The sequence below is a fragment of the Bos javanicus genome, chromosome 4 (genome assembly GCF_032452875.1).
Source record: "Bos javanicus breed banteng chromosome 4, ARS-OSU_banteng_1.0, whole genome shotgun sequence".
Taxonomy (NCBI): domain Eukaryota; kingdom Metazoa; phylum Chordata; class Mammalia; order Artiodactyla; family Bovidae; genus Bos; species Bos javanicus.
The window spans coordinates 59873414-60161771 of NC_083871.1; the positions used below are offsets into that span (position 1 = coordinate 59873414).

The window sequence follows — 288358 nt, forward strand, 5'->3', positions numbered from 1 at the left end:
TAAATAGATGTTTATTGGGAAAAATGAAAATCAACCTATTTCACACTCATCTGGTTGAATAAACTCAGAAATCTAATAATTCCAACTCATATGAGTTACAAGTATGAGTGTCATTTGGTACAATCCCTGTGGAAAATCATTTGACATTATCCAGTAAAATTGAAAATGTGTACAGTATATGATCCTGTAGTTCTCATCCTAGGTATAATTATAGAGAAACCCATGCACATGTGCACCAAATGACATATAAAAGAGTTTTTATTGCTCATTCTTTGTAATAGTTCTATATAGGATATAACCCAAATATCCATGAAAATTAGAATGGGGAAATAATGGCATAAAATGGAATACTATACAATACCAAAAATAAATGTTACTGCTAAATATAGTGAGCATAATATGCTGAATTATGTAGACAGTATGACTTCATTTGTGGGCTTTCCCAGTGGCTCAGTTGGGAAAGAATCCGCCTGCAGTACCAGAGACTGCCTGTAATGCAGATGACCCAGGTTCGATCCCTGGGTCAGGAAGATCCCCTGGAGAAGAAAATGGCAACCCACTCCTGTATTCTTGCCTGGGAAATCCCATGGACAGAGGAGCCTAATGGGCTATAGTCTGTGGAGTCATAAAGAGTCAGACATGACTTAGTGACTAAACCACACATGGTGACTTCATCTGGGTGATGTTTAAAAGTAGACAAAACCAAATTATAGTGTTCAGGTATGCAAACATAGGGGGTTAAGTATAAAGAAGCAGGAAAATGATTATTGAAAATTAAAGATGACTTTCCCCTAAGAAGGAAGAAGATGGGTTCAGGAAAGGATACATGTGAGATGGGCAATATATTCTGTGACTTACGGATGTTGTTTTGTCAGTAAGTAATGTCTAACTCTTTGAGACCCTATAGATTCTAGCCCTCCCAGCATCTCTGTCCATGGAATTTTCCAGGCAAGAATTCTGGAGTGGGTTGCCATTTCCTTTTCCAGGGGATCTTCCCTACCTAGGGATCAAACCTGAGTCTCCTGCATTGGCAGGAAGATTCCTTACCACTGAGCTAGAAGGGAAGACCTGTGGCTTATGATATTTCTGCACTACTAATTCATTCACCAAGTAATTGAAAATGTTTTAGAATTTCATTTATTCTCCAAAGAAATGATAGTTGAGAATTCTGACACTAGCCTATATATTTAAGACTATTAATCCCTTTATTTTTACCATGGTTAAAACTTTATAGATATAGATATTATTCTAAGTTAACTTCTTTCTTTCTTTCAAGTTTGATCTCCTGAGTTGTGTTTTCTAATAAAAGATTCAAACTGCCAAAATTGAGAAGAGGAAAAAAAAAAGGTCAATTTCAGCTGGGATATTTGCTTCATGGAAAATATCACATTTGAATTAGGAAAGATACATGACAATTTGGTATTAGGGAAAGAGAGTTATGTAGCAAGCGCAAGTAGAGATATGTTCAATGATTTGACAAGCAGACTAGTTTGACTGGATCATGCGGTACATGTTTGGAAATAATTGGAGTTAAGTTCCCAAAAGTCAAAAAGTCATTCTGGAAAGTTTCTCTATCTCTGTCTCTCTTTCTCTCTTTCCCTCTCCCTCCCTCCCTCTTCCTTTCTCTTCCTCTCTCCTAGTGCCCCCACCAATTAAGACAGTCCTTACTTTTTAAATCTCTGCGGAATCATCACCTCCTTAGAAAGTCCTTTGCTCTCTGAATTAGGGCAAGCTCACCACTGCAACATACACATATAACAACTGTAACAGAATAAAATTGTATTTCTTGCTTTATTAACACCATAGGGTGAGTGAAGAGTAAGCAAGACAGCTTTCCTCCACAGTTATTCAAGAAGTCAGAACTATCTAGCTCCTGTGATCTTTATTATGTGCCTTCCATGGTTTTTCCTCAGTTCATTTCTGCCTCAACAACCAGAATAAAAAAGATGCTGAAGAGATGCTGCATGGTGGGAGAATTTTAGGGCCCAGAAGCTGATCACTTCTACTGACATTCTAGCAACCAGAACTTACTCATTTCACCTTCGTTGGAATGAAATTAAATCACTCAAACAATATACCCCTTAGAGATCTTGGTAACAATTCCATTTTCCTTACTGCTTACAGTGTCAGCTACCCATTGGTTAAAAAAGAAAAGTCTTAGGCAAGTGTTATGTAGTCCTGGTCCGAACCCAGAGGTGTGAGGTATTCACGTGTGTTTCTTTAAATTCAAAAGGAAAAAAAATAATTTTAATAATTTATTGTAGGCCACCTTGTTATCTATTCTGTTATATAAAATACATTCATATTTGAAGAGTCCCTCCTCCCAAAATAGTTCTATTCTAAACTCAAATATTACTACTAAACACTTTTGATTCTATAAATAAGAATACATTTATAATATTTTCCTATGTATTTCTTTAGTGTCAACAATGAGATTGTGGGAAATAAAATCGATATAGGCAACATATATTTCCTATATTATGTTTTCCACCACATCCCCTCCCTGGGGCATGGCATAAAAAGTTTTACTTTGAAGCAACTTAGAGCAAAAAAAAAAAAGAGAGAGAGAGAAAGAAACAGGGATACTTTTAGTATAGTATTACACTGGCAATTGACTTGGAGGTGATAATTCTAGTCCATATAAGTGTGCTGGAGTTTTGTAAATGTTTGATCTTGTTGCCTGTCCAGTGATGTGCATTCTCCTTTCTCTACTCACAACAAAGCCAAATGTTCTCTAGATCAATTAGAAGAAAATTTTATACCCCAAGAAGACTAGACCTCTGAGTCCAGAGAAAAGGCTTAAACCCTTGAGGAGTCCCAGGGGAGAGGAGACAACTCTAGCTGCAGCCCAAACTCTACATCCACCATCCCTGACAAAGAGTGAATTAGGAGGATCAGTTTTGGTGGTCTGTTCATAAAGAAAGCACAGTGCAGCACAGTCTTAATTTCACATGGATGTTTCCTTTGATGGATGGTATCATTCTGCCTTGCAATACTGAGTGACTACACAACTCCAATGTCTTTCTCTGTTCATAAATTGGGCAAAAATTTTTTCTATATAAATTTCACAGTATCATTTGTTTAGTCTTAGCTATTGTTAAAAAGCAATCACATTTCTGAATATGATGTTTTCTTATACAGAAAATCAGGCAGTTTACTTCAATTCTTTATTATACATTTTGAGATTCAAGTAGATGGCTCTGTGTAAATAATATGTGTCTGTGCACACTACACTGACAACATTGTTGGATGAGAATAATTGTTCGCTTGTCAAAAGACTCAGGTTCATTCTAAACTCTCATTTAGTTGGCCAAGTAACCTTTAAATTCACTCCTTTCTCCTCAAAAGTGAGAAAACAGTAAAATATCACCTGCACTGTCTAGAACTCCATGTTAACGTGAGATCAGTGGCGTAGCACATACCAAATGGGTTTTAAAGTGTTAAATTATACACTAATGGAAGGGATTAAAGGGTAATGGAGGGATTGCACTACATGGAATGTTTTAAACATAATTTTTCATCTAATGAATACTTAGAGTATCTCCAACATGCATGGCTTGTGAACCCTGAAAAGGAGTGAGAGTGTATAAGGGAAAGGGGTGGGTAAATTATTTGAGAAGCTCATGTTCCTTAACTCAAAGAACTTGTAATAAAATGGGAATCAGGACACAAAAATTAAAATCAAAATAACAATTTAATGAAGCACAGGATTAGATGGTAAGAAACAGGGAGAGATAATTAGTGCTAAAAATATGTCTTTGGAGAGAGGTCTTAAGTAAGTGCTGGAAACCCCTCCAGGCCTTTAATCCTTTAATTAACATTCCCTGGTATATTAATACATTTTCAAATTTTAAAGTCTGTATTTTTTTACAGAAGAAATACTTGAATATATTTTCACAATTCAATAATCTACAGAGTACAAGGTTAAAATCCCACACTATTTCCCCACTACCCCCAATAAATGCCATTCCCAATCCTATCTCTCTCCCCAATAAATACCATTGTTAATAGTTTGGTGGTGTGTGTCCTAAAACTTTTTGTGCATTGATGCCACACGCATATGTAAAGCACAAGTTTGTAACATCAATGGTATCATGATTTATATGCTATTCCGAAACTTGCTCTTTTTTTTATTTAATAGTATATCTTCGAAATACCTCTACAGCAATACATGTAACTGTATCTTGTTCTTTGAAAGTGATTGCTGTTGTTTAGTTGCTCAGTCATGTCCGACTCTTTGTGACCCATGGACTATATTGTCGATGGAATTCTCTAGGCCAGAATACTGGAGTGGTAGACTTTCCCTTCTCCAGGGATCTTCCCAACCTAGGGATCAAACCCAGGTTTCCTGCATTGCAGGCAGATTCTTTACCAGCTAAGCCACAAGGGAAGCCTCCATTTAGAGATTTCTAATTGTCCCATCTTAACCACCATGAAGTACCACTGTCTCAGACTCACAGGATGATTGGTTTGTCAGCATGAGATATCCCATGACATCACAGCAGACCAGGGCACCCACTCTACATACAGGAGGTAAAGAAGCCCATGACCAGAGGGTACACTGGTTGTATTACATACTGTAGCACCCAGAAGTAGCTGCCCTGAGAACGCATCCGAGCAGCCTCTTGACACACAGTTGAAGGACTGTCTTGGAGACAATCCTCTGTGAGGATAGAGTATGTTTTTTCTGGAAGCAGTATGCACACTGAATCAAGGGCAACATAGAACTATATCTTCAGTAGGAAGAATATATGGTCTGAGAGCCAAATGTTTACCATTTAGACACCACAACTCAAGGAAGACCTCAAATACTTTATCTTATATAAATGATCAAATCTTTCCCACACACCCCTAGCCTGATGTACAGCCAGAGCTCATCCTCTGTGTTCTAATCCTAGGTCTCTGTCCATCTACAGGTATTCTCAGACTTCCATTCCCTGTTTCCAGGACACTGCTGCTGCTGCTGCTGCTACTGTCACTTCAGTTGTGTCCAACTCTGTGCGACCCCATAGACAGCAGCCCACCAGGTTCCTCCATCCCTGGGATTCTCCAGGCAAGAATACTGGAATGGGTTGCCATTTCCTTCTCCAATGCATGAAAGTGAAAAGTGAAAGTGAAGTCACTCAGTCGTGTCCAACTCTTAGGGACCCCATGGACTGCAGCCTACCAGGCTCCTCCGCCCATGGGATTTTCCAGGCAAGAGTACTGGAGTGGGTTGCCATTGCCTTCTCTGTGCCAGGACACTAGGAATTTTTAACTTCTTTGCACTATGTACAGAGTGTGAAGAGCGTAGACATTTCCCTAAGGACTATGTGCATTGCCACCTCCTAATGCCAAGCTTTTTAGCTACTCTGGTATGATGTTGGAAGTGACCTCATGCCAAATACCAGGCTGACTTCATAGTAGGACATGATCCTGATGTTCTCAAGAGATTCGATACCAATTTGCATGTTTTATGCCCTTCCAACCTTGTAGATCAATTCTGGACTTAAGAGTGGATTAGGTCTGAAGTCTAATCTCCTTGTCTTCCTGTTTCTCCTGGGAGGGAGTAGTAATAGGCTTTTTATTCTCTTTCATTTCTTTCCTAGCTGACACACATTTTGCCTACTTACCGGTCAGACATAGAGAAGTAGATAGAAGGTCTCCATTATGATAGACCTAAATATTCTCACCAGCTCTAGGCAGAATTAATTGTTATCACATCTCTCACAGCATCTTATTCATATTTTTATTTTATTATTTAGCACACTGTCATTATAACTAGCTGCATGTTTGCCTTCCCCTGTGACTGTGACACCCTCTAGGACAGAGACTGAATTTTACTCACCTCTTTACTTCCCAAAACCTATCCCAGGGCCTGACATAGAGTAGGTATTCAATGAGTCTCTGTTCAACCTGTGAGCTGACTTAGTTGGAGTTGAGGCTTCATGTGAAGGAAAAATGAAAGGGAAATAAACTTAGAAAGAAAATTTGTAATCAAAAAAAGAAAAAAAAAAAAGCCGTAATTTGTTTATGGAGTGCCTGATTTTAGATTTTAGATTTTAGTGCCTGTTAATCCTCTAACACATATAAATTTCATTTCAGAGAATGAATGTTTCTAAAGATTTTCAGTGAGTGATAAATGCATTCTGAAAAATAAAAGCATCACTAGAGATCTGCTGTAAAACAGTGTATCTGTAGTTAACGATGTTGTATTGTTCACTTACAAATTTAAGAGGACAGTTTGCATGTGAAATGTTCTTACCAAAGTTTAAAGAGAGAAACAGTTCAGAAAGAGAACACATTTGCAATAAAACCAGATCTGTTACCAAAATAATTAATAAAATAAATTTTCAGCACTGAAAAAAAAACCCACAGATATCACCAAAGATATTAAAGTATTTTGATAGTTTAATAGCATATATTTGGATAATTATTTAAAACATCCTGATAAATTTTTATTTTCATTTAATTCATTGTGCCTTTTTAATTTATTTTATTTTTTCACATGTAAGGAGCATCAGTCTCAGAATATGAGGGAAAAAGTGCAAAGTCATCTGACCTCTGCCCCACTTGGATGTCCATTATCACAAGTAGATGCTTTAGATAATTTTCTTAAATAGATTTTGAACATATTTATTATAAATTATTTTGATCATTTCTAGAATTTTTTTATAAGAAGGCATACAAATTTATCAAAATAACCAGATAGGACATAGTTCAACAACACTACTACATATAAATAACATCATAAATGTATTTACCATGCAACTATGACATGCCTTTATAGTAATAGTAACTCCATGAAAATCTATAAAGAATATAACAATCTACAGTGGTATTACAGACATCATTGCTTACATGAAAATACACTGTCTACGTTTGTCATAGATTTCCTTCCAATGAAAAAAAGCATCTTTTGTTTTTATGGCTGCAGTCACTGTCTGCAGTGATTTTGGATCCCAAGAAAATAAAATCTATCACTATTTCCACCTTTTCCCCTTCTATTTTCTGTGAAGTGATGGGACGAGATGCCACAATCGTAGCTTTTTGAATGTTTAGTTTCAAGTCAGTTTTTTCACTCTCCTTTCACCTTTGCTTTTAGACAGTTTCCACTGAGGAGATAATAGAGTAAAATGTACGCTTGTTTGAAGCAATCATGGATCTTGAAATATTTTAGTTTCCCAAGTTGCATATCATTTTGCATCTTTTCATCTGCAGGTATAAATCTGGAAATCTCTGCACACACTGGGATATCACTGTGTAATATCAAAACCTATCAAGGCCTCTTTTATAGCAGAAGTTTAACTCTCTATGGCATCAATTTTGTCAAGAATATTCTGTCTTTTCCCACTGTGCTATACTGCTTCAGAGAACTGATTCTGGAGGCAAGTTATCCAAACTAGATAAACTGCCTACATTTGTTTTTTCCCAAACGAACAATACCCACAAGGACTACAACAGAAAAATATCAGTAAGTATTCCAAGGTCAATTTCTCTTTTCACTGTACATATAAAAATATACAACATGTCCATTTAAAATAAATAGAATGTGTAACACACAGGATAGCTTGGTATTGTTTTAAAAGTGTACATAGGGCTACCATGCATGAAGTATCTATTTGCAACTGGCTGTTTTCATTCATCATTAGATTTTGAGATTGAGCCACATCAGTACTCATCTATTTCATTCATTTTAATAACTATATATTATCAATTATAAAAATATGTTTTTAATCTATTTCTTAATGAAGGATTAATTCTATTTTTTAAGTATTATAAAGAAAGATTCAACAAATCCATTTTTTAATTTATACACCTCAAAAGAAATTAAAGGAATTTAAGATGCTTTTACTTCAGTCTATCCTATGTCACTTCTTAAACTATTTCAGTTTGATTTTTGATTCCTCTATAACTTCTCTCAAGTTAGCTTTTTCAGAATGCTAGTGTGTATTTAATCTTAACAATACAATACACTTGTCAATTTATTTTTCAGTATTGTTTTTTGCATCCCACTCATCTTTCTGGGCTTCCCAGGTGACTCAGTGGTAAAGAATCCATCTGCCAATGCTGGAGACATGTGTTTAATCCCTGGATCAGAAAGATCCCCTGAAGAAATAAACAGCAATCCATTCCATTATTGTTCCCTGGGAGATCCTGTGGACAGAGGAGCCTTCTCCTTCCCCTCCTCTTCTTCCAACTCCTTCTTCTTCTATTCAAGCCCAGTTTTGTATTTAACTTTTTTGGTTATGTTTATATTTTACCCAAAATGTATTTGCTGAGGGAGGGTTTCCCACAGCAATTTAGTCTAATATACTAACTGGAGGAACTCTCTGTTTCTCTTTGAATTCATGAATATTTAAGGCTAGTGATTTTCTTAGTTGGCTGCCTTGGTTAAAAAAAAAAAAAAAAACATTTTTTTAACTTAAAAGCATATCCTAATCTTTTAGCAATTTTAAGTATTTAAGGCTCCCATTACTAACGACCAATCTTTTTGACTCTGAGAAGAGCTGTAACTCCTTACCTTAAAGAAACTTGAGATAATTTTATTTTACAATATCATCTTCAACATCAAAAGTTTTCTTGAATGAATAAATTGATTTATAAATCAACATTTCATCTGTTTCCAAACATCAAGATGAGAGATTGATTTCTTAAAAATTCAGTTCCTCCTTTATCAAAGGATAAGGTTTGGACTCTGTTTTATTTTCCAATTTCTTATTTCCTCTCTTCTATCCACTTAAATGCCTTTCTATTTTTTCTTGGTTTTAATATTTTTCAATTCTTATAAACTTATTATAGAACCTAGACTGTATACTCTAATGCCATATATTTAAATTATTTTTCAGTGAGTTCTTAGCTTTATACTTTTGGTTCTATCTAAAATTATAACCTTTGTTTCTCTATTTCACAGCATTTAGAGAGAGAAGGAGGAAAGTAAGGGAAAATGTGGACCCAGAATCCTCTAATTTTGACAGAATTGTTCCATCAGTGCAGGCAAGAACTGCAAAAAGCATGGTATTTTAAAACTTTTTGTTTGTTTTAGTTTTAAACCAGTAGTACATGAAGATTGATGTTTCCCAGGTGGCTCAGTGGTAAGGAATCCTCCTACAATGCAGGAGATATGGGTTCAATCCCTGGGTCAGGAAGATCCCCTGGAGAAGGAAATGGCAACCCATTCCAGTATTTTTGCCTGAGAAATCCCATAGACAGGGGAGCCTGGTGGGTGACAATCCTTGGGGTCGCAAAAGAATTGAACATGACTTAGCAACTAAACAACAACAACATGAAGGCTAAGTCGCTCAGAAATGTATATTTTATTTCTAGGAAAACTTTTTAATCTGTCTTTCATATAATCAATTTCATTTATTTATTCAAATCATAAAAATGAATGATAATTCCCAGTATTTTCTGTTTCATGGTGGTGGTTTAGTTGCTAAGTTGTGTCCAACTCTTGCAACCCTATGGACTGTAGCCCACCAGGCTCCTCTGTCCATAGGATTCTCCAGGCAAAAATACTGGAGTGGGTTGCCATTTCCTTCTCCAGAGGGTCTTCCTGACCCAGGAATTGAACCCAGGTCTCCTGCATTGCAGATAGGTTCTGAACCAACTGAGCTACAAGGGAAGCCTTCTCTTTCATAAGCTATTCATACTGGATTCTATTCCCTCTTTTTACCAAAAACTTTTACAGTTTACAACTAGGGCACATAAACTTTTATCAGGCATTTTATAACAGCATATCTCAGAGCCAGATGCTCTGGAGCTTAGAAGAGAACAGAATGTGCAAGAATGCTCACTGATTATTAGTTGATGAGAAGTGTCATAATTTAAAAAGGGCCAATTAGCAAACCCCAATAAAGTTTTCAGAGGATCCATGAAAGTTAACCACGCTTGAATTCCTGCATAGAGTCACCTCACTTCAGTCAATGTATGTGCCTAAAAATCACATGTCCATTGAATATTTATAAATTACAGGATAAGTTTTCACAGACCTGAATTATCAATACAGATATACTTATCATCATTCCTCATTGGTTTGCAATTGACAATGGCGCAACTGACTGAAGTTTGGACTCTTCTGCTTTCTGCTTCTTTGTTGAACAACAAACTATGTAATGCCCCAAGGGAGACTATAACTTAAATGTACACTTTAAATTGTTTTGTGAAGCTAATAATTATTGATTAGGAAAGAAAGGTACATTTACAACATGGAAACAACAATTGTTAGAATGTTATAAGAAATTCCTCTGGAAAATCTGAGGTGAAGATGGTGGAAAGACTCCTTTGAGGGCAAGTTCTTTCATAATTATCTCACTGAAGCTCCAGAGGGAATGATTCTTGTTCCCATTTAACAAATTAGGATTAAAAGTCTCAGAGAAGTTAATTGGCAGAGACAACATTTGAATCTTTCTCTCAAACTCCCAAGTCCAACTACTGCCTATTCTACAGTACGTCTTAGTTTGACCCATATCTGTAAGCTCATTTTTAGCAGTTCTAGAAGAGATTGTGAAAATATACAAGCATGTTACCTCATGGAATAGTACAGAGTCATGTGGATTGAGGCAGGCACCAAACTCCTCAAATATATAAAAAGTGTTATGTGTATTTTCTATTTATTATCATCATCTTTATTCAGAATTTGACTATATTTTACTTTAAACTGAGTCATTGCTGTCATTTTAAATAGTGTAGGAAGAAACACCTCCTTGCTAGTGCTGAATCATGAAAACTCCACTGTGTTACTTGTTCTCTGCTCAGTACATGTAGCTACCTCATGAGCCCTGCAATTTGCAGTCTTGCAGCTTTTTGTTGCTAATTAACCCCAGGAAACAAAAGACCAAGTGGTATGGTCTCCAGTCACTCTGCATCTTGTCCTTGACCCAATCTTAAACCCTAAAGTTAGAAAGAATCCCTGGACTCTACAAAGGTCTCCTGAATAGGCATCCTACTGGTTTTTGTTGTTGTTGTTCTTGTTTTCAATTTCCTCAGTATAGGAAGGCAAATTGGTCCTTGAGTTTGCCCACAGTTTTGGCTAACTGAATTAAACAGCAACAATTTCTTGAATTTTTCTGGTATCTAATGGCACCCTTGGCAAGTTTTTTGGATCAAATCCAGGCTTTCCTTTATTTTTTAAACAGTGTGTGGGGGTAAGGACTGAGGATGTGGGGAAGGAAGGGACAAGGAGTTAAATCTCCAGATAACCTTCAAACATCAATTAAGGTTTTTGTGAGTGACACGCACAAAGTTGGGTTTGTTTTGTTTTGCAATGTGCAAAACAAAGAAGATGGAATGGAATGTTTGAGATAATTTAGGCAATACTTAAATTTCAGACTAAAGTAGAAATAAAGACAATAGAGGAAATAATTAGGAAGACATAATATAGGAATGACCAACTAAACTTGGGTACTGAATGTGTGCACTGAGGATAAAGAAAAAGCAAGGAATATCTGGAATGTCATCCCTGGAGCCAAAAAATGAAAAAATAGCACTGACAGAGAAAGGAAACCAGAAGGAAAATTTCACCGGGGTACTAAGGAAGAATGAGCAGATAATTGTGTTGGATTCTAGCATCTCTTTCAGAGGTCAGACTTGAGTTCAGGAGGTGACTACAGCTGAGAATGAAATGATGGCCACTAAATCCATGACCTGAGGAGAACTCTGACCTGAGCATGCTGAGTAAGAAAGAGAGGACTAAGAGATAAGTCTTGGGGTTTCAGAATGAAGTAGAAAAAGGGAAAAAGAAAAAGAAATAGCCAAAGGAGTAGAAGAAGCAGCAAAGTGAAGACTCATAAAAGTCAGAAGATGGAAGAATTTCCCAAAGGAATACATCATGTAAGGAACTGAATATTGCAGAAGCTCTAGAAATGTTTTCCAGGAGATTGCTTTTGCATTTAAAATTTAGACTTTTGTTTTCAGAGTTATAAGTGTTATGATTATCCAAACAATCATACCAATAAGTGAGTGATAGGAAGACTTCTCAAATTTCATTACTTCAACATTTTTGAATACGGGAGAGCTGAGCAAACTATATACATTGTATTAACTCAACCTTGGAGAAACACAAGAACTTCAACTAATGAAAAATATGTAAATTCACCTCATTACATTTTAGTGTTAAGTGAATACACTGAGTAATGTCCCATAAATGTACTATGCAAATTTGGAAAAGGTTTACAATTTGTTCCTAATGGTAATATAGAAAAATTAATTCTTAATTGCAATACCTAAGGCTCTAAGGACAAGAATTGGCTTCCCCATAGTTTTTAATGGAGGCATAAATAATCTTAATTTTGTGCACTTCTAACCTGTGAAATGGAATTCATTTATGTAAATAATCTATGTAATTTTTAAATAATATTTCCAGTAATAATGGCAGAATACATGGATGTTAACCCAGGTAGAATGATCTATTGTCCCATCTTGACCCAATATTATACTGTGCTTCTCAACACAAACTACTCAGTGCACATAAAATAAAATTAAAATTACCCATAACACCTAAATGAGGACAAGGCCCAGGGATCCCTAATAGAAATTTTCCCTAAGCCCCAAACTCCCACCAAATAAGAAAGTCAGCTTTTTCTTCTTTTCTTTTTCCCTCTGCACTCAGCCACCATCCCAAAGAGTGGAGAAAGATCTGTCCACATGGCAACAGAAATTATAATTTTATACTGCTATGAAAAATATGCATGCATGGAGCTTGTGATCACAGGTCATTTACATTAAAAAACTTGAATATTGTTGAGCTTTTATAAAAGCTCTCTAATAAAATAAAGAGAACTCGGGAGGACTTGGGAGAATCAGTCAACTTGATTTACTACAGATTGTTTACCTAGTCCAGGAGCAGGGGTGATACCTGCTCAGGATATTTATAAGGTAATTTTAAAGAAGTGTGATCAATCTGATACAAAAATCTCATGACTACATCATGTTTGGATAGTATTGATTCCATTAAAATATTTAGGATAGCAGAGCTATTTTCATATTTGAAAATAGCTAGTGAAATCTATTTTAATAAGATTTATAACAGTCACAGACTAAATTTATAGCATCCCATTGTAAATAAGGAGTTGCTATGTATATATATTTTTTTGATTGGATACACTTAAAAGTTCTTTGTTAAATTTTACATTTCAACCGGGAATTTTAAGTTTTCATTTACATGCTACACACGAAAGTAGTTGTAACATCTAAGTCATCATAAAAAACAAAGCTAAGTCATTTCTAGAATGAAAAATCAGGATGTCTCCAAAAGGCATCTAGAAATAATTAATGTGCTTTCTAAAACATGATTCTGTCCTATTTCACTTACATCAAATCTGTGGCAGAGAATATTTGAGAAAAGGATTTGTTATTTAAATTTTTTTTCTCAAATCTTTAACATACACCTTGCATTTACTTTAAAATTTTTAGGAAGCTGGAGTCCGTAACATAAAGATTATGTATTATTTAATTACACATGAAAAACAATTCATAAAATATTCTGGCTCTTAGAAAATACTTGAGGTATTTTACAAGAAACAATATAGTTAGAGTACCAAAAATATATACAACTGCAGAAGCAATTAAAATCAGTAATAAAAATCAAACATAAAGTCAGTGTACCATGCCAAAGGCCTTTTGAAATAAAAGAGCTTTAAACCTACAGAACATAAAAGGAGGCTAATTCAGTGGTTGTCCTCGATTGAAAAGAGAGGACGTTCCATAGCCCTAGGCTAGCAGACAGAAATTCTTGAGCATGTGCTGGTAAGTTTCAGAATGAAAATTATCTTGCCCTGAAAGTTCACAAGTTCTTTAATATTTGTCTTTTCAAGACACTTTAGTTAGAGAATAGTGTCACCAAAGAGATCTTAACAATAAGGGCCAATTACAAACAGAGAAGTATACTGTTTTTCTACTACCATATTAGTCTCTTAACATTCTGGAGAACAAAGACATTTTAAAAAAAAATTATTCACAGTTTGTACTTCTAACATCAGTCAAGGTCTTTGAGAAAGTTAAAAAAAAAAAAAAAAGCACTTGCAGATAAAATGGACAAATAGAAGATAGTTTTGAGCAAAACAAAACTACATCTTTCTAGGAAAAACAAAAGTAAATGAAAAGCCTTTTAATATGCATGACTTTCTGACTGGGTAGAAAAATGCATTTGTCAGGAATGAACCAAAAGAAGATCTTCATATATTTGCTGCCAAAATTTTAGAATACTGCTTTAAAACAGAGAGGACAGAGTCTACTTAATCTTTATAAAAACCAAACTGCCCGCTTCTTTATACAAATGGCCAAATGTCTCTCTAGGACTCTGATCTCAGTGCTAATTCATTGGATCAAGTATAAAATTCGTATTCCCCTACAATTATGAACTCCAAGCCATAATGATTTTAAATGGCTTGGCATATGGTTAAGATATGAAAAATGGAAAACAGGCACTTTTGCCACCAAGAGCATATATTCAAGTGTATTTTGAGCAGATATACGCTGCTGAGTATATTTTTAGTTTTTCTAGCATAGGTGTGTTTGAAGAAAAAACTTCACATCTCTTTTCCACCTAATCAGAGGAGGCTCTGTGAAATTCACAAGGATGAAAGAGAGAAAAAGAACGCTCATAGATAGGAGAAAAGTTTTCTGTTTCTTTTCCTCTTACATTAGCAGAGAAGTTGAAAAGATAAAAAGTGAGAACCTGTAAAGGATAGAGGAAGCAAAGCAGTTTACCTAAAAAAAAATTACTTAAAAAAAATTTAAGGTCAGAGAACAACTCCTGCCTGCTAACTACTCTTGATCTAGCTCTATGTCCACACTATACTTTTGACAACAGCCTGATGCTGACAGCTTCTGTCAACCACTGTCAATATCACATACTGGCCCTAAACATGGTACAGAGCATAATCTGTGCCAGCACCATAGGACCAAAGAAAAATATTATGCAATATGTTTGACCTGACGTATATTTTCATATATATTTTATCTAAACTATTCTCTGTTTGTCTTAATTCTAAAAGTAGAGTAAATGTTTGATGTCAATATCACCTTAAAAACCCAAAATTGTCAACTTGGCTTGTATTTGAGGGGCTGCTGTTATGTTGGTCTGACAGATTTTCCTCACATCTTAGTCTCTTTCATGTTTTGATGAGGAAAAAGTAACTACAACAAAGTGCTTACATAATATTTTTATTGTCATCCTAGCCTTAACTCCAGAGAAAGCAATGGCAACCCATTCTGGTACTCTTGCCTGGAAAATCCCGTGGATGGAGGAGCCTGGTAGGCTGCAGTCCATGGAGTCGCTAAGAGTCAGACACGACTGAGCAACTTCACTTTCACTTTTCACTTTCATGCACTGGAGAAGGAAATGGCAACCCACTCCAGTGTTCTTGCCTGGAGAATCCCAGGGACAGCAGAGCCTGGTGGGCTGCCATCTATGGGGTCGCACAGAGTCGGACACAACTGAAGTGACTTAGCAGCAGCAGCCTTAACTCTATTTACATTCAAATTTTATCACAAATAATAAGTTGGCTTTATATTCCAATAAGCCCTTCAGTTCATTCTGAAACCTTTTGGTACATCAACATTTTGAGAGAGCTAGCTTATAATCTTTAATCCTTTATACATTTAAAATGTTATAAAGGGTTTTTATAATTACCAAAGTTAGGCTCTGAAAGCCCAAAAGATCACAAACCCACGTTCAAGTATATGTATATATATTTCATTGTGTATCTGTGTCACAATGGGATGGAAAAAGCATTGACCTAAGGGTGGGGACACTTGCTTCTGCCATTGACTCCTAACTGCTGAGAAGATCCAAACAACACTGAACAAGTCCATGGGTGGTATTTTTGCAGCCTACAGAGGTGAGACTGCAAGGAGATCCAGCCAGTCCATTCTAAAGTAGATCAGCCCTGGGATTTCTTTGGAGGGAATGATGCTGAAGCTGAAACTCCAGTACTTTGGCCACCTCATGCGAGGGGTTGACTCATTGGAAAAGACTCTGATGCTGGGAGTGATTGGGGGCAGGAGGAGAAGGGGACGACAGAGGATGAGATGGCTGGATAACATCACTGACTCGATGGATGTGAGTCTGAGTGAACTCCGGGAGTTGGTGATGGACAGGGAGGCCTGGCGTGCTGCCATTCGTGGGGTCGCAAAGAGTCGGACACGACTGAGCAACTGAACTGAACTGAACTGAACAGAGGTGAGAGTCACCTCCTAGAATTTGCTGTGCATATCTGCAAAACTACATTCAGTAGTCCCATCTAATGAATCCTGTAACTTTAAGACATTGCAAACTTTGCTGTGATTCAATTCCTTCAGAAAAGGGACTAGAGAATACTGAAAGTTTCTGCTAGCTTCTGAACTGTAGATTTTTATGATACTTGATGGTCTCCTCTAATGGCTTAGAAGCCATTAGAAATGCCTCATGTTTCCTTTTGGTTCTCTGAAGAGTCGGGAGTACTCAGTGCTAAACTTACACATGACTTTGCCTGCGTGGTCAGTCGTGTCCGACTTGTCGGGACCCCATGGACTGTAGCCCACCAGGCTCCTCTGTCCATGGGATTTTCCAGGCAAGAATAATGGAATGGGCTGCCATTTCCTTCTCCAAGATGTGGCTTTAGCAGTTGTATTTCAAAGGCAGGAGTTGGCCAATTGAGTAACTGAAGTTAACAAAGAGTCTGGGTCAAGAAATAGTTTTAGCTAGGGAAGTTTTCAAAGAGTGAAAGAAAACACTGCTGTAAAAGAACATTACTGTAAAAGAACAAAGAATAGGACATTTTAAGGATAAAACACATTAATTGGCTTTTTTGGTGCTCACTTACTAATTCAGGCACGTACACTTTTGTTTAGGTGAATTTTATTCTTATAGGGCCTTTCTTGTCACTCTTAGAATTGGCTTCAGAATTAGCTAATATTAACAAACTCAAACGTCTCATGATAAAATATCAAGTCCAAAGAAGGAAATGCTTTAAACTATTTGAATTGCTTCGGGTGTATAACTGTATTTCTTAAAAACATTGAGAATTTTCCACATTAAGGGACACATGACCAAGAGATCTCAGGAAACACTTTTGGAAACTGCTTGATTATAACTTAAACTCCTTTCTGAAAAACAGAAAAGGTTAATTATTGTTTGGCCTTTTCTTTAAGAGAAAATGTAAATCTGATTCTAAAGTTCTACAGATGTGTTTCCTCTCAACAGTATGTCAAATACTAGATGGTACAATTTAAAGAAACTCTAAAGTAAAAGCTGGCACTGCAGAATTCAGTCATTAATTGGCAAAGCTCACTGAACACGAGATGACAATTGAGACAATTAAGAAAAGCTTTCAACATTTTGAGCCAAAATTATTTAAACCTAGATTTTCATACATAGCTGAAACAAATTTGAAGGCAAATTAAGACTTTATAGATAAGCAAAAGACAACACATTATTTCCCAGGCTCATTTCCAAAAAAAAAAAAAAGAAGGAAAATGCCAACAAAATGAGAAGGAGATCCAAGAAAAAGGAAGTATTGGGAATCAAAATAACTATACAGAATACATTAAAAAGAAGTCTCAGTGTGACAGTGGAGCAAGTGTTTTAGAAAGCAGTTTTTCTTTGTTAGAACAGAAAGTCAGAGAGATCAAAGATTGTCTTCAAGAAGAAAGCAGATATGATTGGGATTACATAAACTACGTAGGATCTTAATGGTAAAATGAAGGGATATTTGACAAAGGAAAAGAAAAGACAATTAGGAAAGCAAAAAGCTGTGTATTAAACTCATGGTTCAACAATGAACAAATGTAAAATATGGAATAATTTGGCAGTTGCTATGCTGTGAAAACGGAGAAGGCAATGGCACCCCACCCCAGTACTCTTGCCTGGAAAATCCCATGGATGGAGGAGCCTGGTGGGCTGCAGTCCATGGGGTCGCTAAGAGTCAGACACGATTGAGCGACTTCACTTTCACTTTTCACTTTCATTTATTGGAGAAGGAAATGGCAACCCACTCCAGTGTTCTTGTCTGGAGAATCCCAGGGATGGAGGAGCCTGGGCTGCCGTCTATGGGGACACACAGAATTGGACACAACTGAAGCGACTTAGCAGCAGCAGCAGCAGGATGGTGTGAAAAAAGTGAATTTTATCATGACACTTGGAATAATCTCTTCCAGCAGCACTGGTTTAGTGGCCTAAGAAAATATTTTGTTGGCAATGTGTAAGTAATGCCATAACAATAGAAATGGAGTTTATAGCAGAATTTGACAGATGAGTAGAAATTCCAGATTCCTCACTTTGTAATGTTGAGATTCAAGAGACACTCCAATATATATTGATATAAAGAATCAAGGGTTAGTGTTATTTTAATTGAAGTATAGTTGCTGTACAATATTATATGTTACAGGAGTCCAGTATTAGTGATTCACAAATTTTAGAGTGTTAGTTTTTCTAATTATGTAGCAGAAATAAAAATTAGTAATTAACAAATAAAATTGGGAGATGAGGAAGAGAGGGGATAGTAAATCTCTTCTGTCATAGTGAGAAGATATTAGATTTTATCCAAATTATTGAATGAATAAATAGCTGTATGAGAATAGTATTTAGTGTTTTGAGGCTAACTGCAAGAAATGTAAACCTATAGGGTTAAAAAGATTACTTACATGATATACAACTGAGGGTTGAGAAGAAAAGAAAAGGGATAATTTTACTTGTTTAAATTTATTTCAAATATGTGTAATATTTTATGATATAATTTTAACTGAAAAATGTCTGTATAATACGATCTCAACTCCTGATATAAATCTTTCTTTAGTGTAAACAGTGCCCTTAGTCCCTTAGATGGATGGTCATAATCTAGAATCATTTTTGTGGACTTACTTTTCCTGCTGTTTATAAGACTGTGGTTGATTTTATTAGCCAGTATGATATTCACTCTACTGAGAACTTTGAGATACACTCTTGTTTTAGTGCCCTGTCATAAAAATATCTTTGTCTCATAGATAAATTGTGTCTTTTCTTTCACAAGAAAATAAAAATTGTGAGGCCTTTAGCTCCCAAGAAACTTAAAGCCATTGCTCATCAATTACCTAAGAGTACTAGGTAGCTGTAAGCTCGCCTAGGTGCCTTAACTTTTATATCATCTTTTTTCTGGTTTTATTCCTTTTACTCCCATTGACAAAAAAGGCATTTTGAAAGCTTCCTTAAGTGCTTGAATTTGTGGAAATCTTACTGATGTTAAATACACAAAAAATTATTAGTTTTACTGGTGGCTCTGGTAGGAGACCCATTTCAATCCTTGGGTCAGGAAAATACCCTGGAGAAGGAAATGGCAGCCCTCTCCAGTATTTTTGCCAGAGAAGTCTTATGGACAGAGGAGCCTGGTGGGCTACAGTCCATGGGGTTGCAAAAGAGTCATACATGACTTAGCAACTAAACAACAACAACAAATCATAACAAAGGTTTATTCCAATCATAACTGTATCCACATTTTCCCCTAAAACATTTTAACTTAATCATACCAATTAGGTATAATGTATATCCACATCTCTACCAGAGTGCTATGTATGTCACAAGTGCCCAAAAAACATTTCCATGTTGAACTGATTTAATCATGGTTACCACTGTTTTTCAATTTATGGTCAGCAGTAAAAATGTTTCCCAAGTTACATATAAACAAAAGAAGAGTGTTTTACCTCTTAGCTACTTTTATATGTGCTAATAAAATTCTCCTGAAAGAAACAAGGCAAATATAAAAGACTAGCTTGTGATTCATAAACATATAATATTGCAGTTGCCGTTCGCTGGATTACTTTAAATGCAGTTTTGACTTCTAGAAGTGAGGATGTAATATGGACAATAAAAATCCTTCTGATATAATCTATCATGAATGATATACATTAGTGAGATGCCTTTTTTCTACAAACTACATCTAAGAAATATCTGAAGCTAAACAGAGACAAGAGGGAAAAAACCCACAAAATTCTAAAATCCTTTGAGAAAAATCAATTTCTACATCTTTAATTTAGAGCCCAATCTGCCGAAACACTCACTAGCCTCACAAATGGAAGTTTGTATTCAAGGCTTATTGAGCAGAGATGTTTTCCTGTTGCACCTCAGTCACAGAAGTACTTTGAAAAAATGACATTGTATCATTAATTCATAGTGAAGGATCAGTGCTTCAGTATCACTCAGATCTTTCTTTTCCTCAGAGACAGGCACACCAATGTCCCTTAACATCCTGGGAAGGTGATGATATCAACAGAGTAGGATATTTTGTTTGTTTGTTTGTTTGTAGAGGTACAAGGTAAGTCTGGTCCATGGTATGATATGGAAGCCACAGGCTGGCACACCTATCCTCAAATTTTACGCCCACCAGCCTGAAGCACAACATAGGAAGTTCCCACTATACAGTTAGGTCTGGAAAACAAATTTATCGTTCCCAAAGTGGAAAGTGGGGGTGGGGGAGGAAGGGATAAATTAGGAGTTTGGGATTAGCAGATATTTGTTGTTCAGCCACTAAGTCATGTCCGATTCTTTGCAACCCCATGGACTGCAGCATGCCAGGCATCCTTATCCTTCACCATCTCCCAGAACCTGATCAAACTCATGTCCATCGAGTCAGTGATGCCATCCAACCGTTTCATTTTCTGCCATTCCCTTCTCCTCCTGCCTTCAATCTTTTCCAGTATCAGGGTCTTTTCCAATGATTTGGCTCTTTGCATCAGGTGGCCAAAGTATTGGAGTTTCAGCTTTAGCAGACACAAACTACCATATATAAAATAGATAAACAAAAGGTCCTACTGCATAGCACAGGGTACTATATTCAGTATTTTGTAGTAAACTATAATGGAAACGAATCTGAAGAAGATATATATATATTATATATATATATGATATATATGTGATATAAAAGATATATATATGATATGTATAACTGAATCACTTTGCTGTACACAAGAAACTAATACAACATTATCAATCAACTATACTTCAATAAAAAATAAATAAAATGTATGATTAAAAAATTAAGTTAGTTCTTTAGGTCCTGGCATCATCAGCGAAAGGCTGAAATTAATATAATAGTCGCTTTCCTGAGATACCATATTTAGATATTGGCAGCCATTGACATAAATATATGCATTTGAAAAGATATCAAGCAACCGGTAGACATTAAAAATAAGAAAAAGGGTAGGGGTTTTTCTCCTGGTGTGAAGGAAGCAGGATAAGTATGACAGCAGAGAGGAAAGACCCAGAGATGGGACAGAATGAAGAGCCATGAGCCACTTTAAGAAGTGAGAGACACTGAAAAGAGGGAGAAGAGCCAAGAGGGAAGGGGAAGTAGCTTGATTCCTAAACATTTCAGATTTTTCTGTGGTCCCTCATGCATATTGAAATATAAAATGGTAAATGAAAGGTAAAACTGATCATAGAACACAGTAGAATTTGATTCGAATTTGTAGCTTATTATAATGCAGAGGAAGGCGGAGCACCAAAGAATTGATGCCTTTGAACTGTGGTGCTGGAGAAGACTCCTGAGAGTCCCTTGGACAGCAAGGAGATCAAACCAGTCAATCTTAAGGGAAATTAACCCTAAATACTTGTTGGAAGGACTGATGCTGAAGCTGAAACTCTAGTATTTTGGTCATCTGATGAGAACAGCTAACTCATTAGAAAAGTCCCTGATGTAGGGAAAGATTGAGGGCAGGAGGAGAATAGGGCATCAGAGGATGAGATGACTGGATGGCATCACCGATGCAATGGACATGAACTTGGGCAAACTTTGGGAGATGGTGAGTGACAGGGAGGCCTGGTGTGCTGCAGTCCATGGGGTCGCAAAGAGTCAGACACGACTGGGCAACTGAACAACAAAGACCTAAAGCAGGAAGATAAATCACAATCATTTGTAAGCAACAGCCATTTACTTTTTCTTGAGGAAACACTTTTGACCAGAGCAAGACAACCCCTAAGAGAAAATAGTCATACAGAATGATCAATTCTGAGTGAACTTCTAAAGAAAATGAAACCTGAAACTACTTCTTGAAAAAGAACACTCAATTATGAGTAAAACATCAGCAATGATTCTCAACTCTTACTGCATATCAGAGTCATCTGGGAAGTTTTAAATACTACTTATGAATCCGAAGACTCGGCCCCTTCCAAAGATTCTAATTTAACTAGGCTCAAATGGGACCCAGGCTTCTACATTTTTAAAGCTCCCTGAGCAATTCTAATGCATAGCTAGAGTTGCAAACACCAGGAGAAACCATGATGCAAGCTTTAGGGTCAGCAGCAATTCTTTTTTCTTCTCATTTCTTTTTACCACTAAACTGTTGAAATCACCATTCACAATACCATTCACAGGGGTGCTCTAGAATTTCCTTCCTGTTGCATGGCAGACCCAGATTTAACCAATTTGACGAGGACAAATTATTCAATTTTAAATGGTACACTTGTGTTGAGATTCTCATTATTGTTTTTTTAAGTGTGTTGACCACAAAGGATAGTTTGTTTTGAAAACATTTTAGTTTTTCAAACCAGTGACTGTTTGGTTGTGGGTGGGGAGTAGGACAGATGATAGGGTAGTGTATACCCTTTATTATATTCTTTGTATATTCTTTATTGTAAAGTAGCATGAGAAAACAATGGGGAGTGGATAAGTTCACTATCTTGACAGTGATGATGATTTTATGGGTATACAGATATGTGAGAACTTATCAAGTTGTTCACTTTAAAAGTGTGCCTTTTATTGAATGTCAATTACAACTCAATAAAGTTTAACATAAAAACTCACACTATAGTCTCTTATGACTTACATAAAAGGTTTTCAAAAAGCATTAAATTATTTTATATCTTCAAATCAGTGTCTAAGTGTCTTTAAATATCTGGAAATTTGAAATCAATAGTGAGAAGAAAGATCTCATGCCCAAAGCAACTTTCCTACTGCTGCTGGTGCTGCTGCTAAGTTGCTTCTGTCGTGTCCAACTCTGTGTGACCCCAGAGACGGCAGCCCACCAGGTTCCCCCGTCCCTGGCATTCTCCAGGCAAGAACACTGGAGTGGGTTGCCATTTCCTTCTCCAATGCATGAAAGTGAAAAGTGAAAGTGAAATCGTCAGTCGTGTCCGACTCTTAGTGATCCCACGAACTGCAGCCTACCAGGCTCCTCCATCCATGGGATTTTCCAGGCAAGAGTACTGGAGTGGGCTGTCATTGCCTTCTCCGATCTCTCCTACTACCCTATGATAATACCTGAAACTCCTTTAAGTGGTTGAAGCCAAATCCATGAATGTTATTTGGAAACTGTGATGATGTCCTTATAACAGTTGTCGTACAAGTGCCACGAATTCATACCTATCTCCTACAGAAAGAAAGACTCTCACAAAAACAGTAAATCTGGGATAGAAGGAAAGTGAGAAAATTAGGAGCACAGAGGCTACCCAGTTTACACTAGGAAGCTCTGGACATCCAAGTGGTTGGCATGGTGAAAGTGCTGTGATGGCAAAGGTATCTCAACAGAAGTTATAGTTATCACAAAACTACAAATGCCAGAAATAGCATCATCTATAAACTAACCCTTACTGGTTTTACTGCTGCTAACTGCTAAGTCACTTCAGTCGTGTCCGACTCTGTGCGACCCCATAGATGGCAGCCCACCAGGCTCCCACGTCCCTGGGATTCTCCAGGCAAGAACACTGGAGTGGGTTGCCATTTCCTTCTCCAATGCATGAAAGTGAAAAGTGAAAGGGAAGTCGCTCAGTTGTATCCAACTCTTAGTGACCCCATGGACTGCAGCCTACCAGGCTCCTCCATCCATGGGATTTTCCAGGCAAGAGTACTGGTGGGGGGTGCCATTGCCTTCTCCGTTTTTACTGGCACTGCTAAAACATTTGTTCTCTAGGAGTACTTTTATGAATAGTCCTTAAATAATCAATATCCTTGTGATTGTTCAGAACGCTTTTTACTTACTGATGTTCTTCAAGTGCATTACTCTCCTTAAATATAGAAAGCAGAAGATAAAATTGTCACTTTGATAAGGATTGACTAGGTTCTATTAAATTTCATATGCACATAGTCAAAGAAGCAGATGCTGGGATATGCAGTCTCAAAATCTCCACATAAATATCAGAGTAAGAACCGCACGTAACAGAGAAGTTCTAACTTAGTAAAACCCCACTGGTGGCTCTATGGTGAAACAATATGAACAGAAGATAAGTTTAAAATGAAGAAAACACTCTGAAGCTGGTAGTTTTCAATTAATACTATAAAATAAAGTGTTTATGTTATCACAGTTCTTTGATTTTTAAAAAAATACATATGTATTTTTAAAAACGTCTTCCAAGACTACGAAATTCCAGGTTATATTCATTGGAAATAACAGGGGCTAAATTTATATCTTTTTCCACTGATAGGCAAAAATCATCTTTTGTGTTAGCCTAGTAAATCATCTATAGTACAGAGTAGTTTATAGTCCATCCAGAGATATCTAGTAGGATATCAAAGAGTAATTATAATCATGCATGAGAGTAAAAGGAAACACTTGAACTGGGAAGAAAAACTTCTGTCACTCTAGTTGTTTCTAATGGTTTTCCCAGAGTAAAGGCTTTAATGGAGATTTTTAGTATTATTCTTAATTAGATGAGGCACCTCTAGGGAGCTGGTCTCTTGTGAATCAGATTCATTTACTGAGAACCATGAGTGTGTTCACAAGGAAAAATAAAACCTGTAGTGGGAAAGTATATTCTGCAAAGAACTCTTGTTTCCAAAATGCTATACTTATTCAGTTGAATGAATTTATTTATAATATTTATTTTGTGTTTTTTATATTAAGTCTTTCCATGGCCAGCCAGGGGAACAAACCACTGGTTTGCCTTTTCAGGGAGTACCTCCTATTACCCAATATTCTCTCATCTTTCTCCCTTACCTCATTAATACATACCTGTCTTTTATTTCACACCTCTGTATCTGTGTTCTATCAGATAATCTGACCATCTGTTTTTTCTATTTCAACTAAAGACATAGCTGACAATGTATGAGGCCTACTGGAGAATATTTTTTGCATTTCCTGACAAGGGTCATAAATTCCTCGGACAAAAGCAGCAAAGAAATTTTACACCTAATGAAAGGCCCTAGAAGTCTCTCAAGATTTCTTCAAACAAGATAGCTTTTCATTGCCCTCAAATAGGAGCACATAGGTACCCTAAGGCATCCCTAGTACTCTTATAGATAACATGTGCTCCTAAGCATTCATTCACCAAATGAAGTATTGTTTAACTAAATGAGAGAGAGAAAAAGAGCCAAAGGATTGATCCCACTGAAAATACATATGAGACAGGAAGACAAAGTCTGAGTCATGATCAGAGAAATAGAAAGGGAGCCAAGCTAGAACTGACTTGCAGAATCTAGTGGGGAAAGGATTCCACAGATAATTGGGATTATTTTATAGTGTCAAATCCTACAACTCTAGAGATAAAGGAAACAAGGACTAAAAATGGCATTGATTGGTTATTCGGAGCTCATTATAATCTCCAAAAGAGCATTTGTTTATATATTTTCTTGCTTCCTTATTTTAACTTATTTATATAATGTGATAAGAGCATAAAACCAGATGGTAAAAATTTAAGGAATTCGAGAAAGTAGGAAAAATGGTAACAGTGAAGCCAGACTACTCATAAGGTGTTTGGCTTAAAGAAAGAAAAATGGATTAATGTGCAAAGTGTTGACAGTCTCGAGAGAAAGGATATTTCTGCAGATGGGAGAAAACTGAGAATGTTTATACCCAAAAGAAACCAGTTGAGTAGGAAAGATGGAAGCAGAGAAAATAAGGAATTTGAAGCCAAACTAAGGAAGGTAGAAGGTGGAAATAGAAAATAAGGTTTAGAAATAAGGGCATGAACTATATAATTTAAAGAAATAAATATGGGGGAAATCATGAAATTAAAATGTAAGGATATGGGAAAAGGAAGAAGCAAACCTTTAAATCATAAAGCAAAAATTGAGATCATTCTCACAATTTGGAATAATGGTAGGAGGCTGAGCAAAATTTAAAATCTTTAGAAGGACATATCAATAAATAAAGAAAACGTATTTCCTTTGAAAAATTATAAAGTCCAACAAAAATGGAAACAAAAATCTTAAAACCTAAAGAAATGAAATGTGAAAGAAACAAGTGTGAAGGTGAAAATGTAATGAATCTAGCTATCAAATCTGTACATGTTGAAATTTTATTTATTCTTCTCAATACTTTTAACTGTAAAGCATAAATTCAGTGGTCAGAAGCCATGAATTTCAGAGATAAGATTGATAAATATAGTCTAAGTAACATGGAGGAGAAGGGGACAACAGAGGATGAGATGGCTGGATGGCATCACTGACTCGATGCACATGAGTTTGGGTGAATTCCGGGAGTTGGTGATGGACAGGGAGGCCTGGCGTGCTGCAATTCATGGGGGTCACAAACAGTCGAACACGACTGAGCAACTGAACGGAATTGAACCACTAGCTTTCTCCATGGTCTTTATATAATAACACTTGGACATGCTCAATTGTGTCAAACTTCATGACCCCCATGGACTGTAGCCCACCAGGCTCCTCTGTCCATGGAACTTTAAGTCTAACCACTTCAGCTGTAACTCTACGGGTGTATATGTGTGTGTATGTATGTGGTCTTACATCATACTTTTAGCAGAAGACTGAAAGGGAAATACAAATTTTAAGCCAAACACATTAATCAAACATTGAGAAGTTGGCTGGCAAGAAAGGAGAGTTACAGTAATCGTTCAGGATTGGGACATTTAGGAAAAGTTGTGTATTGGTAACAATTGCTGAAAGAGGGAAGGAAAAGAAAGATGTAAATTTTTGGTTCTGAGCTCTACTCAGGGCAAGCAGAAAAATACTAAGGAGTAAGTAATTCCTTGAAAGGAACAAGGAAATTATATCATCCCTGCTGCTCAAACACAATAAAAGCCAGGACACAATGCATTGTGAAGTTTTTGGACAGTAGAAAGACAGAAGCATTCATTCTATTTTGTCACATGGACTATTTAGTACAGGAATGGCATGCTTGTTGCTCAATTTTGCTTACCAAAAATGTCAGGAGGAATTTAGGAGCCCATGAAAATCTGTAAACTAATGAGCAGGGCACAGAAACATTTGTTTCTAAGGCACAGCTGGGGAAAACAAATTTATCTACCAAACACACTCAGAATTGTAGCCTGGTTGAAATATATTGGTTTCACCTAAAATGTTGTGATTATGAATGTTCTTACGGGCTTCATCAGAAACAATCTGGTCTCCTTTCTCCACTCTCCTTGATTTGAATCCCGTCTTTTGGTTGACAGTTCCCATTTCCCTTCCTTATTTCTGGTCTTTCCTCTAGAGCTTCATTTGCATTACAGGACAAATTTTCTCAGCTATCATCTCATATATAGCATGATTAGGTTTGTGCTCACCTTTTGCCATCTTAAATCCCCCACTTCTTTGTCCCTGGTCCAAATTTCCCAGTCTTCAGAAACCTTTGGGTACGAACATGCATGATTTGTTAATATTCAAATTTCAATTCACATCTGCAAAGACAGGACTTCATGTTGATTAAGAGTTTCTCCAAATCCCTTAAACATTTCCCAGACTCTCTGGAAAGTGTCCCATATCTCCGAAGCTCTCACAGTGCCACAGGGATGTGCACAACTGCAAAGAATGCTGCTTTACCCTATTGTATAAAATACCCCTCCTCCAGGAGAAACAGATAACATGTTTCATGGGATCCTTCAGTGAAAAGGAATCCTCCCAAATCAGTCTCTAGCCTCTCTACTTTGATAACTCAGACTTAATCCTTGAACTGGACCAAAGAACATGTGCCACACCCTCCTCTCATTGCCCCAGTATCATGTGCTTTCCTTAGTCATCTTGGACAGAAAGCTTTCTCCTCCAAGCAAGTAAAACTGTCAGACACTTTCCTAAAGGAGATACTACAGTTAAGTCTCTATGTGAGTCTTGTCCAGTTTAGGTACAGCTGGACTTGTCCTCCTAGAAGGCAGGGACACCTAGGCTCTCATTCCCTTAAGCTATAAAACTGGATTCCACTTTTGATACAGTCTCTTCTATTCCACATAGCCAAACCATCCAAGACTCATTTGTTCTTCAGTCTCTAGATATATGAGAATAATTTGATGGTGTTCAGAGCCAGCTCATACTGACTGACAAAAGTCAACTGTGATTGTCAGGAGTCTGGTGAGCCAGTTAATCTTGAATTGGCAGCTTGAATTCAGTCATTGTGAAAGTATTTACACCATGGAAAGTGGGCAAACTATCAAATCAGGGCTTTCCCCCCTAGAGAGTCAACTGTTAAATATTTACCAGCACATCACTGGATAAATCCACTATTTTCATGTAGAATGGTACAATTCATTAATACTCAAACCTTCACAGTAATCTGTCAGCTGTTCTTCTTGTCTTTTTTTTCCATCTCACATCCACTCATCCAAATCAAATCACTGAACATTTTAAGATTTACATTAGTTCCTATTGCCAAGGGGCTCAAATGTAAATATGAAGTCTTTCAATATGTTGCTGTCTATCTTTAAAAATGGGTTACAAGAGATAACCCATGTAATGTAGTTAGCACAATGCTTTGGGCCATAGCAACCATTCAGTAAATACTGGCTGTTTGTCAGTATTATTTTTATTAGCACTAATTTGCTATGCATTAAGTTCATCTTCACTTGCATTTTTAAAAACCTCCATATTATTCTTTGATACACTGAAGTCTTTATATCTACAAGTTTATTATCCAGCTGAAGTGTTCTATTCTCCTTTCCCTTAACAAATATTTTCAGATACAGAGCAATCCTTACCTTTCTCAAGAGTATATTCTGAATAACACCAGATCACAATTATCTGTCCAGTTTCTGAATTCCTTTTGTACTTTTTTTTACCAAGCCATTAGCAATTGTAAATACAGTACCACTAATATTGCTCTGGGATTTTATTTTTTGTACATATATTGTTTTTCATGATAAAGCATGAGTTCCTTTAGAAACTTAATATCAACTTTTGAGGACAATTTTATATACATATGTATATGGCTGTAGCCTTCATCTGTTCTTAACCACTTTCAATAAAATATCGTTCATGAGTGTGGATGTTGTGTACAGTAAGCCTGCTCGACCAAACACAGTCCATGACTCGTGAGCCTTCTATGATGCATTCTACTTTTCACCTGGGAGAAAACAGAACTGTAAGGCAGAAACTGTTACCTCCTTCCAGGCTCTGACCCCTTTGGTACATCCTTATCTTCTTTTATCGCTAAGGCCAAATTAAAAATAATTAAAATATGAAGCAGTTTTCATTTATTTTTATTACTTCATAATTCCAGCCGTTTATAACTCATTTAAAAGTTGCCCATAAATATCAAGATTATGTGGCAATAAAAGTAATTAAAAAACAGAAGTTAAAACAATGCAAATGGCAAATACTTCCCAAACTTAATATGAACACTGTCAGCAGAAAGGAAGCCCAAACTTGGAAGGGATGATACGCAACTCACGTTGGAATTTCAATGTCATGAATATGCAGTCAGAGTCCATTCCCAACAAAGACAGTGAGGGAATTTGCTTTCCATGGCTAACAACCTCCATGTGACCAAATAGGCCCTGATCCATCAAAGGAGGAAAGCTAAGCACACTCATTAGCTCCATGTCTATTCTGACTGCAGTTGTTCCCTTGGGATCTTTTCAGGCTTGAATATTAAATCCATCAATATGTTCTCTATTCAAACCCAGATGAGAAAAGGTTTATGGAAATTGCAGGGTCCAAGATGAAGGTGATGACACAACTTATCCAGTTCTAAACTTAAAAGATACAATTTAGCTTGTTAACTTAGACAAGAGAAAGTTATTTTTCTCCCAAAATATATATCATATATACTGTATTTATATGTAAGAGTGGCAGGGATGTAAGCATATTCTTATGTGTGTGGATGCATTTCTTTCATTGATGGACTATTTGATGTGCCATTAATGCAGTCTTTGAGCTATAAGCAACTAGGCATAAAGATCAATAAGTTAATGTCAGCCTTGTTTGAAAAACACAATGACTTCATCACCTTCAAATCATTCTCTTTGGATCAGAATTACTCTTAGGGGTTAAAATATTATTTCCAAAAAGCACTTGATAATATCCATAGGTATACCAAAATGAGGATGAGCATGGAGAAAGCCACAGTCTCCTAATACATTAATCACAAACAGTAATTGGAACAGTGGTTTTTACCTCCTCAAGGAAATCATAATGTATTTTTGCAGTCTTGACATCCTCATGATTCTAATAATGCCTACAACCCTAGCTAATAACTATGCATGTATTTCTAGAAATAATATATATATATATATATACATATATAAAGTGTATATATATATTTTGCTGCCCCATGCAGGATTTTAATTCCTGACCAGGGATGGAACCCATGCTCCCTGCACTGGAGGCAGAGCCTTAACCACCAGGGAAGTCTCTAGAAATGATATTTTTATTAAGAAATTTTTCATAATCATTATTAACAAAGAGGAACGTTTTTTCTGAGTAACAACCTAGTTTTTAATCACCAGCATGTGCTGCTGATTTCAATGATGTCAATGGAGAGCCAAAATCAGTAGTCAAATTGCAGCAACTAACTTAACAAAGGGCTTCCCTGGTGGCTCAGATGGTGAAGAGGAATTCACCTGCAATGAGCAGACCTGGGTTTGATCCCTGGGCTAGAAAGATCTCCTGGAGAAGGGAATGGCTACCCACTCCAGTATTCCTCCCTAGAGAATTCCATGGACAGAGGACCCTGGTGGGTTAAGTCCATGGAGTCACAGGGTTGAACACACTTTCAGATTCAACAAAAATGACTAATTTTAAAAAGATTAGTGGAAAATGAAAGATGCCCGTTGACTTGCATTTACATCTGCTGATGTAGCAGGAGGACATTAATAAGCACAATTTTTAGTTAATTAAATCAAATTCTATTACTTAAATTTCTAAGTTGAAGATTCTTCATCTAGGGAAGAAGTCAAAAGTGTTCTTTCAGGCAAGCTCCATTGCAAAGCTAGCAGTTCCCTGCTTTTAGTCACAAAATGTCACAGACTAAGAATGACAGGGCAATTGAATTTTCATGGATTGGATTAGGGCTGATTCTACAGGAGGGAGAGTTTACTACCAATGTTGCAATCTATGATAATGAAATGAAATATTTAAATTAAATATCAGGTTCAGCACAGCTTCCCTGCAAGATGGCCCTGGAAGCTGTTTCTGAATTTCTCAATACAGTACATCACCCCCTACATAAATTGCACATTTATGCAAATGAAGCTGCAAAAATGCAAGAAGATGGAGTGCAAATTTCTTTTTTATCCATCTGAAGCACTGATTCAAACCACCATAAGAAGAAAGTGTAGTATTTATTTCAACATCAACTTTTGGAAAAGATTGCCTTTATTAAATTTTTTTAAAGGAAAAAAGAAATGAACAAAAAGAAAAAACAATCACAGTGAACCTTTTTCTTAAGTAGCTGTTTTCCATGTACCTCATTCAAATGTAGAAACTGAAGGCAGAAGCCTGTTATCAGAGAAAAAGGTAAAATTGCATTTTAACATCCTTAGATGCAATCTATATCTTTTTCTTCTCTTCTGCTCTATTTATTCGTAGACTCTTCACAACTTCACTCAAAATATGTTACCAAATCACTGACTCTACAAACAGAATTTTTCAAAGCCTTACAACTGCACTGAGGAAGCAATTCTAAAAATTCAATACAATGATGAGAAGATACATTCTGTACATAAAACTCTAGTAACTACTGATGGCACTGGAGGGCAAGACAGAATTAGGGTTTTACTTCATCTACTGACAGCTTGAACTTACAGGGGTGGGAAAAAAAAACAAAGCTTTTATTACCAAAATGAATGAAAGGCAAAGCAATTTAAATTTAGGTACAGGTAAAAGTTATAGAAGAACCAGTTTTCAAAAGCCAGGGAACGGTGAGGAACTTTTGAATCTGTCTATACCCCACACAAACTTTGGGTCCACAGCACGGCTACTGTCGTTCCAGTTACCACTACTTTTGAGTATCTGTTTCCCATTTAACGCAGACAATCAAGAGTTCACTCAATGAGCATTTATTAGCTGCCTATCCTGCTGATATCATATTCCATGACCTATAAGCAAGATAGGGTTTAAGACAAACATATGTAAGTCCAAAAAGCATGTACTATTTGCTTTATGCACAGGGCACCTTGAAAATCCCCACTGTTATTCATCTTAGCCATTAGAGGAAGAGCGTGACTGATTTCACACTATCTATAAGATAATGCCATATCTTTACCAAGTAGAAATTTCTTGGCTTGGGGGAAAAAAGTCAATAATTCTTTCAATATCATTTGTTCATTTGTATATTTTTTTGTAACTTGTTCAAATACAGAAGTGAGCGTGTTTGCTTTTTTATTTTTTAATACCATAATTTCCAATACTTCTACTACTGGTATAATTTCCAATACTTCTATAACTAGTATGGTTCAGTTTCAATAACTGGGCTTCCCTGGTGGCTCAGCTGTGAAGAATCTGCCTGCCAAGCAGGAGATGTGAGTTTGATCCCTGGGTAGGGAAGAGTCCTCTGGTTGGGAGAAGAAAATGGCAACCCACTCCAGTATTCTTACCTGGAAAATCCTGTGGACAGAGGAGACTGGCAGGCTACAGTCCATGGTGTTACAAGGGTCGGACATGACTTAGCAACTAAACAACAACAAAATACTAATACAATTAATACTGATCTTTGACATTCAACCATTGTTCTTTTTTCCAACTACCATTATTTTTTTAAATCACCACGATTGATTCCATTTGAATTCCACTAGCTACATTCAACTAATCAGAATTCTATCACCTAAAAATATTTTATTTATATTCAAGCCTATGGCTTTTGCGTATATATGCACATATATAATTTTTAAGTAATAGATATTTTCAAAAGTAATTTACAAATATATACACATATTTATGACACATAAATATACATAAGTGTCTTAAACAAATAAGACATTTACTTGTCTTTCACTATAGCATAAATATTTTTCTATGACAATACAATAATGGTATAAACTATCCTAATGACTGCAAAATAGTTTATTGTAAAAATGTTCAATAATGAATTAGAAAATGCATTTGACTAATTTAACAAATTTATTGTTAAATATACAAGTTAATTCAAGAACAAATATTCAGTTTCCTATGGATCATACACTATTTCAAGAATTTGAAATACAGCAAAGAACAAAAACAAAATTTTTGCCCTCCTGAAGCTTACATCCTAGTTTTGTTTCTACTCCAATAAAATTTCATACTTAATTGCAAAAAGCTTTCAAGCTGCAGAGAAATTCAACAATTACTTCCATGTGTAAAGTAAGCAGAGAGATTGCATTATGGTTTGGGATTACCAAGAGGTCCCTTGAGGGACAGGATGTTTCTGCTGCCATATATTCTATTTCTTCAGTATCTATTCCCAAGATATACATTTCCAGTATCTATTCTCTTTAAGAACCAAAGAAGGAGGTGGAGGAGGAGGATGCTCTGTAAATGCACCTTCAAGAGATCTTGCCTCCCTTCCCTCCTCCCCCCATTCCAATGAGACTATTTTCCTTGGCTCTTCCTACGTAAAAAAATCTAGATCACTGACTGAACAGTGGTGACTTGAAGAACTAATCCCTGTTTCAAGATTTGCTCCTTCCCTATAATTGGCTGCAGGACACTTTTGTTTCAAATGAACTCTCACATACTGGGTTGTGGTCAGCACAACCTGCTCACAATCAAGTAACCAACGTTATTTATAGTATCACTCCAGCTCTCTGTACTTGTATGTGTTTGTTTGTGTGTGTGTGTAAGTTCCTTAGATGGCAGATGCTGTCATATAGACATGTTTTAAGGTCTGAAACCAATATATGCTAAGCTCCTCCCCTTCAGAGAAGAAAAAGAGACCCAAAGACCTTAAAATTTATCATTAGAAGGATGAACATGTCTGAAAACTCTAATTTGAAAAGATACATGCATCCCAATGTTCATAGCAGCACAATTTACAAAAACCAGGACATGGAAGCAACCTAAATGTCCATCAACAGATGAATAGATAAAGAAGATGTGGTACATATATACAATGGAATATTACTCAGCTATGAAAAAAATGAAATAATGCCATTTGCAGCAACATGGATGGACCTAGGGACTAAGTGAAGTAAGTCAGACAGAGAAAGACAAATACACGATATCACTTACAGGTGGAATGCATATATCTAAAAATGATACAAATGAACTTTTTACAACCAGAAATAGATGCACAGATATAGAAAACAAACTTATGGGTACCAAAGGGGAAAGGGGAAGGAAGGATAAATTAGGAGTTTGCATGCTACTATATATAAAATAGACAAATATCAAGGACAGAATATCACAAGCTACATTTGATAGCTAATAATAAACTATAATGGAAAATAATCTGGGAAAAGAATATATATATATATATATATGTATATGCTTTGCTGTACACCTGAAACTAACCAACATTGAAAATCAACTATACTTCAAATATATATATATATATAAATATTACTTTTAAAAAGATGCACATGACTGACAAACCTGGATATTTTTCCTACTGAATAGACCATGTTTCTGTAATTCATGGGCCCCATGGTTGACTCTGACGCTCCTTGTAACACGTCTAGCCTTGTTATGCCCTTCTTCTGAGTATAAGAACGAGCAGGTAACAGTGCCAGACACTCAGCTGAATACCAGTGAGGGTGAGCACAGTAAACATAACACGGTAAGAGAAGGCTTTCCTCTCTCCAGCTCAGCAACCCCCTCCACACATGCAAACACAGACCTCGAAAAACAATGCTACTGTCAGCGAACACTAAGTAGACGGAGATGTCAGCAGACATCAGGAAACCGCCCGACATAAAGGTGGCACACTGTGGCCGTGGTTTGTCCTTGGGTTCTCCTTCTGCAAGGTCCTGGGAACCAGACGTGGTACTTCAGATGACGCCTTAGGAACAGAGAAACTGCTCTGGTGGCCGTGAATGCTGCGCCTTTCAGGAGTGACATAGAGACTCCCCAGCTTGACAGTGAGGTGATACAACCCCAAGCATTGGCCTAAGATTATACCTGGGCACGCTTCTGATTAAAGGGGCCACACCTAGACTCTGGACCAGTGAGAGTGAGGACACACTGGGGCTGAACTATGGGTGAGCCCCCTTGGGATTCTGAATGCTCTGAGAGCTGTCCTTGGGTCAGAGAGAAGACATAAGTTTGAGTGGTAAGGTGGGAGGGCAGCCATATTAACTTTTATTTTAAAAAGAATTGTGACTTCTGCTCATTATCCAAGGTGATGAAATAGTGCATTTAGGTTACATGAAGTGGCTCTTATTGAAGAACATGTATGTTTTTTCATGTGCTCTGAAAAAAGCATTCCACAATGCTGCAGAGAATTATACAAACAAGCATTCATATACAGACAGTATATGTATATACATGTATATATATAATTATACTTATAAATAATGCTTTCTGTAACTTAAGTTAGGAACATAGAATATATACAAGTATTTACATTCAGAATTTGACTACACTACTCTGAAATTTATTTTAAACTATTTAAAGTAGTAAAATTGTCAGATATATACCATACAATTAATAGAATTTCTTTCTAATTTAAGCTTCTGAGGCCATAAAACAATATACTAATTCCTTTTCTGCAAAAATTCTTCTAAATTGTAAATCCAAAAACCACTCCTAAAGGAGTTTTATTTTAGATTTGAACTGCTCAAGACAGGTCATTACAAAGCAAAACAAACCAGTAATGTGTAGACAACATTTTTTCTTTCATTAATATTTTTAAAATATTTAAATCATCTAGATTTTAATTCATAATTTTAAATGCATACATTTAAAATTAGCAAAGCATACTCTAATAATTTGAACGGTTTCTTAGAAAATATATCATCTTCTTCTTAATGTTCACAAATGTCAGGGATTTTTCTTTTATTTCATTGTTACTCAACTCAAATAAATAACTTCTGAATAAACCCTGTTTGAACTATGACTGATCAAGAAAGACAAGGAAAGGCTGAGCAAAGTTTTACACATCTGGAAAGACTAAGTAGATTTGACAACTGAATGCAATGTGAGATTCCCAATTGGATTCTGTGGCAAAAAAAAAAAGGAAATGAATAGGGAAATTGTTGGGATTCAAATACCATCTATAATTTAGCTAATAAGATTTTCCAGTATTAATTTCCTAGTTTTGATCATTGTACTATGTTTATGTAATATGTTAACATTAGGGGAAGCTGCTGCTGCTGCTGCTGCTGCTAAGTCGCTTCAGTCGTGTCCAACTCTGTGCAACCCCATAGATGGCAGCCCACCAGGCTCCATCCCTGGGATTCTCCAGGCAAGAAACTGGAGTGGGTTACCATTTCCTTCTCCAATGCATGAAAGTGAAAAGTGAAAGTGAAGTCACTCAGTCGTGTCCGACTCTTCGAGACCCCATGGGCTGCAGCCTACCAGGCTCCTCCATCCATGGGAGTTTCCAGGCAAGAGTGCTGGAGTGGGGTGCCATTGCCTTCTCCGAGGGGAAGCTGGGTGAAGGGTATTCAGAAATTGGCTATGCTATATAGCTTTGCAAATTTTCTGTAAGTCTAAAATTATTCCAGGGATTTCCCTGGTGGTTAAGAATCTGCTTGCCAACGCAGGGAACATGGGTCCCATCCCTGATCCTGAAAGATCCCACCTGCTGCAGAGCAACTAAGCCCCTGCACCACAACTACTGAGCCGGTACTTTAGAGGCTGGCAGCCAAAACTACTGAGCCCATGTACTGCAACCACTGAAGGCTGTGCACCCTAGAGCCTGGGCTCTGAAACAAACAGTATCCCCTACTTGCTGCAACTAGAGAAAGCCACATACAGCAACAAAGACCTAGAGCAGCCAAAAATAGAAATAAACAAATAAATAAATCTTTAAAAAAATGTATTCCAAATTTGGACCTCTTTGGCTTAAAGCTCAACATTCAGGAAATGAAGATCATGGCATCTGGTCCCATCACTTCATGGGAAATAGATGGGGAAACAGTGGAAACAGTGTCAGACTTTATTTTTGGGGGCTCCAAAATCACTGCAGATGGTGACTGCAGCCATGAAATTAAAAGACGCTTACTCCTTGGAAGGAAAGTTATGACCAACCTAGATACCATATTCAAAAGCAGGGACATTACTTTGCCAACAAAGGTTCATCTAGTCAAGGCTATGGTTTTTCCAGTGGTCATGTATGGATGTGAGAGTTGGACTGTGAAGAAGGCTGAGCGCCGAAGAATTGATGCTTTTGAACTGTGGTGTTGGAGAAGACTCTTGAGAGTCCCTTGGACTGAAAGGACATCCAACCAGTCCATTCTGAAGGAGATCAGCCCTGGGATTTCTTTGGAAGGAATGATGCTGAAGCTGAAACTCCAGTACTTGGGCTACCTCATGCGAAGACTTGACTCATTGGAAAAGACTCTGATGCTGGGAGGGATTGGGGGCAGGAGGAGAAGGGGACGACAGAGGATGAGATGGCTGGATGGCATCACTGACTTGATGGACGTGAGTCTGGGTGAACTCTGGGAGTTGGTGATGGACAGGGAGGCCTGGTGCGCTGCAATTCATGGGGTCCCAAAGAGTCGGACATGACTGAGCGACTGAACTGAACTGAACTGAACTGGTGGTCCAGCAGTTAAAATTCTTTGCTTCCACTGCAGGGGGCATGAGTTCAGTTCCTCGTCCAGGAAGATTCTGCATGCCACGAGGTATGCCCACCAGAAAATAAAATAATAAGTAAATGAAATAATTCCAAATTAAAAATATAAGCCAAATCCCTGGGCAGAAATGTCCTTTGTTTCCTTAGGCAATTGGGTAGATTTTAGCGGTAAATGAAATATCTCTCTATAGCATACCTAAGGGAAGATCTTGTGATCATGAGAAAAATAATTCCTCATCATCTGCAGAACACTGATTTGATGCCATCCTTTGCATGAATAAAAATATTTTTTATCATAACAAACAAAACATTTAGAAATTCAGCAATTAATGACTTCTAAAAACTGTGCTAATAATGACGATAACTGAAATTACTTCATTGTAGGCTATATTCTCTACATTATTATGTTAAGTTATAATTACCTTGTTTTTTCCTCCAGTAATTTTTTCTTTTAATAGTGTAGATTAAAAAGTGCTTTTTCAGACTGCATTCCACAGTGTTCTTTGGGATCTAGTCTTAACACCATAAACTACAGCAGAATCAGGAAATGGAGCCTAAAGGGACCCTACTTAAGGGAGTTTGCTAAAGAAATGATTAATGGATTTCAGCATGGAACAGTTTCCTTTTAAGTTTATGCTAAAGCATTAGCCCTGAAGGTTATGGTACTGGGAAATTTAAGTTCAATCTACTTTCATTGTAAATTGAGTGCAAAGGTCATAATTAAAGCCCATCTTCTGGTTCCCAAATTTTAGCTTCTCTAAATTATCTTTGGTTAACTAACACAATTACTCTCAAAGGGATGAGATATAATATCTAAAAAAATAAGATTGCCTTTACCCTGGTGGCTCAGATGGTAAAGCATCTGCCCGCAATGCGGAAGACCCGGGTTCAATCCCCGGGTTGGAAAGATCCCCTGGAGAAGGAAATGGCAACCCACTCCAGTACTCTTGCCTAGAAAATTCCATGGATGGAGGAGCCTGGTGGGCTACAGTCCATGGGATCGCAAAGAATCGGACACGACTGAGCGACTTCACTTACTCACTTACCTTAGAAATTAAGCAACTTCAATATTTTAAGGTCACAATACATCACTCCTTACCCAAGTCAACTCTCCTCCTGGCCTTCCCCATGACATAATTCTACATTTCAGACTCGCACATGGCTTAAATTTTCAGACAGCAGCAGGCTCAAAGGAGAAGCAGTTGTAGTACTTAAAGGGGTACCTGAGTGTATAGTCATTGACTAGTAGACAAACTAACAATACTTAGTTCAGTAGATTGGCTAGTTTTTAATCCAAGAGAGAAAGAGGGCTATTGCAGGAGAAAGAAAACTTGGAAGTCCAAAAGTATAAGTTTCTGTCCACAGATGAAGGTAGGAGTAGGAGACTCAGCACCTGGGGAAGAGAGAGAGAGGGCAGCAGAAACATTCATGCAAACTTATCGCTCATAGCTGACTGGAGGAAAGCCTTCTAAAACTCCATCACAAAGATGATGGTACCTCTCTGAAGCAGTCAGGATGCCAGCAAGTTGTGCCATGTAAAGGAGAAAACAAATTCACAGCTGTGAATTATCTTGTTCCAGATCTCAGCCAATGCAAATCACAAGATGCTACCTAAAATATTAACATGATTTACTTGGACCTTTGAGCACAAATAAAAATAAATGCCAAAGAACATTGTCATAAAGTTAATCAATGATGAATAATGGCTATTGTTGAAGGGGGAAAAAAAGCCTCAAAATTGTTTTGAAACCACAAATATCCCATCAAAGTTTACGATATAGTGCATGTATTACCAAGATAATTTTCTTCCAATTAGAATAATAGAATCAGACAAAACCAAAATGTTAGGGAAAAATACAAATAAATTATACAGTTGAATTATTACATACTTTAAGACTTCGGGTAGCAGAGGTAAACTAATACTTCCAGTCTTTTGAAAGCAGCTTTCTCCTACACTTTGGCAGCCCTTCCAGGAAATTTCTTGTCGGTCTTTGTGCCACTGTTTACATTTCCAGCTGGCTTTCCAGTTTCTTGAAACTACTTGGAAGAAACCATTACATCTTCTCAGACTGAAATTTTTAATTGGTATAAACAAAATTATCATATGATTTCAACACTTCCCCTTGCTACAGTGCTTTTTTCCAAAACTATTTAACTAATCATCCTTCTAAGGATTTGGCCCAAACATAATCACGGCTTCTTTGTTGAAACAATTTCTCACCTTTAAAAAAATAAGTTGGCAGAAGTGGCTTGGTTTTTACTGTATCTTATTTGTAGTGAATTTTTTTTCCCCATAGATAATAGTTTTGGAGTCAAACCCAGTCTAAGGATCTATGAGATTGACCCCAGGGTTTCACCACTCCAGGCATGAATGGCTTCCTGTGTAAACACACATGGCCCATGTTCAGAAGTGTCCTGGGCTTGGCTTAATGCTCTGCTATCACCATCTGAAATTCTTAATAATTTTTGAGCAGGGACCTTGCATTTTCATTCTGCATTGGGTCTTGCAAATTATGTACCTGGCTCAAGGTAACACCTTCATTAAACAAGTCCTTGCCAGAAGACCCTGCTTAGGTCCTCAGAATTCCTACCAGGTTGGGTCTGATACTGAAGATATGAAAAAAGTCATTTTTCAGAATACTATTACAGATTTGCTTCTTAGCTTGAGCCAAGTTATAAAGGGACCAGGTAAGCAATGGGAGAAGAAAGGGTATATAAGCAGGAAGGGAGAGGAAAACTCTCGGAAGATGTTCTGCAGCTTTCTAAGATAGACAAAGAATTTAGGGGGATTCTAGATGACAGAACAAAACTCTAAATATCACTCTCTGTTAACATATACCATAATCAAAGTCAGTTTGCACTGAAAAAGCAAATAAACAATTTTAGCTTGATGATCATAGCTTAAAAATTAGAAGGGACTTTAGAAATCATGTAGTTCAACCTTTTCATATTTCTGTGTCAACAGGAATATGAAGATGACAAAGCCTCCAGGCTCACGTACAGTTAGGAGTTCAGCAGTGATGAAAATCTAGGTACTCTGGTTCCCTATCCAGAGGGCTGTCAAGCACACCATTTCACCTCTGAAAAATGAATGCAAATGTCCTTCAGAAAGCTGGTCCAACACAGGCACGGTTGTGTTGAATCTAACAATGGGCCCCAGACGTCAACTACACTTTCACAAAGTCTCCTCCCATATAAAGTGCTCAAGAGCTTGTTGTCTGGATTCTGTGAACACCAAAGCCAGATTTTGCATGGCTGGCTTTGACAGTGGTATCACTGTGGATTTACACTATTATAGTGAGGGTGAAATGGGGTGGTGGGGACAGTTTTAAATCATATTGTTCAAAGTATTTTTCATACAAAGTGTACACGCAACTCTCACTACATACGGTCTTGTGTTTTTGACTTAAGTATTGCCAGTTCTCAATAGTGGTTTTATCTTTATTTGCAAGCAAATGTGACGTGCGATGCCCCCCCAGACACATTTTTCTTTTCTGGCACTTTTCATATTTATTATTGATTTGGGGGGGGTGGGGGCGGGTGGTGGCTGTACATGAAATTTAAGAATAGAAAAACAGTTCTGGTTTTGTCGTGAAGTTAGAGCTCCCTCCAGTGATCTATCGAGTTCACCAAACTTCAGAACACCCTTCCTTTTCAACTGTTCCTCAGTGCATACAAATAAAGCCAAGCTTTAGCCTTTTTAATGCAGATTTTCCCTTGTAAAAATTAAACTCAGCTGGTAAATATATTAATATTGATTTCTCCTCAAATCTTGTTAAATGTCCATAATCCAAATTTTTCCTCTAATAGAACATTTAGAGGGTAGGATCAATAAAATAAGACATGGTCAAGGAATTTTCATATTGGCAGAGAGGCTGTTCATGTATTGTTATTATTTATAAACTTTTATGACTCTGCAGGTGAGACTGAACTTTCACAGTCATTAACAAACAAAGAAACCAGATAGGATAAGTGCCCTACCATTCACACTAGAGTTATTTATATTTCAGAGGCTTTTAAAATGAACTGAAATAACTTTTTAGATTTATCACAGCCACCTTTAGCATTCCTCTCATAAACTGCATTCAATTTACTGGCTTTTACAAGCCAAGCATAATAGTGTTCATATCAGCAATGCCATATAACTTGATCAACTAGAGGTAGTACCCAAAGGAATACATGAATAATTCATGAAACTAACTGAGGGCCAAGTGGATATTAAATCAACTTTGACTGCAAAAACTAGTTATGATTTTTGTGATTTATTTAGTTAGTTACTTACTTGATAATTTAGTTCCTCTGAATACCAGATAAGGTCCTTCTTTGCTCAGGATCAGGGAATCACAGCCACAGTAATTGACAGGATGCTCTCTCAAACACTTGCCTATTCCATCTCTCCTCCTCTCCCTTTTTTTGTTCCTTCCTCACCTTATCTATTCTTTCTCTGTCTGCTTCTCTCTCTCTCACTATACATATATATATGTATGTAAGCAGCAATGGAAATAGAGATGACAGAGTTTCTGTATGAAGAGATCTTAGAAAATTTTAAAACAGGAAATCACATCAGCATACAATATTTCAAAACTATGGAATCTGGATTTAAGAAAAAATTTTTTGAAAAGTGCCTTGCTCTAGCTATTTAAACAAATCTAAACAAGAGAACTTTATTTGATACCACTTCTCTTGACAATGATGTTAATAATGTTGCATTATATCTATCTAGCACATTATACCTTACAATGTTTCTTCACTTAGTATACCATTCCAGACAACCAGAACATGCTCTCTTTAAAGGTCAAGTACTACATACTACATATGGTAAGAGTAGGGAAACAAGAGGGACCTCAGAGTGGCCTTTTACATTTTACGCCACCATTAGTTCTGGTATACAATACAATTAGTTCTGCTATACAATAACGGAGCTGTATATTCACTAAACGGAGAAGGCAATGGCACCCCACTCCAGTGTTCTTGTCTGGAGAATCCCAGGGATGGGGGAGCCTGGTAGGAGGCCGTCTATGGGGTCGCACAGAGTCGGACAAGACTGAAGTGACTTAGCAGCAGTAGCATATTCACTAAAATGTTTATGAAGTTTAAAGGAGATGTCAAATTTAGCACTTGAAATAGGAAAGTAACTAAGGTGTAGATAGTTAAAGCAAACTGCCTAGCCAAGAAAAATGTGCTGCCTCCTCTATAGCAAGCACAGGTGTTCTGTCACCGTTATCCACTACCAGAAAGTCCATTAAGAGGAATAAATCTAACGATAGTGCTGGCGTTTAGCCTGAACAGCAAGATTTCCTTGGTAGGAGCCCACCTGCCTAAGTCAAAACGTTATGGGAGAAGATTCCAGGAGCATTCAACCATCTTGTTAACCTGGATTGTTTGCCATGTTCAAACAGTTTTGCTAGATGTAGGCTATTTTAGTAAGAAAGTAAGTGAAGACACCGAGAAAAAAGTTCACTCTGCAGAGAAACACAGCAATCCCAGTTACTCACAGATGTCAGTTTCCATGAGCAGTAGAGCAGCTTCTATGATAGATGTGAATCAAGCCTCTCACTCTTATTCCATGGATCTCAGATTTTAGTAAGCACGAGAATCACCTGGAGATCTTGTTAAAGTTCAGATTCCCAAGGCTGCCCCCCAATCTTCTGCTTGTAAAGTACAGGTATCTTTCTTTTATTCAGGAACTTAAGGTGATGTTGATGTCGACTGCCTGGGTACCACACTTGGAGAAACAGCTGTGCAGACTAAGCCAGTGAAACACGTATGGAAGGCAGGAGTGAGGACGATGACCACTGTATTACTTTCAGTTGTTTCTGTGCCACAGAAAGAGGACTGAAGCAAATGCCATAATAGGCTCTCTTCCTGCCTCTGAAGAGGAGTTCCTTCAGCTTCTGGGGGAGTATCACTGACTTCAGCTTTTAAGATCTACTCTATAGAATCACAAGGTTAGAGTTTTGTTTTTTTTTTAAATATCTGTATGTAAGAGTGTTTCTCAAAAATAGAACACCAAAGTAAAATGCATATTTTATTAAAGAACAAACTGCTCAGGGAATTTGGCAGCATCATTCACAATGTACAGATACATACTTCAATTAGAAATGCAATGAATTCTCTCTTTTACTTGACTGTTGAAAATGACTGTGATAAACTCCTCTAAATTAGTAGTCCTCAGTATGAGAATCTCTAGGTCCATCCATGTCGCTGCAAATGGCATTATTTCATTCTTATTCTATTCTATTTAGGTACCACATCTTTTTTATCCATTCCTCTGTCGATGGACATTTAAGTTGCTTCCATATCTTAGCTATCGTAGATAGTGCTGCAATGAACATTGGGGTGCATGTACCCTTGTAGATCATGTTTTTCTCCAGATATATGCCCAGTGGTGGGATTGCAGGGTCATATGGTAGCTCTATTTTTAGTTTTTAAAGGAATCTCCATACTAGTCTCCATAGTGGCTATACCAATTTACATTCCCACTGAATAGTGCTGGAGGGATCCCCTCTCTCCACACCCTCTCCAGCATTTATTGTTTGTGGATTTTTTGCTGATAGCCATCCTGGCTTGTGTGAGGTGATACCCAATTACAGTTTTGATTTGCATTTCCCTAATAATAAGTAATGTTGAAATTCTTTTCATGTGCCTCTTGGCCATCTATATGTCTTTAGAGAAATATCTATTTAGATCTTATGCCCATTTGCTGATTGGGTTGCTTGTTTTGATGCTGTTAAGCATCATGAGCTGTTTGTAAATTTTGGAGTCTAATCCTTTGTTGGTCAGATCACTTGCAAATATTTTCTCCCAATCTGTGGTTTGTCTTTTTGTATTGTTTATTGTTTCCTTTAAACAATAAACAAAAGGTTTGAATTTAAGTAGGTTTCATTTGTTTATTTTTGTTTTTATTTCTATTATTCTGGGAAATGGATGGAAAAAGATATCGATTGATTTATGTCCAAGAGTGTTCTGCCTATGTCTTCCCCTAGTGAAGTAAGTCAGACAGAGAAGGAGAAATGGTGTATGACATCTCTTCTATGTGGAATCTTAAAAAAAAAGATACAGATGAACATGCTTACAAAACAGAAAGAGACTCACAGACGTAGAGAACAAACTTAGGGTTGCCAGCGGGGAGGGATAGTTAGGGAATTTGAGATGGACATAAATACACTTCTATGTTTAAAATGGATAACCAGCAAGAGCCTATTGTATCAGATCAGATCAGTCGCTCAGTCGTGTCTGACTCTTTGCGACCCCATGAATCGCAGCACGCCAGGCCTCCCTGTCCATCACCAACTCCCGGAGTTCACTCAGACTCACGTCCATCGAGTCAGTGATGCCATCCAGCCATCTCATCCTCTGTCGTCCCCTTCTCCTCCTGCCCCCAATCCCTCCCAGCATCAGAGTCTTTTCCAATGAGTCAACTCTTCGCATGAGGTGGCCAAAGTACTGGAGTTTCAGCTTTAGCATCATTCCTTCCAAAGAAATCCCAGGGCTGATCTCCTTCAGAATGGACTGGTTGGATCTCCTTGCAGTCCAAGGGACTCTCAAGAGTCTTCTCCAACACCACACTTCAAAAGCATCAATTCTGACTCTGATGGATAAAACTGATTTTTCTCCCCCATCCCTTGTTCCTCATGAAAGAGATTCCTAAACAAAAGCCTTCCTGGTGGATTATCTGGTACCTGGATATCTTTCATCATTTTGCTGTCCTGCATGTAAGTTTTCACTAGAAGATTTTACTGCTTGCTCTATACTTTTCTACTGTAGTTCTGGAGCCCCCAAATGTATCTTCTTTCAACATAGGATGTTCAATTCAGAGACACTGAAACTCAAATCAAGTTTAAACTCAAGTTCATTTTATCCATCAGAGTCAGTAATACAACATTGCCTATTAGGGTAAAGGGAAAATGTGAGGACGATTAGTACACACAGCATGCACCCAGATGGCTTAGGGGAGTCTGACACCAGCCTCAGAACAGGGATGGTCGAGCCCATTGTAAGTATCATTGAAAACAAACAGCGTGCCAGGCAGACACCACAGAAGATGGACGAAGGACAGCGAGAAGGGGATCCGGAGATTTTGTTGACCTTCATGGGTTTACAGCCTCTGTCTCTAAACAAAGTATGGAAACAGTAGAGCTTTTATTTTGCTTTTGTTTTTGTTTTGTTTTGTTTTCCCCCCACTACATAGAAATGAGAGTTCTTAGTCTGTTTCTGGCCAATCTGTTAATTTATTAGGATAGTTGTCTTTCGTTTGCTTTCCAGTAGGCATAGTGAATTTAGTTGAAGAGCAAGCACATCTGTAAGCTACAACTTGATTACATCTTTTTTTCTAGCTGTTTTGCATTTTTTCTTTCACCATATTTTAGTTTCTGCATGTAGAATTAAATAAGAAACAAAACTGTAAAGTTGTAACATTTCACATGGAAATGCTGCCCGATCTTCACCAGCTTCAGAAATCTGACCTTTGCCGATGCTGCAATAAAGTGTTGTAATTTCGAAAAAAAAAAAAAAAGCATCAATTCTTCGGCGCTCAGCCTTCTTCACAGTCCAACTCTCACATCCATACATGACCACAGGAAAAACCATAGCCTTGACTAGATGAACCTTTGTTGGCAAAGTAATGTCTCTGCTTTTGAATATGCTGTCTAGGTTGGTCATAACTTTCCTTCCAAGGAGTAAGCATCTTTTAATTTCATGGCTGCAGTCACCATCTGTAGTGATGTTGGACGGCCGGGAGGAGATACCCCATGCCTCAAGCCCGAGGCCAGGGTCGACAGGCGGGAGGAGCTACCCCATGGCCCTAAGCCCGAGGCTAAGGGCGGCGGTGGGGAGGACCAACCCCAGGTCCAAGGAGCCGTGGCTCCGCGGGCACAGGAGGGCCTAGAGGAGCTATCCCACATTGAAGGTCAGGAAGGGCAGCAGTGAGGAGATACCCCTTGTCCAAGGTAAGGAGCAATGGCTGCGCTTTGCTGGAGCAGCCATGAAGAGATACCCCATGCCCAAGGTAAGAGAAACCCAAGTAAGATGGTAGGTGTTGCAAGAGGGCATCAGAGGGCAAACACAGTGAAACCATACTCACAGAAAACTAGTCAATCTAATCACACTAGGACCACAGCCTTGTCTAACTCAATGAAACTAAGCCTATTGTATAGCTCATGGAATTCTGTATGATGTTATGTGGCAGCCTGGATGGGAGGGGAGTTTGAGGGAGAATGGATACATGTATATGTATGGCTGAATCCCTTTGCTGTTCACCTGAGACTATCACAACATTGCTAATCAGCTATACCCCAATGCATAAGGAACAAAACAAACACATATGCTTAAAAAATTTTAGAAGAAGAAGGAGAAAGCCTCTCAATGGCCAATCTGAGAAGATAGAGGCTGATGTATTTTTAGTGGTCAAGAGTTAGTATAATATAAAACTGAAATGGAGGAAAGAGGTAGAGAACTTATTTTAAAATGTTTTTTTCTGATTTTTAAAATGTGTAAGGTCTCTGAATTTCTTTCACGAAAGACAATAAAGTGCTCTTAAAGTGAAAGTCGCTCAGTTGTGTCTGACTCTTTGAGACCCCATGGACTATACAGTCCATGGAATTCTCCAGACCAGAATACTGGAGTGGGTTCCTGTTTTCTTCTCCAGAGGATCTTCCCAACCCAGGGATCGAACCCAGGTCTCCCACATGACAGGCAGATTCTTTACTAGCTGAGCCACCAGGGAAGCCCAAAGTGCTCTTGGATATCTGCAAAAAAATAAAATAGTAGTCCTAAAACAGGAATTGTTTGGAGAAGATGCACAAATGTTAAAATGCATACCAATTATAAAATAAAACAGCTGTGCAAAGCTGAACTTAGTCTATCAATCTGATAAAGTAATGCTGCTATATTTACCCTAATTTTTCAAAGTGGTTTACATTGAGTTTTGAAAATTGAGTCTGTGTTCTTTATCAAGATAAACCAAAATAATAAGGGCAGGCACCCTGGCATAAGTAGAGACGAGGGCTTTGGACTGAGACTAAAAAATGCAATGTTGGCTAAATCAAAACTTTGAGTCTTCTTAATACCCCAATCCCATCATCCATAAAATGGGGATTAATAGTGTTTCCCTCCCCTCAAGGGTTTCCTAAAAGGGATAACTAACAAAGTAAATGGTTGTAAATTATTTTGTAAGCCTGCTGTTTTGCTGCCAAATAGGAAAATTTCGATTTAAAAGCTGGGATTTTCAGAAGCTCTGAAATATTACAAAGCAAGTCACATTTCATGGCTAATTTAAAACATCAGGGGTTCACATAAGTTGTTTATAATGATATTTGCCAATTCCCATGTTACTTGATGATTTATATAGCTTCAACTTTTACAGCTGAACCTAGCCATACCTCTCTGGCCATGATTCTCTTTTATCAATACAACCAGCTCACATAACTGTCTATATCTTCAGGGGACTAAGCACCACTTTTTTATCTAGACCTAAGAGTAAATTCAGAGATGATAAAAAATTTCTGGTTGCATGTCCAATGTGTTATTTATTTAGATCAGAAAAAGAGCTGTTATATACAGGTTTAGGAGGACTTTCTAAAGCCCTGATAAAATCTCTCTATGCCAAATGGAATGGCACTGAAATTATTTCAAAACCTTAAAGCTCTTATAAGTGGAACTAATCATTCAGCTAAAGAGTCAAATTCTACTTCAGGATTTGGGGCCAAAAGATGAAAGCCAAGCAAAACAAAACAATGAAAAAAGTTGGTGGTGGAGGGTGGGGGGACCTGACTACACCAAATCTCTGAGCCACAACATTAAAGTAAACAACATGTGTCTGCTTAAAGGGAACTGGGAGAATCAGAACTTTGGATGGAGATGGTATAAATGATACTCAGTGTTTGACAAAAATTATTTATCCTGAGAATTGGCTGGGATATTAGATAAAAATATGAAGTCTTAGACTTCACTCTAGCTCTCTTAAACCAGAATGTTGGGAAGAAGACACTAGAAACAAGAATTTTTAGTAAGTGTTGAGATTCTTGCAACATAAGGTATTGGTGGTGGGTCAGCAGTACACAGCATCACCTAGAAAGTTATTAGAAATGCAGAATAGCAGGCTGCACTCCAGACCTGTTAAATCCAAACTGGTAATATAACAGAATCCCTGGGTATCTTTCTCTGATAGCTCAGTTGGTAAATAATCTACCCGCAATGCAGGAAACCCTGGTTCAATTCCTGGGTCAGGAAGATCTCCTGCAGAAGGGATAGGCTACCCACTCCAGTATTCTTAGGCTTCCCTTGTGGCTTGGCTGGTAAGGAATCTGCCTGAAATGCAGGAGACCTGGGTTTGACCCCTGGGTTGGGAAGATCCCCTGGAGAAGGGAAAGCTTACCCACTCCAGTATTCTGGCCTGGAGAATTCCATGGACTGTATAGTCCATGGGGCCACAAAGAGTCAGACACAACTGAGTGACTTTCACTTTCAATTTCCAGATATTATTGTTGTTGTTAAGTCACTAAGTTTGTCTGACTCTTTGAGACCCCATGAACTGCAGCACCTCAGGCTTACCTGTCCTTCACTATCTCCTGGAGTTTGTTCAAATTCAAGTTCTTTGGGTCAGTGATAGATAGCATCCAACCATCTCATCCTCTGTCATCCCTTTCTCCTCCTACCTTCAATCTTTCCAAGCATCAGGGTCTTTTCCAATGAGCAGGCTCTTCACTTCAGGTGGCCTAAATATGGAAGCTTCAGCTTCAGCATCAGACCTTCCAATGAATATTCAGGGTTGATTTCCTTTAGGATTGACTGGTTTGATCTCCTTGCAGTCCAAGCGACTCTCAAAAGTCTTCTCCAACACCAACAGTTCAAAGGCATCAATTCTTCAGTGCTCAGCCTTCTTTATGATCCAACTCTCACATCTATACATGACTACTAGAAAAACCATAGCTTTGACTACACTGACCTTTGCCAGAAAGTGATATTTTTACATACACTTAAGTGTGAGAATCACTGCCTCAGAGGATTCTTATATTCTAACAAGTTTGAAAAGCAAATACTATATTGGAAGGAGTCAGAGGATTTGATTTGGGGTCAAGCCCTAGCACTGCCACTAAACAACCCTGAGCTCCTTCTGTGAGATGCCTGGGAGTAGAGGACGACGTGTGAGTTCTGTAGCACTGAACAAATCATCACTTGACCTTTACATCAAAGCTGAAGAGTTCCCAGAGGTTCTTATTTGAAGAAAAGGGAGAGAAAAGGCTAGCTAGGCAAAGATTATTATTAAGCAGTTAGTTCTCAACAACCACAGGGTAGGCAGGTGCCAGGCAATTTAAAAACTGCCAGCTTGCATAGAAAAAGATATATATACACACACACACGTAAACCTGGTGAAATCTGAATGAGGTCAGTGAATTTGATCAGCGTCAGTTTCCTGGTTGTGATGCTGTGCTACAGTTATGCAAGGTGTTGCTGTTATATAGGTGAAGGATATTCGGGATTGCTCAGTATTATTTCTTACAATTATATGCAGACCTACAATTACATTACAGAGTTAGGGGAAAACAAAACAAAACTTCATGCCCAATAGAGATATACATTTTGTGTCTGAGAAATCTAAGGTCAGGAAAATCAACTTTCTCCAAAGCCTTTACTAACAAAATAGGTAAACTTAGAAAACAGTAGCTTATGGTAGATGCTACATCAGAGAAAAATTTCACAGACTGGACTGTATTTCTGTGTCTTCTATCTTACATTATGGAGTGTTAAGTGTCATTGCTTTTAGCGTATTCATTAATGCAGGCACTACTGAATCCAAGTACTGTATTAATTCAGCATAAATCAAAGCAGGCAGAAAAGAAAGGGAAAAAACAAATCTTTCCATCATAAGAACTATTAGGTCTAATATCAGGGAACAAGAAACCAGGTGTTTTGAAAGAAAAATATTAAGCCACTGTTGAGTTTCAATCTTTTTCTTTCTTTTACACATTGAAGAGGAAATATTTTGTAACTTAAGGGGGGACATGCACTATAAACCTACTCCAAATTGTAAATCAAAGTCAACAGAAAGTCTTTATCTCAGAAGCACAATTTTACAAATTTTAAAACGTATTTCCAGTGATATCTATTTGTCTTAGAGAAAGAGAGAGAGGGGTAGGAAGGACAAAAGAAAAGAAGGACCAACAAAAGTTATGAAAAGAAGTAAAGACTATAGTAAGAGGTAAAAAACAACAACACGGAGCCTACTTTTTGAATGAGCACAGAAATTCATAGAGCAAGCAGTCAATAGGGTTTTTTTTTAATGCTCTTCTCTCAAAATGAAAGCACATGTTCTTTAACCTATCAAATGGTTAAATATATTCTGAAAAGTAGTAAGTTTTTCTAAAAATATGGCAGTACTGACCTATCATATAAGTGCCATACACTTAGTAAAAAAAAATGAATTAATATTACCTGTCTGGAATACACTTAGGTAATACACCTCTGAAAAGTCCAAATACTTCTATATAAGGATATTTATCATGTCATCACCTTTAACAGAAAAATTAGCAATACTATTAATTAGAAATTATATTAATATCTAACAATTATGCTCTAAATTACAAAACATCAGCATAGTAGAATAAAAGTTTATTTAAATAATGTATTTTAATAATGTTCATTGACCAGGAACCTGATCATCATATTACAGATTGTTTCTTGAAAGGTTAATGATGATTATTTTGAATGTAAATTATTATTCTCTTTCTACAATTGACTTTCTGAATTTCCTACAATAAGCATGTATTTAAAATTAAGAATGGATGGCTCTAAGTTCTTCACTGGAAAAGAAAGAAGGATCTTCCTGGGATGATATCCCTGTCCATGGTTTTCATTTTCCCCATTAAGTTGGGTGACTGAGAGAAGGAAAATGAATGTAAAGAAAGGGGCAAGGATGGAAGAAAGGGCTAGCGGTCCATCTCCAGCCAGGACTACCCAAGATGATGAGGTAAGACTGGTAAAGAGACCAGGGCTACCAGTACCCTGAGCTCTGCCTGCCCAGTGCCTCTGTGGTCACCTTTGGTTATGATTAGAAACACAAGGTTTTTTTTTTTTTTTTTTTTTAAGATTCATCCATTTCAGTGCTTTTCTTCTTTTTCTTTTCCCCATTTAAGTTTCCTATTAAAATTTAGTTTAAAAGTTTCACCTTGTTTTCCCCATCTAAGTCAAATTAGAAGAAAATCAGTATTATGCATGCAGGAAGTATGAGAGAGACTTCCCAGGTAGTTCAGTGGTAAAGAATGTGCTTGCCAAGGCAGCAGATGCAGGTTTGATCCCCAGGTCGGGAAGATCCTCTGGAGGAGGAAATGGCAACCCGCTCCATTATTCTTGCCAAGATAATCCCACAGTCAGAGGAGTCTGGAGGGCTACGGTCCATAGGGTTGCAAAGAGGTGGACACAACTGAGCATGCACGAATGCCAGTGAAATGGTGCTTTCAACTTACATCCCTGCTTGGATCCAGAGAGGGAATTTAGAAGAGGAAAGACTAGAAGAGGTTAGCTAGCTGCAACTGCAGATTTTTGAGCTTGGTTTCTCTTTTTGAACTTGGTTTCTATTTTGCATACAAAATAAGCTATGCTTTGAGGCAGTAATTGGCACTGCCATAATACTGCAACATGCCATGTTTTTAAACTTAAAATCAAAGGAATTCCTAAGCATAAATGGAGTATGAGCACCAAACGCCTCTTTACACACTGCATTTTTATAAGGCAAGTGTTTGGAGTCTGCATATGTGCATAAATGCAGGAGTGTAAGGGTATCTATGTGTGCTCAGCAGTGAGATTTCCTCCCTCTGCATGTGCATAAAAGAGAACTCTAGCTTGATAAAACCTTGCACCTCCTCGTGAACATAAAAATCCTCTATTAGTAAGTAGACTAGACAGCTCAGAGAGAAGAAAAGCAGAAACAGAGGCAGTAGTTTACAAATTAGCCAAACCAAGAGTAACAATCAGGGCTCCTGCCTTCCTCCTCCACACCAAAAGGCAACCTCTGACACTGTCCTTGTTACTTTGAGTCCTGCAGTGAAATGGTGCACTCTTGGATTTCCATAGGCAAGGGCTTCCCTGGTGGCTCAGATAGTAAAGAGCCTGCTTGCAGTGTGAGAGACCTGGGTTCGATACCTGGGTTGGGAAGATCCCCTGAAGAAGGAAATGGCAACCCATTCCAGTATTCTTCCCTAGAGAATTCCATGGACTAAGGAACCCTGGTGGGTTACAGTCCATGCGGTCACAAAGAGTCAGACACAACTGAGCAACTAACACTACATGAGCACAATAGACTGTCAGTAGCTATTGAATAAAACCCAAAACAGTGAAAAATTTGGAAGGAGTAAAACAGGGAGGGGAGGCATCTGATAGTCATAATCACTTTTGTTTCTGTATAAACGTTCTCTATACAGGTGTTCTAGTTTTACTTCTGATGAAAGGGAGTAAATAGAGGCATGCAATAGTAGCCAAATCTCATCTGAGAACACTCCATATTGTAACCTTTTCAAAGGCTCAGGCCATTTGGGTGTAACTCAGGTTGTATACGGAGAAGGCAATGGCAACCCACTCTAGTACTCTTGCCAGGAAAATCCCATGGATGGCGGAGCCTGGTAGGCTGCAGCCCATGGGGTCGCGAAGAGTCGGACATGACTGAGAAACTTCAACTTCACTTTTCACTTTCATGCACTGGAGAAGGAAATGGCAACCCACTCCAGTGTTCTTGCCTGGAGAATCCCCAGGGACGGGGGAGCCTGGTGGGCTGCCGTCTATGGGGTCACACAGAGTCAGACACAACTGAAGCGACTTAGCAGCAGCAGCAGCAGCAGGTTGTATCAGATCAGATCAGATCAGTCGGTCAGTCATGTCCGACTCTTTGCGACCCCATGAATCACAGCACGCCAGGCCTCCCTGTCCATCACCAACTCCCGGAGTTCACTCAGACTCACGTCCATCAAGTCAGTGATGCCATCCAGCCATCTCATCCTCTGTCGTCCCCTTCTCCTCCTGCCCCCAATCCCTCCCAGCATCAGAGTCTTTTCCAATGAGTCAACTCTTCGCATGAGGTGGCCGAAGTACTGGAGTTTCAGCTTTAGCATCATTCCTTCCAAAGAAATCCCAGGGCTGATCTCCTTCAGAATGGACTGGTTGGATCTCCTTGCAGTCCAAGGGACTCTCAAGAGTCTTCTCCAACACCACACTTCAAAAGCATCAATTCTTCGGCGCTCAGCCTTCTTCACAGTCCAACTCTCACATCCATACATGACCACAGGAAAAACCATAGCCTTGAATAGATGAACCTTTGTTGGCAAAGTAATGTCTCTGCTTTTGAATATGCTGTCTAGGTTGGTCATAACTTTCCTTCCAATGAGTAAGCATCTTTTAATTTCATGGCTGCAGTCACCATCTGTAGTGATTTTGGAGCCCAGAAAAATAAAGTCTGACACTGTTTCCACTGTTTCCCCATCTATTTCCCATGAAGTGGTGGGACCGGATGCCATGATCTTCGTTTTCTGAATGTTGAGCTTTAAGCCAACTTTTTCACTCTCCACTTTCACTTTCATCAAGAGGCTTTTTAGTTCCTCTTCACTTTCCGCCATAAGGGTGGTGTCATCTGCATATCTGAGGTTATTGATATTTCTCCCGGCAATCTTGATTCCAGCTTGTGTTTCTTCCAGTCCAGCATTTCTCATGATGTACTCTGCATATAAGTTAAATAAGCAGGTGACAATATACAGCCTTGAGGAACTCCTTTTCCTATTTGGAACCAGTCTGTTGTTCCATGTCCAGTTCTAACTGTTGCTTCCTGACCTGCATACAAATTTCTCAAGAGGCAGATCAGGTGGTATTCCCATCTCTTTCAGAATTTTCCACAGTTTATTGTGATCCACACAGTCAAAGGCTTTGGCATAGTCAATAAAGCAGAAATAGATGTTTTTCTGGAACTCTCTTGTTTTTCCATGATCCACCAGATGTTGGCAATTTGATCTGTGGTTCCTCTGCCTTTTCTAAAACCAGCTTGAACATCAGGAAGTTCATGGTTCACATATTGCTGAAGCCTGGCTTGGAGAATTTTGAGCATTACTGGATCAAACAAGTTAACATATACAATAAGTAGAATTTTGTAAATTAACAAAGGATAATTGGACATCTGAGGATCTCCTTGTCCAGCTTGCCATTTGCTTTTCATTAATTTTCTATCTTCACACCTTAAGATATCTACCATCATATAAAACTTATATAAATTTGATATGCAAATGGCTTCCCTTTGCTAGGAAGGCCAACAGCTGTGTATTCCTAGACTTACATAGTCTTAGAGTCTATGTGACAGAACACATGGAGATGTGTCTATTACTTAAGTAAAAAAATCCTCTCTATTTTCCCATTAAAATGAGTTGGCTTTTGCTTCTTAGGAAGGGATTTTTTTAGCTTTAAAATATAGCTTACATCTTTTCTGATTTAGCAGAACAATCACCCATTGAGTCCCAAGTCCATATTCAAAATCAATAAGGTTGACCTAGGGTGACCATATAATTTACTGTACAAACCAGGACTTTTTTAAAGATGTTTTTAAACATGGACCATTTTTAAAGGTTTTATTGAATTTATTCCAATATTGTTTCTGTTTTATGGGTTTTTTTTTTTTTTTTTTTTGGCCATGAGGCAGGTGGGATCTTAGCTACCTGACCAAGGATCGAACCTATACCCCCTGCATTGGAAGTAGAAGTCTTCACCACTGGACCACCAAGGAAGTCCCATACTGAAGCATTTTTGATAACGAAAAGGACTACTAAATAGACAGGCAAGCCTGGCTGCCAGACATTTTTAGCCTTGTCCCAAATTAAATATTAACAGCTGCTTCTTAGTGCATTTATCATATTGCAATCATTGTAGATACCACATAAAATATACTGTATTTTTCTCAGAATATAAAAAATAAAGTTCAAAGATACAACAAAAGCAGAATGACAGCAATGTAAATTCTTATAAGGTGATAACAGAAAAATGCTTCATTCTCTACCCACTCTGTCTGGCTCTGCCCCTTCTGCCTCAGAGACCCCTCTGCCTGTGTTTTCTGCTCCTGTCTTGTTCCTACCAGCCTGCAGGCTACATGTAAGAGAGCCTTAAGCAAGCGACCATACCAGCAAAGTCCTCACTAGGTGGTTATTTCAAATAGAAATTGGATGCAGGATTTGTTACAGAGCCACGGTAGAGAACATGATTCACCCAGAAAAAAAAAAAAATGAAATTTTGTCCTTTCATCTGTTTGCAGTTTCAGCGCTAGAGAAACCAAATCTCAGAATACTTTGTCATTCTTTACTTCTTTTCCCTTGATGTCTGCTCACTCTACCAATACATACACTTAGAGCACTGGCATTTCTGCTGTGATATTTTTCTCCTCTGCCATTCCTAGAAGATTCTACCTCTAAAACTGGCTGATCATAGTTGCATTCTTAAAAGTCACAACATGAAAAGAAGCTCGTTCATTTTATGCCTTTTTCATTTTGATATCTGATTTTTCCATGGACATCCCAAATACATCCAGAGGCATCAATCTGGGTGATTTTCAGAAAGATAAATTAATCCTGGGAAAAGAAGCTACCATCTATTTTGAACTTGCCACACTTGTGGTAATGGAAGGGGAAAATAAATAAGCTTCTACTTCCAGAGCAAAAGAAAGGAATAAAATGAGAAAGGGAATCAGAATCACATTCTACATAAAAACCTCTCTCCATTTGTCACCAAATAGTTCTAAAAAAGGTGTTTCTCCAAGCCAAAACACGGATTCTTCTTTTAGGTAAAAATCTCACTTAGGTATCACATGAGCAAGTATGCGGCTCAATGAGTTTTAGCAAAATTAACACCACTGTGTAACCAAGTCACAGATCAGGAAATAGGACAATAGCAGCACCCCAAGATATCTGTGACCCCACTTAATTTTTATACTGTTTTCCCCAAAGGTAACAATTACTCTAATTTCCATCACTGCTGAATGGTTCATTCTGCCACCAAATTTGTTTAATTAATATTAATTAGGTAAGATTTATCCTTAGTTATTCATTTTTATCAATCCATGGTATTTTTTTGCATGCTTATATCACAATTTATTTATCCATCCTACAGTTGATGAACATTCAGGTTGTTTTCAACTGGGACAATGACAAATAATCCAGCTAGAAATCTTCTTGAATAAGTCTTTTGGTTTCTATACATACATATTTCTGTTGGATATAAGAATAAAATTGTTGGTCAAGTGGTACATAAATTCTGCCACACAATTTTGCAGATAAGTTGTATTGCTTTACATCCCAGTGTGTAAGAGTTCCCATTCCTCTACATTCTCATCAAAATTGATACTGTCTATCTTTTAAATTTCAACCATTCTGATGGGTGTGTAGTACTATCATGCTGCTGCTGCTAAGTCACTTCAGTCATGTCTGACTCTTGCGACCCCATGGACTGCAGCCTACTAGGCTCCTCCGCCCCTGGGATTCTCCAGGCAAGAACACTGGAGTGGGTTGCCATCTCCTCCAATGCGTGAAAGTGAAAAGTGAAAATGAAGTCACTCAGTCCTGTCTGACTCTTTGCAACTCCATGGACTGCAGCCTACCAGGCTCCTCCGTCCATGGGATTTTCCAGGCAAGAGTACTGGAGTGAGGTGCCATTTTAGCTTTAATTTGAATGTCCTTGATTACTAATGAGAGTAAATATCTTTTCATATGTTTATGACAATTTGAGTATCTTCTTTGAAATGTTTGTACAGGTATTTTTCCAACTTTTCCTTGTGGTTTTTTTCTTATGGATCTGTAGGGATTCTTTGTGTATTCTAAACCCTATGAATAAATATAAATATACATATATTCTATATATATTAAAAATATATTCTCCAACTCTTTGACTTGACTTTTTAAATGTATTTGATCCTCTTTCTTAAAATTAGAATAGTCCAAATTATAATTTTGCCCTTTTTGCTTGTGTCTTTGGGATGGTATTTGTATTATAAAATATTCTTTTAGGCTCTCCTCTAGAAGCTTTATTGTTTTTATTTTACATTTAACTGAAATTTGACTGTATCTATATGTGAGGTGGGGCTTCCCAGGTGGCCCAGTGGTGAAGAATCTGCTTGCCAAAGCAGGTGGCACAAGAGATGTGGGTTCCATCCCTGGATCAGGAAGATCTCCTGGAGTAGGAAAAAGCAACCCACCCCAGTATTTTTGCCTGGAAAATTCTAACCTGGCAGGCTACCATCCATGGAGTCACAAAGAGTCAGATATGACTGAATGACTAAGCACAAGCATGCAAGTATGTGAGGATATTTTTTTTTCATATAGATATCCAATTTATTGAATTTCTCAGTTTCTAGGAAAACTCATACTTTCCTCCCTGTATTCTGTGTCACCTTTACACAAAATAAATGATTGCATGTATGTAGCTCTCTGTCTTTAAGATATGAATATAAGGCTTTGTTGTTTTGACAGTCCTGCATCTGTATGACTTTTGTTTTCATAGGCTAATAAAACATATCTTTTTTATTCCATTGTAGCTTATTTTTTACTTATAATTTTGTTCTTTTTAAAAATTGTGTTGCTTGTTCTCAAATTTTTTAGTATTTTCCAGTTATGTTGTAATTGAATCCTAGATTTAATTCTAATATGATCGAAGGAAACACTCAATATGATTTAGTACTTTAAAATATATGGAAACTTTCTTAATAACTCACCATGAGTCTGATATTAATTTAGTTATAAAGCACTTTTGGACTTCTGTTTATATATTATAATTTTTCCTAACATTTGATTTTCAACATTTCTGTTTCAACATTTCTTTTTACTTAGGGTACATTTTTTTTCAAATAGCTTATAGATGTGTTTTATTTTTCAACTTTCAATGGGAATTTTTATTTTGCTTCCACTTAATGTAATAATTTGTATGTGCTCAGTAACTCAGTCATGCCCAACTCTTTGCAACTCCATGGATTATAGACTGCCAGGCTCCTCTGTCCATGCAGATTCTCCAGGCAAGAATACTGGAGTGAGTTGCTATGTCCTCTTCCAAGGGATCTTCCCAATCCAGGGATCAAACCCAGGTCTCCCACACTGCAGGTAGATTCTTTACCATCTGAGCCACTAGGGAAAGCCAAGAATACTGGAGTGGGTAGCCTATCCCTTCTCCAGGGTATCTTCCCAACCCAGGAATTGAACCAGGGTCTCCTGCATTGCATGCAGATTCTTTACCAGCCTGAGCTACCAGGAAACCCAATCATTTCTATACTTAGATTTAAATCTACCATCTCACTCTTCACTTCTAATTTTCCCACATTTTCTATCTTTCTTTCTTTCTTTTTGCAAAAAAAATGCATAACAAATTATACTTCTTTTACTTGTACTGACAACATTAGAGAGTGCAACAAGCATCCTCATTTTATTAAAATGTAATATAAATTAGAATTTTATCTCCTTCCAGATTATGGTAGGTCCTTAGAATATTTTAATTCTATTTTCCTCTCTTTTACCTTTTGTGTAATTATTGCCATCAATTTTAATTCAATATATAGTTAACTACAATGAGACATCATTTATATTTAGGTTGGCCTAAAAATTCATTTGGGTTTTTCCATAACATGGAAAAATCTGAAGAAACTTTTTGACAAACCCAATATTGTTATTTTCACTGTCAATTTTCACTTAGGTTTACTCACCTTTCCACCTTCTCCATTTTTTTTCTTGCTTTTCCCAATTTTTTGTTTTGGTATCATTTTTCTTCTCCCTAAAGGAATTTCTTTCATGTACACTTTAATGCAAGTCCACTGGCAACAAATTCTCTCAGCTTTTGCTGTCACAGAAATGCCTTTATCCTTTAAAGGTTATTTTTACTTAGTTCAGACATTAAAATAAACAACCATTTTTTTCCTCCATACTTTTAAAGATATTATTTAATTTTCCTTATACTTCTATTATTTCTATTAAAAACTCTGTTCTGCTTATCTTTTTAGTGATTATTGTCTTGGTTTCTAATCTTCTTGCCCTGTGCAGCTCAAGACTCACCAAATGACCCAAGGAAAAAACTTCTGCAGATTGTAGGCTCTCTTCTTTATATCTGCCTCCTATCCTAGGCTTCCCTGGTGGCTCAGAGGTTAAAGCGTCTGCCTGGAATGAAGGAGACCCAGGTTCAATCCCTGGGTCGGAAAGATCCCCTGGAGAAGGAAATGGCAACCCACTCCAGTACTCTTGCCTGGAGAACGCCATGGACGGAGGAGCCTGGTAGGCCCCAGTCCATGGGGTCACAAAGAGTTGGACACGACTGAGCAACTTCACTTTCACTTTCACTTTCCTATCCATAACCATGGGCTCTCAAGGCTTAGATGCTTTGGCACTCTCTAGCTCCAATTTCTGTAACTGTAGTCCCATGAGATTATTTTAAATTCTGCTTGCTTCTCAACCACCTTATCTGACCTACCCCTGGCTTCTTAGCCTCTTACTGTGTGCTTCTTAAGAATCAGCAAATGCCCTCTAGCAGAAAGCAATGAATGCCAGCCCAATTCAGTCAGCTTTTCTTCACTGCATGATTTTGGACTATCAGTCCCAGTGGCTTGAAAGACTCTGATCTCTGTAAAAAGTTTTTTTTTTTTTTTTTAAATTCAGCTGTTCTAGTTATTTTTGTCAGAAGCACTGGTTTATAACAAGCCATTCTATCGGATCTGGAAGTAAAAGTCAAAATGTTGCTTCTTGAAACTTGGTCAAAGCCATTTTCCCATTTCATAATGGCCTTTTCAAGATTACAATGACTTTCTAAAAAATATTTATTTGGCTGTGTCAGGTCTCAGTTGCAGCACTCAGGATCTTCGATCATCCTTGTTGAATGCAGACTCTTTGAGTCATGGCATGTAGGATCGAATTCCCTAATCAGGGATCGAACCTGGGCCAGCCACATTGGGAGCCTGCAGTCTTACCCAGTGGACCACCAAGATTAATCCCTCAAGATTACGGTAGAATTTAGTATGAACAATTATTAGCTTCCATTCCCAGCAACAGCATAATACATCCTTCTATCATTGGCATCAGCCTGGCCATGTGACTTCTTTTCAACAGTAAAATGCAGTCACTTTCAACCAGAACTTTAAAAGGAAGATTGTATATTACCATGTCTAGTTTCCCTCTGCCTGAGACAGAGTTACACATAGAAGCTGTTCCAATAGCATGAAGGACAGAGTGAAGGAGAAAAGGAAGCAGAGCTGGAGCTGCCTTGACATGGACACAGAGCGTTTATTACTATCAGGGCCTAAAATTTGGGGTTGATTTTACTGCAGAATAACCCAGCCTATCCTGACTGATACATAGATGCAGAAAGGAAACTGATGCAAATAATTAAAGTGTCTCCCTCATCATGCATCACTAGAGGAACAGTTGCTCTTTGGTCCAAAGATTGCCTTAATAGAAGAGAGCTGATCACTGAGTCAACCTCCCATATACCCAGAAGAGTCTTTTGTTAAGATTTTCAAAGATAAAGACGATAGAATAAGTCCCAAGGTGTTTTTGACTTTGACCTTTTCCTAAAAGCTCCGATTATTAGAATTCAAGTCATTATGTAAATTCAGATCATTGAAGAACTAGGTTCTTTTACCAGAAAAAGTCATTCAAAGGATTTCTCAGCTTTCTTTCCTTTCCAATGGTAATAAAAACTTTTTCCTTGACCTATTTATTTCATATAGTTGCCAGAAGACTTATATGAGAAGAGTACTTTGAAGTAGAAGAAAGCTTCATACAAATGCAAGGTGCTAAAAAAAATGTATCTTTTATTTATGATGAAATTAACCCTCATAGGATACTTCATTTTCTAAAATATATTCATTCAAGGAATATTGGAGCATTTAATAAAGTAAATTCAAACTATTAGCATTTAAATTTGTTAGCTGAATAGTTTCATCCTGCCCTTACCTAAAACAGCAGCATTTCCTCCTTTATAATTAAAGGAAGTCACAGAGTCAAAAACCCAAAAAATTACCTAATGCCCTCACTGGCAGTAACTTGGTTGAAGTCCTCTGTTGTCTCACATGGAACCCTGGCCTTGCCCAAAATGAAGCTCTGGTTTTATGCGTAGATTTTATAACCCTAGAAACTGACTTCCCATTAAAATAAACCTGTGACAGAAATCATATCACAGAAAATAGGAAGAAAGAAAATTCTACCTCGTATGATGAGGTGTTACCTTATGAATGAGACTGCAGTTTAAATTAAGAATACTTTAGTGGCTTTGAAAATACTTTCTGTTTTTTAACTTTGAAGTGACCCGTTAAATTGATCTGTGAAGGTCATAGATACCCTGGAAAGTGGTGCTTAAATTCTTTTCAGTAGCAGAAAGTCCTGGTTGAATTAGTGCAGACCCATGGAGACTTCTGAAGCTGTTGATAAATCATGTTTAAGAGCTTTTCAGCCCAAAGCTCAGCTGTAACCTTAGGCAAAGCCATGAACAAAATTGCAGGTGGCAGTGCCCCATAACTATCCCCTTCTAATCCAAAGTGATCCCCTCTGAGCCACTTTGGCATCAAGCAACCATTCATCAAATTAGGCTGAGTCATGCATATCTTCACTTATACTCAGCTTCTCGGTGCAGTCAGATCTCAACCAGGTAAAGAGCAGGCATAGTGAATAACTCATTCATCAGTTAAAAGAAAGAGTGTAAATCTGTGGATCGAAAACAACCATGTAGAGCTTCAGTGTGAGCCAGTCTTGTCAGTGTTAGACAAAGACACCAGCAAGAGTCTCTCATTTTATTTGGATATCATGCTCCTGAAATATATACAGTAGTGTCACCAGTCTGAGGAAGCAACAAGACTAAGGAAAATATTTAAGTCATCTCTAGGCTTTTCTTTTTCCTTATAATAAGCCCTTTAACATTCCATAATACATATTTTCCTTCTCCAAGTGCTCAGGAAATAGGAAATAGATAAGAACCTTGTTGTCAACAAAGAGTATAACTTTAGTACATTCAGTTATCCCATCAGATTCCAGTCCCAATTCTAATTTAGGGCACAAGGCAGTAAGATACAACAGAGGTCGACTCCCTGCCACCAATTTAGCTGAGTTAGTCTTTGAGTCCTCTGGAGGAGAAGTTCAGACTGTAAGCTTACAGAAGGCAATGATAATGCCTTTATATTTTGGGGCTTAATATAGGGTGTCCAAACTGAATTCAGTCCCTGGGCTTCTTCCTTTATGTCACATATTATGATATTATAAAAATGCAATGTATTCAAATAACAGAATATTATGGAGAAGGCAATGGCAATCCACTCTAGTACTCTTGCCTGGAGAATCCAATGGACAGAGGAGCCTGGTAGGCTGCAGTCCGTGGGGTCACGAAGAGTCAGACACGACTGAGCGACTTCACTTTCACTTTTCATTTTCATGCACTGGAGAAGGAAATGGCAACCCACTCGTGTTCTTGCCTGGAGAATCCCAGGAACGGAGGAGCCTTGTGGGCTGCTGTCTATGGGGTCGCACAGAGTCGGACACGACTGAAGCGACTTAGCAGCAGCAGCAGACAGCAGCATGAAGCCTTAATAATGACATCAGTTTTTATTTGTATGGAGAAATGTTCATGATACATAGCTAAGAGAAAAGCAGGATGTTAAATTGCATTTACATCCTGAACATAAATATAAAATATGAACATATGCAGTATATGTGCATGAGAAAAATACTAGACAGAAGTAAATAACTAAAATGTTAACAAAGGCTCACTACGTGGATGGACTATGAACAGTCCCTGAGACACCCTAGGGAAAATAATATGCTAGGAAAAAAGAAAAGTTTGTCCTAATTCTTCCCTATGCCTCATCTTTGAGTTTGGGACATGAAGTCAATTTCAGAACTGAGAAGAAAGAACAGGAGACCTGAATCAAGCATCTTCCAGTTGCTCCAATAAATCAGCCATAGATCTGCCTACACTGCTCTGTATCTGAGTTTTTGTTTTTTTTTTTTTTAGGGTAAAAAGCACCTGGAAGTGACTAATTTTTTAGTTTTTTTCAGTGTTCTCTGTATGGTGTATTTTAATCAGCAGTACAATTTAGCAGTTGCATTAATTAATTAGCACATTAATCAGGAGAGCATTTTAGCAGCTAATCTCTAGCAAACTAGCAGTTTGTGATAAAATTTTAACAGTAGGAGAACATGCAGCATAGTAAATTATTTTTCAATGTTATCATCACTGTGGGGCTAGCAAAGGCTGAAATTATGTAACCAAATTGAAATCTTTCTTAAAATATACCTGCGCAGGGCACATTTGAGAAATTGTATGCTTCATGGGGAAAGGTTTAACAATTACTACTTTCTTTGCAAAGGAGCAGTTCTGAAGAAAACTGTCAGGCACTCCAGGAAACAAACTCTGTAAGTATTCTTAAAATACTCCTTGTGTAATTTCATAAAAATTTAAGTTTCCTCTTCTATTAGCAGGATCATTTATGTAATAATGAGAAGTTCCAAGATATTATTTTATTACATATGTTACAGTGATTAAAATGAAGGAAATACTTGCCTTGTGATGAAAATGTTACAAGTCTGATTTTAAGCTCTATAAAACCTTTACAATGAAACTTATACTTGGAAAGGGAAGAGAAAATATATTTCTTCCAATATAATGTTTAGGGATAAATGCATGTAGTACCACAGCCAAATGTAATATAATTTTTGATGAAATATAAGTCGAAGACTTTTGCGCATGGAAACATCACTCCTTTTTGCTTCATTATATCTGAAATGCAGTGACATGTGCTTTTATTGAATCCATGCATATTGAATTCCACATGTTCTAAAATTTAAAAATGTGACTGAAAAAATCCCATAGGCTGATATTAAAACTTCCTTTCATTTACAAAGCCTGGGGATATTGAATTCTCATATACAGCAATGTATTAGTCTGAACTGTTAAGCAGTTCTTTATCCTCACAGCATTTCCCTGGGAGAAATCAGCGTTCTTTCATGGCTCCACATCACTTTTTCAACCTCAGAAAGGAGAGGGTCAGGGTAACCAAGGGAGCATATGCTGGTTAAGCATTTCCTTACATTTCAAACTCTTGTTATATTGATTTTTTCTTCTAGTTCATAGAAATTGCACTCTATTTAAAACATATTATACAAGTTAGAAGAATTTTAATTTCCACTCTAACTTTTGTTTCCGTTTATAAATCACATCTGTATCTCCCAATCTTACGTCCTTTCTTTTCTAAATTTTCAACTCTATACAACCTACTTGATCAGCAACTCCACTCCAAACCCAAAGAAATCCCAAAACTACTGAGAAGGACAAATGAAATAGCTTATTTCACTACAAAAAAAGACATAAATTGCAGCATTTAGTAAGGATGTATTCAAATGTGATGGTACTGGGCGATTTTCTTATAAATGTCTGATAAATAAAAGGCCTGCCATTGCAATTAACTACCCATGCAACTCCATCAACTATTCTTTTGAGACAATGTCACGTATTGAAGATTTTTATGTGCTTAGGTTGGAATCTATGCATCCCTTTTGTCACAGGTAGAATCATTGTAATTATGTTGTTAGTGCATTAGTTGACTTCATTTGTAAGCACAGCATTTGTTATTGATAAATGTCTTATGGATGAAAAACCTCATTTAACTATGAGTCACCTCTATTGATATAATCCTTCTTACTTTATGAACTTTTATAATTAACATAAAGCTTGCCTGGGTTCACATTCTTTCTTGCTGACTAAATTATCTAGTCCTCTCCCATTCCCAGTCAGCTTGGATATACAGGCATGCACACATATGCATGCAGTGACACAAACACACACACACAAGTACACATGCATGCACACACACCATCCTTCTGATACAGTATCCATTTGAAGGTACCCTGGTGAAATATTGATTAATGTTGCTCTGTATTAAAGCATTGATTACTGAAGCATACTCATTTGCTCTCTCTCTCATGGCAGATTTCTATACTAAAACCTGGAACAGGTACAAACTAGGTATCCTTCGCTCATTGGCTCAATGAACATCTAAGATGTGATCAATTCATTTCTTCAATAAATATTTATTGAAAGCTGCAACATGCTTGGATTTTGCTCTTTAGGTCCTCAAGACTTGTTATCATGGTGAATACAATACTCCTATGACAAACCTAGACAGAGTATTAAAAAGCAGATACATAATTTTACTGACAAAGGTCAATATAGTCAAAGCTATGATTTTTCCAGTAGTCATGTATGAATGTGAGTTAGGCCATAAAGAAGGCTGAGCACTGAAGAACTGATGCTTTTGAACTGTGCTGTTGAAGACTCTTGAGAGTCCCTTGGACAGCAAGGAGATCAAACCAGTCAATCCTGAAGGAAATCAACTCTGAATATTCATTGGGAGGACTGATGCTGAAGTTGAAGCTCCAATACTTTGGTCACCTGATGGGAAGAGCCAACTTATTGGAAAAGACTCTGATGCTGGGAAAGATTGAGGGCAAGAGGAGAAGTAGGTGACAGAGGATGAGATGGTTGCATGGCATCACTGACTCAATGGACATGAGTTTGAGCAAACTCAAGGAGATAGTGAAGGACAGGGAAGCCTGCCATGCTGCAGTCCATGGGGTCGCAAAGAGTTGAACACAACTTAGTGACTGAACGACAAGAATACTCCTAATCTGCTTTGCTGACTTTGGTACACCCCTTTACCAATAAACTATCATCTTTTACACTGTTGCTACAGGGCTCTTCATTAAACATAAATCTGATTGCATCACGCCTCTACATTAAATTATTAAATGGTTTTTATCACCTTTAGGAGAAAAGTTAAATCCTTCAGGATAGCCTACATTTCTTTCTTGATCTGGTCCTTGCCCACCTCTGCACTATCATCTTGTGATGGCTAATTTTATGAGTCAACCTCATTAGGCTAAAGGATGCTCAGATACCTGGTACAGCATTATTTCTGGCAGTGTTTATGAGACCATCTCTGGAAAATATTAGCATTTAAATTAGTAGACTGAGTAAAGAAGATCATACTCACCAATGCAGGTCAGCATCATCCAATTTGTGGAGGGCCTGAAGAGTGCCAGAAGGATGAGGAAGGATGAATTTTCTCTCTGTATTTGAGCTGGGACATTCATCTTTTCTACACTTAGACATCACATTCTTTGTCTTGGCTTTCAGACTCAGACCAGAACTCACAGCACTGGCCCTTCAGTTCTCAGGATTTTGAACTCAGACTGATTATGCCACTGACTTTCCTAGTTCTCCAACTTACAGATAGTAGACTGTGGAACTTCTCAGTCTCCATAACTACATGAGCCAATTCCTAAAATCACAATCTCTCTCTCTCCCCCTATATATAGACAGGGAGAGAGAGAGAATCACACATGGTGGCTGTAACTTTCGTAGTTTGAGGTGTGACAGGAAAACTAACTTGATTTTTTTTTCCCTTCTTCACAATTTTATTGATAGATTTGTTCTTTCCAGAGATCTTAGCAACCTCAGAATACATTTTTTTTCTTTTCTTTTAAGAACTTTACCTTTTCACTTAAAGGAAGTACTTTATGTCTTCTCTTTGGCATATCTAAATTGTTAGCATCACTACTCTTGTAATTCAGGGCTGTTTTGAAGTAAAATAAGGGTCAGCTGAACACAAGCGCTGTGATACTACAACAGTCAGTATGATAACTGAGATGGCTACTAAGTAACTAATAAGCAAGATACTCTGGACAAAGGAATGGTTCACATCCTGGGTGGGACAGAGCAAGACAATGCATGATTCCAACACACTACTCAGATAACTATGCAGTTTAACCTTTATAAATTATTTATCTCTGGAATTATCCATTTAATATTTTGGGGCCACAGTTGACCTCAGGTACCTGAAACCATGGAGAACAAAACCGTGGATAAGAGGGGACTACTATTTATATTGTTGTTCTTCAGTTGCTCAGTCATGTCCAACTCTTTCAGATCCCATGTACTGCAGGATAGCAGGCTTCCCTGTACTTCACTATGTCCTGGAGTTTGCTCAAACTCATGTCCTTTGGGTCAATGATGCCATCCGACAAACTCATCCTCTATCATCCCCTTCTCCTCCTGCCCTCAATCTTTCCCTGCATCAGGGTCTTTTCCAATGAGTCAGTTCTTCTCATCAGGTGGCCAAATTATTGGAGCTTCAGCTTCAGCATTAGTCCTTCCAATGAATACTTAGGGTTGATTTCCTCTAGTATTGTATATATCCCTTTAGTATTGTATGTGCACATACACACACACACACACACACACACACACACACACACACACACACTTATCTATCTATCCAAAACCATTTGGCATGGAACACATATTCTTAAGGACATTTTAGATAACATCAAATTTCAAGGATATTTTCATGAGGAACAAATGTCTTATAGGTGTTTTGCACTGGATCAGATTTCAAGGATCTTTTGGCATGGACTAAATGTTCTATTGATTTTTTCGACAGGATCAATGATTACCTTTTGGACAGAACCAAATGTCTTTCAAGCATAGTGTTTGATTCTATCCACAAATTCAGGCATTCAATGGGGGTCTTAGAACATATCCCTTGCAGATAAAGGGCTAGGGGCTACTCTACATCCTACTGGTTCTGTGTTTCTGGAGAACCTTGACTAATAAATACTTCTAGCTACTTCCCTGTGCCAATACTCCATTCCAGCATATTCCATTTGTTGTTTCCCAGATCAGAGATCAGTTGTGTCCGACTCTTTGCAACCCCATGAATCGCAGCACGCCAGGCCTCCCTCTCCATCACCAACCCCCGGAGTTCACTGAGACTCACGTCCGTCAAGTCAGTGATGCCATCCAGCCATCTCATCCTCTGTCGTCCCCTTCTCCTCCTGCCCCCAATTCCCCCCAGCATCAGAGTCTTTTCCAATGAGTCAACTCTTCACATGAGGTGGCCAAAGTACTGGAGTTTCAGCTTTAGTATCATTCCTTCCAAAGAAATCCCAGGGCTGATCTCCTTCAGAATGGACTGGTTGGATCTCCTTGCAGTCCAAGAGACTCTCAGGAGTCTTCTCCAACACCACAGTTTAAAAGCATCAATTCTTCGGCGCTCAGCCTTCTTCACAGTCCAACTCTCACATCCACACATGACCACAGGAAAAACCATAGCCTTGACTAGACGAACCTTTGTTGGCAAAGTAACGTCTCTGCTTTTGAATATGCTATCTAGGTTGGTCATAACTTTCCTTCCAAGGAGTAAGCATCTTTTAATTTCATGGCTACAGTCACCATCTGTAGTGATTTTGGAGCCCAGAAAAATAAAGTCTGACACTGTTTCCACTGTTTCCCCAGCTATTTCCCATGAAGTGGTGGGACCGGATGCCATGATCTTCGTTTTCTGAATGTTGAGCTTTAAGCCAACTTTTTCACTCTCCACTTTCACTTTCATTAAGAGGCTTTTGAGTTCTTCTTCACTTTCCGCCATAAGGGTGGTGTCATCTGCATATCTGAGGTTATTGATACTTCTCCTGGCAATCTTGATTCCAGCTTGTGTTTCTTCCAGTCCAGCGTTTCTCATGATGTACTCTGCATATAAGTTAAATAAACAGGGTGACAATATCCAGCCTTGACGAACTCCTTTTTCTATTTGGAACCAGTCTGTTGTTCCATGTCCAGTTCTAACTGTTGCTTCCTGACCTGCATACAGATTTCTCAAGAGGCAGGTCAGGTGGTCTGGTCTTCCCATCTCTTTCAGAATTTTCCAGTTTATTGTGATCCACACAGTCAAAGGCTTTGGCATAGTCAATAAAGCAGAAATAGATGTTTTTCTGGAACTCTCTTGCTTTTTCTATGATCCAGCAGAGTTGCCAATTTGATCTCTCGTTCCTCTGCCTTTTCCAAAACCAGCTTGAACATCAGGAAGTTCACGGTTCACATATTGCTGAAGCCTGGCTTGGAGAATTTTGAGCATTACTTTACTAGCGTGTGAGATGAGTGCAATTGTGCGGTAGTTTGAGCATTCTTTGGCGTTGCCTTTCTTTGGGATTGGAATGAAAACTGACCTTTTCCAGTCCTGTGGCCACTGCTGTGTTTTCCAAATTTGCTGGCATATTGAGTGCAGCACTTTCACAGCATCATCTTTCAGGATTTGGAATAGCTCAACTGGAATTCCATCACCTCCACTAGCTTTGTTCATAATGATGCTTTCTAAGGCCCACTTGACTTCACATTCCAGGATGTCTGGCCCTAGGGCAGTGATCACACCATCGTGATTATCTGGGTCGTGAAGATTTTTTTGCACAGTTCTTCTGTGTATTCTTGCCACCTCTTCTTAATATCTTCTGCTTCTGTTATGTCCATACCATTTCTGTCCTTTACTGAGCTCATCTTTGCATGAAATGTTCCTTTGGTATCTCTGATTTTCTTGAAGAGATCCCTAGTCTTTCCCATTCTGTTGTTTTCCTCTATTTCTTTGCATCGATCACTGAAGAAGGCTTTCTCATCTCTTCTTGCTATTCTTTGGAACTCTGCATTCAGATGTTTATATCTTTCCTTTTCTCCTTTGCTTTTCACTTCTCTTCTTTTCACAGCTATTTGTAAGTCCTCCCCAGACAGACATTTTGCTTTTTTGCATTTCTTTTCTATGGGAATGGTCTTGATCCCTGTCTCCTGTACAATGTCACGAACCTCATTCCATAGTTCATCAGGCACTCTATCTATCAGATCTAGGCCCTTAAATCTATTTCTCACTTCCACTGTATAATCATAAGGGATTTGATTTAGGTCATACCTGAATGGTCTCGTGGTTTTCCCTACTTTCTTCAGTTTCAGTCTGAATTTGGCAATAAGGAGTTCATGGTCTGAGCCACAGTCAGCTCCTGGTCTTGTTTTTGCTGACTGTATAGAGCTTCTCCATCTTTGGCTACAAAGAATATAATCAATCTGATTTCAGTGTTGACCATCTGGTGATGTCCATGTGTAGAGTCTTCTCTTGTGTTGTTGGAAGAGGGTGTTTGTTACGACCACTGCATTTTCTTGGCAAAACTCTATTAGTCTTTGCCCTGCTTCATTCCGTATTCCAAAGCCAAATTTGCCTGTTACTCCAGGTGTTTCTTGACTTCCTCCTTTTGCATTCCAGTCCCCTATAATGAAAAGGACATCTTTTTTGGGTGTTAGTTCTAAAAGGTCTTGTAGGTCTTCATAGAACCATTCAACTTCAGCTTCTTCAGCATTACTGGTTGGGGCATAGACTTGGATTACTATGATATTGATTGGTTTGCCTTGGAAACGAACAGAGATCATTCTGTCGTTTTTGAGATTGCATCCAAGTACTGCATTTCAGACTCTTCTGTTGACCATGATGGCTAGTCCATTTCTTCTGAGGGATTCCTTCCCACAGTAGTAGATATAATGGTCATCTGAGTTAAATTCACCCATTCCAGTCCATTTCAGTTCACTGATTCCTAGAATGTCAACATTTACTCTTGCCATCTCTTGTTTGACCACTTCCAATTTGCCTTGATTCATGGACCTGACATTCCAGGTTCCTATGCAATATTGCTCTTTACAGCATCAGACCTTGCTTCTATCACCAGTCACATCCACAGCTGGGTATTGTTTTTGCTTTGGCTCCATCCCTTCATTCTTTCTGGAGTTATTTCTCCACTGATCTCCAGTAGCATATTGGGCACATACTGACCTTGGGAGTTTCTCTTTCAGTATCCTATCATTTTGCCTTTTCATACTGTTCATGGGGTTCTCAAGGCAAGAATACTGAAGTGGTTTTCCATTCCCTTCTCCAGTGGACCACATTCTGTCAGATCTCTCCACTATGACCCGCCCGTCTTGGGTTGCCCCACGGGTGTGGCTTAGTTTCATTGAGTTAGACAAGGCTGTGGTCCTAGTGTGATTAGATTGACTGGTTTTCTGTGAGTATGGTTTCAGTGTGTCTGCCGTCTCATGCCCTCTTGCAACACCTACCGTCTTACTTGGGTTTCTCTTACCTTGGGCGTGGGGCATCTCTTCACGGCTGTTCCAGCAAAGCGCAGCCATTGCTCCTTACCTTGGACGAGGGATATCTCCTCACCGCCGCCCTTCCTGACCTTTAACGTGGGATAGCTCCTCTAGGCCTTCCTGCACCCGCGCAGCCACGGCAAGAAGACTGTATTCTCTTACTTCTTCACCTTTGTGGATACTTTTTCTCTAATATGGACTGACCTCTTCTCTCCCTGCCCTGCACAACACATGTTAATTATTTAGGACTCCCGTCTCATATCACTTATTTTCCCCACCACATTCTGTCCTTAATTAAGCCTATGTTAATTGCTATCTATGTGCCAAACTTATGCTAGTTGTTTTCTTTCTTTAATAGAATCCTATATTTGTCTCTCTTAGAAATTACTATATTTGATTTTAATGATTTTCCAGTCACTCATTTCAGTCCAAGCCCCATAATCAGTGATTGTTTTTCATCCTTTATTCCCCCAATACTTTGCAAAAAACAGAGGATATTAAGTTTCAATTGTGTTAGTTGAAAATAAGGGTAATTTATTCAACTAAGCAAAGAAAAAGGCTTTGGGCTCCAGAATGGAAGCAATGGTGCTAGAAAGGATATGTGTTTTTAAAACATGACTTTTAAAGCCTTAAAGTGATGCTATGGACTTTTATAAAACCTGGACTTTTGCAAAGCTATGAAATCCATGAGTAGAATTAGCAGTAGAATAAAAGCCTCAGGCTGTTATGGATTTGTTTTATAGTGAAAAGTAGGACAAATCAACCTACTTCTCCTCTCATTAAGGGATGACACACTTTCACCATGCCCAAGCAACGGCAATATGGGAACACTGGAATTTACAGCACCTTAGCGGTCAAATCTTTTAGAATAAACCATGAAATTCATGAGATGCTAGCACAAAAATTCTCATCTAAGAGAAAGAGCAGTTCTATAATGTAGGCAGAACACCCACGACCTCGATTTTAGTCAAGGAAATTGAAGCCCAGTATCATTTAACGCCTTGCTCAAAGTTGCACTGCTAAGTAACAGATATAAGCGTCACACTTAATTTCTGAAACTAAGTCCATCATGCTCTTTCTCTATGAACAATACCAACATCCAGAATTCACAAAGATAACCAGTAGTCATAACTGCTTCTGGATATGTATCTATGTCTGTTTGGGATGGGGCAGAAAGCAGCAGGGAAGTGGTAAACAATGAATAAATATCATTCTGACATTGAAGTACTATATTAAGGTGAACTACTTTTAATCATAATTTTCATATATTATATTTATAGAAATAGCTATAGTTATATCTTTTAGTCAGAAGTAAAGTGTCAAATTGAAGAAGGAAATGGCAACCCACTCCAGTATTCTTGCCTGGAAAATCCCTTGGACAGAGCAGTCTGGCAGACTACAGTCCATGGGGTTGCCAAGGGTTGGACATGACTTAGCGACTGAACCAAAGTGTCAAATGGGAAAGATCCCCAGGAGGAGGGCATGATCACCCACTCCAGTATTCTTGCCTGGAGAATCCTATGGAAAGAGGAGCCTGGTAAGCTGCAGTCCAGTGGGTCAGAAAGAGTCAGATACAACTGAAGTAACTTAGCACACAAAGTGTCAAACAAGCTAATGCTATGGCTCTTACATCTTCTGAAATTAACCTTTTCTGAAAATTGAAACTTACTCATTGGGCCAAAAGCAGAAATTACATAGACTTTACCCTAGGTAACTACATTGATTAGCTAATGAACCAAAGTTACACCCAAAAGTAAATGTTGGTTTTAAATGGTTCCCTGAATGTCCAATCACCAAATACTTTGCAGAGAAAATCTGTAAGATAAGGACAACAGGAAAACACAAAGAAGTCCAGAAACTCAGGAGGAAAGTGAAGAAGCTATAAGAGGTACTACAAAATGACAAAAAGCACAAGCAAAGATATAAGTTCTCCCAACTCAGAAAGAAAGGGGATCCAATTATTTACATAGAACCCATGCTAGGAATTAGGGTGAAAGGGTAGACAAGAAAATGTCACCTTGAACAATTATACTCACTGGCTTCTCTGAAGACATAGGCTAGCTTCCTGAAAAAAGAGAAACAGGAAATCTGGCTTTATTGCTTTCATGTTAGTGCAAGAAGAAGTCAACAAAAATATTCTCAGGAAGACCTGAAATTACTTGCAAACTTAGTAGACTGACATTTTAGGAGAAATTATTATTTTGATATACAGATATTGTAGGCTTAGAGATTTAGGAGTGGTTATTTGAGGCACTATGAGATTAAGGAATCACTCTTCAGTATTTAGTTCATATTCTTAAGAGACTGGTGTGCACAGAATGTTAATGTGGATATAGTGAGAGTAATCATTATCAACACAGCTCTTCCTTAGTTGAATTTCCTGAAACAGTGAATTGGGGAAGGGTTTTCAGAGTGAGAATGAGCATGATAGCCCTGTTGATTGTCACTGACACACATGGTGGACCCTCCAATGGGTCTAATCTTCATAACCAGCCTCTGTACCCAAGAAGTGGAAGGGAGAATGGCCCCATAGTCTCATTGTAGAGAGAGAATTCCAATAAGCAACAATGTCTCTCCTGAGTAGAAGACAGAGAAGCAATGTGCTGTTCTGAGTAATCATGGAATCAATAAACTTCCATGTTCTCCCCTTATAAGGATTGATTGGTAGTTATTATCCTAGTGAATTTAAATTTGTTAACAACAAAATTCTATAGGGTCTTGATACTATCTTGTAGTACATCCTTGGAAGAAAAGTTCTTAGGAAGAAAAGCTATGACAAATCTAGACATCATATTAAAAAGCAGAGACATTACTTTGCCAACAAAGGTCCATTTAGTCAAAGCTATGGTTTTTCCAGTAGTCATGTATGGATGTGAAAGTTGGACCATAAAGAAAGCTGAGCACTGAAAAATTGATGCTTTTGAAATGTAGTGTTGGAGAAGACTCTTGAGAGTCCCTTGAACTGCAAGGAAATCCAACCAGTCCATCCTAAAGGAAATGAGTCCTGAATATTCATTGGAAGGACTGATGCTGAAGCTGAAACTCCAATACTTTGACCACCTGATGCAAAGAACTGACTCACTGGAAAAGACCTTGATGCTGGGAAAGATTGAAGGCAGGAGGAGAAGGGGATGACAGAGGATGAGATGGTTCGATGTCATCAATTACTCCACAGATATGAGTTTGAGCAAGCTCCGGAAATTGGTGATGGACTTGGAAGCCTGTCGTGCTGCAGTCCATGGGGTCACAAGAGTCGGCCATGACTGAGCGACTGAACTGAACTATCTTGTAGGCATAAACTTGTATGATTTGATCAACCATCTCTCACTAAAAAGCAAGATCACCTTGAAATCCACAGCAAGAATTGTACATGCAAATTACAGTGAAATAATTAAGCAGTTAACTTGGTTGGAAAACATTTTACCCACCAAACAAATTTTATAAGTCAATCAACTTTATTAAATTGAGAATAAACAGCTAATAAGAGAGCACTGATTTCAACAGGCTCACACTGTTGTAGAGCACACTTATCATCACCTATTACTCCTTAATAAGTAGAGCAGTGAAAGTATCACTATAAATTAGCTTCAAAGTCCTTAAGAGGTTTCAATGGGAGAGGGGAAGGAGACTGTAAAAAGAACAGAAAGGATAAAGTACAAATGAGGGCAAGCCTTGCCAGCGATTCCACTGTTAAGAGAAAAGTACAAAGAACCTTGAAGAGGAAAGAAAGAAGTAGTGGGCCATTAAATTCAGAGCAGCAAATTCTGATAAAGTAAAGCAGTGGCAGGTAAATAAGAGGTGGGTTGAAAATATGTAATTAGTAACAGTCATGAGTTTCAGTTAATAACATGGCAATTAACCTCAAAATAAAGTAGTTTTATTAGTTAAAACAAATTATTTCTCTTCTTCACATAGGGGTTCAAAATACATTATTAATGCTATCTCTCTCTCTCCCTCTCTCTTTTTTTTTTTTTTTTTTGGCTCCTTGGTAGATGTTTTCCCATTATTCCAACTACCAGTTGCATTTGCCATTCCATTTTCTTGACCCACATTAAAATTAGGCAAGTATGAAATTAAAACTCCAAACATTTTCAAGAGCTATTTCAAATTCAGAGATTTATATCCCTTGCAAAATGGGATTTTGACTTTGACGCTGGTCTGGGACATGAGATCCCTAAGAACATTTCAATAGAGATATGAAAGAGTTAGGGTAGCATGGAGGGAGAGTAATTTTTTAAAGTACCTGAAAGTCCTTTGTGACTAACTTCTCCAGGTTATTTATGTATGGAGCATTTGACAAATTCTAAATAGGCTCTAAGTAAAGCAAAATGGACTCTTGTTTTCTTGGTAGCATTTAACTTATATAATGACATGGGTATTGGAAAACAGATACCCCTGTGGTTCTTTCCATACTCAAAATCTAACCTAAGTGCCACTCAAGGTCATAAAATGCCCTCTAAACCCAATGACAACATGAAAAGCATACAGACAGTCCATATGCAGGTATGCGCTATCTCCAGCTTACTCTGAAATCCAAGGTGGAGGGTGTACTTCTTTATTACTTAGAATAAAAAATGCCTTCTCGATTAATATTTTGTGAAAATAAATGCCTAGTATACCTCTTGTAAAGAACAAAATTTAGAAAGAGCTTGAAGGTTAGAAATAAAGATGATCCACTTAATACAAATGAGGTCAGGGTCCCTATACACAAGGAGCTTTTAATTAAGCAGAGAAGAAAATTCACACATGATAAAGAATCCCTTTCCCATACTCTCTCTCTCCCTCTCTCATACGCACACAGAGACACAAACACACACATGAACATCAAATTAAGCCAGAAAAGTCTGCTTTAATCCTGTCACATATATTTAAAAGTGAGCATTCCCAGGCAGACAAACCTGGATTGGATCCCAACTGTGACACTTGCTACCTGGATAACTGCCTTCTACTTACTTAACCTTCCTCAGACTTGGTTTCCTCAATATAAATTTGAGAGAATATTGTTATTTCCTGCAAAAGGCCATTGTGAGATTTAAATTAGAAAATGCTGAATACCTATTATAAGGGAAGCTGTTGTGTAGTTACTAGACATTCAGAAGAGGAGTCTTCTTTAGTGCAGGGCATGCTGTGTAACATGTTCAGTTGCTTAGTCATGCCCAGCTCTTGCAACCCCATGGACAGTAGCCCACCAGGGATTTCCCAGGCAAGAATACTGGAGTGGGTGGCCATTTCTTTCTCCAGGAGATCTTCCCAACCCAGGGATTGAACTTGTGTCTCCTGCATTGGCAGGTGGATTCTTTACAAGTGAGCCACGTGGGAAGCCCTTTAGTACGTACACATATGATTAACCTCTGCAGCTCCATGGATACTTTCAGCCCTCACTCCTTTCTTAGTTCCTTTAAGAAGTCAATCTATGAGGAAAGCTGTGAATTAAAATATATCTCCTCTATTGACATTCCCCATCACCACTGCCACCATCTCAAATACTTCCTTCTCTTTTTCCCACAGATGGTGGGCCTTAATCTAGCCAATGATGCCCGGGAAAAGATAGAATCTCAGTTGTACTCCAAACTTTCTCTAAAATTTTTGCTTTTGATTTGTCTCCTTAAACCCTCGTCCCCCCTCTCAGTCAATCATCATTTCCATTAACTCTCTACCTATAAACAAACAAACCAAAATCATTGCCTTCATTATGCAAACTATTTTTATTTTCCTTTTCCCCACCACCAGTCTTCAGTGGAAGATGTCTCACACCAGTTCTCCTTCTCTGTAATGAATTCCAGTCCCAATCCTACAAACCATTTTTACATGCTCATCATTTGCTTCTCTGTATCAGTTCAGTTCAGATCAGTCGCTCAGTCGTGTCCAACTCTTTGCGACCCCATGAATCGCAGCACGCCAGGCCTCCCTGTCCATCACCAACTCCTGGAGTTCACTCAGACTTACGTCCATCAAGTCGGTGATGCCCCATCTCATCCTCTGTCGTCCCCTTCTCCTCCTGCCCCCAATCCCTCCCAGCATCAGAGTCTTTTCCAATGAGTCAACTCTTCGCATCAGGTGGCCAAAGTACTGGAGTTTCAGCTTTAGCATCATTTCTTCCAAAGAACACCCAGGGCTGATCTCCTTCAGAATGGACTGGTTGGATCTCTTTGCAGTCCAAGGGACTCTCAAGAGTCTTCTCCAACACCACAGTTCAAAAGCATCAATTCTTCGGTGCTCCTGCTAAAAAGATTTGCACCTTGAAACGTTGCTCATTTCCATCCTATCCCCACATGTATACCTGCATCATCATCATCCTGTTGCTCCTCCTCATGCATGTGAATATACCATCTGAATAGAACACTAGCTAGAGACTTTTACTTACATTCAGTCCATCCTGCTAGTTCCTTCAGCAAAGTTCTCTAGCCCCTGGCACACACCTCCCTTGAGCTCTTCCATTACATTTCCTTCAGCTGTTGCTTTATCCTTGGCAGCCTGTGAGCATTTCCATCACTGTCAGTTGGGGCTTCCCTGGGTGGTGGTTCTGCTTCATTTGCTCTGGGAGGAAAGGACCTTGGAGCCATTTGTCATCACCAGTAGACTTTCTTCAGGTTATACAAGTAAATTCCTGACCAGACAGCTGTTACGTTTTCAAATGAGCCATAACCTTGTCTGAATTTTCTTGTCATTTTTATCAAATTTCAATGATACTGTAAGAGACATAAAAAATCTGCATATAATCAAACTCTACCTATATATTTTTGAGGTTATAAAAAATGTTGACCCGGTGTTATTGTCTGTTACTGAATATGAAACAGCTGTGCCTTGATTTACTGTGTTTTCAAATCTGCGACATCACAGAATACTTTTCTGCAAAAATAAAAATAAAGGTGATAATACAATTATGTAAAGTTTAAAAATAAAAAAAAATTTTAAAAAAAAGTTGATAGAGTGCCACTAGTAATATAATACATGCTTTAATTTTGTTATTAAGAGGAGCCTGTATTCTATGCACAGACATAGCTGGGTAAATAGGAGCTGATCTCCTTTGCTGTAAGTGGCTATCCTTATAAAAGAAAATACATTTGAAGTACAACTGGAGATATGATGCTTTGGTCTATACCACAAATTAGACATAATCCTGGCCTTTTAGAAATTCACAGAATGGTATTTTCATAAGTGTCTGTTTAGGTAATAGTATTTACAAATAATTTGACTTGAGTTTTCTTTAACGTTAGTGATTTTATTTACAGAACATGTCTGAAAAATTAATGTTTTGCTTCTTTTTTTTTTTCTTGGCTGCATGGCACGTGGGATCTTAGTTTCCCAACTACGGAATGAACCTGTGCTCTCCTGCATTGGTAGCACAGAGTCTTAACTACTGGACCACCAGAGAAGTCCCCTTGCTTTGTTTTGTTTTGCAAAGTATGTCCTCTGACTCTGAGTTATAATAGAGAATTATAAACTTTAAATGATAGATTTTCAAATCTTATAATTTATTTTTCTTATTTTTATTTTTTCTTATTTTTATTTTTATTTAGACTCTGAGTAATAATAGAGAATTATAAACTTCAAATGATTGATTTTCAAATCTTATAATTTCTTTTTATTATTTTTATTTTTTCTTTTTATTATTGAAATGTAATAGACATATAGCTCTGTATAAATTTAAGGCATACAGCACAAAGATTTGATTTATATACATCATGTAATGATTACCACAGTAAGTTTAGTGATTATCATCTCATAGATATATAAAATAAAAGAAAAAAAAACAACAGTTTTTCTTGTCACAAAACCTCTTGGAATTTACTCTCTTAAATTTTATGTATAACATACAGCAGTATTAATTAATCATGTTGTACACTATATTCCTAGTATTTGTTTATCTTATAATATGAAGTTCAAATTTGATTTCCCTTTTTTAATGAGTTTGCTTGTTTGTTGTTTTTGAAGTATAATTGTCCAAGCACATGTTATCCCTCTTACACAACACAGCAATTTGTTATCTCTATATATTTCAAATATATTACCACTTAATCTTAAAAAAAATTGTGAAGCCCAATTTTTTGTAGCTCTATTTATTCTATTATAAAGAAATTTATATATTTTCATTTTATCAGTAAACCCTGATAATTAGTGCCAATAGATTTCAGTGTAAAGGCATCTTTAAGTGGAAAAATTATTTTAAAATTATAAAGAAACAATTTTTTATAAGTAGATGTTTTGTATACTTAACAAGCATTTACACAAAACTATATAATATTAGAAACCCATACTTTCTTAGCATCATATATTAAACCTAGAAATATAAATAGTTTGATACAAAGGTAAGCATATTTTAAAATATCTTAAAATTGGGATGAAAATAGCTATTGCCCAGTACTATGCATTGATATAGTCATCAAACAATTACGTGTGAGTTGTTAAGCAAAGTGTTTTGAAGTTTTCCCTTTCAACTTTAAAAATTTGGGCCTACCAGTTTTGTTTTGTTTTGTTTTGTTTTAAGACAAATACCATGTGATTCCACTCATCTATATTTAAGGTTGTCAGATTCATAGAAACATAAAGTAGAATGGTGGCTACTAGGGACTGCAGGAAGAAGAAATGGGAAGATGTTGTTTAATGAGTAGAGAGTTTCAGTTTCGCAAGACGAAAAGTTACAGAAAGCTGCTGACAAACACTGTGATACTTAACACGACTGTACTGTACACTTGACAATGGTTAAGGTGGCAAATTGTGTGTTTTTTTAAATAACAATTAAAATTTGTTTAAAAGACAAAATGAAAACAAAACAAAATAAATTAAAAACACCCCACAAAAACTCATATATAGATCTAAATGCCTTTAATTCTGTACTGTAATTTAATTTTCTGCTCTGTGATAATATTGATAATCATGTTACCAGAAATACATAAGATAGAATATGCAAAAATAAACTATGGAATAAGGTAACTTCTGCTCAGTTTGAAGAGGGACATTTTGTTTTTTATTAATTGTGAAGTAAGATCTCTTGTGCTGAACTGTGAGGTCACTCTATTAGACTCTCTCTACATAGGAAAGAAGTGAGGTGTCTTCAACAAGATGGAAAATCTAGCTTTTATAGTAAGTAAGACTGAACTTCATAAATAGTAAAAGTGCTTATCCCTTGATACAACAGGAAAAAAAGAAGGTTCAAGCAAGCACATTAGCTTTACAGACATCATCCATGTCATTAAAATCTCTATTAAAGTATACCTGCCTCTTTTACTTGCTTAAAGCTAAAATAATAATACAAAGAAAGCAAACCAAAAAAAAGATTTTAATTTGCAAAAATAAAAGATATATTTTAATGATTTTAGAAACAGCCTATATCAGCAATCTTATTTCTATATTTTCCTAATAATGACTTGTGATGGCATAGATTTCCACACGAGAGGAAAAGTAAATAGTCAACTTCATCTGTCCCAACCTGAGACCAGATCCTTCCAGCTGGCATTTTCCAATGAATCAGAGAAAATATATGAACCGGCTAAACCACTGAGCCATAAAATCCACTTATAAAAAGCAAGTTATTTCACACTATGAAGGCAATATGGGTAAGCACTGGCACTTACTGAGCATCTTTACATGCTCAAGTCTGTACAAGGTACTTTACATACATTACATTATTAAATATTAAAAATTCTATGAATTAGGCAATAATATTTTTCATTTTAAACCAAGGTTTAGTGAGCAGAACATGAACTCACCTACTTCAAAAATCTACATGCTTACCATTGCATTCAATATGTTCAAGAGCTTTCTTTTTTTCTCTCTCTGATTTCATTATATTCCAATCCTATTCTTTCATTTGCTTAATTCATCCCCAAGATTCATCCCCAAGATACAGTCCCTGCATGGGACCATATATTATTCATACACAGGCTTATTTATTCTTATATGAAATAGATATAATTTATTTTAAAAATTGCTTGAAATATAGAGATTCAATAGATCCATTAAAAATTACTTTTTTCTTTTTGGAATGAAGCTATTTATCAACACTCATCACATGAAACAAGGCTCTATTAATAAATGAATCACTCACAAAAACAAAATAAAAATCTTTTCACTGCCACCACACCCTCATCTTCATAGCTCACTGTATTCCTTTCTGCTAAATCTTTTTTCATATTGGCTGTACACAGTCATAGTTCTTCCTCTTTATGACTAGAAGCAAGATAATTCCATTCTACTAGTGGAAATTTTAGGAATTTTTTATTTATATTTGTTCATTCATATACTCAAAAAATTGTGAATAAGCATTGAGTCTATGTCTACAATTAAGAGTGACAAGCTGGGGCTTCCCTGGGGCTCACAATGTTAAAGAATCCACCTGCCAATGCAGGAGACACGGGAAGATCCCACATGCCGCAGAGCAACTAAGCCCGCGTGCCACTACTGTGACTAGAACCTGGGAGTTGCAACTACTGAGTCCATGTGCCATAACTACTGAAGCCTGACTGCCCTAGAGCCCATGCTCTGCGACAAGAGAAGCCACCACTGTGAGAAGCCATCATAACTAAAGAGTAGCCCCTGCTCACTGCAATGAAGACCTAGCACAGCCAATAAATAAATTCGTTAAAAAAAATTTTAATGCACTGTATATTCTTTTTTAAAAAAGAAAAAAAGTGATAAGTCTAATTTCTAATACTAACTAGTGTGGATGCTTTGACCAATTTTGGAGACAACTGTACAGCCATTTAACCCAACTGTTTATTATTGTTAGCCTCTGTGTTGCTAATTCTTTTTATTTAATACTCCCCAAGAGGACATTTATCCAATACCCTATATTAAATATTGATAATTCAAATGCCTACATTTTCTATCTTACTGCAAAACTAATTTTCATAGCCCCCCATTGCTATGTGGTTCTTATTAATGATTGAGATGTAGAATTACATAAATGGCATAAAACTATCTAGGTACTTATCATGATATTAGGTAAACTCAATGAAGCTTCCAAAGATAACAGGGCACTGTTTTCTGTTGTTGTTTTGCTTCTCCCTAATTTAAAGCACATAAAACTTGAGACTAGTTCTCATGTAAAAAATTCGACCAAATTTCCTGGAAGTTCAGAATACTTAAAATGATGACAAAAGTATGAGTTTGGGATGTGAGGCATGTCTCATAAGTTTAGCACATCTTTTTGTCTAATTTTCAGGAGACTTTGTGCTATATCTTCAGGCAACGTTCACTCGACTCTTGATTGTTGCTATATGCTTCCTTCACCCATTTGTGGCTAGCTCAAATCTCCCACATTAAAGATAAATAAAACCAGCTGAGTCAGACACGACTGAGCGACTTCACTTTCACTTTTCACTTTCCTGCATTGGAGAAGGAAATGGCAACCCACTCCAGTGTTCTTGCCTGGAGAATCCCAGCCTGGTGGGCTGCCGTCTATGGGATCGCACAGTTGGACAGGACTGAAGTGACTTAGCAGTAGCAGCAGTGTTAAAAACAACCTATTCTTTTGTTTTGTTTTACTGCCACAAAATCCTCCAGACCAATAAACTTGAGAAACTATACGCTAGGCACTGGCTTGGATAAGTTGACCAAATATGGCAGAAGGTGTAGAAAAGAAAGAAAAAAGAAAGAAAATGAAGTCGCTCAGTAGTATTCTACTCTTTGCTACCCCATGAATTGTAGCCTACCAGGCTTCTCCATCCATGGGGTTTTCCAGGCAAGAGTACTGGAGTGGGTTGTCGTTTCCTTCTCCAGGGCATCTTTCTGACCCAGGGATGGAACCCGGGTCTCCCGCATTGCAGGCAGATGCTTTACCATCTGAGCCACCAGGGAGAAGGTGTAGAGGAAGGAATTAATTAATGTGGGCAGAATGGTTTTCCAACTCCCACAAACATACTCCACAGACTATAAAAATGACTTAGTATTCCTTTTCAAGATGCCTTTGATTTCATTTTAAACTATTCACTTGAATAGTATTGGCGTGGAGAAAGGATAAATAAGAGAACTCTGGGCAGTGAAACAATATTTCTGCCTACCATTGCAATATCTTTTTGCCTTTTCATACTGTTCATGGGGATCTCATGGTAAAAATACTGAAGTAAATTGCCATTCCCTTCTCCAGTGGACCACGTTTTGTCAGAACTCTCCACCATGACCCATTCGTCTTGGGTGGCCCTACATGGCATGGCTCATAGTTTCATTGAGTTAGACAAGGCTGTGGTCCATGTGACCAGTTTGATTAGTTTTCTGTGAATGTGGTTTTCCTTCAGTCTGCCCTCTGATGGATAAGGATAAGAGGCTTATGGAGGCTTCCTGATGGGAGAGACTGACTGTGGGGGAAACGGTCTTGTTATGATGAGCGGGGCCATGATCAGTAAATCTTTAATCCAATTTTCTGTTGATTTGCAGGACTGTGTTCCCTCCCTTTTGTTTGACCTGAGACCAAACTATGGTGGAAGTAATGAAGATAATGGCAACCTCCTTCAAAAGGGCCTGTGCACACACTGCCACACTCAGTGCCCCAGGCCCTGCAGCAGGCCACTGACAACCCATACCTCTGCCAGAGACTCCTGGACACTCACAGGCAAGTCTGGGTCAGTCTCTTGTGGGGTCACTGCTCCTTTCTCCTGGGTCCTGGTGCACACAAGGTTTTGTTTCTGCCCTCCAAGAGTGTGTTTCCCAATCCTGTGTAAATTCTGTAATTAAAACCCACTGGTCTCCAAAGTCAAATTCCCTGGGAGTTCTCAGTCCCTTTGCCAGATCCCCAGGTTGGGAAATCTGTTGTGGCTCCTAGAACTTTCTTAGCTGTGTGAGAATTTATTTCGTACAATAAATTGGTATAATAAATCATGGCATCCGGCCCCATCACTTCATGGCAACTAGATGGGCCCCATCACTTCATGGCAACTAGATGGGGAAACTATGGAAACAGTGACTGACAGACTTTATTTTCTTGGGCTCCAAAATCACTACTGATGGTGACTTCAGCCATGAAATTAAAAGACGCTTGCTTCTTGGAAGAGAAGCTATGACAAACCTAAACAGCATATTAAAAAGCAGAAACATTACTTTGCCAACAAAGGTCCATCTAGTCAAAACTATGGTTTTTCCAGTAGTCATGTGTGGATGTGAGAGTTGAACTATAGAGAAAGCTGAGCACTGAAGAATTAATGCTTTTGATCTGTGGTGTTGGAAAAGACTCTTAAGAGTCCCTTGAACTGCAAGGGGATCAAGCCGGTCAACCCTGAGGGAAATCAGTCCAGAATATTCATTGGAAGGACTGATGCTGAAGCTGAAACTCCAATACTTTGACCACCTGATGCAAAGAACTGACTCACTGGAAAGACAGTGATGATGTGAAAGATTGAAGGCAGGAGGAGAAGGGGTCGACAGAGTATGAGATGGTTGGATGGCATCACTGACTCAATGGACAGGAGTTTGAGTAAACTCCTGGGGTTGGTGATGGACAGGGAGGCCTGGTGTGCTCCAGTCCATGGGGTCACAAAGAGTCGGCCACGACTGAGTGACTGAACTGAACTGAACCACTGCAATATCAGTTTACCTTTTCCACTTTTCTCCACCTCTTACTCAGAAACAGTTTAAATGACCAAAGAACCCAAATAGACAAAACTAGCCTCAGGAGGGATTTAAGCATAAGATGACTCATCAAAACAAGTAACATAATTAATTATTCCATTTTTCAGATCAACCTGTTAGCCAAATTCAAACAAACATGATTTGACTATCTACAAAGAGGCACTGACCCAAATGACAGAGACACACATAGAAGTATTACAGGCTTATTCTCCAAAAAAAGGCAAATATGGGTGGTTGGAAATGGAGCTTATATTTATTGAACACCTTATTTAATCCTTATAACTGTTATAAATTATACTTAGTACTCTAATCTACACCTATGTAATTGATTCCTGAAATATCAGATAGTGTTTGAAATAAAAATGGGAAAATGTATCTCTTTATTTGTCAAATTAAAATATTCTCCTTCCCAGTAGTTTATTTAAAACTTTTTGTAAAACCAGATGGCTCTAAAGCAGTAGTTAGTTCTTAGCAGTTTTTACCAGATTACTTTGAGAATTTGAATCAAGAAGTTATGGATAATCTTTCACAGAAAAATGTGTCTCGAAAAAGTGTGAGTGCCTGCATTCTAAGTCTCCTCAATTGTATCCGACTCTTTGTGACCCTATGGACAGTAGCCCGCTAGGCTCCTCTGTCCTCCAAGCAAGAATCTGGAGTGGGTTTCTATGCCCTCCTCCAGGGGATCTTCCCAACCAGGGACTGAACCCACATCTCTTATGTCTCCTGCATTGGCAGGCAAGTTCTTTACCTCTAGCTACCTGGGAAGCCCATAAAATGTGTATATATGCCCCCAAGTTATTGATACAATTTCGGAGCATTCATGAGCCTGTAAGTATCCTTGTACCCACTGCAATATCTGGTACACAGACACAGACAGCCAGACACACACACACACACACACATCAAATCCCCAAAGGCTGCAGCCTCTTTCTTTCTCTGAGTCTTTACATCATTACCTATACTTGATATCTAATTTTTTATATTTCCCCATTAATTTACTGAACATAATCCTTGCCATTTCAACCACAAAATGATATCTTCAAAGAAACGAGCCTTTTATATTCTAACTGGCACACAGAAGACACTTAATAATCACATGGGGAATTATTAGAAAGAAAAATACAAGTAAATGAAAGCTGTGATTACATGAGACTCTGCATGTTGCCCCTTGGAATGTTAACATTCCCACTTGAAACACATTTAGATAGTCTCTAATCAATGCTTCTTTGCCATCTCTTCTCCACTAACTCATGGATTACTGCATAACCTATGATCTTTTACACAAACATGGTCAAGATCTGCCCTGCAACTCACTGAATTTCAGCTTCAGTGAGCCAGAGGCACGTACTTCACAGGGCACAAGATTTAAATCCAACTTTGGGAGCTTTAGGGGAAAGACACCCTTACTTTCTTCTCTATCTCTGTTCAACACGATAATTCCCCATTTGACATCTTCACACTGCTGGGTCAAATCTCTTTGTCTTTGTGTCTGACCTAAGACTATTAAAAAGTATCAGGCCAGAACTAGGACTGCTATGGGGCTTCCTTTAATGTAGCAAATAGAGAAAACATGCTTCTCCTGGAGAGAAGTTTTGACATGCTTTGGTTACAGCAAGGTAGGTCACTTAACATGCTCAATTGACCACCTCCTGCAGTCCTCCAAAAACAAAGTAGAGCTGGGTATCTGATGCTAAGTATCATGGAAATCTCAGAAAATGTTTTCATCATTTGATCAGAGTTTTATACCTACTTCTCCTTTACTAAAAAGAAAAAAAAAATTACAGCACACGTGCTAACATAATTACAGGTACCACATGCAACAGGAAGTCACATATTATTTTAGCTTCCTTAAACTCAGTCATCATCCTGAACAAAAATAAAATTTTAAAGTCTTATTTTAAAAAATAACTCTACACTCAAGACTACTTCCTAGAAAGTGGATTTAAAACAAAGGTTTTATGATATACAGATCTAATTTTTTGCTTCCTTTCCCTGGTGTTATTGAAGTTGTATTACATTAAAAATTAGAGAGAGGAAAAAGTGTTTCCTAAATTATTATTGGCCACTTGCTCATTTTTATAGATTCTATTCCTCCTCATATTATTTTCTCAGTGAGATTATCACTTTTTCATTTAGATAGCACTGAATATACAACTAAGAAGTCAGTTACACAAGTTGCTATTAAGAAAATGTAGTATGCATACATGTGAGAGATCTGAGGTAACCTCAGAAATACCAAAGTAGGGCTTGAGCTGTGACTCAAAGAGGGCCACCTGGCCATTATATGGCCACCTATCCATATAATGGATAGGAAGAATGGGTGATCCCAGAGACATAGATCACCAGAACAAAGCCTCAAATTAAATTATTGTTCAGCAACTATCATATAATGAATGATTAGTTTTGAAGTTTGAAGTTGCTAATTTTGGGAAGAACTCACAATCCCATATTTAGAAGAAATTTCTGATTAAACTGGGACTGACCCACCTACCAAATGCCACAGAGAACCTATCGAATGGAAACCAAAGGGAATGAGCAAAAAGGGTGGGGCATGGGTGGAAATGAGAAGGAAGATTGTGAGTTCAATTAGTTTCACTATGTAAAGAGCAAGTGGAAACCATGAAAAATACTAAGACAGTGAAAGAAAGAAAGTGAAGTTGCTCAGTCGTGTCTGACTCTTTGTGACACCATGGACTGTAGCCTATCAGGCTCCTCCATCCATGGGATTCTCCAGGCAGGAATACTGGAGTGGGTTGCCATTTCCTTCTCCAGTAGATCTTCCCAACCCAGGGATTGAACCCAGGTCTCCCACATTGTAGGCAGACACTTTACCGTCTGAGCCACAAGGGAAGTCCAAGAACATTGGGACTATTGTATTAATACAATATTAGAGCCAATGTCAGGAGCTCTTAGAGAAAAAATGTCTCAAAGGCCTTCTCTGATGCTTGCAAAGGCCCAAATGATTAATCATCAGAGGAAATGTTACCTTTTTGTTTGATAATAATTGAAGTGTCCATAGGGCTTCCCAGGTGGTTCAGTGGTAAAAGAATCTACTTGCAGGAGATATAGGAGATATAGATTCAATCCCTGGGTCGGGAGGATCCAGGGAAGAGGGTACCTGGAAGATCTACCTGGAAGAGGGTAGATCCCCTGGAGGAGGAAATGGCAACCAGTCCAGCATTCTTGCCTGGAAACTCCCATGAACAGAGGAGCTTGGCAGGCTGCAGTCCATGGGTTCTTAAAAGAAATGGACACGACTGAGCAATTGACCATACATGAAGTGTCTGATCACCTACACAGAATGAAGCAGCCAGATGTTTGTGAAAAGGCTCTGTTCCATCAGACCAAGGATTAGACATTGTTCAGTAATATATTATTATTTATTTTCTTCATTGCCTTACATCTAAGTGGAATCTTAGATGGAAGAGAACATGAGATAAAAATCTAAAATGGACATTTCCCATGAGGGAGAAACCAACATAGAATGTTCTTTCCACTTTATATAACTGTGTCATATAAAATCTGATTCCTGAATTTCACTTAAAAAATTTAGCATTGCCATCTGGGGTAAATATGTTTCATTAGTTTTCTATATGATGTCTCTTAAGGATATATGAGGCAATTACATAAAAAAAAAAATAGTTCTGACCTGAGTCCTAATATGGCCTCACTAAATTGAACCACTTACTCAGAAGGAAAACTGGCCTTAAAAAATGTACCACATTTTAATTCAGCCTCCAAAATATCTCTTCTCTCCATTAAACATTTTTAGTTCCTCTGCAATGACCTACTACGTCCAACAGATTTTTGTTTGTTTGTTCATCTTTTATGAAACAACTGTTTTCTTTTGGCCTTGTATTCTGAAATTTCTCCAAAGTAAAAATTGAGCAATGATGAATTATGGAAAAATTGTTCTTGCTTCCAAAATATTCACATCTGACCTTTGTTTAAACAACTCTGTCATTTTTGTCAACAGAAATTAACAACAATTAAAAAAAAAAGATGAAAATGGACATCGTTTGATATCATTTCAGTTCCTAAAGGTTTGCCATTTTCACATAGGTTTCCCCACAAGACAAAAACCACCCCCAATATCAGAGAAATCACTCCAAGCCCCTATTGCTTCCTGAAGTGATCATTCAGTAAAATAATAAATCAGTTTCATTCCTACAGCTACTGTTTCTTGCTGTCTTCTTTTTATTTGTTTTCAGCTTGAGTGAGAAATTTATTTTTGACAGTTTGTTATTGTATGAAGGAGGTAGTTATGTTGGATTGTAAAATGCTGAAATCTTTTCTCACATAGTTACAGAGCACCTCCTTTTCCATTGAAATATAAGTTAAGTCTTTATAGAATTCCCATTAAATATCTTTCATTGTGGTACCATCATCAAATGACATTGAAACATGATCAAAGCAGATAATCCAAACTGCCAAGTATGTGGCAGTTTCATATACAAAGGAACCTAGATTTAGATTTCTGTGTTAGTGCAGAGAAAAACCAGTCATATTAGAACCAACTTGATTTTTCCCAACTTTACTCAGGTTAAGAAGTTCTTAAATTTTCCCTCAGTTTGACTAAATTTAGACAGACCTCTTCTAGACTCTGGGCCCTCATTGCTCTTATCCAAGAGCACTTACTTTAGAAAAGTTGTCAATTCTTTCTCTGCCCCTTTAAGATGTAAAAAAATTTTAAAGCCTCTGGCCATTTTATAAGCCAGGAATGTCTTTCTCAAGGAACTGGAAGTCATCTCTTTGAAATTCAGACACTGAGGAAGACAGAACCCCTGCCCTCCAATTTCTTTGAGCGCCTAACAGCCAACAGCCGAACTTCCCTGGCCACCTTGCTCCAGTTGTAAAATCACCTTATGAAGACTGCTACTCTTTGGGGTAAAGCAAAGATTAACAAATACAGATGGCTAAGGAACTCTCAGCATCACCTCAAATCTTAGAAAAACAAAATACAACTCCCACTCAGTCTCAGTTCTGGTTGAACAGGTCTCGAATAAGGCCTTCTTTGCAGGTTGAACTTTGTCCAGTGAACTTTTTGCTTGACAAGTGTTAATGGATGTGCTATTCTAGAGTATCCATATACATAAGGTTTTTCACACCAGTTTCTGGACATATTTTTAAGTATAAAAAAGAAAATATCAAAAACAGGCTTAAGGCTATCATGAAATATCAGAACTAATATAAAATCAAACCAGCTGCTAAAAAAACTATTAAAATGTTCATAAAGTCTAGGATCAAAAAAAAAAAGATTTATTTACTTCATGTTTCTTTCTACAAAAGTCTTATGACAGTTTGAAATCAATAAAATAATAAAATATAAACAATAGAATGAGAGAATAATACAAATGCACCTCCTAGAAGAGAAAACATAGGTGTTGTGATCATGTTTCTTATTTGGTTCTGAAGTTACTGACAGCCAGGAGGAAAAGGAATCAATTCCTCAAGGCAATTTTTCTAAAATAATGTCTAAAAGTATGTTCATGTAGAATTTCATACAGAGAATAGTGAGAAATTTAAGAGTTTTCATGTTAATGTAAACGTGCATCTGTGTTTACAGCAACGCCATAACATAATTATACATTGTTAAGCCACCCAATCTGTGGTATTTTCTTATGGAAGACTGATAAGACTGATACAGCAGGTATGAATGAATAAAGGAATGAATGAATACTACCTTGCATTATTATGAATCCCTCTTAGGTCAATTTAAGAAATCAGAAAATTCAGTTGGTAAATTTGGCATCCTTTTGGCACACTGATACAATTTTTGGTGATTCAATTAATAGAGTTTATAGCAGTGAATTCATTAAGAAATGGAGCTAGTTTCTTATAGTTTAATATTGTAAATTAAATATGGCAAACCTGGGGAGGTGATTAATAAAAACACAAGGATTATAAATCAGAAGGCTCGAAGTTTATGTTTAAGCTCAGTCATTTGGAGAAATGTACTAAGAGCTATGACTATCACAGCAATGATTTACTAACTAATTTCTAAAGAGAACTCTGAAGGAAGCAGTGGTTTATAGATAAGCACTGTTGAGCTGATGAAGCAGAGCTTTTAAATACATCCTTACTTCAGTTCTTCTTTGCTTTAAATCTTAACATGCTTCATTTATGCTGCCACTTAATATGCTTTAATCATTATCTGTTTCCATGTTATTTAGTCTCCTCTGAGATTTTGATTATTAATTCATGCTTTTGAACTTATAGTTTATCCATGATATTTCTGATATTCTAGAGTAAATTACCAAATGAAAAGACCGACAATTTATAAATGCCTTCAAATCATCTCTCATATTCTACTGATCCAGCCAATAGCCTTCAAAATCCCTATATGTGACCATGATGTGTTATTTTTATTAACTCATTCGACCAATATTCTTTTGGCCATCTACCAGACACTATGTCAGTTTCTGGGGCAGGGGAGATGAATTTGACATACTCCATGCACTCATTGAGCTTAGCATTTAGTACGAAACTCACATGCAAACTACAAGGAGAGGTGGTAGTCAATTCAACCCAAGTGATGAGCTGATGCCTTTTAGGAAAGAGAGGACTGGCAGGACATTAAAAGATGAGAAGGTGTTTTCCAGGAGCCAGATGCATTAAGACTGAATCAGGAAGAACAAAAGCCTGGAGGTTGGCAAAATTTAAAAAAAAATTTTTTTCAGAAAATGTTTAACCTAATTTGAACAACTGAGACACATAATACACTAGTTTCTAGAGTTTATAAAGCAAGACATCAAAGTTTATATTTCCTCAAGTTCTTATTCAGAAACATTTTCATGTCTGTCTAAACATATCAACACCAAGCACATGGATCCAACGACCTCCATGTGTTTTTATACAGAATATTTGTTTTACTTTTCAATTGACTTGTGAATCAAAATCTAGATGTGCTCAGTGGCTCAGTCATGTATGAATCTTTGTGACTCACCAGACTGTAGCCCACCAGGCTCCTCTGTCCATGGAATTCTTCAGGCAAGAATACTGGAGTGGGTTGCCATTTCCTTCTCCAGTGGATCTTCCCAACCCAGGGATCAAACACACACCTCTTGCATCTTCTGCATTTGTTGGCATATTCTCTATCACTAGAGCCATCTGGGAAGCCCAAGATCTAGAGAAGCAATATAAAATAGAATTGATTATTTTAAATTAGATACATAGAATCTGATGTATCTATATAACCTGCGGTTCTAACCCTGAAGCCATTCATGAACTGTATACCTTAAACGTTAAAAACTAATATTGAATATTGTTTCTTTTCCTAATTAACACAAACATACTTATTGAGAAAGATTTGGAAATACATAAAAATATCACGATCAGTCATTAATTAATGTTAACACTAGGTACATGTAATAAACATATCAGATACAGTTTCTATTTCCATTTAAATGATAGTTTCATTCTTTAAAGGACAAGGTCAAATTGCCCAACAGGAACACACCAAGTTCTAGTCCTCCAGTAGGGCATGTTTGTTAAAAAAAAAAAAAAAGAAAAAGAAAAAAAAAGTTTATTAACGGCTTTGCAAATTTGATAAGAAAGAATGACATTTCATTATTCTAATATGCATTTCTTTGATTTGCATTTGCATTTCAGATAACATACTCAGCTCCATTTTCATCTAGTTCTTTGATTTCATTTTTATGTTTAAATATTTAATGCATTTTGGAATAGAATACAAAATAGAAACACATTTCCATCACTTTTCAACCACGTAATTAATCAATTGTTAGAACATTATTACTGAGTAGTCTTTCATTTTCCAAATAATTGAGCTATTACTTTTATCATACTGACACTGAATATATCTCAGATTTTTTGTCACAGGGCTTTCTATTTATTTTCACCAATTTTAGATTCTTGTTCTGTACCACATCATTACTTCAACTATTGTAATTTAATAACACATTCACACCTGGTAGTTCAAATGACTACATATATTCAGATGTTGGACTATAATGATTCATAGAATGGTGGCATTCACCTTACATATGTGTATCAGATCAATATTGCCCAAACATCTGTAAGACTAACCTGAAGAGTGAAAAAAGCAGCAAAGAGCAAAAAAATCTGTTCATTTTAGTTCCTGAATACTTTAAAGGCAAATATCATAGAAATCTAAATTATGTCTATTATATTGTGTCCTCCTAATATTTTCCAAGTACAGCAGCTGATACACATATACATAATTGCCGAAGTGGTAATAACTGGAAAAAATTATTTTATGCTCATTCTACCCAGTATTTCCATTATATACATGACTTTAGAGCCATTGAAATAAAGTGAAAAGAGAATGTTACTATCAATTTAAGCACAAATATAAGCAAAGGAATTTAAACAAAAACTTCAATGATTAGATATTTACCATCAGAGTGTTTTTTAAAAGCATATTAAGTCAACTTCTTTGATTATTAGAGTTCAGAGTCTATTAAGACTATTAAGACCTTAGCAGCAAATAAAAACAAAGTTATTTGATCTTTTCTACTAAAACTGATTTTCAAAACAGTTGCAAAAGGTTCCTTTAAACTGGTAACAATAATACTGCACATGAAAGATGCTTGCTTCATTTGAGTACATTCAATTACTCAGTTCAATGATCATTCATACTTGTAACTAATAAATGCCATACCTGGACATTCAAAATAGTAGCCTATCATACTGCAGCCTCTTAAAAATGTCACTGAATTTGCAAGTCTTGCTTTAGAAAGTCATGCAAATATTTGGATAACACACAAATGAATTAAGTATGTATTATTGTCCTAACTTCATGTTGGGACATTTTTCATCTCATTAGAGTTGCTAAATAAATAACATACATTTTATGTATATTGAATTTTCTAAGTAACTCATAAGATATGACTTTCTGATAGAATCATGTCCAAAATATCGTGACTCCTTTCTTATCTCAGTGAGGTGGGGAATGGTGAGCCTCAACATGGTCCCCACAAGTATTTTCCAAAAGTTTACTAAAGAATCATCTATGGACAGAATCACCCACAGACAGAATACTTCATCATCCAAGGTTTCAAAGCTCCTTATCTAAAAATAATCAAACAGCAAGATGTTCCGCCCTAAGAGGGAAAAATAATAGCAGTACCTTACTTCTTTTCTTCTGTTTTCTTTTATTAGGTAGCTGCAGGGATTCATCGCATTTTCAGGAAGGTAAACATCTTCTTTATTAAAGTTTTCTCTGGTAGGAATCAGTAATAAAAGAGGATAATCTCTCCCTCTATACTGTCTTTCCTTGGGTAGTATATTTTTCACATCATTCTTTGACACTATTAAAGAACACTGTCCTCGTAGCATAGCCAACTTTTAAACTTTTAATATATTTCTCCAATTTTATTTTAGAAAAGGAACTTTTTTCTGAAATGGGAAACACAGTAAATTTTAAAACTTTAATAGTTTCACTTTCTATACCATGTGTTCCAATTACATGAGTTGTGTATTTAAAGGGAAAGCACTCCCTATACAATGCGGGAGCCTTGTTAGATAGGGGCAAATTTAGCAGACTTTTAGACAGATTTCTAAGGGAAAAGATAAAATCATGCCAGATATTATCCTACTAAAAAACAGAATTGATTTTGTAAAGGAAAAACAATGATGTAAAACAAGTTCATTTCTAAAAAATAAAAATCAACTTTGTTTAGCATAATGAGGTTTCAAGAAAAAAAAAAAAACTAAGCAGGTAAAAACCTAACCCAGGGTTTCAGTTTTCAGAAAGTGAACAAAAATGTAGCTATCAACATACCAGGAAAGGGATCTGGGCAAGCCCTGGGGATCAATTAGTTTAGTACCTCCAACTGGGCTTTCCCTATGGGGAGACCTATACAAACAACAGGTGACATATTTCTGTAAAAACAAATGTACGTGGGTATGCATGTGTCTACATCAGACATATGGGGCCAGATGAGGCCCTGCTCTTGTCGTTTGTGATAGTTTGAGGTTGAAATGTAGAAACTCTCGATTGTCAAATCCTGTCACTTACCTTTTTATTGGCCTGTTTCTGCTTCAAGACGGAAAGAAAATAAAGGCTAACTCATTGCTTTCTCTAAAAACACCATTATTGGAATGATTATACAATAGAACAATCAAGCTCAATGGTGAAAGTGGATCAATACACATGTTTTCATTGATTTTCAGTGGGTATGAAATGCAATTCACTTAAAACTGGCAAATATTTCCAAGAGTTAAAAAGAAATAGAAAAGACATCTTTTAGAAGTGCGATCTTGTAAATACATGTCAAATTTGATGTAAATAATTACAAGGCAGAATTACCCTCTCCCCAGCCTTTAACCTTTTGCCTAAAATATTACTTTCTTTGTGATAAAAGATCATTCGATTTTTTTACGCTCCAGAGTCCCGGAAGACAAAAATTACTCTTTTGAAAGTTGCTATTGTATTCTGCTAGGTCCATCAGTTGCAATTCTTAAAAACACCAAAGTTCTATTTAAGGAGAAAATCAGGTTTATAATTTGTCGGTTCCTCAATTTTCCTTCTTTTCGATACAAAGAGGAACACTTTATGTGAGATTTCAATCAGGAGAAGAAAAGGGAGTGCTGAGGTAACAACCTGTACCTTTGTACGGTGCCAGGAACATCAAGAACAACACAAAATATACCAAAACCACTCATTGGAAAGGAAATATTGATACAGAAATAAAGGACCTGATTATATTTACCACTTAGAGCACACGTTTCCCTCCTTACAACTAATGAAAATCAAGAAATTAAGTATTTCAGTGTTTCATGATTAGAAATAAATTCTAATGTATGTGTGTGCATTGTGTTATATTTAGCCATAAGAATATTTTTGCAAATCAAAGTAGACATTCCAGAGGTTCGCTTTTGCTTACCTGGGCTATCAATCAGAAAACACCCTAGATGCTGTGAAAAGTATACAACCCACTCCCAAGACCCAGGCTATTATAACTGCCACACATCTTAGCCAGGGTGAAAGAGGAGCCTGAGACAAGTATTAAAGTGCAGATCCTTTACTTGGGAGGTGCAAAACAAGGGTAAAAAGGAACGTCAGCAAAAACGGCTCTAAACCAATATGAAGTGAGTCGCTGTGTGCTCCCTATCACTTCTCTGTAAGCCACAGAAAAAGGTGCAGAGTGTTTAGCCGGCCTGGCTACTTAGAACGTGAGTCTTCTTTGGACCAGAGGCAAAGAGAAGCTGTGCCTTGAAATAGCTGATAAAAGGTAAGGAGGTAAAGGAATGGCTCTGCCTGCTTCCTCCTGACTTCTTTCCCAGGGAGTTAACACCCATGCACTCTGAACCTATCACCTGGCAGGCAGATGCTTAGAATGCCAGAGTCTACCCCTGGAGCATAATGTTTCATTGAGTCTGAAGTGATAGGAGCAGTTGGAAACTCGGCATGTGGCTGATTGGCTCCACAGGCCATCTTGCTTGTTCAGTGTGGCCGAGTAGAAGGGCCAAGCCCTCCCAGAGTAAATGACTAAGCAAAAGACTAACTCTTCTGTCTTAGGGGACAGAACTGAGTGGACTTTACCTTCTGTCCCCAGAGAAAGTGACTAGCATGAAAGAGCTGCTGAAGTTTCAGGTAGGGGCAGTGCCTAGGTAAAAATGAGGAAGAAGATAATGTACCTATGTGTGGTGGATAAAGTAATAGGTTGGCATAGAAGCAAAAACATATAAGGGAACATATCCAAATGGAGCAATCACTTTGTGGGACATGATGGGTTTCTTAGACTGACTAGATGCCAGATTGTTTTCAGATCACCCCAACTCTCAGGCAGTTTCTGTTTGGCATCACAGAGTTAAAATTGCTTCACAGTCTAAGACAGATTGTCAAAGCAATGAAAAATAAGTCAAAGCTACTAACATCTGTGTCTCAAGATAAAGACATTGTGAGATTCGCATACCATTGATTCCACATCAGACAGAAGACAAACACGGTAATTGCTGATGTATCCAGAGTCCTTTTTCCCATGATGCTGAGTCAATGATGGACATCAACACTGGTTTTATGAACAATTACATCTGCAAAACTTACCTGTCATGGCTAATATTAAACAAGACAGAAACATCAATGAGATCTGAGAGTAAAGTCAGAAGAGAAGATAAATGGTTTTCCCCAGCTTAGGTTCCTTATCCAATTGCCCAAAGAGGATAGTTTAAAGTGGTGTCTTCTTCAATGATATTTTCTTGGGGTCAGTTTCTGCCCTGTGCCTCTAACATTGAAAAAAGGGAGGGACAATTTCAGGGCAAATAACCCTCTGGATTGAGTTATATTGAACAAGTGGGGGACATTTTTCAGTCTATCATATGTAGTTGTGACGGGGGAATGAGAGGTGGCATATCTGCCTCTTTAGGTCCATGGACTTTTCGTGAAAGAATTCTGTTAGTGTATCCCTTAGATCAGCTTCAGTCCTAATTTAAAATGCTGACCCCTGGGGTCCATCAGAGTTTTACTGATCTATGTGGAATGGGGACTAGAAATCTTCACATTAAAACAACCAAGGAGATTCTGAAATAAAGCTTATTAAATACTGATAAAATAATCTTCAAGGAAAATAATCTATTTGGTGCCCATAAATGCTTTTGAAAATGGAAAGAAATCACCTGATACCTCAGGGTTCCTTTCTAATAGTAAAGGTGCTAAGGCTTCAAGCCAAGATTTCCATTACAGACCTAAGGAAACAGGAGTACTCCTGTGCTGTTAATTAACAACTAAGACCCATGATCCCCCACCAATGAAAAGTTCTTAAGTAGCTCTGACTTGATCTCTCAGTACTAATAATTTAATTGGAAACATAAAAGACCATGCTAATGTGCATTAGGAAAAAGTCTTACTCAAGCCGTGTTCACTAAGCAGGGGTTGCTAATTTTCTCAATGTTCCTTAATATTAACTGTAGCTCTAACTTGGAGGTTTACCCAGTTTATATAGCTATTGACAGATGTTTACAATACCCAGAGTCCTTTAGCTCAGAGCTTTACTGTTATAAGCATCTCTGATGAGGACAAAATGTTGTGCATGGAGCAGAACACTCATTAAAATTTGTACTTTATGTTACTACATACTAAAATGGAAGTTTGGCCAAAATAGAATCATATAATAGGTACTGCATTCCAAAGGAGACACTAGACCATACACAGAATTCAAAAGGAGATTTTAGGAAACTATTCACATATTCTTTAACCACAAACTCACCAGAAGGATTTAAACAGATCAAGAGTGGCATATTCCAAAAAACTTGGAGGGGAGAACTATGCCACAATGCCACATCGTTCCCAAAGGGAAGTGAGAATGTAATGAGTGGTTTCAAGACCACTTGGAGGGCTTGGTATGTGTCACATGCAGTCTGGAGACACAATGGACAAGTTACTTAGTCACAGGTAAGAAATCTAAAGGGTGAGAGAGAAGGTAGCCTGCTGTTTTGACAATGGAGCAAAAGAGTTGGTGCTGGCTTATAAATTTAGACTCAGAATAAATCCTGCAAGAATGCTTTCCATGGACCAGATTGAAGGTCACACACATAGGAACCCAATGTGAGGTCATCTTAAGACTCAGCCAAGAAAACCACATGGCAGTTGACCATAAAAGAGAGAATTTGAAAATAACAAGAAATGTTAAAGGGCTGGGAAAGCAAAATGGAGATGCACTGGGTAGCATCAAAAGAACTTCAGGTAAGATGTCCCCATAACTGGATAGGGGAAGGTTTCTAAAGTACACTTAAAAGAGAAGGAGCCTTCTTTAATCTCCTACTGGTCTGAGAGAGCATAGACCAGCCAATGACAGTATCAGTCAGTTGAGACTCTCCTATCTTTGTTTTGCTCTACCATTCAATACCCTGACTACAAAGTGGTCAGAAGGGTAGTTAGCCAGATCAAGGTAAGGGGATGAAGAGGAAAAATGGAAATGCTAGGGATGCAAGCGATCATGTCTTTTCCCAGTTGTAGGATTCCAGTCTGGCTCAAGTTAGGAATAGACAGAAATCTCAAATTTAAGTTTAGAATTTTGATTAGGACATGAGAATGGACATTTTAATTATGAACTAAAGATTGTGTCTAAACTTAAGGCAACCATAACTAGAAGAACGACAGATGTGGCTCTTATTTTTAACAGACACAGGAGAAGAACTAGCCTTATAGAATAGACTTAAAGAAACAGCAAAAGACAAAAATAAAGTTATTGTATAATTACAACTCATGAATTATTTTAGTTCAACTGTAATGGCTCCTTTTACTCAATGTTTAATTCTTTAAATTCACGTATCTAAAAAGCAAAACTTAGAAAATCCATTTTTTGTGGGCATTTAATTCTAAGATTGATTAATTAAATTCCTTTAAACAATTTGAAGGGCTTCCCAAGTGGTGCTAGAGGCAAAGAATCAGCCTGCCAATGCAGGAGACACAGAATATGAGGGTTCGATCTCTGGATCAGGAAGATCTCCTGGAATAGGATATAGTAAGCCGTAGGCTGCAGTCCATGGGGTTGCTAAGAGTCGGACACAACTGAGCGACTTCACTTTCACTTTTCACTTTCATGCATTGGAGAGGGAAATGGCAACCCACTCCTGTGTTCTTGCCTGGAGAATCCCAGGGACGGGGGGGAGGGGCCTGGTGGGCTGCTGTCTCTGGGGTCGCACAGAGTCGGACACAATTGAAGCGACTTAGCAGCAGCAGCAGCATAGTATTTTTGCCTGGAAAATTCCATGAACAGAGGAGCTTGGCAGGCTGCAGTCCATGGGGTCACAAAGAGTCAGACAGGACTGAGTGAACAACTTACTTAAATAATTTCAACTGCAGTTGGCAAATTAGTGTGACTGAATTTTTGGATACTTTAAATACTCTAAATAATAAACAAAACATACAGAAACACAATGATTTATAATGCCCCAAACCTTAAAATAATACTGGTAGCAAAAGTGCTAATACCATAAAGGAAATGTGCTTTAATTCTTAATTTTACATGTTTTCGGGGTTCTAATTTTTATACCTTCCTAAGTTTTATGAAGCTTTACCAGAACCAAAGTTTACAATCTTCACAGGGATTAAAAAAAATTTTTTTCCAGGTCTAAAAGAAAGGCAATGTTAACTTAAAATACCAGAATCCAGGTTCTTGGCTAGTCATTTACATTTGCAGTGTGGGACTGGACTTGGTTGTATGGTCCACGATAAAGCAAACTTCTGTCTCTGCAATAGGTTGATTGCCCTTTTACATCAGACTTTCAGTCATCACATCCTGATACCCATGTATCCCTGACTTTAATATAAACCTTAACTTTTGATGACTTTGCTTTCTCAAAGCTTCACATAGCCAGAATCCCCTATGCCATTGCCTTGATATTATGAATCACTGACCTGGTTTGTTTCAAGTATTGAAATATACATATTTCTTATTAGTAGTTTATAAAAATTCATAAAGTTTTATTCATAATAAGTAGATACTTCATCTCCTAAGAGATGAAGGATTGAATTTTTGTGCTTTTGCTTCTCAAAACATTTGGATCCTTTATAATTTTGGAGCATCGCATTTTGTAATGGCCATTGTGTATACCTACGTGCCATAGTTGTAATCAATGTTAACAACCCTGTAAGTTATGATTATATAACACCATTAATTCTGATACATCTGTTAGTATTTTCCTGGTCATTTTTATGTCAAGAAAAACGTCTACCTTATTGCACAGAAATCCTGTCATATTGGTTCATTTATTTATCTTAATTCCTTTTTCATTTTTACACAAATGAGTATATGTGCTAAATATATGGAAATATATGCTAAACAAAGAGAATAAAACATCACGTGTCAACATTTTCCTACTTGTTTTAATCGATAAAGATTTAAAGATCCTACATTCTTTTCCATATTACAAGTACCTCTTTGCATACTTCATGTTTCCTCTTTTGAGTATTACTGTGAACTCATGCTTTTTGCAGGCTTAACTTGTTCCAATTTAACCATTAGCATTATTACTTCTGTCCTTATTTGCTGGCTCTTCTGTCATTGAAGCTCTACCTCTGAGGTTTCAAGCAGCAGCTTGTTGTTTTGAATCCATCTCATTTTGTCTTTGCACCAGACACGGAGTCATCTACCCTCCAGCGATCAAAACTTGTGTGCTAGGGGTATACATGAGGGTTGATAATAAATGAGACTAGTGCCCCTGCTGTAGGGCCATTTATAACAATGATAGAGCTGGAAAATAAGTCTTTTAAGGACATGAATTCACACTGATTTTTCCAATGTAACATATTACTGAACCCAGCTTTTCTCGTAGACTTGCTTTTACGCTTATAATAAATATGTAATAAGATGGAAAAAATTCATTACCTTCACAGCTGGTAGCAGAATTCCACCTCAAGAGAGATCAATCTCCCTTGGGAAAAATGTTTTAATTTTTTAGAATAGAAGGTGAACTCCTTTCCCCTCCTGATTTCTAGCATCAAGGCCTAAAAGGCTGACCTCAAAGTTACAGTGAAGAATTTAGCTATCTAAAGGCTGCCAGGAAGAAGGGATTTGAGTACAGAGGATGAAAGAAGGGGAAGGAAGGAGGGCTAGTACTGCCTCTCATTGACGATCCATCCACTAGAGAAACAAAAGTTCAAATTCCTGGAGCGCTGGTGGGTGCCGGTAGCAAAGTGTACAGGGGCTGTCCATGGAGACTGAAGAAAGGGCTGAGCATCATGTAGACTGAGGAGCCGTAAGACAGGTACAGTATGCAAGCGTGCACAAACCCAAAGACTTGGAGAGATCTGCAATTGAAAATTCCTTGTAAATTTGCCAAAAATTTGGAAGATCCCTTGAGACTTCAACAGGGTAGAATCGGTGAGGTTAACGCCGATTTCATTTAGACCTAAGGAATAGGAAATTTCTTTGTCTTAAGACAGAAATAACTTCTTAGAATAGGGTTGCCAGATATAGCAAATAAAAACATACAACACCCAGTTGTTTGAATTTCATATAAATATTTTTTAAAAATTAGCAGAAGTGTGTCCTGTGCAGTATTTGAGACATAGTTATGCTACATAAAAATTCAACAAAATGGGTTGAGCCCACATTGTAAAATGAAATATAAATTGTAAACAGTTTACCAGATATGATTTTTATATATATTAAAAACTACAAATATATTCAGTGTAATTATGGTATCATCTGTATCCTTCCTCATTATAAATATATAAAGCCTTTAGCTGAGAGAAATATAAAAAAGCTCCACCCCATTTGTTTTTGTGTTTATTTGTGTATCGGTCATCCTGATTTTGCATTGTTTCTTCATCCCAAGCTTTCCGCATATCCTATGCCAATATGTAATAATCATGGTTTTTTAAAACTACTGTTCAAAATTCTCAGAATATCTATGGGATTGCTGAAAAATCAAGTAGGAAGTCTTTAAAAGCTTTTTCTTCAGCTTTAGTTAACTCTGTTCTCCAATGCACAAGACGTTATCTTGAGCTCAAGCACTGGAAGACATCCATATAAATTCTGCAAGATGATAGCTATCATGTCACCCAAAAGTGTTCCTTCTCATGTCTCCCCACTTTACCTAGCTCATCGGAAGCTTTGAGGCCTCAGTAGTCTTGTGATGCTGTTTTGAGGAGGGTGAAAAATTCTTTTCTGGTTGGAATAAAGAAGCATCCGGGTTGGGGAAAATGTCTACCTCGCTCTGCAGGAATCCTGTGGCATATCGTGTGACATGGGACCCTAACTGCAGTTACGCAGCATTTTTTTCTCTCTTCCCTGACTTCACACAGGGTACGCTCATTTTTTCTGCACCCTCAGGGCCCTGCCTTCTCAACCATTTTTCCGTCCTGGGCTTTTTGCGTGTAGTGACGTAAGGGGAATTCTCAGCTTAGTTTGGTCATATGATGGATCAGGGACACAGAATTAAGAATTCATCTGGGAGACATATTTCCAGTGAACGATGCATATCTAGAGATCTACAGCAAGAAACTGGGTTTCTTGGGTGGGTTATGCAAAATCTTTTCCAAAGGAAACATAGAAAAAAAGTTAATGAAACTTAACAAAAAATGATTATCTGGGAGCAAAATGCATTTGTGAAAAGCTAAAAGAAAAAAAAAATGGCATTATCCAAGTCCTGCTGAGAGAAGAGCTGACTGAACTGCACTAACTGTGGTAAAGAACTCTAAACGAGCCCAGGCCCTCCAAGGGAGAAATTAAGAAAGAGGCACAAAGCCTCCTGAGTTTGCTTAGCTTCTCAAAAGGTGAGAGGCACTCTTCAAGCTTCATTCTTCTCATCTGTACAGAAAAGAGTTTGGGCTAAATCTGTGGTCTTCCAGCTGTGCACCAGCAGGCCTTCTGTTTCTGTGGTGACACGGAGATGGCGGAGGTGGGGTAGGAAGTTCTATTCAAGAGCCAGAACAGTTCAGACTAACTCTTTTACATACTGGAATTCACAGAAAAATGCCATTGATATAAATATTTAGTACCTGTATTCGTTTCCTAGGGCTGCTGTAACAATTATCACAAACTTCATGGCTTAAAACAATAGAAAGTTATTTTATTGCAATGACTATTGTATTTCTAATAATGATAAGTAGGTAGTTTATCCCAGCTCTTCTTTATATTCTTCATAAATATTCTCAGGCATTTATTATTTCATATTTGATAATTTTATGAAATCCCTCACAAAATAAAATCCTCTAGAGTCTAATTAAAATTGCATTGAATTCTTATATGTACCAATTTAGTTTATCCATTGATCTGTTGATGGAATTGAGTTTGTTTTCATCTTTTGGCTATGATGAATAAAGCTGCTGTGAACACTGGTATACAATTTTGCCTGAGTCCCTGCTTTTAGTTCTTGGGGGTATATACCTAAGAGTGAGATTGCTGAATCATTTGATCTAGGTTTAATTATTTGAGAAACCATCACTCCTTTCCTTAATGCCTGCATCATTTCACATCTTCACCAGCAATATGTAAGAGTCCACAAAGCTTTCTTTAAATGATATGACTTTCATCACCTTTCTCACTTCTTCAGTCATAATTATGTTTTTCTAGGTCCCTACTTCTTTATCAATTTTGGTATGTTTACTTTGCTGGGAAATCAATAATTTTCTCTGGCATTTCAAAATATCTTCCATCCTTTTTCCCTTTTATTTTACCACTTATCACAGGATTTTAAAGCTTTAAGTTTTCTGAGTTTTTGCTGTTCTGTAGGTTTTGATATTCATCATTTTTTATATTTTTAAAGATAGTTTAGTATGGGCCTGCCAAGAATGTATTCTTAATTTCCAAGTATGTTGGGGGTTGGGAGAAAAAAGAAAATTACCATCTCATTGTCTCATTTGAACATTATCAGAGGCAATGGCACCCCACTCCAGCACTATTGCCTGGAAAATTCCATGGATGGAGGAGCCTGGAAGGCTGCAGTCCATGGGGTCGCTAAGAGTCGGACACGACTGAGCTACCTCACTTTCACTTTTCACTTTCATGCTTTGGAGAAGGAAATGGCAACCCACTCCAGTGTTCTTGCCTGGAGAATCCCAGGGACGGGGGAGCCTGGTGAGCTGCCGTCTCTGGGGTCACACAGAGTCGGACATGACTGAAGTGACTTAGCAGTAGCAGCAGCAGTAGCAGCAGCAGCAGCAGCAGAGGTAGTAGTCTATAAAAATCCTGCTTTTAAAATTTTGTCAAGGCATGTCCCTGGTAGTCGAGTGGTTAAGACTTCATACTCCCAGGGTAAAGGATACCAGTTTGAACCCTGGTCAGGGAACCAGGAACCCACATGCTGCTCGGCACAGCCAAAAACAATTATTTGTCAAAATATCTTTTTTATTTACTTATTTTTCATTGAAGGATAATTGAAGAATTTTGCTGTTTCCTGTCAAACCTGAAGATGAATCAGCCATATTTAGCTATTATGTGGTCTTCAGGCACTTTTGCTGTTTGGTTTCCAGATTTTTCGTAGACTGTTCAATTTATCACTTTACTATTGCAAAATTCCCCTATCTTGATTACTACTTTCAACTTTCCATACCTCTTTTGCTACTATTAACATAGCTCCTACTATTGCTACACCTGCTTTCTTTTTCCTTTCTCTTTTTGTGATTTCCTTGTATCTCTTAGTCATCCCTTTATTCTAATATTTCCTCTAGGTCATGTGCCCTTAGTTCTTAGGAGCTCCTTTCACACAGAGGGATGAAGTGACTCACCATCACTCTATCTAAATTAGACCTTCATGTTGGCCTTATTTTCAGCCCCAAATAGATATATCCTTCTTCCTCTTGCTCTAACAGATGATAAGCTCTAGAAAGTAGGTGACTGAGAACTAAGTCTCCTTTAAGCCACAGTATTTCTGGAATCCTCTCACTCTCCATTGCTTTCCCACTAGAATATTTCTCCTAAATTATCTTACCTAAACAGAGAAAGGGAAATTTTTACAGGGAGTTGGAAGAACTGAATTTTTAATAAAGCTCTGCTAATAGCTGTGTGACCTTAAGCAAGTCAATTAAAGTTTCTAGAACTATGGCCTCAATTGTAAAATGTTCAAATTGACAAGATGGACTCTAGGGCCCTTTCCAGTTCTGCAATTCAGATTCTACCATTCTAGAGAGGAAAATTCAAGGAGGGAGAGAAAAGATACAAAGCCAGTATAGGTCAGATACAAAAGGTCAATTGCAAATTTTGACAGCTAGGCACAAAGATAATCTTTTATCTTAATTATGTACCAAAATATCACATGCAAGGCTATGATATAGCATCACTAACTTTTAAAATTATGGTTATGAATCGGGCTATAGGTTTCAAAGTTAATTCTGTGGCTCATTTAGACATCTATTAAATTGAATACCTTAAAATTACATATTGGTCTCCATAATTTTCTAATTCAACCCTTAAATGATGAACAATCATGCATTTGAGATGTACCTATATCTGAGAAAATTATTTTGTGTCTGAATTCATTTCAAGTCATGGTACACTTATTAACCATTGCAGCAAAATTTATACACAAATTCCATTATATAATAATCCTTCTCCCTCTAAAGTTTAACAGGGAGAGCAGGTTAAATTGTGCAGTGTAAGTTTTCACATCCGTTCACAAGAATTGCAATATTACTCTTCTATATCAGAAGGAAGGGAAGTGTGGCAGGAAGAATCCCATGGATTTCTGGTAAATCTTAACACTTTACTGTCTCAAAGCCTGTCTACAGTCCAAATGTGAGAATTCTGGAAAACAAATTAATAATTCTAATGCTTCACTCTACATTGTTTCTTATGTAGTCTGAATATAGAATCAAAACTCAAAGCTAAGATTTTTTTCTCTTGGAACATGTGTAGGCCAGACCCATGCCTGCATTCTGAAGACTGATTCAATAGTAAATTGGTAGGCTTTACTGAGTGCCTATTATGAGCATTGTTTTACTTTAAACACATGATATAATGAAGTAGTAAATAGAAAAAAAGTAAAAAATATTTTTAAAAAAAGGAAGATTTGATATTCATCCTTGAGAAACCTACAACCTGATTCAGGAAACACTAGAAAGAATACTGTATACAGTAATAAGAAAAATAGCTACATGGCAAAATGAAATAATCAAAATGTCATTCTGATAGGCTCAATAATGATGCCTCTAAAAAATCCATGTCCATGAAACCTTCAACTTTATTGCCTTACATGGCAAAAGGGACTTTGCACATGTGATTGATAATTCTGAAATAGGAGTTATACTGGATTATATGGGTAGGTGCAGTATAATTACATAAGTTCTTGTAAAAGGGAGAGAAATTGTCAGAGAGTAGTAGGAGATGTGGGGGATGGAAGCAAGAGGTTGGAATGATGCAAAGAGCAAGTCACAAGCAGGTGCCCTCTACAAGCTGAAAAAGGCTTCTTTCCTCAGATTCTCCACAAAAATCAGCTATGCCAATGTCTTGACTTCAGTCCAAGACTGATTATGGACTTCCAACCTTCAGACTGTATGAGAAAAAATTTGTATTGTCTTAGCTACTAACTTTGTGGTAGGAAACTAATACAGCCACGGTATTATTTGAAAACATAGTTAGGAGGTAGCACTGAATGAAATGAAAGTATAATAGAAATGAATTATTGATGGTGATGATGACATTTTATGTTAGATCAGGAACATCCTCTCTTCAGTCTTCTTTTTCATAAAGAAAACTTTGGTATAACACACCCCTTCACTTCTGGCCTTTTCATCACTCTGGCCCTGGTAATATAGAATGATGTCTTTGGTTACTTAAAGATGGATATCTGGGCTTGCTCACTTCATCTTTGCCATTCTTGGAAAGAGCTTCCTGTAAAGACTAACATGTTCTGCTCTTTTTCTTCTTTCCATGGGATGGTTGGCCCAGTGGTACTGCCATAATAGGCAGGTTGAGTCTACTTAATTCTGGAGTACATTTAGCAGGACAATTTGTCTTTCAAACTAGACTGCATTCTCCAACATTTCTCCATGATTAATAAGGTAATATTTTGCCTGTTTATTTTCTTTTTCTAAAATTCCCAATTATTCATAACCTGGGTAGGAAAAGAGAGGTGCAATTTTGAGGGGAGGAGTCTCGGATTCCCCACTGCTAACATTTATACAGAGCATACCAGGCACGGAAGAGAGCATTTTGCATGTATTATCTCATTTCACCCTCACAGAGACTTGATGAAGCACGTACTGATCTTACCTGCATTTTATAGCTAATAGAACCAAGGCACAGAGAGGTTAAGTAACTTGCTCAAGGTCTCACAACTTGGAAGTGATTCATGTTCAGGTCTTTCTCACTTCAAAGCCCAGGCTTTTGAACACTCTGTACATTGCCCTTCCTCCTGGAGGACATGAGGCTAGACCTGAATACTAATGATATTCCTAAAGAAAGCTCTGTCTTCTTGGTATCAATCTTGGTTTGACTTCTTTCTAATAAGCTTCTATAAAGTTTTTTTCTAGATATAAATCTCAGATTAAAAAAAATAGAAACTATAGATCATAGTAGGTTTGTTTTGTACACTCATTTAAATGGTATTAATTACCTAGGTCACCTATAACTTGCTTTCACGTGAACGCAGCCCAGACTTGATTGCAAAAATAAAACCTCTCTGAAAAGATTTCATCATTTAAAATACAGCCACCCAGAAAGCCTTTAATCTTCCATGGCATGGAACTACCCCCATTCAATCAGAAGCTGCCTAAGGGGTAATTTCAAACATGGATGCCTACAGCTGAAAATTAAGATATTAGACTTTCATCTCATTTGACCAGTTTTATTTTACTTTTGATTCCACTTCCCTCCCCTTCTCTTATCCTGCAGGCAGGGGACCATATATTTTTCACTTCATAGAGGATTTAATAGGTAGTCACAATTCTATAGCTGGACATCCCACCAAAGCAATATTCTCCATGATAAATTCTGCCATTTTTGACCCTCAGCCTTCCTTTGAGAGCCATATCAACCATATTGATAAGACCTCATATTACCATCTCAAGAGTATAACAAGGTTAAGACGATTGCTGTCTCAGCAAGAAGCTGAGTTTTTGATTCATGCTTTTATAACAACAAGGCTGGATTACTACAATTTGTTGTTGGCATCCCTCCCAGAATGCTCACTGCTTTGACTTGACTTTGCAGAGAGGATTCAGCAGTCAGGGTGTTCAACAATGAATACAGAAGTGTGTGCACATACCATATCAGTACCACAAACATTCTGTTGAAAGAGAGAACTGGTTTGAAAAAGTGTAGGTATAGGTCCTTTCTTTTAACCCTGTGAAACACAGTGAACCTTTTCCTTCCAAAAACAAGGCTTTCATATATAACCATGGCTTAGAACTGACTGTGACTCAAGAGGTCTAAGCTACTTTATAAGAAAGTCATATTTCACTGGACTCCAGGCTTTGATCTGAATCCTGGGGACAATCTCTCTATTCAAGAGCCAATTCCCACTTCTAGCACTCTTAGTTATATCTTATCAGATGACACTTACTTAAAAAAAAAAAGTAATGTATAGAATACAATACTATTCTATAATCTACATTAACACCTTGTGTGTGTTGTGTACTCATTCAAATTTGACTCTTTGCAACCCCCTGAACTGTAGCCCTTAAGACCTTGATGGTGGCAGTGGTTTGGTCACTAAGTTGTGTCTGATTCATGTGACCCCATAGACTGTAGCCCACCAGGCTCCTCTGTCCATGGGATTTCCCAGACAAGAACACTGAAGTGTGTTGCCATTTCCTTCTGCAAGAAGTCTTCCCAAAGCAGAGACTGAACCCAGGTCTTCTGCATTGCAGGCGGTCTCTTTACTGACTAGCCACCAGAGAAACTCAAATCACACAATAATATGCCAGCATACAAGTCTCACTCAAAAGTATTTCTTACTTATACTTGTAATTCCTAGATGACGTCTCCTTCCATCTACTAGACCAGTACTTATCAAAGTATACTCCTGGAACCATCCATCTCAAGATAACCTGGAGTGTTCATTAAGAACACAAATTCCAGGGTTTACCCTTAGAGTCATAATCTCTAGGGATGAGACAAAGAACCAGAATTTTTTAAACAAGCTTCCCAAGTGATCTTAATACACACTGAAATTTGAGAACTTCTGTAACTAGAGACTGTAAACCCTAGGAGTGAACATTCACAAGTCTTGTTCAGAACTTACCATGCTGCCTGACCCTGGTAGGTAATCATTGTTTCTATCAATGATGTAAGAATAAATGAACAGTTAATGAACCCATATGGAGATTCACAAAGTCCAAGGCAATGCCTCCCTCTGTTCTTGTGATCTACTCAGCACTTCTGACAGGGGCATAGAAACCACAAGTAGAGTTGGGAGATTGAGTAAAAAACAACAAAAAGCACAACACCCACCTTGTTAAATCTGAATTTCAAAGAACAAGTAATCTTCAAGATAAGTATTTTCCATAAAATATTTGGCAACTCTAGCCCCAGAGTATATAGCTCTAGACTGACCCAGTCTCCTCTTGGCTGAGTTCTCACAGCCACAGAGGGAAGACACAGATACCTTGTACACAGGATCTCAGCAGGGGAGACAGGATCCCTTACTGTATTTCTCCAGGAGAACTGTCAGTTTTACCCTTGAGTAGTGACAATTTCCTCCCAGTCTCATTGCTGCTGCCTGAACAAGCCTTATCCAAAAGTGAGACTCTTATTTCTCTGACACTTTAATAACTCATCTTTTAAAAAAGAAGTGAAAATGTTCTCTCATACAAGTTGCTATGCTGATCAAGTGAAGGAACATGTGTAAGCTTAATGATATTATTTATTTCCTCAACTTCGCTCACTTCAGAGCTGTGATCACCTTCACTTTCTACTATCACCGTTGTCAACTCATACACACATATGCACATCAGCATGTACCCACACTATTTCAGAGTTCTGCTTATGTTTCAGGCAGGTGATCGGCACGATAGAGTACGGAGATTAAGAAAGAGAGGGCTCTGGAGGGAGAATGGATACATGTATATGTTGGCTGAGTCCCTTTCTTGTTTACCTGAAAAAAGAAAGCTGAGTGCCAAACAACTGATGCTTTTGAATTGTGGTGTTGGAGACGACTCTTGAGAGTCCCTTGGACTGCAAGGAAATCAAACCAGTCAATCCTAAAGGAAATCAGTCCTGAATATTCACTGAAAGGACTGACACTGAAGTTGAAGCTCTAATACTTTGGTCACCTGATGGGAAAACTGACTCATTGGGAAAGACTCTGATGCTGGGAAAGATTGAAGGCAGGAGGAGAAAGGGATGACAGGGGATGAGATGATTGGATGGCATCACTGACTCAATGAACAAGAGTCTGAGCAAGCTCCAAGAGTTGGTGATGGACAGGGAAGCCTGGTTTGCTGCAGTCCATGGGGTCACAAATAGTCAGATATGACTGAGCAACTGAACTGAACTGAACTTACCCACAACATTGTTAATCAGCTACACACCAATACAAAATGTTTTTGGTGTTAAAAAAATAAAAATTTAAAAAGAAAGAAAGAAAGAGAGGACTCTGAATTCAAGTATTCAAATTCCATCTCTGCCATTTATGTCTTCTGTGTGACTTGGGCTAGTTATCTAACCTTTTCAAATTTGAGTTTTTTAATTTGTAAAGTGGAAATAATAACACTTGTTTTATAGGGTTATTGTTAAGGAAAAGGAGCACATCAAGGGTGTGTACTGTCACCCTGCTTATTTAACTTATATGCAGAGTACATCATGAGAAACACTGGCTGAAAGAAGCACAAGCTGAAATCAAGATTGCTGGGAGAAATATCAATAACCTCAGATATGCAGATGACACCACTCTTGTGGCAGAAAGAGAAGAGGAACTAAAAAGCCTCTTGATGAAAGTGAAAGAGGAGAGTGAAAAAGTTGGCCTAAACCTCAACATTCAGAAAACTAAGATCATTGCATCTGGTCCGATCACTTCATGGGAAATAGATGGGGAAACAGTGGAAACAGTGTCAGACTTTATTTTGGGGGGCTCCAAAATCACTGCAGATGGTGACTGCAGCCATGAAATTAAAAGACGCTTACTCCTTGGAAGGAAAGTTATGACCAACCTAGATAGCATATACAAAAGCAGAGACATTACCAACAAAGGTCCGTCTAGTCAAGGCTATGGTTTTTCCAGTAGTCATGTATGGATATGAGAGTTAGACTGTGAAGAAAGCTGAGCACTGAAGAATTGCTTTTGAATTGTGGTGTTGGAGAAGACTCTTGAGATTCCCTTGGACAACAAGGAGATCCAACCAGTCCATTCTAAAGGAGATCAGTCCTGGGTGTTCTTTGGAAGGAATGATGCTAAAGCTGAAACTCCAGTACTTTGGCCACCTCATGTGAAGAGTTGACTCATTGGAAAAGACTCTGACGCTGGGAGGGATTGGGGGCAGGAGGAAAAGGGGACGACAGAGGATAAGATGGTTGGATGGCATAACTGACTCGATGGACGTGAGTTTGAGTGAACTCCAGGAGTTGGTGATGGACAGGGAGCCTGGCGTGCTGCGATTCATGGGGTCACAAAGAGTCAGACATGACTGAGCGACTGAACTGAACTGAACTGTAAAGATCAAATACATTTATATAAGCAACCACTTAGAACAGCACTTGCACATAGTGAGCTTCAACGGGTATTAGCTTCTAGATATTGTTATTTTTGGAATGAAAACTGACCTTTTCCAGTCCTGTGGCCACTGCTGAGTTTTCCAAATTTGATGGCATATTGAGTGCAGCACTTTCACAGTATCATCTTTCAGGATTTGAAATAGCTCAACTGGAATTCTTTCACCTCCACCAGCTTTGTTCATAGTGATGCTTTCTAAGGCCCACTTGACTTCACATTCCAGGATGTCTGGCTCTAAGTGAGTGATCACACCATCATGATTATCTGGGTCGTGAAGCTCTTTTTTGTACTGTTGTTCTGTATATTCTTGCCACCTCTTTTTAATATCTTCTAAGGCAATGCCAAAGAATGCTCAAACTACCGCACAATTGCACTCATCTCACGCGCTAGTAAAGTAATGCTCAAAATTATCCAAGCCAGGCTTCAGCAATACGTGTACCATGAACTTCCAGATGTTTAAGCTGGTTTTAGAAAAGGCAGAGGAACCAGAGATCAAATTGCCAACATCTGCTGGATCATCAAAAAAGCAAGAGAGTTCCAGAAAACCATCTATTTCTGCTTTATTGACTATGCCAAAGTCTTTGACTGTATGGATCACAATAAACTGTGGAAAATTCTGAAAGAGATGGGAATACCAGACCACCTGGTCTGCCTCTTGAGAAACCTATATGCAGGTCAGCATGCAACAGTTAGAACTGGACACGGAACAACAGACTGGTTCCAAATAGGAAAAGGAGTACGTCAAGGCTGTATATTGTCACCCTGCTTATTTAACTTATATGCAGAGTACATCATGAGAAATGATGGGCTGGAGGAAGCACAATCTGTAATCAAGATTGCTGGGAAAAATATCAATAAACTCAGATATGCAGATGATACCACCCTTATGGCAGAAAGTGAAGAGGAACTAAAAAGCCTCTTGATGAAGGTGAAAGAAGAGAGCGAAAAAGTTGGCTTAAAGCTCAACATTCAGAAAACAAAGATCATGGCATCTGGTCCCATCACTTCATGGCAAATAGATGGGGAAACAGTGGAAACAGTGTCAGACTTTATTTTGGGGGGCTCCAAAATCACTACACATGGTGATTGCAGCCATGAAATTAAAAGACGCTTACTCCTTGGAAGGAAAGTTATGACCAACCTAGATAGCATATTCAAAAGCAGAGACATTACTTTGCCAACAAAGGTTCATCTAGTCGAGGCTATGGTTTTTCCAGGGGTCATGTATGGATGTGAGAGTTGGACTGTGAAAAAAGCTGAGTGCCGAAGAATTGATGCTTTTGAACTGTGGTGTTGGAGAAGACTCTTGAGAGTCCCTTGGACTGCAAGGAGATCCAACCAGTCCATTCTAAAGGAGATCAGTCCTGGGTGTTCTTTGGAAGGAATGATGCTAAAGTTGAAACTCCAGTACTTTGGCCACCTGATGCGAAGAGTTGACTCATTGGAAAAGACCCTGATGCTGGGAGGGATTGGGGGCAGGAGGAGAAGGAGATGACAGAGGATGAGATGGTTGGATGGCATCATTGACTCAATGGACATGAGTTTGGGTGAACTCCGGGAGTTGGTTATGGACAGGGAGGCCTGGCGTGCTGCAATTCATGGGGTTGCAAAGAGTCAGACAGGACTGAGCAACTGAACTGAACTGATTGTTATTTTTATTATTAGCATCATTGTATCAAACCCCAATATGTTGTTGACATTCAGTGACCTCACAGGACCAAGAATTACTTCCCCAAGTAATCCCTCTGATTTAGGACTAGAAAAACCCCCAAGTCCCCATATTTTATTCTCACTGATTATCCTCTTTAGGAGCTGAGAAAATATTTAACGTATGTATCAATAAGCTGATTTCCAGCCTCCAGGAATTTCTAAAGCATATGTGCTACTGAGACCCCTTTTTAATTGAACTAAATAGCCACAAATAAAGAAAAAGCTTAGAGTTCTCATGATTCTATATTTATTTCGGTAACTAGTTGTTTGGTTGAAAAAGCATATCCTTAGAAATTGTCTAAAGATCAAAATATGTAACCCAGTATATTTTAAACATCTAACATAGATCAAAATGTGTCCATATTTCAAAAATTGTGACTCATTATCATCACCAATTTAAAATTTTGTAAGAAATACATCTGACTCTTCCTCATTGTGCAACATGATATCACCCAGTGCCTTTTATCAAACAAATAATTAGAGTATTAACATGATAGCCATTTATTTATACATTGACATACCTATTTAATAGTATTCATTGACTGCCTCTATGTGTGAGGCGCTTTGCTATAGCAGCGAACAAAACAAATAACCTTGCTCTCATAGAGCTTACATTCTATGAGGAGAATGGGGCAAAAAGGAAAATATATACTGTGTCATTTGGTGATAAATTTGTGGGGGGGAAATTAAGCAAGGATGGGCATAGGCAGTGCAGTAAGTGCTATACTTTTTACTTAGAGTTGTCTGGGAAGACCTCACTGATATTTGTATAGATACCCAAGAGAGGTGATCGAATGAGTCCTACAGATACGTAGGCAGAGGGGGCAGCAATGCAAAGACTTTGAAGCAGGTCAGCACTTGATGTGCTTGGCTGAGATAAATAGACCAGTGTGACTAAAGTGGAGAGAACATGAGAGGGGATAATAAATGATGTCAAAGAGAAGCAAGATGATGAAGAGCATTGTAAGCAATTATATGGACTTTTGCATTTACTCAACTGACACGGGCCACCATGGAAGGGTTTTGAGCAGAGGGGTAATGGGATCTGGCTTATATTTTAAAAGGTTCATACAACTTGCTGTGTGGAGAATGACAGTGATGGGGTGGGCATCATAAATGTAAGGAGACCTATTAGGGGTAATGCAATTATCCGGGAGAGAGAGACGGTGGCTTGAAGGTGGTGATAGCAGTGAAGCAATGAAGGTGATGAGAATTAGTTGCATTCTGGATATATTTTGAAGGTGCAAAAGCACAAGTGTGCATTTTGTGCCTTCCAAAAATCTAAGTGTGCCCATTTGTGGAATAAACCAGACAAAGGTAAATGTATTGCAACTTTCTTTAAAAATATTTAAGTTTTGAATCAACAATGATGTCCAAAGGTATGGAGCTGAGAAACTGCCTCCAGGTAATGGAAGAGAGATTAGAAAGATAGACAATGAAATAGAGAAACAGAAAGCCATTGTAGGTTTCTGAGGAGGTAAAATTAAAAGAGTTGGTAAGAAAAGTATTGTTTAATACCTTATCCATCTTGACTTTTCTCAAATTAAGCCTGAAAAATACTGCATACCCTGTGAGAACAAAATACTGTTAATAGTTTATATGTACTATTTCCAGTTGTATTTACAAAAGTGAAATGGTCCCTTTTCCCTTAGTAAAGGTGAAATTCTTTCTAGAATGGAGTACCCAGCTTTGGATCAGTGCTGTAAATCAGCAAACCAGGTGTGCTTCCTGAGAAACCCCACAAGTGAATAAGCACCTTCCCCTAATGCCGCATCCCCTTGAATGTTCAAGAAACCTGATTTATTTATCTATGAGTTTAGCCTTATTTGATAACACCTTGATGCAAACAGAATGTTTTGCCAAGAACCAAAGAAAAACAAACCTGTATAGGAATTGGATTTAGAAGTAAAAGGCAAAAGGGCCAGAAGAACCCAAAACAGGGCTTTAGAAGATAGATAAGCAGAGAGCAAAGATTAGATTCAGGGATTTTAAAATTCCTCAGAGTAGATGTTCTTTGGGTCAAAAATCAAAAAAGGTTCAGAAAAACACAAAGCTAATTAAAGCCTTAAAAATGGAGTTTTAAAACATTGTAAGAATACTGAAAAAATTTAACCTGAAGAAAAGGTAACAAATATTTAATAGGAATGGACTTTTAAAGTAAATATATCAAAATCTGGATTCACTATTAATACCATGTCCACTGAGAACCCATAAGATGAAAGTTGCAACCCAAGCAAAGTTGGCATCTCCTTGCCTGAGTTTATCTGAGTTTAACACTCTATAACCCAGGGTGATAATTCCAAAAGTCTCTAAAAGCAATACAAATAGGCAACGGGCAAATTCATGCAATGATTATGATGGTACCTTCATGGTGGCTATGCCATTGATTTCTGATACAGAATTACTCTCTAATGCTAATTTGATATGGGGGGAGTGTGGTTCTATGAACTTGTCTGGAAGGGAATGTACTGACAGCCAATCAAAATTTTTATGAAAGGGCTTCCCTGGTGACTCAGCGGTAAAGACTCTACCTGCCAATGCTGGAGACACGAGTTTGATACCTGGGTAGGGAGGCTCCCACATTCCATGGAGCAACTAAGCCCATGTGCCACAACTACTGAGCCAGTGCTCTAGGGCCCAGGAACTGCAACTACTGAAGCCCACACACCCTAGAGCCTGTGCTCCGCAATAAGAGAGAATACCACAATGAGAAGCCCGCCCACACACTGCAGCTAGAGAGTAGCCCTAGCTCTTTGCAACTAGAGAAAAGCTCACACAACAAAGACCCACAGCCTAAATAAATAAATAAAATTACTTTTAAAAATTCTTATGAAAAAGTTATCTTCACAAGTGGAAGTGGAGAAAATGGCTAAAAATGACTAAAAATAATAAAAGCAATCAACTCAGAATACCAAAGCATACTGATAGGTCTTGAATGTCTAAAATGAACTGAAATGAACGAAGGAGTATTCTACAGGAAAGACTGTGCCTGTCAGAGGTCCTACCATGGAAGTAGACTGAGTTTTTTCATAAAAATTCACTTGTGACAAAGACTGTGATAGCTCTTGAAAATGTCTGTAATTAATTATATTTTGTCAGCTTCTTAATTTCTCCTAAGTATATTGTTATTAGTATGCTCATATACCTTTATTCTTTGGTGTCATAAATCATTCTATTGCTATTTCTATTCTTGTTTTGTTATAAATATATTTATGGGAAGGATGCTTTGAATTTACTTGAGAGAGAGAGAGAGATATATATATATATATATATATAGCAGGGTTAATTAATGTAATCTCGGTCACAATGTAAAAACATGAAACAAAAGCACTAAAAATCATTGTAATAATAATAATTACATTTATTGAGTCCTAAGATGTGTCACATATTTTACACATATTATTTTTAACCTCATGACAACCTCGCTGATATGTATTATCATCTTCATTTTTCATATACAAAATCTTATTCACATAAATTTAATTACTTGAAGGAAACAAGGCCAGGAAGTAATAGTGCTGATATCTGAAAAGATATTAATTTGAATTTAAAACTTCGGGACTTTCTACTACACTGTTTTTAGGAAGGAATGATGCTAAAGCTGAAACTCCAGTACTTTGGCCACCTCATGCAAAGAGTTGACTCATTGGAAAAGACCCTGATGCTGGGAGGGACTGGGGGCAAGAGGAGAAGGGGATGACAGAGGATGAGATGGCTGGATGGCATCACTGACTCGATGGACATGAGTCTCAGTGAACTCCGGGAGTTGGTGATGGACAGGGAGGCCTGATGTGCTGCAATTCATGGGGTCACAAAGAGTCGGACACGACTGAGCGACTGATCTGATCTGATCTGATCTGACTCATGCCTGGAAAATCCCATGGACGGAGGAGCCTGGTGGGCTGCAGTCCATGGGGTCACAAAGAGTCGGACACGACTGAGAGACTTCACTTTCATGCATTGGAGAAGGAAATGGCAACCCACTCCAGTGTTCTTGCCTGGAGAATCCCAGGAACGGGGAGCCTGGTGAGCTGCCATCTCTGGGGTCGCACAGAGTCAGACATGACTGAGTGACTTAGCAGCAGCAGCAGCATTCAGTTTACTTGTTAAATTTGTGCTTAATCATTTTTGTTAAGTTGATGACATTTAAGAATATTGAAAATTTAGTTTGTTTCATTGTTATTTTGATTTACTCTTACTAAATCAATGTGTATGGGCAACATTTTAAAATGATACTTTGGAACTTTTATTTCTATTACAATTCACTACAAATACCATATGAAAAGATGTTCGAATTTTAGTGTAAGGGCTGTATCAGTTATGAATTCTCTTCTACAAAATAAATGAACATAGAGTTCATTTTGCAGTAAGACTTAAAAGAATGAGAATTTAAGAACATCAGCTCCAACTAAAACCCACAACTTACCAGGTTTTAGAGATGACGGTTTGGGTAGCCAAAGGAGGAAGCTCACTTACACGAGGGAGGTCATGGAGGATAATAGTGCTGCTTGAAATCTGACCTCCTAGTATCACCTATGGATATTCCCAGAGTCAATTTAAACCCATGAGAATATCAGAATTGATTTAAAATCCAAAAACATTCATTTCTTTTTACAAAGAGTAAAACTTTTGTAAAACAAAATATTTCTCTCTGAAGATTAGGATGCAAATTCCCCTCCCTCTGAAAACAAATAAAGCAAAACAAACACAATAAACTTCAATGAGGCTAATTTACTTCTGAATTACTTAGATTAAATCAAGCCATATAGACCGCATGCTGAGGGCAATTTTGGCCCCAAACCCTAGGGTTATATACCAGGCTACCACTGTACTGATTCAGCCTTTTTGCTGCAGTTAGTAGAGTAAGAAATTCCATAAGTGAGCTAAGCCACTTAGAATCAAAAGGCTTACCTTGTGAATCTTACTACTGTTTTGCCGGGACTCTTTACCTATAACCTCTCCAACTGTTCAGGGAGACACAAATGGGCAATGAGGAATAGAGTCAGTTCCAATGAGGGAGAAAAAGACAGGAACTGGCTTGTCTTGCTTGTTCCTGAAAGCACTAATTTCAGAGGTGATCAGTATGTGTTAAAAAAAATATATAGTGTTTTTTAATATGCCTAGTTCTGTGTTCTCTTGTGCTAAGTCATGCTCAACTTAACGCGACCCCATTGAGTGTAGCCTGCCAGGCTCCTCTGTCCTTGGGATTATCCTGACAAGAATAATGGAGTGGGTTGCCCTTTGGGGATCTTCTCACCCAGGGTTTAAACCCACGTCTCCTGCATTGGCAGGCTGATTCTTTACTGCGGAGCCACCAGAGAAGCAGGTAATAATGCCTAAGCCATTACTAACATATCTAAACTATTATATGTATATTGAACTTCTAAAGTTGGTTCAAATAAAAACACTCAAGAAAAATATGAATGTAGCAGTATTTCACTTCAAGAAAGTTAGAGATACCAAGAGAACATTTCATGCAAAGATGGGAACAATAAAGGACAGAAATGGTATGGATCTAACAGAAGCAGAACATATTAAGAAGAGGTGGCAAGAATACACAGAACTACACAAAAAACATCTTCACAACTCGGATAACCACGATGGTGTGATCATTCACCTAAAGCCAGACATCCTGGAATGCGAAGTTAAATGGGCCTTCGGAAGCATCACAATGAACAAAACTAGTGGAGGTGATGGAATTCCAGTTGAGCTACTTCAAATCCTAAAAGATGATGCTGTGAAAGTGCTTCACTCAGTATGTCAGCAAATTTGGAAAACTCAGCAGTGGCCACAGGACCGGAAAAGGTCAGTTTTCATTCCAGTCCCAAAGAAAGGCAATGCCAAAGAATGCTTAAACTACCGCACAATTATACTCATCTCACACACTAGCAAAATAATTCTTAAAATTCTCCAAGCCAGGTTTCAATAGTATGTGAACCGTGAACTTCCAGATGTTCAAGCTGGATTTAGGAAAGGCAGAGGAACCAGAGATCAAATTGCCAACATCCGTTGGATCATCAATAAAGCAAGAGAGTTCCAAAAAAACATCTACTCCTGCTTTGACTATGCCAAAACCTTTGACTGTGTGGATCACAATAAACTGTGGAAAATTCTTCAAGAGATGGGAATACCAGACCGCCTGACCTGCCTCTTGAGAAATTTGCATGAAGGCCAAGAAGCAACAGTTAGAACTGGACATGGAACAACATACTGGTTCCAAATAGGAAAAGGAGTTCGTCAAGGCTATAGATTGTCACCCTGCTTATTTAACTTATACGCAGAGTACTTCATGTGAAATGCCAGGCTGGATGAAGCACAAGCTGGAATCAAGATTGCTGGGAGAAATATCAATAACCTCAGATATGCAGATGATACCACCTTTATGGCAGAAAGTGAAGAAGAACTAAAGAGCCTCTTGATGAAAATGAAAGAGGAGAGTTAAAAAGCTGATTTAAAACTCAACATTCAGTAAACTAAGATCATAGTATCTGGTCCCATCAGCTCATGGTGAATAGATGGGGAAGCAATGGAAACAGTGACAGACTTTATTTTTTTGGATCCAAAATCACTGCAGGTGGTGAATGCAACCATGAAATTAAAAGATGTTTGCTCCTTGGAAGGAAAGTTATGACCAACCTAGATAGCAGATTAAAAAGTAGAGACAATACTTTGCCAACAAAGGTCCATCTAATCAAAGCTATGGTTTTTCCAATAGTCTTGTGTGGATGTGAGAGTTGGACTATAAAGAAAGCTGAGCGCCATAGAATTGATGCTTTTGAACTGTGGTGTTGGAGAAGACTCTTGAGAGTCCCTTGGATTGCAAGGAGATCCAACCAGTCCATCCTAAAGGAAATCAGTTCTGAATATTCATTTGAAGGATTGATGCTGAAGCTGAAACTCCAGTACTTTGGCCACTTGATGCAAATAACTGAGTCATTGAAAAAGACCCTGATGCTGGGAAAGATTGAAGGCAGGAGGAAAAGGGGATGACAGAGGATGAGATGCTTGGATGGCATCACTGACTCAATGGACATGAGTTTGAGTAAACTCAGGGAGTTGGTCATAGACATTGGAGGCCTGGCATGCTGCAGCCCATGGGGTCGCAAATACTTAGACACAACTGAGCAACTGAACATTTCTCTTGAAAAAGGCAACACTCATTTCTTGGTTAATTCTTTTCTGTCGCAAAGACAATGAGATGCATGACAATGCTTCTGTCTCTTCCTCTTCTATACTAAGAACTGAGACATACATTCAGACAACTTTATAAACCACACTGTGACTATTCATCAACCACAAAATCAAAATCTTAAGGCTACATCTGATCAGAATATTTTCATTGCAATTATCTCATCAGATGACAGAAATGTGACTTAAAGTAGCTCCTGGTGAAATACTTGCCTTTGCAACTGAGGCACACCTAACCTATGTAATTTTAGTTTAGATGCTATTTTCCAGGATTCAGGTGATGTCATCAGGATCTGGTTTCTCTGAGTTGAGAAGTACTAATAGACAGGATTTTAAGTCAAATCAGGATTTGAGGCCCAACTCTACTGTATTTTGGAAATATTAGAGAAAGCATGAATTCTGTGAATTTCAATTTGCTTATTTGAAAACTGGGGATAATAATAGCTTTTGAAATAGGATCAAAAGAGACTATAAAGGAAAGTGTTGTTAAAATTCTAAGGTATTATATAAACATTAATGATAAAAGCACAAGACTTTTCCTCCTAATAGGGTGTTAAAAGAAATTCCAGTAACAAATTACTCTTATAAGGACACATGTTGGATTTAGGGCCCACCCACATCCAGGATAATCTCTCAAGATCCTTAATTTATTTATATCTGCAAAGACCTTATTTTCAACTAAAGGCCCCATTCATGTGTACCAAGGCTAGGACTTGGATACACGTTTGAGGCTACTATATGGGGTATATGTACAATCTTTGCAACTTTTCTGCAAATATAAAATTATCCCAGAATAAAAGATTTATTCATAAAAAGGAGGGGGCAGTGGTTAAGTGGAATCAGTATAATGGATGTGAAATCTTACACATTGAAAAAATACTTCCTCAGAGACAAAAGGAAAGAAGGGGAGAAGAGGACTGAAAACAGATATTTAGAGGTTTAGGCAAGATATTAAGATGGCTCATGGCAGAAGAATCCCATTCACTCTAAATATGAGGTGTTTTATAAGCAAAAAAGGGAGAGAGTGAGAGTGAATGAGTTTGAAGATAATATGATAAGACCTCTGAGGAGAGGATGCACTTTCCAAAAGCTGAAAAGACTAGAGCACTAAACCTTCCTGGGCTCCAACTGAAGTCATCAACCACGACTAAGCAACGGTGTCAGTTAAGTTAGGTCATTTGCTCCAGCAGGCCTCAGCAGCTTGTGCACAGTAGTGGATAAAGAGGGTGGCTTGAGTGATCTAAGGAGAGGATTGGCCAATAGATACAGTGACAGGTATGTTAGTGATGAACAAACCAAAATATTTAACATTGAGACCCAGGATAGATGGGAAAGGGAGTAAAGACTGCTAGAATCATTTTCCCAATGTTTTCTTCTAGAAGTTTTATAGTTTCAGGTCTTATATTTTAAATCTCTGGTCCATTTCAAGTTAATTTTTGTGGATGGCATTCACAAAATGCCGTTTTTCCTCTGCAAAATGCAGTTTCATTTCTCTGCATGTGGACATCCACCTTTCCCAACACCATTTATTATAGAGAGGATCCTTGATCCATGGTGTGTTTTGGGCACCCTTTCAAAAATTAGTTGACTATGTACGTAAGAGTTACCATCCAGGCCTACTATTCTGTTCCACAGATTTATGTGCCTGTCTTTTATGCCAGTACCATATGGTTTTGAGGAAAATCTGAAAGTGATAGAGCAGTTCTTTTCAGACTTGTATGTACATATGAAGCACCTGGGGATCTTGTTAAACTGTGGATTAAATTTGGGGAGGGACTCTCAAGTGAGGCCAACACCACCACGATTCCACCAAACTCATTTTGAGAAGCAAGACAACCTAGAGATCCTGAGGATGTCACAATGCAGAAAAGAGAGGCATACAACTGTGGCAAGAAATGAAACTGGGAATTCAAAGATTCGGTTTTCTGAAATCGATTAGTGCTAGAGGATGACGGAGCCCAGACAGTTGTCCTGGGCATGAGTGGTGGAAATCAAGTGGCAGCAAATTTTGTTTGAAGAGTGTCTGAGGTGTTTGGTGGGTCTTCCCTATAGACACTTATGTCACATGAAATGAGGACAGTTTGAGTCCAGAGAAACACAGTCAGGTATTAAATTCTTCAATGTCTTTTAAGAGGAAAGACATAGAGACTACTGAAAGGTAATATAACCCAGGGAATCTGAAGAGCAGATATGTTTCCATTCATATTTTGGAAGTGAAACTCTCCGGAAAACACTGACCCCAGTTTCTAAGACACAGAGAGGTGAAAGAATGAACAGTCCCAATCAAAGTTTGGAGGGAAGTTTTTCAAATAAACTTCATTAATGACTCAGACTTACTAATAAATTCCAGTTAAATAAGAACATGGTAAACAAAATCACCCTGCTTATTTAACTTATATGTGGAGTATATCATGCGAAATGTTAGGCTGGATGAAGCACAAGCTGGAATCAAGATTCCCAGGAGAAATAGCAATAACCTCAGATATGCAGATGACACCACCTTTATGGCAGAAAGCAAAGAAGAACTAGAGCCTCTTGATGAAAGTGAAAGAGGAAAGTTAAAATGTTGACTTAAAACTCAACATTCAGAAAACTAAGATCATGGCATCCAGTCCCATCACTTCAAGGCAAAGGGATGAGGAAATAATGGGCTCCAAAATCACTGCAGATAGTGACTGCAGCCATGAAATTAAAAGTCACTTGCTCCTTCTAAGAAAATCTACGACCAGCCTAGACAGCATATTCAAAAGCAGAGACAATACTTTACCAACAAGGGTCCGCCTAGTCAAAGCTATGGCTTTTTTCCAATAGTCATGTATGGATGTGAGAGTTGGACTATAAGGAAAGCTGAGTACTGAAGAATTGATGCTTTTGAACTGTGGTGTTGGAGAAGACTCTTGAGAGTTCCTTGGACTGCAAGGAAATCCAACCAGTCCATCCTAAAGGAAATCAGTCCTGAATATTCATTGGAAGGACTGATGCTGAAGCTGAAACTCCAATACTTTGGCCACCTGATGTGAAGAACTGACTCATTGAAAAAGACCCTGATGCTGGGAAAGATTGAAGGCAGGAGGAGAAGGGGATGACAGAGGATGAGATGGCTGGGTGGCATCACCGATGCAATGGACATGAGTTTGAGTAAACTCAGAGAGTTGGTGATGGACAGGGAGGCATGTCATGCTGCAGTCCACGGGGTCACAAAGAGTTGGACACAACTGACTAATTGAACTGAACTGAAACAAAATCAATTAAAAGGCTCAATGTTATCAGGAAAACTGAAGGTGCAGGATGTAAAGTTTGTGGGGAGTCAATAGGAGAAGGCTGGAATGAGATGGAGGGAATGAGAAGAAACCTTGTCTTGTGGTACTTGCCCCTCTGATGAGGACTTGGGAAAGCTGGGAAGAGAGAGGAAGAGTGGAGAGCTAGACAGGGAGGCCATAAATGAAGTCAATATATTCCCAGGACTTAGGAAAAAATCACTAATAAAAAAAACTGTTTCTCTCCAAAATACACAATTCCTAGTTCTACACATGGATATAAACAAGAAACAGCAAGAGTGCTTCTCTGATGATCTTTAAGTTCTAAGAAAGATGGTATCTGTTCAGGAGCAATGGATTGAAGACTTCACAGGAATACAATTATCAGATTTACTTTAAATTTTGAAATATAAAAAGGTGGCTTTTTTACCTCCTGCTGTTGATTCTCATGGAAATTATGCTTATCATAGGTTTTGGGAAATGTAGCTTGGGGCCCTGTGGTGATTGACAGGAGCGCTAACAGTGGATGTAGTCCAGAATGGTGGATTAGAGATGAGACCTTTAAAGCTGTCCTGCATTCTAATTAGATGATAGTCATGAAAGATGTAAGCTTCAGACATTGACATTGTCACTTCAGGCAAGGACAAAAGTCATCTAACTTATATTAATATGAGAAAAGTTTAAATCTGTTCATTTAATATGGGAAAGTTTAGGCAAACTTTCATTACCTTTTGGGGTTGATAAATGAAAGACTGCAAGACTCTAAAAGCCACATCATTTATTCTATAAGTTAACAAAGACTGAAAATCATCTTATGGTAAATCACCATTTTTATCAGTAAAAATATCTTTGTACTGGAGCAAACAGAATATTTTATTATCATCTTTAGAATCTTTCTCATATTATTTTTAAAGACATATACATTTTGCCTATTCCATAAATTAAAGTTAGGAGAAAATAGTAAGGAGCTGAAAAATCTGGAGTTAATATGGAAAATATTTGTATCCTTAAATATATATATTTGTTTTCAGTGTTTTTTTCTCCCTAATCCTTTGGGTTAATGTGGTATATTTATAGTTTTAAGCTCTTCAGTCTAGTCCTCTCTAACTTTATTATACTCTTGCCTACAGTGATTTAAAGACATAAGATCAAGACTTAGATTTAATTATTAAGATAATTCCTATAGTCTATTGTATTTTTAAATTGCAGTGCTTTCACCCTGTTTATGGGTTAGAGTGCAGTGTTACAAGGCTTCTACAGAATTAAAGATACATTTAAATTTTATACAATTTCAGTGGTGGGTCTGGGAAAAGGCAAATCAAAAATTGCTATACCTTTTGAAAAGAACTAAGTCACAACTTGCTTGTTAACAAGCAATGTGTCCAGAGCTTGGACTTATTTATTTAGCAAGCAGATGTTGACCTTTACTACATTCCAGAAAGTGTGCCAAGTGTTGGTTTTTTGTTTTTTTGTTTTTTTTTTTCCCCACAAAGTATGAAAGATGATTCTTTTTGTTAAGGAGTCTACAGCTTAACTGAAGAACAGAACATATAGAGGTTATAAAGATCATTATCAAAGCAGTATATGATTAAATGTAGACACTAGTATCATTTCCTTTACTAAACTAAAATTCCTTTACTAAAATTTAGATATTTTCTTAAAATAGCTGATCTTTAGAATATTACTAAATACTTTTCCCTCTAGAAAATCCCAATTTATTCTAGAGTAAGTTCTTGAGGCTTACTTCTATTTTGTCAAGGTCTTAGTCTTGAATCATTTCTTTTAGTGTCTAGCACACAGTAGGAACACAACAAAGGATTGAATGAATGGATGAGTGACTAAATTAAAGAATGTTGAGAGAAAATGAAAAATATATAACTTTCTCAGATGTTTCTGTTTTATCTGAACATGAGAAAATTTTGTTTAAATATACATTAAGTTAAATCCATGTTTTCATCACTGTTTCTCAAAACAAAGCCAGACATTAAATCCAACTAAAGTATCTTGGAAATTTTCCTTCAAAAGCAGTAACATTCACTCCATCTATAATTTGTTTTACCTAAATGAAATATCTATAGAGTGATGCTAGAATGATTTTCTTAGTAATATCATCTTGGATGTATGCCTTCTTCACATTTATCATTTATTACCTAACTTTTTTATATAACTAGAAACCAGAAGCACACTTGTAATGTCCTGCATCAATAATGACCGACATTAGTCCCTAATATTTCCCTTCTCTGAACCAAGCTTGCTCTTAATCTCCCCTTGTTTTTGAAGGATGTTGCCCTCTTCCTTGACAATCTTCTTCAAATAACAATGTCATGTTCTGAGTAAATCCTCACTATAATGATCCATTTCTCTTAATGCTATTTATTTCTGTAAATTTAGGATTATCTTTAAATCATTTTTTCACTTTCAGATGACTTTTAATAGTCTTGATATTATAGAGTAATAAGAATAAATTATGGGGGAAAAGTAATGGTTCAATCTAGTAATATTTTTAATGATATTTTTCTCCCATGCACTTGTCCTCACTTTAAAGCCAGGATCACTATGCCATCTCTTTCTATTCCTGCCAGAAGGTAGCTACAAAAGGAAATTCTAAGGAACAACTGAAAAAAATGTTAACAAAAGGCATAATAAATATTAATAAGCCTGAAAAATATTCAACCAACAGCCTATTGTTATTATTTACATCAAAAGAAAACACAGGAACTAAGCCTCAAAAGCAAAAATGAAGGGGAAAAAATTAATACAACAGAACTTGGAAATTAGATGAAACATCAGAAGACTGAAAGGGGTTCAAAGGAGAAGTCAGAATATCCAGAAGGAAGTTAAAGGATGACAAGAGTTACAAATATGCGATGGTATGAAGCAACCGGTAACTATATCATAAAGAATTCACATTCTTTACTTTAAAAAATAATTCCTTCAGGCTTCACTTCTTCATTAAAGGCATGCTGCTAAGTCGCTTCAGTCGTGTCCGACTCTGTGCGACCCCATAGACGGCAGCCCACCAGGCTCCCCCTTCCCTGGGATTCTCCAGGCAAGAACCCTGGAGTGGGTTGCCATTTCCTTCTCCAATGCATGAAAGTGAAAAGTGAAAGTGAAGTCGCTCAGTCGTGTCTGACTCTCCGTGACCCCATGGACTGCAGCCTACCAGGCTCCTCCACCCATGAGATTTTCCGAGCCACGCGGCAGAGCTGTTCTCCTGGGTTCCCTTACCCTACTGCTCTCCACCCTGGTGCCCATTCCCAATAAAATTGCTTGCTTTGTCAGCACATGTGTCTCCTCGGACAATTCATCTCCGAGTGTTAGACAAGAGCCCAGTTTCAGGCCCTGGAAGGGTTCCGCCTTCCTGCAACAAATGGCGACTCTGGTGGGGACTCTTCTTCACTGAGACTGACATCCTGACCACTCGGGGTACTCAGGGGCCAGCTTGCCTGCCAATGGACCAGACCCAGCAGCCACAACTGGGACCCCTTTGTCCCTGGTCTCCTCCTGATGTGGCCAACTGGCTAGAGTGCCCCGACCGGTAAGGAACAACAGACTTTATTGACCTCTCTCCCATTCCCTCTCTCTTTCCTCTCCTTAACCCTTCTTATCCTTCCCCGTTTTCTAGTCCCCTAGTCCTGAATGCAGGAATCTGATCAAAGGGCCTCAGCCTGAGCTGAGGATTAGAGACTCATCACCTCCTCTTGGCAGAGAACTCGAATTCTGGTTTTGGTCTGGTCTGATCTCTGGTAGGGCCGAGTTCCAGTCCTCCCTTCTCTGGAGGCCCAGGGTAAAGTCCCATAACGCCTGGGTATCTGCAGGTGGCAGGAGATGTCTGTAAGGCCACCCCTTTTGCCCCTCTCTCCTGCCTCCTCCCCCTTCTTCTTTCAACCTGGCTTCCTTTCCTCCCTTTGAAATCTTTGAAGACCTGAGATATTTTCCTTTACTCTGTTCGCACTTGGATCTGAAGTTCTGTGTCTGTATAGGAGGTTTTCTGAGAGATTGTATTAAATGCATGAAGTAGTTCAAATATGAATTAACTAGTTATTCATGCAGTCATTCATCAGAAATAAAACATCCTTAGTCATCAAAGAATGCAACTGACTTCTAGAAAGTGTCTTTCTTTGATGGCCCCAATACATGGTACATTCCGTAAGGATTTCATAACGTTCCAGTTTCTTTCCCCTTATAGGTTCCAATTATTTCGTATCTCTCATCATTACTTAAGATTTCTGGCAAGATCTAAAAAAACATGAGTCATAGGCAAAACGTTACCAGAAAGAATGAGAAAGATACTACACAGTTTGTTATTGGTGTATTGCCCACGTCACCAAAAGGTGCACAGCATAATCTTTAGATGGCAAAGACTTTCTTCTTTGATTCACTCTTGTATTCCTATTACCAAAAACTGCATGGCATACAGGTGTTGAAAAAAATGCAGATTAAAATTGGATGCCTTCACAGGGATATTCATAAAACTGGTTCACTAATTAGGTGTGTCTTTAGAAACATTTTAATACTTTCTATTACTCATTATAGCATCCATTCAAGATGAGCTTCTCTGGTGGCTAAGTGCTAAAAAATCCACCTGCCAATGCTGGAGACACTGGTTCAATCCCTGCGTCAGGAAGATTCTCTGGAGAAGCAGATGGCAACCTGCTCCAGTATTCTTGCCTGGGAAATCCCATGGACAGAAGAGCCTGGCAGGCTACAGTCCATGGGATTGCAAGAGCTGGACATGACTTAGTGACTAAATCACCACCACCAATACTCATTATTCAGTGTTTAAGAAGTAGTGTAGTCACAAAATGAATAGCAAATTCACACAAGGAATATTATGTTCAAGTATATTCACATAACATATATCAGCATTAACATGGAGAAAACAATTTCTCTGAAAACTGAGAATTAGTGAAAAAATAATTTACTAGGAAATAGATTAGAAATTTAAAAAGCATTTAAAAATGTGGCAAATTTGCCAATTCATAGCTCATATAATAGAGTTCACAGCATGGAGAAATGCAGGGAGTTTCCTACCTAATAAGCAAGGGAAAATTTTTACAGAATCAAACAAAACAAAACAAAAAACAAACAGTAAGCAAACTGATATTCTATAAAATAAAAATTAAAAAGACTTTAACAGAAAAATCTAATACACAGGATTTAACTGGGCATAATTTGAAAGTATTCTTAGCTCTAAGAAATTATTATACAAAAATGAGGACTTCCTGATTGGAAGGACTTCCTGAACATTGAGTACATGAAGGAAGGAAATAAAGATTCAGGACTATGAAACAAGTTGGACAATGAAATCTCGATTAGTATAAGAGATGTTTCAAAAGGAAAATAAAAGAATGTGGGAAAAGGCCAAGTTATAGAAGAAGCTTATTGAAGAATAATGGGTTGTCAGTGCCTGTCTGATGAGTGGATGAATGGGGGACAAACAAGTAACAATACATGTATGTTTTAGCTGTTTTAGCTGTTTTAAATAACTATATATTTAACAAAAAAACATGTTTTGTTCTACAGAAATGGTTCTCAAAGTGAGACAGTATAAGAAATCCAAAGTCTTAAATTCAGTCCACAAGTTGAGGTGATTTTCTCTGAGAACATAGCTTTGTAATATATCCACATCTATAACATAAAGTTTGTCCATGGTAAGAAATAACCATTTTCTTAAAACATGACATGAAAATTACTTATTGTGATAAACAATCATGCCGAGGATGTATAAAATGTTTTTCATACTTCTTTTGTACTGTTAATGTAATACACAAACAACTTGGAAAAGATACAGGGTACTGATGGGGAAATTTAATAAAATAAGCTTATCATTACATGTTAAATAAATAATCCCTTGGAAGAAAAGGGAGGTAGCTAGACAAGGGCAAAAAATAGAAGACAGAAAAAAAAAATAAAGAAGGAGAGGAAGAAGAGGGAGGAGAGGGTATGGGGAGGAGGGGAGAGAGGAAGCAAACGAGACTGCCTACTGTTCTCAGCTTGACTAAACTTCAGATAGGTTTCCTCTGGACCTCCTATTCTTAGAGCATATACTTTAGAGAACTTTTCTTTGTAAATTCTTTCCCTGCCCCACTGAGATGTATGTAAATCTTTTCAAAGCTTCTTGATTGTTTGAAACCCAGGAATCTCTTTCTCCAGGGCCTAGGAGCCATCTCTTCGAAATGTAAACCTCAGGGAAAATAGTGTCCCAACTTTCTACTAGTGTGGAGAAATAGGAGACTAACCCCAGTGTGCCAAACTTGCTTCAAGTATTAAAACTGTCTCCTGTCTCAGGTTTCCCTAGAGGTCCAGTGGTAAGGAATCTTCCTGCCAATGCAGGGGACACGAGTTCCATCACTGGTCTGGGAAGATTCCACATGCCACGGAGCAACTAAGCCTGTGTGCTACAACTACTGAAGCCCTCATGCCTAGAGTCTATTGGTGCTCTGCCACTAATAAGAGAAGCCGCCACAATGAGAGGCCCATGCTCTGCAGCAAAGAGTAGCCCCAGTCTGCTGCAACTAGAGAAAGCCCATGTAGCAGCGAAGACGCAGCCCAACTGAAAGTAAATAAATACATACATACATACATACATAAACTATCTCCTGTCTTAAAGACACAAGAAAATTTACTTTTCCTTTGGGTAAAGCCTATCATCTAACAAACTCAGATGGCCTATGTTCTCTCACTCACCTCAGTCTTTAAAACTCTCACAACCTTTGCTTTTGGTGGGGTTGAACTCAGAGTGAGTTCTGGTCTTTCTCTCTCTTATTGCAATAGCCTTGAATACAAAGTCTTCCTTCCTGTTTAAATTTGTTACTTTTTTAAAAATGGAAGAAAAGCAAAATTTTTGACAGAAGAGAGATAAATAATTACTAGTTTAAAAGCATAATAAATAAGAGCTTTTTTAATCACATGGTTTTAACTAATCATTTGCTGCTACTGCTGCTAAGTCGCGTCAGTCGTGTCCGACTATGTGCGACCCCATAGACAGCAGCCCACCAGGCTCTGCCGTCCTTGGGATTCTCCAGGCAAGAACACTGGAGTGGCTTGCCATTTCCTTCTCCAATGCATGAAAGGGAAAAGTGAAAGTGAAGTCACTCAGTCATGTCCGACTCTTCGCAACCCCATGGACTGCAGCCTACCAGGCTCCTCCGTCCATGGGATTTTTCAGGCAAGAGTACTGGAGTGGGTTGCCATTGCCTTCTCCGAACTAATCATTTAGTAGATACTGAAGCACTAACTTATCAAGGATGCTAAACCACTGTAAAGTGAATACATTATCAAGCATGAATCATTTCTCAATATCTCAGGTGGCTATAAAGTAGGCTCAACTAAGAGGCATTTGGGACAGTGCCAGCTGATTGTGAGGAGGAAGAAATCAGGACAGAAAAGAACAGGTAGTAAATTCAAATGCCACCAACCGAGGTATAGTGCCAACCGCTGAAGATGGCTTTTGGTCTGATGTTCATCATCCCAGTGCTAGGAAGACTCACACTTGGTTCAACCAGGTACTGCAGTCCAAGCCAACATATAGAGTACTGCAACAGAAATTCAGAGCACATGTTGGTTGAAGCTGAGTTGGTTCCAAGAGTATTTTCAGTAGTCAGGGAACAGAGAGCTGTGTGTATTATTCTTGTCAAAAGGACATGGCAAGGACCCAAGGAAGAACAAGCCAGAGAAACAGAAGCCAAAGACCATCAGGTTGCCTGAACAATTCCATGAGAGGACATAGGCAATTCAGTGGACATATATACTGCTTGCAGCAGGCATCCTTGGAATTTTGATTCTGTCAACAAGACTAATTCTACATTCCAAGGTGAGTGGGCAGAGACTCAAATACACATCCAATAATTGTTATGGTCTTAGATGCTGGGAGGTAGTGATGGGAAATGATGATGGGTCAATGAAATGGACTAAGCCTTCAGGTGGAGAGAACAGACACTAACATAAAGAGATGGGCAAGACTGAACACTTAAACTGTCTCCTTCCTTATTCCAAGGTGCTAGGCATTGTTCTTTTAAGCTTCTTAAGAACTTTTGAAAATTCCTGCTACTTTTGTCTCCAGGGGCAAGCACAGATATTTATTTAAAGGTGTGATACATGGAACTTTTTCATCAACTCACAAAATGTGAACCCTTCCCAGAAAGCAAAACAACATACTCCTATTGTCTTTCATTTCCAAGTGCCAGAGGGGAATAGCTTTTAATAAATACTTTTACACTGCACTTCAGTTGAATTGCTATCATGTGAAACAGGCCTGAGGAGAATAACACATTGCCAAATTCCCTCCAGTGAGTGCAAAATAATACTGTAGGGTCTGGCAGAGAAATAAAATGGAAATCTGATTACTTTGTTTTATTCTATATGGAGATAATGTGTGAGTACATTTAAATACATAATTCAGTGCATTTCAGCTATAGCCATAGATGATGATTTAATGTCAGCCTAACACTAACCTTGCAACATGAGAGCTGCATTTAGAGCTGACAACTAAAAAGAAAGTTGATGAAATTACACTTTATTTTATTTTCTGCAGAGCTAAGCAGACCTGTTTATTCCATTCCTAATGCCAGCTACCACTATAAATTTGAAGAAACTAAACCTACCCAGAAAAGGCCATACATATTAATAAAGCCAAAGGAACTGTCTGCTTATCATACTGGAATAGATTCAAAGAATAAATAAAAAATAAATAAAATATGGAGATCATTTTCATGGGTCAAACTACAGTAAGTGACTTATAGTCCAAATAGATTTCTAATAAATTACCTTTTAATTATATAAAATCCATCATTGTGTTAAAGATAAGTAAATTGCTACTTTTGAAGGAATGTAGAATAGAAAATGCAGTGCAGAAGATAATTTGTAAAAGTTAAGAGTGTAGGAGGCTACTAGTAAGATATTAGGTAGAGACTATCAACATTCTTCAGTAATACTATAGGAGAGCTGAAATATATTACACTGGGAAACAGTTGTAATAATTTTAAGATGATTATTTAAAAAATTGAGTTTCTCCCATTTTATGTATTTTACTTACTTCTTTGGCAACAAGTATAGTGTAGTCAGAAAGTTGAGGCATTGTCTAGTTTAATTCTAACACTAATTTTCAGGCCACAGATATAGCAGATGAGACATTATTAGGAGACGTCCAGAATGCTGTGAACATGGTGAACATGTGAAATGTTTAATAATGCCCATGTAAGATTCAGGTTATGTTGTAATATTCACATCTGAAAAGCAGTCTCCTTTCAAAGGTCAGTTTTCTAACTCCTACTTCTGTGACTTAAGGCTGAGGAGACAATTGGATCTCCTCCCACAACAGAAGGAAATAAAAATAAAAATTTAAGGATTTCATATAATGTTCTTACTTCCTTACTTTAATGACTTTTTTTTTGATAGAAATTTTTATAAAAAAAAAAAAGAATTAAGAACTAATATAATGAATAACATGGGAAAATAAACTCCAATTTTACTTCTAATTTACACAAATAAAATAAAGGGCTAGTCTTAAAAGTAAATTATCTTTGACATAATCAACTTTTGAGTTTCAAAACATTTCTTTTGCTGATTACATATTTTCAGTTGGCTTACAGGGTAGCTTTTAGCAGTGCTTATCTATTTATGCTTAATTAATAAATTATAGCTTATCTTGTTTTCAAACAACAAAAAAAAAGGTATTTGAAGCAACCATCTGTAGGTTTGTCCTGGCTGCAGGTTTTTTTTTTTTTAATTCATTTAATTCCAAATTGTAATATATAAAAATATCTGCCTTAATTGCTACTGCTGCTACTTCTATGTCTACTATTCTGCCACCGCTACTCTTCATGTTGCTTCTACCTCTGCTTCTTTATAGTTACACAGATTGCACTGAACTGAACAAGGGGTTTGGAAATGTCTGTGTCTACCTGGGACATTCTAGAATTATTTCGTCTGCTACATTTGGTGCAGAGTGATTTGGCTCTGAGACCAGGGGACTTCATGGTGCCCACATGGTGAGGTGACTCTGATCTCATGCTACTTTGGATTCTCTTTTCAAGGTCAAGGCTTCTTCTCAGTCCCCAAGACTGACAGGTATATTCTCTAAGGGTCTTCACCAATCACAAGTTCTACAGCTCATTGTTTTCACTAGTCACTTCTACCCTTCTCCAAAGAACTCTGGCTTTATCATTAGTGATTTTAGCTGTCACCTCTTCTTGATGGCCACTTCGGCTCTGGAGAAAATTGCCAAACTGCATACCTCTGGATCCACCCTGTGGTCTCATGATTCTCAGGTCTCATTCAGTTCAGTTCAGTCGCTCAGTCGTGTCCGACTCTTTGCGACCCCATGAATCACAGCACACCAGGCCTCCCTGTCCATCACCAACTCCCGGAGTTCACTCAGACTCACGTCCATCGAGTTAGTGATGCCATCCAGCCATCTCATCCTCTGTCGTCCCCTTCTCCTCCTGCCCCCAATCCCTCCCAGCATCAGGGTCTTTTCCAATGAGTCAACTCTTTGCATGAAGTAGCCAAAGTACTGGAGTTTCAGCTTTAGCATCATTCCTTCCAAAGAAATCCCAGGGCTGATCTCCTTCAGAATGGACTGGTCAGGTCTCATTAGGGTCTGTTTAGTTTATTAATTCTCACAATGAGTGAGACATTTTGAAACCTGGAGCCTAAAAGTGCCTAATATACAGAAACTGTTATTCATATCAAATGGCTGCCATATTGTTCCAGAACTCTTCTCCGTATTTTCAATCTTCTCTTTTTGTATAAGGGTAAGCTCTCAGAATGAATCTAGATGATAACAAACAACATGCCTGACCCAGCAGTTTCATTTGTCACAACTCTGAATATTGCTGTTGTATCTTTAGGTGGCATTTCTGCATTGAATTGAGCCAGTGGGCTGTTTAATACCAGTGCAGTCTATCTGAATTCATATAAACCCAACATCTCCATGCATACAGGATTTTGAAAGAGTTAAAAATAAGACCAGTTAAAATTCAGAGTATAGCTAACCAATACACATAGGTCCAAAGTCTCTCATGACAAGAAATGTAAACTAAAATACTTTAATTCTCAGATTTCTTTAAGAATTAAAATATTCAATAATATTCAGTCACTTTCATTTCTATTAATTCTTGTTGAAGAATTGGTGAAATTGTGACAATCCTATATCAATTTCTTCAACTATAAATGGAAATAATAATACTTATTTATAGTATAAGCATATCATATACTTAGCTTTATACAAATGCTCATTTATGTATACAAGCATATGTATAAGCATATACAAAGTAATTAGAATTGTATCTGAAACATGAAACTCTAATGTTAGCTATCATTATTATTATTATCTACATTTAAAATAAGCAGACCTATGACTTAGCAACTTCATTTATAGGAATTTATCCCAGAAATAGAGGCAGACTAGGCTTTGTGAGGTCAGAAACTTAAGTCACTTAATGCCATCTTAAACATAGCATCTTTAAGAAAAAGAACACAGCAAAATGAATTCAAAATCATTACAAAAGTGAATATATATAATAAGAAAAAAATTAAACCAAATTATAGGAGTCTTAAAAATCAGGTCCCTCCTTTTTTAAAAGCTTTCTTTAGAAAAAAAAAAAAAGCTTTCTTTAGGAAAACCATCAGAAATACTCATGTAAAAATGTTTTCTGTTTGCATCCTGATATCCTCTTGCACCAAAAATCCTCCACACCTCTCAGCATTCAGAGAACCATGCAAGTGACACGTCCTAAAGCTTCTACTTCATTGTATTCATAGTAAACCCACCTCTGCCAAGAAGAATGCACATGTGTAATAAGGATATCATTAAAAGTCTACTACTTAAAGATATGTATGTTCATATACTCATTAAATTTAGTAGACATATAGATACAAATAAGAGGTTGTTTACTACAGCATGGCTTATACTAGCAAACAGAGAAAAAAATAAGGTCTATTAATAGGCAGCAAAGCATAATGGCTGAAAGAGTGAAGTCTGAAGTCAGAGGGACTTGGGTTAAATCAAAGCTCCACTACTCACCGCTGTTTGACTTGAAGCAAGTTACTTAACCTCTCTGTTCTTATGTTTCATTATCTGTAAAATAGGGATAATAATATTTTCTATGTCATTATGTTATTATGAAAAGTCAATGAGGTGATATTTATAAAGGGCATGTAACAGTGCTTGGCACATAGTAAATGTTATTTAAATATGAAATAAATACGAATCTACTTGGAAACTAATTAAGTCCATTACATCCATACAGTAGAATACTATGGACTTCACTGGCGATCCAGGGGTCAAGACTTTGTGTTCCCAGTGCAGGGGGCATGGGTTCCATCCTTGATCAGGGAAGATCCCACATGCTGTGTGGTGTGCCCCCCTCCAAATAAATCAGCACAATAGAATTCTATACAGACAATTAAAAAGTAAAGATAAATTTATATTAAAATTAGATAATGATATTGAAAGCTGTTGTATAAGAAAGGGAAATTACAAACTACAAAATTCAATATATCAAGGATGAGGGAAGAAAAAGAGAGACTTGCTTTTATGCTACTTATAGGTATAGGTAGAGTAGTTCAATATCATACTATTCAGAGATATTATTTGTGTCTAATGTGAAGAAAAATATGTAAACAATTCATGACAGTACAGCATTCATACTTAAGGAAGTTTAAAAACAAATAGTTCCACAATTTTTTTAACCTTCTTCCCATAGGAAAATGGGGTCTATTTCCTCCTCTTTGAACCTAGGCTTTGTCTCTGTTCTACTTGCAGAATAGGATGAGAGTGACACTACCCAGTTTCTGGACTCAGGTTATGAGAAACCTGTTTCCACTTTCTGGTATCTGGTATCTTGGGATATTCATTATCAAACCCAGCATCTGTTCTGAGGAAGCCAAGGCCACATGAAAAGCCCATCTACAGATGTTTGGGCTGACAACCAAGCTGAGGCCCACTAAACATCCTGCATTAACTACTTAACATCTGAGCTAATATGGCTTTTGATGTAAGCCCTACCCCTCTTTTCAGCTGAGGTCCTAGACCTCATGCAGCAAAGACAAGCCACCAACACTTTACTCTGTCCACATTCTTGTTCCCAGAGGTTTTGAACATTAGGACCAGTTTGATGGCATTAAATTTAATGCTGGTTATTATACTATAGATAGACAACAGGCAGGTAACTAGAATATATATGTTTTTCTCATGATCTATTTTATATGCTCTCAGTCAGTGACAGTATCTTCTTATCCAACTATACTTCCAACTTGTGGGTATCTAGAGTATAAGTGGACTCAGTGAGGTCTATGGCATAAATTGGGTGAGGTCTGTATCTTCCATTATCTGCTGTATGGTGATTTGTCTTTCTGCCATTTGTCTATGGATGAGCAAATAAATTAAATTAACCTCATTGAAAGCTTGTTAATGACAGGGCTGGATCTGATGCAAAGGGAAAAGTTTACGCCGCTGCTGAAAATACAAGTTTGGTGAATGCACTAAGGGCTTTGAGAGAATAGTAAAAGAAATCTAGGCAAATCTCACCCAGTAATTGAGAACTAAAGGAAGTGTTTGATATCATAAAAGACATGTTAGACTTAACTGTAATCTGGAAAGGACTGGGCAATAGTTGCATGACATCATTGGAAAGCTGGAAGAAACCTTGGTCAAAGGCATGACAGCAGTCTAGGAAATTAAATGAACGTGGAGTCATTGCCTTTGCATGGTGCATGACGCATACATCCATGTGGAAGGTACCCTATACTGTGTTTATGTGGATTCTTTCCAGGAACCCTACTGCTCTATCAAACTGTGCATGGGTCTGAGATCACTAGACTCTGTGTGTGCATGCATTTCCTCACATGCACGTCTATATGAATCAAAAATGCCTACATATATGTTCAAGAAATTCATAATAGTGGTTAATAACAATTCCTTTTGGAGAGTCTAGGTACAGGATTTAGGGAAGCAGATGGTCTGTGGGAAGAGTGGAGAAACAATTTTTTAATTTCTTTTTTTTTTACAAGAAGAATATTGCTTATGTAATTTAAATTTAAAAATTGATTTTAAATAAATGAGTCTAATTAGAAGCATGGAGTTTATAATTTCACTTCTTGGTTTTCTCACAGATAACATGGCAGTGTTTTTTCCTGGCAAGTTTTCCTCTACTCCCTTTTTGAAAATGACAGTACTAGAGAGTGAGTTGTAAGTATTCCTTTTCAACATGGAATGGTTATAAAATGTCAGACCCTTCCACTTTTTCTTTTTATTATTTAGCTCTAAAGATTTCCAGGTTCTAAAAATAAGATAAACTTCTCTCCTGAGTTTATGTACCTTGGACATATTTTAAGTATACAGTGGTCATTTATGAAGTGCGTATCTAAAGGTGGACATCAAAACTGTGTTTGCAATAATCATTTTTCTTTTCAAGCTATCTCAGAGTGATCCCAGGAAATGTTCCTTCATGATCAAAGCAAATCATCGCCTGGAAAAATGCACTATTTTCAGTTAACTCTGCTATAAGCAAGTGCCAAATGCATTTGAAGACAGAATGTTTCACACTAGAGAAAGTTAAGTACAGCACTAAAAAGCAGCCATGAGATCACCAGGAGAATCTACACAGAAAACATGTGGGCAGACTGCACATATTTATTCAGGGCAAAAGCACCATCAATGCGCACAACTTAGCTTTATATATCCCACAACATGCCCCAGAGAACAACTGAGACTTGAAAAAGACAGAAGGAAAATATGCATGCCTCCCAACTGTCAAAGCAGGCAGTTGGGCAACTATATTAATCATGATGTAAACGCTCTGTAGCATATTCTGTTTCAATGGCATTACATTTCTTTCTCACCCCTGTGGAAAAGAATATAATCCCTAAGAAAAATGGGCAATTTGTACTTGAACTAACTTTAAAGCCCTGACTAAGGACAGATACTGTAGTGTTTCTGTCTCAGTGGATAATAATTCCTGTTAAGAAGACCACAGGCTATAGAAGAAGCCCTAGATGCAAACTCACACAGCAGCTTATGATTAGGGAAAGCTGGTCATGACAAACACATTCTTTCTTTCTTCTCTTTCCACCTCAATTAATATCAACTTCATCACGCCTGACTATCGGGAGCACAAGGGAGGGAAAGGGAAATATACTTTATTAACTCAACAACAGTTACATCCATGCTACTAATTATGACTCAGAAAATCACCTTTCATTTGCTACACAGCTTGTCCACACTACTCTGCCACTAAAGCAGTAATTTTTGGAAGTGAGATGTGGGAAGAAAATATTGAAATTCCACTTATCCTATTCTAGAAATAGAAAAAGGCAATTAAGCTTTACCAATATTTACTGTTGAATGATCCTGGGTTTCCACCCTCAGTCTATATGTCAGAGAGTCACATGTGACATATGCTCCACACAGGATATGGTAGGAAGGGTGAGACTTCCTCCAACTTGCCGTTCTCACTGGTTCCTTAGATTTCAACATATTGCAATGAATTACAGATTGTGTATGCCTAGTTAGAAGGTCTACAGCCTATATTTATAAGGTTTTCAACAAAACTAAATCTTCTCAGCATGGTCAAAGGGCTTCTAAAAACATCTCTGCAAAGAAACTCAGATCAAAGATAAAACTAATGATGCGAGTTCAAGTAGATAAAAAATAAAGTAACAGAGTTAGCACATCTATGCTTAATATGAATTCTTTGCTGTGTTGTAAATTAAAAACAACAATGATTTAATCATATGTGGATCTATGTCAATCCCCTCAATTATAAATTATTTAAAGTCTTCCACAATATTCTCTAATAATGAACTTCTTTTAATTGCACATTATTCTTTGAGATAGTAATTAGAGATAGTTTATATATAGATAGTTTAGGGAACGTATATATATATATATATATATATGTTTAAACATATATATATATGTTGCTACACAGCTTGTATGTATATATATATATATATATATATATATATATATATATGTTTGTATGTATAGATATTGGAGAAGGAAATAGCCACCCATTCTAGTATTCTTGCCTGGAGAATTCCATGGACAGAGGAGCCTGGCAGGCTACAGTCCATGGGTTCACAAAAAGCCAGACATGACTGAAGTGACTGAGCACAGCACATGTATAGATATAACTTATAAATACATATATAAATATGTATTGGGGAATGCATACTGAGTTTTTTAATGATAGATGCATATATTCAAAAATATTGAGGCCGCTTGTCAAAAAAAGAACAAGGGGCAGGAGAGAATTAAGAGCATGTAAGTTCTTAATTTCTAGATGATTTGTTCTGAAATGCTGACAAAGCTCATTTCAGCAAGAAACCACTAAGTTAAGCAGCTATACATTAAAGGGATTACTTTTTTAAAGTACCTTGTTTTGCAAACTTTGGCCTACTCACCTCCAGAGCCATTTTCTTGAAGTGATTAACTTAAGAAATGCATGATGACACACTGGATTCCAAAAGAAAATGTTGATTCACTTAAATAAGTGAGTAATCTCCATCTTTCTTAAGCAATTTAAATGGAAATGATCCATTTTATGTTTTGTTTCTGTGTCTTCTCTTAGGAGAAATGTGCATATTATTTCACAGTGAAAGTAGAAAAGATGGCTTAGAAATTAATATTTACCAGGAAAAACACAGGCAAGGACTGTCTCTGCTCTTTTCCCATCATACAGATGGAAGAGATATCAGAAATCAGCCATTGCGGCCCTCTTCATTGTGCAGACAGGTGTGGCAAGACTGCACAGTTCATTAGCCTACAAAACCAGGACCAAACTCTTTTGACTCATGAACCAGTTATTCTCCAATGAAAGGAGACCAAAGCAGAAACACTGTGGTATTCCTAGAGAGGAGTCTGCTCAAAAAGTTAACTCATATACAATTGGTTTTCCTAAAAGAACTACCTTCCATAGAAATAAAAATAGGAAAAGAGAATGGACATAAAAAGAAGAAAAACAATAATTTTAGGACATAAAACAGTCTTTACATGTGGTTTTAAAGTGATTGCACAACTAACTGATTGCCAACTGGGAATGGTGCACATTTTCATTCTTTGTACAGAATCTCTTTGTATAGTTATGCTCTGGAAATGTTAGAAGATGAAGCACATTTAAGATGGTTTTACCTAGCAGAGTGTAGTGTACTCCACTTGTACTTAATGTACCCCCAGAAAAGTGTGCAGATTTTCCTTGGCTTTGGTGACCCAGTGACTTTTTTATTTTTTTGGTATTATATCTTTCTCTAGTGGGAATAGTTTTACCTTCAAATGAATTTGGCACTTGTGAGTAGCTGAATTAACTAGAAACAATGTACTTTTTCAGGAAGTGATTTACCTTAATTATAAAAGATTCCCCAAGAAATCTTTTGAGCTCCTCACCAACCTAAAGTAAGGTTTTAAAAAATATATATATAGTATCTTGGAGGTTCTGATTCGTTGAATCTGGGAACTACCATTTTTAGGAAGCACCTCTGTGATTCTGATGTAGGATCATACTTTCAAAAATACTGCTTTGTAAGAAACTTTCCAAGTGCTTATTTTAGAGGCAATTCCCTTAAAACGGGGCAAGTACAATATTCCCATAATGTGTTCAGTGCAATAACTGCTTGATATTGTGTAAGCAGATGATGTACTTATTTAAATGAATTTCTCAGTTTGACAATGTGGAATCACATTTGTTGTTGTCATTCAGTTGCTCAGTCATATCCAACTCTTTGCTACCCCATGGACAGCAGCACACCAAGCTTCCCTGTCCTTCACCATCTCCCGGAGCTTGCTCAAACTCATGTCCATTGAGTCGGTGATGCCATCCAACCATCTCATCCTATATCATTCTCTTCTCTCCTGCCTTCAAACCTTCCCAGCATCAGGGTCTTTTCCAACGAGTCGAGTCAGCTCTTTGTGTAAGGTGGCCAAGTATTGGAGCTTCAGCCTCAGCATCAATCTTTCCAATGAATATTCATGGTTGATACCCTTTAGGATTGACTAGTTTGATCTCCTTGCAGTCCAAGGGACTCTCAAGAGTCTTCTCCAGCACCACAGTCTGAAGGCATCAATTCTTCAATGCTCAGACTATTTTATTGTCTAGCTGTCACATCCATACATGACTACTAGTAAAACCATAGCTTTGACTACACAGACTTTTGTCAGCAAAGTAATGTGTCTGCTTTTAAATATGCTGTCTAGATTTATCTTAGCTTTTCTTCCACAGAGCAAGTGTCTTTTAATTGCATGACTGCAGTCACCAAGCACAGTGATTTTGGAGCCCAATACTACATCTTCATAAAATCAAAATCACATACTACCTGTTACAAAGAAGAATGTTTTCAGAGATCACAGAAGTTATAATACATAACTTGAAATACACTATTGTAGGAGTTCCCTAACTAAATATAAATTCTGAAATGCTTTTTACTTGGCTTCAAATAGTTCCCATTGTTTAAGAATAAATAACATAAAGGAGCATGTAATAAAGAAAGCATTTTGCCCTTCAGATAAGTCTATCACAGAACTTGTCAGGATATGGAAATGAAGAACTCCTACATGACATTACTTCTCCCATTTATGACTCCCACCAAATCCAAAACTCCTAACAATACATATGAGCCTCTATTGATCAGGGTTATCTAGAAGAATGGCGTTAGTCCATCAATGGCCATTAATGTGTAAATGCAGATTGACTTAGCAAACAGTAATGAGAAGGCTGAGCGCCCAAAGAATTGATGCTTTTGAACTGCGGTGCTGAAGAAGACTCTTGAGATTCCCTTGAACAGCAAAGAGATCAAACCAGTTAATCCTAAAGACAGCCAACCCTGAATATTCATTGGAAGGACTGATGCTGAAGCTGAAACTCCAATACTTTGGCCACCTGATGCCAAGAGCCAACTCATTGGAATGAGAATGTATGCTGGGAGAGATTGAGAGCAGGAGGAGAATGGACGACAAAGGAGGAGATGGTTGGATGGAATCAGTGACTCAACAGACGTGAGTTTGAGCAAATTCAGGGAGATAGTGAAGGACAGGCAAGCCTGGAGTGCTGCAGTTCATGAGGTCTCAAAGACACACAACTTAGCGACTGAACAACAAGCAAGATAAGGAACTAATATCTTAATGAGAATACAACCAAGCTGGTAAAGAATCAGCCTGCAATGCAGGAGACCCCAGTTCAATTCCTGGGTTGGGAAGTTCCTCTGGAGAAGGGATAGGCTACCTACCCACTCCAGTATTCTTGGGCATCCCTGGTGGCTCAGAAGGTAAAGAATCTGCTTACAATGTGGGAGACCTGGGTTCCATCCCTGGGTTGGAAAGATCCCCTGGAGGAGGGCATGGCAACCCACTCTAGTATTCTTGCCTGGAGAATCCCCATGGACAGAGGAGCCTGACAGGTTACAGTTCATGGGGTCTCAAAGAATCGGACACAACTGAGCACCTAAGCACAGCACAAAGATCTAGATTAGATTCCCGGTTGTGTGCTCTGGGCTGGGGAGGTCTGGAGCAGCAGTTGGATTCTCCCAGCCTAGAGAAGCATGAGCAAACTGAAGCCAGCAGCGTGCAAGAAGAGAAATGATAAGAAAGGAAGGATCTGTTAAACTAAGACTACTTCACAATTTTGACCTTTTCCCAGGGCCCTTTCATATTGAACATTTAAAATGACCTGGCTTCTTCTAGTAGAAGCTGCCTGGCTGAGAGAGATGGCCCACATTTGCAAAAACAAAACAGAATTATAATCCAAGCCCTAATAGCAGCTGTGTGATCTTGTAGAAAACATCACCTCTGTACCTCTCAGTTTCCCATCTGTAAGAGGGGGATATGAATTCCTGTTCTTGGACCTTTGAGAATTAAAGAGATGGGTATGTAAAGTTCCTGATATGGTGCTTCTTCTCTTCATCTGCTCATCTGTTTTCCTCCATCTGCTCACCTTTCAGTGCGGGAAAAAGGAAAGGGGGGAGGCACTTTCCTTGGTGGTACAACTGAAGCATCTGTGAGATTTTTCTGATTTTCCTTACAAATGGGATTTCCCAGTTAGCACAGTGTAAAGAATCAGCCTGCTGATGCAGGAGCCACAGGAGACCAGGGTTCCATCCCTGAGTTGGGAAGATGCCCTGGAGAAGGAAATGGCAACCCACTCCAGTATTCTTTGCCTGGGAAATCCCATGGTCAGAGGAGCTTGGCAGGCTACAGTCTATGAGGTTGCAAAAGAGAACTTTGAGACTAAACAACAATTTCTGTCTTTTTACAAATTCTGCAGCCATTTCCAGGGAGAAATGAATATCACCCCATGAATATGAACTGATTATTTCTAATTTTCTGTCATTTTACTACTCTTATAGAAAAGGTAAATATAGACTTGGAATGTTGTGGATCTTTATGAAATAAAATTAACATTAATTCTTTGAGAGATCATTATATTTGGCACTAGAGGAAATACAAAAAAATATAAGACACATGTCTTTTGCACTTCTGCATAGAACTTAATTGATTAGAGTCTCAAGGCAAGTGAAAAGTTTCACAGCCATAAAAAATTAAATGGCAACTCAAGACATAATAGGAAAGATGTCATGGGGCAGTCATGATTAATTTCAAAATGAATTGCACAGACAATAATTTTTAAATGCTTTTGAAAGAGAGAATGATCACTTCAGTTAACATACTGAAGAAAGTCTGAAGCAGAAATTGGTGGAAATTGGTGACCTATAAACTGAAGTCAACCTTCAGGTCTATTTAGTTTGAAACGCATAGTGTTTTTTTGTTTTTTGTCTTTTTTTTAGTAAGTCACCAACATCAAAATTGAGGAGAACAATGCCTATGGTCCAGGGAAGGCCTTTCTAGACTAAATTGGTTATCCTGGAAATTTAAAGGAAGAAGAAGAGAGAAATCTAATTATAGTCCTACTCTCCATTAGTTCATTCATTTGTGAATAGCATCTTTCTTCTATCTGGGCATTTCTTACACTCTCTGAAATTTATTCCATCTTTCCTGCTGTCAAAAATTCTTGTTAGCAACAACTTTAGATAGACTTACTATTTCTTGAGCTACCAAAGATAATTAAAATCATCAGGATAAAAACCAGCAGTTCCTCCTCCTAGGTGATTATCAGCTGAGAGCTGACTTCACGGGCTGACCACTTCATACAGTGAAAAAGCAGGTAATTAAATCCTCAAATCTGTAGGAATCCACAGGGACTAAACAGCAACAAGAAATTTTACATTTGAGACATTTTGAGAATCAGGTCAATGAATAAAAGATATTTCAGATTTGATTCCAGCATATATCCTGACACAAAGAAGCAAAATAAAAATGGAAGAGCTTTGTTCATAGTTGCTGTCTTTTTACTGAACTCCACAATTTTAGTAGAACATTGAAATATTCTCATTTAAATATTCAGAAGCTCAGGATGGTTTGTTTCCCCAAAATTTTTCTTTATCATATAAACATATGTCTATCACTGTGGAATTTAATTGATATTTACTGCAAGTTGTTTTCAAGACATTTTATTCCTTGAAAACACCCAACATTCTGTGACCCAATCTGCATATCCAAAGGTTTTTTTTTTCTTTATGCAACATTTCAAAGTTGATTCTACTCACATGTCTACCAAGTAATGTAGCACATTTTAATATCTTAACACTTTGGTCTCTAGACTTACCTTCTGAATTTTCATTGACAATCAGGAGAATCACTCATATCCATATGCAATATTTGAAATAGGAGGAAAGATAAATATTTTCTGGCAGAGTAGAGGCACTAACCATACATATTATTCCCGTGCATGCATGCTAAGTCACTTCAGTCGTGTCCCACTCTTTGCCATCCCACGGACCATAGCCCACAGTTTTCTCTGTCCATGGGGATTCTCCAGGCAAGAATACTGGAGTGGGTTGCATGCCCTCTTCCAGGGGATCTTCCCAACCCAGGGATCGAACCCACATCTCTTCTATTTCCTGCATTGGCAGGCAAGTTCTTTACCACTAGCACAACCTGGGAAGCCCCATACATTATTCCCATGCCCACTCAAAACCTCAACATATGGAAATTTGACTTTCAAAAAATAAGAGCCATTTTTCACTTCATACAACTTTTTGAGTTGCTACATAGTATCCCTTTAAACAGACATCATTTCAGTGTCTTATATACAGTAGATGCTTGATTTACTCATTGAACATGAATTCAATGACTAAATGAGATACTTATAACATCCAAGTTTTACTTTCAGAACTTCTTAGAGATATATATAAATATATATATATATATATATATATATATATATGTTATTTGAATACACTAATTATGTGGGAGTTAAGATCATTTTCACTCACTAATAAGATCAACTTCACTCACTAATCTTTTTAAAAGAAGATAAAAACAATTCATTTTGGTCAAACCTGGGGAATCTACAACCTAGTCATATTGTAAGTTAGCCCTGAGGATATCTAAGAATCTACTGTAAATGCTTTCAATTTACAGTTTCAGAGGATGAATGTCATTAGCCCACTAACCTGGCAGCTCAACCTCTTGGTGTTACAATTAAACAGATGGCAACATTTTGTTGAAATATCCACTTTCATAGACATAGAAGAAAAATTGTGGAGAACAAAATGACCTTTGTTGCTGCACAATACTAACATATTTTTCACCTAAACTAATATAGGGAAATAAATAATAATAATGAAGCTGCTTTGAATTTAAAGAAGACCACACTGTGCTGTAAGCAGTGCTGGACAAATAAATATGTCTATTTATTGATTTTTATTTTTGGCTGTTCTGGCTCTTTGTTGCTGCATGGGCTTTTCTCTAGTTACAGTTAGCAGGGACTGCTCTCCAGTCGCAGTGCAGGAACTTCTTGTTGCAGTGGCTTCTGTCCCTGAAACCACAGGCTCCAACATGCCCAGGCTTCAGTAGTTGCAGCACGTGGGTTCAGTAGTCGTCATGCACAGGCTTAGTTGCCCTGAGATATTTGGGATCTTCCTGGATTCAGGATCAAATTTGTGTCTCCTGCATTGGTCACTAAGTCACCAGGGAACCCCAAACATGTCTCTTAAGGCATGTAGTTCTAAAACTAAGAGTTTTAAATTAGGTCCCTCTGGCAATCTCGGCCCCAGAGACAGCATTCTCTACCAAACTGCAAGCAGACTCCCAATTACTAACCAAGACTTCCTGGGATCCTGGATGGTTGACATCTGCCAGAAGGGTCACAGCCAGACATCAGCTCCCCAGAGGAGACACACGGCACCTCTAAGATGCTGTGCATCCAGGAAACTGAGCGGCTGGGATGGGGGAGGTGATAAGATGCACTGCCCTACCTGGGGAGAGTGCGCTTACCAAGCACCTGGTCACCTGAGGTGCTCAGACCTAGGAAGGGCACAAAACGTAGGCCCAACTGAGGCTGTGCCTTTGTGGAGTACCTGAGAACCTGAACCTGAGCAGCTTAGACGTGAGAAGTGCACGCAACCCAGGGCCTGCTTTAGACAGTTCCCCTGCAGAGAAACCTGGAGCCTGAGTAGTGTAGACTGGGAAAGCACACACACCATGAGCGGGGACAAACCCAGTATGGCTCAGACACTGCAAGCACTCCCCACATATGCCAGTGATATTTGTTTGCAGTGTTCCCCCCTCCCCATAGCACAACTGAACAAGTGAGCCTAAGTAAGTGACCACCTTCACCCCCTTGTGTCAGGGTGGAAATTAGACACTGAAGAGACTTGCAAACAGAAGAAACCAAAATAAACAGAGGGAACTGCTTTTGGAAGTGACTGGTGCAACAGATTAAAACCCTGTAGTTAACACCGTCTACATTGGAAGGGGCCTATAGACCTCGAGAAGAAGTATAAGCTGGAACAAGGAACTATCTGAAACTGAACTGACCCCACACTGCCCACAACAACTCCAGAGAAATTCCTAGATATATTTTACTATTATCAATTTTTTAATTTAAAAAAGTTTTAATTTTGTAAGTCCTTTATTACTCCTTTAATTTTCATTTTTATAACCTACTATTACCTTGTGAAAGAAAAGATCCTATTTTTAAAGAAAATTTCATATATATTTTTTATAATTTTTGTGATTTTGTTTTGTTTTCATAATATTGTGTTTTTGAGAGTTTAACCTCTACTCTAGATTTTTAATCTTTTCTTTTTGGTATTTGTTATCAATTTTGTACCTTTAAGAATCCAATCTTCAGTATCCATTTTTACTTAGTGTGGTTACTGGCTTGATTTCCCTCTCCCCCTTTTGACTCTCCTTTTTCTCCCCCAGGTCACCTCTATCTCCTCCTTCCCCCTTCTCTACCCAACTATGTGAATCTCTCTAGGTATTCAGGGCTGTGGAGAACAATTAGGGAACTGATTACTGACCAGATCTGTCTCTCTCCTTTTGACCCCCCTCTTCTCCTCCTGGTCACCTCTATCTCCTTCCTCCCTCTTCTCTATATAACTCTGTGAACCTCTCTGTCTGTTTCAGGCTGTGGAGAGCACATAGGGAATTGATTACTGACTAAATTGTTCTCTCCCCTTTTGATTCTCCCTTTTCTCCCCTTGGTCACCTCTATCTTCCTCCTCCCTCTTCTCTTCTCCATGTAACTCTGCAAACCTCTCTGGGTGTCCCTCACTGTGGAGAATCTTTTCTCCATTAATCTAGATGTTTTATCATTGGTGCAGTATGGATGGAGAAGTCTTGAGGCTACTGTAAGAGTAAGACTGAAAACCAGAGTCAGGAGGCTTAAATCTAAAACTTGAGAACACCAGAAAACTCCTGACTCAGAGAACATTATTCAACAAGACCTCATCCAAAAGGCTCCACACCTACACTGAAACCAAGCTCCACCCAAGAGCCAACAAGTTCCAGAGCCAGACATACCATGCTAATTCCTGCAACGCAGGAACATAGCCCTGAGAATTAATATACAGGCTGCCCAAAGTCACATGAAACCCACAGACACCTCAAAACTCACTACCAGACACTTCATTGCACTCCAGAGAGAAAAGACCCAGCTCCACTCACCAGAACACCAATGCAAGCTTCCCTAACCAGGAAACCTTGACAACCCACTCATCCAACCCCACCCACAAGGAGTAACCTCCACAATAAAGAGAACTCCACAAACTGCCAGAATATGGAAAGGCCATCCTGAATATAGAAATCTAACAGGATGAAAAGACAGAGAAATATTCAGCAGGTAAAGGAACATGATAAATGCCCACCAAACCAAACAAAAGAGGAGGAGATAGTGAGTCTACCTGAAAGATAATTCAGAATAATGATAGTAAAAATGATCCAAAATCTTGAAAACAAAATGGAGTTACAGATAAATAGTCTGGAGACAAGGATTGAGAAGATGCAAGCAATGTTTAACAAGGACCTAGAAGAAATAAAAAGAGTAAATCAATAATGAATAATGCAATAACTGAGATAAAAAAACACTCTGGAGGGAACCAACAGTAGAATAACTGAAGCAGAAGATAGGATAAGTGAGGCGGAAGACAGAATGGTGGAAATAAATGAAGCAGAGAGGAAAAAAAAAAGAATTAAAAGAAATGAGGACAACCTCAGAGACCTCTAGGTCAATGACAAATGTCTGAACATTCAAATCATAGGAGTCCCAGAAGAAGAAGACAAAAAGAAAGGCCATGAGAAAATACTTGAGGAGATAATAATTGAAAACTTCCCTAAAATGGAAAAGGAAATAGCCACCCAAGTCCAAGAAACCCAGAGAGTCCCAAACAGGATAAGCCCAGGGCGAAACACCTCAAGATACATATTAATCAAATTAATGAAGATCAAACACAAAGAACAAACATTAAAAGCAGCAAGGGAAAAACAACAAATAACACACAAGAGGATTCCCATAAGGATAACAGTTGATCTTCCAATAGACACTCTTCAGGCCAGAAGGGAATGGCAGGACATACTTAAAGTGATGAAAGAGAAAAACCTAAAACCTAGATTACTATACCCAGCAAGGATCTCATTCAGATATGAAGGAGAAATCAAAAGCTTTACAGACAAGCAAAAGCTGAGAGAATTCAGCACCACCAAACCAGCTCTTCAACAAATGCTAGAGGATCTTCTCTAGACAGGAAACACAGAAAAAGTGTATAAACTCAAACCACAAACAACAAAGTAAATAGCAATGGGATCATACTTATCAATAATTACCTTAAATGTAAATGGGTTGAATGCCCCAACCAAAAGACAAAGATTGGCTGAATGGATATAAAACCAAGACGCCTACATATGCTGTCTAAAAGAAACCCACCTCAAAATAAGGGACACATACAGACTGAAATTGAAAGGCTAGAAAACTATATTTCACACAAATGGAGACCAAAAGAAAGCAGGGATAGCAATCCTCATATCAGATAAAATAGACTTTGAAATAAAGGCTGTGAAAAGAGACAAAGAAGGACACTACATAATGATCAAAGGATCAATCCAAGAAGAAGATATAACAATTATAAATATATGTGCACCCAACATATGAGCACCACAATATTTAAGGCAAATGCTAACGAGTATGAAAGGGGAAATTAGCAGTAACACAATAATAGTGGGAGACTTTAATACCCCCACTCACACCTATGGATAGATAAACTAAACAGAAAATTAGCAAGCAAACATGAACTTTAAGTGATACAATGGACCAGTTAGACCTAATTCACATCTATAGGACATTTCACCCCCCAAAAAGTGAATTTCACCTTTTTCTCAAGTGCACATGGAACCTTCTCTAGGATAGATCTCATCCTGGGCCATAAATCTAGCCTTGGCAAATTCAAAAAAATTGAAATCATTCCAAGCATCTTTTCTGATCACAGTGTGGTAAGGTTAGATGTCAACTACAGGAAAAAAAACCTATTAAAAATGGAAACATATGGAGGCTAAACAACACGCATCTGAATAACCAACAAATCACAGAAGAAATCAAAATATGCATAGAAACGAATGAATATGAAAACACAACAACCCCAAACCTATGGAATTCAGTAAAAGAAGTGCTAAGGGGAAGGTTCATAGCAATACAAGCTTACCTCAAAAAACAAGAGAAAAATCAAATAAATAGCCTAACTCCATACCTAAAGCAACTAGAAAAGGAAGAAATGAAGAACCTCAGGGTTAGTAGAAGGAAAGAAATCATAAAAATTAGGGCAGAAATAAATTAAAAAGAACCAAAGAGACCATACCAAAAATCAACAAAGCTAAAAGCTGGTTCTTTGACAAGATAAATAAAATAGACAAACCATTAGCCAGACTCATCAAAAAAAAAAAAAAAAAGGGAGAAGAATCAAATCAACAAAATTAGAAACGAAAATGGATAAGTCACAACAGACAACACAGAAACACAAAGGATCATAAGAGACTACTATCAGAAACTATATGCCAATAAAATGGACAATGTGGAAGAAACGGACAAATTCTTAGAAAAGTATAACTTTCCAAAACCGAACCAGGAAGAAATAGAAAATCTTAACAGACCCATCACAAGCACAGAAATCAAAACTGTAAGCAGAAATCTTCCAGCAAACAATAGCCCAGGACCAGATGGCTTCACAGCTGAATTCTACCAAAAATTTAGGGAAGAGCTAACACCTATCCTACTCAAACTCTTCCAGAAAACTGTAGAGGAAGATAAACTTGCAAACTCATTCTATGAGGCCACCATCACCCTAATACCAAAACCTGACAAAGATGCCTCAAAAAAAGAAAACTACAGGCCAATATCACTGATGAACATGGATGCAAAAATCCATAACAAAATTCTAGCAAACAGAATCCAACAACATATTAAAAAGATCATACATCATGACCAGTAGGCATTATCCCAAGGATGCAAGGATTCTTTAATGTCCACAGATCAATCAATGTGATATATCACATTAACAAATTGAAAGATAAAAACCATCTGATTATCTCAATAAATGCAGAGAAAGCCTTTGACATCCATTCAACATCCATTTATGATAAAAACCCTCCAGAAAGCAGGAATAGAAGGAACATACCTCAACATAATAAAAGCCATATGTGATAAACCCACAGCAAACATTATCCTCAATGGTGAAAAATTGAAAGCATTTCCCCTAAAGTCAGGAACAAGACAAGGGTGCCCACTCTCACCACTACTATTCAACATAGTTTTGGATGTTTTAGCAACAGCAATCAGAGAAAAAAGAGAAATAAAAGGAATCCAGATTGGAAAAGAAGAAGGAAAACTCTCACTGTGGATAACATGATCCTCTACATAGAAAACCCTAAAGATTCCACCAGAAAATTACTAGAGCTAATCAATGAATACAGTAAAGTTGCAGGATATAAAATTAACACACAGAAATCCCTTGCATTCCTATACACTAATAATGAGAAAACAGAAAGAGAAATTAAAGAAACAATTCCATTCACCATTGCAATGAAAAGAATGAAATACTTAGGAATAAATCTACTTAAAGAAACAAAAGACCTGTATATAGAAAACTATAAAACACTGATGAAAGAAATCAAAGAGGACACTAATAGATGGATCAGAAGAATCAATATAGTGAAAATGAGTATACTACCCAAAGCAATCTATAGATTCAATGCAATCTCTATCAAGCTACCAATGGTATTTTTCAGAGAACTAGAACAAATAATTTCACAATTTGTATGGAAATACAAAAAACCTCGAATAGCCAAAGCAATCTTGAGAAATAAGAATGGAACTGGAGGAATCAATAGCCTGACTTCAGAATATACTACAAAGCTACAGTCATCAAGACAGTGTGGTGCTGGCATGAAGACAGAAATATAGATCAATGGAACAAAATAGAAAGCCCAGAGATAAATCCACGTACCTAGGGACACCTTATCTTTGACAAAGGAGGCAAGAATATACAATGGAGAAAAGACAATCTCTTTAACAAGTGGTGATGGGAAAACTGGTCAACCACTTGTGAAAGAATGAAACTAGAACACTTTCTAACCGCATACACAAAAATAAACTCAAAATGGATTAAAGATCTAAATGTAAGACCAGAAACTATAAAACTTCTAGAAGAAAACATAGCCAAAACATTCTCTGACATAAATCACAGCAGGATCCTCTATGACCCACCTCCCAGAGTAATGGAAATAAAAGCAAAAATAAACAAATGGACCTAATTAAACTTAAAAGCTTTTACACAACAAAGGAAACTATAAGCAAGGTGAAAAGACAGCCTTCAGAATGGGAGAAAAGAATAGCAAATGAAGCAACTGACAAAGAATTAATCTCAAAAATATAGCAAGGTTATGCTCAAAATCCTTCAATGTAGGCTTCAGCAGTATGTGAACCAAGAATTTACAGAAGCATAAGCTGAATTTCGAAGAGGCAGGGGAACCAGAGATCAAATCACCAACATTCACTGGGTCATGGAGAAAGCAAGGGAGTTATATAAAAATATCTGCTTCTCAACTGACAAAGAATTAATCTCAAAAATATACAAATAGCTCCTGCAGCTCAATTCCAGAAAAATAAATGACCCAATCAAAAAATGGGCCAAAGAACTAAACAGATATTTCTCCAAAGAAGACATACAGATGACTAACAAACACATGAAAAGATGCTCAACATCACTTATTATCAGAGAAATGCAAGTCAAAACCACAATAAGGTACCATCTCATGCCAGTTAGAACGGCTGCCATCAAAAAGTCTACAAACAATAAATGCTAGAGAGGGTGCAGAGAAAAGGGAACCCTCTTACACTGCTGGGGGGAATGCAAACTAGTACAGCCACCATGGAGAACAGTGTGGAAATTCCTAAAAAAACTGGAAATAGAACTGCCATATGACACAGCAATCCCACTGCTGGGCATACACACCAAGGAAACCAGAATTGAAAGAGACATGTGTACCCCAATGTTCATCACAGCACTGTTTACAATAGACAGGACATGGAAGTAACCTAGATGTCCATCAGCAGATGAATGGATAAGAAAGCTGTGGTACATTTACACAATGGAGTATTACTCAGCCATTAAAAAGAATACATTTGAATCAGTTCTAATGAGGTGGATGAAACTGGAGCCTATTATACAGAGTAAAGTAAGCCATAAAGAAAAACACCAATACAGTGTGTTAATGCATATATATGGAATTTAGAAAGATGGTAATGATGACCCTATATGTGAGACAGCAAAAGAGATACAGATGTAAAGTACAGTCTTTTGGACTCTGGGAGAAGGTGAGGGTGGGATGATTTGAGAGAATAGCATTTAAACATGTATATGATCATATGTGAAACAGATTGCCAGTCCAGGTTTGATGCATGAAACAAGGTATGCATGAGGCTCAGGGCTGGTGCACTGGGATGACCCAGAGGGAAGGGATGGGGAGGGAGATGGGAGAGGGGTTCAGGATGGGGAACACATGTACACCCATGGCTGATTCATGTCAGTGTATGGCAAAAACCAACACAATATTGTAAAGTAATTAGCCTCCAATTAAAATAAATTAATTTAAAAAATAATAAATTAGGTCCCTCTGCTGGGTAAATTTAAACCTTTCAAAGAAACAATACCTCTTTCCAGACCCCCATGTAAGAAAAAAACAGATCCCCATGTAAGAATAAAACAATCTATAGCCACAGGGCCAACAAAGATAAACAATTGCTGGCAAACTACCAAAGTTCCTCTAGAGTATATGTATTCATTTAAGCAGCAGAAGGATAAACAGGACTGAAGGTTCTGCTTTGTTCCAGTCTCTGTGGCAATGTTCTGGACACTATCCAGCTGAAAAGAGCAAATATTCACAGCATGTTAAAGGAGTGAGTTTGAACCTTATTGGTTGAGGAAAATAGAGATTTGTGTGGCTTTCTTACTTGCTGGGAATTGTCTCCTATTTCTTCAGTTCTGGCTTCTGACCTCTTGACTCTACCAAGATGGGTCTTGAGTACATTACCCATGAGTTCCTAATTGCAAAATAGTGTTGACATTTTTAGGCTTCACTTTAATACATCTTTCTGCAACACTCAGCATGCAAACCACTCCATTCCCCCAAAGCCCCTCCCCTCTCAGGTCTCATGGACTTGTATGCTACCACTTCTCATTCTATCTCCTGTTAATCTTTCTCCATCTCCTTTGTGGAGCTCTTCTCTGCTTCCTTCCTAAAATGCCAGTATTCCAACTATCACATTCTCTTTAGGTAGAGTTTTATTTCCCCTCATACTTTTAATTACAACTTATTAAAAAAAAAAATTCTACAGTGGTTGCCAGGGTCTAGGGGAAGGAGGGAGAGGGAGTGCCAGTTTAATGAATATAAAGTTTCATATTTGCAAGGTGGAAAGTTCTGGAGATCTGCTTCACAACATTGTGAATATATTTAACACTGCTGAACTGTACACTTAAAAATGTTAAGATGACAAAAAACACATGTGTTTTTTTACCATGATAAATGTTAGAAAGATTATATATTCCAAATCTCAAATTTAGGATAATTTTGATTACAAGCAGCAGAACAGCCATTCTCAGGCTGCTATCCAAAAGTCTACAAGCAATAAATGCTGGAGAGGGTGCAGAGAAAAGGGAACCCTCTTACACTGTTGATGGGAATGCAAACTAGGACAGCCACTATGGAGAACAGTGTGGAGATTCCTTAAAAAACTGGAAATAGAACTGCCATACGACCCAGCAATCCCACTGTTGGGCATACACACTGAGGAAACCAGAATTGAAAGAGACATGTGTACCCCAATGTTCATTGCAGCACTGTTTATAATAGCCAGGACATGGAAGCAACCCAGATGTCCATCAGCAGATGAATAGATAAGAAAGCTGTGGTACATATACACAATGGAATATTACTCAGCCATTAAAAAGAATACATTTGAATCAGTTCTAATGAGGTGGATGAAACTGGAGCCTATTATACAGAGTGAAGTAAGCCAGAAAGAAAAACACCAATACAGTATACTAACCCATATATATGGAATTTAGAAAGATGGTAACAATAACCCTATATGCGAGACAGCAAAAGAGACACTGATGTATAGAACAGTCTTTTGGACTCTGTGGGAAAGGGTGAGGGTGGGATGATTTGGGAGAATGGCATTGAAACAAGTATATTATCATATGTGAAATGAATCGCCAGTCCAGGTTTGATGCATAAGACAGGGTGCTTGGGGCTGGTGCGCTGGGATGACCCAGAGGGATGGGATGGGGAGGGAGGGGGGAGGGGGCTTCAGGATGGGGAACACATGTACACCCGTGGTGGATTCAAGTCAGTGTATGACAAAACCACTACAATATTGTAAAGTAGTTAGCCTCCAATTAAAATAAATAAATTCATATTAAAAAAAAAAGAAAAGCCATTCTCAGCACCCTGGCTAGCGCACTACATGGCTTCAAGATGGCTGCATGTTCGCACACATCTGGCCTAGTAAGCATTAAGGAACTCGCCCAGTAGGATCCAGTAAACACCCTTCTATTTCTCATTGACCAGAACTGAAACACCAGCCACTTTCTAAGCAAATGACTGGTGCAGGAATTGGTATCACTATGACCAGAAGAGACTATTCAAGCTGAGAGGCTTCTCAGAAACCTTTGTTGAGGCTGAAGTTGGACTCAACTTCCCAAAGCACATGGCTGCACAGAGAAGGATGAGGATGCAAAGTCAGACCTCTACCAGCAGGGAAGAAGAAATGTGGGGAAGATTTAGTTGGGCCACAACTGTATCTGTTACACTGATCTCTCCTATGAGCAACAGATACATGAGTACAACTGTTTCTGAAACATGTGCTCTATCAAACTTAAAATGTGCAAAACCAATCATTATTTGCACATCTTCTCATATTGCCCACTGTATTTGAGAACACTTCCACATAATCAAAAGCCTAGTCGAAAGCTTGGAGAAGTCTTCCACTCATTCCTTTCCCTATATAAACAATGATCTCCAATTTCAATAACCTTGACTCTCCTCTCATTTCTATTGCCACTCCCTCCTAACTCATTTCCCTTGTCTCTAGGCTGGCCTTTCCTAATCCGGTCCAGCTGCTAAGCGGATACTGACTAGAACAATGACTCTGAAGCACAGACCTGATCACGTAAGTCTCTTTAGGCATGATCTATACTGGCAATTCTTTGTCTGTGATGCCCTGAAATCAGATGCAAAACTTTTTAAATAAGTAAGCGAAACTTCCTGGAAAACTATCCCAGAAAAATCCATGACCTGGTAAAGCTTAAAAAACTACTGACATAATGGATTTTAAAAACCTAAGATATTTAGTATGAAATAGAAGAACTTTTATGGTCTGTTTCCTACCTACCTCTCTAGACTCATTGATTGCATTTCTTTCCCTTACATCTTACCATTCCACTTAAACTACTTGCAGCTACTCAAGCAGTATAACTCATGCCTATGTATAAACTTGGAGAAGGCAATGGCACCCCACTCCAGTACTCTTGCCTGGAGAATCCTATGAACGGAGGAGCCTGGTGGGCTGCAGTCCATGGGGTCACAAAGAGTCGGGCATGACTGAGCGACTTCACTTTCACTTTTCACTTTCATGCATTGGAGAAGGAAATGGCAAGCCACTCCAGTGTTCTTGCCTGGACATTCTCAGGGACTGGGGAGCTTGGTGGGCTGCCATCTATGGGGTCACACAGAGTCGGACACTACTGAAGTGACAGCAGCAGTAGCAGCAGCAGCGTGTATAAACTAGCACTTCTTTCTAGCTTTCTTTCTTACTTTTTTTTTTTTTTTTTGGCCATGCCACGAGGCTTGTGGGATCTTAGTTCCCCAACCTGGGACCAAACTCGTGCCCCCTGCATTGGAAGCACAAAGTCCTAACCACTGGACATCTAAGGAATTTCTAAATTAATACTTCTTTCCCGATTACTTTTTCTGCCCTAATCCATTCAGAACATACCAATACATTCTTCAAAATCCAGTTTGTGTATCACTTCCTCTGGAAAGTTTTCATTTATGTCCCCAGAATATATTATTTCCTTCTATGTACCTTTATTTTATAGATTTTTTTCTATTTATAATACATTTGTCATTGTGGAGCATGTGTGCTAAGTTGACTCAGTCATGTCTGACTCTTTGCGACCCCATGGAGTGTAGCCCACCAGACTCCTCTGTCTATGGGATTCTCCAGGCAAGAGTACTGGAATGGGTTGCCATGTCCTTCTCCAGGGGATCTTCCAGACCCAGGGATTGAACCTGTGTCTCTTATGTCTCCTGCATTGGCAGGCAGGTTCTTTACCTTGTCACTGTAATATATCTTTATGTATTCTGTTCATCAAACTGAGCTGTCCAAGGAAATGATGGTGTATTATTCTTTTTGTCTGTTCCCATCTTCTAGGAAAAAAATCTCAGTACAAAGTAGATGTTCATAAAGTATTTGTTGAAAGACACAACTCAAAAATATGTTTACTCACAGTTGATATATAATAATGGAATTGTAGGTTAACAAGATACTGGGTTTTAACCTGACAACTGCTTCCTTTCTCTTACGTAGGTTTGACAGCAATTATTCTCAAACTTTACTTTGCACCAAATATATCAGTGAAGCTTCTTAAAAATACAGAGAGAAGCCTTGGGCCCAGACCTACTAAGCCAGAATCTCTGGGGCTATGGTTCTGACATCTGCTTTAATAAGAGGCTGCCCGGATAATCATCACACACATCAGAGTCTAACTCTTGCTGTCAACTACTGACAGAAATCACTTTCCATTCCAGAGCAAGGACCAAAGAAATATTCCCACTTTCTCCCCCATTGTGACCTTAGGCAGAAAGGTCTGTCACTACTTATGACATCAGAGGATAATCCATGTTAGTCACTGCCAACCTACTTTCACTGAAGTTTACAATAGCTAGGACATGGAAGCAACCTAGATGTCCATTGGCAGATGAATCGATAAGAAAGCTGTGGTACAACGGAATATTACTCAGCTATTAAAGAGAGGAAATGTAAATCGAACTTCAGTCCTGGAAGTCATTTGGACAGTTCCAGCTGAAGAGCCAAAGTAGAAAATTAACATTCCAGCTCCCAGAAACTTTATTTCCATGTTCCTTCTGGGCATAAATGATTTGTAAGTCAAATAGAATTGTTCTGGCCCTAGTAATTTTGCATAATGGCTCACAGCATGGTATTCTAGTTCACTTTTAGTATTATTTTTCTTTCATTTCCATAGAAGACTGGCCACATGATTCCCTAAGCATACCAACAGAGCCCCAGACCTACACACAGCCCCTGCCCAGCACACACATATATGTGCTGAGCTTAGTTGCTCAGTAGTGTCCAACTCTTTGAGACCTCATGGAGTGTAGCACACCAGGCTCTTCTGTCCATAGGGATTCTCCAGGCAAGAATACTGGAGTAGGTTGCCATGCCCTCCTCCAGGAAATCTGCCCGACTCAGGGATCAAACCCAGGTCTACCACGTTGTAGGCAGATTCTTTACTGTCTGAGCCACCTGGGAAGCCCTGGTTCTTATTTAGTTGAGTTTAAAATAAATAACTTATGTACATAATTCCTCACAAAAGAAAACATTTTAAAAGTCTATATGAGAGTATTTTCCATAGTCTCTCAGGCTATTAATTTTTAATGTAAAATTAGGTTTTATTCAAATCTAACCTGTTGAGTTCAATAAAAACTTCTTATAATATCAGGTATTAAGAAAGCACCTTTCAAAAGCCTACAGGTTTTTAATTCATTGGCTCACTTCTATCTTAACTTTATAGAAAGCAACTCAATAATCTCTCAGTTAGCATGCAATTCTGCAATTTTTTTTTATGCTCAAAAGTGGTTAGTGAGGGTCATAGAGGGTACAGTGGGAAACTTCAAAAAATCGAGGCTGTTGCAAAGAGCATGCTGCTGCAGGCAAATTTGAAATGGAACACTGATTTTATTTTGATCAATAAATCCAGATAACACGGCATTACCATTCTCAAACACTGCAGTTTTTGCTTCATTTTAACTGAATGTGTCTTGTGGAATCTTGTTTTATTCCATAAGACAGAATGACATTTTTTTCCCCAGACAAGCAAGACCTATCTAAAAATCAATCTTTCAGCATGGCAAATACATTGTAAATTATAAGGCAATGTGTATACTAAGGCAAGTGTCATAGTTAATTTCAACAATTTATTAAAAGCATGTCAGGATTTTGATAATACCAAGGAGGTGAAATTTCTTACACAGCATGCCAGATCAGCACAGTTTTCGATTTGAGATTATAGGCCATTGACTAACATGTCATCAGGTTCACATAGTATCTATGGTCAATACACTCAAGAAATTAAAAGCACTCCATCTTGGGCAAGACATAGATATGAATGACTGAAACAGAAGACCTGAAAACTTTACAATTTTGATAAATATATATCTTTAATAGATGTTATGATATATTTTCCAAGGAACTCAACACCTGCTTTAAAATCAAAGCTTCATGGGAACCTTCCAATGCTCTGGTGTCAACACGTCCCTTCAGTTCAGTTCAGTTCAGTCGCTCAGTCGCTCCATGAATCGCAGCACACCAGGCCTCCCTGTCCATCACCAACTCCCCAAGTTCACTCAGACTCACATCCATGGAGTCAGTAATGCCATCCAGCCATCTCATCCTCTGTCATCCCCTTCTCCTCCTGCCCTCAATGTTTCCCAGCATCAGGGTCTTTTCCAATGAGCCAGCTCTTCACATCAGGTGGCTAAAGTATTGGAGTTTCTACCTCAACATCAGTCCTTCCAATGAACACCCAGGACTGATCGCCTTTAGAATGGACTGGTTGGATCTCCTTGCAGTCCAAGGGACTCTCAAGAGTCTTCTCCAACACCACAGTTTAAAAGCATCAATTCTTCGGTGCTCAGCTTTCTTCACAGTCCAACTCTCACATCCATACATGACCACAGGAAAAACCATAGCCTTGACTACACGGACCTTTGTTGGCAAAGTAATGTCTCTGCTTTTGAACATGCTATCTAGGTTGGTCATAACTTTCCGTCCAAGGAGTAAGCGTCTTTTACTTTCATGGCTGCAGTCACCATCTGTAGTGATTTTGGAGCCCACAAAAATGAAGTCTGACACTGTTTCTACTGTTTCCCCATCTATTTGCCATGAAGTGATGGGACCAGATGCCATGATCTTCATTTTCTGAATGTTGAGCTTTAAGCCAACTTTTTCACTCTCCACTTTCACTTTCATCAAGAGGCTCTTTAGTTCCTTTTCACTTTCTGCCATAAGGGTGGTGTCATCTGCATATCTGGGGTTATTGATATTTCTCCCGGCAATCTTGATCCCAGCTTGTGCTTCTTCCAGCCCAGCATTTCTCACAATGTACTCTGCATATAAGTTAAATAAGCAGGGTGACAATATACAGCCTTGACGTACTCCTTTTCCTATTTGGAACCAGTCTGTTGTTCCATGTCCAGTTCTAACTGTTGCTTCCTGACCTGCATACAAGTTTCTCAAGAGTCACCTAAAATTCAGGTCTTTGTTTCTATATTAATTGATCCCAGAGAATAAGAATGCATAATTCTATCTTTTCACTAGATCTTTAAAAACCATTCTTTCTTTCTTTAACATTGCTCAAGAACCCCACTTTTTGAAGCATATGTCATTCATTCATACTAAATACATCAACATATACCTTCTGTTGGAAAAGATTTTAAAAAGGAGAAGATTGTTTAGTAAAACATAAGTTGTTTTACTTTGCAGAGGAAAGGGGGCTGTTTATTTTGTCTCGTTAATGGTTTGGCTGGTGATCAAGCTCTGGAATTTATAAAGAAAGCTGGTTCAAATGCCCAGCTTCAGGAATCTGCATTTCTATCCCTTTAACGTTCCCTCTTCTGTCTCTTCCCTTTCTTTTTTGGTGATCCTATGCACCCTCTTAGCTACAACTGCCCCTTCTTGGCTGATGATCCATTCTAGCTTGGACTTTTCTCCTAAACTCAGCCAGCTCTGTAGTTCCACCTGTGTATGGCACATCTCCACAAAGGTATTCTCTTCACAAATCAAAAATCAACATTACTGCATGCATGCTAAATTGTTTCAGTAGTGTCAAACTCTTTGCAACCCCATAGACTGCAGCCCGCCAGGCTCCTCTGTCCGTGGGAGGGATTCTCCAGCAAGAATACTGGAGTGGGTTGCTATGTCCTCCTCCAGAGGATCTTCCCGACCCAGGGATCGAACTCACGTCTCTTATGTCTCCTGTTGGCAGGCCGGTTCTTTACCTATAGCGCCACCTGGGAAGCCCTTAACATTTTACTGAAGTTCAATTTATTGAAGTTCAATAAATACTCATTTAAGCTAAAATGTGCATTTTCAAGATGTGAAAAACTGAATATTAGAATGGTTTATTAGATTATCTATAGCTGCCTCCTGGAAACAAACCTATTTCTCTAATCAATAAAACTTGAACTTTGTTCTTTGAGATGACTAACAAAATTGAAAAACTTCTGATTTATCAAGAAAAATAGAGAAGACATTTAAAAAATTATCACATCAGAAAAGGATGATTTTTGGTTCTTGAATTTCCACTTATTCCTTATTATAGATTTCAGCTTTCCAATGGAACTCCCCATTCTGTCATCAATTTTTCTTGAACATAATTTTTAGTTCTTTTAAATTCCAATATCTGAATCACCTGTGAGTATTTTTATTGTCTACTCTTTCCCAAGGTCCTATCTAGTAATAAGTCAGGGCATTGGACAGAAAAATTGTAGAGAAACTGAAAGGGCAATTCTTCCTCTAAAAGGCTTTTCTCAAGCTTCTAGAAGGCAGTTTTGAATAGGAGCAGAAATATTAACCAAGTCAGGGCTTAAGCTGATTGCGGTAAAACTTTCAATATTCCTCAAGCTGATCTATTTCTGATTTGCCCTTACTTCTTGTGTGTTGTCGTTTAGAGCTCTAAACTGAGAACCTGGGCACATTCACTTAGCAGACTTTATACTCCAGTTTTTGTCTCCCAGTACCATCAGATTTCTGATAACTGCTCTCTGTTCAGCTTCTCTAACTCCTGGTCAGCACTGCCTCACGGGCAAAATTGCTTAGAAGGTAAATCTCACTTCTCTGCAATTCTTTTTATTCTAGGATTATGACTGCTCAAATCTTGGCTGCCTTGGAAACCACACAATGCCTTCCAGCAGATGTTTTTCTATATTTTATCCAGATTTTCTAGTTGCTCTCAGGGAGAGGACTGGTTAACTCCAAGCCAGCCCATCATACCTGGAAGCCAAGATATATTTTGAAGATACAGTGACTAGGATTTGCTGACAAATTAGATGTGAAAATCAAGTGAAAGAAACTAGTTGAGAGTGACAATGGGGTCTTGTTTGGGGAGTTTTAGCCTCAAGGAACCATAATAAGGGAGTTGTAAGTAGTCAAAATGGGGAAGGCTAGGTGGGGCAGATAGGCTTTGAGAGAAAATTGACAAACTCAGTTATGAATACATTTAAAGTGAGATGCCTGCTATATATGCAAGTGGTGATGCTGAGTAGATGGTTCAGTACACAAATTTAGAGTTCAGAGGTGTCCAAGATGAAAACATGAGTTCATGAATCTTCAGCCTGTACTTTTGGAGTTTACAAGGTCAAGGCTAAGATTTATACAATATTGAAATGCAAAAGAGTGAGTGGCACTTAAAAATCTTAATGAATTTTTCCATTTTTATAGCAGGACTTTCAGATTGGAATATCTGAAGTAGAGCAAGAAAGCAAAGTAGAGCAGAAAGAGGCAGGATTCCACTTTCAAACAAATCCTACCACATTGTTTCTCTAAAGACAAACAACCATGATCACTTTATCTTCTCACTCAGATAGGAGGTTTGGCACCATTAATTCCCTTTTCATCCTTCCTCTCAAAGGACTCCATCTGTAGAAAGAAGCCTGATTATAGACAGAGTGGTCTGTATTAAAAGGGAAACCAGAGAGTACAAAAGTTCTTGAGAAAGAGAATTAAAAATGAGAATTAAAAAAAAAGGTAAAAAAAATACAAGGATACCTGAAAGTGAATAATCCATGAATTTGTAACATTTACTTATTTCCAAATGCTTAAATTAGGAAGTCAGGGCAAGAAAGTTTGAGTCTAACCTTAGTTATCTATAGGGGATACACACCCTCATTAATTAGTAATGTGTGTGTGTACGCTCAGTAGCTTCAGTTGTGTCTGACTTCTTTTGACCCTATGGACTATATCCTGACCAGGCTCCTCTGTCCATGGGATTCTTTCAGGCAAGAATACTGGAGTGGGTTGCCATGCCCTCCTTCAGGGGATCTTCCCAACCCAGAGAATGAACCTATGTCTCCTGAATCTCCTGCATTGCAGGTGGATTCTTTACCCAGTGAGTCACTCACTTATTTAACTAATTAAGGGACTTTACAAGGAAGGAAAATAAACTTGCTTTTCTAGCTAAGAATCTCTACATCTGCTTTTTAAAAAGTCGGTATTTTTCTATAGCCCCCCTAAAACACTTTCATTTACCATTTCATAGACATTGTTACCTATAGAGACAGGATTCATCCAGGACAAAATCAGAATCACAAAATTTGAAGCTTAAGTAGCTGCATTTTTTAAACTTCCATTGATTTCAGAAAGCCTTGGTTAGCAACCATGATGATTTTCTGTCTTTCCTCATTATTGATGTTATTCAATCACTAATTGCTATGGACAGTGTTTGTGTCCCTTCAAAATTTATTTGTTGAAATCCAATCTCCCAAGTGGGCTTCCCTGGTAGCTCAGCTTTTAAAGAATCTGCCTGCAATACAGGAGACCCCAGCTTGATTCCTGGGTCAGGAAGTTTGCCTGGAGAAGCTACCCATGCCAGTATTCATGGGCTTCCCTAGTGGCTCAGATGGTAAAGAATCCGCCTGCAATGCGGAAGCCCTGGGATCAATGCCTGGGTTGGGAAGATTGCCTGGAGGAGGGCATGGCAATCTACTCCAGTACTCTTGCCTGGAGAATCCCCATAGACAGAGGAACCTAGCAGACTACAGCCCACGGGGTCGCAAAGAGTCAGACACAACTGAGCAACTAAGCACAGTACAGCACAGCAACCTCCCCATGGATGGTATCTGGAAGTGGAGCTTGGGAGAAGTGATTAGGTTATGAGGTCAGAGCCCCCATGATTGGGATTAGTGCCCTCCTGAGACTCCAGAGAGCCCCCTTGCCCTTTCTGCCACATGAAGACAGCGAGAAGATGACTATTATGAACTAGGAAGTGGGCTTTCAGCAGACACAGCATCTGCCAGTGCCTGAGTCTTGGATTTCCTAGTCTCGAAAACTGTGAAAAATTACTGTTTCTTGTCTAAGCCACTCAGTCTATGTAGTGCTCAGTTATAGTAGCCTAAATAGACTCAGACACTAAATGAAGAGTGATCCAGAGCTTCCATCATCACTTGAAGGGTACCTATTCTCATCAGTTCTAGATTAGCTCAGAAACCTCATGCTCTTTCTCTTGGTTTCAACCTGACTATTTGCCAATATCCAGACCTGATGGAATAATCTTCCTAGAAGACCACATTGATCACATCACTCCTAGATGAAGAATCTACCATGACTTACTACCTCTCAAGTTACATTTTTTGTTCATAAACTCAAGTCTCCCTAAAATAAACCCATAATTCTTCATCTTTGCCTCTAATGTTAATCTCCCTAATGAATCATATAACAAAAATTAAATTCTGTTTATGATTTATTTAGTTTATAAGGTCTTCTTGTGATTTATAATACACCATTCTGTTTGTGTATAATGCATGATATAATTAGTACCAGATATTTAAGTTGACTTCCAAATCTTGCCACAAAGGCCATCTTGGAAAATATTAGGAAAACAAGCACATCATGACCTAAGCATCAGATCAGAATTCTAGCACTGAAGCTTCAGCTTCAGTGCTAACCAGTTGCGTGACCTTGGGAAGATCATTGTTTCTTTAAGTCTCTGCTTTGTTATTTGCAGAATGCAAAGCTTGAATTCAATTACCTCTTAGGTCCATGTAACGCTAATGCTTTATGAGGCTCTCACCTCTCATAGAGAAGGGTGAACTAATGACTAAAAATAGATGGCATTAACGTACAAGTTCATGATTTTATAGAAAATAGGCATTTGAAGCAACTTAATAAGCTAATAATACTGTATTTAATAGATACATAAATTACATTTATTCTTATAAGTATTTTTGTTTCTTCTTTTTGTCATTTTGTGCAAAAAGTGTTCTGTTCTTGCTTAAAATCTAAAACGGTCCACCTATGTCTGATGTGTCTTTTTTACACAAACTCTAATATTTCCAAACAATTCCAAATGCTTTGAATCTGCTCACATCTGGTCACAATAAAGATAAAGCTGTGACAGTATTTCTAAAAATAAGTTAAAACCATCTGAGATGCCAAAAAGCAATAACCGCAATAACCATAATAATGGAGATTGCTTCATCTGCACAAAGGGAAATGCTGCAGATTTCTGCTTCTTGGTCATCATTACCTCCAAACTTTGATTATCCACTCACCCAAATTCATATGTTCTTTCAAGGTCAGGCTCAAAATTTCACTTCAGTAAATTTTTGCATTGTGCTATTAGTCCAAATTCATTAGTACTTTCAAGGTCAGTCTCAAAGTTTAGTTCACAAGCCCTTCCCTCCTATCATACCTTTATTCTTCTTGAGACAGAGGCCAGGCTTAGCTTCACTTTACTCCCTACCTATTTAAGACCTCCTTCTCCATGGCTGCACTGGGTTTCAGTTGCAGCGCAGGGGGCTTAGTTGTCCTGAGGCATATGGGATCTTAGTTTGTGTCCCCTGAATTAGAAGGCAGATTCTTAACCACTGGACCACCAGGGAAGTCCTCGATTGTGTTTTGCATTCTTCAGTTACCTTGTGATAATGGAAGGATTTGATTCTGTTCATTCTTTTTGGAGGAAAATGTAACTTTGTGATTGGATTTACAGCTAAAAGCAAGCCTCCTCTCAGTATGACACAGTGTTTCAGCAGCTCAAAGGTATTAGTGTTTAAACCTCTCATGCTCAATCTCGAATGAACTGGTGCCAGTTGGACAACCAGTTGACAACTGTCCGTCAGGCTACCAGTTGTGGCAATTTTCTGGAATATGTCGTGGAAAGATTTTTCTGAGTCTTTTGGTGAGACTGGAGCCAAGGATACATTCACACAAAATACCCTGGACCCCATATGTTACAGGTAGTTCCAACATAAAAAGTATAAAAAGAACAAGGGACATCAATTTCTATAGCTGTAGAGAAAAGATCCAAAATCATTTGCTTGTTTTATCCTCCTTCATTTAAAATTGATTTTCTTGAGCACAACTATTTAAGAAAATCAAATTTTAGTGAATACACTTGTTTTATTTAATCCAGGGGAAAAAAAAAAACCTGCCCGCTTATAGAGCCCTACATGCTTCATAAAATGCTTTCTGAGTCGAGTTTTATGTCAGGGAATTTTGGAATGCAGATTGGCAAGTGATAACAGCCTTTGCACAGAGAAAAGATGGATAAATAGTCATGCTTGAGGAAAACAACTGAAAGGATGTCACTGTCCCCTGGTATAGGATGAAAGGTGAGTTATTTGCTAGCACTGGGCCTCCTGGAATTTGGGCAACAAAGAATACAATGAAGATGAGCTAAGGTCAGCTATTCCAGAGGAAACTAAATACAGGTTTCTTGGCAAGCAAGAGAAGCTGAGACTGTGGATGCTGACAGACTGGAAATGACCCACATGGCAAAGGCTTCTGATGGGCAACAGAGGGGAGAAAGACTCACCAGCCAAGCCTTCAATGGTCACGAGGCAGATGAACATTTGGAAGACTGATTGTTTTGCTTGATTCTCAGTTGTCTCTTTTTAGTCTTCAGATAAAATATGTGTATGCATGATATGCATGGATCAGGATAATTTCAATGGTTTGCCTTACATTCCCTTTCCCTTCTTTTGCTTTAAAAGCAGACGGCAGGCTCCTTGTCGGTTTGTTTCAGGAGAAGTTCATGTCAGGGTAATCTGGGCTTTATTTTCAGAAGTTTAGCACTGCGGGAGGAATAAGGTTTGAAAACAAAAGATGGCCTGGGCTGAATTATGAGCCCTTGGACCGGGAGTGGTATTATAATCCATGGTCACATTAAACTTCAAGGAAACTGGATCCTACATGGGTCTTCTGGACTGATCAGAGCCCCATAATCCAAGAATGGCATGGGAAAGGCAGAGTTATCTGATTGAAAGAGTAAGGCATGTTGGTGGGAGAGAAATTCCTGTGGTTCCACTTTCTTTCAGTCTCTAAGCAGTCCCAAATCATCAGGCCTATTGTGGGGGATAGATAAGAGTATCCATACAACAGACCTTACTGTCCCCAGCCAAGGGGACAAGTAGAGAAGTATAACTGAGTTTTAAGAACAAATGGGTGGGAAGTACAGGCAGGACCACGTGAATTCAGAGTCGCTTGGCTGACTATCACTGAACATCACTCACACTCCTTGCCTAACAGCTTATAAACTTCAAAGATAAATTTAGGGTTTTTATAGTTAAGAATTATTTCCCTCATCATTTAATATTTTATTTGCAGCATGAAACCCTCAGACTTTACCCTGACCTTCCCCCTAAACTGAAATCGTCAAACAACACAAACCTCTAGCTTTGTTCACTGATTCACACTCCTCTCTCTACTCCTTAATGGTGTCTAACAATCTCCTTTAACATGGAAGAAATTTCTCTCACCTCAAATCCCACTGGACTTCAGCTTTCAAAACAAAACCCACAAAGTCCTCCCACAAGCTTCTCTCAACAAAGAAGCAGTCACTCTTACTATTTTCTTGAATGGAGGGAGGAAAAGAGGGGGTTTTTTATTATAAAATTATAAGATAATGGCTTAATGTCAGAGCTATGGGAAGCAGAACAGGTACAGTTTCATTCCTCTTGAATGTTAATTCTAGTGGGTCTAACAACTGTATTCTAGGCTTTTCTCCTTTTAAATTTTCTTCTTGTCTCTCTTTTTGGGCTGAAAAATATGTAGAGCCTTCTATGCCCTAGTCAACATTTTCAAAAATTTACTCTTAATAATGGACATTTCAGTTATACCCATGGTAGAAAGGTGACCAGTGACCATCAAGGCCTATCTGAAATTTTAGTAATGTATATGAAACTTGGGGAGGGGACACTCAAGGATAATTATAGTCACATTTCCCTGCAGTCCCTCAGGAAGAACTGGAACAGTGTAATTCCATTTTCCTCTCAGGGGAGGCAGTAGTTGTACAAATGGTCTGAAGAGCTACGCTTTCTGAATGGGAAACCTGACTCCATCAGAAGTATATGACTTGGGAAAATGCTCCTGGTCCTTCAGTGCCTGAAATCCCTCAGCAGCTGAGTGAAAATACTAATAGTATATGTTTCCATTTTGGGGGGATGACTGAGTTAAAATTTATAGACATTCATATTACAGAGGGCTTCCCTGGTGGCTCAGACTATAAAGAATCATCCTGCAATGTGGGAGACCCAGGTTTGATCCCTGGGTTGGGAAGATCCCCTGGAGAAGGGCATGGCAACCCACTCCAGTATTCTTGTCTGGAGAATCCATGGACAGAGGAGCCTGGCTCCATAGGGCCCTACAGTTCATAGGGCCCCAAAGAGCTGGACACAACTGAAGTGACTTAGCACACATGCACATAATACAGACAGACAGAAAGGGAAAATCAAGAGGAAAGGACACTCCCTCCCAGAAATTTCACACATCACTTGTGTTTTTATGTTCCACTGGCCAGACTGGAGTCACAGGAATACTTCCAGTAGTCAAGGAAATGTGGAAACCATGAGCTGCCATTTACAGAGTTCCATTTCTCAGAGGAAAGGAGAATAAATATAGGAGAACAATTAGCACTTTCTACCAGAGGTATCTCTTGGAAGACTGAATTTGTAGATGGCGATTTGTTCCTGCTACATAGGCTATTCTGTCTCTTTCAACAGCCTATACTGAGGTGATATGTGAGGTGAAGAATTTTGTTCTTCTCCCGGATGTAAGTAGTTCCGCATGAACGGGAGAAGATGAACTAAGGAAGAAGATATTCCTAAATTTAGAAACCTTGCCTTCTACAAAAGAGTTTGAGCAAAGTAAGAGTTACCCAAGAATAACTTCACTGGATTAGCTAGCTGACATGGTGGACAAGGCAAGAATTATAACCCTGAATTTATAGGTGAAGAAAATTGAAGCTGATAAGGAAGCTGACAGCATTCACACAACTGTTCAAAGGCAAAGCCTGATCTCTTATCCATGACTTCTGACCACAAAAACAAGTGTTCTTTTCATTAAACCAAGTTTAGTTTTATTGCCTAGCTAAATATTGAATCATTGTTCACAGCACTTTTTAAAAGAAGAAATGGCTCTGAGGAAAGCAGTGTTGTGATAAAGTTGTATTTTAGGAGCTAAGCACCTGAATTCTGTTCTCAAGCCTACTATTACTTTTGTGACTTGGACAAATCAGTAGTATTTGTGTGCTTGACTTACCAGATTGAAAAATGTGAAAGCTTTGTAACTTTACTTAGTTCTACATTATGTGTCAGTACTATAATATAAGCTAGTCCCAGGCAAGAATCTAGCCTTCATGTAACAGACAGAGAACCACTTGTCACTCAGCATACAAAAATAACTCTATCATATGTGACCTGCTGGACTAGATGACCTCCAAGGCTTTATGGGAAAATTTTTGGATACCCAAGAAGCATCCAGAAGCACTCAGTAACTGACTGGTGAAAAAGGAAAGGCACCTCTGATTTATACTGCTTGGTGAATAAATCATTTGATACTTGTGGCAAGTGAACCAAAAGGAAATTGAGATATTCTAAAAAGCAAAGTGAATCAGAAAAGAGTCTGAAAAAAATTATTTTTTAATGAATTTAACTGCTGGTAATTAGGATTGGCAGTAGAAATTAGCATAAACACACTGTCCAAATGGTAATGCAACTAGAAAGTTGTTATAAATTCTTAATGCCCCTTTTAAGAATAGAAAATGACAACTCATCAAAGAACAATTCATCAGGGTTCATGCAGCACTGACCTGAGCGCTTCATTGCTCTGATCTGTAGAGCCCATTCCAATTTACTAGGCAAAATGCTTTGAGCAGAGAAAAGAGAATTTTCATATAGTAATAGTCAAGACTGGTAGGTTTCAAACTTTCTTGGCTGAAGAAAATTGTCCCATTTTTCAAAGGAATTAGTAGGCAGAAATTCAATATAAGAATAATAAAAATAGCAGTAACTAACACTGACTATTAGTATGTATTAATAGCAGGTGCTATTTTAAATTTATGTGTTATTTTATTGAAGACTCACAGCAGCACCCAGATATTGGTAATATTATCCCAAGTTTGCACCAGATGAAGAAAGTTTGTAGTAAGGAGGTTAAGTAAATCATGACGATCACCCAAGTTGTAATGGAAGAAGCCAGGTGTCAATGACCAAATCTGCCCCTGAGCCCAGTTACACGCTGCTTAAAACAGATGTACCAGAGCTGTTCTACTAGTGCTGCCTACTATTCTAAATGAAATCTGCCTTCAGAACACCTCATTCATGGATATCTTGAAAAGTACTTGTGATTCTGTCCTTAGATTTACTAGACAGAAGTCTCTCCCTTTATAACTTAATATGTATAAACACATCTGAACCTTTTGTATTTAATTTTCCAGTCAGATCTAAAAGACAGTCATGTCTGAATGAGACAATAATCAATTTTTGGAAGCCTCCAATCTAGAGCAGAGGTACAGAAGTAGACAGCAGGTGTCTCATAATAAACATTCAAGGCAACTACATGTAACTACAATAGGTGTCACATGATTGTAGGAGAGTAGTGACCTCATAGAACGCTGCTGCTGCTGCTGCTAAGTCGCTTCAGTCGTGTCCGACTCTGTGCAACTCCATAGATGGAAGCCCATCAGGCTCCCCTGTCTCTGGGATTTTCCAGGCAAGAGTACTGGAGTGGGTTGCCATTTCCTTCTCCAATGCGTGAAAGTGAAAAGTGAAAGGGAAGTCACTCAGTCGTGTCCGACTCTTAGCGACCCCATGGACTACAGCCCACCAGGCTCCTCTGTCCATGGGATTTTCCAGGCAAGAGTACTGGAGTGGGGTGCCATTGCCTTCTCCATATAGAACGCTAGCGTTTATATACCGAAGAGTTGACCAACCACCATGGTGGCTAGAGAAATGCATTAAAGATGCAAAAGCTACGGTTTTCATTTTCATGTGGTAGATAACTCAACTTTAGTTTGTTTCTAGGCTAGTACTTACACCTTGAATCAAAGTGAACTTCCTTGCAAGTGCAAAGTCCTTTTCTCTTTCTGAGGCCTTCTCTCTTTATCTTTCTTTGTCCCTACAAAGTAGAATGTATCCCCAAATCATAGCCCCCTATTTTGCAATAAATGCAAGTAACCAAGACAGACAAGATGAGAGTATGACCAACAAACCATCACGAAAATTCAACCACTCTGGGAGACACAAATCCAAACATCCCAACCTAACTATACATCAGGGTATATATTTTACTATATTTTTTTTGTTCAAAAGACAGCATAATGCTGTATCCACAAGAACGCAGGCCTCATACAGTAATAAATAAACTTCTGCGTGCTTTTAAAATGTCTTCTTATAATTCAACTCAGTAAATGTTTATCCAGCCTCCTGTCTGTCCTTGGCACCAGTGATACCAAGATGACAGTGACACAGTGTCACCCAGTTGGTACAATCTTAGCCATCTTTGCTCATTTGTAAACTTTTATTTGTCAACCATTTGTCTCTAATTATGGGTGAAGTTTTTCAACCTTAAACACTTTTACTTCCACAGTGAACATCTCCAGTGCTTCTCCTGACATGGCAACAGTAAGGAGAAAGTATTACTCATTTCAGCATCTTAGAAGCAGCCTCAGAGGGCAGGTTCCCAGGAGAGGCTTAGGCAGGGTTTACCCAGTGAAAGTTTAATCAACTTCACTAGTGGTTGTGAAGCATTATTGAGCAATACCCACATAAAATGGGCTTCACAGGTGGCACACTGATAAGAATCCGCCTGCCAATGCAGGAGATGCAAGAGATGTGGGTTTGATCCCTGGATGGGGAAGATCCCCTGGAGGAGGAAATGGCAACCTCCTCCAGTATTCTTGCCTGGAAAATTCCAGACAGAGGAGCCTGACAGGGCTACAGTCCGTGGGGTTGCAAAGAGTCAGACATGACTGAGCCAGCAAACACATCCACACATAACATAATCCTCATCTTTGGTATGTGTATTACACATGCTTTGGTATGTGTATTACAGAAGTTTTACTAGCAGGATGAATTGGCTGTTCAAAAAAAAAAAAAAGCTCTCTACTGACAACATTGTATAAATGAGATATATCTGATAGGTCAATGGTAGGAAGGAAGATCATGTTCATATTTAAATCTGAAATTTTCTACTTTATACCAGAGAAATGGGCAAAAAGATAGGATACATGCACTGGATAGAAAATGAGATTTCTAGTTCTAAACATCAGTCTTTTACAAGAAATTTTAATTATTAATAATCTTTTCAAAAAAATATAAACAAGGAGCATATACCAATTTATAATGATATCAAATTTGGCTTGAGATTTTGAAAGCCTATGATTTAGATATGCAACTGTGTAACTGTTACTCCTGCTGTGATCAGAGATTATAAAACATGGAAGTGTGAGATTGCTATGCTTTACTGATTACCTTTTGCTATACTCAATCTTACTTTGGTTTTGTTTGGGGTTTGTTGTTTTTCTTAAAAAAAAAAAAAACAGGTCCATGTACAACCCTACTTTGGTGAAGTATGACTAGGACAATATTAAGAGTTCATATTGAAAAGTATAATTGATAACAATAATTTAGTAGCACTTCTATTTTTAAAAAATTGAAAAAGCTGATGCACAGCTCTAGAATGCACAGAAGTTATGCAATTTAGTAGTCATTTACAAAGGAACATAAAAAATAAAGTACCCATTTTTCCCAAGAGAAATGGAAATGCAATTTCCCCAGCAAAATCTATTCATATTTGAATTTTTATTAGCTTTCTGTAATGGAAAGGCTATTAAATATATATTGTTTTGTGCTTCTGAATAGTTTTCACATCTTCTTAAGTGAAGACAAGATCAGTATTGCATTATGAAAAGTACCATTCACGCATTGTAAGCACCAGTTCACAATGCAATGGGCTGAATAAAGCAAAATAAATTCCAAAATCTAAATAGGGCAAATGTGTTCAAAGTGAATGATAGCTTTATTACTTACTCCATTGATGCCATGGAAAAGAACACAAAAATCTGAGGTTTGAAGCGAGCTTTTACTGAAATGATCTTTAAAGCCATTTGTTTGAAAATGCAATGACATCTAGTGGCAGATTCAGCTCATCACTTCTGTGTTCGCACTGAGAGACTTTTGTGTCCACTGCTGTTTTAAGACATTCCCAAAATAGGACAATAAATCCGGCATTTGGGGTCAACACGAAAGGTGGCAAGACTGTTTACTTCACCTAAAAGAGCTTTCATTTAACAGTTAAGGGTGACAGAGTGAGAATAAGACAGCACTGTGAGAGAGGAAGGGCACTGCTCTGTGTCCTTCCTCTTCCTGTGTTGGTGGTCCCTGTGTACCTGGCAGAAATGTCCTAGAATCAATTCCATCATTTCAGTGAGGACAATTAAATTAATCAAAGCTTAGTGTCTATTCTGGGAACATATGAAAATGTCTGCTTATACAAAAGATGTGCAGAAGTTTGGTCTTGATCCAATCCTACCCTAAGTGAACCAAGAAGCTCCGAGTCCCCTGTAAATCATTCCTCTCTTCTCTAAGGAGCCAGCCCAGATCAAAGTCTCTGAAAACAGTTACTGAGAACTCATAGTCAAGTTAAAGAGCCACCCTTAATAGGGCCTTTTAGATACCATGATTTAAATGGACAATTTCTCCCCTCAAAAGTATATAATACGTGAAGTATTTAGGTCACCTTAAACCATCAAGGAATTCTCCATAGGATATGTCACAACTAAAAAATACTTCTCTATTGGTGGAAGACCAGTAGCAAGAAACCGTTTGCAAGAATGGTTGAGAAAGTTAGCAATTTCACTAAAAGCAAAATTCCCATGGAGCTGTATTTGGTTCTTAATTTTAGTCCGCAAAGATACATTCAATACTGCTAAACCCCAGGTGCTATATTACACCCAGAAGAGCAAAGCCAAATAAGTCACAAATTTGACATTGGAACTTCTCAGTCTGGTGGATCATGAGACAAATGCACTAATGCTAAGGCAAAGGTAAGCATAGGGTCCTTTTTATGAGAGTGATCTGTGGGGATAGGGGCATTTACCTAACCATGATTGGGCAGCAAGGGGGGCAGGAAGTAATAATAATAAGAAAAGTCCTCCCTGATCAGATCACATTGGTGCTTTTTAAGAAAATTTTTTGATTGGACTATAGTTGATTTACAATGCTGGTTTACTTTCAGGTGTACAGCAAAGTGAATCTGTTACACATATACATATCTCCACTCTCCTTTAGATTCTTTTCCCATCTAGGCCATTATAGAGTATCAAGTAGCATTCCCTGTTCTATACACTAGGTCCTAATTAGTTATCTTTTATACATAGTAGTTATGACCAGTGCATTTTCTTGGCAAAACTCTATTAGTCTTTACCCTGCTTCATTCCGTATTCTAAGGCCAAATTTGCCTGTTACTCCAGGTGTTTCTTGACTTCCTACTTTTGCATTCCAGTCCCCTATAAAGCCAAAGATGGAGAAGCTCTATACAGGCAGCAAAAACAAGACCAGGAGCTGACTGTGGCTCAGACCATGAACCCCTTATTGCCAAATTCAGACTTAAATTGAAGAAAGTAGGGAAAACCACTAGACCATTCAGGTATGACCAAAATCAAATCCCTTATGATTATACGGTGGAAGTGAGAAATAGATTTAAGGGCCTAGATCTGATAGATAGAGTGCCTGATGAACTATGGAATGAGGTTCATGACACTGTACAGGAGACAGGGATCAAGACCATCCCCATGGAAAAGAAATGCAGAAAAGCAAAATGACTGTCTGGGGAGGCCTTACAAATAGCTGTGAAAAGAAGAGAAGTGAAAAGCAAAGGAGAAAAGGAAAGATATAAACATCTGAATGCAGAGTTCCAAAGAATAGCAAGAAGAGATGAGAAAGCCTTCCTCAGTGATCAATGCAAAGAAATAGAGGAAAACAACAGAATGGGAAAGACTAGGGATCTCTTCAAGAAAATCAGATATACCAAAGGAACATTTCATGCAAAGATGAGCTCGATAAAGGACAGAAATGATATGGACCTAACAGAAGCAGAAGATATTAAGAAGAGATGGCAAGAATACACAGAAGAACTGTACAAAAAAGATCTTCATGACCCAGATAATCACAATGGTGTGATCACTCACCTAGAGCCAGACATCCTGGAATGTGAAATCAAGTGGGCCTTAGAAAGCATCACTACGAACAAAGCTAGTGGAGGTGATGGAATTCCAGTTGAGCTATTCCAAATCCTGAAAGACGATGCTGTTAAAGTGCTGCACTCAATATGCCAACAAATTTGGAAAACTCAGCAGTGGCCACAGGACTGGAAAAGGTCAGTTTTCATTCCAAGCCCAAAGAAAGGCAATGCCAAAGAATGCTCAAACTACCGCACAATTGCACTCATCTCACACGGTAGTAAAGTAATGCTCAAAATTCTCCAAGCCAAGCTTCAGCAATATATGAACCGTGAACTTCCTGATGTTCAAGCTGGTTTTAGAAAAGGCAGAGGAACCAGAGATCAAATTGCCAACATCCGGTGGATCATGGAAAAACAAGAGAGTTCCAGAAAAACATCTATTTCTGCTTTATTGACTATGCCAAAGCCTTTGACTGTGTGGATCACAATCAACTGTGGAAAATTCTGAAAGAGATGGGAATACCAGACCACCTGATCTGCCTCTTGAGAAATTTGTATGCAGGTCAGGAAGCAACAGTTAGAACTGGACATGGAACAACAGACTGGTTCCAAATAGGAAAAGGAGTACGTCAAGGCTGTATATTGGCACCCTGTTTATTTAACTTGTATGCAGAGTACATCATGAGAAATGCTGGACTGGACGAAACACAAATTGGAATCAAGATTGCCAGGAGAAATATCAGTAACCTCAGATATGCAGATGACACCACCCTTAAGGCAGAAAGTGAAGAGGAACTAAAAAGCCTCTTGATGAACGTGAAAGTGGAGAGTGAAAAAGTTGGCTTAAAGCTCAACATTCAGAAAACGAAGATCATGGCATCCGGTCCCACCACTTCATGGGAAATAGATGGGGAAACAGTGGAAACAGTGTCAGACTATTTTTCTGGGCTCCAAAATCACTACAGATGGTGACTGCAGCCATGAAATTAAAAGACACTTACTCCTTGGAAGGAAAGTTATGACCAACCTAGATAGCATATTCAAAAGCAGAGACATTACTTTGCCAAGAAAGGTTCGTCTAGTCAAGGCTATGGTTTTTCCTGTGGTCATGTATGGATGTGAGAGTTGGACTGTGAAGAAGGCTGAGTGCCGAAGAATTGATGTTTTTGAACTGTGGTGTTGGAGAAGACTCTTGAGAGTCCCTTGGACTCCAAGGAGATCCAACCAGTCCATTCTGAAGGAGATCAGCCCTGGGATTTCTTTGGAAGGAATGATGCTAAAGCTGAAACTCCAGTACTTTGGCCACCTCATGCGAAGAGTTGACTCATTGGAAAAGACCCTGATGCTGGGAGGGATTGGGGGCAGGAGGAGAAGGGGACGACAGAGGATAAGATGGCTGGATGGCATCGCTGACTCGACGGATGTGAGTCTGAGTGAACTTGGGGAGTTGGTGATGGACAGGGAGGCCTGGCGTGCTGGGATTCATGGGGTCGCAAAGAGTCGGACACGACTGAGCGACTGATCTGATCTGATCTGATCTGATACACAGTAGTGTGTATATGTCAATCCCAATCTCCCAATTTACCACTCCACTGCTTTATACCCTCATGACCATGTTTTTTAATAGGGAAGAAATAGACGAAGTAATGCAAGGTAATGGAGAAAGTGTGGAACTTAGGTGGAAGTAATGGAAGGTAGAACATAACAAGTTGGGGAGATCGTGGCATGTTACATAAAAAGCAAATCATTCAACATAAAATTTGCACTAAAGGTAATCAGTTGTCTTTGAAGGATTTTCAGGGGAAAAAAGTGATAATACTGGATTGGAATTTTAGAAATATCACTCTCCATGGAGAAGAACTCAGGGACTCTATGAGCCTCGCTTAACTCATGGAAGACTGTGTGGAAGACAGAGTTCACTGGATTCTGGGGGTAAACTCGTCTACCTAATTTAATCAGAGTTGGCTAATAAGACTCAGAATCCATGCAGCTTGGACAGAAACTCACAAATAAGCAAATTAGTCATTTTTAGCAATCAAGCAACTCTTAGTCATTCTGTGAATGTGGAAAACTATTAAACTTGTTTCCTCCTACCTAACAAAAAAAATTAAGAAGAAAAACAAGAAGATAATACAATGAACAGTGGCAAAAGTTCTTCTGAAAGTTTTCTTACTGCTTCATCTGCTGCCAAACAGGTTAGCCATCAGTCCTATTAGAGCTGGCTTCTCCAAGAAGTATAAGCAAAAAAGTAAGACATGGAGAGATGAAAATGGAGAAGATGGAGAGATGAAGTGTACAACCTGGAGAGAGTTTTTAAGACATTGTTGCTGTTCAGTCGCTAAATCATGTCTAACACTTTGAGACTCCGTGGACTGCAGCACTCCAAGCTTCCCTGTCCTTCACTATCTTCCAGTTTGCTCAAACTCATGTCCATTTTAAGACGTATGCAGTCTAGTCTCTCCATGGGTGGGCTGATGGTTTTTGTCACTTTAGGAAAATGGCAGAACAAGCTCTTTGACTCTTCCTCTCTTCCAGACTCTATCCAGAGTCGAGATGCTTTAATTTTCCCTAGAGGCACAATCCAAAAACACAACTATTTCTCCAAACCACCTCACAGAGCAAAATCAAAGCAATGACTCAATGACTACAGACTTGATTCAACCACTGAAAGGATTTCAGAAGGAGAATTTTTATTTCATTCCTTATACACTTTGTATATAAAACAAAGGAGGAAAGGAGGGTAGGAGGGACCACTCCATAATATGCAAACAAAGTGACTGAGGTGGCTACAATTTTCAAGACAAGAAAGGGTGTGGGTCTAAACAAAAGCAGTGGGAATAATGTGCGAAATGTGACCATTTTAGAAATCCTAAGGAAACTGATTGAATAAGATTTGCTGACCAGTTGGATGTGGAATAAAGGGGAATGGAAAAATCTTGGATAATTCCCAAATTTCTGGCTTTGAAGGTTAAGTAGTGATGCCATCCATCAAGCTTGAGGAGCAAAGATAGGTGGAGGGTGTGAGAAAGAGAGGAAATTAAGTTTTATTCAAGTAAGGCTACATTTTCTATGCAACATTAGTGAGGTGTCCATCAGGCTACTGATTTTTTTTCCTGTTATTAAGTTGTCTTTACCTACTTTTATATGAATCTCTTATCACATATTTGCAAATATCTTCTCTCATTCTGTAATTGCTTTATAATTTTGTTGATAGTTTCCCTTAGTGTGCAGAAGTTTTTAGTTTGATAAAAGAACTGAATCACTGGAAAAGACCCTAATGCTGGGAAAGATTAAAGGCAGGAGGAGAAGGAGACAACAGAGGATGAGATGGTTGGATGGCATCACCAACTCGATGGACATGAGTTTGAGCAAGCTCTGGGAGTTGGTGATGAACAGGGAAGCTTGGTGTGCTGCAGTCCATGGAGTTGCAAAGAGTTGGACACAACTGAGTGACTGAACTGAACTAACTGAACTGATAGTCTAATTTCTTTATTTTTGCTTTCACTGCCTTTGCTTTTGTTGTCAAAAAAAGATTTAAAAATAAGATACTTATTTCTATATACTTATTTGACTGCACCAGGTTTACGTTGAGGCATGCAAGATCTTTCAGTTGCAGCATGTGAGATTCAGTTACCTGACCAGAGATCGAACTGGGGTCTCCCGGAATGAGAGCAATGAGTCTTAACCACTGGACCACCAGGAAAGCCCCCCCAAAAAAGATTTTTTTAATAACAAACACCTTCATTTTTTCCCTCTTTGCAAATTTCTTTTCTTTACTTCATGCTGCTGCTGCTGCTAAGTCACTTCAGTCATGTCCGACTCTGTGTGACCCTATAGACAGCAGCCCACTAGGCTCCTCTGTCCCTGGGATTCTCCAGGCAAGAATACTGGAGTGGGTTGCCATTTCCTCATCCAATGCATGAATGTGAAAAGTGAAAGTGAAGTCGCTCAGTCATGCCCGACTCTTAGATACCCCATGGACTGCAGCCTACCAGGCTCCTCGGCCCAGGGATTTTCCAGGCAAGAGTACTGGAGTGGGGTGCTATTCATACTCAGCTCTTAATGGGGACTTAACTTCTCAGGATGGCAATTGCCTTGACTATACATATTAACTTGTCCATGCATTTAGCTCCTCTTTGGAATTCCTTTAGAGGAGTTGTTTTGTTCTACTGTGGCATGGGATTTGCATAAAACAATCTCTAAGTAACAGAATTAAGCACAATCAGCACTCCTTTCCTTTACGACAAAAGAGAGCGTCCAAACCCTTCTCGACAGATTTGGATCACCATGAAACAGATGGCAAAAAATTAGCATGGGCCTTAAAGCCATACTAATTATTTTATTGTTCTTGGCAATGAAGAGTCATTTGTTGTTTTAAGAAGAAAATAGACATGATAAGAGAAAGATATCTGAGAAAGTTTAGAAGAAGCGTGGAGAGGAACTGAGATGGCTGAAGATGAAATATTATCAGGAGGATATTTAACTAAAGTAGTTGAGAAATGGGAAAGTCAAATGAGGGAAATGGCAGAGTAAATGAAAGAAGAAAAAAGAAATTTCAAAGTTAGTTTTGACATACTATCAACTAGACTTATGGATCAGTTCCTGGAGCTGTGAGAAATAGGAATCAAAGATGGCAAAGTTTCCAAAGGGGCTGACTTCAAAGTAATTCTATTAAGAGGGTTTGAAAGTGGAGAAGGGGAAGCAAAAGTTTACCAGAGAATAGTAGTTAGCTATGTGACCTTTGAGAGGCATTACAACCACTAGGTGAAAGCAATAATTGGCAACTCAGACACAAGGTCTGGGCTGGAGATAAAGGTTTGTGGAAATCAGCAATAGTTGAGGTCATGGAAATAAATAAAAGAATGAAAATAGTAAAAAAAAAAAAAAAGAAAGAAAGAATTCAACCTTTGGTGATATCAATATTTACAAGCTACTGAAAGGGAAAAAAAAAAAAAACTTAAAAGGAGACTGATTTTTTTAAATGGTAAAAAATAAGAAGAAGAAGAAGAAGAGGAATATGGGAGAAAGTTGTGATTCAGAAGCCAAAGGATGCTTTGTCTGAAATGCTGCAGAAGTCCTAGAGGATAACTGCTGAAAAGAAGCCATTAGATAGGGCAGGTGGGAGACTGTCAGTAACCTTTGAGAAGCTAGCTTCTGTAAAGTGATGGATGGGAATGAGAACTGAGAATCCCGGCCTAGCTAAGGAAGACTGAAGAAGTGAGTATGGACTTTTCCTTCAAATTCGACTGCAGAGAGTAGGGACAATATTAAGCACCAGGGGGACTCAAGATCCAGGGAAGCTGTAATAATTCTTAGTATGTAGACATTTTTATAGATGGACAAGCTGGCAAAGGCCAGCAAAGAGGAAAGTTCTGCAGATATGAGAGAGTTGGAAAATAAGACTAGATCCTAAGAAGAGTGAATATGGCATCTTTAAGAGGAACAGAACTCACATTTTATAACCTGGTTTTCCCTTATCTCTTGCCAGTCTCCCAATATTTTCAGAGGAACAAACTTAGCTTGCAGATGCTAGGAGCCCAGGATAAATACCTAAAAAAAAAAAAAAAACAGCTGATCTTTTTCAGGCAGTTATTTTTTATAATCTCTTCAGACACACAACCCACTATGTCTGCAATGCCCAGTAATCCAAGTCCCCAAATCAAGGTGTTTAGTGGCAGATATCGCTTGTTTCAGAGTGTGGCACCTCCCCAGTGCCCTCCAACCTCTATTTCTCACCAGGCTTTTATTTACAGCTCTCTTTTGTGTGTCTCTCAGATACTTTAGGAATAAAGCACTCTCTCATTAAGCCTCTCTTCACTTACCACAGGATTTATCCCACCTACTACTAATAAACTGGTATGATTTATGACACAGGATTTACTTTCACCAACAGCAGGCATCTAAGGCTATCTCTGAAAACTCTCCAAACGCTTATTCAAATGTTACTGAAGCTGAGCCCCTCTCTGTTCCTAATTATTTCATAGAATAACTTAGAAGAAAATTTCAAAGTTTCCCTTCACACAGAGCACAAACTTCCTTCTATGAGACATACTTCTTCAGTCTTGAAATAGGCTTCACCTGTTTTGTCTCTTCTTTGGTGGCTCAGATGGTAGAGAATTTACCTGCAACGAAGGAGATGCAGGTTCGATCCCTGGGTCAGGAGGATCCCCTGAAGAAGGAAATGGCAATCCACTCTGGTATTCTTGCCTGGAGAATTCCATGGACAGAGGAGCCTGGTGGGCAATGGTCTGTAGGATCACAAAGAATTGGACACTACTGAGAAGTTGGACACGCTTTCTTCTTTAGTCATTCCTATCACCCAAACTGACTTCCCTGGTGGCTCAGATGGTGTAGCATCTGTCTACAATGCAGGAGACTCGGGTTCAATCCCTGGGTCAGGAAGATCCCCTGGAGAAGGAAATGGCAATCCACTCCAGTACTATTGCCTGGAAAATCCCATGGACAGAGGAGCCTGGTAGGCTGCAGTTCATGGGGTCGCAAAGAGTTGGACACGACTGAGCGACTTCACTTTTTACTTTTATCACTCAAATTGGGGCCATACTTTCAATGCTACTGAAGTGTGCAAAGTAATGAAAAAGTGAGTCTGGGGAGGAAGAGTCAAGGGAGGTTCAAAAAGCTGTTGAGGAAAATCCAGATGGAGTCAGATAATCTTACTCTGAAACTTAAGGCAAAATTCAGGGTTAGAGATAACACTCCCTATGCTGGAAGGAATCATTTTCTTATTTTAGCAGCAATCCTTAATGCTTGCCAGATGGGAGAAATGGTTCGGATAATATTATATCTATTTTCTCCAAATTGGCACTCAGCACTCCTAATGTCAGGACCTGTCATAAATGACAAAGATTAATACTGGTTTTTTAAGGATTAACATCAAAAAATGGCTTCAAGTCTTAAAGATTCTCATTCAGCAACCAGAAACAAAGAGAAGATAGAAATAAATGATGATGAGATTTTAGATGATAAGTTCACATCCATGATAAGAGAATAAATGGGTTCCATTTAATCAAGTGAATAGTTGTTTCTTAGTTCATTTTTCCTTTTATTCAGCTTTCAAACTAATATAAATGATTATGGAAGAGGTTAGAAACAGGGGAAAAAATAGTAAATCTGAGCTATGAAAACATGGGAAGGTAACATTCAGTATGATCAGCAAAAGAGAACTAATACAATTCCCATTAAAAGTTACCATTATAAGAAAATACTTTAGAAAAAAAAATGGTACTCCTTGTTTATGAAAATAGAAAGTAAGCAAAACTATTTTTCCCAAAACAATGAAAACACCACTTCTGCTTTCCTTTGACAAGGCATTAATGAGGGAAATAATTAATGGTGCCATCTTACAACCATTCGCCCACAAAATTTCCTTAGCAGAGACCTTTTCTAGTTCTGTAGTTTATAAATGGATCTGGGCTTCCATATTCTGTAGGAAAGCTCTTATTAAATGAATCACTGTATTCTGTAATAAGGTCCTTGACTCTCCAGAAATCACAGGCCCCACGTCAAATGCCATGGGGGATTGACTGCCTAATTTTAGATGATGTCTTACCTCATTAGTGCCGAACATTGAGGAGATGCATGATGCAGTATAAGAAATTTAGGCTTGGAAATTCATAAACAAGGGTCCTATCTCTGCATCTAAAAAGAAAGTGATTTCCATTAAACTATAATCTCTAAGACTATGTCTCCTTCATCCTTTTAAAAACTTGATTTTCTTGTTACAAAAGAAGTTGGGATGATCATAATTATCACAAGTTAGCATTACTTTTTTGATGAGAGTACTGCATTTAAAAAAGCTGAGACCAAATTACATTATTAACATTTTATATTATTTTCTAAATTACCTTTAATTACCATCATAGTCATGGTGGTTAATATAAGGAGTAGATTAGGTAATTTATATTTGATATTTAGACCAGATAATATATTTAAAAGGACTTTGCTCTTCTGAAGTCCTAATTTTCATATGAATTATAAACACCTTTGTTATTAACAGCTGTTCTACTATCATATCTTTCTTGGAGCACATAGGTGTGATAGCATTGAGATCCACAAAATGCACAGAGAGATAAATATCCTCTTAGTCCATTCCAGTCATACAGTATTTCTTCCTGTGGTGAACATTTTCTGAAGAGTCATTAAAACACAATTTCCCTGCATAACTAATAGCAGCATGGGGTTAAATCAAGTGAATAAATGACTAAATGGAGATCATTTTCTTAGAGAAATTGTTTTCTCCTATTTGTCTCAAGCTTGTGAATTGTCTGATATTTGCCTGACCCATCATCACTTTTAAAAATTATGAAATAAATACCACATGTGTGCACTTGCACTCATTTACATATCACACAAAAGAGAAATAGGCATCATGTCTTAACAGGAAAGCCTGGATTATAGTGGAAATCTAGAGTTCTAGAGGGTGAAGCAGATAAGCAGCTTCAAACTGTTATGATTCCCCTGTTTTACATGGCACAGACCTTACCCTGACATTGACATTCACTCACTCATTCATTCACGTACATGTTAATATATGGATCCCTGGCTGAATGCTGAGAAAACATAAAGGTAGCCTGTATGGTCAAAAACTCCTCAATTTATGACAAAAGTGGATATGTATTCAATACAATGTGTTAAGTTTTATGATAATAAAAGTTTGTTCTGGATACTGGGGACTGCAGAGGGGAGCACCTCTGTTGAATGTTCTTCAGTTATACTTGCAGATCTGGTTTCCATCCTTCCTCCATGATGCTGCCAGGAGGTGGACCTTATGGCTATTTCAACACCTTACCAACTGGCTCCCAGTGGGGTACAGACAATGGGAAATGTTGAACAAAGGGCAGAGAGTGCAAGAATACCAAGGATAGGTATTTATCTCCAAATTCCTCTTTGAGAGGTAGCCGAAGGTTGTGCAACAGACCACATCTCCTGTGAGTTGGTCGCTTCTGGGGTAACCACTACCACCTCTTGTCCTGTCAGACCTAGGAGCAATTATGACTCCCAGATGCTGCTCGTCCTGTGTTCCTGCACTATCTCTTATGGGTTTCCCTTAATCATATCTAAACTTTTGTAAATAATCCCTATATTAAATCCTCCTTAAATGAACAACTTTGAGCATGCTGTTTTCTTGATACATCTACCAACCCAGACTCAGTTGAAAAGAACCACATTTAAGAAGACAAATTTCTCATTGTGTCATGAAAAAGAAGGGAAGACTGGATAAGAGAAGAAAAAGGATTAAAGAATGGAAAAAAAAAAGGATTAAGACTGGAAAAAAAAATTGCATTTGTAAAAATGTAAAGAGCAAGGAATATTTGATATTTCTGAGCATCAGTAGCTCAGAAAATGGTGGGAGAGATAGCCAAAGAGGAAGTCAGGGGCCAGATCATGTAGCACCTAGCGTGATTCAAGGAAATTTGGGTCTCATTATGAATATAGCTCACTTTTCTTGAAGCGTTTGGTTCGGTGCAGTTTCAAAAGGTCACAATAGTTGCATTTTGGAAATTAGAGGCAAGAGAAGCAAAACTGGAGACAGGAAGACCATTTTCAGTTTAGTACAATTATCTCAACAATACAGTTGAGAAGTAACACACATCTGGACTGAGGCCATATCAGAGGTGATTGAGGAAAGGAAGTGGAGAAGCACATATGTGATCGTACTTTGTGACCAATTAAATACTGGGAGAAAAGTAATGAAACAAACTGGCTAGATAACCAAATGTGTGTGTGTGTGTGTGTGTGTGTGCATGCGCCCCACATATATATTTGTTGGGGCATTATTATGTGCTAAGCACTGTTCTTACAGTTTTGCATATTTTGCCTATTTTGGCTGTTTTTGTCCTCCTAGAAACTCCTAAAAATAACAATAACTTTATCCCTATTTTTTTTCAAATGTAGCAAGCAAGATACAAAAACTTAAGCATCTTATGCAAAGTCCATTCAAGTAATAAGCAGAGAAGACAAGATTATAGAAGGAGAAAGAATTTGGAGAGGGGGTTGAGTGAAATTAGGAAAATCAGGTTGGAATTCATTAGTCTAATAGTTGGAAGATATTTAAGTAAAGAAGTCTGATAAGCAGTTGTATACAGTAGCTTGGAGTCTAGCAACACAGAAAGCTTGAAATTTTTCAACATCTATTCTTCATAACTGAAAGCTTAGGACTAGATGTGAGTCCCTAGGGAGATTATGTAAAGTGAAAGTTGGTTTCAGGTTGGAGACTAAGGCAGTATCAACATTTAATGAATAGATTAAGAGGGATATGAGCAGGAGACCACACAATCCATTCCTGTCCCAAATTGTTGCTGTTCAGTCACTAAGTCGTGTCCGACTCTTTTGGGACCCCATGAACTGTAGTACATCAGTCTGCATGGAATTTTCCAGGCAAGAATTCTGGGGTGGGTTGCCATTTCCTTCTCCAGGGGATCTTCCTGGCACAGGAATCGTACTCGCACCTCCTGCATTGGCAGGTGGATTCTTTACTGAGCCACCAGGGAAACCCAAATCTTCTGACTAATCTTCCATCTTTCTCCACCGAGAATCATCTGCTCCAGACAAATTTATTTCCTCCTCTTATACTGTGCTTTTTCCAAATAACTCCCTTTGAAAGATGGCCCCTGCATTCCACTCATCCAAACTTTCTCAGTCCATTTCAAATCCTACTTGCTCATTGGAATTTGGTCCCAACTATCTTATTCTAGGAATTATATGGGCTTCCCTGATGGCTCAGTGGTAAAGAATCCATCTGCCAATACAGGAGACATGGGTTCAGTCCCTGGCCTGAGAAGATCTGCTGGAGAGGGAAATGGCAATCCACTCCAGTATTCTTGCCTGGAGAACCTCATGGACAAGAGCCTAGCAGACTATAATCCATGGGGTCACAGAGTGTCAGACATGACTTAGTGACTGAACAATAATAACAACAAAGGAATTGTATATAGCTCTCTCCTATAAAACTCAGGGAGCTTTCTCAATTCTTTTTGTGGATATTCATATCACACACTAGCAAAGTAATGCTCAAAATTCTCCAAGCTAGGCTTCAACCATGTGAACCGTGAACTTTCAGGTGTTCAAGCTGGATTTAGAAAAGGCAGAGGAACCAGAGATCAAATTGCCAACATCCATTGGATCATCAAAAAATCAAGAGAGTTCCAGAAAAACATCTACTTCTGCTTTATTGACTACCCCAAAGCCTTTGACTGTGTAGATCACAACAAACTGGAAAATTCTTAAAGAGATGGAAATACCAGACCACCTGACCTGCCTCCTGAGAAATCTGTATGCAGGTCAGGAAGCAACAGTTAGAACTGGACATGGAACAGACTGGTTCCAAATAGGAAAAGGAGTATGTTAAGGCTGTAAAGACACTTACTCCTTGGAAGGAAAGTTATGACCAACCTAGATAGCATCAGAGAAGGCAATGGCACCCCACTCCAGTACTCTTGCCTGGAGAATCCTATGGACAGAGGAGCATGGTGGGCTGCAGTCCATGGGGTCGCTAAGAGTCGGACACGACTAGGCGACTTCACTTTCACTTTTCACTTTTCACTTTCATGCATTGGAGAAGGACATGGCAACCCACTCCAGTGTTCTTGCCTGGAGAATCCCAGGGATGGGGGAGCATGGTAGGCTATTGTCTATGGGGTCACACAGAGTTAGACATGACTGAAGTGACTTAGCATAGCATAGCATAGATAGCATATTGAAAAGCAGAGATATTACTTTGCCAACAAAGGTCCGTCTAGTCAAAGCTATGGTTTTTCCAGTAGTCATGTATGGATGTGAGAGTTGGACTGTGAAGAAAGCTGAGCACCGAAGAATTGATGCCTTTAAACTATGGTGTTGGAGAAGATTCTTAAGAGTCCCTTGGATTGCAAGGAGATCCAATCAGTCCATTATAAAGGAGATTAGCCCTGGGTGTTGTTTGGAAGGAATGATGCTAAAGCTGAAACTCCAGTACTTTGGCCACCTCATGCGAAGAGTTGACTCATTGGAAAAGACTCTGATGCTGGGAGGGATTGAGAGCAGGAGGAGAAGGGGACAACAGAGGATGAGATGGCTGGATGGCATCACCGACTCGATGGACGTGAGTTTGAGTGAACTCCGGGAGTTGGTGATGGACAGGGAGGCCTGGCATGCTGCGATTCACGGGGTCAAACACGTGGGTGAAACACGCAGAGTCAAACAAAACTGAGCGACTGAACTGAACTGAACTGAGCTGAAGGCTGTATATTGTCATCCTGCTTATTTAACTTACATGCAGAGTATATCATGCGGAATGCCAGGCTGGATGAAGCACAAGCTGGAATCAAGATTGCCAGGAGAATTATCAATAACCTCAGATATGCAGATGACACCACCCTTATGGCAGAAAGCGAAGAAGAACTAAAGAGCCTCTTGATGAAAGTGAAAGAGGAGACTGAAAAAGGTGGCTTAAAACTCAACATTCAGTAAACTAAGATCATGGCATCCAGTCTCATCACTTCATGGGAAATAGAATGGGAAACAATGGAAACAGTGACAGACTTTATTTGGTGTGGGGGGGGGGGGGCCCTCCAAAATCACTGCAGATGGTAACTGCAGCCATGAAATTAAAAGACACTGGCTCCTTGGAAGAAAAGCTATGACCAACCTAGACAGCATATTAAACAGCAGAGACATTACTTTGCCAACAAAGGTTCGTCTAGTCAAAGCTATGGTTTTTCCAGTAGTCATGTATGGATGTGAGAGTTGGACCATAAAGAAAGTTGAGTGCTGAAAAATTGATGCTTTTGAACTGTGGTGTTGGAGAAGACTCTTGAGAGTCCCTTGGACTGCAAGGAGATCCAACCAGTCCATCCTAAAGGAAATCAGTACTGAATATTCATTGGAAGGACTGATATTGAAGCTGAAACTCCAATACTTTGGCCACCCGATGTGAAGAACTGACTCCCTGGAAAAGACCCTGATGCTAGGAAAGACTGAAGGCAGGAGGAGAAGGGGATGACAGAGAATGAGATGGTTGGATGGCATTACCGACTCAATGGAGATGAGTTTGAGTAAACTCTGGGCATTGGTGATGGACAGGGAAGCCTGGCGTGCTGTAGTCCATGGGGTCGCAAAAAGCCAGATACGACTGAGCGACTGAACTGAACTGATCTTTGTTATTGCCTCTTTGCTTTTTTCTTTAATTTGATATCTGTATCTTAAATAGATCAGAGACTCCATAAAGGTGAAAGGATTTATATTTTTTTAATTTATTTTTAATTGGAGTATAATTGTTTTACAATATTGTGTTAGTTTCTGCTGTGTAAATCAGCAAAGGTGTCTTATTTTTTACATTCTGTTGTTCCCAAAGTAGTGCCTCATACATGACGGATATTTGTTAAATAGTGTACATTCTCTGATTTGATGTTAACAAGGAGTTGTTGCTCTTCAGTCACTAAGTTGTGTCCACTTTTTGTGACCCCATGGACTGTAGCCTGCCAGGCTCCAGGGGGTTCTCCAGGCAAGAATACTGGAGTGGGTTGCCATTTCCTCCTCCAGAGGATCTTTCTGGACCAGGGATCAAACCTGTTTCTCTTGCATTGGCATGCAGAGTCTTTACCACTAAGTCACCAGGGAAGCCTTAACAAGGACTAGACGCTATCCATATAAGCAAGTACATTCTATATTAAGTTTCTGAAAGAAATTATGGAGAGTTGAAATCTTTACTCTTTACCATGCTCTTCTCTCATATGCCCAGCATCTTCATGTTTATCGCGATTACTCTCATAGGAAATGTCATGAGCTCTACACCCTTTCTGATCTACCTTCTATACAAGCTCATCTGACCACAATCATTCTCTCATTGCAATCCTTTCTGCAAGATGAGAAATCGCTAACCTAACTTACTGACTTATTTTTCCTCCACCAGATAAAAGGTGACATTTCCATCTAGAACTGCATTAAACCTATTTCAATGGCAAGAATTTAGGCAGCTAGAATATACTTTGAGACAAATAAGGTTTATGATTTTTTTTTAAATCTTACTACATGCTTCTAGTTCTTAATTATTTCTAGGATCTTGACTTGAAACCTATTAAAGTATAAAGGTATCTGGGGTAGAATTTTCCCACATTATAAATTCAGTACTTTACCATTTCTCTTTATATGACTTTGGACCAATTTTTAGGAATGGAATGCTTTTCCCTTAAACGATATACTAGGAAGAACATCCTATCCAAAGTTGTCCTATTCCATATATCTAGTTATGAATGAACCATCCACTTGCCCCAACTTTGAAAGTGAAAGTCGCTCAGTTGTGTCTGACTCTTTGTGACCCCATGTACTTACTATACAGTCCATGGAATTCTCCAGGCCAGAGTACTGGAGTGGGTAGCCTTTCCCTTCTCCAGGGGATCTTCCCAACCCAGGGATCGAACCCAGGTCCCCTCATTGCAGGCGGATTCTTTACCAACTGAGCCATAAGGGAAGCCCAAGAACACTGGAGTGGGTAGCCTATCCCTTCTCCAGTGGATCTTCCCAAGCCAAGAATCGAACCAGGGTCTCCTGCATTGCAGGCAGATTCTTTACCAACTTAGCTATGCCCCAACTTTAAATCCTATAAATCTTAGTGTCTAAAATATCTATACTTTTCACAAATAATGTTTGCCTTATCTTAAAGATGAATTTTGTATGCCTTTTTTTTCAGTATAACTGTACATGGGTTATTAAAATGGCATGTGTAAATGATAATATGAATAAAATACTAATTTGTATTCTAATAATGGTCTCCCACTGATATAAAAATGCTGGGAAAGATAGGTTGACTTTATTTCTGAAGCAGTTTTAGCTCATTATAAGAACAGCAAAATCTTCTATCGTTTTTTTTTTTCCTAAAATAATGGTACAGTTTCAAAGCTCATCATCCATTTGACATTCATCTAAAGGAAGGAATGCTATTGATGGCTGATAGTGGCTCGAGAATTAATAAACCTTGGATTAAGTGCCATTTCTCACTAATTAGTTTTCCTTTTCAGGTTCTAAACTTCTCACTAATTAATTTTTTATCATTTAGGGAGTAAACTCAACATTTAAAGAGTCAATAAGGCTATATCCATTTAAAATATCCACATTGATATGTGCTTTGGAAGCAGGTTTCAGTTTTATTAGTTGCTGGATTAAGTTATTAAATTGTGATTTTTCTCAAGGTCCTGAATAATGTGTGAATAACAAAACTACAAGGATTCAATCAGCTACTAAGTATGAAAACTGAAGTATTCTTAACTGGAAAAACCCTATATAAAAATAACTTACTAACATTATCCCAGATCTTTGAAGAGCTTACTAATTTAGTGTGCTATAATGGAGGGAAAGTGGGTTTTGAAGTTCAACACCCAAAGTTTTCATAAGTTTCTACTTAGGGAAACTTAGATATTTACTTATTATCTAAAGACCAAAAATTTCAATCATTGAATTCCAACCCACAGAAGAAAAAACTGGACAGTATACAAAGTTATAACATTTTGTGAGCCTTCAGAGAACAAAGCCTCCAGACAACTAAAGAACTGAATTCCAGAGTGAAAAACTCCCTCCCCTTAAAGAAGAATGGTAATCTTCTTTATTATTATTATTATTTATTCTCTGATTCCAGGACAGAGGTTAGCAATATTTACCGGTGAACAGGGTCACACTATTTAAATAAATGAAAAAATGAAGTGCCTATAAATGTGGCCATTTCTTCATTCTCATACATGCTTTTTTCCATGTTTTATCTTTCCCTGTAGAAGCACAGTATGCCCTCAAATCTGGATTAGGAGGCAAGGAAAAGGTTCAGGTCATAAGTATTCTGTTGGAATTTTAGGCACAATTCCAGCCTAAATAAAGTGTTTCTTTGCGTCTATGTTCCTTATGTGTATATCTTTCTTAGGACAACAGGGAGGGTCAGCTCTAATTTAGGGCAGAATGTGATTATTGCTGAGTATGTGCATGCTCAGTCACTCAATCACGTCCGACTCTTTGCGACCCCTGGATTATAGCCCACCAGGCTCCTCTGTCCATGGGATTTTTCAGGCAAGAATACTGGAATGGGTTAACATTTCCTTCTCGAGTGGATCATACCAACCCAGGGATTGAACCTGTGTCTCCTGTGTCTCCTGCATGAGCAGGATTCTTTGCCACTGAGATCCACCTGGGAAGCCCTCTATTCCTGAGTACTTTTGGCATAATAATATAACCACTTTTATACAATCAAAACCTTACTAATATTTCTAAGAAGTATTATAATAAAATTAAGATAAAGAGCTTTTACTGCTGGTATAGCATATTTGTTAGCACGTTTCCCAGGTGGCTTAGTGGTAAAACATCTGCCTGCCAATGCAGGAGACACCAGATGTGGGTTCAGTTCCTGAGTTGGAAAGATCCTCTGGAGGAGGAAATGGCAAACTACTCCAGCTTTATAACAGACAACTGTATAGTGCTTTACACTTTAAGAACTTTTAACATCCCTTAGAATTGCACAGCCTTGGGGAATTACCTGGCAGTTCAGTGTTTAGGACTTGGTGCTTTCACTGTGGAGCCTTCACTGAAAGTTGGTACTTTCACTGTGGAGGCCTGAGTTCAAACCCTAGTCTGGGGAGTGGCCAAAAAAAAAAAAATTTTTTTTTTAAGATGCACAGCCTTGCAAAGTGAAGCTTCTTATTCTTCTAGCTCTACACAGCTCTCTTTACATTTTGAGGTCCCCACATTAGGCGCATCTCCCAGCATAAAAACTATCTTGCTATGAAGCACATTGTTTTCAAACATAGGTCTCCACTGCATGTCTTCACTCAACCAGAGAAAACCATACCGGTCATTTTAAAATATGCAGTGTCTGTTTTCCCACCATCCCCAGACCCAACTAAGGATCTTTTCACTGCAGTACACAGAAAGCCATATCCAACACACATTCCAAAATGCTGGAATAGATACAACAAAAGGAATTTGCTCCAAGGGTTAACTCCAAGTTCAGCTAGACAGATTATTGCCATAGTTTTAAGTCAGACCTGGCTGAAAAACCAGAGAGCAGAGAAATAAGGAATGCAGAGTTACCTCTGCATGGCTGGACAAAGCTCTTTGGCCAAAAAAAAAAGAAAAGGAATATGTAATGAAATGTTATCAGGATTTTTCTGACAGTATAGCTTGGATCAGTTTATCACTTCAACTGTATTAGGCAAAAAGGAGAAAATGTAAGACAGATCTATGTATATATTTTATCACCATGCAATGCCCCTATCCTCTGGCAAATATTTTACAAATAATCTCTGAAATTTAACTAATTAAATTATCATCCCTCTATTCTGGGGTAGATTGAAGAGAGAGGGTAAATGCAAGAAACCTACAGATTTTCCACACCAACACTATATACTTAGTAAATAATTTATAAGGAATAGCAACCACAAATCTTCAGAAAACAGTATATTTTCTTTTATGTCCTGTCTACCATTGTAATGACCTCCAGGTCTCCCAGTCTCTTCCTAAAAGTTCTTCCTTATTAATTATCACATTCCTCCTTATTACTAGTCATTTGTATTTAGGTTTTTTCCCTTCCCCAAAGATGGTAAATTATTTGACAAAGGTACTGTGCCTTATTTCTCTTTGTGTCCACTTCTGTATACTGCACACAGTAGTAGTTCTATCAGTATTGATCAGTGCCATTGACCTCCCTGCTGCTCTTCTCAAACAGGTAACCAAGCCAGGAGAGAACTCAGAAGTTCTGTTTTGCTTCACACTCTGACTCAGTTATATTATTGACTCTGAGGTGGAAGCTAAGCTTTAGCCAAGCTTTTATTACTTCTGAGCAAGTCACTTCATTAAGACTCTATTTGCACTTTCCACGTTTTCACTAGAGAATAATGGTCAGCTTCAAATCTACCAGACTGGATGACAGAAATTTCATTTGGCATCATTTATTATATCCAAACATTATTATACAGTGTCATTAATTCTGTCATTCAGCTGTGAGAGATCTAATCTTACAAAACGACTTGGAAGAAAAAGATGAAATACAATTGACAGCCCTCTCCCTTTGCGTGGATAATCCCTTCAGTTGATAATCTAAAATAATCCATCATCATCACTCAGATCACTCTCCATGCCAAAAAATAGCAAGGAGCTGGTACTTTCCTTTCTCCACTGTGTAGCTAGAGAGAGAGGAAGACAAGCTTTATAGCTGATTTTTTAAATTAATTTATTTATCTATTTATTTTTGGTAGTGCTGGGTATTCATTGCTGCATGTGGGCTTTCTCTAGCAGCGTGAGTGGGGGCTACTCCTTGTTAAGGTACATAGGCTTCTCACTGTGGTGGCTTCTCTGGTCACCAACCACAGGCTCTAGGCTTGCGGGCTTCAGGAGCTGTGGCACAGTTGTTGTGATGCAACTAAGCTACAGGTGTATCCCACAGCATGTGGAATCATCCCAGACCAGGGATCGAACCCACTGCATTGGCAAGAGGACTCTTAACCACTGGACCACCAGGGAAGTCCTACAGCTGATTTTAAAGCCACTATCTTTTATAAATAGTGTGTAATGTGAAAATAAATGATTTTTCACATTGAATAATTAATACTTGCAATATTCTAATATTTTAAAAGTTTGGGCCAAACCAGTCCTCACAACTGAAACAGTGAACTATGCAAGGTTTCTCCTGCCTTTCTTTCCAAGAGAGAATAGCTTAGTTTTGACATCCACTTGAAATAAACTCCACTGTCCTAGAATAGTAGAACAATGTGTTTGCAAATTCGTGGGGAAATACCTGCTCAGTACAGCAATGCTCTGCCACTGAGTTAAAGATCCCCATCAATTACTCAGAGTCATCCAAGACCATGACATGCTTCTGAATTGAGCCATTCTCTGGCCCACTAATCCAGGACTTTCCTGTGTTACTAACCACTGATTCTCTAACAGTTTTGATTATTTATTCCTCAGCCACTGTTGGTAGCTACTAATCTATAATCTCCATAAATCTTACAGAAACATCCTAGAAAGGTTTTTTTTTGTTTTTTTGTGTTTTTTTTTAATCTTTGCTACCACCAAATTTCAACTACAGCCTGTATCTGCTGTGTTCTACAACAAACTTAGCTCCATGCAGCCCACATCCTGGTCTTATCCAAGGCTGGGTTAAAAACTGACCCACACCCTGAGTGTGTTTCAAAATAACCAAACTTATCCCAACATATGTTTTCAGTTCTCTGTACAGTAAGCCAAATCAGAGACAATACTTTGCCAGCAAAGGTCTGTCTGGTCAAAGCTATGGTTTTTCCAGTAGTCATGTATGGATGTGAGAGTTGAACTATAAAGAAAGCTGAATGCCAAAGAATTGATGCTTTTGAACTGTGGTATTGGAGAAGGCTCTTGAGAGTCCCTTGGACTGAAAGGAGATCAAACCTGTCAATCCTAAAGGAAATCAGTCCTGAATATTCATTGGAAGGATTGATGCTGAGGCTGAAACTCCAATACTTTGGGCACCTGATGTGAAGAACTGACTCATTTGAAAAGACCCTGATGCTGGGAAAGATTGAAGGCAGGAGGAGAAGGGGACGACAGAGTTTGAGATGGTTGGATGGCATCACCGACTCGATGGACGTGAGTTTGAGCAGGCTTCGGGAATTGGTGATGGACAGGGAAGCCTGGCACGCTGCAGTCCATGGGGTCGAAAAGAGTCAGACATGACTGAGTGACTGAATTGAACAGTACAGTAAGCCAGTGTTAAAATAAAGGATTCAAATTGGTACATTTATTATTTAAAAGAGGAAGAAACATGCCACCAAGGAATAAAATCATATTTAAACCAACTCTGCTCTTCCCATAAAAATTATGTATACATTAATATTTTACTCTTTTTCATTCAAGTTAATAATCAGAAATCTTTGGCAGTCTGCATTTCCCAATATAATGGTACCCCACGTCCCACCACATCATTCACATATTCTTTGGGGTGGGAAGGGGTGTACCACCACACAGTTTGCAGGATCTTAGTTCCCAAATCAGGGATTGAACCCAGGGCTATGGTTGTGAAGACACAGAGTCCTAACCACTGGACCACCAAGGAAGTCCCAAATTATTTGCTTTATTTAATTTTATTTTATGAAATTGGATTCTGGTTCTTGTGGAAACATATAATTAAATCTCTTGTGCTGCTCAAGAGAGGTTAATTGTTTTAAATAAAAATCGTTACAACATTTTGCAATGACAACATGAAAACAAAAGTTTCTTTTGACAGACCACAACTTTTGGTAGAAATCGTAAAGAAATCAATCAACAGAAAAGGGATGGTGACCTAACTCTTTGTATTTAAGAAATCTTTTTTTTTTTTTTTGCTAGAATTAATTAATTTTAGCTAAGAGCGCTAAGAATTCATTTACCAAACTAAACTCCCACACTTCTTTAAAATTATAATTTAAATTCTTCAGTAAACATGCATGTATAATCCATTCTTCATATTTTTTGCCAAATGATATGACCTTCCATTTAATAAGCATTACTGACAAACAGCTTAGTTTTTTTAAACATAAAATATTGTTTGAAGATTAAAAGGTCTGTCTCTGAAGGGATCATAAGCACTTGAAAGTAGACATCTGAAAAGTAGTAACTATTCCTGAAGTTTCAAAGTATCACTACCATACCACCTGCTGCTGCTGCTACTGCTGCTAAGTCGCTTCAGTCGTGTCCAACTCTGTGCGACCCCATAGACAGTAGCCTACCAGGCTCCCCCGTCCCTGGGATTCTCCAGGCAAGAACACTGGAGTGGGTTGCCATTTCCTTCTCCAATGCATGAACGTGAAAAGTGAAAGGGAAGTCGCTCAGTCATGTCTGACTCTTAGCGACCCCATGGACTGCAGCCCACCAGGCTCCTCCGCCCATGGGATTTTCCACCTACTCCATCTTAAATGTCAAGTTCACATGGGTTAAATGCTAGAAGTCCATAAGGTTGTAAGATAAAGGTCTTGAATGCATAAATATGCTAATAGCTACTAAAGAACAATCTTTATATTTTTAATAGCTTAAGACAAAAAATATTTCAAAAGAAAACTATGTCCATCTTTCTTTTATTGATATGGAATAATTACTTAGTAAATCTCTTTTTTTACTCTATGCTTATGATTGAAACAGGTCCGGTAGAAAGAAAAACTGGCATTATTCTTATTGAGTCTCTCTTATGTTGCAAAGAGAATCCTCAGATTTGAAGTTGAAAATATGGTGTCCCTGTTAATAGAATGCTCACACTGTACCTGGCAGGGTACCAGGGAAGGCAGAGGTAGGTTTCTCCTCCAGAGACTTACTATCTAAGAAATGCAGACAAAGCTATTTGCATATAACAAGAAAGCCCATTCTTCAGTTAAATGTCAGTTTCAGAAGTACTGGCTTTCAGGCATCTCTTAGGTTTCCACCCTCCCTTTTTCCTCCTGCACTTTTTTCCTCCCCTTCCTTGAGTTTCAGTGCACACAGGATTTTCACAGAAAAGGTAAATGAAAAACTTGCATTCTGATGACAAAAGAGGAAAGAAATGGACAGTTACAAGTACACCGGAATGTTTCGGGATCTAGAGAACATAACAGAGAAAAATCTCACCAGGACATAAGAGACTTAGAAAGGAATGCGAGTGAGAAATGGAACCAATTTCTACAGCTGTTATTGAGTTCTGGACATGAAGATGAAATAAATGTTCTGTCTTTTGTGGTTTACTTTGACACCAGTGAGATTGTAGAGTAAGAAGCAGCTATTGAAAACACCCCTTTGCCTCTATCCCACTTTAAGTTACATTAAAATCCTGCAGATGTTGACTGAAACAGGTAGAGAAAAACATCAAGGTCAACTAGACATCCCATATAAAATATTATAATTTAGGTGCCCAGAAAACTTAGGGTCGAAAGATTGCAATTACTTTACTTGTACTAGACTAATCACGAAAGCATAGTCTGAATAGACTCCACTTTACTTTTGTTTTCATTAATTTCCTAGTGGGATAACTTTGTACCTTTCTTTGTGTGTGTGTGGTGGAGCGGGGGGAATACCTTTGAATGTGTGTACTGAAGCAAATGTTGATCATTTTTTCAGGGAACTTAGCTCAATGTGATGTGGGAGACTCAATGGAAGGGGAGTTTGGGGAAGAATGGATACATGTATGAGTATGGCTGAGACCCTTTGTTCACTGTTCACCATTGTTTTTGGTTGTTTTTTTTTAAAACACTTGCTGCCCTAAGCTGCTTAATTTTTAAGATTTAGTTATTTATGGCTGCACTGGGTCTTCATTGTGGCATGCTGGCTTTCTCTAGTTGCAGTGCATGGGCTTCTCATTGTGGTGGCTTCTCTTGCTGTGGAGCATGGACTGCAGAGCATGGTCACAGTGGTTGTGACATATGGGCTTATTTGCCCCGAGGCATGTGGAATCTTCCCTGACCAGGGATTGAACGCATATCCCTTGCATTGACAGGCAGATTCTTAGGCACTAGACCACCAGGACAGTCCTTATTACAGCACTGTTAATCAGTGATACTCCAATACAAAACAAAAAGTTTAAAAGAATGTTGATCATCTTTTAATGATATGGCGCACAAAAGGAGAGCTAGAATAGTCAGAAAATACTGAATTCTTCATGCATTATCCTAATAATATCTCACAAATCTTCAGGTAGGAATTAATATTACCCCTTTTTTGCAAAAGAGGAAACGGGAGCTTAACTGGATATTCAATAACATGTCCAAGGTCACATAATTAGTGAGTGGGAGGTCAGAAATTGAACCCTCTCATCTACCTCCAGAGCCGGCATCATGACTCCCTACTTACAGTAATGCATGAGCTCATCCTAAGGATGAGTCAGAGACGATTAGATGGACTTGGGAAGGTGGGTTAGCAAAGTCTTTCACAAAGTGTAGTACACACATCACTGGTGGTGTTCAAGATGAATTTTTGGTGATATGTAGACAGACTTTTTAAAAATGTAATAGTAGTATATTTGTTAGGATATGTTAAGAACTAATATGATCAACTTATTAAACCCAATATTTCATGAATTTTTTGTTGTTTAGAATAAGGCTAAAGTTTTTTAAGTGAACTGTTTAAAATGTGTGCAAATAAAAAAGTCATAGGAAAGTAACAGTACAGATGGAACTCTTAATTCGGGAAAAGGCACAAAGAAAAGAAATCAAATTTGGGAACCATGGAATTAAAGCACTGCATGATAGTAAAAAATCACTAGTAAAATGTCATGGAGACTTGAAAGCAGACAATAAGTATACAGAAGAGCAAATATGTCATTATGACTAGATTATGGGGTGGCTAGATAGAAATTAACCTGAGAGGTTAGCATGTTAAGAAGCTTAGAATTTAAAACAAAAGAAATTGGAGAGTCATCAATAGATTTGACAGTCAGATTTACAGGTAAGAAAAAACACTCTAGAGAAAAGTCCTGGAGACAGAGGCCATGACATCACACTCATTTTGATGGCTACTACCAGGCAATGGCACCCCACTCCAGTACTCTTGCCTGGAAAATCCCATGGACGGAGGAGCCTGGTAGGCTGCAGTCCATGGGGTCGCTAAGAGTCGGGCACGACTGAGCGACTTCACTTTCACTTTTCACTTTCATGCATTGAAGAAGGAAATGGCAACCCACTCCAGTGTTCTTGCCTGGAGAATCCCAGGGATGGGGGAGCCTGGTGGGCTGCCGTCTATGGGGTCGCACAGAGTCGGACATGACTGAAGTGACTTAGCAGCAGCAACCAGAAATCCAGAAAATGACAATTATTAGCAAGCATGTATAGAAATTGTAACCCTTGTGCACTATTGATGAGAATGTAAAACCCATGCAGCTACTATGGAAAACACTAGGGTGATTTTTCAAAACTTTACAAAGAGAATTACCATATAATCCAGTAATTCTACTTTAGGGTATATACCCAAAAGAATAGGATAGGTACTCAATGAGATATTTGTAAAGTCATGTTCATGCCAGCATTACTTGCAGTAACTTAAAGATGGAAGCAATTCAAGTTTCTATCAACAGATGAGTAGGTAAACAAGATGTGATATATATATATAACTCAGTCTTAAAAAGGAAGGAACTTCTGAAACATGCTACAGAATGGATAAACCTTGAGAACAATACACTAAGTGAAATACCTCAGACACAAAGGACTAATACTGTCTGATTCCACTTAAATCTAGTACTTAGAGTAGTCAATTCACACAGACAGAAAGTAGAACAATGGTCACCAGGGCTGGGAAAGGAGGGAATGAGGGAAATTATTGTCTAGTTGATACAGTTGCAAGATAAAAAGTGTTCTGTGGATGGATGGGAGTGATGGGAGGACAACAGTGTGAATATATTTGGAATCCATTGAACTGCACATTTAAAAATGGCTAAGATGTTAAATCTTAATGTATTTTAACAATTATTTACTTCAAAAATGAAAAAAAGGAAACCATTATAATAGTCCACACACAAAAGCATTGAATCTTTAGCTAAAACTTTAACTAAGAAGCAACAACTGATGGAGTCACTGATTCCTAGTCATGGAAATGGGTGGATAACCAGCAGGGCATAACTAACTCATCTGTTCAACAGGTTGGGTCACTTCAGATGTTTTCAGCAAGTGATTTATTCATGGAACTTTTGGATTTATTTAAATAAAAAATCATTGAACACTTAGTGAATATGAAGCTGTGTAAGTCCTGGGGATAAAGTGGTGAAAAGAAAAAGATATTATCCATCTCATTTTCTAGAATGGATAGTAATGGATCTTTCCACCACTGGCAGGTGTGAGCCCTTTAATTATTCTTATCTTGTGAGTCCAGATAGCACCTTCCATCCACAGCCCGTTTGCTTAGTCAATGTTTGCCAGACTTGAGGCATGCCAACTTTTCATTTTGATAAGGAAAGTTCTTTTTAATTACCATTGATTCAGAAAAAGAAAATCTAACATGAAAACAATAGTCTAACACTAGATATAATCCTAAAATGAAGATCAATCTAATAAACACATTTAATTGTAACTCACTACTTGCACCTTATTTTTTCTTTTTTGTCATGAAACAGTAACAGTATCTTCAAGGGTATTTACTGTCCTGTGGACATTTCTGAGTCAACCATTAGAAACCACTGGACTAGGATACTTGCCAATTCCCCAAGTCTGATTCAAGTTATCTCTGCCTTCTTCAAAGTAATTAATGGCTTCAAGGGATCCTACTTTGGCTGTCTTTGAACATTAAGACCTATAAATAAGAGATACACATAATAATACCTATAAATACCCAAAGATTTCTGCCAAGCCCCTAACAGTTCTTCCTGCCATTAAATGATAAAATTCAATTCAAACTCATTGACAAACTCTAATTGAATACCTCCATGTAACAGATAACAGATGAAGTACTGAAGGCAAAAAGTTCTTCACCATAGAATGGACATCTCCTCTACTAAGAGTGAAAGGGGGCCCTCTTAATACTTATATCAGCAAAATTGACCCAAAATTTAAGAGATTATACTTACCCTACTTAGTTGAGTTCAGTTCAGTCTCTCAGTCGTGTCCAACTCTTTGAGACCACATGGACTGCAGCATGCCAGGGTTCCCTGTCCATCACCAACTCCTGGAGTTTACTCAAACTCATCTCCTTTGAGTCCGTGATGCCATCCAACCATCTCATCCTCGGTTATCTCTTTATCCTCCCATCTTCAATCTTTCCCAGCATCAGGGTCTTTTCCAACGCGTCAGTTCTTAGCATCAGGTGGTCAAAGTACTGGAGTTTCAGCTTCGGCATCAGTCCTTCCAATGAATATTCAGGACTGATTTCCTTTAGGATGGACTGGTTGGATCTCCTTGCAGTCCAAGGGACTCTCAAGAGTCTTCTCCAACACCACAGTTCAAAAGCATCAACTTTTCAGCACTCAACTGTCTTTATAGTCCAACTCTCACAACCATACATGAGTACTGGAAAAACCATAGCTTTGACCAGATGGACCTTTGTTGGCAAAGTAATGTTTCTGCTCTTTAATATGCAGTGTAGGTTGGTCATAACTTTTCTTCCAAGGAGCAAGTGTCTTTTAATTTCATGGCTGCAGTTACCATCTGCAGTGATTTTGGAGCCCAAGAAAATAAAGTCTGTCACTGTTTCCATTGTTTCCCCATCTATTTCCCATGAAGTGATGGGACCAGATGCCATGATCTTAGTTTTCTGAACGTTAAGATTTAAGCCAACTTTTTCACTCTCCTCTTTAACTTTCTTCAAGAGGATCTTTGGTTTTTCTTCACTTTCTGCCATAAGGGTGGTGTCATCTGCATATCTGAGGTTATTGATATTTCTCCTAGAAATCTTGATTCCAGCTGGTGCTTCATCCAGCATGGCATTTCTCATGATGTACTCTGCATATAAGTTAAATAAACAGGGTGACAATATACAGCCTTGACGTACTCCTTTTCCGATTTGGAACCAGTCTGTTGTTCCATGTCCAGTTCTAACTGTTGCTTCTTGACCCGCATACAGATTGCTCAGGAGGCAGGTCAGGTGGTCTGGTATTCCCATCTCTTTCAGAATTTTCCACAGTTTGTTGTGATCCACACAGTCAAAGGCCTTGGCGTAGTCAATAAAGCAGAAGTAGATATTTTTCTGGAACTCTCTTGTTTCTTCAATGATCCAACAGATGTTGGCAATTTGATCTCTGGTTCCTCTGCCTTTTCTAAATCCAGCTTGAACATCGTTCACGGTTCATGTACTGTTGAAGCCTGGCTTGGAGAATTTTGAACATTACTTCGATAGTGTGTGAGGTGAGTGCAATTGTGCAGTTGTTTGAGCATTCTTTGGCATTGCCTTTCTTTGGGATTGGAATGAAAACTGACCTTTTCCAGTCCTGTGGCCACTGCTGAGTTTTCCAAATTTGCTGGCATATTGAGTGCAGCACTTTCACAGCATCATCTTTTAGGATTTGAAATAGCTCAACTGGAATTCTATCACCCCCACTAGCTTTTTTCATAGTGATGCTTCCCTAAGTCCCACTTGACTTCACATTCCAGGATATCTGGTTCTAGGTGAGTGATCACACCGTTATGGTTATCTGGGTCATGAAGATCTTTTTTGTATAGTTCTTCTGTGTATTCTTGCCACCTCTTTTTAATATCTTCTGCTTCTGTTAGGTCCTTACCTTTTCTGTCCTTTATTGTGCCCATCTTTGCATGAAATGTTCCCTTGGTACCTCTAATTTTCTTGACAACATCTCTAGTCTTTCCCATTCTATTGTTTTCCTCTATTCCTTTGCACTGATCATTGAGGAAGGCTTTCTTTCTTTTTTTTTTTTTTTTTTTTACAATATTGTAGTGGTTTTTACCATACATTGAAATGGAGGAAGGTTTTCTTATCTCTCCTTGATATTCTTTGGAACTCTCCATTCAAATGGGTATATCTTTCCTTTTCTCCTTTGCCTTTCACTTTTCTTTTCACAGTGACTTGTAAGGCCTCCTCAGACAACCATTTTGCCTTTTTGCATTTCTTTTTCTTGGGGGTGGTCTTGATTACTGCCTCCTGTACAATGACACGAACCTCCTTCCATAGTTCTTCAGGCACTCTATCATATCTAATCCTTTTAATCTACTTGTCATTTCTACTGTATAATCATAAAGGATTTGATTTAGTTCATACCTGAATGGTCTAGAGGCTTTCCTTATTTTTTTCAATTTAAGTCTGAATTTTGCAATAAGGAATTCATGTTCTGAGTCACAGTCAGCTCCTGGTCTTGTTTTTACTGACTGTATAGAGCTTCTCCATCTTTGGCTGCAAAGAATATAATCAATCTGATTTTGGTATTGAACATCTGGTGATGTTCATGTGAAGAGTCTTCTCTTGTGTTCTTGGAAGAGGGTATTTGCCATGATCAGTGTGTTATCTTGGCACACACTCTAATAGCCTTTGCCCTGCTTCATTCTGTACTCCAAGGCCAGGTTTGCCTGTTACTCCATGTATTTCTTGACTTCCTACTTTTGCATTCCATTCCCTATGATGAAAAGAACATCTTTTTTGGGTGTTAGTTCTAGAAGGTATTGTAAGTCTTCATAGAAATGTTCAACTTCAGCTTCTTCAGCATTACTGGTCGGGGCATAGACTTGGATTACTGTGATATTGAATGGTTTGCCTTGGAAACGAACAGAGATCATTCTGTCGTTTTTGAGATTGCATCCAAGTATTACATTTCAGACTCTTTTGTTGACTATAATGGCTACTCCATTTCTTCTAGGGGATTCTTGCCCACAGTAATTGATATAATGATCATCTGAGTTAAATTCACCCATTCCAGTGTACTTTAGTTCGCTGATTCCTAAAATGTTGAAGTTCATTCTTGCCATCTCCTGTTTGACTACTTCCAATTTGCCTTGATTCATGGACCTAACGTTCCAGGTTCATACGCAATATTGCTCTTACAGCATCGGACTTAACTTCTATCACCTGTCACATCTACAACTGGGTGTTGTTTTTGCTTTGGCTCCATCTTTTCATTCTTTCTGGAGTTATTTCTCCACTGATCTCTGGTAGCACCTCCAGTACCCTACTTAAGGAGGTCACAAATTGATAAGTAGCATAATCAAATTATTGGGGCTGCCCAGTCAGTGCTAGTGGTAAAGAACTCTCCTGCCAATGCAGGAGATGCAAGAGACATGGGTTTGATCCCTGGGTCAGGAAGATCCCCTGGAGGAGGGCATGGCAAACTACTCCAGTAATCTTGCCTGAAGAATCCCATGGACAGAGGAGCCTGGAGGGCTACAGTCCATAGGATCACAAAGAGTTGGACATGACTGAAGTGACTTAGCAGGCACGCATGATCAAATTTACATGAAAACTCAAATGAAAAAGCACTTAATTGGTGGGTATGGAGAGACTTAAGGATGGTGATTGGGGATACTTCCAACGAAACTAAGGCTTTAACTAAATCTCAAAGAACTACCAGTATTTCAACCCAAGGAAGAAAATGAGAAGTACACTTTGAGCAGAGGAACAGCAGAGAGCTCATCAAAATACTGGCTGCAACTCTAATATTACCATTTACAGTGGAAAATATTAAGGGTTTCTAAAATGCATTTGTCATACTCTTTACCTGTGTGGAGCTTATAATTTTTTTAATGTTAAAACAATTTTTTAAAAGACAAAATAATGGACATCTTTTCCCTGACTATACGATACACACATAAGATTCAGGTATTAAAAAAGGGGGGGGGAAGGGAACAGAGACAGATACTGAGAAAGAGAGAAAGCAATAAAGAGAGAGAAGGGGGATAAAAGGAAGGAGAGGGTGAAGGAAGGAAAAGAGAAAGAAAGAAAATTTACCAGCATAATTGAACAGGGTTCTTAACTTCCAGCATGACAGTTTTCTGGATTCAAGATAGATTTCAAGGATGGATGTATAGAACTACATATATTAGATTATGTTACAGATGCTAAGGTCCTATTTTCAGTGGCTGCTATTCTTTGTCGCTTGGGAATGACTAACAGAAGATAAGGGGCTTCCCTTGTTGCTCAGCTGGTAAAGAATCTGCCTGCAATGCAAGAGACCCCAGTTCTATTACTGGGTTAGGAAGATCCACTGCAGAATGGATTGGCTACCCACTCTAGTATTCTTGGGCTTCCCTGGTGGCTCAGCTGGTAAAGAATCCACCCATAATATGGGAGACCTGGGTTCAATCCCTGGGTTGGGAAGATCCCTGGAGAAGGGAATAGCTACCCACTCCAGTATTCTGGCCTGGAGAATTCCATAAACTACAGAAGATAGTCTGATTTATAGCTCTCTTCATTTTTTTTTAACATCATGATGTGTTACTTCCTGGCATTCAGTGCATGAGTTCTCCCAACTAATTCCAAAGCTTGCATATTAAATGAATTTTTTAAGATATCTCTCATTATAATATTTTATAAACTTTTCTGATGTTCAGCTCCTTCTCATCATCATGACAACCTGGCAATTATCAGGTAGGAGTCCTATTACACTGTCTTTTAATTTCCATTCCCTTTGATAATTTTTATCATCTTTTGATTTTCAGCTAAACCTTATGGCAGTTGAGTTCTCATGTCCAATCTCACTAAATCAGGCAAGTATACATAATTATGTAATTTTTATGTGTTAACCAGGGCTGTGTTCCAAAGTGTTTCATTGGCTGCCGACCTCAGAACTATTTGAATGGTTATTAAAATGCAGATTTCTAAGACCAGTTTCATAGTCCTGGAAATTTACATTTTTAACAAGTTCCAGGAAAATTCTCCCTTCAGACTCGTGTCATTTAGAAATACATGAGGCTTGACAGACTCATCAAGAAACAAAGGGAGAAAAATCAAATCAATAAAGTTAGAAATGAAAATGGAGAGATCACAACAGACAACACAGAAATACAAAGGATCATAAGAGACTACTATCAGCAATTATATGCCAATAAAATGGACAACGTGGAAGAAATGGACAAATTCTTAGAAAAGTACAACTTTCCAAAACTGGACCAGGAAGAAACAGAAAATCTTAACAGACCCATAACAAGTATGGAAATTGAAACTGTAATCAGAAATCTTCCAGCAAACAAAAGCCCAGGTCCAGACGGCTTCACAGCTGAATTCTACCAAACATTTAGAGAAGAGCTAACACCTATTCTACTCAAACTCTTCCAGAAAATTGCAGAGGAAGGTAAACTTCCAAACTGATCCTATGAGGCCACCATCACCCTAATACCAAAACCTGACAAAGATCCCACAAAAAAAGAAAACTACAGGCCAATATCACTGATGAACATAGATGCAAAAATCCTTAACAAAATTCTAGCAATCAGAATCCAACAACACATTAAAAAGATCATACACCATGACAAAGTGGACTTTATCCCAGGGATGCAAGGATTCCTCAATATCTGCAAATCAATCAGTGTAATACACCACATTAACAAATTGAAAAATAAAAGCCATGTGATTCTCTCAATAGATGCAGAGAAAGCCTTTGACAAAATTCAACATCCATTTATGATAAAAAAAAAAAAAACTCTCCAGAAAGCAGGAATAGAAGGAACATACCTCAATATAATAAAAGCTATATATGACAAACCCACAGCAAATATTATCCTCAATGGTGAAAAATTGAAAGCATTTCCTCTAAAGTCAGGAACAAGACGAGGATGCCCACTTTCACCATTACTATTCAACATAGTTTTGGAAGTTTTGGCCACAGCAATCAGAGCAGAAAAAGAAATAAAAGGAATCCAAATTGGAAAAGAAGAAGTAAAACTCTCACTGTTTGCATATGACATGATCCTCTACATAGAAAACCCTAAAGACTCCACCAGAAAATTACTAGAGCTCATCAATGAATATAGTAAAGTTGCAGGATATAAAATCAACACACAGAAATCCCTTGCATTCCTATACACTAATAATGAGAAAACAGAAAGAGAAATTAAGGAAACAATTCCATTCACCATTGCAATGAAAAGAATAAAATACTTAGGAATATATCTACCTAAAGAAACTAAAGACCTATATATAGAAAACTATAAAACACTGGTGAAAGAAATCAAAGAAGACACTAATAGATGGAGAAATATACCATGTTCATGGATTGGAAGAATCAATATAGTGAAAATGAGTATACTACCCAAAGCAATTTATAGATTCAATGCAATCCCTATCAAGCTACCAATGGTATTCTTTACAGAGCTAGAACAAATAATTTCACAATTTGTATGGAAATAAAAAAAACCTTGAATAGCCAAAGCAATCTTGAGAAAGAAGAATGGAACTGGAGGAATCAATAGTCTGACTTCAGGCTCTACTACAAAGCCACAGTCATCAAGACAGTATGGTACTGGCACAAAATATAGATCAATGGAACAAAATAGAAAGCCCAGAGATAAATCCACGCACCTATGGACACCTTATCTTTGACAAAGGAGGCAAGAATATACAATGGAGAAAAGACAATCTCTTTAACAAGTGGTGCTGGGAAAACTGGTCAACCACTTGTAAAAGAATGAAACTATAACACTTTCTAACCACGTACACAAAAATAAACTCAAAATGGATTAAAGATCTAAACTAAGACCAGAAACTATAAAACTCTTAGAGGAGAACATAGGCAAAACACTCTCCGACATACATCACAGCAGGATCCTCTATGACCCACCTCCCAGAATATTGGAAATAAAAGCAAAAATAAACAAATAGGATCTAATTAAACTTAAAAGCTTCTTCACAACAAAGGAAACTATAAGCAAGGTGAAAAGACAGCCTTCAGAATGGGAGAAAATAATAGCAAATGAAGCAACTGACAAACAACTAATCTCAAAAATATACAAGCAACTCCTACAGCTCAATTCCAGAAAAATAAATGACCCAATCAAAAATAGGCCAAAGAACTAAATAGACATTTCTCCAAAGAAGACATACAGATGGCTAACAAACACATGAAAAGATGCTCAACATCACTCATTATCAGAGAAATGCAAATCAAAACCACACTGAGTACCATCTCATGCCAGTCAGAATGGCTGCAATCCAAAAGTCTACAAGCAATAAATGCTGGAGAGGGTGCAGAGAAAAGGGAACCCTCTTATACTGTTGGTGGGAATGCAAACTAGTACAGCCACTATGGAGAACAGTGTGGAGATTCCTTAAAAAACTGGAAATAGAACTGCCTTATGATCCAGCAATCCCACTGCTGCATACACACTGAGGAAACCAGAATTGAAAGAGACACGTGTACCCCAATGTTCATCGCAGCACTGTTTATAATAGCCAGGACATGGAAGCAACCTAGATGTCCATCAGCAGATGAATGGATAAGAAAGCTGTGGTACATATACACAATGGAGTATTACTCAGCCATTAAAAAGAATACATTTGAATCAGTTCTAATGAGGTGGATGAAACTGGAGCCTATTATACAGAGTGAAGTAAGCCAGAAAGAAAAACACCAATACAGTATACTAACGCATATATATGGAATTTAGAAAGATGGTAACAATAACCCTGTGTACGAGACAGCAAAAGAGACACTGATGTATAGAACAGTCCTTTGGACTCTGTGGGAGAGGGAGAGGGTGGGATGATTTGGGAGAATGGCATTGAAACATGTATAATATCATATATGAAACAAGTCGCCAGTCCAGGTTCGATGCACGATCCTGGATGCTTGGGGCTGGTGCACTGGGCCGACCCAGAGGGATGGTATGGGGAGGGAGGAGGGAGGAGGGTTCAGGATGGGGAACACATGTATACCTGTGGTGGATTTATTTTGATATATGGCAAAACCAATACAATACTGTAAAGTTAAAAAATAAAATAAAATTAAAAAAATAAATAAATTAAAAAAAAAAAAAAAGCCCTAACTACCTACAGCAGTTCCTATTACTGCAGCTGATCTTGGGACTGTAAAAAAAAAAAAAAAAAAAGAAGAAATACATGAGGCTTGAAATAAGTCCCCTGATTCCATTTGAGCCACCTTAACAACTTGAAGTAAAATGGCAGGTTCATCTCAAAGGAACTAAGGAAATGCTATTGTGAGAGGAAACAACCACAGGTATGTTGGAAAACTAGTGGATGGCATCATCTAGGTTAATAACTTAGCTACAAATGGCTCACTTGCTAAAACTATTTTGAGATCATAAAATTTTATAATTGGATGTGTCTACAGGATCATATAGAATCATATAGGATCGACTAAACTGAACTGAACTGATAGGATCAATAAGGCTTCCCTGGTAGCTCAGGTGGTAAAGAATCCACCTGCAATGTGGGAAACCCAGGTTTGATACCTGGGTTGGGATGATCTCCTGGAGAAGGGAATGGCAACCCACTCCAGTATTGTTGCCTGGAGAACCTCATGGACAGAGAAGCCTGGTAAGCTACAGTCCATGGGAATCACAAAGAATCAGACATGACTGAGTGACTAACACTTGACTTTAATAGATCATTTGGCTTCCCTGGTGGCTCAATGGTAAAGAATCCGCATTCCAATGCAGGAGACACAGGAGATGAGAGTTTCATTCCTGGGTTAGGAAGATCTCTTAGAGAAGGAAATGGCAACCCACTCCAGTATTTTTTCCTGAGCAATCTCATGGACAGAGAAGCCTGGTGGCCTATACTCCACAGGGCTACAAAGAGTCAGACACAACTTAGCAACTAAAGTATGGGTATATATAGCACCATTTAGTGTAATGTTAGCTTGACCTTCATATTAAACCTGAGGAAACCAAGGATTATAGAGTCCAGTTATTATGTTATTTTATTTACTTTAAAATAGGAGATTTTTGCTTGCTTTTTCAAGAGTAACACCTAATAATGACATACGGAAAATGTATTCATTTTACCAAAATAGTCAGTCTCCTGCCAGTTTACAGAGTGTAAGTATAGCAGGCCTGACTTATTTTTTGCTATAATTTAATCCAATTATCTAAAGCTCCAAATGCAGGGGGAAAAAACTTATGTGAATAACTGATTCAGTCTCACAGTTATAAGTAGGTTAGAATGTGTCAATCATCCGGTGCCCTGAGAAGGCTATGAAGACACAATTTCAAATGTCATGTTTCTTCTTGCTGGGAGCCACATGAAGGTTACTGAGTTTTAAACATATTTGTAAGCTTAATAAGTACAGATTCTTCTGCACATGTGCCATAGAAGCTCAAGAACATTTTGCTTATTTCTGTGTTATGCTGACAGAATCATCTAACATGACTCAAATCACAGAACACTTAAAAAAGAGATTTTTTTAATATGAAAAAGCAGCCCATAGAAATAAATATTTGACCAAAAGCTAAACAAATTTTTCCCTGGTGGCTCAGCTTGAAAGAATCTGTCCACAATGTGAGAGACCTGGGTTCAATCACTGGGTTGGGAAGATCCCCTGGAGAACATGGCAACCCACTCTAGTATTCTTGTCTAGAGAATTCCATGGACTGAGGAGCCTGGCAGGCTACAGTCCATGGAGATGCAAAGAGCAGGACAGGACTGAGAGTCTAAGCACAGCACAACATATTTAAACAGATTTAACCAAGACTGTCCACCAAAAATACACAAAATTCAATCCTGGGTAAGAGAAGGAAAGTAGTTTCTTTTTTTAGAGCATGTAGCTAACTTTAAAATTTGTTTTCACTGGGAAAATGAGGTTTTTAATCATACATTGTTACAGACACTCCAACAGCTGCTTCGCACTCCTTGCTTCTAACGCAAGTTCACCTTTCACTGAGAAATTAGAAGCAGTCCTAAAAGAATGTCCACAAGCTCTGACCACAGCACAAGCACAGCTGTGCTTACCCATCCTGCTTTGTGGATGTGCTATCCATTCCTCTCACGAAGGCCAAGCCCTCCACTTACACTGACTGATAATCCTCTCATCTTCTCAACAGCAATCACTCCAGTGATGTAAAGCGTCTGTCTACAATGCGGAGACCCGGGTTTGATCCCTGCGTTGGGAAGATCCCCTGGAGAAGGAAATAGCAATCCACTCCAGGACTATTGCCTGGAAAATCCCATGGACAGAGGAGCCTGGTAGGCTACAGTCCATGGGGTCACAAAGAGTCGGACACGACTGAGCAACTTCACTGTAGTCACTATAGTCAATGGTCTTTCCTCTCTACTAGAGTATAAAAATCTATAATATTGCACATCAAAGAAAAGGAAGAAAAGAAGGAAGGAAGAGGATGAGGGCAGGAAGGAAGAGAAGGAAAAGGAAAGAAGGGAGGAAGAGAGAAGTTAAGAAAAGCCCTCCTATACCTTCTCCTGCTTCTCTTGTTACTAAGAAATAAGGCTCACCTTATCAGGACTAATCTTCTTTAACCTGGGGTCCTAGAAAAGAATTTGTTTTCTGATAGAGCTCCTATGGAAACTGGGGAGCTAGTACTTATTATATCCAACCCTGGTCAACCAGAAACTTGAACCTCAGCCCTGTTAGCAATTAAGGCAGGGATTTAAGGAATTGGGCTGAAATCGGCCCCTACTTACATCAGAAGAGGAGCTGGTGCAGCTTTAAAGCCCCACCGCCTAGTGTCAGAATTTCTCTCCTGGAGCCTGACACTCAGCCCTGCTGGTTCTCTGTGCACTGCCCTAAATGTCATGTGCAGCAGGGGCTCGTGCATCGGACACTGGTTCTGCCCCTTGGAGCTTTTCCCAGCAAACACTGCTCCAGCCAGCCTGGTATGTATGCTGCCTGGTTACCCATTCAACATGGTTGGGACAATGGTACCATTCTCCTGTTTAGAGCAAAACTCATAAATAGTTACTTATACTATTGCCTCTATTTTTTTTATTCTCTTTTTTTTTCTAGACATTTTTAAATTAATTAATTAATTAATTCTATTTGTGGCTGCTTTGTCTTTGTTGCTGCATAAGGGTTTTCTCTAGTTGTGGTGTGCCAGCTTCTCATTGCAGTGGTTTCTCCTGTTGCAAAGCACAGGCCCTAGGACTCACGGGTTTCAGTAGCTGCAGCTTGCAGCCTCTAGAGCACAGGCTCAGTAGTTGTGATGCATAGGCTTAGCTGCTTCACAGCATGTGAGATCTTCCCGTGTCTCCTACATTGGCAGGAGGATTCCTTATCCACTGTACCACCAGGGAAGTCCTTAAATTTTCTTTTAAACTCTCTCCAGAAAGCCTTTTCTATTAATATTTCTCTGAATAACTCACAAAATGGTCAACAATGATTCCCAGTTGCCAACTCTGTCCTTATATCATAGACCTATTGTTGCTTTTGACACCATGCCCCCTCCCTCCTTTCTGAAGCAGTTACTTCACTCGGCCCCTGAAAGACCACTCTTTTGGTTCCCTTGTCCCTCACAATCTCACCCCTTCTCAGCCTTTACTGTGGATCCCTCCAACCTCTAACCCTGGAAAGAACCCAAGCCTTGGGTCTCAGAACTTTTCTACCTAAATTACTCCCTAAATGATCTCTTCCAGTTTCCTGTATTTAATGGTATTAAACATCAACTTTATGTTGACAACTCCCAAATCTACATGTCCAGTTATGACCTTTTTCTTGGAACCAAATACTCATCCGTAATGTCCACCCTGGATTTATCCCAAAATGAACTGCCGCGTTCCCTACCAAACTCTCTTTTCTTCAGCCTTACCCTTCTGAATTGCTCAGACCCAAAACCTTGGAAACATCTTTGCTTGCTTTATTTCATACTTAACATCAAATCCATCAGGATATTATGTCACCCTTATCTCCAAAACAAAGCAAAAATTGAATCACTTTTCACATCCTCTATTGCTGTTGCCCTGATCCAAACCATTATCTCCCATTGTCTGGATATGAACTAGCTTACTCCAGCATTTCTGCATTTTGGCACCTTGACAGTTTTTCTTATAGCATCCAGACTAATCCCTTTAAAAGGAAATAAGATCACTTCTCATGATTATGACTTTCTATTCACTTTCATCTCACTCAAAGTAAAAGCCAAAGTTATATAACGGCCTCCAAGGCCCTAGAAGATCTGACTCTTCCCACTTGCTTGCTGATATCTGTTACTTTCCTGGCAGTAAAGGCCTCCTTGCTATCTCTGGAGCATACTCCTAACTCAGGACATTTGATCTTACTCTTCCTTCTGCCAGGAACACTCTGCCAACAAATACAAATATGGCCCATTTGTCCCTTTTTTAGGTCTCCAGGGTGGCTTCCCCAACTGCAATATGTAAAATGCTACTACCATCCACATTCTCCATTCTGTTCTGTTTTCTTTTTCCATAGTACTTACTGCTACTTGACACACTACATCATTTTTTATTGTATCTATTCCTCCTCTAGAATCCAAACTCCACTAAGGGAAGGGCTTTGCTTTGTTCTCTAGTGTGACCCCAGAACCTAGGACAACAACAGCCTTATTGGAGGTGATCACTGTATATTTGTTGAATGAATAACTACATAAATATTAAAATTATTAACACGTTAAACCATGTTCCTTTATATTTCAATCATAGCATGACTAAAAATATAATTATGTAATATGCCAATGAAAGGCTTATTTTTGTCATGTGAGATTTTATTCTGAGATGGCTGATTAAACATTTCATTTCTGAAATGAAATCTCTATCCTTGGGTCACTTATTTTCAAACAACCTTTCAGCTCTTTTGAAAGAACCTCACATAGATTATTATTTACTCTTTTTATTTTTTCATGACATTCTCAAAGATCAAATGAAAAACACATGTCAAAGCAATTTCTCCCTGCTCTTTCTGATTAAAATCAATATTCTCCCTGCTTTTAGCAGCAGTAAAAACCAACACAACAGTTTCTGTTAACTCAATAGAATGTCAAGTGATATCTTAGTGTATTGTTACCAGCAAGGATATCAACAGAGAACTACCAACAGCCTATAATCACTGCTGTTTTATTATCTACAAAATGTCATCTGTGCATATGGCATTTTACAAAACAACACAGTGAAAACAAAGCTCCTGTCTCAAGTAAACCTTATTTAGACAAAGAACTAAAGAAAAGGAGGCAAAACTTAAAATGAAAGCCTGTTGTTGTTGAGCAAAGAGTGTGATTGATCCAAGTAAGGGCAGGGTAGTGAGTCTCATTCCTGCTCTGTGAATATGTAGCTTGATCCTGCTCTTTGGATCACAAACAACAGCCATAACCCTAACTGGTTTTCTCAAAACACTCCTCCTGTTGATCACAGAGAAGAGAGCTCAGGACATACCCATCAGAAAATACACTGTTAGATATGTCCAACAGCAATATAAAACCACACCCCACCAAGAGCTGCTGGCACCTTTTAATATTTTGCTTAAAAAAAAATTGAGCTTTCCCAAGAAATCTTATAAAAACTGAATTGACTTTAGCCTAATAGTGAATTTCTAAGTTTACATAATTTATATCATCTAAATTAAGGAAATTTACAGTAGGATTATTAGTAATAATGAATATTAACATTGCACTTACTAAGAAATGATTTTACAAATATGTAAAAATGTGCATTAAGAAAACTAAATATGGTAACAAACAAAAAATTGGAAACAACCTAAATGTCCAAAAGAAATTATTTGAAAGGACTGGATAAATAAATTAAATCTAGTACCACAGAATACTATTCAGTCATTAAAAATGGATCTTTGGGAGTTCCCTGGTGGTGGACTTCCCTGGTGATTGCCTTCCAATCAATGCAGGGGGTGTGGATTCGATCCCTGGTCAGGGAGCTGAGATCCCACATGCCTTGCAGTCAAAAAACCAAACTATAAAACAGAAACAATATTGTAACAAATAAAATAAAGACTGTAAAAATGGTCCATATTAAAAAATATATTTTAAAAAAAAGAGCTTTGGATCTAGATTTATTGTTACAAAAAATATTTTAATTATAAGGCTGCATGTATCCTATGGTCCTATTTTGACATATGTATATATATACATACATACTCACATTCACGTCACATATAGAGACTCACTCACACTACATATGTATGACTCTGTATACAAAGAACGTGAAAAACAGTGAGAGTGTGTGTGATAGAGAGATAAGGGGCAAAAAAGCAAAAATAAAAGACAGGAAACCCCTTATAGATAGAATGGAGTAAAGCATATAAAAAAAGAGAAATCTCAATGAAGAAAGAGAAGCCAGTCAAATAGGCCCACTGAAGACACCCACAGAATGGTCTGAGATGCACAGATTAAGTTGTGCCCACAAAGATTCATACAGACAGGTGAAGGATGAAAGGATAAATACTAAAAGGCTAATAGTGGTTAAGTCTGAGTGGAAACATTATAAGTAATTTTCAAGCTACCTTTCTATATTACATGATTTTCTTTTACTATGAAAATTTACAGCATTAATAATCAGAATTAATAAAATAGAAAGCTATTAGCAAAAAACACTAGAACTCGAATGAAATAGACACACTTTAAACACAGAAATAAACACAACCCTCAAATTCTTAAGTGTTAAAAATTTAATGAAAATATCATTTACTCTTTAAAATCCTGAAAGTTTTTGGTTTCTACTTATTTAACAACGTATCTTAGTGAAGTCAACAGAAAAGCATGCAGCCTGTTCTCCAAAGGCCCACTGTATGCCAACAAAGAAGTTACTTCTCATTCAGAATATTATTTCCATATGAAAAGAGCACATACGTATTTGTATTTCATCTTCTTTTTAAATCTCAGAACTTCAAAGCCTTGAGGCAATTTCAACATATCTAAGTAGGAACAAAGATAATCTCCATCACATCATCCAAATCAGATATTGAAGGAAGTTTTTCAGGGAAAAACAGAATTCTTGATCAGAATTCTCTAGTTCTCAAAGGTAGCTTTAGACAGATCCAAATATAAAGAAAAGTTTGCAAAACTGGCACACAATTTTTGCTTTAGAAAAGGTCAGAAAACATCTACAACTTTAGCAAATCATAAAATAAGTCACTCTATGTGTCCGAAAGTGATGAAAATATACACTACTTTTAATTCATCAAATTATGATTTTTAACTTTTTCACCAACCTACAAGGAATTCACTAGTCTGAAAGCAAAACTAAAGATAATCTCTTTCTCTCTTTTTTTTTTTTTTAGCATAAAAAGCACCAGTATATGAGGTTTTATTTCTGAGTTTAAAAATCAGTAACTTTTAATTCACTAGAGAAACTAGAAATCAATAATACAGCAAAATCTAATGATTTTCCACTTAAATTTCTTATGCATATAAATATGGCTATGTGCATTAAAATAATAATGTCAGATTTCTCAATATCAGACAAACATAATGCTTAGAAGGCTATAGATTAGGTGTCTCATTTCTAACAAAACCTGGAATAAGCATCATTTAAAATTTTGTTATTTTAAAACATTTTCAAATACGTGAGTAGAATAATTCTGAGCCACTGGAAGTTTATTAGTAAATGTTATTTACAAAAACCACAATAATTCTCTTAAAATTCAACAGTATCACTACTCTTTCTTATAATCCTTTTTCATTCCATTCTTCCACTGATGACAAAGTGACCACTTGTTAAATTTAGAGATTATGTCCCTGATTCCTCCAAGGTACTCGTGTTGATCAAAATTATTCTGTTGCAAATGGCAGAAACCCATCAAATTATATTAAACTTTTAAACACACACACACACATTAGTTCGTGTAAATAAACCTTAGAAAGGGAAAACAGAGTCTATCTTTTTAAACCCAAAAGAAAGCTCTCAAACACTGATAAGAAAATGCTTTTCTCTTTTTTCCAATTCTCTTTGTAGGTTACTTCACTCTCTCAGACAATCTTCTCCAGATGGCTATGAATTAGTAGCTAAAAGTCCTACCTGACACCTTAATACCCTCTAACTTAGGGGGGGAAATCAAATGAACAAAAAACAACAAAACTTCATCTTCAAACTCTAGTTAGAAACAAATCCACAGAAGTATTCTGACCAGCTCAATCTGGCCAACAGCTTAAATGGAAAAGGACAGACTTCAAGGAGGAGGATTGTTCACAGAACCTTTAAGGAAAGGCATTGCTGATAGCTGGAAAGAGTGAGGTAGTTGATGGGTTTGGTGGGACAGGAGGGGGAATACTCACACAACATGGGGTGAAACTGCACAGCATGTTCCAGGAATAAGAGACACTCCAATGCAACTAAGGATATGAGGTCGGTAGAAGCCTTGATGGACTTCTCTCAATGTGAGTAGATGTTCATTGTCCAGAGTTAACCTACTCACATCCTCATATTCTCCCTTAAGCCTGATCATTGTGAAGAGCAGAGAATTCTATTTTCTTCTAAGATGCTCTCTCACCTACATAGTATAGTGATACAGCATCTTGCAGGCAATATTCCCCATAATCACACATTCCCATAGGAATACACAAAACTGTCCACAAGGTTGAAAACCTTGTGGCTTCCTCTTCTCTGTCTCTCTCTGAGCCTCCCTCTCCATCTAGAAGTGAAGCAAGTCTGTGCGTGCACCATGAAGCATGCAGCAAGAGGTCTTATTGCAGGGACAGCGTGGAAACGTGAAAAGGACTATTCCAGAAAGACATTTAAACTTTGACCTAGAAATATGGGTTTTAAGAAATCAAAAGCCAGGAATTGATGCCTCGGATACTGAAAAGTTTACGATTCTGCTCCATCTCTCTATAATATCCTGATTTGGAAAGCAAACTTGGTTGGTAGAGAAACTTTGGTTCAGTCATAAAGAAGCCCTCATGAAATCCCTTTGCACTCTCCACTGCCTCCCCCCACCCCACTCATTACAGAGAATGTCTATTGTTTTTCCTCTCAGAATCAATTTTCACCTCATCCTAGAAACAGCCCCTGGATTTCCTCTTAGGCAGACACCTCTCACAGCTTAGAAATATCTGAGAAAATAAAATTGGTGCTCAGCTGGTGACTAAAAAGAAGGCATGTATGAACTGCTTTAAGGCATAATGTGAGTTTTAAGTGTCAGTATCCCACTGGAGAAAGATGTTAGCACACACTATCTTCCCCTTGCATTAACTGGTTACTAATGTGGCTTTTATCCCCCAAAGTTTTATTAATTGTTATTAATAGGATAGCCCTTTAAAAATAATTGTAACTCAAATGATTTGCCCTCCAAGAAGAAACAAGGCACTACTTTCCTCTCTCTTTAATACGATCATTGCTGAGGTTAAGATGGAGACATATCCACCTGCGAGAGACACATCTCTTAGGGGCCCCTCAGGCTGTTTCTCTGAAGGTAATTTTGCATACCATATTTCTAACACCATGACTTTGACCCTAGAATGACTGCAGTCATATTTTGACAATATCTCTTATTAAAGTATTCACTCTTCAACCCCAGACAATGGCTTTTTTTTTTTTTTAATGTACACCTTCTTGTCTGTAATAATGGTTAAAAAGAGAAAAGAAAAGAAAGAAGTTTCTTCTTAGCTATTCTACTCTCATTTTCCACATCTATAAGAGAACAGATGAACTGATTTATGAAGTTTCTTTGGCTCTAATAACCCAAGATTTGAAAACACACTAAGCATTTCAGTTGGCAGCATGGCCAGGTAGAATGACCTCTCACTCTGCTACCATTCAAAAATAGTAAAGCTATCATTCAGTGTGTAGATGAATGGGCACAAGACAAGCTGACATTGTCTCACCAGGACTTACAGACAGAACACTGAAACCTGAGTTAAAGAAATGAGTATCTGTGGAGCAAACGCAACAGGATTCATAGGCATGGAGTTGAGAGGTTAAGTTTCAGATGGAAGGGGGCTGTCATCTTCTCTATAAATGTGAAGCAGTTCTTGAAAATCCCTTTTAGCAAAAAGACATAATCATGATGACATTTCCTATGAATCCTATAAAAAACATAAAGCGTAACCAGCCCCTTTGTCAATGTCGTCTATTATGAGTGATTTAATGAAATTTGAAGGTGACAGTAAAAGTCTCATGACACACTTTAGATCAATAAAACAAAGGTGAAACAAACCAAAATATAAAGCATATGCCTGGTATTTTAAAGTTACATACTTGCAACCTATCACAGGAGTCAATTATTCTGACACATTCTGTTCATGGGCATGTAAAATATGCACAAAATTAAAGGTTTCAACTTTAACCATGTACTGCTGCTGCTGCTGCTAAGTCACTTCAGTCATATCCGACTCTGTGTGACCCCATACACAGCAGCCCACCAGGCTCCTCTGTCCCTGGAATTCTCTAGGCAAGAATACTGGAGTGGGTTGCCATTTCTTTCTCCAATGCATGCATGCATGCTAAGTCACTTCAGTCATCTCCAACTCTGTGCAACCCTATGGATAGCAGCCCACCAGGCTCCTCTGTCCATGGGATTCTCCAGGCAAGAATACTGGAGTAGGTTGCCATTTCCTTCTCCCATGTGGTAGGGACTGAATATGAGCCAGTCGTTTGAGACAATATAGCAAAGACAGACTCTTGATGTCATTGATTATGTACATTTTTCAAAGGATGCAAAATATTGAGTGGATTTTCCTTCAAATTTTATCTAGAATTTTACCACTCTTTCTCTATTTCTATTGTTAATACCCTGGATAAAGCTTCCATCTTCTCTCATCTGATTAATATAAAAGCCTTTGGATACCCTATTTCCACTCTGGTCCCCTGCATCTATGTTATCATACAGCCAAACTCATCTTTGCAGTGTGCTCAATGGCTTGGTCATGTCCAACTCATTACGATCCCCATGGACTGTAGCTTGCCAGGCTCCTCTGTCCACCTATGGGATTATCCAGGCAAGAATACCAGAGTGGCTTGACATTTCCTCCTCCAAACTCATGTTTAATGGTAACATAACTGAAATGAAAATGAGATTTTGGTTGACTGCAGGGTCAGTGGTATTGTACAAGCACTAGAAAAAAATTTTAGAACTTATTTTATTGCTTTTGAGGACAGTAAATATTTGTAGAATATATGATCATAAAAAGGGAAGAAATAATTGCTCTTTTTACTATGCTGATAAAAGTAGGGTTGCACAGTCTGAGAGGGTTGCTAGCCAACAAGAATTGATCAAGATAAAAATGAACAAAATATTGAGAAGGAAAAAAGAGTTGTGTCATGTGGGGAATACTCAATTCTCATGAACTAAAGAAATTTGGGACATTCAACCACAAGAAAAAAATTCCCACATGATGGATGGAAATAAAGGGGAAAAAGACACGAATGGCTGCCTTAAAAATAGGAAGGACTTCCATATAAAAACAGAATTAAATTTGTCCTGTATGGAAGTTCCAAGATGGTAGTTTGACTCTGTATGGGCAAGACCTATTCAACTAGCACAGCACTCCAAAATTAAAAGAATATTAATAGCTCCAAGAAATGTTCACATAAAGTATGATTATAGTCCACCCCTCCACCTGAGTTACTTTTGCAGCTTCTTCCTACCTGATCTCCCATCTCCAGTGCCTCTCCCACAGCCTAAGCAAACCATTCAAAGTATAGAACTGCCCTGTATTCCCCTACTTAAAAGTCTTCAAAACATTCCACTGCCTTTAGAACAGAATCCAAACTCCTTCACTAAACATTTTCAGCCTCCTGTTTCATAGTTCTGCCTTTGTACTCTGGACTTCAGACCGAATGAATGTTTCCCAGACCTATGAAAAGAACATGCTTCACTCATCTTCAGATTTCAGCTCTCATTAGTGTCTTTATATACCACACAATAATTTCCCCTCAACATTGGGTAAGTTCTTCTCATCCTTCAGATCGCAGCTTTGGTATCCAGCTCAAATATCCTTATCAGATGAAACATGCTGAAGTCATCATCAAGCTCATAAACACTAACAAAAGAAACAAAATCATGTGATCTTTTGAAAACATAAACCAGAACACCCCACTCTTTGTTCAAATTCTACAGTCGCTTCTGATCACATTTAGAACAAAATCCTCTTCACCATGGTCTGCAAAGCTTTGTGGTGACCTCTGGCTCCCTCCATCCTCAACTGCTGTCAGTGCTTCTCTCTGCTCCAGCCATGCTGCCTCCTTGCTGTTCCTTCAACATGTGATGCATGTTCCTGGCCTCATAATCTTTTCACCTGCAGCCTCCTCTACCTGGAACAATATTTTCCCAGATATTTGCATAAGTTACTTCATGCAGAATTTGGCTCATTTGTCATTTCCCCACCACCATCTATCAAAAACAGACTTCTCCACACTCTTTCCCTTTTTCTTTTGTTATTTCATTTTATAATCCTTATCACTATCTGAGATCCTATTATACATTCTTGCTTATGTATTCTTTCTTTCCCCTGACAGAAATAAATGTAAGCTCCATGAGAAAAGAGACAATGTCTTGTCTTGTCTGTATCTCCAGCACTTAGACCAGGGCAAAGAAAATACTAAGCACTCATTAAATTTTAATAATGAATGACTGAATCATCCTGTTTTTCTATATAGCATTCATTATTATCTGAAATTTAGCCTACTCATTTCCTCTATTGTTTGTTTACTCTGTCTCTACCTTTTAAATAGAATATAGGTTCTATGAGCCCTAGAAGTTTATCTCTCTTGATCCTCGAGAGAACAGGGCTGGGGAAGAAAAAACAAAATAGTGTGTGAACTTGACAGGTGAAAGTGTTAGTCACTCAGCTGTGTCCGACTCTTTGTGACCTAATGGACATAACCCACCAGGCTCCTCTGTCCATGGAATTCTCTAGGCAAGAACACTGGAGTGGGTTGCCATTTCCTTCTCCAGGGAATCTTTCTGACCTAGGGACTGCCACATTGCAGGCAGACTCTTTACCAAGAGAGCCACCAGGGAAGCAGAATAATATCCTATATAGTCCTGGTTATAGCCCTTGCACTTTACAAAAATGCTTATTTCATTGTCTGTATTTTCCACTAGACTGTAGGCTCAGAGAAGTCAGGAACTTATTTTCTTCACGAGTTACACCCTCAGCATTTACCATAAACCCTTGGTATAAAAACTTTCATTTTATAAGTGTATCCATGCAAAGAAGGAAAAGAGTGGAGGAAAGGACAAAAGAACAGGCAGAAGGAAAGATGAAGAACTTTTTCAGAGGGTTGAAAAGATTATTTAGGATCTAAAGTGATTGAACGAGATGACCATTGATATTCCTGAGTTTTTCCCAAGGGAAGTCCCAAAGGAGCTACAAAAGAATAAATGCATAAATTAAGGCTCTAAAATAGATTCTAAGAAGCCAGTTAGAGTATAAGAATCTAAGCACGTGGCTTCCTGTCAAACATTTGTCACTAGGACACTGCTCACATTAATGTCAAATATATACCAGTCACTTGCATCAACAATGCTCAAGTAGTTCAGATATTTTTGTTTGTGGGTCCTAGGGAAAATTCTTTCTTTTCCTAGAATTTCATATTTCTCCTCCTGTGTCCCCACAGCTTGTGATCTTTATATACATTTTTATACTTGAAAGTTGTTCACTATCACCTTATTATAGTTCTCTACAACAAAATATAGAAATTTTAGTATTCCATGAACACAAGGCTATACATTTTCTTTGAATTAATAATTCATTAAAATTAGTATTGATTTAAAATGAACAAAATAACATATAAATTTAAAAGGTGAACATAAATATAAAAAAGTATATCAATATTAAATAGAAAGTAAAATTGTAAATATGAAAAATGGAACTTTATTAGGCCTATACAGCTTAATGAGAAGGGGAAATTTACCATGTCTTTTTTTTTTTTTTTTTGTACCATGTCTTGATTAGAGGACTCACTGAATGGTCCCTCTGCCTGTGGCTCTACTGGCTTTGAAGTCCCAAGGTCAAGTCTCATAATAAGATTCCTGGTGGGTGAAGGTAGGTTTTTCTTTTATAATTTGGGCAGAGAGGTTTTGTGGAAGAGGAGGTCACAAAGGGAATATCCACCTCAGATAACTTCTGAGGTAAATCAGTTTTTGAAAATAGTACATTCTTGCATGCTCAGTCACTCAGTCATGTCTGACTCTTTGTGACCCCATGGACTGTAGCTTGCCAGGCTCCTCCGTCCATGGGATTTCCCAGCCAAGAATACTGGAGTGGGTTGCCATTTCCTTCTCCAGGGGATCTTCCCCACCCAGGGATAGAACCGTCACCTCCTGCATCTCCTGCATTGGCTAGGGGATTCTTTACCACTAGCATCACCTGGGAAGGCCATTCTCTGGGAAATGGTTCCCCTAAAATGACCCACCAGTGTACCCCTTAGAAAATCTCTTTGTACCCTGGTCTGAGGATCACCGGCTGTCATCACAGTGAAGCTCATCTGAAGCTCTCCTCCTCTTGTGAGCATCTCTCCCCCAGCAGTTTCCCTCACTCTCTTCACTGAAATTTAGAGCCTCTCTACTAAATTTCAGGCCAGCCTTTCCAGCCCTGGCATGGTATTCCCACATGCACACCTATCTGAAAACTTACAATCCACACACCCCAAGATAACATTATCCCTGTCTCAGCCCCCAAAATAGGTTACACCATCTCTTATATTTTCTATTTTACACAGTGGCATCACAAATCTTCCAGAAACTCAAGCTAAAAACATTAACTCTGAACAGTGAATCTAGTAAGAATTGAGATAATTAGCTGATCTCTAGCCAGCAGACTAATGAAGCTCAGACATGACACTTTCTGGGTGGTCTTGGAAGCTGGAAGTACAGAAGGTATATCTCTTTCCCTTGAAGATGAATCTTAACAGATGAGATCTCAGTAGGTGGAGATAGGCTGATTCTTCTGACAATGGTCAGTAAGCCCTCCAGAATAAGCCAGGGAACCTTGGTTAAGACTGAGCCTCTTAATTTGGTTCTAGTAAATTAGAATGGGTCTTACACAGGAAGGATATAGTTATAACACCATCCCCTCCCACGGGATTACAGATCTAATGTGATTGGACTAGAAGCCTTGTTTCTGGTTCTATTCAAAGACAGCTTTCCCATGTTCCTTTTCACGTCTAGAGTTAAAATACTGGTCATGAGGTGCTGAGATTAGCTGCTTAGTCGTGTCCAACTCTGTGACCCTATGGACTGCAGTTGGCCAGGCTCCTCTGGCCATGGGATTCTCCAGGAAAGAATACTGGAGTAAGTTGCATGCTCTCCTCCAGGGAATCCTCTCAGCCCAGGTCTCCCACATTGCAGGCATATTCTTTACCTTTTGAGCCACCAGGAATTCCCAAGAATATTGGAGTGGGTAGCCTATTCCTTCTCCAGGGAATCTTCCTAACCCAGGAATCAAACCGGGGTCTCCTGCACTGCAGGTGGGTTCTTTACCAGCTGAGCTACCAGGAATTAAATACCAAGAACAGCAGTTTGCTCTTTGGGATGTTAACCATTCCTCAGTCCCAAGGTCTGGAAGAAGGTACTACAATGAACTAAGGTGGGGTCTACTTCACAGCTTCTACAGAGGAACCTGAGAGATATGTATTATATATAATCGCAACATAAGAAAAGGGGGAAGAGACACTGAAAGTAAATAGAGCCCTAAGCAAGTAGGATGGGAACTTGAGATACAAAAATATTTAGATGCTCTGGACTAATAAAGACTAATTCATGGAAAGTATTACTGGACAATAATTATTCATATGTGAATATTCCCACAAAGACTGCTGAAGATGTGCATTATACAGAGCTCCTTCCATTTTAAGGGGGGGAAAATCAGCTTAAACTAGCTGAAAAGAAAAAAAAAAAAAAACTGTGGGATTTATTAATTCATGTGACTGGAGAATTCAGGGGCACATCAGCCTCAGACACTGTTAGACCCTCAGGCTCATGCTGCCAAGCCATGTATTTTCCTCCCCATTTTCAGTTCTGCCCTCCTCCTTGGTCAGCTTCATTTTCCAAGCAACCTATCAAATTCAACCAAGGAAATGAAGGAAAATGAATGCTAGCAATTCTACACTATGACCTTTATAGCTAGTGATACACAGAGGAAGAAAGAGTCCACAACCAATCTCCAGGAGGGCGTCTGACTGACCCGATTTTGGACACGTGTATGTCCTTGAACCGCTCATTTTGTCAGGGGAACGAGGGAGTTTGATGGCCAGTGCTTGAGCCCATCTATCACTGTGGCCACCTGGTAAGCCTTAGAAACTCCCTGACAGTATTCCCCACAGGAAGAAGTTATATACCAAAGAGAAAAGGAAGAAAAGGGAAGGGGAGGGAAGCAAGCCAGAAAAATCAAGCTGTAACTATTAAAGACCCTGGTAGGAGGATTCCCATGTTTGCTGGCTTGGTTTCTTTTCCTTCTCTGCTTTCAGAGACTGATTTTCTTCTGCCAGATTGGTTCCTCTGGATCTTTTCTTTCAAAATCAGTACATAAGAGAGAATGGGGAAAAAGAAGAGAAAAGACATAAGGTGTGCAGGGGTGTGATTTGGCAAAACTTGGAGAGAAAGAGGCACAGAGCTGAGATTGTGTGAGAAAAATGGATGGGTGACAAAGGAAATATTTAAAGTATTGCTTTAGGTTATGCAATGCCTTTCATGTGGTTTAAGCAAATAAGTAAACAGAGAGCTATTCTGAACTGTTGTTGGGTTTCTAAATCATTCCTTTGACAACTATAGTATGATTAGATCCTATTGTAGAGTATTATGCAAATACTATACTCTATTAATGTTTACACATGTATCTCCCTTACTAGATCAAAGTTTTCCTGAAGGTCGTTATATCTTACACCATAGTGCTTTGCACAGAGAAAGGACTCAGAAACTTAATTGTTGATGTGTGGTTTTTTTTCACTCTCAAGATACTCCAATAAAGTAGGTCCTTCATTTTTAAAAATCCTAAAGATTGTGTTTCCATGGCCTCTGATTACAACTTTTTTTAAGTACACAAGAATTCCCTTTGTGCCTTCATAAACTCATTCTAAGGAATTTTCTCTCTTCATTTAAAAATCAAGATAGTTAGATCAGATCAGATCAGATGAGTTGCTCAGTCATGTCCTACTCTTTGCGACCCCATGAATCGCAGCACGTCAGGCCTCCCTGTCCATCACCAACTCCCAGAGTTCACTCAGACTCACGTCCATTGAGTCAGTGATGCCATCCAGCCATCTCATCCTCTGTCATCCCCTTCTCCTCCTGCCTCCAATCCCTCCCAGCATCAGAGTCTTTTCCAATCAGTCAACCCTTCGCATGAGGTGGCCAAAACACTGGAGTTTCAGCTTTAGCATCATTCCTTCCAAAGAAATCCCAGGGCTGATCTCCTTCAGAATGGACTGGTTGGATCTCCTTGCAGTCCAAGGGTCTCTCAAGAGTCTTCTCCAACACCACAGTTCAAAGGAATCAATTCTTCGGTGCTCAGCCTTCTTCACAGTACAACTCTCACATCCATACATGACCACAGGAAAAGCCATAGCCTTGACTAGACGGACCGTTCTTGGCAAAGTAATGTCTCTGCTTTTCAATATGCTATCTAGGTTGGTCATAACTTTCCTTCCAAGGAGTAAGCGCCTTTTAATTTCATGGCTGCAGTCACCATCTGTAGTGATTTTGGAGCCCCCAAAAATAAAGTCTGACACTGTTTCCACTGTTTCCCCATCTATTTCCCATGAAGTGATGGGACCAGATGCCATGATCTTCGTTATCTGGATGTTGAGCTTTAAGCCAACTTTTTCTCTCCACTTTCACTTTCATCAAGAGGCTTTTGAGTTCCTCTTCACTTTGTGCCATAAGGGTGGTGTCATCTGCATATCTGAGGTTATTGATATTTCTCCCGGCAATCTTGATTCCAGCTTGTGTTTCTTCCAGCCCAGTGTTTCTCATGATGTACTCTGCATATAAGTTAAATAAGCAGGGTGACAATATACAGCCTTGATGTACTCCTTTTGCTATTTGGAACCAGTCTGTTGTTCCATGTCCAGTTCTAACTGTTGCTTCCTGACCTGCATACAAATTTCTCAAGAGGCAAATCAGGTGGCCTGGTATTCCCATCTCTTTCAGAATTTTCCACAGTTTATTGTGATCCATACAGTTAAAGGCTTTGGCATAGTCAATAAAGCAGAAATAAATGCTTTTCTGGAACTCTCTTGCTTTTTCCATGATCCAGCGGATGTTGGCAATTTGATCTCTGGTTCCTCTGCCTTTTCTAAAACCAGCTTGAACATCAGGAAGTTCACAGTTCACATATTGCTGAGACTGGCCTGGAGAATTTTGAGCATTACTTTACTAGCGTGTGAGATGAGTGCAATTGTGCGGTAGTTTGAGCATTCTTTGGCATTGCCTTTCTTTGGGATTGGGATGAAAACTGACCTTTTCCAGTCCTGTGGCCACTGCTGAGTTTTCCAAATTTGCTGGCATATTGAGTGCAGCACTTTCACAGCATCATCTTTCAGGATTTGGAATAGCTCAACTGGAATTCCATCACCTCCACTAGCTTTGTTCATAGTGATGTTTTCTAAGGCCCACTTGACTTCACATTCCAGGATGTGAGCACACCATCATGATTATCTGGGTCATGAAGATCTTTTTTGTAGAGTTCTTCTGTGTATTCTTGCCACCTCTTCTTAATATCTTCTGCTTCTGTTAGGTCCATACCATTTCGGTCCTTTATCAAGCTCATCTTTGCATGAAATGTTCCTTTGGTATCTCTGATTTTCTTGAAGAGATCCCTAGTCTTTCCCATTCTGTTGTTTTCCTCTATTTCTTTGCATTGATCGCTGAAGAAGGCTTTCTTATCTCTTCTTGCTGTTCTTTGGAACTCTGCATTCAGATGTTTATATCTTTCCTATTCTTCTTTGCTTTTCACTTCTCTTCTTTTCACAGCTATTTGCAAGGCCTCCCCAGACAGCCATTTTGCTTTTTTTGCATTTCTTTTCTATGGGAATGGTCTTGATCCCTGTCTCCTGTACAATGTCACGAACCTCATTCCATAGTTCATCAGGCACTCTATCTATCAGATCTAGGCCCTTAAATCTATTTCTCACTTCCACTCTATAAACATAAGGGATTTGATTTAGGTCATACCTGAATGGTCTAGTGGTTTTCCCTACTTTCTTCAATTTAAGTCTGAATTTGGCAATAAGGAGTTCATGGTCTGAGCCACAGTCAGCTCCTGGTCTTGTTTTTGCTGACTGTATAGAGCTTCTCCATCTTTGGCTGCAAAGAATATAATCAATCTGATTTTGGTGTTGACCATCTGGTGATGTTCATGTGTAGAGTCTTCTCTTGTTTTGTTGGAAGAGGGTGTTTGTTATGACCAGTGCATTTTCTTGGCAAAAGTCTATTAGTCTTTGCCCATAGTCACTCCATATTCCAAGGCCAAATTTGCCTGTTACTCCAGGTGTTTCATGACTTCCTACTTTTGCATTCCAGTCCCCTATAATGAAAAGGACATGTTTTTTGGGTATTAGTTCTAAAAGGTCTTGTAGGTCTTCATAGAACCGTTCAACTTCAGCTTCTTCAGCATTACTGATTGGGGCATAGACTTGGATTACTGTGATATTGAATGGTTTGCCTTGGAAATGAACAGAGATCATTCTGTCGTTTTTGAGATTGCATCCAAGTACTGCATTCCGGACTCTTCTGTTGACCATGATGGCTAGTCCATTTCTTCTGAGAGTTTCCTGCCTGCAGTAGTAGATATAATGGTCATCTGAGTTAAATTCACCCTTTCCAGTCCATTTCAGTTCGCTGATTCCTAGAATGTCGACATTCACTCTTGCCATCTCTTGTTTGACCACTTCCAATTTGCCTTGATTCATGGACCTGACATTCCAGGTTCCTATGCAATATTGCTCTTTACAGCATCGGACCTTGCTTCTATCACCAGTCACATCCACAGCTGGGTATTCCTTTTGCTTTAACAAGATAGTTAAGGCAATATAACCTATCAACATCACAGAATCAAAGTAAGTAAGGCATGGAAGAGAACTTAAAATACCAAAACCAACTCCTTCATTTGCTAGAAGGAAATGGGATCTCTTTCTAGTTAAATTATTTGTTGACCCATATGGCTATTTAGAGCCTAAATCACGGATTTGAGTTCCAGAACTACAGTTTCAGGACTGTTTCTATGCATCATCTTGCCTCCTAAACATTACACCTTCTTGAAGACATGTTCAATCCTCTTCTCTTCATACTGCTGCTGCTGCTAAGTCGCTTCAGTCATGTCTGACTCTGTGCGACCCCACAGACAGCAGCCCGCCAGGCTAAATAAGTATAATTATTCCTGCCTTTCCCATAGTTCCCAATTAAAAAAAAACAAAAAAAAAAAACGGTGTGTGAATAATATGGGGTAGTATTAGAACACATCTTTAGATTCTGACCAGTCTTGATTCTTCTTTTTTCAAGTTGTATGATTTGGTGGAAGTTTTTCTATAAAATTCATGTAATCATACTTATAGTTTACCAGGTATCTATAAGGTACTGAACTGTAGGCACCGAAAAGATCAAACAAATAACATATCATAGACCCTAAACATATATTAGGAGTTTTTTTCTGCCAAACCACAACCCCATCCATAGCTGAATAACATTTATGAAAAATACTGAAACATACAGAAGTCTATGTCAGAAGTTACAATTTTAGCTCAATGAAGAAACTGCAGTTGAAAGTTGGAATATCAAGAAATTTAAGTACTATATGTTAAATTAATCATTGCTCAAGTTAATAACATTTCTTAGCTAACTCACAGCCCCATGATACTAATGAAATAAAATATTGCTTTAATTTTTTTTTTATCATGAGAATGTATTAGCACCAAATAAGAATAGGAGCCCAAACCACAAAGTACTCAGAGGGGTCTGAGATTTATTTAAAAGACAAAGTTATTTTGTCACTGATAGCAGTAGAGATTAGAAACTAAGTAACAACTCTCTCTCAAACATTACCACCTAATTTACAATAGCGCAGCAGCAAGGAGAGCAGTCTTGTAGATGAAAAGTAATTTGATAAAATAATGGCTGCCATTTTTCTACTGCAATTGCTCTGCAACATAATTTATAGGGCCCATACTTCTCATCTCCTTGATGACAGGTAATGGAAAAAATTTCAGCAGCAAACCTTGATAGTAGGCTAAGACCATTTGGATCAGTACTTCTAACTCATTTTTAACTGTTTCCTCAATTATCTTCTTTCAAATTTTATCCCATTTCATCAAAAAGAAGGACAAAGGTTGATAATAAGAAAATCTCTGTTCAACATTGAGACTTTTAGATTAAAAATAGCTGTAAAATGATTTTGACTCTATATTGTAAAGATATTGGTTCATTTTCTACATTGAGATGATAATAAATTAATCTACAACTATCACCATGAATACTAAAAGATGCAATACAGAGTTACATGTATGGCTCTTCTAAAAAATGAAGCTCACAATTTTTTTTTTTTTAGTTGACTCTGTGCCCTATGCATTTCAAGTAAGCCCTGAAGTAATTTAAAAATTATCACAAAATGTGATATTTAAGAACAAAAGTGAAACAGACCACCAGAAAGATGTAGGTGGAATATAAATTTTAAGCACCTAAGTTGAGTTGATTAAAATCTTGAATCCTAAATTTAGCTATTGAATTTCTGTAATCAAATGATATAAATAATGAACAACTGCAGTAACTTTCACTTTTAGCCACTCACACCATCCTTTCCCTCACATTTTGTATGAATTCTAATTTCTTCCATACTCTTTGTATGGATCTTATCTTGATTTTGGGATTATGTGGGGTAAAATGATAAATAGGTAAGTCAGATATTTGATCCTTAATCTTTCCTAGTGATAGGTCAGGATGCCACATCTCCATGCAAGATAATAGGGGGGGAAAGACCATTTAAAACCCAAAAGATAAAATTTTAAAGTACTAAGTTAAGAAACGACTAATTATATTTTATAAAGGCTTCCCAGGTGGTGCTAGTGGTAAAGAATCTGCCTGCCAATGCAGGAGACATAAGAGACTCAGGTTCGATCCCTGGGTTGGGAAGATCCTTTGGAGGATGGCATGGCAACCCCTCCAGTATGCTTGCCTGGAGAATTCCATGGACAGAGGAGCCTGGTGGACTATAGTCCATTGGGTTGCAAAGATTCGGACATGACTGAAGTGACTTAGCACTCATGCATGACAACTAAGATTATGCTATTGATATTCAGCTGTTCCTTCTAGTAAGTGCTAAGCATAAAATTTAACCTTTTAGAAACTGCTCCTAGAGCAAGGCAATATACTCTGTATTTAACACAGTCAAAGAAGTTTCATTATTTCTGGTACAGTTGAAGGACAACTGTACAATCCATCTAAAGAAACTATTCCAAAATATTTACATAAAAATCTACATGTTTATTCTCCCAATAAATAATCAGAAACTTCGGTGTTCTGGGCACCATTCTGGAAGCAAGAGATTTAATAGCAAAGCTGCCTTTGCTGAGTTTCCTTTCATTCCAGGGAAGAATACACAAAAAAATAGATCTGGAATACAACAGGCAAGTGCTCTGAAAAAAAATAAAGCACCATGGAGGAGAGAAAAACATAGGTAATATTTTAAATAATTAAATCTGAGATAATACAGATTAATATTTTTCAGAGTAACTAAGAAAACACCTTTAAGGAGAAAATTTTGGAGCAAACTGCTGAAAGTGATTATGTAGCCAACAGAAAAGCATGTCCTAAGGTCCTGAGGCAGGATATTAGAAAGGAGACCTAGGGTACAAACCAGGATAATGCTAATTTAAAATAGAATTCCACATCATTTTATATCTTTCCTCTCTCTAATCGGGTTTTGACAACAATGTTTTAAAACAGAGTAAAGAAATAATGATAGTCTGAGATCAACTTCCTGGGCATAATTAGGCCAATATATAGCTTCTGAATGTTGAGAAAAAGGATTCTGATAAGCCAATTAATTATTAAGTTGCCTTTAATCATCCTTGGCAATTTTCCTAGTAACATGAAATTGCTTTGCATTGTGACTGATAATAAAACACATGCTCTTAAGTTATGCTTCTCATATGAAATACAGTTTGAGGAAATGATAATTCAGTTGTTTCTAAGCTAACAGAGTCTGAAATGTATGTCCAGAATTTGGTCTATAATTTTGAAGTCATAAAGTGACTGCTTCCTGAAAGAAGCATAAAACTAGAACTAATTTAAGAGTTTGACTATTAGAGGTAGGGCTCATCACTCAGGAAAGATTTTGTGTGGTTTTTCTGCCATGTGATTCTCTCTTGGGGTTTTGTTCAACTTGACCTGTGAGAAATTCTAAGGGAAATGAGGCTGAACTAGCTTAACTATGGTGAAGGTGCTGAGGATGGCATGTGAAGAGAGAAACCTGTCATGTGTATATGTTAGCAGAACGCTCAAGGTTTTCTGGAGAATTTATCAACAACTAAAATGGTTTTCTTTGATGGTGGTCATCTCAAAACAAAACAAACAAACAAATTCCAGCCTAACTTCTCTACTACTTGCCAGATAATTATTTTACTGAAAAAATGCAAAAATGTTTTTTCTCGGATTAACTATAGTTATTGTTGTTGTTTAATTACCCTCACCCCTCTCTCTCTTTTAATCTTGATTTTTTCCTTTGTTTCTTGGCTCAGTCTACCAAGTCTCCCCAACATTTGAGTGTACAATTTTCCTTCCAAATGACTTTGAGAATACAAACATATCCAGTTAAATATCTCTGAATTATTCCTTGGTTAATCTTCACTGATCCCTCAAGAATCTAATGAAAGTTATTGAGTTTCTCCCCTCCTAAAATGCAACACATCCATGCATAGAAAATTTTACGCAGATTCTCAGGCTTCTGCGAGAATCCCCTTGTGTCACATAAAGTAAGAGCTCCTGCTGATATGGAATTACAGACTTCTCTGATGCCACCCACAAAAACTTTAGATCCAATTACAAGTCAGACAGACACAAACTAACACTTGAAGTCATTTATAAATATTAAATATTAGCACTTCTCATTCTGCTCTTTCATGAAGCCATGCAATGAGCACAGCGTCTCTACCTGTCATGAGTTTGATCTGAATACCTGATAAAACCTGCCTCCTTAGAGAATGCAATGTGTTTAAATTGTTCTATAAGCCAACAAAGCCTTTGAGTGGCTTCTATTAACTTGCTTATGACATTGTCAAGATAGTTTTGCCTGATACTCCTAGTTTCCTATGGGATTTTGCCAAATAATATAGCCAATATTATCAGCTCTGTTTCTTTCTCTCTTTCTCTCTTTAGTCCCTAAGTCGTGTCTGACTCTTGCAACCCCATGGATTGTAGCCTGCCAGGCTCTTCTGTCCATGAGATTCTCCAGGCAAGAATACTGGAGTGGGTTGCCATTTCTTTCTCCAGGGGATCTTCCCAACCCAGGGATCAAACCCAGGTCTCCTGCACTGCAGGCAGATTCTTTACCAACTGAGCTATGAGGGAAGTCTGTTTCTTTAACCAAGGCTAACTGTAGCATATCTACTGTTTGTTTCACATAATTAGAATCTTTCAGACAGCATCACATGCACCATATTATCAAAACCCAAGAAATTCTCCAGAAAAAGAACGAGATCTTCACTGTACCTAGTGGACTTACCTCTCATAGCTTTACCTTTCCAGTTTAGCAAGTAACCAGCTTGATAATGAGAAATATAAAATTTAAATTGGAAATAATCCTTTTACATGCTCAATAACATTATTATACCTTATTGAAGAAGGTCAATAAGCTGGCATTGAATGTACATTGGGAATATGTGCCCACAGGAAAGCTGAGATCCAATATTAATGTTAAAAATGCAGAAACCTATCTCGCTTGGCAATTTTCCTTGAAAAAGTGAGTAGTTTTTGTGCTTTCTAATGCTTAGAAAAAATCCAATTTGTTGAAATTGAGCATACGCTAAATAATTAATGTGTATGTCCTAAAAGCTATTCATTGTAAAGCTAGTCCGGCCCTTATTTAAGTCATCCTGCATAGGTATTCTGCATCGCTCAATACCTAATAAAAAATAATTGAGATAACCACAGAACTAAAGGCACTCAGCCAGGTCACTTAGCAAAGCTCAGTGTTGAGGAGCTGTTTTCCATAGCTTCAACATGTGTTGTGACAACTTTCATCTGCACTATATTTCCAAGAATGTCTGCATGGCAAACAGTCTTAAAAGAAAGAGATAATGTCTCCCTCTGTGCAGAGAATAGAGGTCTTTAGTGACAAGAATAATTTAAAAAGTCTCTCCCTCTGGAACAAATTTTAGCAAACTGGCTAGCATCTTCTTCATAACACTGAGACTCAGGATTCCTCAGCTATGCCACAGATCCACTCTCTACACTATGTATCTAGATCATTTCGTATCATGCCATAGGACTTAGGGGACAAAGGAAACCAATAAGAACAGGAAGTTCAAGTTTCTTGATCTGCCCAGAATAATAAATCCTTTGTCTCTGATCCAGGAGTCTCCTGTCTTCTACCAGCATTTTAAAACAGAGGCCGACTAACTTGTTATTCTGCAGTCTGGGTGAAATCTCAGACTCTTCATGGTTCTTGATGCTAAGCTAAATAAGCAAGCCAATTGAGATAGAAAATTGAATCTAGGAACTTCTGCATTTGGCCAAGACAGAGTAAAGAACCAAATTTAATATCATGCCCAAAATAACTATAACAATAAAAAAATACAGGAACACAATGTTTTTAAGACACTTGTACATCAGGCAGTATAGAACAGTGATCTCTGAGAGAGGGGGAACAAAGTGCCTGCTAGAATTTCCAGTCTGCAAAGAGAAGAACCCAGGAAGAGCCATCAGTTCCCCTAAGTTAAGGAGATACAGTTGAGAAATCTAAGCAATTAGAGTTTGCAAGGCAGAGGAAAGGACAGAAGGAAATGGCACAGAGAAAGAACTCCAGAGACTGGAGAGAATTCTCCTTCAGTCATCAACTGAGTACTGATCAGTGCACGTGTATGAAGAAATCACCAAAGGCAGAGAAAAGAAGCCCCCCTGGGGCTCACAAAGGGCAAGGAATAATTTGTGCTCCCAACAGCCGGAGTGAAAACCCCCTAAGTGATGGAGAACATAAAAGAGTATTGTCTCAGTTCTTTTTTCTTTTTTTAAGTCTCTCAGTCGTGTCCAACTCTTTGTGACCCCATGGACTGTACAGTCCATGGAATTCTCCAGGCCAGAATACTGGAGTGGGTAGCTCTTCCCTTCTCCCTTACCAACCAAGGGATTGAACCCAGGTCTCCTGTATTGCAGGTGGATTCTTTACCAGCTGAGATACCATGGAAGTGGAATAAAATTATCCCCAGACTAAATTAAGACTGCTCTGGATCCACCAGACACCTCAAAAGAATCAAACTGCTTCCAAGTTACTTAGCTGCACCCCAGAACAAAATTCAAGAATATTTATATTAATAAACAAGTAACAATATTCAGCATGCAACAAGGTAACATTCATCATATCTGTATCCAATCAAAAGTCACTATACGTGCAAAGAAGCAGGAAAATACAACTTGTGGATGGTGGAGGGAGATATCCAGGAGATTCTCTCTATTCAAAATGTGATTCACAGATCAGGAGCATCTGTCACCTGGGAGCTTGTTAGAAATGCAAAAAATGTTAGGCCCTACCTCAGCTCCACTGAATCAGAATCTGCATTTCAATAAGATCCCTCAGGAGATTAAATGCACATGAAAATTTGAGAGTCACAGAACTAAAACTCAGAAGTCAAGGGAGTAATTCTAAGGACTGACTTGAAGAAATGTTTGCTCAGAGACTTATATAAAGAACACAGATGTGGAAAGGAATATTTATTAAGCATATTCTAGATTCTGGATATTTTATTTTCTAAACATATAACAAAGTAATATATGCACTTGTTAATAAAAATAAAATTCTATAATAGGTGTTTTAAATGGAAAGTAGAATTCCCCAATCCACCTTTTCCAATCTGAACTCTGGCTTTCAAAAGGTGATCACTTTTAACTTTTTTGTTTCAGCTCTTCTAGTAGTTAGTTCTTTAATATTTAAAAATATGCTTACATTAAAATCTCTTGATCTGTCAAATCTCTCTGGTATAAAATATAAAGACAGCTTATTAATACTATTTTTCTAGCCTCTCCTTATTTTTGACAGTTATTATAAATTTTTACTATAACTTTACATTTCTACTGGACATCTATGTAATTTTAAATCATTAATATATGTATATATAATATTTCTTTTTTTCTTAAGTAATGGCATCCTTTGATGGCAGTAATGCAACTATTGGAATAAGAGATCACAGGAGAGGGGGACTTCCCTGTTAAGAATCCACCTTCCAATGCGGGGGACATGGGTTAGATCCCTGGTCTGGGAACTAAGATCTGCCATGCCGCAGGGCAACTAAGCCCGCACACTCTGGAGCCTAGGGCTCCGCAACTAGAGAGAAACCCACGCGCCTCAACAAAGATCCTGAGTGCTGCAGCTAAGACCAAATAAATAAATAAAAGACCACAAGAGAAAGAGCAGGTGACATGTCTGGAAGACAGACGTGGAGTACAGAAAGAGGGTGGAACAGAGTCATTCAGTGACTATCACTGTAAAAATACAGTACATTATATAGATATCTGCATCATCAATTTTCGACTCCAAAATAGTACTTACATTTTCATTACAATCTTCATTAGGGAACAGTTTTTCTTTAAAACCTTGGCTGGATGGCAAATTAAAATTTGGGGTGAATTCATAGTCCCATGGGGTTCTTAGGCTGAATATTCCAAGTGAAGGGTTCCAGCTTCACCACAAATTTCTGTTTTAAAAAAGTATTGAGTTTTACTTTTACAAAAGAAGATTCTCAAAGGAAGCGGGAAACACCCAACCACAGCACACTGAGTATTCTTCCTTATTTTACAAGCACTAAGGGCTGCAGCCCTCTGCTTCAAGGCTGACACTGGCGGCTGAAGAAAAATCTCACTAATTATGGTTTTTAAAACAAAATGAAAAAGACACAGAGACAACCTGATCATGGTGCACTGACCCTTTGGAGGCTGCTCAGTCCGCCCTTGCTTCTGGTGATGGTTATAAACAATTTATATGTTTCAAAGAAAGTATTACTTTAAAAAAGAGAGGGGAGGAGGGACAAGGAGAGAGAGAGAAAGAAAAGAAAGAAAAAAAAAAAAAACACCCGAACTCCTTCCCCCAAGTTTCCAATTCTGCATGAGGCCCTTAAATATTGCACTGGGAAGATGGGGTGCAGGGAGACGCTCGATTCCGGCTTAACATGACTGGCGAAAGGGGGAGGTCGTGGGGACAAAACCTTTAAAAACATATTTCAGGGACCCAGAGTCTGGCTTACCCTCGCGGGCCGAACCGTTTCCAGCAAACCGGCTTCCGGAACCGGAGAGGGTCTTGGGGGCCAGTTTCAGGAAAGAGCGAGCTACGTGGGTACGTGGGTACGTGGCTAACCCGGGGCTGGCGGGGGCGCCCTCTGGTGGCGAGTCGCCTGTGGCGGCGCAGGGACCACAGGGGCCTTGGGCCTGGGCCTGTTGTAATCCTTCCACCTGTGACCTCCGCCTCGCACCCATTCCCACTGGCCTTCCCTATTGGAGGCCCGACTTACAGACAATTAGGGCTCTTCGGCCTGGTCAGCTGAGCTCTTGCTATTGCCCTCGAGGCCCTTGGTCCAGGCGTCCACATGAGCAGTCTGCCACTGGCTAAGTACCCAGGTGGCTGCTTTGCCACCTGCATTGGGAGTCCTTGGGTCGTAGAGGCGGACGCTGGTCAGCACGTTGCCCCGCCAACTCCGGTGCTCTGGTCCAGGTCGCCAGCACGCGGGGGTCAAAGCGGGCAGCTGCAAGTACATGCCAAGGTCCGGCCCGGTGTGCTGCCCACAAAGCCTCTCAGATGCTCGGGATAGTATCTGCTTCAGCTCCTCAAAGTATAAGAATATTAGTGGTCTTCTCCCCTCGGTACCATGTCACTCTTTAGTACCAATATCTGAAAATTCTGCCTGTACCCAGAACTTAATAAAATCAAACAGTTATCTCAGCTGCTTCTTCAGCCCCTCTTTAGGCGCTCACAGTTTTAGTCCCTGGAAGGAGAAGTTGATACCAATCTCTCCTCTTCATTATCATTCTCACTCCTTCCTGCCCTGCCTTTGGCAAACCCTCCTTCATCTCTCCTGGATGTGTATATATATATGAGTCCCATTAGTTATCAATAGATGTCAGTGCTAAGTTGCTTCAGAAGTGTCCGACTCTTTGTGACCCCAAGAAGGCCTGCCAGCCTCCTGTATCTATGGGATTTCCCAAGCAAAAATACTGGAGTGGGTTGCCATTTCCTTCTCCAGGGAAATGTTAATGCCTATGTGACTTAAAAAGTGGTCCTTTATGAGTTAATTCCTATGAGATCTAAATGGTACTATTAGCAGAATTATATAGTTATTTAAAGCTTGGCTGTGAATATTATATGCCTATATATGTTTTATTCATATGTAAAAACTTATAAAAGTATACATATAAAACAAACATACAAAAGCATCTCATGTTTAAGTTAACATGAAAATGAGCATTTACTATGTTCTTTCCATTTTTTTCCTGTAATGCTATGTGGTTCCTCAACATCAATTCAGTTCAGTTCAGCCGCTCATTCGTGTCCAACTCTTTGCGATCCCATGAATCGCAGCACTCCAGGCCTCCCTGTCCATCACCAACTCCCGGAGTTCACTCAGACTCACGTCCATCGAGTCGATGATGCCACCCAGCCATCTCATCCTCTGTCGTCCCCTTCTCCTCCTGCCCCCAATCCCTCCCAGCATCAGAGTCTTTTCCAATGAGTCAACTCTTCGCATGAGGTGGCCAAAGTACTGGAGTTTCAGCTTTAGCATCATTCCCTCCAAAGAAATCCCAGGGCTGATCTCCTTCAGAATGGACTGGTTGGATCTCCTTGCAGTCCAAGGGACTCTCAAGAGTCTTCTCCAACACCACAGTTCAAAGGCATCAATTCTTCGGCGCTCAGCTTTCTTCACAGTCCAACTCTCACATCCATACATGACCACAGGAAAAACCATAGCCTTAACTACATGGACCTTTCTTGGCAAAGTAATGTCTCTGCTTTTGAATATGCTATCTAGGTTGGTCATAACTTTCCTTCCAAGGAGTAAGTGTCTTTTAATTTCATGGCTACAGTCACCATCTGTAGTGATTTTGGAGCCCAGAAAAATAAAGTCTGACACTGTTTCCACTGTTTCCCCATTTATTTCCCATGAAGAGATGGGACCAGATGCCATGATCTTCATTTTCTGAATGTTGAGCTTTAAGCCAACTTTTTTACTCTCCACTTTCACTTTCATCAAGAGGCTTTTGAGTTCCTCTTCACTTTGTGCCATAAGGGTGGTATCATCTGCATATCTGAGGTTATTGATATTTCTCCCGGCAATCTTGATTCCAGCTTGTGTTTCTTCCAGTCCAGCGTTTCTCATGATGTACTCTGCATATAAGTTAAATAAACAGGGTGACAATATACAGCCTTTACGTACTCCTTTTCCTATTTGGAACCAGTCTGTTGTTCCATGTCCAGTTCTAACTGTTGCTTCCTGACCTGCATACAAATTTCTCAAGAGGCAAATCAGGTGGCCTGGTATTCCCATCTCTTTCAGAATTTCCCACAGTTTATTGTGATCCACACAGTCAAAGGCTTTGGCATAGTCAATAAAGCAGAAATAGATGCTTTTCTGGAACTCTCTTGCTTTTTCCATGATCCAGCAGATACTGGCAATTTGATCTCTGGTTCCTCTGCCTTTTCGAAAACCAGCTTGAGCATCAGGAAGTTCACGGTTCACATATTGCTGAAGCCTGGCTTGGAGAATTTTGAGCATTACTTTACTAGCGTGTGAGATGAGTGCAATTGTGCGGTAGTTTGAGCATTCTTTGGCATTGCCTTTCTTTGGGATTGGAATGAAAACTGACCTTTTCCAGTCCTGTGGCCACTGCTGAGTTTTCCAAATTTGCTGGCATATTGAGTGCAGCACTTTCACAGCATCATCTTTCAGGATTTGAAAGAGCTCAACTGGAATTCTATCACCTCCACTAGCTTTGTTCGTAGTGATGCTTTCTAAGGCCCACTTGACTTCACATTCCAGGATGTCTGGCTCTAGGTCAGTGATCACACCATCGGGATTATCTGGGTCGTGAAGATGTTTTTGGTACAGTTCTTCTGTGTATTCTTGCACCTCTTCTTAATATCTTCTGCTTCTGTTAAGTCCATACCATTTCTGTCCTTTATTGTGTCCATCTTTGCATGAAATGTTCCCTTGGTATCTCTAATTTTCTTGAAAAGATCTCTAGTCTTTCCCATTCTGTTGTTTTCCTCTATTTCTTTGCATTGATTGCTGAAGAAGGCTTTCTTATCTCTTCTTGCTGTTCTTTGGAACTCTGCATTCAGATGCTTATATCTTTCCTTTGCTCCTTTGCTTTTCGCTTCTCTTCTTTTCACAGCTATTTGTAAGGCCTCCCCAGACAGCCATGTTGCTTTTTTGCATTTCTTTTCCATGGGGATGGTCTTGATCCCTGTCTCATGTACAATGTCACGAACCTCATTCCATAGTTCATCAGGCACTCTATCTATCAGATCTAGTTTCTTAAATCTATTTCTCACTTCCACTCTATAAACATAAGGGATTTGATTTAGGTCATACCTGAATGGTCTAGTGGTTTTCCCTACTTTCTTCAATTTAAGTCTGAATTTGGCAATAAGGAGTTCATGATCTGAGCCACAGTCAGCTCCTGGTCTTGTTTTTGCTGACTGTATAGAGCTTCTCCATCTTTGACGGCAAAGAATATAACCAATCTGATTTTGGTGTTGACCATCTGGTGATGTCCATGTACAGAGTCTTCTCTTGTGTTGTTGGAAGAGGGTGTTTGTTATGACCAGTGCATTTTCTTGGCAAAACTCTATTAGTCTTTGCCCTGCTTCATTCCGTATTCCAAGGCCAAATTTGCCTGTTACTCCAGGTGTTTCTTGACTTCCTCCTTTTGCATTCCAGTCCCCTATAATGAAAAGGACATCTTTTTTGGGTATTAGTTCTAAAAGGTCTTGTAGGTCTTCATAGAACTGTTCAACTTCAGCTTCTTCAGCATTACTGATTGGGGCATAGACTTGGATTACTGTGATATTGAATGGTTTGCCTTGGAAATGAACAGAGATCATTCTGTCGTTTTTGAGATTGCATCCAAGTACTGCATTTCAGACTCTTCTGTTGACCATGATGGCTAGTCCATTTCTTCTGAGGGATTCCTTCCCGCAGTAGTAGATGTAATGGTCATCTGAGTTAAATTCACCCATATCCATTCGCTGATTCCTAGAATGTCGACATTCACTCTTGCCATCTCTTGTTTGACCACTTCCAATTTGCCTTGATTCATGGACCTGACATTCTAGGTTCCTATGCAATATTGCTCTTTACAGCATCGGACCTTGCTTCTATCACCAGTCACATCCACAGCTGGGTATTCTTTTTGCTTTGGCTCCATCCCTTCATTCTTTCTGGAGTTATTTCTCCACTGATCTCCAGTAGCAAATTGGGCACCTACTGACCTGGGGAGTTCCTCTTTCAGTATCCTATCATTTTGCCTTTTCATACTGTTCATGGGGTTCTCAAGGCAAGAATACTGAAGTGGTTTGGCGTTCCCTTTTCCAGTGGACCACATTCTGTCAGATCTCTCCACCATGACTAAGCGCAGGCAGCTGCGACGACCAGCGCACAGCTGAGAGGAGCTACCCCATGTCTGAGGTCAGGGGCAGAAGCCAGGAGGACCCCATGCCCGAAGGGCAGTGGCCAAGAGGAGTTACCCCATGTCTGAGGTCAGGGGCAGTGGCCAAGAGTGCCAGACTGCAACAGTGCAGGAACGGCCGGGAGGAGCTACCCCGTGTCCAAGGCCAGGGGCCGCGGCCGGGAGGAGCAACCCCATGTCCAAGGAGCTGTGGCTGCGTGGGCGCAGGAGGGCCTAGAGGAGTTATCCCACGTTGAAGGTCAGGAAGGGCAGCGGTGAGGAGATACTCCTCGTCCAAGGTAAGGAGCAGTGGCTGCGCTTTGCTGGAGTAGCCGTGAAGAGATACCCCTCGTCCAAGGTAAGAGAAACCCAAGTAAGATAGTAGGTGTTGCAAGAGGGCATCAGAGGGCAGACACACTGAAACCATAATCGTAGAAAACTAGTCAATCTAGTCACACTAGGACCACAGCCTTGTCTAACTCAATGAAACTAAGCCACGCCCGTGGGGCAACCCAAGATGGGCGGGTCATGGTGGAGAGATCTGACAGAATGTGGTCCACTGGAGAAGGGAATGGCAAACCACTTCAGTATTCTTGCCTTGAGAACCCCATGAACAGTTCCTCAACATAGCCTTTGGTATTTGCTTCAAAGTACAGATAAATACTTAACCTCATTTTTATATTTAAAGAAAACTATGGTAAGATGTTTTTCTTAAAGCTTTTAGTTCAAAACTTGAAATTCCATCCTAAGACCCAAATTACACTCCTCTGCAGAAGTCAGAATTCGTGAGAAGCATGTCACGCTCACCAATGACAGCAGTAAAACAGGGGAAGCCTGTCATGCCAAGACAACACAACAAGCCCTTCTAGAATCTGCCAAAACCTGTGGAAAGGGAGAATAATACATCATATGATAAAATGGAAATGTTATCTGACTCCTTTTTAAGTCTTTACACAATTATCTATTCTGTTTCTATAATTAAATAGCAGACCATGTTGTCAATTTTATATAATATTACTATAAAGAGACAGAAATGTGTGATAATCACCACCCCAAATTTGGCAGATAAAAAAGCGGTAGCTCCCCTTCCCCCTGAAAATAACAATTTACATTATTTTTTATGCTCAAAGAAAAACTCATGGATTTTTTAATGCCTAGTCAGTTTTCTATATCAACTTGACTTGCAAGGGTAAACTTCCTTCATGGCTTGAACTAGTTCTCATCCCCAATATTGAATCTCTGCTTTAAAAAGTGTTTTTCTGTGTTAGGCTATAATTGTAACCATTTCTGTGTTCCTGGATTATCAACCTTGATGTGAAATTTGTGCTGGATAGAGATAACGCTCTCTATTTTTTTCCACATGGGCAGCTCAGTTCCTTCCTTAAACAGAAGGATAATTAAAGGAAAGGAAACATGAAAAAAAACACGTGCAGGCCAAGGACCTCCTTACCAAAGAGAATCAGGCCATATTAAGAACACATCAGCTAACTGTAATTTAGAATAGCTTTCTAAGGAGGCACAGAAATATAAAGCCTCTTTTCCAGTGGTTACAGGTTTCATATAGATTCTGTCCAGATAATATGGAAAATGATCAGTCTAAAATGAGTTAACTGCTCAGCATAATCCAGTACCACTCCTGGAAACGTATTCCAAATGAGTGCCATCATTTGCACCAAAAAGTGAGAGAATGGACTTTAGCTCATATGCAGATACAGACCATAGAAGTCTACAAGCCTATAAAACTACCCCTCCCAAAAAAATAAAGTATTAACCATGTATGGACAAAAATATTGTTTATGGTAGTCAAGTGACTCACTCACTCTCCATCCACATCAGCAAACTCAATAAGAATGTCTGTTTTTCTTAACATTTGAACAGAAAATCAGACATATTTCAGTAGCCAAAATACTGGTCTCCTTTGGGTCTCAAGAGCCACCATTAAAAGTGACACTAATTGGTGTCATCACTGACAGCACAGAGTGATGGGTGCAGGCTCTGCAAAAGAAGCACAGTTCATCTCTGGGAGTGCATGCCAGCTTACTCATGGACTGGGAAATTCAGGTAACCCCTGGGTGAGCCTGCCCTTGTCATTCATACTCTGTGAAGACAAAGGATGACAGGACTTTTGATCCAGCATTTCCTCCAAACACTGTTTACTCGCTGCCTCTGTGCACAGTGCCTCCCTTCCCAAGCTGAACTGAGGAGTAGGAACTGAAAGGCAATGAAAGCCTGGCTCTGATCAGTGATGCATGCATGGCAGATGCTGAGAGGCCCAGGGCAGTACTCAGCTGTATGTAGGTGTTATGAGAGGAGCTGAAGACTGTGATGATGATGAAACCTGTACAACAGAATGCTTCAACCCAAAGAAGCACCGCACACCTGAGTAACAGGAATCTTCTTGGGTTCCACTGTTGTTCACTTATGGTGTACATGGAAAATTCATTCTATTGCTAATTCTGGGTTTTGTTTTTACTTTTTATTTATTTAGTTAGTTAGTTGTGGCTATGCCAGGCCTTCGTTGTTGCTCGGGCTTTCCTCTAGTTGCAGCAAGTGGGGGTTACTCGTGCACGGGCTTCTCATTGTGGGGGCTTCTCTTATTGTACGGCACGGGCTCTGGGGCACCCAGGCTTCAGTAGTTGTGGCATGTGGGCTCATGAGTTGCAGCTCCTGGGCTCTGGAGCACAGGCTCAGTAGTTATGCTGCATAGGCTTAGTTGTTCCACAGCATGTGAAGTCTCTCTGGACTAGGGTTAGAATCCATGTCTCCTGCATTGGCAGGCAGATTCTTTACCACTGCTGCTGCTACTGCTAAGTCGCTTCAGTCGTGTCTGACTCTGTGCGACCCCATGGACTACAGCCTACCAGGCTCCCCCATCCATAGGATTTTCCAGGCAAGAGTACTGGAGTGGGGTGCCATGAAGCCCTAATTCTGGTTTATTTATATCCTTCATTCTGTTCTTACATAGCATCTGGATTCTTCCTAATATAGTCCTCTTATTCCACACCTATGTAACTGCTGTTGAACTGTAATAGTATATCAGAAAATCTGCATTATAAACCCAAAGGTACATAGACTTTATATTTCCTATTGGTAAGAAGAAAAAAAAAACCTTTCCTGTTAGGGCATGATCCAGAATGTTCATCTTGAAACAATTTATATACAGATAATTAAGATAGCCAAAGAAATGCCCTCTAAGAAGCCATCCATGTACAAACCACAGATTTTTGAATTAGGGAAAAGAAAGAAGAATAATTTCAAATCAAATATTGAGCAGTTACTGAAAAAAAATAAAGATGCATGAAAGGATCCATCAGTTCAGTTCGGTTTAGTCGCCCAGTCACGTCTGACTCTTTGTGACCCATGGACTGTGGCACGCCAGGCTTCCCTGTCCATCACCAACTCCTGGAGCATACTCAAACTCATGGCATCAGTGATGCCATCCAACCGTCTCATCCTCTGTCATCCCTTTCTCCTCCCACATTCAATCTTTCCCATCATCAGGGTCTTTTCCAATGAGTCAGTTCTTCACCTCAGGTGGCCAAAATATTGGAATTTCAGCTTCAACATCAGTGCTTCCAAGAAGGGATCCATAATGAATGAATAAATATAGGATACCTTAAAGAGAAAGAGTGCAAATCTGCATATGTACTCCTTTGTTTTATCTTGAGCCATAGAATAGCATAGATTTTACAAGTCATTTTAGAAGTCATTCTGTTCATCATAATGCCTCTCTGTATAAGATGGCATATGAGGGGAATGAGGTTCTATTAATAATACTAGTATTTATCATATGTTTCCCATGTACTGCACAAGTTTTGGAAAGTTGGAACTTATGTCCCCAGTAGCAAAATCATACCATAATGAGGGGTATGGGAGTGGGGATAACAGAACAAGGTCTACTTCTCCAAAAATAACAGCCATTTAACCAAATTTGGAGGAGAATTTCATTTTTAGATCGTCAGGTATAGGTTCATGCAGAATCCAAAGTTGCAGAAAGAAGGTCATATTGAATCTATATTTCTTGAACTCACCCACTCAGAGTCCATTCAGAGTAGAAGTTATACCAACATATGAGACCATCATCCAGGTAAAATAAAGTAACTCTACAGTCAGGAATGCCTCAGAGCACCAAACTAATGATAAAAAAGACACACAGTGGAATTGTATATTGAAAATAGTCATCAAAAAATGAAAAACGATTGGAAAGAAATATATCTGACACTCAACATGTGTGAAGAATAAAAATGACTTTTCAACTATAGTTAACAGCATAGCTGGATTCGAAATTTCATATTACTCTGTTATAGATGAAAATTAATAGTATTATATTACTTTAGCATAGCAGCATCCAAAACAAAGAGAGCTGGCGTTCTCTATGAACTTCTTGGGCAAAAATGAGGAAAATGTAGAAAGTGAGCTGGTAAGTACCTTTTACTAAATTCTTCTTTGGTAGCCCGAACATCCCCTTATACATCATTTAGTAGATCCTTGCTGAGTCCTTAGAGGGGCATAAAAATCTCTACAAAGCAAGCTAAAGTGATTTCCCTCAGGCAAGGAAAATTACAGATTCTAAGGTTCCAGTCAAATCTTAGTGATCAGAATTCAACCTCTCATTTTTCCGATGGAAAAATTTAGGTCTAAAGTGGTAAAGGATTTCCCCCCAAGGAAAATTCAGTCAGTCAACTAGAAAGGGCCAGTCTCTTCAAGGAGTCAGAGTTTCCTTTGCTGTCACTCTGTGTCAGGACTCTGCAAGACGCTGCCAAAGACGAAGGTAGTATCCTTGCCTTCATGCAGGTGACAGAATGTCACTTGCAGAGTGTAGAATATTTAAAATAGCTCCTATAGATTGAATTGTGCCCCTTCAAATTTCATATGCCTAAGTCCCAATGTAAGTCAGTTAAGTCAATGTAAGGCCATTAAGGTTAAATAAGGTCATAAGGGTAGGACTGTGACCTTTTGAAAAAAAGACCGATCCCTGCCCCCTCTCTCTTCCTGTCATGTGACAATACAGCAGACTGTCTGCAAACTAGGAAGAGAGAACTTACTAGAAACCAAATCCTGCCAGGACCTCAATCTTGAACTTGCCAGCCTTCAGAACTTTGAGGGGAAAAATGCTTTGTTTAAGCCACCTAGTCTATGGTATTTGTAGTGGCAGCCCAAAGTGACAAAGCCAACAGAGACAACAATGTGTAGTGAAAGAGAGTGGATAGCACTCCTCAAAGGGGGATGCATTATAACCAGAGAGCCTTATATAGACAAGGTGGTGTGCCTTCAAAATACAAGTAAGGAGAGCTTTGGGAAACTTGTAGGCAAGATGATATATTCATGAAAAATTAAGCAAAGAAGATCAAAGAAAGAAGGTGCTGGCAGTTCCCCCTTCCACCTGGATGGCCTTAGTTGGGCAAGGAAGGAGATCTGTTATTAGGACTCCCAGTTCTACCGTGTCTGTGACCAGGGTGGGATACTGGAGGAGAGATCGAGAGTTGTAAAGAGACAAGTTTATTAAGTTTTATCTGACCTAGAAGCCAATTTTAATAGAAACCTACATTCTAAGGTTGGGGAGTAGTCCTTTTTTTTTTGTAATTTTGAGTCCTTTTTTATTTCATGATAAAAGGAAACCAAGAGAAGGGGCAGGGTTTTATAGAAAAACTAAACAGAATTGTATATATCTAGCCAGACTTTTCTATTTCCGAATACAGAAATAAATTACTTTCTACAAGCATTGAAGAAGAGACCACATGAAAGATTTAAAAAAAAAAAAAACCCAAACTCAGAAACATAGAATGAGGATTATAATTAGCATAGTGATCTCTGAAATGGCACCCCACTCCAGTACTCTTGCCTGGAAAATCCCATGGATGGAGGAGCCTGGTAGGCTGCAGTCCATGGGGTCGCTAGGAGTTGGACACAACTGAGCGACTTCACTTTCACTTTTCACTTTCATGCATTGGAGAAGGAAATGGCAACCCACTCCAGTGTTCTTGCCTGGAGAATCCCAGGGACGGCAGAGCCTGGTGGGCTCCCGCTACGGGATCGCACAGAGTGGGACACAACTAAAGTGACTTAGCAACAGCAGCAGCAGTGATCTCTGAAAATATGTCACAGGGGGTCTGTTAGGACAGAGGCCTTCCTGAGGAGCTAACATTTAAGCTAAAAGATGGTTAGGAGTTAACCCTTTGAAAGAACAGTGGAGAGTGATAAGAACGGCTCAGTCAGAGGGCGTTCTACAAATGTGCACTGTTTGGGCACATGTGCAGAGTTCCTGAGATGAAGCAAAACATGGTGCGTTAAGGCATAAAATAATCAGAGTGGCACGTATGAAAGAGGGGAGGGAAAAGACAGGAGGGCAACAGTACAGAAAGGGTCCAGGTGGCAGACCTTACAAACTGAACTAAGGATCTTGACTTTATATCAGGACAAGAGGAAATCATGAAAGCATTTTAAGTATGAAATGTAAATTATGAAGTTTTATAATATTTCTGTAAATAAAGAACGTAAAAAGGTTTAATAGGAACATGATTACAACCAGGAAGACAAGTTAAGAGCTGTCACAGAACTCCAGGTCAGAGAGGACAAAGGGAGGTGTCAGTGGGGATCTGAAGAATGTAACAGTTCATGTGTTAACTCCATACTTGACATTTCCTTCCTAAACAGGCAAATCATGGCGTCTTCTAAAGCAAAACATATTCAAAGCCCTACTGATGATTTTCAGTCTTTCCAGTCTCAATAAAAGACACATGCTGCTAGATATGGAGGTCAGAAACCTTGGAGATATAACGGATGCTTCTATTTTTTCCTATTTTGCCTCCCCACCACCGCCCCCGCCCCCATATTCAGTCTTCTCTGCTCTGTTCACAAATTTCATTAATTCTGCCTTCAAATTTGGTTTCTGATTTTCTTGATTAAGGTTGGAAACAGATTCAGAGAAGACTTACAGGCAAGAAGTCAACTGGGGATGGCTCAGGACAAATTTGTAGGAGAATAGGGAAGCAGAATGGATAAAAGTAGAGGCTGAACTGAAAGTGCAGCTGCATAGAGGGCTCAGACAATTCCACGGGAAACTCAGAATGGCCTTTCAGAGTTATCCCAATTTAAAGCAAGAACCTTATCCTCCCCGCTCACTGACCAGATACTGGATGTTCACTAACTCAGAGGCATGATCTTGAGTGAGGCATTTCTGTTGGGCAAAGGACAAGTCCTGGAGATCGACTAAGCTCTAAGCTGTCAGCAGCCAATACTTGTAGCACTGGGAGAGCACCTCAGTCCTGGAAGGGGCATCTGGGTGCCACGGCACAGAGTACTCCATATCAAAGCGATTTAGTTCCTTCTTTACTGCTCCCAGCATTATTACAAGTAACGATGGTGACCTTGACCTCTTTCACCTTGACAGTGTGTTAGCTCTGAACTGGATTTCCCTGTCCTTACTCCTGATACCCTCAAATCCACTCTCTACCAAATAACCAGAAATATCTTTTTGAAATGTGAAGCTGATTATGTCACTCCCCAATTTTCAATGACTTTCCACTGCAATGAAAATAAAACACCAACTCCTAATCCTGCTTGGGTCTACTACTTTCTGAGCCTTTGTGTCTCAGTCAATTCAGGCTGCTCTAACAGAACTTGTAGAGTGAATGGCTGATAAACAACAGACATGTATTTCTCACAGTTCTGGAGGATGGGAAGTTTAAGATCAAAGTGCTGGCAGATGCAGTCTCTAGGAGAGCACACTTACTGGTTCATGGATTATCATCTTTTCACTGTGTCCTCACAGTGTAAAAGCAGCAAGGAAGTTCTCTGGGGTCTCTTCTATAAGAGCACTAATCCCATTTATGAAGGCCCATTCTCAAGAACTAACCATCGCCCCCAAATCTTACTTCCAAATACCAGCATATTGGGGTTAGGATTTCAACATTCGAATTTGGGAGGACACATTTAATCACGGCTTCCCAGAAGGTGCTAGTGGTAAAGAACCTGCCTGACAATGCAGGAGACATAAGAGACACAGGTTCAATCCTTGAATTGGGAAGATCCCCTGGAGGAGGGCATGGCAACCCACTCCAGTATTCTTGCCTGGAGAATTGCATGGACAGAAGAGCCTGGCAGGCTACAATCCATTGAGTCACAGAGAGTCAGACATGACTAGTATGCATGCAAACTATAGCACTTTAACCATTTATCTCAAGTCAGTTCTTCAAATCATGTTTTTTCTCTCTTCAGAACCCTCACACAGCTCTCTACCACCACTCTAGCACCCTCTGATATTTGATACACCAATTCTTGCATGATTGGGTCCTTCTCACTTTCCATGCCTCATCCTGAATATCACCTTCTCAGGGAGGTCTTAACTAATTATTCTTTTTAAATTAGGTTCCTCTTCCCTTATTCTCTAACACAGCATCTTATACTATAGCAATTTGCAAGTGTGCATTTGTGTATTTATTTATTTTTCCTTCACACTGCATTATCAGGACTGTGAGGTCAGGACCACGAAGACTTACTCATCTTTGGATCCAGAACCTAGCACAGTACTTGACACTTCAGTACCTTCTGAGTGAATGAACAAGCCAATGAATGAATAACACATCAAGATATTTGGGAAATGAAATCAACAGAATTCTGCCAGATGGCATGGTGGATTGAGTGTGATGATTTAGGGAGCATGACACCTACAATCCTATATCGTACATTAGGGTGTCACCTTTTGAGATGCTTCATAAAGAGAAGTGGCTTGAGGGGAGTAGAAAGAACGTCATCTAAGCCTGATTCTTAGTGATTAATAAATATATACCTTATCCCCTACAATTCTGAGAACAAGAGATGTGCCAGACATGCCTCTTTCTACCTTAAAGCCAACTTCTCTCTTAATAGGCAACTCCCATAACTTTTGGTATCAGCAAATACCAATCCACCCCCTTTGCTGCTTGTTTTCTTTCTCTGCATTTTACAGTTCTTGAGAACTCCTCAACCTCTGAAAGAAAGTAAAGTGAAAGGGTTATTTGCTTAATCATATCTGACTCTTTGTGACTCCACGGACTCTAGCCCATCAGGCTCCTCTGTCCATAGGATTTCCCAGGCAAGAATAGTGGAGTGGGTTACCATTTCCTCCTCCAGGGAACTTCCTGACACAGGGATTGAACCTGGGTCTCCTACATTGCAGGCAAATTCTTTACCATCTGAGTCACGAGGGAAGCCCCTTCAGCCTCTACCACATACACACACCAAACTATGGCTGCTCTTAAGGAAGAAGCATGAGAATAAGAAATACAGAATTAGAAAGAGAATGAAGGAAGCTGAATATGGAAAGGGACAAATAAAAGAGAAGTGCTGCCTAGAAGGAAAATAAATCCTTGCCCCATGAAAAGCAAGAGACGAAGACCCAAATCTAATCTGAGAGTGTAGACCACATGGAAAACAGTCAATGGCTTTACCATTATTATCTTTGACCTTCAGTGGATGCTAATCTGCAGGCACATATTCTAAGGGAAACAAAAATAAAAAACATAGCCATCTCTGCAGTATTGGAATTCCAGCATTCTCTCATGTTTCAGCTTTTCATTGGTTCCAAATACTTGCATTTAATTTCATATCACAAAGCTATAGCAGGCTTTGTACAAAGGACATCTGTGTTTATGTCAGCTTCCAACTAACCTTGCTGTGATATTATGGATAATCCCAAATGGTGATAAAACTAAAATCACATCTAAATGGTTTTCATTATTACATACATTTGGGGCTGTGGATTTGCCTTTCCTAAGTATATATTACAGAAGTTATCTGTGATTCAGTAGTGGTAATAGTGACCTTCACAAGTTAGAACAATAAGCTTCCTCATGTATGAGGAAGAGTCACAGAGACTTGCTTATTTGGTGGTATAGCCAGCACCCACAGTTTCCAGCCCCCTGTTCATCAGACTCAGTGGTACAGCCAAAACTGCAGGCATGGATTTTTTTCATGACCCAGCAGTTTCCAAACTTAGACTTGCAATGCTGTTTGTCGCTGGCCTTTTTGACATGACCCCACAAAATGACTTTAACCATTGTTTAGAAAAAATTTTAAACCCCTTCAGATAACTGGAGCACATTTCAGGAAACAATAGTACAGCTGAAAATTAGAAATGTTGTGCTTATTGTTCATTTAGCGCCATCAATTTGTTCTTAGCTCTTCTTCTTTCTGCTCTGTCACTGGTCCAATGGACCAAGGTACTTGAGATCCTTTGTGGCTGAGCTTAAGTAAGGCTTGGCCACTGGGCAACATCAGAAGGAAAACATGTTGGGAGGAGAGAGAAGTCATAGTTTTTCTACCCTTATGGTCTATGCTTTAGGCTATATTTCTACCAGTTACATTCCTCCAATACTGCAATTAATATTAATTGATCCCTTCTCCAAAGCTCCAACTCTCGGTAGGCTCAAATGATACTATTTCTCTTCAAGCCTGGGGCCTCAAATGATATCTCTTGTTGCTAGTTTCTGAGTGCCTCAATATCGCTTATTTATTTCCTTAAAACCACTCATCCTGGACCTGCTGCTGCTGCTGCTACTAAGTCGCGTCAGTCATGTCCGACTCTGTGCAACCCCATAGACGGCAGCCCACCAGGCTCTCCCATCCCTGGGATTCTCCAGGCAAGAACACTGGAGTGGGTTGCCATTTCCTTCTCCAATGCATGAAAGTGAAAAGTGAAAGTGAAGTCGCTCAGTCATGCCCGACTCTTAGCAACCCCATGGACTGCAGCCTACCAGGCTTCTCCACCCATGGGATTTTCCAGGCAAGAGTACTGGAGTGGGGTGCATCCTGGACCTAAAGATTATCATACTGAGTGAAGTCAGATAGAGAAGGAGAAATATCGTATGACATCCTTTATATGAGTTATCTAAAAAGAAATGATACAAATGAACTCATTTACAAACAGAAACAGACCCACAAACTTAAAGAACAAATTTATGGTTGCCGGCAGGTAAGGATGGGGCAAATGGATAGTTAGGGAGTTTGGGATGGGATGGACATGTGCACACTGCTGTATTAATATTTTAAATGGATAAACAAGGACCTACTATATAGCAGATGAAACTCTGTTCAATGTTGTGTGACAGCCTAGATGGGAGGGGAGTCTGGGGGAGAAGGGATGCATCTGTACGTACAGCTGAATCCTTTGGCTGTCCACCTGAAACTCTCACAACGTTGTTAATCAGCTATACTCTAATATAAAATGAAAGGATTTTTTTAATTAAAAAAAACACCAACAGGAAATGGTTTTATATTTACTTGGGGGAGGAGGGGTTATTGTTTGTGCTTTTTATCGTAAAGAGTAACAATAGTAGGGCTATGACGACCGGTTTAGGGGAGGAGGAAAAAACAGAGAAAACCAAATTCAGACGCTTGAGAAAATGTCACCTCTCTCCCCAATCCCAGATTTCTAAAGTAGTCAAAGTTCACCTCAGAAATACCACTCATCTAGCAGCAGTATTAATTAGATACAAAATGGTGATGTTATCAGAAAGCACCAGAACCTTGTCTGAAAAATTGCTACATTACCAGCAAGTCCCTGACAGCTCAATTCGATGTTAAGGTGTTTTCGCCCAAACAATGGCTTAATCACACCATTACAAGCAAAGCTACCAAAAGAACTGATAAGGCTTATAGCACGCTATCCCTTATCTCTGGCAGCAGCATATAGGTCAGCCCATGAGAGGGTGACTCCCAGGAGTGTATATCACAAATCCATGCTTAGAAAAACTTCTGGCTTCAGCAGTTCCTGCACTTCCCAGTGATCACACTTCCTCAGAGACTGGGAGAAACAACACTGACATTTTGTGTAAGAGTGCAGGGGGATTTATAACCAGTATTGCCACCACTATGTCATCTTCCAGAAACCACAACTCATGGGACTCCCTATAGGTTCACATTTAATTTAATCAAAATTTAAAACCATCTTTCTTGCTGCTGTGTGGATTAAGGATTACAGGAGTGCGGCTGTGCCTGGAAGCAGGCAGATGAATTGGGCAACTTTTGTAGAAGTTTGGGAGAAAGATGATGGTAATTGGTAATAGGGTAATGGAAAAAAAGGGGGGAGAAAACCAAGGGTTTTGGAGTGGGTTTTTTTTTGGCCCTGTGGCACGCAGGATCTTAGTTTCCTTGGCAGTCATCGAACCCACGCTCTCTGAAGTGGAAGCATGGAGTCCTAACCCCATGAAGTTTTACAATGTCATATTTAAATAACAAAATAAGAAAAAATTTCCTAAATTTTCCTATTAGTTGTTAAGAAAGAGATTTTTATTTCCCCTAAAATCAAACCAATTGAAGATGAACAACTGAATTGTAAGAATGTTATGTAGCAAAAGGAACAAGCTTAAATTATTTTTCCAAGAATAACAAAGGAGCTGTCATGCACTGAGAATGTTTCTCAGTCAAAACCTTAAGTAGTAGACAAGGCGTCTAACTCTCTGCCATTCAAATCCTTCTGCCTCCTTTCCCTCCTTGCCTTTGTATTTTGGCTCATACTCCTCCCTTTATCTGGAACACCATTGTCCAATAACTCTACATTTTGAGATTAGAGCTATTCTTCAGATGCCATTCATTGGAAAAATCTTTTCAGTCTTTGCCAAACAGAATTAATCTTCTCCTGTAAACCTGGGGAGGCTGTTTCACCTTCTATATAACATTTATCACATCCTGCCCTCTATCTGGGCATGAGGACCTCTGATAAGTTCTGTGAGGACAGGAATCATGTCTTATTCATTGCACACTGCCCTGAAAATAGTATCAGTTTAGTTCAGTTGAGTTCAGTCACTCAGTTGTGTCCGACTCTTTGCAACCCCATGGACTGAAGCACACCAGGCTTCCCTGTCCATCACCAACTCCCAGAGCTTACTCAAACTCATGTCTATAGGGTCAGTGATGCCATCCAACCATCTCATCCTCTGTCATCCTCTTCTCCTCCCACCTTCAATCTATCCCAGCGTCAGGATCTTTTCCAATGAGTCAGTTCTTCACATCTGGTGGCCAAAGTATTGGAGCTTCAACTTCAGCATCAGTCCTTCCAGTGAATATTTGGGACTGATCTCCTTTAGGATGGACTGGTTGGATCTCCTTGCAGTCTAAGAGACTATCAAGAGTCTTCTCCAACACCACAGTTCAAAAGCATCCATTCTTTGGTGATTCCCAACAAATTGTCACTTGAAAAATGTACTAAAGTTTTCAAACATCCTGTCCCACCATGATATGCATTCAGTTCATTTCAGTCGCTCAGTCATGTCCAACTCTTTGCGACCCCATGAATCGCAGCACACCAGGCCTCCCTGTCCATCACCAACTCCCGGAATTCACTCAGACTCATGTCCATTGAGTCAGTGATGCCATCCAGCCATCTCATCCTCTGTCGTCCCCTTCTCCTCCTGCCCCCAATCCCTCCCAGCATCAGAGTCTTTTCCAATGAGTCAACTCTTCGCATGAGGTGGCCAAAGTACTGCAGTTTTAGCTTTAGCATCAGTCCTTCCAAAGAAATCCCAGGACTGATCTCCTTTAGAATGGACTGCTTGGATCTCCTTGCAGTCCAAGGGACTCTCAAGAGTCTTCTCCAACACCACAGTTCAAAAGCATCAATTCTTTGGCGCTCAGCCTTCTTCACAGTCCAACTCTCACATCCATACATGACCAAAGGAAAAACCATAGGCTTGACTAGATGGACCTTTGTTGGCAAAGTAATGTCTCTGCTTTTGAATGTGCTATCTAGGTTGGTCATAACTTTCCTTCCAAGGAGTAAGCGTCTTTTAATTTCATGGCTGCAGTCACCATCTGCAGTGATTTTGGAGCCCAAAAAATAAAGTCTGACACTGTTTCCACTGTTTCCCCATCTATTTCCCAGGAAGTGATGAGACCGGATGCCGTGATCTTCGTTTTCTGAATGTTGAGTTTTAAGCCAACTTTTTCACTCTCCACTTTCACTTTCATCAAGAGGCTTTTGAGTTCCTCTTCACTTTCTGCCATAAGGGTGGTGTCATCTGCATATCTGAGGTTATTGATGTTTCTCCTGGTATAATGATATGCATTAGGACTGAAGAATAAAGGACAGACCACATTACTAACTAAGCTTTTTCATAGTATGCGATTGCTGTAGAGATGGAAAGGGAGGTCAAAAGCTAAACCTGTGTCTTGTAAGTTTGGTGGTCGTGGTGGTTTAGTTGTTCAGTTGTGTCCAACTCTTTCGACTCCATGGACTGATAGCCCACAGGCTCCTCTGTCCATGGAATTTTTCCAAGCAAGAATACTGGAGTGGGTTGGGTTGCCATTTTCTCCTCCAGGATATCTTCCCCACCCAGAGACTGAATACTCATCTCCTATGGCTCCTGCATCACAGGTGGATTCTTTACTGCTGAGCCACCAGAAAAGCCGAATGATGCCCGAAGAGGCTAAAACTTTGCTCTTATGGCTGACATCCACAGATAACAATGACCCAAGGTGATTTTTAAATGCTCTGTACCTCTGTTTGACTTTGTGATTAAATAAAGTTTTCTTTATAAAAGGATCAATTTGAATAGTTTTACATCTAAGCAAGGCTGATTTATGGGAAAAGCAATAAGCACGTGCATTGTTTGGTATGCTTAGAAAAATATCAAGATGCACTTACCACCTCTAAATACAAAGCATTATTCAAGCTTCTTTAAGGTGAAAAGTATCCTTTAAAACTTAATACTTAAGAAACTCCACAGATGGAGTTAAATAACAGTTATTCATATGCTAATTGAATTTGTATAATGAGATTGCCTCCACCCTGACAGCCAGTAAAAAATGGCGGCCCTGGAAGAAGAACAGGTTTGAAGTCAGAGGGAGGAGGAAAAACTGTAACAAATTAAACTGCTTTATGAGCACAGAGCTGATGGGTGTCTCAGCTGACCCTGAACAGTAGGGTAGGAATCAGGAATGGGAAAAGGGATATGCCAGAGATCACCTAAGGAAACAAAAGAGAAGATATGTGGGTGCTAAGGAAACTTCTAAAACCTACCACGGAGTGTCCTGAGACAACAGTCAGGTAGGCTGAGTTTATGTGATACCAAGCAAATCCTTTGGCTTCACTCATGTAATTATGTTGGAGTGGAGGATAAAATCAACACTACTGTCTGACATTTTAACTGTCAGACTCCCTGATTCACATTAAGAAATTTCTGTAAGGTAATTCAGAGGCAATGTCTACATGACGGGAAAGAATTAGAAAATAAATATTTAAAGACATCCATAACAAATGTCTAGATGACCAGTTAAAATTAAAACAAAAATATAGAATAAAGATTTGGTATCACCCCCCAAAATATTAAGATAAACTTCCTTCCTAATCATTGTGATTCAAATATTTGAAACCCTGCAGTGATCCAGAAACTGGATTAAAAATAAAAAATAAATGAGATATCTTTGTTAGCTTCAAATAGCTTGCAGTCTAGGAAGGGAGACAGACTCAGAGATAATTCAATAAAATTGGAAAGAATTGACTGGACACAATAGAAGAAGTGGTGATTCATGCAGAACAAACAGTGGAATGAGCCATCTGGGGAACCACTTTAGTTCTGCCTAAACCATGAAGAAGCCAAAAATGAAGCTTTTGCCCTATAGGGGATAGAACTTGGACATCTTTCTCTGCCATACTGGGAAATTTAGGGGTTCTTTTTTAAGGAATGGAAATATATAGAAGAGTTTTAGGCAGGGCAGTGAAATGGTTAGATGTAAGGTGATATGTTATGTAGCTGGATGTGAGCATATTGGGGAGTTGAAATGAGACTAGGCAGCTTTAGCCATAGTTAAATAATAAGTAAGAATCAAAAAGCACAGAGCAAAATACCAATAATGTTCTGGTTCTTGGGAAGGTGGCATGTTCACTGATGTTTTCTATATTATTACACACAGTAAACATGCATACATAACATACTTTTCAATATTAAATATTTAGTTTAATAGACAATTAAGCAGAGTAGTTACAGATTCAAGGAGATAGAGGAGATAGAGGAGTTGCAGATTCAAGGATATTCAGATGTTGAAAACTGATCAGATGTAGGTTAAAAAGTAGAAAAATCTAGACTGAGGATTGTTCCCTATTTTTATGCATGTCATGCTCCAAATTGAGGAGGGAAATGGGAACTGCAATCCAACCTGAACTTTCCTATGAATAGAATCTGTGTATGCACAGAGGAATGTCAACACTTTCTGCTTTTCACAAAAGCACAGCAAAGTTTTCCTGTCTCAAGCAACTGGATAAATGGTGATATCATTAACACTAGAAGAGTCACCATTGCTGGGTAGTGCTGGGGAAAAAGAAGAAAATGGTGATACTAGTTTCAGGTTGTGTGTGACACGCAAGTGAAGATGTCCACCAGGACTGTGTATCTATGATTCTCCACCTTTCAGGTGGAGAGGTCAAAGCTGGATACAGAGGTCAATGGCACATGTGCAAGAGAGAGGCGAGTAATTATAAAACTAAGTAGCACTTAATCTATAGGGACAGCAAAGAGGAGCCGGAGAGAAATAATATTTGAACTTATTGCTCTAACCAGAGATTTAATATTCCCTAATAGTTTGTTTCAGTGACATCCCATTGCACTTAAAATTTTCCTGAAAACTTAACGCTTTTTTCCTGCAAATAACACATTCTGTCCCCTAAAGCCCCAGCAAGCCCATTTCTCATCAACATTAAAGCTTTTAACTATGTCCTTATCACTTCTTGAAAAAGAACTGATTGCTGTCATTGGCTTATACTTTTCAAGATGGATTCTGTAAAAGGTATTTCATCTTATGTATTACCTTAGTCAACCAAAGATGTATTGCCTCATGTTTCAAGATACATTCAATTCAAAGCCGAAATTTCAGCCTCGTCCCCTAATGCTTTGTCCTTTTGCCCCTGTAGAAAATAGAATTTTTATATAATAATTTCAGTAACCTTTTTTTGCTGTTCAAATGGTTTTTAAAGCAACACTGCACTGTAACATCTCATTAGTGAAAAGGAAGAAGTCTGAAGTGGATTTCTGAAGAAATCTGAAATGCTTTCACTCATATGTTGTCCATAAAGGTCTTAATGGGTGAGTTCTCAACTAAATTCACAGGATTATCTGATTAGCTTAGTGTTGACTATTATCAACTCCACTTCTGTTTTGAGGGAGAGAGGCCAGACTTTATGTTAGATCTTAGGAATTCAAAGAAGAATGGGACATTATTCTCACATTTTAACAACTCAACCTAGCAGAATACCAAAAGCAAAATATCCCAAATTATCAGTTGACATTTTCTCCAGTTCTAGTTATATAAAAAAATGTGTAGAGGTCTCCTTCATAATTAAAATTTTATTTTAATTTTACCAAAAGATATTATTACACAGCCAAATTCATTCCACTATTGCATCCTTTCTCCCCTAAGTTTTCAATTTTAAAATTTCAAAGTAAAAGAGGCTTCTATGACATTATTTATGATATTTTTAATGTACTCATCACTATTCAAGGTAAATGCCATATGAAAAGAGATAAATTATATGTCTAGGTAGGCTGCAGTTCATAATTCTTGCTCTCTTTAATGTCAGTGAGCCCTGGACAAGTTTTCAGGGACAAACCAGCAGTTAATGTAGATTATGTAGATTCAACCTTAACCATTATTTTATGACCCAGAAACTCCTAGATTTCCAAGCCTGAATTACCAATCAATTTGATATCATTTATTTTTATTTTATTCACCTGATTATACCCTGCAAAATTAAATGAAAAACCTAAGATAGTATATCATGTCATTTATTCTCTTTGAAACCAATAGGACATGTACCTTGTCCATTCATCCTACAAATAATAATTGAGCACATATATTGTGCCAGACACTACCAGAGTTAAGAATGGTATTTACGCTGGTGAATAATACAGTACCTGATTGCTTAGAAAGGTTTATAAACTCTCAAAAAGACTCTTGTTGATTATCTCCTGAAATGATATAGGTGGGGGGCGGGGGGGAGCGGGGAGGGGCCTGGAAGTCAGATATATTTCCCAGAATATAAACTTAGGAGAGTTACATCACATAAACACCAAAAAAAAAAAAAGTTACTCAGGAAAAACCCCTTCTGTAGCTCAATTCAAAATGTGCAAAATGGGTTTATTGTATATTTTGATGGTCATCACAATGTGATTCAAAGCCTAGGGAATCCACAATTGATTTGATTGACAAATTCAAAATCAGCAACTACTGGAAACTCGGGTGGTATTAGTGGGTAAACAGAGTATTTTCCCAACAAAAACTGCATCAAATTTAAGTTGTTTCATTATTTCTTTTCCAATTCCCTACAATACATTTACCATTCCCTTTGGAACTAGAAAGAGAGATACATCTGAGTTTTTCTTCACCCTTCTTTGATCTTCTTTAGATATATTATTGACCTTAGACTTTCAATAACTCCCATAGTATTTCTCTAAGAACTGTTCTTAATCTCAAAATAGCTTCCAAATATACAACTTATTTTTTGTTCTTTACATGACATTTACATATACATTTAAAATATATATTCTCAAATCTCCTGAGAATCTAGTTTTCTAATTCTTAGAAGATATTTCCCTTAATTGTTTAAAATAATTCCCCTTCCTGCACAAACACATACACGCACACACACAATTTACATTATCTTCTTTTTCCTCTACCCAGTATTCAAAAGACTGTTTATTTCAGATTGGAAGAAATAAAATAAACCAAGAACATAACTGATTCTGCAGACTCTTACTTAAATAAAATATCTGAAATAGGCTCACAATCAGTAACAGTTTCAAGTCCATCTTGTCTATTCATGATGGATTGTCCCATTCATTAAATCTACCTATAAGCTGACTTCTTTTTGGCAAACCATCCTCTATAAGGAGTCAGGCTCAAAAAGGTCATTCTTTTGCATCCTATATCTGGCACACACTGGCTGGAACAAAGCATTAAACCACATTTAGTAACTTTTGGACTGGCCTGCAAAGGAAATAAATATCATGCTAACAAGCATACTACATGAACAAAGGGTTAGTATGAAGACAAAGGTTTTTGTTTTTTTTTTTTGTCTTATATAACAAAAGGGGAAACAAGATATCCTGTTATTTTAGGTGCCCAAATTATTGGCATGCTACAAAATTCCACAGTAAAAATTTCATTTATCTGTTTCTTTATTTTCCTAGAAGTACTAAAGATGGATATATATTATTTTATCATTTCCTCATTTTCTCTTTTTAAATAATACGTCCATACTTCACTCTTAGAAATTCTGCTATCATACCCCAAGATAACACTCTAGCCAAAGCTAACTGGAAGAAAATATCCACACTGAGCCAATTATATCATCTCATTTGGATCATCATTTTGAAGTTAGAACTGGGATACCTCAGTCTGTCTCTGTTGAATATTTTAGTTGTGAGATAACTTAAAAGGGATTAGAATGTTTATTTTTCACCTTATGTGAAATGAAGTACAAAAGGTCAGTTAACATTAAGAGAATAAAGTGAGCACAAGAGAATTGTAGAGACTGGAGACTCTGTTGGGTGGAAAACACAGAAGAACGACTGCCTTAAATTCATAGCCTGGCAGGCTCCTCTGTGCATGGGATTCTCCAGGCAAGAATACAGGAGTGGTTTGCCATTTCCTTCTCCAAGGGATCTTCCTGACACAGGATCCAACCCATGTCTCCTGCATTGCAGGTGGATTCTTTACCATCTGAGCCACCAGGGACTGTTCAGTTCAGTTCAGTTCAGTTGCTCAGTCGTGTCCGACTCTTTGCGACCCCATGAATCGCAGCACACCAGGCCTCCCTGTCCATCACCAACTCCCAGAGTTCACCCAAACTCATGTCCATCGAGTCAGAGATGCCATCCAGCCACCTCATCCTCTGTCATCCCCTTCTCCTCCTGCCCCAATCCCTCCCAGCATCAGAATCTTTTCCAGTGAGTCAACTCTTCGCGTGAGGTGGCCTAAGTACTGGAGTTTCAGCTTTAGCATCAGTCCTTCCAAAGAACACCCAGGACGGATCTCCTTTAGAATGGACTGGTTGGATCTCCTTGCAGTCCAAGAGACTCTCAAGAGTCTTCTCCAATGCCACAGTTCAACAGTATCAATTCTTTGGTGCTCAGCTTTCTTCACAGTTCAACTCTCACATCCATACATGACCACTGGAAAAACCATAGCCTTGACTAGATGGACCTTTGTTGGCAAAGTAATGTCTCTGCTTTTCAATATGCTATCTAGGTTGGTCATAACTTTCCTTCAAAGGAGTAAGCGTCTTCTAATTTCTTGGCTGCAGTCACCATCTGCAGTGATTTTGGAGCCCAAAAAATAAAGTCTGACACTGTTTCCACTGTTTCCCCATCTATTTCCCATGAAGTGATGGGACCAGATGCCATGATCTTCATTTTCTGAATGTTGAGCTTTAAGCCAACTTTTCCACTCTCCTCTTTCACTTTCATCAAGAGGCTCTTTAGTTCCTCTTCACTTTCTGCCATAAGGGTGGTGTCATCTGCATATCTGCGGTTATTGATATTTCTCCTGGCAATCTTGATTCCAGCTTGTGCTTTTTCCAGCCCAGCATTTCTGTAAGACCACCCAAATCTTCCTTTTGGCTTAACATATTATTAATAGGTTCTATGTTGTATAGTCAAATCAACTTTGATTAAGACATTGATCTTTTAAGTACAGAGGTAAAAGCAAGGTTCCAGGCATTGTCAGAAAATCTGATTGTCTTGTCTTAAAATTAGTATCTAATAGTGCATATGCGGTTGTTCAAAAGAACTGTATGATCTTAGGAAAGTCATGGTAACACTGAATCTATGTTTCTTTACCTTTGAAATAAAGGTAGAAGGACTTCTCCATTTGACAGTAAGACAGATTAGATATCCTGAATAACCTGTTTGAATAAAACAAAATATCAGATAAAATATTTGAATTATTCTTAAATACATCACTGAGATAACAAAGAAGTATAAAGATGTCAAGCCTTAAAAGTAACTTAAAAGTAAAAAGAACCAAGGCTGAGTTTTGACCTGAAGATTTTTATTGAACTTGTGTGACCTTGAGCATCTATTTGACACCTGCTTAGAAAGTAGGGGCTTTCTGACATAAAGGCCAGGGCACCTCAAGATGGGTAATTCAATAAGTGGTCCCTGTGAGACATAAACCCCACCACACAGAATGGAGCAGGAAAGAAACTCATCTGTGCCAAAGAAACTCATCTCTTGGAAGGGAAAGAAATATATGTATTTACCCTAGTAATTCACAACCATAAGCCATTCCTCAACCTCGTTTACAATCTGAGTTCACACTATCTGAATGATCTGAGAAAAATCCTCAAGAGAAAACTTTTAACTTATGGTAGCTCCAGATTGGTATCAGCTCCAGGGAACTGGCAGAGTGAATGCAAATCTTACTTTGAGATGTGCTGATCAACTAACTAAACAGAGAATAATTCATAGAGCAAATTAAATACAGTCCTACTTTCTAAATACAAAGCTGATCATCTCACCCTAGTTCTTAAAAATTTCATTGCCTTTTAAAAGTCAAACTGTGTTTGAAAAGTTTACTTCCATTATGTGGATCACACATAATGATCCACCCACAATGTGTTTTGTTCCTACCCCACACATTTGAGTAGTTTAGAGATTTTCACCACAGAAAAGAGCAAATTGCTATACAAGGAAGGAATTTCTACAACAGGCATCCAACAACAACTCACCAAAATGAAAGCTGAGACTGCCTCTGACAGAGCAGGGATCCTCTTGCCATTGGGAAAATAGGCGAAAGTGGTGTTACAGTGCTGACCAAGATCCTGAAGTAGTTACTACAATTAAATGGGTTCAAGGATAACAGCTGGAACCCAGGTAATTCCCTGGAACATGTTTTTTTTTTTTTTTTTTTTTTTTAATAATCATGCTTAGTGATAAAAACTAAGAACTTGACTTAATAAATGGGTAAAGAACTTGAATAGACATTTTCCCGAAGAAGACATTTAAAAGGTCACAGGTATAGAAAAGGTGCTCAATATCACTAATGATCAGGGAATTGCAAGTCAAAAATCACAATAAAATCTCATACCTACTAGGGTGGCAATTATCAAAAAAAAAAAAAAAGGAGATAAAGATAAATGCTATAAAGAATATGGAGAAATTAGAACACTTGTATGCTACTGCTGGGAAAGTATTAGCAACACGGAGTAGCCATGATGAATAATAGTGTGGCTGTTCCTCAAAAAATTAAACATTAAACTACCATATGATCCAGCAATCCCACTTCTGGGTAAATTGAAATTAGGATTCTTAAAGATCCTGCCACTATATTCCTTTTTCCCTAAGTTGGCCAGAGGTGGGTTTTTGTTTTATTTTATTTATTTATTTATTTATTTATTTTGCATGCATGCACCCAAATAACTAACTCATTCAGAATAAGATATTTTAAAATCTGACACTAATACTACTTTTAGGGTCTAAGAGTTCAGGAAAAAAATGAATAATTACAGAAATCACTTTATTTTCTTTTTGAGTAAAGATACTGGACAATGAGGAATGAATTAACTGGAATAGTGTTATCTAACAAAACTTGCAGCAGTGGTGGAAATGCCCTCAGTCTGTACTGTTCAGTACACCAGCCGTCAGCCACATGAAGCTAGTGAGCACTTGAAATTCGACTACTGAAACTGAGGAACTGAATTTATAACTTTATTTCAACTAGTCTTAAATTTAAATAGCCACATGGGGATCCTTGGACAGAGAATCAGAGTTTTTATATTTTTATAATTAAGAATAGTCTTATATATGATAGAGCACCTCAAATAAATGATTAGTTCTTTAACCATGAGCATTAATTACTCTAATATTTACAAATACTCTTGAATTTCACAACCATGACCCATGGTCAGTGGGCTGGATATTGTGTTTGCCCTTTCAAATCAAGTCTCTACCTTTCTCTTCGGTACTCTAGACCCCACAGGCTGACAGGCATGAATTATGTAAATAGACTCATTTGCCCTCTGGTTTCCATTTGAGCTCGGTTACTGTGAATTCCCTACAGATGGAAAAGAAGGAGCAGAGGAAAATTGGGTTACTTCTCTCCCTATTCCCTTCCTGCTGCATAGCTGTGGGTTAGCAATATCCCTCAACCACAAGTCACAGTTCCTTTCAGACAGCCTTCTCCAGATACCTTTCTATCTCCAGGTTCTGGTAATTATCCCACCTTTTTGGCTCCAACAGATAGTGATGACACTCCAACTGTTACTAGCTCTCAGGTACTTACTATGCTGGGTTTCCCTGGTGGCTCAGAGAGTAAAAATCCGCCTGCAATGCAGGAGCCCTAGGTTCAATCCCTGGGTCGGGAAGATACCCTAGGGAAGGGAATGGCATTCCATGGACAGAGAAGCCTGGTGGGCTACAATCCACGGAGTCGCGAAGAGTCGGACACAACTAAGCGACTAAGCGCATGTGCACACACACACACACTTACTGTGCTATGCCTTGCTCCCCATATAGGCCTTTGTTTATCATTCCCTTTAAGTATCCCATCTGTTTCCTGCTGAAATGCTCACTGATAAAATCAGTCAATATTTTGTTTAACAATACTTTAGAATAAGGTTTAAAACCATATGCTAGCAAATGAATAGATTTCCCTATAGAGCTGAAAGAAGACCTTCATCAAAGGTTTTATTGATCATTTCTATAGATACTTGTCATTATACACACACACATGCACATATACTCACACAGCACAAAGGCACACACACAGAGTTAGGAATAAAATTCAACTCCAAGCTCTAAGGGACAGTGACAATAGTTTTATCGTTAAAAGCGGATATCAAAAAAGTAATTACAAGTATATTCACACAGATCCTAGATTGCAATTTGGTCTGACTCCTGGGAGCAATGTTTTCTAATGCCGGTCTCTTAGAAAAGAAGGTAAAATATTACTGGATTCCCATCAGTTTAGTCAGTTAAGTTACTATTAATCAAAACAGAAAGTGGAAGCAGAATTTAGTGTTATTTGTGAACTAAATACAGAAGAACAAAATGGAAAAACTTGTTGTGTTTTCCCAAGAGGACGAGAACATGTTCTATCCTAAAGAAACTTTAAAAATTCATCTAACTAAAAATGGTCCAAATTCTGTTCTGAGTGGCCCTAGGAAGCTTCTGCAGAGCCTTCCCTAATCTGGTGGAATTCAGCCCTTCACCCACTACCATCATTTCAAAAGGAGCAATTCTGAAGTTAATTTCCATCAGATTTTAATTTGAGCAAGCAAATCACTGATAAAAAATGAAAAAGAAAACTATGAAAGCCACTTCTATTTCAAAACCACCCCTTTACTTTCCATTAATTAACAGGGTCCTAATCCAAGTTAGGTAAGGGATCTCCCCAGTGTCAAATATCTTGCAACTCAAATCAGATTCCCAGGGTATTTGTCCAGTGTTCTTATCATCATATTCATTATTCCATTTGAAACATCATCAATGATTTCCTTTTACATATATGGGTATATGTGTGTGTATTGCATGTATAAAGATCTTATGTATCTAATATATACATTGTATATATGTTGTTTTAGTCACTAACTCATGTCTAACTCTTTGTGACCCCACTGGTGGACTGTAGCCCACCAGGCTCCTCTGTCTATGGGTTTATCCAGGCAAGAATACTGAAGTGGGTTGCCATTTCTTCCTCCAGGGCTTCATCTCAACCCAGAGATCGAACATGCATCTCCTGCGTCTCCTGCATTGGCAGGTGAATTCTTTATCACTGAGCTGCCAGGGAAGCCTATCAGATCAGATCAGATCAGATCAGTCGCTGAGTCGTGTCCAAATCTTTGCGACCCCATGAATCGCAGCACACCAGGCCTCCCTGTCCATCACCAACTCCCGGAGTTCACTCAGACTCATGTCCATCAAGTCAGTGATGCCATCCAGCCATCTCATCCTCTGTCGTCCCCTTCTCCTCCTGCCCCCAATCCCTCCCAGCATCAGAGTCTTTTCCAATGAGTCAACCCTTCGCATGAGGTGGGCAAGTACTGCAGTTTCAGCTTTAGCATCATTCCTTCCAAAGAAATCCCAGGGCTGATCTCCTTCAGAATGGACTGGTTGGATCTCCTTGCAGTCCAAGGGACTCTCAAGAGTCTTCTCCAACACCACAGTTCAAAAGCATCAATTCTTCAGCGCTCAGCCTTCTTCACAGTCCAACTTTCACATCCATACATGACCACAGGAAAAACCACAGCCTTGACTAGACGAACCTTTGTTGGCAAAGTAATGCCTCTGCTTTTGAACATGCTATCTAGGCTGGTCATAACTTTCCTTCCAAGGAGTAAGCATCTTTTAATTTCATGGCTGCAGTCACCATCTGCATTGATTTTGATGCATATGTACATTTATATATGTTTGTTAATTTATGAACTTCTTAAGGATATTTAGGAGGCGTATATGATCCGAAGTTTAGTTAATAGCTATATTGGTTGGAGCAATACTAGCTGCCAAAATGTGTATTGCTTCAAACTCAATAGGATTTTATTTCTTGCTGGGCAGCTGGTCAGATCAGGGGTGCCTTCACAGTTATTTAGGGACCTAAAGTGACAGAAGCTTTGCCATCTTCAGTGTGTAGCTTCCAAGGCTATCATGGTCATTTCCCTCCCAGCCAGCCAAAAAGCAAAAATAGGATGGAAGATTTTTTAAAGCCAGAAAAAAATGTGGCCTGTATTACTTCTACTCACATTGTATGAGCTCAGACACATAGCTATCCCAAATGGGGTGCAAAAGAGGCTGGAAAATTAGCCAGCTGTGTATTCATGAAGAAAAGGAGAACGAGAACTTGGGGAACATCTAATAGTCTCTGCTAAAAATGGCATTGAACCTTTCTTTTGACTCCCAAAACATATACCTAGGAAACAAAGAAAGAGAATCGTTGCCATTTTCTAAATGGGAGACCTAAAACGCAGAGAGTAAGCTGATGATAGACGCAAGAAAAGGTCCCCACCCTCACCCCAAATATACATACATTAGACCTGAGATTGGTATTAACCTTCCTGCCAGGATAAAACACACTAAGCTGAAAACAGCATGTACTAGAGGAGAGGATCCAGGGAAATAAATAACTGACTAGTTCTACCATTGCCCTAGAGAGTAAAATCGTCTTCGTTCACTGCTCTACTTCCCAGTAGAACATCTATGAAATTTACTGCCCACAGCAGGGGAAATTGAACCTCTTGACCTATACCAGAAGGCTATACACTTGCTACTTATTTCCCCTGGAGTGGTCTGGGGCTCAATCCTGTACACAGTTCCGAAAACTGACAATGGTTAGTTAAGATGACATGGGCAGCTTTTAAAACAAGAAACCCTGAAATCTCTGTGGCTGAATACATAAATGTATCTATCTTTAATGTAAGGGAAAAGAGGATGCTGCTGATCAGCTGCCAGCATTCCTTTGAGCAGTGTTTCAAGACCCAGCCTCCATCCAATTTACTCCTCTTCTGTTTTCAGCAGTGGTCTCCAAGGTAACCCCAGGGGTGTTCATCCAGCCAGTAAGTGAGAAAAAAGAGGCGATGGAGAGGGTGTGCCTCATTCTTCACCCTCTTTTCCTGCAAGGTACACATGTCACCTCTGCTCGTATTTCATTGGCAAGGCCGCTGGCATGGCCATACCTAGATGTGAGGGAGGCTGAGACAGATGCAGTCATTTCTCAGCAACAATTTTACACTGTAATAAGGACACAAGTTTCTGATGAAAGGCTAGCTGTCTCTGTCACAACCCACTAGGAACCCATGGAAGGAATTCTTTTATTTGACTAGTTGTTATCTGTGCCATAGAGTTCTGTTTCCATAAATAATTATTACAGTGGGTTTTCTTTAGCCTGGTATGGCTGAGCTTCAGAGGTAAGTGAACACTTTGAAATGTATGCAAATTTTTATGAGGTACAGGCTGCATTTTTTAAAGGATCTGCATGTCAGATTTCAGAGGGCTTCAAAGCCCCCAGATATATTTTTTTTTTAATATCATTGCCATATAGAGATTTTCTAATCTATCTTTTCCTTCTCAGCTTCATTTCCTAACCCAGTAGTTTCTGGACTAAGTAATCAGACCCTCTGAGGATCACTTCGAATGAACAGATTTCAGGATCTTCAGTTCAGTTCAGTTCAGTCGCTCAGTGGTGTCTGACTCTTTGCGACCCCATGAATCGCAGCACTCCAGGCCTCCCTGTCTATCACCATCTCCCGGAGTTTACTCAAATTCACGTCCATCGAGTCAGTGATGCCATACAGCCATCTCATCCTCTGTTGTCTCCTTCTCCTCCTGCCCCCAATCCCTCCCAGCATCAGAGTCTTTTCCAATGAGTCAACTCTTCTCATGAGGTGGCCAAAGTATTGGAGTTTCAGCTTTAGCACCATTCCTTCCAAAGAAATCCCAGGGCTGATCTCCTTCAGAGTGGACTGGTTGTATTTCCTTGCAGTCCAAGGGACTCTCAAGAGTCTTCTATAACACCACAGTTCAAAAGCATCAATTCTTCGGTGCTCAGCCTTCTCACAGTCCAACTCTCACATCCATATATGACCAAAGGAAAAACCATAGCCTTGACTTGATGGACCTTTGTTGGCAAAGTAATCTCTGCTTTTGAATATGCTATCTAGATTGGTCATAACTTTCCTTCCAAGGAGTAAGCATCTTTTAATTTCATGTCTGCAATCACCATCTGCAGTGATTTTGGAGCCCAAAAAAATAAAGTCTGACACTGTTTCCACTGTTTCCCCATCTATTTGCCATGAAGTGATGGGACCAGATACCATGATCTTAATTTTTTGAATGTTGAGCTTTAAGCCGACTTTTTCACTCTCCACTTTCACTTTCATCAAGAGGCTATTTAGTTCTTCTTCACTTTCTGCCATAAGGGTGGTGTCATCTGCATATCTGAGGTTATTGATATTTCTCCCGGCAATCTTGATTCCAACTTGTGTTTCTTCCAGCCCAGAGTTTCTCATGATGTACTCTGCATATAAGTTAAATAAGCAGGGTGACAATATACAGCCTTGATGTACTCCTTTTCCGATTTGGAAACAGTCTGTTGTTCCATGTTCAGTTCAAACTGTTGCTTCCTGACCTGCATACAGGTTTCTCAAGAGGCAAGTCAGGTGGTCTGGTATTCCCATCTCTTTCAGAATTTTCCACAGTTTATTGTGATCCACACAGTCAAAGACTTTGGCATAGTAAATAAAGCAGAAATAGTTGTTTTTCTGGAACTCTTTTGCTTTTTCCATGATCCAGCAGATGTTGGCAATTTGATCTCTGGTTCCTCTGCCTTTTCTAAAACCAGCTTGAACATCAGGAAGTTCACGGTTCACATATTGCTGAAGCCTGGCTTGGAGAATTTTGAGCATTACTTTACTAGTGTGTGAGATGAGTGAAATTGTGTGGTAGTTTGAGCATTCTTTGAGCCTTTCTTTGGGATTGGAATGAAAACTGACCTTTTCCAGTCCTGTGGCCATTGCTGAGTTTTCCAAATTTGCTGGCATATTGAGTGCAGCACTTTCACAGCATCATCTTTCAGGATTTGAAATAGCTCAACTGGAATGCCATCACCTCCACTAGCTTTGTTCATAGTGATGCTTTCTAAGGCCCACTTGACTTCACATTCCAGGATGTCTGGCTCTAGGTGAGTGATCACACCATCATGATTATCTTGGTCGTGAAGATCTTTTTTGTACAGTTCTTCTGTGTATTCTTGCCACCTCTTCTTAATATCTTCTGCTTCTGTTAGGTCCATACCATTTCTGTCCTTTATCGAGCCCATCTTTGCATGAAATGTTCCCTTGGTATCTCTAATTTTCTTGAAGAGATCTCTAGTCTTTCCCATTCTGTTGTTTTCCTCTATTTCTTTGCATTCATCGCTGAAGAAGCCTTTCTTATCTCTTCTTGCCAGCCCTGTTCAATGACATTTCAGTTGGAAAGGGGCAAGGATGTGAAGCAGTCTGGGAATATACGCATTTTTTTTAACTCTCCTGTGGAGCCACTGTCCTTTGTCCTGAAACTAACCAGGTGCATTTCTTTAAAAGAGAAGTGAGCATGTGCCCAAGTGATTAGCTTCCCCCACTCAGAGGACACCTGCAGTTCCTCAGTCTATCCATAGTTCTCTGCTTGTTTCTAACAAACAACTCTGTGTGTATTCATCAGACCCATTTTCCATTTCATACATCCCTTAGGTATCCCTTTTTAATTATGATGACTGACATTTATTAAGCATCTCCCCTGTGCCGGGCATCACATTTATCACTTCATGTTTAATTTAAAACTCACAGCAACCCACTTATAGTTGAGCAAACTGGAGTTTATAGACCCAAATATTTCATCTAGTGTCACAGGGCTGCTAAGTGCCCACACCTAGATTCAAACATCACTGCCTGATTCCAACTTGTTTGTTTGATTCACGAACCTATTTTCAATCTGTCCTCCTCTTCAGAACATTGCAGAATATTTTCATGGCTTTATTATTTGCCTCTCCTACTCTCAGCAGTTTTTGCTCCCTCTCAAATATTACTTTAGATTTTTATCTTTCCCCAGTTTAAAATTGTAATTCTGAGTAGTCCTTGAATTAAAAAGAGGAACTATATAAAATTTCCCAGCGGTAACAATGCCCATATTTGTCACCGATTTTTTCAAGTCAGAGGCACCAAATGAAGCAGATACGAAACATTCTGGGTCTTACCAGGATGTCAGCTTGAGCTACAGAGTTCTTTTTCTCTGCTTAAACAGAAAGAGATGTTTGCTGTTATGAGTCTACAGATATCCTTAGAGCTTTGATCACAACAGGCACAGCTGAGTGGGGCTGTTAACGACAAACACTTCAAAAAATAATTAACTGTTATATCTGACTTTGTGTATCAAGGAATTTAAGGTGTAGTATCAGGAATCTGTACTGAGACTGTAAATTATTTTATAGCAGATGGCACATGGCTACATTCCCTTAATTCATTCTGTATAAATGTCCCATGCTATGTCTTTCTGAGACCCTGTCTCTGTTTTCTTTCCCTGCTGACATGAGTGACTAAGCTCCATTGGCAATAGAAAGGCAAGTCTGGAATCAGCAATGTCATAAGGAAATGGTTACAACCTTATAAATGGCAGAAAGTTCCCGATCACAAAAACTTTTTCTTGAATTTTCCAGTTGTATAGGCTACTTCAATCTTCTGGTTGGAGTTGGGAGAGTTCGACAGTATTTTGTTAAATATTTTTGTTGAAAGAAATGTTAGAATTTTTTCTCATTAGTATTTTTTCCTGGGGGTAAGTTGTAAAGTAAATGGAGAAAAAACACGTCAGTCAATGACATTATATTTTGAATTCCACTAAGATACTAGGCAGTTCCAAATGGTTAAATATAGTCTTAAAATAGTTTATAATGAATTATCAGGGAATTTTACTTGTTCCTGATATCCTTGTGCCAGTAGCAATGGTGTTCGAATTCTACTACAAACCAGAAAAAGGCAAAGAAAGAGAAATTCCATCACTTATAATAAGAGATCAGAGACAGAAAGTCTTGGCACAGATAGCAATGATTTAATAAATCAATTTAAGAATTAGACACTATGCTTGTTTACAAATATCTTCTGGTATCCAGCTCACAGAGTTGCCAAGCTGTCACTGGCAACTGCCTATCAAGGATAAATCTTCCATATTTTTTTTCTCTTGGCTTCTTTAGTACCATAATTTTTTTAACTTTTAAAAAAATAATTGTATGTATTTTTTCTTTTTTAATTAATTTATTTTTAGTTGGAGGATAATTGCTTTACAATATTGTGTTGGTTTCTGCCATAAATCAGTATGAATCAGCCATAGACATTCATACATCCCATCCTTCTTGAACCTCATTGCTCTCCTCAGGCTTTCTTTAGTTGCAGTGAGCTGGGGCTACTCTTCATTGCAGTGCTAGGGCTCTAGAGTGTAGAGTCAGTAGATGTGGCACATGGGCTTTGTTGCTCATCAATATGTGGGATCTTTTTGGACCATGGATCACATCTGTGTATCCTGCATTGCCAGGTGGATTCTTATTCACTGGACCACCAGGGAAGTCCCTCAAACTTTTAGTCCTTTTGCAACCTCCAGTCTCTCACCTCTAGCTAATAAACATGCTCAAATTTCTTCTATCCTGAAAAAGGATCTCTTCTTGGCCCAGGCCTTATCTCTAACCCTGTGCTCATTTTGGTTTTTGTTTTTCAGCTACATCTGAGGAATCCTCTTCTCCAACTACCTTGGCATCCTTGCCTCCCATTCCTATATTCCCTCAACCATGAAAAGCTGGTTTTCACCTCCTGTGCATCACACATTTGCTTCAACTCTACAAAAATTGCTCTGGAAATGGCAACCAGTGGCCTCCATCTTGTCAAATCTATCAATTCTCTATTCTCGGTTTTTTTAGTCTTTTCTTTCTTATCTGAGAGTGATTGAGACTCAGTCCTTTCTAAAATTGCATATCCTTGGTTTCCATGATATTATTCTTTTCTAGGTTTACCTCTATTGTGTTACCATCTCCTATATGAGTATATTTGCTTCTCTTGTACCTGTTCCTTAAATATTAATGTTCTGCAGGGTTTTATCCTCTCATTATTTTTCTGCATAACTGCCTTTCTGACCATAAACTCTTTTCAGGTAGTCTCATGTGAGCTAATGATTTGAACTCTCACTTATGTGCTAATGACAACCAAAACTAGTTCTAGAGTTCTGCCCTCTGCCCTGAGCTTCAGATTCAACCAAACAAATCACTTCTACATACGTGCTCTTGGATATCTGCAGTCACTTCTTGTTCAGTACAGGCAAACATGACTTTGACATCGTCTCCCCATAACACTTCTGTGGATTTATTTCTCCTTTGCTCCCAGTAACATTTTTGGTAACAATGTATTTTGTGACAATATCACATCTGTATTATCAAGGAAACATTTCCCACCTATTGTCCCTGCTGAGAGGACAGTAGATTATTGATTCCCTCTGCTCTGCAGCTGATGGACAAGGGGAAAGTTGTAGTCCTTTGCAGTGCAACTGAGTCCCCATGCTCCTGCCACTAAAGTTCATGGGGAGCCTTGTATCTAGAACTATGACATCAGACCTCCTGTGAAACTGAGACCTCCTGTGATGCTCTCAGAGAACAGTCTACTTTGTTCAGCACACTTGAGAAGGATCTCTCTTTATTGAAACCAGAATAATTCAGACAAAGAACAAAAAGCAAAAAGAATAAACAAAAAGCCCCACTTATTTCTTTAAATCAAACTGACCTCAACACTTGGAAAGGGTGATGATGCAATCACTATTAACATACAGGGTCTCTACCGCTGAGTGTTCCTCATTTCCATGAAGCTCCTAGAATAGACTCTAACATGGCTATCTAGATGCATCTAACTAAACAAAACCCTACAAAGCATATTGTCTCTGTTCCAATTCTCTTCTCACTCAGGAGCTGCTCAAAATCTAAAACGTCAAATACAAATTATTAAAGAATGCATTTAAGAAGTTGTTTCTGTAGGTGTCTGGAATTTCTGGTGTTACATTTCTGCTAGCTGTTTTAATAATCCTCTTTTGAATTCCATTTGTCAAATTACCTCTAATCAGCAAGAGTGCTGTTGCATGTGATATAGAAATGGGAGAGAACACAGTGTGCCTCAAGGTGCCTCCTCTTGGAATGAGCCAGAGAAGTGACTCCTGAGAAAGCCTGGTTTTAAGAAAAGGTGTACTCAGTTCTAGCATGAAATGTCAACCTTTATCATAAAGGAAATCCATATACAATAGGTATTGCCTGACATCAGATGATAATATTCATAATTGTTAAGTTTAAAAGCATTTCACACATGATCGCTTCTTTCAGGAATAAAATGGAGTCCTTTCTGAAACCAACCTGGGTTTGGCTATTCTTTAGTGTGTGAGAAGTAACACAGAGCAGCTAAAGGTTAAAACAGTTTATCATAGTCACGTTTATCATAGTCATGTGTGAGCAATTCAAAGTTATTTAACCTTGGGGAGACGGTCCTAAGATGGCAGAGAAATAGGACAGGGAGACCACTTTCTCCCCAACAAATTCATCGAAAGAACATTTAAACGCTGAGTAAATTCCACAAAACAACTTCTGAATGCCGGCAGAGGACATCAGACACCCAGAAAAGCAGCCCATTGTCTTCAAAAGGAGTTAAGAAAAAATATAAAAGACAAAAAAAGAGACAAAAGAGGTAGGGACAGAGCTCCATCCCAGGAAGGGAGTCTTAAAAAGAGAAGTTTCCAAACACCAGGAAACACTCTCACTGCTGAGTCTGTGGCGAGCCTTGGAACCACAGAGGGCAACATAACTGGGAGGGAAAATAAATAAATAATTAAAACCCACAGATTATGTGCCCAACGGTAACTCCCCCAGTGGAGAAACAGTGCAGACGCCTGCACCCACCACTAGTAAGCGGGAGCTGGGCAGGGAGGCGTGGGCTGCATTGCTTAGAGTAGGGACCAGGCCTGAATCCCCAGAGAGCAATCTGAGGGAACTAACTTGGGCTAGCAAACCAGAATGTGGGATAGCTACCACGTGAAAAGCCCTAACTTAAGACACCACCAGGCCCACTCACAGAACAAAAGACTGTACAGAGCTAGTCGGCTGCAGACCATCCTCCTCCTGTGACAGGCAGCCAGAGTGGGAAGGGGGCAATCGCAGCCCCAGAGAGACATTATCTACCAAACTGCAAGCAGACTTCTTTGGTAACTAAGACCTTGGGGTTCTGGACAGTCAACATCCACCTGAGAAGGTGCGCCAGTTGTACACCCAGAAAACCGAGCAGCAGGGACAGGGGAGGCGATAAGTCACAGTGACTGCACTCACCAAACACCTCATCACCTGAGCTGCTTGGACCTGGGAAGGGCACAAAACACAGGCCCAACCGAATCTGCACCTCTGAGGATTTCCTGAGTGCCCGAACCTGAGCAGCTTAGAACTGGGAGGTGCATGCAGCCCAGGTCTGGCCTCAGATGGTTCTGAGCAGAGCAACACAGAGCCTGAGCAGTGTGGGCAGGGAGGGCACACACGCCATAAGTGAGGGTAGGCCCAGTGTGGCTGAGACACTGCGAGCACATGCCAGTGTTATTTATTTGCAGCATCCCTCCTTCCCCACAGTGCAACTGAACAAGTGAGCTTTAAAAAAGTGTCCACCACCGCCCCCTTTGTGTCAAGGCAGAAATCAGACACTGAAGAGACCAGCAAACAGAAGAAGCTAAAACAGAGGGAACTGCCTTGGAAGTGACAGGTGCAATAGATTAAAACCCTGTCGTTAGTACCGACTACATGGGAAGGGGCCTATAGATCTTGAGAAATATAAGCCGGACCAAGGAACTATCTGAAAATGAACTGATCCCACAATACCCACAACAACACCAGAGAAAGTCCTAGATATATTTTTACTATTTTTACGATCATTCTTTTATTTATTTATTTAAAAATTTTTTAAGTTCTCTATTACTCCTTTAATTTTCATTTTTATAACCTACTATTACTTTGCAAAGAAAAAAATACCCTATTTTTTTAAAGCAAACTTCATATATATATATATATTTATAATTTTTGTGAATTTTTTTTCTTTTCTTTAATATTGTGTTTTTAAAAATCCAACCTATACTCTAGATTTTTAATCTTTGCTTTTTGGTATTTGTTATCAATTTTGTACCTTTAAGAAACCAATCTTCAGTACCCATTTTTACTTGGGAGTGAGATTACTGGCTTGACTGCTCTCTCCCCCTTTGGACTCTCCTTTTTCTCCACAAGTCTCCTCTATCTTCTCCCTCCCCCTTCTCTTCTCTACCCAACTCTGTGAATCTCTTTGCGTGTTCCAGACGGTGGAGAACACTTAGGGAACTGATTACTGGCTGGATCTGTCACTCTCCTTTTGATTCCCCACTTTATCCTCCTGTCCACCTCTGTCTCCTTCCTCCCTCTTCTCTTCTCTGTATAACTCCATGAACATCTCTGAGTGGTCCAGACGGTGGAGCACACATAAGGAAGTGATTACTGGCTAGCTTGCTCTCTCCTCTTTTGATTCCACCTCATCTCATTTGAGTCACCTCTAACTCCCTCCTCCCTCTTCTCTTCTCCATGTAACTCTGTGAACCTCTCTGGGTGTCCCTCACTGTGGAGAAACTTTTCATCTTTAACCTAAATGTTTTATCAACGGTGCTGTATAGATGGAGAAGTCTTGAGACTACTGTAAAAATAAGACTGAAAACCAGAAGCAGAAGGCTTAAGTCCAAATTCTGAGAACACCAGAGAACTCCTGACTCCAGGGAAAATTAATCGACAGGAGCTCATCAAACGCCTCCATACCTACACTGAAACCAAGCACCACCCAAGGGCCAACAAGTTCCAGAGCAAGACATACCACACAAATTCTCCAGCAACACAGGAACACAGCCCTGAGCTTCAATATACAGTCTGCGCAAAGTTACTCCAAACCCATTGACATCTCATAACTCATTACTGGACACTTCATTGCACTCCAGAGAGAAGAAATCCAGCTCCACCCACCAGTACACCGACACAAGCTTCCCTAACCAGGAAACCTTGACAAGCCACCCATACAACCCCACCCACAGACAGGAAACTCCACAATAAAGAGAACTCCACAAACTGCCAGAATACAGAAAGGCCACCCCAAACTCAGCAATATAAACAAGATGAAGAGACAGAGGAATACCCATCAGGTAAAGGAACAGGATAAATGCCCACCAAACCAAACAAAAGAGGAAGAGATAGGGAATCTACCTGATAAAGAATTCTGAGTAATGATAGTGAAAATGATCCAAAATCTTGAAATCAAAATGGAATCACAGATAAAGAGCCTGGAGATAAGGACTGAGAAGATGCAAGAAAGGTTTAACAAAGACCTAGAAGAAATTTAAAAAAGAGTCAGTATATAATGAATGATGCAATAAATGAGATCCAAAACACTCTAGAGGCAACAAATAGTAGAATAACGGAGGCAGAAGATAGGATTGGTGAAGTAGAAGGTAGAATGATAGAAATAAATGAATCAGAGAGGAAAAAAGAAAAACAAATTTTAAAAAATGAGGGCAATCTCAGAGACCTCCAGGACAATATTAAACACCCCAACATTCGAATCATAGGAGTCCCAGAAGAAGAAGACAAAAAGAAAAACTGTGAGAAAATACTTGAGGAGATAATAGTTGAAAACTTCCCTAAAATGGGGAAGGAAATAATCACCCAAGTCCAAGAAACCTAGAGAGTCCCAAACAGGATAAACCCAAGGTGAAACACCCCAAGACACATATTAATCAAATTAACAAAGATCAAACACAAAGAACAAGTATTAAAAGCAGCAAGGGGAAAAAAACAAACAAACAAACAAATAACACACAAGGGGATTCCCATAAGGATAACAGCTGATCTTTCAATAGAAATTCTTCAGGCCAGGAAGGAATGGCAAGACGTACTTAAAGTGATAAAAGAGAACAACCTACAGCCCAGATTACTGTGCCCAGTGAGGATCTCATTCAAATATGAAGGAGAAATCAAAAGCTTTACAGACAAGCAAAAGCTGAGAGAAATCAGCACCACCAAACCAGCTCTCCAACAAATGCTAAAGGATATTCTCTAGACAGGAAACACAAAAAGGGTGTATAAACTATAACCCAAAACAATAAAGTAAATGGCAACGAGATCATACTTATCAATAATTACCTTAAACATAAAGGGGTTGACTGCCCCAACCAAAAGACAGAGACTGGCTGAATGGATACAAAAACAAGACCCCTATATATGTTGTCTACAAGAGACCCACCTCAAAATAGGGGACACATACAGAATGAAAGTGAAGGGCTGGAAAAAGATATTCCATGCAAATAGGGACCAAAAGAAAGCAGGAGTAGCAATACTTATATCAGATAAAAAAGACTTTAAAACAAAGGCTGTGAAAAGAGACAAAGAAGGTCACTACATAATGATCAAAGGATCAATCCAAGAAGAAGATATAACAATTATAAATATATATGCACCCAACATAGGAGCACCACAATATGTAAGACAAATGCTAACAAGTATGAAAGGGAAAATTAACAATAACACAACAATAGTGGGAGACTTTAATACCCCACTCACACCTATGGATAGATCAACTAAACAGAAAATTAACCAGGAAACACAAACTTTAAATGATACAATAGACCAGTTAGATCTAATTGATATCTATAGGACATTTCATCCCAAAACAATGAATTTCACCTTTTTCTCAAGCACACACGGAACCTTCTCCAGGATAGATCACATCCTAGGCCATAAATCTAGCCTTGGTAAATTCAAAAAAAAATTGAAATAATTCCAAGCATCTTTTCTGACCACAATGCAATAAGATTAGATCTCAATTATAGGAGAAAAACTATTAAAAATTCCAACATATGGAGGCTGAACAAACACGCTGCTGAATAACCAACAAATCAGAGAAGAAATAAAAAAAAAATCAAAATATGAATGAAAATGAAAACACAACAACCCAAAACCTGTGGGACACTGTAAAAGCAGTGCTAAGGGGAAAGTTCATAGCAATACAGGCATACCTCAAGAAACAAGAAAAAAAGTCAAATAAATAACCTAATTCTACACCTAAAGCAACTAGAAAAGGAAGAAATGAAGAACCTCGGGGTTAGTAGAAGGAAAGAAATCTTAAAAATTAGAGCAGGAATAAATGCAAAAGAAACAAAAGCGACCATAGCAAAAATCAACAAAGCCAAAAGCTGGTTCTTTGAAAGGGTAAATAACATTGACAAACCATTAGCCAGACTCATCAAGAAACAAAGGGAGAAAAATCAAATCAATAAAATTTAGAAATGAAAATGGAGAGATCACAACAGACAACACAGAAATACAAAGGATCATAAGAGACTACTATCAGCAATTATATGCCAATAAAATGGACAACGTGGAAGAAATGGACAAATTCTTAGAAAAGTACGACTTTCCAAAACTGGACCAGGAAGAAATAGAAAATCTTAACAGACCCATCACAAGCACGGAAATTGAAACTGTAATCAAAAATCTTCCAGCAAACAAAAGCCCAGGTCCAGATGGCTTCACAGCTGAATTCTACCAAAAATTTAGAGAAGAGCTAAAACCTATCCTACTCAAACTCTTCCAGAAAATTGCAGAGGAAGGTAAACTTCCAAACTCATTCTATGAGGCCACCATCACCCTAATACTAAAACCTGACAAATATGCCACAAAAAAAGAAAACTACAGGCCCATATCACTGATGAACATAGATGCAAAATTCCTTTAAAAAATTCTAGCAATCAGAATCCAATAGCACATTAAAAAGATCATACACCATGACCAAGTGGGCTTTATCCCAGGGATGCAAGGATTCTTCAATATCCACAAATCAATCAATGTAATACACCACATTAACAACTTGAAAAATAAAAGCCATATGATTATGTCAATAGGTGCAGAGAAAACCTTTGAGAAAATTCAACATCCATTTATGATAAAAAAACTCTCCAGAAAGCAGGAATAGAAGGAACATACCTCAACATAATAAAAGCTATATATGACAAACCCACAGTAAACATTACCCTCAATGGTGAAAAATTGAAAGCATTTCCCCTAAAGTCAGGAATAAGACAAGGGTGCCCACTTTCACCACTACTATTCAACATAGTTTTGGCCACAGCAATCAGAGCAGAAAAAGCAATAAAAGGAATCCAAATTGGAAAAGAAGTAAAACTCTCACTGCTTGCAGATGACATGATCCTCTACATAGAAAACCCTAAAGACTCCACCAGAAAATTACTAGAGCTAATCAATGAATATAATAAAGTTGCTGCTGCTGCTGCTAAGTCACTTCAGTCATGTCCAACTCTGTGTAACCCCATAAACGGCAGCCCACCAGGCTGCCCCATCCCTGGGATTCTCCAGGCAAGAACACTGAAGTGGGTTGTGATTTCCTTCTCCAATGGATGAAAGTGAAAAGTGAAAGGGAAGTCACTCAGTCGTCTCCAACTCTTAGCGACCCCATGGACTGCAAACTACCAGGCTCCTCCGTCCATGGGATTTGCCAGGCAAGAGTACTGGAGTGGGGTGTCATTGCCTTCTCCAATAGTAAAGTTCCAGGATATAAAATCAACACACAGAAATCCCTTGCATTCCTATACACTAGTAATGAGAAAATAGAGAAATTAAGGAAACAATTCCATTCACCATTGCAACGAAAAGAATAAAATACTTAGGAATATATTTACCTAAAGAAACTAAAGACCTATATATAGAAAACTATAAAACACTGGTGAAAGAAATCAAAGAGGACTCTAATAGGTGGAGAAATATACCGTGTTCATGGATCGGAAGAATCAATATAGTCAAAATGAGTATACTACCCAAAGCAATCTATAGATTCAATGTAATCCCTATCAAGCTAACAATGGTATTTTTCACAGAGCTAGAACAAATAATTTCACAATTTGTATGGAAATACAAAAAACCTCAAATAGCCAAAGCAATCTTGAGAAAGAAGAATGGAACTGGAGGAATCAACCTGCCTGACTTCAGGCTCTACTATAAAGCCACAGTCAACAAGACAGTATGGACTGGCACAAACACAGAAATATAGATCAATAGAACAAAATATAAAACCCAGAGATAAATCCACACACCTATGGACACCTTATCTTTGACAAAGGAGGCAAGAATATACAATAGAGAAAAGACAATCTCTTTAACAAGTGGTGCTGGGAAAACTGGTCAACCACTTATAAAAGAATGAAACTAGAACACTTTCTAACACCATAAACAAAAGTAAACTCAAAATGGATTAAAGATCTAAATGTAAGACCAGAAACTATAAAACTCCTAGAGAACATAGGCAAAACACTCTCCGACATAAATCACAGCAGGATCCTCTATGACCCACCTCCCAGAATATTGGAAATAAAAGCAAAAATAAACAAATGGGACCTAATTAAACTCAAAAGCTTCTGCACAACAAAGGAAACTATAAGCAAGGTGAAAATACAGCCTTCAGAATGGGAGAAAATAATAGCAAATGAAGCAACTGACAAACAACTAATCTTAAAAATATACAAGCAACTCCTGTAGCTCAATTTCAGAAAAATAAACGACCCAATCAAAAAATGGGCCAAAGAACTAAATAGACATTTCTCCAAAGAAGACATACCGATGGCTAACAAACACATGAAAAGATGCTCAACATCACTCATTATCAGAGAAATGCAAATCAAAACCACAATGAGTACCATCTCATGCCAGTCAGAATGGCTGCGATCCAAAAGTCTACAAGCAATAAATGCTGGAGAGGGTGTAGAGAAAAGGGAACCCTCTTACACTGTCGGTGGGAATGCAAACTAGTACAGCCACATGGAGAACAGTGTGAAGATTCCTTAAAAAACTGGAAATAGAACTGCCATACGACCCAGCAATCCCACTGCTGGGCATACACACTGAGGAAACCAGAATTGAAAGAGACACGTGTACCCCAATGTTCATCGCAGCACTGTTTATAATAGCCAGGACATGGAAGCAATCTAGATGTCCATCAGCAGATGAATGGATAAGAAAGCTATGGTACATGTACACAATGGAGTATTACTCAGCCATTAAAAAGAATGCATTTGAATCAGTTCTAATGAGGTGAATGAAACTGGAGCCTATTATACAGAGTGAAGTAAGCCAGAAAGAAAAACACCATTACAGATCAGATCAGATCAGTCACTCAGTCGTGTCCAACTCTTTGCGACTCCATGAATCACAGCATGCCAGGCCTCCCTGTCCATCACCAACTCCCAGAGTTCACCCAGACGCACGTCCATTGAGTCAGTGATGCCATCCAGCCATCTCATCCTCTGTCATCCCCTTCTCCTCTTTCCCCCAATCCCTCCCAATACAGTATACTAATGCGTTTATATGGAATTTAGAAAGATGGTAACAATAACCCTATATGCGAGACAGCAAAAGAGACACAGATGTATAGAACAGTCTTTTGGACTCTGTGGGAGAGGGCGAGGGTGGGATGATTTGGGAGAATGGCATTGAAACATGTATAATATCATATATGAAATGAATTGCCAGTCCAGGTTCAATGCAGGATACAGGATGCTTGGGGCTGGTGCACTGGGATGACCCAGAGGGATGGTACGGGGAGGGAGGTGGGAGGGGGGTTCAAGATGGGGAACATATATACACCCATGGCAGATTTATGTTGATGTATGGCAAACCAATACAATATTGTAAAGTAATTAGCCTCCAATTAAAATAAATAAATTTAAATTTAAAAAAAAGCGCTCTTTAACCTCTTCATTCCTTAAAAGTAGGCTCTGACATTATTTTATAGCAATTAAGTCATGGTAGGTAGAAAATTGAGAAGTGCCAGCTTCTCAGACAAAACTTTACAAGGAAGAACAATAGAATCTTCCAGTTAATTAATTTTGAAAAATCTTAATTGGATATTTTATTCAGTTCAGTTCAGTTCAGTCGCTCAGTCATGTCTGACTCCTTGCAACCCCATGAACCTCAGCAGGCCAGGCCTCCCTGTCCATCACCAACTCCCGGAGTCCACCCAAACCCATGTCCACTGAGTCAGTGATGCCATCCAACCATCTCATCCTCTGTCGTCCCCTTCTCCTCCTGCCCTCAATCTTTCCCAGCATCAGGGTCTTTTCCAATGAGCCAGCTCTTTACATCAGGTGGCCAAAGTATTAGAGTTTCTACTTCAACATCAATCCTTCCAATGAACACCCAGGATTGATCTCCTCTAGGATGGACTGGTTGGATCTCCTTGTAGTCCAAGGGACTCTCAAGTGTCTTCTCCAACACCACAGTTCAGAAGCATCAATTTTTCGGCACTCAGCTTTCTTTATAGTCCACCTCTCACATCCATACATGACCACTGGAAAAACTGCAGCCTTGACTAGATGGATCTTTGTTGACAAAGTTGCTTTTTAAAATGCTATCTAGGTTGGTCATAACTTTCCTTCCAAGGAGTAAGCGTCTTTTAATTTCATGGCTGCAATCACCATCTGCAGTGATTTTGGAGCCCGCAAAAATAAAGTCAGCCACTGTTTCCACTGTTTCCCCATCTATTTCCCATGAAGTGATGGGACCAGATGCCATGATCTTCGTTTTCTGAATGTTGAGCTTTAAGCCAATGTTTTCACTCACCTCTTTCACTTTCATCAAGAGGCTCTTTAATTCTTCTTCACTTTCTGCCATAGAGTGGTTTCATCTGCATATTTGAGTTTATTGATATTTCTCCCGGCAATCTTGATTCCAGCTTGTGCTTTATCCAGCGTGGCATTTCTCATGATGTACTCTGCATATAAGTTAAATAAGCACAGTGACAATATACAGCCTTGATACACTCTTTTTCCTATTTGGAACCAGTCTGTTGTTCCAATTTTCCACAGTTTATTGTGATCCACACAGTCAAAGGCTTTGGCATAGTCAATAAGGCAGAAATATTTTATTAGGGTTCCCATATCATAAAAATGATAAATACCCCCAGCTTATATAATGAAAATCATAAATTGTTAATCCTGTAGTTTTTCAAATAACTATGATTCACCATGAATCATGCTAAAGGAGAAAAAAGAAAGAAAAATGAAAACAAAGTTGAGTAGAGGAACCACTAGGTTGAGCTGCATTTACTCACTCAATGCCCTGGTTAACTGTTAAGATTTTTAAATATCATTGTACTTATACACTTAAAAGCTTGATTCTGTATTCAGAGCAAAGTGTGAAAGTGGGAGATTCTTTCAAAAAGGCTTGTTCAACTTTTCCTTTTACACTAATCAAGAGAGAGGTAGGTCACATCACCATTTGAACTCATTTGAGCTCAGCTGAAATCTAGAGACAGATATTTTCATTAAGAGTCTAGAGTCTTATCTGATCCATATATGAAATATGGATGTCATAATCTTTGTTTTCAAATTTGGATATAATGGCATACTATATAGTTAAATCACCAACCTAACTCATCTAAGATATCCTAGGAATTAAAAGATATACTGATGATGCATATTTATTCATTTTAATAAAAACATAAGCCTCTTATTGTACTGAGTAGAAAAAATAAGATCAGGAAAAGTGGCTGTCAGTAATACAGGATAATTAAACCAGCTTTCCCTCTACTATTTAATATGCTGCTTTGGCATTTCCCTTGTGGCTTCCCTTTGTGGCTCAGATGGTAAAGCGTCTGCCTACAATATTGGAGCCCCGGGTTCAATCCCTGGGTCGGGAAGATCCCCTGGAAAAGGAAATGGCAACCCACTCCAGTATTCTTGCCTGGAAAATCCCATGGATGGAGGAGCCCGGTAGGCTACAGTCTATGAGGTCACAGAGAGTCGGACACGACTGAGCGACTTCCTTTTCTTTCTTTTTTGGCATTTCAGCAGAATTTAACTTATGTGTATATTCATTCATGCACACACACAGATACATATTCTCCCATATACTCTGTGCCAAAGATGACAGATTAGGATTACTAGATTATAAGGCATCTGGATTGTATCTTAACAATTTTGAAACATATTTAAGCAATCTAGGAGGAGAAAAAATGATTCATTATAAATATGTTAGACTGCAGCCCAGTAATTATTGAAAGTATTTATTTATATCAGAGGTGGTTTAAATAATTATACACAAAATTCCTTTAAGACACACCTCATGACCACAGGCAGCATATTTTTCAAGTTAAAAAAAAAAAAAAAACAAAGGCATGTGAAAATAGGTTAAGCAAAAAGAATTCAAAGAAGGGAGAATTCAAGTGGGCTGTTTAAATGAAGAGTCTCTCAAAGCAGTGGTTGTCAACTTTGACTGCACACTGGAATTACCTTGATTTGCATCTATTTAGGTTCTGATTTAATTGGTCTGAGGTGTGGGCTTGGGGCTTTCCAGCTTGTGCTAGTAGTAAAGAACACGCCTGGTAAGGCAGGAGACATAAGAGAAGAGGGTTCAGTCCCTGGTTGGGAAGATCCCCTGGAGAGGGCATGACACCTGACTTCAGTATTCTTGCCTGGAGAATCCCATGGACAGAGGAGCCTGGTGGGCTACATCCAAAGGGACACAAAGAGTCTGGCACTACTGAAGTGACTGAGCACACACATGGGCTTAACATTGAGATTTATTAACTGCCCGGTTAATTCTAATGGGCAGCAGATAAAAAATAAATAATCTTAAAACTACTCCCTCTCGTGACTTCCCTGGTAGCTCAGAGTGGTTAACAGTCTGCCTGCCGATACAGGGGACATGGGTTCAATCCCTAGTCTAAGAAGATCCCATGTGCCACAGGGCAACTAAGCCTGTGTGCCACAACTACTGAGTCAACACTCAAGAGCCTGAGCTCTGCAACAGGAGAAGTCACCGCAACAGGAGAAAGCCCACACACGGCAATGAAGACCCAGTACAGAAATAAGTAAACAAATAATATTTTAAAAAAAACAACAACTTCTCCCTCTTTTTCCAACACCTGCTATTTCTAATCCTCAGAGTATATGGATCCACTGCTTTTAAACAGTTGTAGTAGGTTGATCCCAAGGAAGAGATCAATTTTTTCTAATTTGTAAATGCATATTAATAAACACTAGCAATGGCACCCCACTCCAGTACTCTTGCCTGGCAACTCCCATGGACGGAGGAGCCTGGTAGGCTGCAGTCCATGGGATCGCGAAGAGTTGGACATGACTGAGCGACTTCACTTTCGCTTTTCCCTTTCATGCACTGGAGAAGGAAATGGCAACCCACTCCAGTGTTCTTGCCTGGAGAATCCCAGGGACAGGGGAGCCTGGTGGGCTGCCGTGTATGGGTTCGCACAGAGTCGGACATGACTAAAGCGACTTAGCAGGAGTTAAAAAAACAAAAACAAACAAACAAAAAAACACTAATGATTCCAGAAGGTTTCCAGAATTCTTCAACATTTTTTACAGACCTCTGTGGGATATGACAAGATATATCAACTGAAACACTTTGTCAACCTATTACTTCAGGGAAAATACATGGTTAAATTTCTATCAATTATTTAGGAAATTTGGGAGGTTTTGTTGTTGTTTGGTCGCTAAGTTATATCTGACTCTTTTATAACCCCATGGACTGTAGCCTGCCAAGTTCCTCTGTCCATGGGATTTCCCAGGCAAGAATGCTGGAGTGGGTTTAAGTGGATATTTTCTTCATTATAAAAACAATCTTTCTCCTCCATGGTCATTTTCAAATCCTATATGAATTTTCATTTGAATGAATATAAGTAACTATTAGAATATTAATAACAACTAATGATACTTTATTTTAGTTTTTTCTTGGTGTAATTTTCTTTTTTACTAATCTAATTCTAATATAGTCATGCCTGGAGAATTCCAGCCAGGTTATAGTCAGAAAACAAAGTCATTATAAAATAGAGGAAAGAGAGGTTAAAATGAAGTACAAACATGTTTCTG

General features: G+C 38.5%; 1 long non-coding RNA gene across 4 annotated transcripts; it reads right to left on the reverse strand.

Annotated features, from left to right (window-relative positions):
* Positions 1 to 77420: 77420 nt before the first annotated feature.
* Positions 77421 to 239516, reverse strand: LOC133246127 (uncharacterized). 4 transcript variants are annotated; one of them, XR_009735920.1, is made up of 8 exons: positions 238502 to 239516; positions 237811 to 237955; positions 184458 to 184546; positions 183013 to 183138; positions 182344 to 182440; positions 136558 to 136611; positions 92240 to 92419; positions 77421 to 78579 (listed from the first exon to the last, which is right to left on the reverse strand). It is a non-coding gene; the product is annotated as an uncharacterized LOC133246127 (long non-coding RNA). The 4 variants fall into 4 exon arrangements; XR_009735923.1 differs by lacking the exons at positions 237811 to 237955; positions 238502 to 239516 and adding exons at positions 193398 to 193492; positions 212846 to 213036; XR_009735922.1 differs by lacking the exon at positions 182344 to 182440 and having other exon boundaries at positions 238502 to 239515.
* Positions 239517 to 288358: the final 48842 nt, after the last annotated feature.